We start from the raw sequence: 288,358 nt of genomic DNA, 5'->3' as shown, positions 1-288,358 counted from the left end.
TGCAAATAGAAGTAATATGTGCTTCCTAAAGAATTTAAAAATGCTATTTTGAAAATCCAATGCTCTGTCAAAAAAGACAAACTGAAAATATTTTTGTCCTCATCTGTGTGTCTCTATAAAATGACATTCTTTATGTAAATGTGTTGCCAACAACAGTCACAGACAGATATCTGAACAGTTAAAGCTGCACTCCACACCTCTGCAGAGTGAACATTAAGGCTAACAAGCCAGATGTTGAGTATTGAAAGGAAGGGTGTCAATGCAGAACATCCCATCCTGTGTTTAATATATTTCTAAAAGTAGATTCAATTCAGTTCAGTTTTATTTATATGGCTCCAAATCACAACAACAGTTGCCTCAAGGTGCTTTAAAGTTTAAGTCGTCAAGTTTGCTTGCTACCATTTTGCTAACATCCTGTATGATAGAGGCATGCAGTTTCCCTTCTGCCACATACACACCAGATGAGCCACTGCTTCTACAGCTAGTTTAACTTGATCGAACCCAGAGGATGAAAGTAACAGCCTGAGAGTTAGATACTTGATTATTTATTATTTTGGATGTATGGCTTTAATGCGTTCATTAGAAAAACATCTATAAAATCAAGTGTTTCATGTTTCTGTCGTTGACAGAAGAATGAGCTGCTACATGTGAACATGTCTGTCATTCCTAAACACGATGCGATACTTTGGTTAAGACCTTTGAATTATAGCTGAAAATCTATAACTTGACTGTTTGATTAAAATCCACTTGATTCACTGAAGTAAACAGAGGCAGCATTACAAAAACTCTTGTCTAATTCTGGGCCTACCTCTATGCAGAAATAGGATTATTAATAATATATAATAAACTGTGAAGCTTTCAGAATCTTAAGAAAAACTCAGCACAAATTTGGTCTTGCTGGCTTGCACTACTTGAGCCCAGAGGATGTAAACATGTTCCAGTAATACCGGCATCATTAACAGACTGGTTCTTATATAGTGCTTTTCCACTCGATTGGAGCACAACATGCCTCATTCACACCAGCTCTAAAATTCAGTTCAGTCATTTATTGGAGAACAAATTGGTTTTCAGTGTCATGTCTAAGCATACAGACTGAGATGGCCCGGGAACAAACCACCAACCTTCCAGTTGGTGCATGACCTGACCTGAGATACAGAGTCACACTTACACATGGGGGATCTATTTTACTGGGTTAAATCACTAGCATCTTAGTGCAAACTGATTAAGACCAGGTTATGTTCAGAGTTAGGGTTTAAAATCAGGAAAAGCATGCAGTTATTTTTAAATTTTGATTTAAGTGCTGTATAGATCGACTGCTGTAAGAATATATTTATATATGCAAACTGATAATCAGTACTCTCCTAATCCCGACTGAATGAATCCCAGATTTCCTGGCTTTACCCAAAATGAAAATGCAACCCATGAAATGAGGCGACACGTCCTGAAATAAAAGCTGAAACATGGTTTCTGCAACTGCTCAGTTATGTGGCCACTCACACATCAAATCAACAAATGCATACGCATGCTGGGGGCCGGTAGCATCAGTTATAGTTCTTTGTGAGCATGTGTAGTGTGAGTACAGATCCTGTCCTGATTTGATTCACTGTCTTGCCTCTGACGTTACCTCACAGAGACTGGATATACCCTTCATACCAGGTGGAAGCAGCAGTTTCCATCTAATTATTCTCTCTGAGACCAAATAGTCGTAGTATTTTCTCCTCATCTTCATTTGACTGCAAGTGTTTCACTTTCCTCCCACTGACATTACTTTGAAGATGTGGGATTGATGATCAGACTGAAGCACTGGTTTGAGGCTTTTCTTTGTTTGTTTTTCTTTCTTGTTTTGGTTTGTTTGTTTTTTACTGTTGTTGGAGAAAAATACTTCCTCAGCCAATAGTGAGTATTTGCTACTGAAGATGCACAACCTGTACATGTGAAAGAATAGGCAGAAGGCAGAGTCTATTTTTGCTTAAACGGCTCCTTATTTTCATACAGAAATGCAAAGGACGATTGTTTCACACGTGCATATGTGAAATCTGAGACATCTGCTGAATCCAAACTCCAGATATTTGTATCGAGCACTATATTTTGTAATCAGATGTATTTTGGTGACAGTGTACAGATATGTGCATGTATTTTATGCTCACTGTGTCCCACTTGTTTTACAGTTAGAGGCTACAGAACCATGTTTTAGTACAACAGTCTTTTACAGGAATTTTGCATTTACTGCAAAATATAAATTTGTAAATAAAGAATGTCGTTTTATAAAACTGCCAGCGTCTGTGCTTTTGTCTCTTAAACATTGACTGTTAAGTAATCTTGTCCTTTGTCTTTTTTTAAAGCAAGACAGTCCCTTTGATCCAACGACAAAGTACTGTATCCTACACAGCGGTCCCTCGTTTATCGCGGGAGTTTCGTTCTAAAAATAACATCCGATGGGTGAAATCCACGAAGTAGCCAACTTAATTCTTTACAACTATTATAGATGTTTTAAGGCTGTAAAACTTCTCACACTTTATAGACTTTTCTCATACAGGCACGAACATTTTCACACTTTTCTCTCTTGTTTAAACTCTCAAAGTTCAAACCTTCGTAGAAACATAAGTCCAGTATTATAGAATGAAACCAAAGATCAAACCCTGTTTTCAGGTCCACAAAATGGGAATAGAGAACTCAACATTAATGAATCAATGGTACGGAAGTAGAGGAAGTAAGAAGAATGAGTTTTGTTTCATTTAATGCGCCTTATAATCTGGAAAATACGGTAATTCTACCTTCCTTTAGCATGTCTAGAAATCCAACGACCTGCTCTACCTCCTGAGCTACTACAGCCACCCCGTCAAGGCAAAATCCGCTTCCTTGACGGGATATATTGAGATGTAGTGACAGCAGCAGCTGCTTCTATCCATGGTTTCATTTTTCCTGGTAGTACCCAAAGCTCATGATGAAGCTCAGGTAAGAAAATGGGTGCACAGTTGTGTCAGTGTCCAAATATATATGGACCTGACTTTTGTTTTTTTACTTGTTTACTGAGTCACATTCCAAGTAGAGTTATTTAAAGGACATGGACATAATGTGTCGAGCACAGATGCTTTAATTTGAGGGTATCCACATTCAAAGTGGATGAAGAGTTTAGGAGTTTCATCAATCTGTAGAACAGAATCAGTCTGGTCCTTTGAATATGTGTATTTAATTTCTTTACACTCCAATCTGTGAAATGAATCGTGTTATTGTTCTGTAGTATGTCAGGTTGTTCTGCACAGTGTACGTTTGCATGGGATTAATGAACACTGTCATTTTTAGAAACTTCCACCAGAAAATTAAAAATGTTATTGTTTGGCTTTTTCAGTGTTTTATTTGATCCTGAGGAAATCGGTTTGGCTGAGATTAAAGTTATAGTTTTCACACAGCTGAATAAACGTCACTCAGAAAACGGATTAAACAGAAGTGTGAGACGGTCGAGAGTTTACTCCAGTGTCCTGTTATATTTTAGATAGCAAGGAGCAGACGGCCGAGTTTATTAAACTCCACCGAGACAGCGGTGACGCAAATCAGAAGGTTAGACCGTCCCATTTCACAGCCTCGCGGCCTTATCGGTCTTTGAAGGACCCGGCCCACGAAGGCTGGGTCCTCCTTTATCCTTGGTTCTTTACTGGTTCTTTGTTTACTGTGCTTCACACAGCCTGATGAGGAGAAGTGGTACAGAGTGAAAATGATGAACTAACGGTGTAAGTTTTATTTCGGAGCTCCGCGTTTTCTGTGATTGAGAGTTAATTGAAGGAGGAACAAAAGGTGCTGATAGGCATCTGATAGTGTGGCGCTGCATATTCTTCCCTTAATGTCGCTGTTTTCAATCTGTTAAGGACTTTAAGTCCTTAAACATGAAGTAGACTGCATCTACAACAAGTCAATACAGCTGTAAATGTGGCAAATTATCCATCTATTACCAATCAATAACAAAATGATAGCTTTTATTTTATGCATGCTTTAGTCAACCACTTACCCAGAGCACCTTCAATCCCAGAAAATTCCTTCTCCTCATTTAAAAAAGTCTGTCATCCTTCCATGCCCTGGTAACTGGGCCATCCAGAGCTGTGTCATTTTGATCATATTTGGACCGGTCCTCTGCTCGCCTCGCCTCACGATCTCGCCACAGGCCAAATCGGCCTTCCTCAGCACACCAAAGATCCGGGTCACGCAGCACCAAAGTTCTGTCCCACTCTGGGCACTATGGTCAGTCTTTCCTCAAGTTTTCAACTGCAAACAAATTGTCAGACAGAGCGGGCTCATCAGGAGCTGGAGGCTGCTCTCCATTGTGCTGCATCCACCAACTCAGACCATCTGGAGTGAGCAGCTCCGCTGGATAGAGTGTACCCGCAACAGCCTCACCTCTTCAGCAACAGATCACCTCCCTTCGAGGCCTCCCTTAGTTTCCAGCCACTTCTGTTCCCTGCCAAAGAAGGTGAGCACATTGTACCATCTGTCCAGCACCATCTTTGCATGGTGCTGGACAGATGGTGATGCTGTTTCCCAGGGACAGCTCAGGGAGACCACGGCTTATCATTGAACAGAATCGATGGTGGTACCCTCTTCAAACCCAGCTTACAGGATCTGGTGTCTGCAGCTGATATAAAACCCGTAACTAGCCAGTTGCAGTCTTACACGACTCTCTGCTGCTTCTCTCCTCCTGTTATCCCCGAAGATCCCATCCCCTTTGCAGACTGTCTGCCCCTAAACAAGCAAAAACCAAACTAATGAGTTAAACATAAAATATCACAAAGAAAGAACAATCCAGTATCCACATCTGCGCCAAAGAGTCCTCTCAGGATGAGGTCCAAAGTCCTGATGGTTAGTCAGGACAAAATGTCCTGAAGCTGGCCCAGGCCCTGGTGGAAGTCAGGAGGCTTCAGGGGTTTGCTGATAAGAGGGTAAACAGACTCTTCACTCTCTGGCAACGCCGGCCAGAGAAAGACAAGCTGTGAGTGGTCTACCCTCCCAAACACTGGGAGAGGCAGGGGGGTTCATGCAGCGAAGGGAAAAAAATGCCCTTTCTTTTTTCAGTAGGTATCAGCTGAGTATTACAAACCCTCTTCTGTCTTCCAGCTTGGACTGAGGCGAGCTGAACCAGAGGACTTTGTTCAGTGGTCAGACCTGACGTGAAGCTATTTTACTGGATTGAAATCTGTGTTGTTGTTTATATTTGGATGCAGCAGTCTAAAACCAGACTTGGTTTGGGTTTCAGGTTCTGTTGACAGCAGAAAACCTGGAAGGGGGCTGGGGGCGGGACCTGGAATTGTAGCCCTTCCAGCTAATGCTGGACAGCCTCTCCAAGCAGCAAAAGGGCTGTCCTACCAGCAGGAGGGAAAGGACCGTTTTCTGTTGTGTTTCTTAAATTAAAGAACTGTGTGGCATCACGGACACAGTTATTTCCATAGCAACAACATCACATGGCAACGTGTTAAACAAACAGTACAAATGCACTTTAATTATAATTACAGCTGATTTCACAATAAAGCTCATTTTTGAAGCTTGTTTCAGCTCCTAAACAGTTATTTACAGATTTCATTTAAAAATAGGATCAGTTAGGGAACTCTTTACATTGCACCACACCTTTCAATTCTTTAGTCACATAACTCCAACTGACAAGTCAACCCTGAAAATCTTGTGTTGAAGCAGGAAGGAAAGATCCTGCAGAGTGAAGAAGCACCATTAGAGAAAGTTTCCTAGTGTGTGTAGACTAAAGTGCACAGCTAAAAACAGTCCTGTTAGTCCACATCTCTGTTGTCTTACTTGAACACATTTTGATACACTGAGAGCACTGGGCTCTAAGAATGCAGTGGTCCCTCGCTATAACACGGCTCACCTTTTACGGTTTTGCTGTTTCGCGAATGTTTTTGTGTAATTTGTGTAACAGCACATTGTGTTCTGCGTCCAGACCGCTGTCAATCAATCTTGTGCCGTGTCTCCTGTACAGTACAGACATTTACATAAATCTTCTATCCTAGCAGTGTGACTCTGAAGTGCTGTACTGTATGTTTGTATGTTTTCTCCCCAACTAACACAACGAAATGTTTTGCACCACAAAGGCACCTGCGGTAGCATCCAGGAGGCAGAGGAAGATGCTAACCATCGCACAAAAAGTTGGACTTCTGGACATGCTAAAGGAAGGTAGATTTACCATATTTTCCGGATTATAAGGCGCATTAAGTGAAACAAAGCAATCGGATAAGTCAAACTTATGGCAGTCTTCATGTAGGTAACTAGTTAATGCAGCAGGATGAAGCAAGCGCTGATGCAGGATACAGGTCAACCAGCTTGTTCTGTCGACAGTTCCTTCGTCTTTGCAGACTACTCTTTATGTTTTGGTTTTATTTATTTATTTTTATTATATTTTTTTCCATTCTTGTCCCGCAGTAGCACTGGAGTATTTATGCCAAATATCTTTAGATGAGATACGCAAGCTGATAGCTAAAAGATGTATTCTTTACTTGTAATTTACCCAAAATATATGTATATACCTTCTAATGGTAATACATAGTGATTTTTAATTATGGTCAATTGTTGATTAGTGGTTTTGGAGCTTGACTCACACAGTGGAGAAAAAGTTGTCTGTGTCTTGAGCACTAGGTCTCTGAATTTTGGATAATAAAACAGAACATAGATAGAAAACGTAACTTAGATCACATCACATCTGTTTACATTAAGTAAGCAGTTTCCAATATCCAAATGTATTATCTCCTTATTTGCTCTTTTGTGTAGTACAGAAAAAAAAGGTGCATTAATATTCCCTCCTCACATCTCTGTCTTTAGAAGTGCATCCAACACATTATAGACTCTGAAGCAGGCAACTTGATTTATGTCAGACTCTCAGGGCTCCAGTAGTGAACCCCCAGCCATTCTCTACTTCCTAACCCTCTCTCCCAGACACACACAACCAGAGCCTTCTCCATCTAAAAGGTCCTATTTAAAGCACTAGTCTCCATTTTACTGCCCTGGCATTATTAGCATGGAGGAGAGCGCTGTTGTTTTCATGTAGGTAAAGACAATTTGTGCTGAACTAAGTATCCTCTTTGTGTCCAAGGGTTGTGTGATGCATTGACAGACCTCTCTGCATTGAATCATATCTGTTATTAACCTCTGTCTCTCTTCCACATCATGTCTTTATCCTGTCCTCCTTCTCTCACCCCAACCAATCACAGCAGATGGCCCCGCCCCTCCCTGAGCCTGGTTCTGTCGGAGGTTTCTTCCTGTTAAAAGGGAGTTTTTCCTTCCCACTGTCGCCAAAGTGCTTGCTCATAGGGGGTCATGTGATTGTTGGGTTTTTCTCTCTATGTATTATTGTAGGATCTACCTTACAGTATAAAGCACCTTGAGGTGAATGTTGTTGTGTAAGTAAAACAGAATTGAGCTGCATGATGTCAGCATTGCCACATTATAATTAAGAATAAATAACAGAATTATTTAATTATCAACAAACTCACATGCACATTAAAATACATGAATAAACGCATGGAATTTGATTTCACAGGTTGGATTCACTCAGAGCCAGTTCACACAACAGGCATCTCAGCACATTTACATTGTAAAGTCAGGACCTCACAGCTCCATAGAATGAAAACGATTAACTTCTTATGAGCAAGCCCTCAGTAAAAGTAGGTAAAACGCTCTCTTTGCACAGAAGGAAAGTTTCAGAAGAACTGAAAAGGAAAGATAAGACAATCATAACCACTAAACATGTTGAAAGGCAAGAGACATAATGGAAGCCATGAGTGGCATACATGTTAATGTGTTATCATAATCATACTGAAAGGTTTCAGAAGGTGGAATATATAGAAGAGAAGACAGAATATGTTTGATGTTTTTCTAGAAAGAATATTTATTCAAACTATCATTTAATCTTCATTTGAGATAAGTGTCACGATTTTATCTCTGTATATGAACGAGTTTGGATGCATCAGCACATGCATATCTGTCTGCTTGTCCAAATGGCAGAGTACCAACTATGTCCACAGATGGAACTTATGAAAACCATATGACATACTCTGAAAAAGAAATCAGTTTGCTATTCCTCCCCCAACTCTGACATACACATTCACAGGGTTCCCTCTCACCCCTCCCCTTTCAATAACATATTAATCTCCCTTTAACTCCCTCCCTCTTTGCCCTTCTCCTCGTCCTGCTTGTTGCTATAACTCCCTCCTTCTTACTCCTATTTCCTCTTCTCTCCTCCCTCTCTGCTTCCTGAAGTCTTGAGCCTGCAAACACTCCAGTGCTGATCTGTTTCAGCAGTATAGAGTGAAGACCACAGAGGAAAAGAAGTTAAAATTCAGGGAGGACATTTCAGACCAAGACTAAAACATCACATTAAGAAAAATCTTTTAAAGGCAGATGATAAAAGTGTAAAGAAAATCAGGGTGAGAGGCAAGCAGAGAGAGGATCTATAAAGCCGGTTTAAAATAAAGAATGGGCTCCCTGGTGAGCAGTGCTTTCCTCTTAACCTCCCTGCTGGCTTTGCTTTTTGGATGTTCTTCAGTCTTGGCCCAGAACCTGAGACAAAGAGATGCACTCTGTAACACAGATGGCTGCTTTGTTGTCTATTTTCAATGCAAAACCTTTTTGGAATCATGGAGGGCCTGCAAAGAAAAAGGTGGCAACCTGGCCACCATCAAGCGGAAGGTGGACGCAACCGCTATTGCCACTCTCTTTTCCACTGTGGATCTGCGCCACTCACGCACTACTGTCCAAGTATGGATTGGCCTTCAGCGCCAGCCTCGCCAGTGCACTACCACGCGCCCACTGCGAGGTTTCTCTTGGACTACCGGTGACCAGGACACAGAGTACACCGACTGGCAGAACCCGGACTCCCCTGACTCGTGTTCAGTGCCTCGCTGTGTGTTTATGGGCTACAGCACTGAAGACCAGGATCATAATTTTAAATGGATAGACAGTGCTTGTGCAGTCTCTGCAGATGGGTATCTGTGCCATTATGCCTACGCAGGCATGTGCCCTCCCCTGTGGAGTGAGGGAGAAGGCAATGTTACCTACACCACACCGTTTAACCTTCTAAGCGCACTGCTGACTCATGTACCCGTTGGATCTGTTGCTACCGTACGCTGTCCTTCAGGCGCCAAAGAAGAAAAGACGGCTTCATGTATGACGAGGGAAGATGGCTCAGTGGGATGGACCAAAGAAACTCCTCTTTGTTCTCATTCCTCTATATCACACGACCTATGTGACCAGGATAATGGTGGATGTGGGCATTTCTGCATGGCAGCTGGTGGTCATGTCTACTGTGAATGTGCTGATGGATACACGCTTGCACCAGATGAACGCACTTGCCTCGATGTAGACGAGTGTCTCGGAGGTCCTTGCGAGCAGATCTGTGTGAACACCGTGGGGACATTTGAATGTCAGTGTCACGAGGGCTATGATATAAACGATGGGGGTGAGTGTGAGGATATTGACGAGTGTATAAATGACCCATGTGAACATGCTTGTGAGAACACCCCAGGCTCTCATATCTGCCACTGCCATCTGGGCTATTCCTTAGTGCCTGAGCATCCCAGGCAATGCCAGGATATCAATGAGTGCGAGATTCCTGGAACATGCGAGCAGATGTGTGTGAATTATGAAGGTGGTTTTGAGTGCTATTGCAGTGAAGGCTTTGAACTCATGTCTGATAACTATTCATGTGAGAAGAGAGAGGAAGCAGACGACCAATATGCTGTCACTCCTCCTTCTCTTTGGGTCACAGGCCAGGCTGGACCTCTGTGGGACTATGGCTGGAACCCAGAGCAGCGCCACACTGACTGGCCTACACAGGAGGAGGAGTCTCTGGACTGGCTGACAGAGTCCACCAGAGTTTTGAATTCTGATGTAATTTGGGCCACCAGTCCCCCACTGGTGCTGGACCCCCTGACACAGGGAACTGATAAAGATGAAGAAGAAGCTGTAGACAGAGCTGACTGGTCAAACGGTGATCAGAGATTTCAGACTGAGCTGAAGGTTTTGTCAGCAACTGCCTCCAATACTCCTCATGTCCTTAGCTCCAGCGCTACCCCAGACCCGTACAAGGAAGATGAGGGTGAAGCTACTACAGCTCTTCGCTTATACCCCACCTCAACAGTAGAAGGAGCTTGGAACTGGGGGGCGGATCTCGTTACTTCAAGCAAGATTCCACAGGGTTCTGTCACAGACATGCCTGAAGAGTCCAGTTACCACAAAGAGCCAGAAGGAGAAACACAGACGAATCTCCTCAGGGAAAACTTTCAGTTCACAGAGGCGGAGTTAAGCAAAGAGGAAATGACCTTTGTGGAATCTACCCCCAGTCAAAACCTGGCCTTTCCCACCAGGCTGGCTTCTTCCCAGCCGCCCCTAACAGAGGACGAGGAAGGTGACGACAGCTCGGATTCTGTCCAGACAAAGGGGAGCACTTGGCTCATGGTGGGACTCTTCATACCCATCTGCATCTTCATTGTCGTAATGGTGGCACTCGGTTTTGTCTACTGCAACCGCTATAGAGTTACGGCACACGATAAGAATGCCGCTGACTGCTACCACTGGATCTCGGGGTCTCATGAGAAACAGGGAGCTCCTGACCCCTCAGCAGGGGCGCAGAGCTGTGTTTAAAACTGTGAAGACGTTTACATAAACAAACCCTGTGTCAGAGGGAAAGAATGGTGACGAATGCATCTGGTCCCTCTGACTCTGGACTACGGGACAGCTAAATAACTCTTGAATCTAAACTCATAGTGACAGGAGGGAAAGTACAGAGAAAGTCTTTTTGTGAATATGTTTTCTATGTGGTACAGAATACACACACACACACACACACACACGCACACACACACACACACACACGCACACACACGCACACACACACGCACGCACACACACACCGTCCTGATTATTGACATGTTTATTCGTTTCAGCATGTCCCAGATGAAGTAATTCCTGCTTATAAAGGTAACAGAGGTCTTTGTTTTGTAATGGAATTTGACTCAGTTTCACATCTCTGCTCATAACTGTTACCTGTGTTTTATAAGTGTGGTTGCCTCAGTCAGCAATGAATGAAGGGAAACTACATAAATGTCCAGAAGGAGACACAATTTGCCCTCACAGAAAAATGCTGAACACAAGTTCGCTGTGTTGGAGCAGAATTGTGGAGCTGCGATTGAACAAAACCCTCTTTCATGTTTGTTTCTTGTTGCCATTTTAAAGGTATAATGCTTGTAATAGTTCATTGAAATAATGTCACACTCCATAAACCCTGTGACTGTTACACAGAGAGTGGCTGTAGCAGCTGTTTTGTGACACTGGCCTTGTTTGTGAAATGGCCATCAGTCACCCTTTGTACTGCTAATTCCTGAATGCACTAAAGAAATCATTTCTGGCCACCTTGGATGAAATCCAGCTGTGTACAGACTGCTTTCAGTGCAGCTGCCGATGGAGCTTCGATTTTTAAATTCCCAAATGACAATGAGATTTCAAGGGATTTGTATCCTGCGTTCAAAACTGACTACTAACACAGGAGGAAAGAAGATTGTATAGAGTACTAAAAATACTAATAAAGATAATAACAGTAATCGACTCAAACTAATGAAATGTGGTATGATTTTTATAGCTAAATCTGTTCATTCATTCGTTTTTATTTATAAACAGTGCTAAATCACAACAACAGTCACCTCGACATTATCTGATGTTCACTTGTCAGACTCAGAGAAAGTACGTGTACACATACAAGGAATTGGGCTCTTACCTACTATATACAGAAGGATTAACTATGAATGCATATACATGAGAGAAAGATGTACAACAGAATAAAAATAATATGTACAGTATGCTGTGATACAGCAGCAGGTGTGGTGTGTTTAAATACAGTGTTCATCAGCGTGACAGCCTGTGGAGAGAAACTGTAGATGGCTGCTTATGTTGGTGTACAGTGCTCTGTACCAGAAGGGAGGAGAACAGGTTGTGTTAAGAATTTGTAAGTTAAAGTGTTGAGTTTGAAAGTTTATTGGAAATAACAGTTCAGTTAGAGGAGAGCTTTCTTTGAGCAGTGGCAATCACGTCACCTGAGACAGGAAGTGGCATCTGTTAAATGCATTTGAACACTCAAAGCTGCTGAGCAGATTAAATATGCAGCAAGGGTTTCCATTTATTTCAGTCATTGCTGTGATATTCTTGTCATTTACTACTGTATTCAAAATCCTAGAAGTATTTGCTGTCATTAGCTCAGAAAAGGGGAAAAAGGATGCTGTGATTGGAAAAATAACTATTATCAGCAGAGTCCTTCCTTGGAATGTGTTTTTACAGGAAATACAGCAGGATGATTCAGGACCTCACATTGTGACTGTACTGACTAATAGAGTCTACAGATTAGAACCAGCTGATGTATTTGCTTGGCTCTCAGAGGGGGTCTCTTCTCTCACTGTCTGTCCAATTATCAAAATCACCGTCTTTTCTGCAGGTCTCAGTATACAGACACAATCTACTCACTTCTTACAACTCTGATGCATATGATAAATAAAAGCAGTCATAGTTTGTCCATTATTTAGCATGAATATAACTCGGTGTACACATTTGCTGCAAGGATCTGGGAACATGTTGCTGTCTCTACAAAGAAGCAGAGAGACAATCAGAGAGCTATGCAACCCTCAGGTTAGCTCCTTCCCTTCTGTAAACACAAAGCTGAGGGTTCCAGCTGTTATTCACATTGTAGTACTGGGAGGCCAAATGCTCTGCAGCTTAAGAAAACACCAGCAAATAGACAAATGCTGTACAAGCACACAAAACGCACAGAAAACAAATGCTCACCCTTAATAATCAGCTGTGTGGATAAGCCATGTATATGTAACACATAGGGACACTAAAGCAGTCGTGCCAGAATGTCCTGCTAAAGATTCTTTAAAATACAAGGGGAGCAAGCGAGTCAGACACCCAGGGCACAGAGAGGAAGCAGGTCTGATCAGACACAGTTTATTATGGCCTTGGAGCACAAATATAAAAACAAAAACCTCTTAAAATGTACGTAATAAAATGTTGTCAATCTACTAAAACTAAATAAAACAATTCTAAAACCCGTAAAACCACCATTTTCTGCATTCACTAAAAACCCCTGCTATAATTATGCCACATGTTCATTATGGGTCCATCAGCAGGCCAGGAATTCCAGCTTTAGAGCAGAGTCCACGCCAGCCTCGTCTTCGGCAGACAAGGAAGCGCCTCCCATCTTCTTGTCCTTCCACGGGCCCATCATATCCCAGCCCAGCTTGCGCTCTGCACCTGAATCCATCATGCGACCACCGCCACAGCTCCCCTTGCGTCGGTGTCCTGTAAAATAACAAATAGGGGCCAGAACAATGTTCCCAGAAACGGCCCTGGGTCATGGCCATGGCGACCCTCTCCCAATCCAGCTGCACCCAGTAAACAACAGTAGAGACCCTAAACCTCTGCCCTGCTGCCAATCACACGCGCTGTCTCCTACTGTTGCTGTTCCATGAGGTCAGGACTGGGTCGCTGTGTCACGCCGGCCATCTCGCATTCACCTTCCAGTCTGGGGCCTTTTTGTTTTCTTCAGTGCTCAGCTAGCCTGCTTTTAAAAGGTCTTTACACAGCTGATAGGCCACCTCTGGACACACCCCTGCCTCAGCAGGTGGTCCCTATCAGCTAATTTGTCCCATGTGCAGCCAGTCCACAGTGGATTAAAAACCATGCAATAGAAACAGAATAAAACCATGCAAATAAAACGACACTCATAAATAAACACTAAAAATCAGAATAAAAACAATATACAAGATAAATACAAATTTCCACTGTGTGACATATATACAAGCATTGGTATATTTTGAGAGGCCTGATTTGATTTTCATGATGATAATGAAATATTAGTATTTATTGATTTAATGCAGTAACATCCCTGTTTTACAGGCAGGGGATTCAAAGATCCCATGGGAATGCCGATTGATTCGGGTTTCTCCTTGATGACGCAGAGCCACCGGATCACCTCCTGACACAAAGGAGCAGCTCTGAGTTTCACTGTGGTGTACACCATCCACTGCTTCTTTCATTGCAGCCGAGTACACTTGTGTGGAGGCATGTGACCCAACACCTGGACAATTGCTTAGAATTCAGGAGCACTTTGGAGCTGAACCTGACTGGATACTAACTTATGTGACCAAAGCGAGCTAACGGGCTACAAAACAGTGGATGAAGTAAAGCAATTTCAAACATCCCATAGACATTTTCCTGCATTATCAGTTGTGTTTCTATGTTGTTGTTGTTAAAAACCCAGTGAAGTATTCACTAATGTTTTGTGATTATCTTATTTATATTTTTTTTAATGAAGAAACTTCAGTATATTTAAGTTGAGCTATCCTATGACTCCAACTGCTTTCTTTCTTGAACTAAGACGTTAGAGCCATGCTGGGGGTAGGATGGCCCATCCACAGACCCCAAAAGACCTGAAGCCCGACGCCTTAATGACAACTGTGGCCAAAGTCTCAGAGAACCAGAGGCAACGAGTAGCCGACCCAGTCAGAGCCAGAGGCTGAGAACAGGTCCACAGGGCACTAAGTAGGGTGTGGATACTGGCCAGTGCCCAGAGGGGCAACCCCCACCATCCATAACCATGTTCCAAAGGAGCCACGGTTCAGCCAGACCCAGGCCCAGCCACGCACACACCCAGACATCTGCACACACACCCAGGCTATTCACTAACTGCACAGGAGAATGTTTTTTGTTTCTTTTGTAAGTTGGTGTTGTTTCTACAAATTAGATTACAGTCGGTTGGACGCGTCAGGCATGTGAACTCTTATTAGTCCCTGTAGTGTTTACTTAATTAGCAATGCTCATTGTTTCTACCACAAAATCCGAGTCTGTCAAAGTTTTAAGTGTATTATAAGACTGTGACACAAACCATGTAGCAGTATGACTCAGACCAAGTAGTGCTGATATATATCAATTTTAATAGAAGACCTGAAAAAAACCCTCTAATAACACTTTGTTTTAAAGAATTAAATCATACAGTGCACTTTACTACGTGACAGTCGTTGTCCCTGTGTAGAACACTCCTGTGCTTTATTTAAAAGCAGGTCCTAATGACATCATGGCTTGGTTTTGAGTATTAACTAACAAAATGATCAAATTCTTTATTTTTTAACATTAACATAAACCACTTTTGCTAAGAAGTCAAATGACACATTAGGCATGAAGCATACTACAGTTTTAAGTGGAAGAAACACTTTTTATTACATTGATAAAATAGATTTTAAGTTATAATCAAATATGTTGTGGTCACCAGTAGCATGCATCCTCCACATTCCCAGTCCTAATGGGTCAAATCCATGATGTGCACTTCCTTTAATGGGTCTCATGAGCTCTGAGATTCTTAGTTAGTGTATAATTAGGTTTTTATTACGTGGATTCGCAGCATATATTTGTAATAGAGTCACGTTTAAATTGAATAGTCTTATGTTTATGTGCTGATCATCTTGCAGCTGTTGCTCTAGATTGCTTCCAAAAAAGCTTTCAACCAACAAACATGAGTTAATAATGGCTACCTGGGTGGTTCAAGCTAGGGCTGGGCGATATGACCCAAAATTCATATCTCGATATTTTTTAGCTGGATGGCGATATAAGATATATATCTCGATTTTTTTTTTTTAAGCCATAAGTTAAGAACAAAAAGAGAGTTCTTAGTCACACTGTGTCCCAGATGTCACACGGGCACTTTTATTTACATACAGCGTAGATATTACTCAAAAATAAATTATCAGCATATATTAAATAATCATGGTCCATAAATAAAAGAAAACAATGTTGTTTTTGTGCATAACAAAAAGCTCACAATTGTGCAGTCAAAATGTAAACTAATAGACGCTGAGCATAATAACAAAGAGACAGATTTCACAGCTGCACCACGTCTCTGAACAGGTGCCATTTGTGGTCCTTATACACACACAGTACGTATCACTCCGCGAGGCTCCTCCTCTGTAGCCGTAATTCTCCGACAATCCATCAAGCGGTGCAGCTCCGTAGCTTAGCAAAGTCATATTAAAACATTTTTTGACAGATTGCTGAGCGCTGTGTACCACATAAAATCGGTTCGCGGTCAGTAAGCACAACCAGAATTCATACATAAGGCGCACTGTCGATTTTTGAGAAAAGGAAAGGATTTTAGGCCGTGCAGCCCCTCTGGGCTGCATGTCGTTAGCGCGGTTAGCTCGCTAACACGTTGACGCCATCCAGCCCCACGCACGGTAACTCGCTAACGGAGATTTTCCGCTTTCATCTTATCATTGCCTGCAGGTGAAGCTATGGGGGAGTTGTGTTCAGTGCAGGAGAGGCGAGGCCGAGTAATGTTGCGTAGAGACAAAAGTGGACGAAAGAGAGGCAAACCTGCGGCTCCACAAGTATAATTATAACGTAACATAGACTATATCGATATAAACGATATTGTCACATCTTATATCTCGTATGAAAATATATCGATATTTTTTAAAAACTCGATATATCGCCCAGCCCTAGTTCAAGCCTCATTTCCTTGTTAGTGCGAAACATCAAAACAGTCAGCACATGTAGCTCGGAAAGAAAGAAATATAGTGGGAAAAATCTCCACATCTGGAAATGCTATCACTTGCTTTTGCATGGAGTCCTCTTCCATGAAGACTTGATGTTATCTGCAGGTCAGTGCACTCTGAACTGGTTACTGTTTGTATAAATCCTGCCATTAAGAATGTCTCTTTGCTCTGCAGAAAGCTTTGTTGGCAATGTAGTCAACATTTCAGAAACCAGAAGGTGTCTGAAAAAATGTGACATTGAAATACTTGAGCCAGATGATATAAATGATCACCATCCTCTAATATCTTCAGAAGTTGATTCTGTTCATCTGGACGTTTTCAGTGGGACAAACGTTTCGTCACTCATCCAGGTGACTTCTTCAGTCTCAGCTGACTGCAGGTTTCCCCAAAAACCCCAAAACACGCTGCGCCAAAAATGGGTCCGCCCCAAGGATCGGGTCCCCCGACACAACCAGAGTAACATAGTGTAGCTGCTAAGTGCAGGAGGATTGCCAGGATTTATATATCGGGGAAACCAAACAACCTCTGGCTACAACACAGAAGAGCCACCTCGTCAGGCCAGGACTCTGCAGTCTATTTACTCCTACAGGCCAGTGGACACTCTTTCAATGATGAGGATGTAACATCCTGGACAGGGAGGAATGCTGGTTTGAGCGCGGAGTCAAGGAGGCCATTTACGTGAAAAGGGAAAGACCATCTCTGAATCATGGAGGGGGCCTGAGGGCACATCTTTCACCATCTTACAATTCTGTGATTGCAGCCATTCCCCAACTCTCTGTGAATACTGTTTATAAGATTGAAACCTGCAGTCAGCTGAGACTGAAGAAGTCACCTGAATCAGTGACGAAACTTTTCTCCCACTGAAAACGTCCGGATGACTGAGCATGCATCAAGATATCCTCTAATATCTTCAGGCAAAAACAAACATATCATTGAAGAAGTTGCTTCTTCAAAAGATGGACAGAATACTTTGAGGTTCTTGAAATCTACTGAGAAATGTTAATTGACATATGAGGAAATTAGACTGCGCGACTTTAGTCAATTTGGTCCTCTGTGTTCACTCTGCTTTTACTATCAGCCAAGAATGAACCGAACACAGGCTAACAACCCCCATGAACAAGATGAAGACTAAATATGTTTGATAAAATAACATTAAGAGAACAGAATTTGTAATTAGTTTGGTGGTACTGAGTAGTATTACGTGTTTGCTAACAGGATTGCCCAAGCCTGGTCATCAGGAACAAATTCATTTGATTGATGCGTGCCGATGACAGAGTCTTGTTTAACTTCTTACAATTAAAAAATGCATCTCAAACATCTGTGCTGCTATATCTCTTGGCACAGATTGTGTATGCTGTTAACTTCCAGTAACTATTACAAGCCTCTGTGACTCACCATTGCTGTTTATTGGAGTCAGCGGAGATGATTCACCTCTGACCTACTGACTGGCTAATATGTACTGACCTACACACTGGAACACTTGGAAACAACAAGACAACGTTGATGAACAGATAGCGTATTTATGAGATAAATTTGGTTTAGCTAGGGTCTCAACTTTATTTAATCTAGGAAAGGGGGGTTTAGCTCATTTCTGGGGGTGCTGAAGCCCCCCTAAAATTGAATCAAAGCACCCCCAAAGATTTCTTACTTTTTTTGACAATATTGCTGTTTGTGTGACACACTAGTAAAAATATAAAAACTATACTTGGTACTTGTACTTGGTTCAGTCATAATAATGTGACTAGAATAGAGCATTTTCACAAGTCACTTCAGACCTTTCTGATTTCTCTCATTTTTTTTTAACATTTTGAAAAAGTATGTTTACTTTTCAGATGTACAAGCTAAGAGAAGAGAGAAAGAGTTCTTTATGGAGCTGATGAATGCTGAAAATAAGAGATGAGGGATGACAGATGGAGGATAGTAAATGAGAGAGTGGAGTGCATTACTAAAGAAGAAGTGAGAGCAGATATGAAGAGGATGAAGAGGATGAAGAATAGAAAAGACCAGATAACATACCTGTGGACAGACAGTGGACTTTTTGACTGGATTGTTTAACACAGTCTTGGAAAATGGAAGGATGTCTGAGGAATACTGAAGTGTGCTAGTGCCGAGCTATAGTAACTACACAGGCATAAAGCTGATGGACGTAGTTGAAGCGAGGGTGAGAAGAGAGGGAATCATGCTCAGAAGACAAAGATTGCTTTGGACTGTTGATAAATATAGAAAAGGCCAGAAACAGTTCCACTGTGTTGTGTCTTTGTCCTGGTCAGCTTGGATTGTGACAGGGAAACAAACCAAAGATACTTGGATAGTCTCTGCAACTGTTTCAGCTTTGTTTTGGGACTGTACTGCATTAGACTGACATAGCAAAATGCACCAAGCATTGTTTCTGACAGAACAACATGTTTTTGTGACCAAGCTGATAACCAAACATTACAGAGCAGAGATCGACCACTTCCAGCCACTAAGATAGCACAGCGCTGCTGTCACACTGACAGCCACTAGTCGAAACAGACTGTGGCACACCTCCAAACCAGTGTACTTTATGGGAGTTCTACAGGTTGTAAGGTGAGATAATATTTAGCCGAGGGTGGAAGAGACTTGTGGTGGGAGTTCTGGAGGTGCATCAGCCCAACTGTGGGAGAAATCCAGATGTTTGCCATGCAAAAACTCAGGCAGTCATTAATAACAAGTTTAAATTGGTCAGTCTAGGGCCTCCTTTGGAACCCCACCTCCTGTTCCCATAACTTCCTTTCACATTTTCTTTCTGGGAGGCAATGTTTAACCAAGCCATTCCCCAAGTCAAGAGTGCTACAACCCACTTAAAAACCACAGGCTCTCATGGGACTCACCCAAACTTAACTCTTCGCTCTAATCGTGATAAAAAGAAAGCATCCTAATACATACCAGCCCTCATGGCCTCACAAAAGGGCGAGGTTTGCCATCAGATCTTTTTTAAACTATGTGTTTGTTTGTTTTTAAATATTATTTTTATACCACTAGGTCAAGACAGCCATACCCCAAGGCATTCTCACGCTCCAACTCAACCTTCCAAAAATATAACAGGAAGTAGTGCGTTAGTCATGAAGACAGGGGTTAGTGAAAGGCAAGTAGAAGGTTGGTGAAACAGTGGGTCTAAAGGATTTTATTGCCATATTTGTCAGCATGTGTATCCCTCCATGCAGCATGCAGCAGTGCTTTCTCACCACTGCTGTACTTTTAGCAGTCTTCCAGATCCAGTTCCAGTTGTATAAATAACAGCAAAAGTAACTAGAAACCAGAATTGCACTGATGAATACCTGGTAGGCAAAACCTCCTTCTTGACCAATTGTTGCTTTGTATATTTCATGACCATGCACACCTCTGTACAAGGAGAATAAAAGTGTCTAAAGTTTTGTAGTAGTGTCTTAAGCCTTTTCCAGACCGCACAGCGATGTATGCCGACCTATATTCACTGTGTGTGTAGTGGTAATTCAATTCAATTCAAGTTTATTTATATAGCACCAAATCACAACAACAGTCGCCTCAAGGTGCTTTATATTGTACAGTAGATCGTACAATAATGGGGATAGGGTAGGTAGTAGTTTCTGTTACATAGGTAGTCCCTATGTTGCAGAAACATGTGTTTATTTATTGGAAAGAGGTCGTTTCTACATTGCTTAGCACTGTGTTTTACCTGTCTTTTAGCACTTACAGACAGGGGTTGTGTTGTGCTGATGGGCCAACATTACACCAAGAAAAAGGGTGAAATGTTTTTACACTGAAATGATGTAGCACCTCTGTTAAACCGTCATCTAACGTTGCTTTAAAAAGAAAACATTCCTACATTATCCTATAATAGATAATAGTGAAGAAAACAAATTAAGAAAAACATGGAAACACCGCTAAAATTCAATGTGTGGGCTAAAAATAATCCAGACAAATCTATAACCTATTTTAAAACCTTAAAACACTGAAGATGGTAGAACACCATAGACTTAATCAATGACAAGAATACTTTTGTATCTTGATATATTTTAAAACACATTCAATCACACATTCATGTTTCACAGCAGCTGTAGCTGAAGAAGACGCCCGTGCAGAATAATAAAAAGGAACGGGGCCAGCTGGACTGCAGAGGCTATTAATGTTTGCAGACAAGAGCAAAAGTGTGCCAAACTTTGAAATGTTAAATACAATAAATGTCTTGGCACAGTGGATGTGTTCTCTCGTCAGCGACGCTGGTCCACTATCTGACCGAGGTCTGAACATCTGTGCACATCTGTCTGTGGATGGAAGTCAGGGAAAAGAAGCTACTACATGAAATTATGATTTCAGTTGGGCTGACACAGAGCACAGCTAACTGCATGGATATCTTTCAGGCAGTTTTAATGGTGTATAAAATACTCTGTCTTAAAACACAAAATGCAGGAATAGAATCTGACATTGAGATCGTGAGGTGACTGGCACTGATGCCCTACAGCAAGAGGGCTTTGTGTTTAAACTAACTGGTTAGCTAGAGCATATTTGTGGAGTTTATAGGCTCTTCCACAGTCCAATGAGACACATGTTAAGTTGGAGCAGCTGTACCTCAGAAGGTAGAGCAGGTCTTTCTCTAATCAGACGGTTGGTGGTTTGATCCCTGCTGCTCCCAGTCAGAATGCCAAATATCCTAACTACTACTAACCCCAAGTTCCTTCCTGATATGTCCCATGCTCTGGGGGGCGGGGCTATGGCTTCCCACACCCTCTAGCACATAAGTGTCAAACTCATGTTTGACACTTATGTGCTTTTTTTTTTTCTTTCAGTGGCTAATGACTTTTCTGCAATTCACAATTTTGTATCATCAAACACACAAACTGTAGAATTAGGTTTTAAATATAAACACAAAGTAGCATCAGGACAGCAAACATATCACAAAAGCCAAGTTTTGTTGGTGTTACACAAACAGTCTACATGTGGGTGGTGCTGTCCAAAAGCTTCGTCAGGTCCGTCCATTTAGTTACACGTGTAAGAGGGATCCTGGAGATTCAGCGGGTTTGAGAACAAATCAGTTAATATGAACCTACGAGAGTCAAACTGTTACACTTTAGTTATCAAAGATTCATGATTTAAACATACTTCAACCATGTTGGTCAAATAAGAAATGCTTTGCCTTTCTGATTGAAATATCCCAGCATGTCATCAAGTTTCTGAATGCATAAAAAAAGACCAGTGTTTTACTGGCCTGGTAACAAAGATCATTTTATTACTTAAATAATATGAGGAGTAACATAGTGTATAATAGAGGAGCCAATACTTGTAGTTAGATTTATTTTTATTCATATTTTCAGGAGATAAAAAGTCTACACAATGCTGAGGAGGAAAGCCATTAACTCAGGGAAGCTGCCCATTAATCTGGGAAGGGTTAAAGGCCATTTCCAACAATTGCATCTCATTCTGCAGTGAGAACAATTATTCACAAGTGGATAATATTCAAAATCACTGAGCCAGGGTTTGATGTCACAGCAAATTCACATGAAGGAACTGTAAACAAACACAAAAAAACAAAACAAAAAATTATTTGGTCTGCTTGTTCTGTTTTGCAGCCACATAGTCATTGAAGCAGTCATGAGCTTTTCTAATACTGCAGCAGGACAATGACCACAAAACAGAAAATATCAAACAGAATGGTTAAAAAAACAGAAAAGAAAGTGTTGCAATGGCCCAGTCGAAGTCCAGACCATGTCGTGAAAGCTGTGGTGGGCCTTAGCAGACCTGTACATAAACACTGAACTGAACCAACGCTGTAAACAAGAGTAGGCCAAAGTCCCTCCACAACAATGTGATGAGGAGACTGATAAAGTCACACAGAAAACATCTTCTTCAAGTGGTTCTCCAAGTTACTGAGTTCATGGAGTGTACTTAGCTTTTCATACGCCATTACTCCAGTTTGGCATCGTTTTTGGTAAATTATTAAAATGCGTTGTTGTTTCAGGATCTTTTGAAATAAGTGCAGAAAGTTCAGTGTTCCAGAAACAAACACACACAGGCTTTTCTTTTTTTTTTGCCTTTGCTTGTTCAACAAACCTAAAACCCAAGTTGGGAATAACAGGTATCACAATAGTGATTAACAGCTGTCTCTGTTAAGCCGAGCTCTGTGTGCGCTCATATAAACATGGGACTTTTGCACGTCATATGACTCTTCCGCATAAAGTGATCTCTTGGGTTTTTCCCCAATCGAATCACAAATGTTACCAGATGATGATGATAAATATAAAGAATATACAAAATGTAAGTTAAATGCAACATTTTTATTGACATGATGAGAGAATAATGCTGCAGAAAGTTATTAATGTGGTGTTTTATTGCACAGAGTGCTTCAATTAATATTAATTCGAGTTAGTAACTTTAGCTCTAACTGCGCCCTTAGTGCTGCTTTTTATATTGACATTGACAGCTGCACATCGGAGCTCTGAAGATTTCATTTGGACATATTTAAATACTAACTATATTAACTATACGCTAATAAAAGATATGTGTAAATCGCCTTAATTTGTCAGCAGATCAAAATGAAATTATTTTAATGACTGAAGAGGTATTCTTGATGTGTGTACAATGTTCAATGAGCTGCAACTCCGGTAGAGTAGAATCACTTCTCAAATCTAAAATCAAACCCTCTGCAAAGGACCAGATGATTTCTTATGTCCTGATAAGCAAAACCTGTGAACCAGCAGCTACTCCAGAAAGAAATTATACTCTAGCTTTAATTCTCAATGTCAGGTGAACTTGTCGTTATGGCAAAAAATAAATAAATAAAAGAATTAGCCAAAGGCTTGCCTGATATGTGACCTTGTGGATGCAATACTAACAACAGACAAAATGAAACCCGGTTTAAAAATATAATATTTTGCCATAATTTAGAAATGTGGCTGTGAATATGATATTCTTATCATTAGAAAGGAAGAAATCTAGGACCTTACCTGTTACACATAGAAGCTGACAAGTTTCTGTGTCTGTTCAAGCAGTTTTAAATTTAAAAAATATGTTGTGCTTTACTTCAGGAAGTAGTTAAGTGACTTTAGAGACAGCAGGTTCTTGAGAATTTAGCTATGACACACCTGCCGTCATGTTTATAAGCACCATACTATACACTATACACCATAGGACTTCCAAGCTCAATGTATACACATTGAAAAAAACTTTACCAATCTCACTGCAGGACAGGTAACTTGTACCAGTGGTTTGCTTAATAATCATTTTGCCGGTGGTTTCCGATTATTCTCAGAGAATTTCAGACTTCATCTGGTGATGAAGGCGTTGCAATACTGTTGAAAGCTAAAGAACAATTCAATGTATTTGCCTTGAGGTCAGTTTATTCAAGACACTGAGGCTCATTAAGCACATCTCCATCATGAATATAACAGAACATGAACATTGGGGCATCATCTCATAAAACCGAGTCTTCACATGTCCAGCGTCCTCACGGTGTCATCAGAGAGCACTGAAATTACGACTTATGAGTCAAACTCTGGATCACAATCTATCTTTGATCTACATTTTAGACTTCATAGTATTAGGAGTGTGGAGAGCAGAAGCAGAGGCCGATTACTGTCCCGGGGTGCAGCGGTGACTCTTGTAGGTGCCCAGATGTCGGAAGCTGCGCCCACACTGCTGACAGCGGTAGGGTGTGGCCCCGCTGTGAATCCTCTGGTGGGTGTACAAGTTTCCCAGTTCTTTAAAGCGCCGTCCGCACTGAGGACATGCGTATGGACTCTCACCAGTGTGCACCCGTTGGTGTCTCTTGAGTCCTGACAGCACAGAGAAACCTTTCCCACACTGAGGGCAAGGAAACGGGCTCTGGGCACCGCTGTGAATTAGCCTGTGGCTTTTTAAGCGGGCTGCATGGCGAAATCTCTCCCCGCACTCTGGACACACAAAGGGTTTTTCTCCAGTATGGATGCGCTGGTGCTGCCGCAGGTTGCCGAGGTAGTTGAAGCGGCGGCCACAGTCCCCACATTCATACCCCCCCTCAATTTTTATCTCCTTTTTTATAGGACCCCCTCCTTGACTGATGCTTGCAACAGACCCAAATTGTGTGCTTCCCTCATTTTGGCTCCCACCAGCCCTCCTGGAATCACCACTGCTATCTCCCATGGAGGGTGTAGTGGAGGACGTGGACTGGAGTGCCTGGAGAGCCAGGGCTCCAGCAGAGTCTGAGTGTATTAGTTTTATGTGCTCCTCCAGAAAGAAAGAGTCAGGGCAGAAGGTTCCACACATTGAGCAGATGTAGGTGTGACTGGATAACTGCTGGTCTGAAACAAAGACAGTTAAATTTACAATGATGAATAACACAGCAGTAGGGAATAAATTGCATTACAGTCTGAAAGTGCTGTAACTAAGTTTACGGATATAATTCCTCCACTGTTATCGTCTTCGATGACATGTTCCAACATAGAGGAGAGCAGCTACCTGAGCTCCCCCAGATCTAGTTGTTAATAGTGTTGCATCCTCACTGGATATGACTTTGGATACCGTAACTACTCTAAGAAGAAAGTCTCAAATCAGAAGTGCTCTAATGGGGTGATATGGTCCTATAAGGTGGGTGGCTGCAGCTCAGGTGGTAGAGCGGGTCACCTACAAACCAGAAGGTTGTTGGTTCAATCCAGTCTGCATGCCAAATATCCTTGTGCAAGATACTAAGTAAGGGTGAACGTTAGACACAAACTATGCCGTTAAAAACAATATAGAAAAAGTGCTTGTGTGAATGAACCAGTCCACTGACTGATGAGATGTATGTGAGGAGCAGGGTTCTGGATTTAACAGGGAGCCAATGAAGGGAAGCCAATAAAGGAGAAATCTGCTCTCTTTCTAGTCCCTGTCAGTACTCTTGCTGCAGCATTTTGGATTAACTGAAGGCTTTTCAGGGAGTTTTAGGACATCCTGATAATAACGAATTACAGTCGTCCAGCCTAATAAATGCATGTCACTCTGAGACAGAATATTTCTAATTTTAGAGATTTTGCACAAATGGATGAAAGCAGTCCTACATATATGCACTGAAGGACATATCATAGTCAAAAATGACTCCAAGATTTCTAATGCCATGTGATGATCCTGAGCTCTGTCTATCCATGGAGCCAGATAACACACACCAGTTACTTAAACTGCAGGAAAGTCTTAAAAACAAAGACCTAGATGTCCTCTAACTTCCTGCTCCTAAATTCAGATAAACTGAGGTCATTGCACTAAAAATGTTAGAGATATGATATCTAACCAGATCTTTAACCTGGGTGCCATTGCTTTGGCCTGCATTAATAGTGTGAGGAATTTAGGAGTCATTTTTTTAACAGGATATTCTCAATGCACTACTGTAATGAATTATTATCACGTTCCCCCAAAAACTCCCTAAAAAGCCTTCAGTTGATCTAAAATACTGCAGTGACAGCACTGACAGGGACTAGAAAGAGAGAGCAGCTTTCTGCTATATTGGCTTCCCTTCATTGGCTCCCTGTTAAATCTAGAATTACATTGAAAATCCTGCTCCTTACAAACAAGGTTTATAATAATTTGCCCTATTCTATATTCTTCTTCTTCTCTTGGCTCTTGATGGAGGCGGTCACACTTTCTCCTTCTCCCTCTCCCTTGTCTTTCCTGCTTGGCTTCTCATGTCTATTGTATAGTCTCGCTTATTCTCTAACCCTAAGAGAGTCTCCCAGACTGGTTCTCTAAAAACCTAAAGAAGAATTATGGATTTGATCAACTGGTCCCTTAATGAAACTGACACCTTCCTGGGCTTGGGAGAGCCTGATTGTCCTGCGGCGACGTTTGCTGACGGCTACTCGATGGTAAGTTGCGTCGTGTGTCTGGCGACACTCTCGATGGAGGACAGTGAACGACATCTACCAATTCGGAACCACGATAACAGAGTTCTGGCTGATTGGACCTGGCTTACTGAAGAACAAGAAGCGGCTACAGCTGTTCAAAATCCCACAAGGCTGGCCGACATGATAGACGATGGACAGGGCTGTGAGTACTCAGACTGTGTTTTTGAATGCTATATGGATAAGATCTTGGAGAAGAACAACACGAATTGAGAGACCTGGTGACCAGTGACAGACATTAGACCAACTGTAAAATTGGAAGCAGTTTGTTCGCACTAACCAAAACAACTACCATCTTCATCTCATGGCGCCAGCTGGATGCTCAAGGCAAAAGCTGACGGGAATAACAATCCTCCTTTGGATAACAAGACTGTGTTGTGACTTTCTCCCTCCTCATTCAAGGCCACCCGCGTCGACCGAAGATTGTTGACTTTTGTCTAACTGGGTGAAGGGACACTTTCTCTCGGCTGAACACGGAACACACACACACTCATACGCACACATATGCATGTACACTGACACAGACCTACAATCACCCCCCTCCTCCAAATGCCTTCGAAGCTTATGTCTTCTATGTAGTGAGATGTGCTGATTCATGTGCTGAGGTGTTTTTTTCTGTTCTCAAACTGATCTCCCTGTTTGAGTTATTTTTTCTCCTCGTCTTTCCTCATGTTATGCATTTTCCATTGTTCTCCAAAAGTTGATTCTGTTCATCTGGACGTAGCATTTTCAGTCTCAGCTGACTGCAGCTTTCAATCTTATAAACAGTACATTTGCATGATGACTGAAACCAGCCCACTGAAGGAACAATGAGCTGGGAGGTCAGTTCCTTAATCTTAATTATGCAAATTTTCATGACCATTGATCAATGAACTGAACTTCAGGTAAGAAGTTATGACCTGCAGTCTATCTGGGTCAGATATAAACCAAGTTTAGGTCGAGTTTATTTTCCTTGTGCTGACTTTTTACTGTCAGTTACAATAACTCGTACTGCATACTAGCTAGCATGACGGAGTTTCTATACAGCTGGGTGGTGCTATGATGTTACTAATAGTGAACTTTATTTTATTCATAAGGTTAGTTAGTAGGGTTGCCAACCATGCCGTATAAAACGGAATCGTCACGTATTCAGAGAAAATATCGAGCGTTTCGTATTGAGCTGAAAAGGAACACAGTTTGTCCTGTACTTTAGCTAGAATGAAAAAAAGACACAAAGCTGGAGTCATTCTGAATCTTTACGCTGTCAGCTGCCTTTTCTTCTCTCATTCAATCATGAAACTGATCAATGATCAGCTGATCGGTATTTCTGATGCAAGTCCCGTCTCTCCTTTGTTTATCTCTGACTTTGCGCCAGAAAGAGGAAACCAGCGGATGTCGCGCTAAACAACAGCAGCACGTTTAAGCTTGATCAGCTGTTGTTAGAATTTATTTAATATTACTTTCTAGTATCAGCTGATGTTTGCTGGAGCCACAGCTGTAAAGCTGCTGGTCATGATATCGGTTTGGATATGTGGTGAGAGGGAAACATGAGGATGAAACCAGGAGATGTCCTTACTGAATCATCAGAGCTGAGCAGGTGATGGAGAAACAGGTTTACCTTTTAGGTGACATGAATGAGTTGAAGGGAAGTTATGAACTGTTTCTGAGAGACAAATAACACCAGGATCCTTTTTTAGGTAGCCGACAGCTGGTAACTGTGCAGGGGCGGGTCTAGGAAAGTTTTGCCAGGGGGCAGGTAGGACATTAACAGGGAGAGGGGGGCACAAAGACATACTTTCTTATTTTCATTTAAAATATCTAGCTTTTATTAAATAATTATCTGAAGCTTAAACCAAAGTTTTTATCTGATGTAAAATGTATAGAAATCATACATATACCAACAAGACTGTACATCACTGTCACCACAGCGTTTGTTTTCATGCAGTGAATTAAAAAATAAATGGCCGGGCCAGCGGTGCACATTGCAAATTAGCTCGCATAGACACATTAGTTGTACCGCTTCTTAATGACGGTATCTTAGCTAACAACCCCAACTACCAGATTCAACTTGTAATTGGCTAAAAATCACTTAGCCTACTGGTGAGAGGGACGTTGCTAGCTGTCAGTTTTTTCAAGCAATGTTGAAATTTCCACATTCTGACACTTCAAATGTTTCAGGAGCTGTCCGCTCAGCGCAGCAACTGTTAATATAGAGTGTTATTAAATTTATTGCTAATGCAATTATATGGCACATTGACTTCTGAGGAAATTTTAGATGGCACTCGTCATCAAAAAGGTTGCCTACCCCTGCTCTAGGACAACAGGACACACATGCTGTTTGGTTTCTGTGGCTTGATGGACCTCCAACCAAAGGCTGCAAAACTGAGTTGTGCATTATGTGAATGAGTGTTCAAAGGAGCTTACAAAGAAAAGCGGCTGGACTTCTTTAAGTTGCTTGAAGACGTTTCACCTCTCACCCGTCTTCAAGCAACTTAAAGAAGTCCAGACGCTTTTCTTTGCAAGCTCCTTTGACTACAATGACCTGGATGACTGAGAACCTTCACAGACATGTGAATGAGTGGTATTTGGTGTGTTAGCCGGCCTATTCCTGTTAGCTGCAACCATAAGAAAACATCTCAGGCAGTATGAAGCGTTTCCGTTGCAGTTCATGTAATGTGGTGGCTGTAGCTCTTGAGGTAGAGCAGGTCACCTACTGATTGGAAGGTTGGTGGTTAGATCCCTGGCTCCTCCAGTCTGCATGCCAAGTATCCTTGGGTAAGATACTCACCCCAAGTTGCTCTCCGATGCATCCATCGGAGTGTGAATGTAGTTAGAAAAGCACTCAGTTTAGAGTCAGTGCTTGTGAGAATGGGTGTGAGTGGGTGAATGTGACATGTTGTATAGAGTGCTTTGAGTACTCCGGGAGAGTAGAAAAGCGCTATATAAGAATCAGTCCATTTACCATTTGTGGAGAAGGCCTTTTTGGTTACCACAACAGCAAAGGAGATTCTGTCAAACGCAGCCATGAATCTGTGCAAATGGGACAAAATCACCAGATCTGAGAGTTATGTGGACAGACAGTGCACACAAATGAGGTGGTCGTGGAAATGTCAGAATCAGAATCAGTTTCATTGACCACGTATGTGCGCGCGTATACAAAGACAACAACAACACGTATGGTGCAGAGAGCAAAAATGTTGGAATGAAATTATGGGATAAATAAGGGATGGATAAGTAATTACATACAAAAGAACAAAACAGTGTATGCAGTACGCTTTGATTTCAGCAGGTATGGTCCTGTACTATGACTGGTACAGGACTATGTGAATGTAGTAAGTATTCATCAAAGTGATGGCCTATAGAAAGACGCTGTCTTCTTGTTTTGGCATACAGTGCTCTGTAGCGCCTACCAGCACCAATGACTTTTTCTGCAGACCTCATTGTCCGTTGTAGTCTGGTCTTGGCCTGTTTGGTGGCTGATCCAAGCCCTACAATAATGGATGAGCAGAGAACAGACTGGATTATAGACTGGATCAACAGTTCCTGAGGCGAGACTGTGGATCCCAGAAACCTGAAGGTTTCCACAGCAGACACAGTGCTTTTGAGTAAGGTGAGGGGGGATAATGGAGAGTCCACAACTAGGGCTGGGCCATATCATACCGTTCACGGTAATACCGGTATAATGTTGGGCAAAAATAAGAAAATGACGCATGTGCAGTGCATTTGTTTTCATACGCACATGGCGGAAAAAGCATGGCGGCGATGGAAAATGAGAAGGGCGAAAGCGGATCGTTGAATGAAACGGATGAACCAGAATTGGTTTGTAAAAATGCTGCAACTTCAGTGGTGTGGAACTGGTTAAGCTTTCATCCGTCAGATACACAACAAAGCACTATTTTGTCAAATGTTTTAGTACGACTTTGCTAAGCTACGAAGCCGCACTGCTTGATGGACTGTTGGAGCATTACGGCTATCGTAGGCGGAGCCTCGCGGAGTGATACGTACTGTGCTTCAACATAATGTTACCGTATTGTGTTTGCATAACCTCTTTTTAACTTTAGTGGATATTATACATGGTTATGCTGAGGATAAGTCGGCCAATTTCCACTGGAAATGCCTTTTGGTTAAACTGTCAAGAAGGAATTTGCATTTGCAATGTTAAATGTTTATATAACTTTAATGCACATAAAAAACAGCTGCTTGTTTAAGTGAAAATACACTGATGGTTTTTTTTTTGCACTAATAAAGTTGTGGAGTTGTAAAGTATTTTGTTTAGTGTCAATCATATCGTCAGTTATATCGTTATCGCAAATTTTCAAATGTATATGGTGATAAATATTTTTGGTCATAGTGCCCTGCTCTAGAACTGGGCGATATGACCCAAAATTCATATCTCGATATTTTAGTTTTAAAGCCATAAGGTAAGAACAAAAACAGAGTTCTTTTTGCTGTGTCCCAGATGTCACACAGGCACTTTTATTAACATAGAGCGTAGATGTACATGAAGAAATTACTCAAAAATAAATTATGAGCATTTATTAAATAATAATGTTCCATAAATAAAAGAAAACTGTTTTTGTGCATAACAAAAAGCTCACAATTGTGCAGTCAAAATGTAAACTGACAGACGCTGAGCATAATAACAGACAGATTTCACAGCTGCTCTGTTCCCAAGTTCTACTGCGTGACTGACAGCCTTGAGTTTGAAATCCGCTTCATAACCACGTCTCTGAACAGGTGCCATTTATGGTCCTTATACACAGTACGGTAATATCACGTTGAAGCACAGTACGTAACACTCCGCGAGGCTCCTCGGTAGCCGTAATGCTCCAACAATTCATCAAGCGGTGCAGCTCCGTAGCTTAGCAAAGTCGTACTGAAACATTTGACAGATTGCTGAGCGCTGTGTACCACATAAAATCGGTTTGCGGTCATCAAGCACTACCAGAATTCATACATAAGGCCCGCTGTCAATTTATGAGAAAATGAAAGGATTTTAGGCCATGCTAGGCCATGGTGTTAGGCGGTTAGCTCGCTAACATGTTGACGCTGTCCACCCCCACGCACGGGGTGATCCGCGGTAACTCGTTAACGGAGATTTGCCGTGTCCATCTTGTCATTGCCTGCAGGCGAAGCTATGGGGGAGGAGGGGGAGTTGTGTTCAGTGAAGGAGAGGCAAGGCCGAGTAACGTTGCGTAGAGACAAAAGTGGATGAAAGAGAGGCAAACTTGCGGCTCCACAAGAATAGTTATAACGTAACATACACTATATCCATATAAACGATATTGTCACATCTTATATGTCGTATGAAAATATATCAATATTTTTAAAAAACTCGATATATCGCCCAGTCCTACCCTGCTCTATCCACAGCCTCTCTAGTTTTGAGCGTATTCAGTTCTGTTACTCTGACTGCACCACAGGGCCAGGTGTTGAACCCCACATCTGGTAAATGGAGTGGTTATTATATAGCGCCATTCTACTCTGAGTGCTCAGAGTAGAAAAGCACTCAAAGCTCAAAGCGCTTTATACAACTAATTCTTTCACCCAATCAAACCCACATCCACACCACACAAGCACGTTTTCTAAGTCGTTAAGTGCTTACTATCTAACATTCATACACATTCATACACATTCATACTGTGATGAATGCATCGGAGAGCGTCCATTCTTGATGAGTCCTGAACTTTGAGGTGTTAACTACTTTACTTGAGGTAGAGGCCATGTTGAATTCACGACCTCTTTCTTATGTGTACAGTGATGCATCAGAGGTCCATTTGGGGGAGACTCACTTCTATTCTGCCAAAGACTACACTTTGCCCATCTCAGACGATCAACGTAAGCTGGGGGGGTCATTGGTCGAGGATGAGTATGGGTAGAGATTCTTAACCAGCTTATGGAGCCACTGGCAGTGACAACTTGACAGACGGCTCTGAAGTGAACTGCTCTGGATTTGCTCTGAAGTGTTGAAAGTGGGAGATGTTGTCTTGACTGGAGACAATAACTGACCCTCCCAAACCTGGAGGATCGGGAGAATAGCATTTTTTTCCAGGGAGCGATAAACGCATTTGTTCATGTAATGTTCGCACTTGTGAGGAAGTTTGCTGAAGAGACCTGTTCGGCTATCACATCCATTAGAGATGTAAGGTAGCTGGATACTGATGAACAACTGCTGATGGGGGGGTGGGGGGGGGGTGGGGGGGGGATGTTGTGAATTGAAATTAAATGACACTTTATGATATTGGGTTCAGCTGATTCAGCTTATCCTTCCTTGTCATTTATTACAGTGAATATATAAACTGCAGCTATGTTTAAACTGCTAGTGACAATCATTTTTGCTTTATTGTGAAAGGTATAGACAGGAAGTGTTTTTATTTTGAAATGCAGGGAATTATCCTAGTGCTGCTGCTAGCCTCTTGCTGATGTTATGAAGGTTATGTGCAGAATATGAAAGTTATGTATCCCTTGCTATTCGTCAACATCAGCATTTTCATCAAGTAAATATTTAGTTTGAAATTGTCGGTTTCAGTCATTATTTGAAACGTCCACCACACAACATGCCTTGAGTTGATTATTGTTGTGAACCACCACTTAAAGGTGGGTGATTTAGCCTTGAAATTAAATCACAGTGTTTCAAATAAATTCACGATAACATTTATGACATAAACACTAAACAAAATTTCATCGCCGAGCGCAGCAACCAGGCAGCTGCATTTATTAGTGTGCACAAAATGAAAGTTATTTTCTTATCAAAGTTTCTGTCACTGATGACAGACAACCTATCTATGTGTCACCACCAGTATTATAGTTCAGCTGTATACACTGACCTGGTATTGCAATATGCCACTTGTAATTGTATGCAATAAGTACGGGGTTTTAAAATAATTCGCTACATTCGCACCTGCCTCAGGCCTGTCTGTGCAGTCCTCCAAAGGATTCCCTTCCTCCCCTGGAGAGCTCTGAGGCTCCATAGAGAAGTCGCAAGGCTGGGCACGTGACAGCGGAGTCTGTGCTTGCTCAGGTATCGACCCCTCCCTCGTGGTCGAGTCATCTTCATTCCCATCATTCTCTGTCTCAGTGGTGCAGGCGTTCTCATGATCAGGCTCCTTTATAACTGTGGCACAATAGCAGAAAAATCAGGGTTAATATTAATGTTCTACAAGCCAGTGGTCACCATATAAATAGACTGATACAACAGATCAAATCAATATAAAGACTTATTACTTGCAAAACTGTCCAGATCTAAAATGTTGATATATTATTGGATATTTTTGAACAATTAAGTTTAAAATACAAAACTTGAATTTGCAGAAAAGTAAAAGTCAACAATGGAAATCAAATTTATCATGAAGTGTATGAATACATTATTGTATTACATTTTTATGCTGTTCATAAAAAGGTAATGATTGTGCTTGATGGTGATGTCCTGGAGTCAGGTGGTCTGCCAGCACCACTAACCTAACCCCATAGAGGCCTGTATAGGGTTAGGGTAAATAGTAGGGGTGCAACGATACACAAAATTCACGGTTCGGTTCGATACTTTGGTGTCACGGTTCGATATTTTTTCGATACAAAAAAAATGTTCATGCCTTTTTAATTTGTCATTTATTAAAATTATAAATATATATTTTAACTCAAAAGTACAGTTTTTAAATTTAACCCTAACCCTTGTGCGCGTTTTTTATTTTGACAGCGAATGCGCACCTGCGGACCACTTATGTGCAGCCCTGGTTATTTAGCTCGTCATATTGCAGCCACAGAAATTCTTTTGTCCATGAAACCATAAAGCTGCACTTTCTTTTTGCCTTATAGTCTGATTTGTCATAACTTCTCCGTTTTGTGGTAAGCTTTTCTTTGGCTGTCACTTCTTCACCCTGACCTGTCTTATTTGGCTCAGCAGAACTAAAATATATATGCTGCTGGTTTTACACACACACTCACATAAGCTCAGCGATTCTCTGCGCGATCAACCTCTCACATGTTTAAGCTTGCTGCGGGAGATTTCACTTGTCATGTTTGCATAGTAAGCTAACGATTAATAAGACGATGTCAGAGGAATTGGTGCACAAATTATCATCACTCACAGATCAGTGCTGTCGCTCTCTATACACAGTTACACGATTGCAAAGTGAAAGCAAAAAAACAAGCGCAAATTCAAACGCGATTTCAATATGTCACATATTGAGTGGCTCACTGATGCCAATGACATAATTACCCAGCTAAATTTCCGAAAGAATGCAAAAGCATTGACATATATTTTTCCTTCCTACAATAGCCCGACGGGCAGGGAAGAGATAGATTTTGGTAGCCCGACTGAAAAAATCGCTAGCTCCAGGACATCGGGCTAGCGATACTGCGAGCCCTGTATCTGATTGAGGAATCACTCATCTTTGGAAAAGAGAGTTTATTACAGAGAAATGGCTCTTTCCAAAATAAAAGCTATACTATCCGCTTCTTCTGGGCTATATTCTCAGCAGCATAAGGAGAATCACGTGCTAACAGCTGTCTAAATGACTCGGCTAAAGTTAGTAGCATGCTTGTTGTTTTTGTCTTTGCACTAGGATGATGTCGGTGTAAATGTGCAGTCATATTCGTTGTGTTCCCACTAGTGCTTTCAGGTTAATCTCGTTGAAATGACCTTAACGCCACAACATGGCAAATCTCCATTAACGAGCTACCGCCGATCGCCCTGTGCATGGGGCTAGACGGCCAACACGTTAACGAGCTAACTGCGCTAACACACTAGTTCCCACCCATGTAATTGAGCATTGCATGGCACATCCAACATACTGTTTTACTTTAGTCCATGACTCGCTTACCTTCAGGGTCATACGTCACATGAAAACCAAAATAATTCCAAACGCCAGATCTGAATGTTGCAAGGAGAGCTTAACTTCTGTCTTGCTAGCTTGCCCTGCGCTCTTCCTTCTGACTATGCTGTCTGTGTGGAGCGCTCAGTGGATCTGCGCTCGACAGTGCAGCCTAGGCGGAGTAGTCGAACGCAGATTCACTGAGCGCTCCACACAGACAGCATCGTCAGAAGGAAAGTTGATAAAATAAATTACAAATGTTGTATTGTTCGATACATACGCGTACCGAACCGAAAGCACTGTATCGAACGGTTCAATATCGATACGAATATCGTTGCACCCCTAGTAAGTAAGTGGCCCCCAAATCACATGACTGATTTAAAATGACACAACCTCGCAGTGTCTCGTTTCAACTTTTGTCCAAAGTGTGAACCAAAAAGTACCAGTTATTTTAATTTGCTGATAGGCAAAGCACAATAAGACTTATGATAAATGATTTACACGATGCTTTCCATGAATGCATCGTCACATTTAGTGCAATAAGAAAAGGTAAAAATGGGATTTTCTAAAGAAAGCCCTCACAAACAAAGTGCTTGTGAGAAAAACAAAGGAAAAACAAACATGTCACTCCCCATTTCTGTAGGAAAAATGCACCACACCAACCAGGGGAAGAGTGAGCGTGATGGTAAAAGTTTTGTAGTGTGTAGTTAGTGTGTAGTGTAGTCATTATTTTCTTTTGTGCATCCAAACAGTGAGCCAACTGTTGAATGTCACAGACGCTGGTAAAAAAATCTACCAAAGACAGTTTGCAATATAAACACTGTCCCCACGTGGACAACAGGAGGATGCACCCTGAACGTGCTGGGCTTGTGATGTCATTAGTTATTTTGTTTTAGCAGCAAACTGCAAAAACACATAATTTGTTCCCATTTTAACACTACAAAAAAAAGTGCCAAAAATGGTCACTATGTGCACAGAAGAGTTCATGAGAGGTTCGCGTGTGAAACGCATGCTCAGTCATGCTTTAGGACGCATTTGGAGTTGGAGAGCCTTGGATGCCCTTCAACAAGCCTGGAGAACTACTTCAAGCACTTATACGTTTCTATATTGTGGTAAACACGTACTTGGCTCTGTAGTCATATTAGTCATCAAGTTATAAGTAAATAAGCATTATTTATGACTACGTCTATGTGTGTTTACCTTTCAGGTCTGAAGTGTATTCCATTGGTGCCATCCATTCATATTCATACATTCGCTTGCTACCGGAAGGGAGCATGCTGAAGATGTCATCTGTGGTGGACTCGGAATCTACGTGCATAGACACGGTCCCGGCCATCCCGCTGTCCGACCACAAGTTAAGGGAATGCGGGTCTGGCCCTTGGCGCACCTCCCTGTCACCGGCCTGGTCGCTCTGGTCTCCGTCCATTTCAGCACATCCTCTCGAGTTCTTGTCTTTCATCAGATAGTGACAAATGGCGTCTATATTTTCCTTCTTCACACCAGACATGAGCGCTTTGGCTCTCCGTGGGTCGATATTGTTGTGCTTGGCTCCAGAGCTGAAGTCATGTTTCTTGAAGCCAGCCTCTGCAGGCGGCTCTACGCTCGCCACGCCAGGAAATGCGTCCCTACCATCCCGCTGAACTGTATCCAGTTGTGCTTTTAACATTTCGATTTCTTCGCTTTTCTCGCGAAGTTCCATTTTCAATACTCTTATCCGGATGCTGACCATTTTACGGATCTCGGACAACGCAGTCTCCAGCACTACGGTGATGTTTCTCCCGAGGTGCTCAGTGATGTCGCTAACCGAGCAGAGAAGCTCTTCGTCGGGTTCCAGCTCCACGAAATCACCGTCAGCTGCACTTACTGACCCGGGAGGCTCCATGAAGACGCCGTGGGCTTCAGGAGACAGGCTCGCTTCAGTGAAACTGTGGTTTCGTTTGCGACTCATAGATTATTTGGATGGAGCGCTCGGTTTTCTTCAGTTTGGGTAGCTGGAAGCTATTTAGCAAGCTAATGTTTGGATGGTGCTGAGAGACGGTCGGATTGTTAGGTTTGCCTCACTTAACGTGACTGTTACCGGAAATGTATTTTCAAAATAAAAGCATTTCGTGCCGAATAGCTGTCTGGATGTAGGCTCATTACCCATTTTGTTTCGAAATGAGTGAATGGAAGTATTGTTTTCGACACGTGGTACTTGACAGACACAGAACAGAGCTGCAGCAATATCAGAGTTTACATGAATTACTATAAGCCAAAAGCATGCACCAGAAAACGAATGCACTGCACTCAGTGAAAATAGGAATGGAACTGATCTTATATTTATTTCACACATAACTATACCATATAAAATCTATTTGAAAACAAAAGACATATCAGTGCATCTGTATATGCTGTCTCTATATAAACATCTGTATACTTATTTGTACATAATCTGTTCATAACTATTCCCACCTGTTATCCCCCCACTCTGTGTATAATCTGCTCCTGTTGCACTTACTGCTCTTGCACTTCTGATTAGATGCAAACTGTATTTTACTATCCCGTATTTATACATGTGTATTTATACAATACAGTTGAATCCTAATATCATTAGATACATTAAAAACAACGTCTTATAAAAACAAAACGCTAGTGACTCTATCAATGTTATTATTGATGGACTGAATTTACAAGTTTTGCTGTTTTCCTGTTGGATTATTATTGTTATCAGCATGAAAGACACATAAGTGCGTCGGTGGCCAAGGCGTGCCTGTTCTCTCCTCAGTCTCTCTCCTCTCAAAGATCAGAACAAAATCAGTGTTAGCTTAGAGTAGGTTAATTAGATAAGTATAATTCAAGTCATTTGATTATTATGTGATTATTATTATTACTTGGTTTGTTGTTTGCTTTGCTCCTGCTAAATTGCTTTACTAAAACAATCTTCAGAAAGTCTAAATTGTGGACATTCCCTTTTTAAAAATCTGAGTATTAGCCTTTGAATAAACAGTATCACCTTGGAGCTTAGTTTTCCAAGCCACTAAATTGAATCCACCAAGTCCACCTATGTAGAAGGGAGCTTCTGCAACAGTGTGGCTGGTGAAATACTGGGCCTGCAAAGCTATTCATGACCACTGGGTTTTTATCAGAGTAGGCAGGGTAGACATCTGGAGGATAGAGGCAGTTAGAACTGGGGGAGTCCCCTCACCCAGCAGCTCCATCTAACTTCTTCAAAGACTACTGGGTACCGGTAATACTCACAGGAGCAAACATTAGGATTTCTTAAACAAAGAGCCGATTCAGATTTCCAGTATTGGGGTGCTGGCTCTACAGATTAACAACGCTTTTCAAAGCTTTTAATCAGCTCAGAAACACAGGCCTACATCATAATTTTAAAAAGTAAATTTTACTTTAAAATAAAAGCACATCTGAAATTAAGGGAGCACTGTGTGACATGGTTCACTGTATATATCTACAGGATGATTAAAAATGAATTATGTATTAGCAAAAAAGCTGTTTACATGTTGTACATTTAGCCAACGATGTTTTTTCATTGATATGTTAATATTAAAGTATCTGTCTACCCTCTCTGTTTTAAAATGCAATAGATGCCCTTATCTGTTTAACGTGGAGAAGGGCATCTATACAAGTAGTTGTATGTTGAAATGCAGGGTTAAAGTGGACATGAAACTCCACATGTGTGAAGACTATTTGAAGCGTGGAGCCCTGCTCTCAAAAACTGGATTTAGGGAATAAGTGCTTAAAGTTAGAATTTTTAGAATATGTTTAGCACCATCTTGTGCCAGTACTAAGCATGACAATTACCCCAGCCTACGCAGCAGCAGAGCAGCCCACCAGACCCCCGACCGGGCCAGCCTGCAGCCCCAGAGAGGCGAAGGGGGGTGGGGGGCATGATGCCAATGACCGTTTGCCAGACAACAGCTGGTGTCAGCTCAACCCCTCCCAAGAACCCTCAATGTCTACGGAGTGCAGGAGTAGAGTGCAAATGGCCAGAAGCAGCAGGTAGTGGCTGAATCTGTGATGATGTCGTGAAGCAATACAGAGGGTATACTGGCGCCTACAGCGAGCAGGAGAGTGCGGTTCAACTGTGGTATAGGCACAAATAAGAAAAGCACAAACAATCAAACATATTTAAAAAAAACTGTGGTACAGGAAAGAGGAACTTCAAATAACACAGGAACATGATCAGAGAACACTGCATCACAAGTTGAGAAAAGAACATAAATGAAGATCAAGTGTGTCCGCCTTTATGTGTGGAATGAGACACAAGGTTAAAAGTGTCCGTGATGTTTACAAAGTCCTTTGCCACTGGCTCATTAATAGAACGTGAACATTAAAATCCCTAACAATGAGGACACCATCATATAAAGCATAATGTCAGTCAAGAAACCATAAAAGTCAGCCCATCCATCCATCCATCCATCCATCCATCCATCCATCCATCCATCCATCCATCCATCCATCCATCCATCCATCCATCCATCCATCCATCAATAAACACAGACAAACAGGCACACACAGACACAAACATGCATTGCCACCCTCATGCACACATATGCAAATACTCAGCACGCACCCAACATGGAGACAAACAGAAGTGAACACTATACACACACCAACATTCTCATACTCTATGTAAAGTCCCCCCTCCCTGGACCCAGCAACCCCGCCGACCCTGGTAGGCACTCCCGTTCCCTGGAATCCACCAAGGGCAACAGCCTGCCCTTGGACCAGGGGTACTGCCAAGCCCCACAGACGCTGGGGCCAAGTGCCACACACCAACCCGGACCCATGCCCCCAAGGCCCAGCCAGAGCCCCAGCCTGGAGGTGGAGCACACACAGAACCCCAAGCCTGCCCCAGACCCACCTAGGTGCAGCTAGACTACTAGCCTGGTACCTATGTCTGCCAGCACAGGCCAGCCTCCATCCTCCTGCACACAGCCAACAGAAAAACACCACCCAAGAGCACATAAACCACAATAATGAAGGCAGGACAAGACCACAACCACGCGTCGACCTTTGCCTTCGGTCGCACAGACTTCCCCGTACAGGCACCAACTCCACTGGGTAGTCGCCATTTCAGCCACCATTCGGGCCAGCTCCTCGCCTTGCCGGCCTGGTCGTGGGTCTGCCGTGCCCCCCATCCTGGGTTTCGACATCCCTTTAAACATGCACAAGGTGAGCCTCTCTAAATTAAATGAAATGGGCTTAGAAGAAAATCATCTATTTGATGGTAAGTCCCTCTCTCTAAAAAGGATTGATCCAATCCACTCCAAAGCCACAAAAATCCTTATTTTTGCACAGATTTGACCTTTTAAAGGCATGTGGTCTAAACTTTTGATCAGGACTGTACTGTAACACTGTTGCACAATTTTTGCACGCAGGAACATATTTTCAAGAGTCCCCCAATGATGTCTTGAATACTTTGTCATAAGTTGAAAAATGCAACAGCGCTGTTTTCACAAACGCAGTTCGACTTCTCAAACACTTTCTGACCAAGAGGCACTGAACAATGAGGGCCACATTTAAGGCTCTCAAGTAACACTAGTCTCAGTATCACTGCCTGTCAGCTCCACACTATGGCTGATGTCCTCAAACAACAAGCTCTCAGGAAGGAACAATGCAGCAAAGGTAGGGCTAAATCCGGCATCCTTTCCCTTTTACTTTGGCTGCTGTATATAAACTACGTAGAGCTGCATGGAGTGGCACTATGTCCAACTGTCACATCATACATGACAATTTTTCATTTTAACAGCTTCTTAGACACGCCTGATAGAATACCTGGATGCAGGTCTGCACATTTCACATTTCTGACTTTATATCATCTGTTATATTTTATCTGTATCATATTGAATATCTTTCTGTGTCAGAATGTGTAACTGTTATTCTGTTTTATAGAAAACTAACATAACAGAGCAACATCAGTGCAAATTACAAAATGTAAATTCTTGTCTGCATTTTTCTTCATGATCTGGCATCGTTAGGCAAGAAGCATTTCTTTACTTTCTACATTTTGTAGTTTTGTAAGTGCGATAGATGATCATTTTTACATTTAATCTCTGTCAAGTAACCATTTCTTATCTGCACTGGGGTGAAGCATTTACATATACACCTACTCAATGACAACATCAATTATGCATTTCTACTTTAGCTATCAGTTTCCACACTACTGTTTCTCTGTCTGCTATCGACTCACATTTCAAGTCTCGCTTTTCATGATACTGAATCAGTCATCCCCATTCCCTGTGCCCTATAAGTTGCTATTTGGTATGCAACAGCAGCTGTGACTTCAGTCTAGGTTCACGCGTACTACTCTTTATCGTGATTTGCATGCACCAAGAATCACCTAAACTGCCCTTCTGTCTCTCATCTCTGCTGTAACATCAACCCAACACATACGACTCATGTGCTTACCTTGTCAAATCTGAAAAAGAGACAAAATAAAATGTACCAAAATAAAGCGATCAGTTTGCTTTCATCTCAAACACAGCTGTCATAACCTCTGGTCTTTCACTGATGGGAGACCAGTGTACAAAGCAGGCTGCTGCCAGCTCTGCTTTGCGTGGTTGTTGAATCTGCATATAAGAACATCATATATCCGAGATGAGTAACTTAAATTTGTCATCTAAACATAATTTAGTCTTGTAATTGTCATATATATGCGTTTTCTCTGGAAGCTCCGCCCCCTGGACAGCAGCTCAGTCCACCATTGTTTGGAAACTTTATTGTGGTCTGGAGATCTACACTTTACAGGTAAATACAAATTTAAAGCTAAAATACCAATGAGAAAGAGCGTAGACCCTTTATATATAGGTAACATTTGGCGGTAACATTTTTTTTACTAGTATGTTGGCTGGTCAGGAGCAACGTAAGGCACCAGTTAGCTAATGTTAACCAATGTCAATTGGTGTGAGAATCAAATCAGAAATATTCAAATATAATGTGAGTTAAGATTATTTACATTTTTAAAGCTAAATTAACAGACCATTATAAACTTTTATCAGTGTCTGGTGTTACCAGCAACAATTACAAAATTATTATTATTAATGTAGCTGCTCCTTTGAAAGTGTGTCAGCAGTAACAATATCCACACACAGCCTTGGGCACGATAAACATGCAGAACTGCAGAAACTACAGGGTGGGCCACTTATATGGATACACCGTAATAACATGGGAATGGTTGGTGATATTAAAGTCCTGTTTGTGGCACATTAGTATATGTGAGGGGGCAAACTCCTCAAGATGGGCGGTGACCATGGTGGCCATTTAGAAGTCGGCCATCTTGGATGCAACTTTTGTTTCTTCAATAGGAAGAGGGCCATGTGACACATCAAACTTGTTGGTAATGTCACAAGAAAAACAATGGTGTGCTTGGTTTCAACGTAACTTTATTCTTTCATGAGTTATTTACAAGTTTCTGACCACTTATAAAATGTGTCCAATGTGCTGCCCATTGTGTTGGATTGTCAATGCAACCCTCTTCTCCCACTCTTCACACACTGATAGCAACACCGCAGGAGAAATGCCAGCACAGGCATCCAGTATCCGTAGCTCCAGGTGCTGCACATCTCGTATCTTCACACCGTAGACAATTGCCTTCAGATGACCCCAAAGATAAAAGTCTAAGGGGGTCAGATCGGGAGACCTTGGGGGCCATTCAACTGGCCCACGACGACCAATCCACTTTCCAGGAAACTATTCATCTAGGAATGCTCGGACCTGGCACCCATAATGTGGTGGTGCACCATCTTGCTGTAAAAACTCAGGGAACGTGCCAGCTTCAGTGCATAAAGAGGGAAACACATCATCATGTATGTCTGTGAAGGTTCTCAGTCATCCAGGTCATCGTAGTCAAAGGAGCTTGCAAAGCCATCATCATGTAGCAATTTCAAATATCCAGTGGCCTTGAGGTTTCCATTGATGAAGAATGGACCCACTATCGTTGTACCCCATATACCACACCAAACCATCACTTTTGTTGTTCCAACAGTCTTGGAGGGATCCATCCAATGTGGGAACTGAGGGTCCTGTTCCAATTTTTGTTTTGCCCATTCTGCAAATTCTGTGCGCCGATCTGGGTCATCCTCGTTGAGATGCTGCAGTAGCTGGAGTTTGTAAGGGTGCCATTTGTGAGTAGCTAATATCCGCCAAAGGGATGTTCGACTAATGCCACTCTCCAGTGACATGTGGCGAGTGCTACGCTGTGGGCTCTTGCTGAATGAAGCTAGGACAGCCACTGATGTTTCTTCATTAGTGACAGTTTTCTTGCGTCCACATTTTGGCAAATCCAACACTGAACCAGTTTCACGAAACTTAGCAAGCAGTTTGCTAACTGTAGCATGGGTGATGGGTGGTCTCGTAGGGTGTCTTGCATTGAAATCTGCTGCAATGACCCGGTTACTGTGTTCACCAGATATCAACACAATTTCGATCCGCTCCTCACTTGTTAACCTCTCCGACATGTCAATGGCTGTGAACAAAGAGAAACTTGTAAATAACTCATGAAAGAATAAAGTTACGTTGAAACCAAGCACACCATTGTTTTTCTTGTGACATTACCAATAAGTTTGATGTGTCACATGGCCCTCTTCCTATTGAAGAAACAAAAGTTGTATCCAAGATGGCCGACTTCTAAATGGCCACCATGGTCACCACCCATCTTGAGGAGTTTGCCCCCTCACATATATTAATGTGCCACAAACAGAACTTTAACATCACCAACCATTCCCATGTTATTACGGTGTATCCATATAAATGGCCCATCCTGTAGTTTCTGCGGTCAGGGGAATCTACACAGACCCCAGATCTAGTGTAACAGTTATCCAAATGTTGTGTATCCTGTTTGCAAGCACTGAAAATATACTAAATCAAATTAAATGAAAGCTTGCTCCATGCTAGCTGCATGTTCACCATAGACAAGACTGGGCATACTCCAGTTTGTGGGACAACCAACAGCACGCACAGCATTTAGAAAACTGCTCACTTCTTGCTGGACCTACATCTTCCACCGTTTATACACAATGACAGTGACTGACAATGACTGACTAGTTACAGTAAACTGTCAGTGCAATAGCTGCTGCTGTTATTTGGAGTATTGAACACTTACCTTGTAGCTCTGGATACTCTCCTGAGCTGAAGGTTACTTTTGAGGTACTATGGCAGCTTGGTCTTGGGCCGCGTCCCACTTTACTACTTTGCTATGAGACAATTTAGTAATTTTCCTGTTGTAGCTTTTCTTGCTCGAGAGCAGCAGGTTTTCTCAGTGCTGTGTTGTATTACAGTTCAAAAAAAGAGTGTCACATGCTTACAGTGTTAAGTGTAAGTCCAGTTTTGTAATTCTGCAATACTGAGAAAATACAGATAACTGGTTAAAGACACATGTTTTTGTTCATTGCCTTGCTGTTTTTAAAGTGTTTAGAATTAATATCTCAGAGATATTTATTTAAACCAAATGATGTACAAAATGTATTTATCATCTGCAGATGTGAGCCTGTAGACCAACTGATATTTATCTGTAATTTGAGATTAGCAAGACAAATACATATATATAATAATTATTAAAATTAAGTCATTATATTGGTTTAACATAAGATAACTAAATACACTGAACATAAAAAGGTTAAACATAAACAAACATTTTGTGTTATATTTACATGCAATAACTGTAAATGACTGAAAAACATAATAAATATCATATAAAAATCATGTTCATTTAGCATGTAAAAGAGTTGTGCAGCTATAAATCAGAACATTAATGTTGACTAACCAAAACTTATTGTGTGCAACTGATGTACATATTATTTTTTCTTGTTAATCCAACAGTTTACTTTTTGAAGCGTATAGCTTTCATTTTCTGAGTGAATCAAATATGTTCTAGTTGTTCATCGTTGTTATGTACATGCACACCAAAATATTATGGATACTTGTAGCTGATAACTAGGTGTGAATACTGTCTTTTTGTTTGATGTGACCTTAACTTCTGTGATGAATTTAGGCTACATTTTGTAGATGTTACAAGTTAGGTAAAGGCAGACTGACTTTGTACTCAGTGTTTAGCCATATAGTCATTGTTTGTGTGACTTTTCACTTGCAGTTGATCAGCTGTGTTACCTTCAGTATTGTTTTGCACTGAATAATTTGAATTGATTATTTTATACAATATTTTTATTTGCGATTATCTGTTACTAATTTTAAGTAATTAATACTGTCTAAGTCTAAATATTACTCTTATACAATATTATCGGTCACATGCTTCTGTGTTTTGTAGTTCTTTGTGTGCCTAATGTCCAGTGTAACACATGTTCATTGTAATTACAAAGTAGCTCTAACAATACAAATAGCTTTAATATATAAATATCCCAACAAAGGACACAAGGTGCCCCTCAAACAAACTATTTTCTCTTCTTAGAGGATGTGCAGATATTAATTTATTGAAAAGTTTCAAAAGAAGAGAAGCTGTGCTTTACAGGGATCTTTGGTGTATTATGGTAGCACACAGTGTTCACAAGCTACTGCTGTCTGAAAAAAGAAAAGTCAACACAGCCTAGGTTTTACCATGTGCGCTTCATACTAACGTAACTCCTCGACCATTTGGACTAGAGAGACACTTCAAACGGTTACTGAAAGACGAGAAGACAAGCTTTACGAAACTTTATGGTGCATCATTAGAAAGCGCATGCAATAACAGTGCAATCACAAGTAAGAATTGATGACGCACGGAGCAGAGAGGCGGGTGTGGAGAAGTGGCAACGCACCAAAAAACTGATTTATAAAACTGAGTAGGCTCAAAAACGTTTTTGTACATATTTAGTGTAGTTCACATTTAAAGTTGATGTTGTGTTGCATTTTGTTCCTGTTTCCACTTAACTATAAATCTGAAAAAACAGAGTCTGTTTGTTGTTGTTTTTCGAATTTAAACTGTGTTTCCATCATAACAATACAATAATATAAAATGAGGCCAGATATTGAAAGCTGAGTTTATTCTGAAAAAAGGGGACAAACGCATTCGTTTATAATATGATTTCTGGTCTTTTTCCAGCCAAAATTACCATATAAGTCCAGGTGGCTTAAATGATGCTTGGTCGATAAAGGATTGTACAACTATTGCAGTGTATACTTGTGCTTTTAGACAGATGTACAGAGAGATGTACAGGCATGAATGATTTCTTGTTTCATCTAGCCAGCATAAGTGGGAGGGCGAGCTGGAGTGGGACAAAAAATTGGCCCGGGCACTTTGACTCAAGACCAGCCCACCAGGTATTATCAGAAAAGCCATAAACCAACGCTGTTGCAACAGTGATGTACACTGCCTTGTTGGTATATAAGTATGATTTCTATACATTTTACATCAGATGACCACTTTGGTTGTAAGATTCAGATAATTATTTACCAAAAGCTAGAGATTTTAAACCACCAACTCTCTCCAGCCATGTTGATGAATTACCTTTATTGGGTGAAAATGTTCATTTCCAGTGAAATGACACAGTCAGACTATGCTTACAGGATGTGATGTTATAACACTAATGTGTAATTTATTTGTTCAAGACGTATTTCTTTGTTATGGTAAAGAACATTAAAATCATGATGAACAACAGGAGTGGCGATTTCTCTAAACTTGTGTATATAATTTGGCATTTCTTATTGTAGGTCAAAAATAAATACATAATATAATTCTATTTAGTTTAAAGGTTTATTTGCAAGACACAAAAACAGGCAAAATTAAAAGTTACAAATGTGCTGTGCATGAAACGAATTCAAACGTGGTGACAGAGCCAGGTGCAGATGTGTGTCACAAGTTAATCTGGCTGTAGGCTACTCAGCCACAGGTGGTGGTAATTGACTCGACTCCATTTGAGTGCACACAAAGTAAACTGCACACTTTAGCTGTGAAGTGAAAACACTGAAATCGCAGTAATAACACGTACGAGGGGAATAATAACGAAGACTAGATTCTCCTGATCGTTACTCTTGCTGTCCTGTGAACAGCATCGGCGTGGTGTTAATTGTTTGCTGTTCTCACAATCGCCTCCTGCCTGGGAATATCACCAGGTAAACCTCCGACATTTTTAAACATTTTGTTGTTCAACAGCAACAAGACTGTCGGACTGTGTTTGAGGAAACCTCACAAAAGTCACAGATGAAATATCTGTTTGCGTGTGCAGAGCGAGTTTAGATATTTGCATCTGTCATTCCTTTGAGCTACTCCTTTAACATTTTTTCTTTTGTTTTGTTTTTTTAATTATCATTTCTGTGTCAGATAATGGAGTCAAATCTGGCGCCTGTGTAGAGCACTCAAAACCCATGAAGGCTTCCAGGGCTCACGATGCACTCCACAAGGAACTGCTCCTGGCACATAAGAAGTAGGTACCATATGAAAACCAAATATTTTCTAACATTTGAATGAAGTCTAATGCGGTCTGTTCATCATTTTTTATCACACACAAATGTGACTTGTAGTCTAAATTACTGCGAGTGGTCAGTAAGACTAGAAAAGTGCTACACCACACTATAGGTGGGAGTACATTACATTGCAAGTCTTCACCTGTTCTTCAAGGGTCACCTGAGGGCGAGTCTGTTTTTACAGGCAACTTCTTTCAACATGTTGCACATATCTTTACAATCATCTGTTCGGGACATTTTTCCACTGATATCTACCATTACCCATGTGATAGTTCATGATTTCTTTGTTAAATAAACTAAATGAGCAAGCTAAGCTTTGTCTGTACAGTCTCTGTTCTTTGTTGTCAATTTTGAGCCAACTTTGTAACACATGTGGGCTCGTTCATAGCTTTGAATGCTTTTTGGAAGCACCAAGTAAAAGTAAATTCTCCAGAGAGAGGGGTTTTGTATGTTGTCAACACATGTAAGTTAGTTCTAGCTTTTTATTTTAGATTCTCGACTTAGTGAGTCCCACTATTGTTGATTTAAATGGGGGGACCGTTTTTCCAGCAGGTTTCAGAGATTGTGTTCTGGGTAACTGTACGTGTTTGTTGTCTTAGTTTGTCTTAGTGTTGTCTTAGTAAGGGTTTATTGCTGGTTAAAGGTGGTCACAAGAAAATGCCAGCTGTAGAACCCTGGTCTTCTGAGCAGGAAGCTAATGAAGTTCACATTTGCATTGATTTTTGTTAGCTTTTGTTATTTTTATCTGTTGTCACATAAACCCCAGTGATCCTGTTTTATTTGCAGCCATACAAGGTTATCTTGGTTTCGTCAAGCTAAAAAATGTTTTCCAGAACAGAGCAGGCTCTTTTAGATTGGTGTCCATAGATGGACAGTGATACATCTGTCTCAATAGTGTTCTTGACCTGGCAAGTTGTTGTGATGAAGTTTGTCTTAACCAAGAAAGAATTCATCCACCTTTTGTCTTGTGTAGTCTTTTGACAGTTTAAGGGGTTAGTAGGCCACTGCAATAATTCTAGTGTCAGATTTTTCATTTGAAAAATTTTCTGACACTCCGCGGGCACCTTCGTTCTATTTAGCGTCTTAGAGCACTGGATTTCGGTTGAAACCCACAGCGGGTAAGGAGCTTTCTTGTCTTGACCAAGGACCAAGATGGCGGCGCGTGAACACGAGGCTCAGTGTCTCTCCAGAATCTGCTATTTAGCGTTTTTTTAATCTACTTTTAACCGGATTATTCATCCAGAATTGCTGTGCGTTGCTGACCTACAGCAGACAAGAGCTTCTGGACATCTGGACTCATAACTCCAACAGTTTTATCGCCGATCTCCGACTCATCCCAGAGATCTCCAGAACACCAGAGGCTGCCCACTCTCCCCGGCCGGGCGGAAGTGCACGCAGACGGCGCCGAGAACGTAAACAAAGGCGAGGTAGGCGCGGAGGGCTATGGGCTAAGGGCTAAGCTAAAGCTAACAACAGTATTTTCCTCGCCAATGTCCGTTCTCTGGCAAACAAAATGGATGAGATATGGCTCTCCATCACTAACAACAGACGGATTATGGACTCAAATGTCATGTTTTTCACCGAAACATGGTTGAACAACAGCTGCCCGGACAATGCTATCGAGTTAGCAGGACGCCACACACACCGAGCCAACAGGCTAGCAGATGACTCCGGCAAGACCAGAGGTGGAGGTTTGTGCATTTATATTAACAATGCTTGGTGCATGAACTCCACTACTATTGAGAGTCACTGCTCACCTAATGCGGAGTCTCCTGCCACACCAGAGGAGACAAGACTTTAGACCGTGTTTATTCCAACCTGGCTGGAGCCTACAAAGCAACACCCCTCCCCCACATTGGACAATCGGACCATGTCTCCCTGTTCCTCACACCTCGGTATTCACCACTCATCTAACGTGTGAAACCTGCTGTGAGGACAATTAAAGTGTGGCCAGAGGGGACAGACGCAGTGTTCCAGGACAGATTTAAAAACACAGACTGGAATACGTTCACTCACACAGACCTGGACCAGTACGCCTCATCTGTACTGGAGTACATCTCCAAAACCACAGACAGTGTCACCACCCAGAAACGTATCACCATGTACCCCAACCAGAAGCCTTGGATGAACCGGGATGTTCGTCTCCTCCTGAAGGCCCGCAACACCGCCTTTAGGTCAGGAGATGCACACGCCTACAGTACAGCCAGGGCTAATCTAAAGAAGGGCATCAAAAAAGCCAAACACCATTACAAAAAGAAGGTAGAAGAACACTTCTCCAACTCCAACCCCCGACACATGTGGCAAGGACTCCAGACCATTACAGACTACAGGACCACCAAACCCTCCCCCGCATCCTCCGATGTCTCCTTCCTCAACAAGCTCAACAACTTTTATGCTCGTTTTGAGCGAGGGAACCCCACAACCACAACCAAAGCAGACGTGACGCCAGACCACCAACCTCTGACTCTCTCCCCCACCGATGTAGGAGCGGTGCTGAGCAGGATCAATGTCCAAAAGGCGGCAGGTCCTGATGGCATCCCCGGGTGTGTTCTCAGAGCGTGTTCTGGGGAGCTTGCAGGAGTGCTCACAGACATATTCAACCTGTCCTTGGCCCACGCTGTGGTACCGGCCTGCTTCAAATCCACCTCCATCGTCCCGATACCCAAAAACTCCAACCCATCTTGCCTCAATGATTACCGCCCAGTAGCACTCACCCCCATCATCACTAAGTGATGAAGCACACTTCAAATCCTGTCTCCCCCCCACCCTGAACCCCCACCAATTCGCATACCGCCAGAACAGGAGCACAGAGGATGCAGTCTCCATCGCACTGCACTCTGTCCTCTCACACCTGGACAACAACAACGCCTACGCCAGAATGCTGTTTATAGACTTCAGTTCAGCATTCAATACAATCCACCCCTCACAACTCATCAGGAAACTGACAGACCTGGGCATCAGTTCCCTCATCTGCAAATGGTCACTGGACTTCCTGACCAACCGCCCCCAACATGTCCGGCTGGATAACCACTGCTCATCTACAATCACAATGAACATCGGTGTACCACAAGGCTGTGTGATGAGCCCTTTCCTCTACTCCCTCTTCACCCATGACTGCAGGCCTGCCGATGGTTCCAACACCATCATTAAGTTTGCAGATGACACCACAGTGATTGGCCTCATCAGTGACAACGATGAGGCCGCCTACAGGGAGGAGGTGGATCGTCTGGCTGAGTGGTGCGACAGAAACAACCTGCTGCTTAACACCGAGAAGACCAAGGAGCTCATCGTGGACTACAGGAGGAATGCTGACCCACATCCACCCATCCACATTAAGGGGACGGCTGTGGAGCGTGTGAGCAGCTTCAAGTTCCTGGGAGTCCACATCTCCGAGGATCTCATCTGGACGACCAACTGCTCCAAGCTGGTCAAGAAGGCTCACCAGTGCCTCTTCTTCTTGAGGACTCTGAGGAAGAACCACCTGTCCTCAGACATCCTGGTGAACTTCTATCATTGCACCATCGAGAGCATCCTGACCAAATGTATAACAGTCTGGTACGGGAACTGCTCTGCCTCGGACCGGAAGGCGTTGCAGAGGGTCGTGAAAACTGCCCAGCGCATCGCCGGAGCACCACTTCCTGCCATAAAAGACATCTACAGGAAGCAGTGTCTGAAAAGGGCTGGGAAAATCATCAAAGACCCCAGTCACCCATCACATGGACTCTTCACCCTCCTGCCCTCTGGGAGGCGCCACAGGAGCCTCCGGACTAAGACCACCAGGTACCGGAACAGCTTCTTCCCCACAGCTGTCAGACTCCTGAACTCTGCCTCCTGACATCTGACCCACGTTAACACATGGACTGAACATACACACACCCACAATGGACAACTGTACCCTCAAACACACAATAATAACATGGACTGAACCACCATTCACAACCACTAGCACTTTATATAGCCTCTGTAGAAACTATCTACACCCTCACTTATCTTAACTGCACTACTGTATAGCTCTGTGTAAATAATCATTCTGTACATACGATAATTTTTAATCCTACAACTGTTTATAACCTGCATAGTTCCCATTTCTGTTTAGCTGTATATCTCAGATTTCTGTATATTTTTTTATTTCATATTCTGTATAGTTTTTCATAGTTATATCCTGTTCATAGCCTGTACAGCTTGTACTCACTACAGCCTGGACATACTGTACTTAAAGTTATAGCATATTCATAACATACCTTCATACTGTGTATTATAACATACCATAATAGACATATTTCTGTAATATACTTACATATCTACATTATTGCTAATATATATTATAATATATCTATATCATGGCTAAAGCACTTCTGGATGGATGCAAACTGCATTTCGTTGCCTTGTACCTGTGACATGTGCAATGACAATAGAGTTGAATTCTATTCTACTCTAATTCTATTGATGTCAGTGGCTTTTATTTCCTCCTTTCACCAGCTTATTGTCCTTATTGTCCTGTGTTGTGTTAAGATCCAAAAATTGAGGAAGGGTACAAGAGGTGATCGAAAAATAACCACACTGGTCCGGCCGGGTGAAGTCAAACGAAGATTTTAATTCACATGTGGGAAGATCAAAGGAAACAGCAATTGATCTTCAACTTACTCAAAGCATTAAACAGATATTTATACCGTCAGGGCTTAAATTTAATGACGCCCCTTCAACGTCACAGATACATTTTATACATAGATCAAATCAAAACCACAACGACTTTTGACACCGTTTAAAAGAACAATTGTCTCCTATCTTCACAACAGGTGCTTCCTGTCACTGCCGGATGCTCGCAGCAGTTCTGCGACAAACTGCTCTTGTTGCAACCCCAGCAAAACATGATTAAACTTTCACCTATAAATGATTCTCTAACTAAGTGTGTGTCTGTGTGCTAACCACAATTGCACCCTGTTTCACCTCGCGACTAGCTCCTGACCTCTAACCAGACAGAGAGACAGAAGCCACTCTGATATGCAACAACTGAAACTATGTATGTGTCCTCTACTAAATAAATGTTTTAATCACGAACCCCTACTTAAAGCTTAATACAAGAATATGAACATATAAAAGATATTAAAATGAACTGTTGTGTAAGCATGTACTGCAATTCCTTCTATGTTCTAGTTTTCCCTCAACATGGATCATCTAGACACTCTCACTCGATGAAGCTCACAACCATTAATGAACCTGAACATCAACTCAAATAAGCACAGATATGCAATATGTATAAAATGGTTATAACTGCACCTGAAATACAAAGTTAACATCATCATAAACATCTTAAGGCCATCTTAAAGCTATCTACTACATTGTTAAAGCAATGATCATACTGCAGATTATATTATGCTGGTAAAATACTTTTTGTTCATCCCCACAATTCCCCCTTACGACCTCTGGCACACCAGAGGTCGATACATAGGTTGTTGTTCACTCCTCAGTCCACTCGGCTACCTCCAGATCCATCATCGGCATCATGGACATAGGGGCCACCGCCCCAGGGTCCACTGCCTTTACAATCACTTTCTCTACCAACCTTCGGGCACAAGGAATGAGACAACAACCACAAGTCACCAAAATACCCACCAATACAGATAGAGACAACATAATTGACAGAACAAGCCCCTTCCACTTTCCGAACACTGAGGTCATCCAGCTCTCCAGCGGGTTGTCAATTCCCGAGTGGTCATGCATGGTCCTAGAGAGACTCTTTAGCCCCTCCAAGGCTCGCGTCACCGAGCCATCTGGAGCAGTGTTATTCGGGATAAAAGTACAACACTGATCACCGAACATCGCACAAACCCCCCCTTTTTCCGCCAATAACATATCAAGGGCCATTCTATTTTGGACTCCCATTAATGAGGTCGGACCCATTTGCTCCGCTAACCCTTCCATCCCGTCTCTGGTAAGGTTAGAGAGCCTCAGCAAATTATAGTGAACATAATTGATTCTGTCTACATTTTTGTTCGGGGTCACTGGAAAAAGAGCAGAAATTATTGGAAGATTCTCAAACCCCGCAGCTATTTGGTCTACGAGTTTATATTCATTCGGAACTCCTCTGGGGACCCCTATTGAGTCAATCCAGGTTGGCGAGTTCAGCCTAGGGTCATAAGCGTGTGTTCCCTCAATCCCGCTTTTGGACAAGATATGTCTCTTCCGCCTAGCTGCCAATGTGCGTGTGTTGTGCTGTGGAATGTTTTTTACCTGATTTCCAATTAGCATAAGAGGTGCTCCTAGCCTCACCATCGCGCACGTCCCCACACTTCCCAGAGGAACACGAGCCAAAAGAGTCTTGTGCCCACAATAATAATAAAGTCCACTTCTAGCCCAAGTCCCAATTAAAGTGTTGGGATCACTTACATTGTTTGTGGTTCTTCCCGTCTGGGTAACAGCGCACCAACTTGGGTCGATTTCTCCCACGTCATATATTACTTTATCTGTGGAGAACTTAAAGCACGTATAATTATCTTTTTTCGGCAAAAATGGTCCTGGCTTTGTCCGCTTATCAACTGGAGGAAACAAACTAGATAACACAGTACAGTCTCCAGTACTCACCGCTCCTCTAGTCATTCGCAACATGCAATCATAACCCCACTTGTCCTCCGGATGGAGTGGAGCGGGCTCTGTGAACAGCCGTGGTCTAGCAGAGGCACAAGCAACACAATTGGATACCTCTTGTTCCCTAGCATTTAGAGCCATCCAGTCCAGCCAGAGATTACTGTCACTGAACCCAGTGGCGCGCTCAATTAAATCCTGAGGCTTTAGTCTAGTGTAGTCCACTGCCAGGACTCGTCTATCCTTTAGTTCCTGTTCCTCTGGTACCACATATGACGGCCCATTTCCCCTTTTTCCTGTAGAATTTACAACAGCGTTTATTTGGTTGTTAATCATGTGTATTTCCTTTTCTTCTCTAACTGGCTCTACGGGATTTACGGGATTGGCCTTTTCAAAAAAGTTAATTTTAATTAACCCCTTCGGGTCAGTTCCCACAGTCTCCACACCCAAGACTAAATACAAAGAGTTTTTACGCCGCCAATTGCCCAGTGACATAGTCAAAGGATTCTTAGATGGACTATAATCTCTTTGGAGTTTTAACACGTTCTCTGACCCTTGTCCTGACGTTTCCCCTTTTTTCCCAGTGTAACCCTTTACCTGATTCCAGTTCCGACACCAGTTTGCAAAGGGCCTACTCCCTCTTTCACAATGTGTACTTACTGCATAATCCCAACAAACCCACACATTATATCCTCTCCAACTACTATCTGCTCCTTCACACTTTAAAACATCGCATAAGTCAAAGGTGAATGAAGTTGTGGACCCATTAACATAGTTCAACTCTAAACCACCATATGTACTCAGGCACTCATCCCTTTTTCCCGAAACCTCGCGTTTTGATCTCCTTTTTAGCCCTGTTTCAATAAACGGTTTCTCTTTTGGTGCTGGATTCAGCTGGCCCCAGTGTTCAGACAGTTCGCGGGGGCCTCCCTGCAAAATATAAACAAGCAAACATAGGGCCATTATCAATATCATCACAGTCATCAAACTAACAATCACAAGCAACATTTTAATCAGTCCTTTCTCCTCACGAATCTCCGCTTCGCGGGATGGCATTGTGTTGTATGTATGTTGTATGTATATTTGTACTTAGCATAAATTTTAAAACTTTGTTTCTGTTTTCCTCTTTCCCTTTTTACTCTTTTTATTTGAACCACCCCTTTTCAAACTCTCAATTTGTTACCACTCCTTTCTGTAGGCGCGGCGATCTCCTCCTAGGCTGCTCTTCTTTCTTCGGCCTTCCAGGTAGACTACTGGTCGGCCCGTTGCACAGGTGAAGAGGTTTATTCTGCCTCTGTTTCTTGACACCTGCGTTCTTTGAAGACGAATTTTCCTCCACCAAGCTCTCGTGTGCGGGTGCACACTGCGACCAGTGGTACCAGGTGTCGCCTTTCCCTTTCAGCTGGACTGCTGTAGCCGTCCGGGCGGTCACCTCATACGGACCAGTCCAGCGGGGCTCCTTCCACTTTCGCTTAATGACCTTCAGCCACACTGCCTTTGCGTCCGGGACCTCTCCGTTCCCCGTGGGTCTCTCACAAGTGACCTGTTTTGTAAAGCTGGACACAAGAGCCTTCAACTCATTAAAATATTCTGCATGAGACCTGTTGCTTGTCCTGGGCTGCTCCACCGGGACCACTGTCCAGGGTGCTGGAAACTGTCTCCCAGTCAGCAGCTCATAAGGGGTGAAACCTGTGGATTGGTTAACAGAACATCTTATGGTCATCAAAGCAATGGGCAGGGCTGCGACCCAATTTAGCCCTGTCTGCGCACAGATTTTAGCCAACTTGTTTTTCAAATTTAGGTTCATCCTCTCTACCTTTCCTTGGGATTGAGGATGATAGACCGTCCCGAACTTATGTTGCACTCCCAACATCCTCTCTACCTCTTGCAAATCTTTGTTCTTGAAGTGAGTACCATTGTCTGACCTAATTCTCTTGGGAAACCCATGCCTTGGGATGTAATGATTGATTAAGCACTTAATCACGCTTTTCGCGTCTTCACATTTGGTCGCCCATGCTTCGGGCCATCCAGTCAGAACATCCACACACACCAACAAATACCTCACCCCACCTGGGCCTGTATCAATCATGTCGGTATAATCAATCACGACCTCTTCTCCTGGCCTTTCTGGCATGAGAAACTTACCAGCTTCAGGTTTTACTGCTGGCTTTGGGTTGTGTGCCCCACAAATTAGGCACGTTCTGGCCTTTTCCAGTATCATCCTTCTCAAATCAGGATGCCACCATCGGCACAAATTTCTCTCCATCTGTTTCATTCCCACGTGACCAAGCCCGTGAGCCTCATTCACCTTCTGTTCCGCCATTTTGGCCGTTAAAGCGGGACGCCCATCTGGCCCCCTCCACAAACCGCCATCTTGCCAGGCTCCTTTGTTTTCCCACACCCCCTTTTCCTCTGGGGATGTCTCCTCCTGAGCCTGTCTAACTTCTTCCATGCTGTTAGTGCTAACCTCCTCTTCTGGGGTTACCTGCACCAGCTGTCTCTGTCCTTTGTAGCCCGCTGCTTCCTTTGCGGCTTCATCAGCTTTCTGATTTCCTCTTGCCACCATACTGTCTGCTTGTGAGTGGCCTTTGCATTTTATAATACTTACCTCGTCTGGGTCCTCCAGGGCCTTTTCCAGTTCCTCCATTTCCTTTTTGTGACAGATGGGTGCATTAGTGGCCGTTCTGAACCCGGCTCTCTTCCACTGAGCCAGTTCCACATGAGCTGCTCCAAACGCATATGCTGAGTCAGTGTAGATGTTCACTCTCATGTTTTTAGCCAACCTCAGGGCTCGAGTTAGGGCTATCACTTCAGCTCTCTGGGCCGACTGTTGTCCCTCAATTTTTCCTGCTTCTTTCACCTGAAACTCAGTTCCTACTCTACAGACTACTGCATAGCCCGCTTTCAATCCTTCTTCATCTCTGTGGCAGCATCCATCTGTGAACCAATCCTCAGCTCCATATATGGGCTCTGCCTTCAGGTCTTCCCTGATTTTTCCTTCAACTTGGGCTTTCTGATCTGTGTGCGACCACCCGGCCCAGGAATGTTACCTCTGGCCGGACCAACTGCAGTTTTTCTTTGCTCACTTTGAAGCCACAGTCCGCCAATCTGTTCAACACCACGAGCGATGCTGCCGTACAGGCCGCTGCTGACGGGGCTGCAATAAGAAGATCATCAACATACTGTATTAATGTACAGCCCTCTGGCAGTTGACATGGGGACAATGCCTCTTTCAACACCTGATTGAAAATTCCTGGTGAGAGTGCAAAGCCTTGTGGTAGGCGTGTGTACCTAAATTTCCGGCCTCTGTATGTGAATGAGAAAATGTCTCTGAGTGACTCGTGCAGTGGGAGACAAAAGAATGCATTCGCTAGGTCAATACATGTGAACCACTTTTGGTCCCCAGTAATTTCGGTCAGAGCCGTGTAGGGATTTGGTACAGGCACAGTGTCAGTCCTCAGGATGGCATTTATTGCTCTCAAATCATGTGCCATACGGTACTTCCCTGTCCCATGTTTTTCCACTGGCAAAATAGGTGTGTTCCAAAATGACCATGAGGGCTCAAGCACTCCTGCCTTCAACAGTCCTTCAATGGTTTCAGCTATACCTTCTTCTGCTTCAGTTTTGTGCTTATATTGTGGTCTGTTAATTGGTATGTCAGACTTCAGCTGGAACAGGACAGGCGAACAGTTAGCTAAACCTACATCTGTGGGCCCTGCGGACCACAAAGTATCAGGCAATTTTGAGAGCTCAGCTACTGCATCAGGATGATCCATTCTTTCCCTGCCATGTATTCTGGAGATTTCTTTATGTTCTAAGATCACTGCATCGTTGGACAAACAAGTTATGCGATATATTTTACATTTTGGTGCATACCAGACATTTGGAATTTGGGTGCTTTGCCAGCATGCGTTGTCCAGCGCCCGCTTGACCATCGGTCCCAGATCTCTTGGCCCATGACCCTCGTGGACCGCCAATGTAATGTGAGGGGCTGAATCCTCTCCCACATTGTACCAAGGCAGTTGTTCATCAGTAAATTTCACAGCCGCGGCCACACCTTCTGGTCCAACATAAATGTTATGTGTTTGCACATTCCACGTCTGTCCCTCAAGATCAGACTGGAATTGTTCCCGATAGATATCGTTATCTTCCCTATCATAAAAGAGTGTAACGTGGAAAGGATCTCGCGGAGGGGAATAGACGGCCAGGCTCATTATCCAGGGTTTCCATAGCTGATAATGTCTCAGAATGCCTTCTTCCACTAGCCTCCCCCAGTAGATTTCGGCAGTGGGTTGTTCAGAGTTCTGGACTAGATATTGAGTCTTTGAAGGTGATCCCAGACACGGGAATTCTTTTCCTCCAGGCAGAGTAACAATCAGTCCATCTGGTGAGCACATGATTGTAGCTCCCAGTTTCACAAGCAGGTCCCTGCCCATGAGATTTGCAGGCACCTGTGAGGACACCACATATTGGTGTTTCAAAGTCTGTTTTCCCAGCTTTGTCAATGCTGGATCCGTCAATGGCAGTGTCATTGGAATCCCGGAAAAGCCTACCACATTAACTGTGTGACAGGAGAGTGTTGCACTATCTGGTGTGTCTTTCAATGTTGAGTATGTTGCTCCAGTATCCACCAGGAAAGGCAATTCAGTGCCTTCCACGGTCATCGACAGCATGGGTTCTGCCATTCCCACGCTGTTCGGTTTCTCCGGGCTCCGTCAGTATTGCTCCCCCTCCCAGCCCCAGTCAGCTACCGGGTACTGGGCGGCTGGTGCTGCATTCGGGTTTGGAGCTTGATGTGCTCCCCTGTAAGCAGCTCTTTGTCTTGGGCCTCCTCGTGCCTGGGATTGATAGCCTCGCCTCTGATAATTTCGCTGCCATTCAGGGCATTCTCGGGACCAGTGTCCTTCTGCTCCACAGCTGTAACAGCCAGTCCAAGACACATTATTAGGATTCCCTGGATTCCGAGCCCTTTGTCCTCCCCTCACGGATCCACCACGCCCTCTCTGCGGTCCACCGGTCCCCCAATTCCCTACGGGTTGACGCTGCCTTGGTGCATTGCCGGGCCAACGGTCATCAGGGTAGAGACCCGGATCCTGATCTGGCCAGTCAGGCACAGGATCGGGCTGAGGCCTTGCCACCATTATTTTCCTTGCGCTCTCTTTATCCTCTTTCTTTCTGTCACCTGCCTTGTTTCTCGCCTCCGTCAGCTGTATCTTTACCAGCTGCGCCTGTGCCTCCTCCAACTCTTTCTTTTGTTTGTTTGCCAAATCCTGTTCCTGCTGAAGTCTGTGGGTCACATGTCTCTCCCACTGCACCGAGTCTGCAACGGCAAAATCTGGGTTCTTTTCCAAGTCAACTGCAACCTGGTTGGGCAGCCCTGCCAGCACTGCCGAACGAAACCACGCTCTACTTTCACCCTCCTTCCCCGGATGTATTCCTGTTTCTAACAACCATTGTTCCTTTGCTTTAGCTAAAAACTCTCTGGGTGTGTTTTTGGGATCCCAAATAATTTTTGGAATGGCTCCAGAGTTAGGAGTTGGGTACTTCTCCCGGACTGCATCTGCTAAGTCATTCTGCACCTCATGGTATTGTAGGTCATTTGCATATCTGGTTGTTTGAGCTATCTGCTCTACATCTGCTAACCCACCACCCAGCATACAACGTCCGGCCAAAGCGCGAAAATCGCCCAGCGCTAATTCTTCTCCTTCGGTCAACGCGCCCAGCCTTCTCAACCAACTAGCTCCTCCCTCAGTTATTGGTGGAAGTTGTTTAACCAATGCTTCCAAATCTCTCACCTTATAGGCGCGATAAACTGGTTCGTTCTTTGGACCTGCTATTAGAGGCAGATTTAAACCAGGGTCAGGAGCTCCTTGTTCAAAACTCACTTTTCTACTCTTCCTCGACTTTCCCTTTCCCTTTGAGCTCCTAAATATGGGCTGTCTCTGTGCTTGGTCTCTCTTCACACTTCTTTTCCTCAAAATTAGGCTTGTACTTGGTTCGGGCTCAGGTCCTCCATCTTTGTCCTCCTCCTCGTCCTCTTCTTCTGATGACGTCGCACGGTCTTCATTCTCCTCTTCTGGCCCTCCCTGCATTACTCTCTGCTTTATAACCTCCAATACCGTTAATGCCTCTATTAACGCACGTGGGGGCTCATGCATTTGTCCATACACTTCTCCTTCCCAATGTTCTCCCTTGGTTATCACTCCTTGTGGTATTTTGTCCTTCATTCTAGGGGTCCTTTTGGCCTCCCCGTCCTGCTTTGGCTGTTCCACTGTAGATACTTCGGCCCGTATGATGTTTCCACTATCCACCAAACTGGGAGGCGAGGTCGAGCCTTCATCTGCAGCTGAGGCTATCATTGTCCCTCCCACATTTTGGGACTGACATTCCACTGCCCTTATCCCTTCTTCGGGGATATTCAGGGGAGTAGTAGTATATTCAACATCTGCTATTCCGCCAAGGACAACTCCAGTCTGTCCATCAGGACCACGAACTTGTCCCCCTCCAAGGGTCATTACAGGCATGACATATGGTGGTGGTGGTGCACAACGTGCCAATTCAGCCCAAGGATATAGTTTCGGTGTGTAATTCCTGTTAGCCTCTTCTACCTTCGGAGTCAAGTCCTTCACTTGGGCCTCTAGCTTTTTATTTTCCTCCTTCAGATGTTTCAAAGACTCCATTATACTCACCATGTCTCCTGATTTTCCTGTGTCATCCTCCTCCTCAGTCATCCAAGAAGAGGCTGCCCTCCACAGGAGCAGCCACTTACAGCACCTGGCGTGAGTTTCTTTTAGATCCTTAATTTCTCCTCTGGCTTTCCTGTTTACTGAATGTCCCTTGGACTCTTCTTCAAATTGTTTCAATTTCTGTTCACATCTCTCTCCTTCAGTTTTTAACACCTGGCTCAGAGCTATTTTATCACCCAGCCCTTTCTGTTGGGATGTAATAAGTTTGCTTACCTCAACCTCCATCGCTTGGCACTCTTTCTCTGCTGCTTTTAAAGCTCCAGGGGAAGCCAAACGAATAGCTTTCTTAAGCTGTTCAAGCTGATCCTTCAGAGGTTTGCATCCCCTTTTCCCACTAGGTGTCGCACCCGAGCTGTCAGCCATTCTCTGAAACACAGACTTACCTCTTCCAATAGCGTTGGTCGACTCCACCTTCTTGGTCTAGGTCACCCAGACACGCTTAACTTTCGGTTTCAGTCTTCGTCTCGCTGTTCTCGCAACCACTGGCTCCTCTTCCCCTGCTCGGTGACACACAAAGTTTAACCCAGCACTTTAGACGCTGTCCTCGCGTTCTCAAGCGTTGACACTCAATCAAAATTATTCACCCTCAAAGTGTTAATATATGACACCAGCAACCCTTATGCGCAACGCGCTCACCTCCGTATACTTACCTCTCCAATAGTTCCTCGGATTAGTGTTTTTTCATTTATTTTAAACCCATTAACGGCGCTGCGCGTCCCTTATATACTTTACAGCAACACACCCTCAAGGGTCCCTCAACTTGTCCCGTACTAATAAATCTAAAACCAAGAAATCACCTTTATGTCATTATGTCAAAACTTTCTCCATTTTGCACAGCCTGCCACATGTTTAACAAAAAAATCGCTGCCCGAGAAGGCTCCCACATATCAAGGTGGTCGTTTTCACAAACTTCCAGCAGACCCTCAAATAAACAAAAACAACGACCCAGGCAGGCTTCCAGTTCAGCCTCCTCAATTTCTATGCACACTGAAAACTCATGGGGAGATTCTTCTGTCTCCCCGTGTCCTACACAATTCACCTCCAAATGATCCCCTACAATTGAAATTTCAGTGTGGAATGACGCAGAGATTAACATTTCCTTATTTATTCACTATATTTAACCTGAATTTTCTCTCTCTTATCAAATAACAAAGGTTATCTTTAAAATTTGTTATTGAACTACTAATTAAGTTGCTTTTTATGGTATCAGTGGTAAACTACCCCTAAAAAGTCCACTTTATTGCGTGTTCATTGAGTTACTCCTATCAAAGCTATTTAACAAGTTCAATTTACACATACTCATTAATCTGTCACGCTTATTAGTGGCTCATGGTTGCTTAAAGCCTATGTCTGACTTGACCACAGAGTTAGAGCATCATTCAATCCTCTCAGGATGACCACTCCACTTACTCTGCATCCAGTCAGCTCATAAATTAACAACACTTGCAGACTGTAACCCTTTTATTTTTTGTTTATGCCTTCAAATCCACCTTAAATCTTCTTACCTAAACGTTGGTTTTAAACACAAACAATTCTTATATTCTATTTTGAAACGCTGTCACCATTCATATATTTACAATGTTATTATTTACTAAGCCAGCATTTTAATTGCAGACATTTATCCACATTTGCAAACAATAGTTATAGAGCTGAATGACACACAAAACCGAAAGCATAGTCCTCTCATGCGCTCTGCATCAGCTGCCTCATTTGCATGCACACACACTCTTCATCTAAGAATAGCAGCAGGAAGTCAGTGCATTGCCGACTCAACCCACAGAGATCTTTTTTCATTACAGAGACGTCTTATATTTACAACTGCACAGATTTTAAACCTTTTAACACCTATCGAATTTCGACAAATTTAACATAACAGTGTAACCGATAAACTCCCTGAGTTTTTTGCGATCAATTAACCAGTATCAAGACTTTAACTGTTTCTGGCCTCATTTCTAAAATCCCTAACTCAATTTAAAAGTGTCCAACACCCAAGGTCCAACCTTTGCTGCCCAAAAAAGCGCAGATACCGTTCCAAACGGTAAGGAGATTCTAACTCCTAGCTTAATTCCGGGATGCCCTGTACCCCACAGCTAAACCACACTGAACTATCCCTCTTCGCCGAGAGGTCAATGTCGCGCGTCCACGACAAGGAGGGAGCGTAACCTCCGGGCTCTGCGCTTCCTAGCAGACTCGAACTGCCGTTCTAGAATAATTTATAATATTTTGAAACAACAATCAACACCCAAAACAAGTGTATAACTGAGGCAGATCGACCCTGATGGACAATGGGGACTCTAACCCACAAATTGACCCACAAAGGTCTGACCTAATGACCAACCGGGACTTTAACCCACAAAATGACCAAATACCCTACCAAACTACTTGAGACTCTAACTCAATTTCTTTGGGACTTCAACCCAGTATTTAAACCTTTCCTGGCAGACTCTAACTGCTTTAGCAGACTTTACTGCTTTCATTTCTTCATTCTTCTTAGCAGAACTCTAACTGCTTCAACTCATGAGATTTTTCATCAAAATCAAAACAGACATGCACCAGTAATTTCAGTGAGTAGACTTTTAATTTTCACAGCCCAATTTGACACACTTTGGAAATAATTCAACAGGTAGTGTCTTACCTTTTTAAATATGATGCGCCGGCGTGCGTCCACTCACTTTTGACCACTGGCCAAGTCTGCCCGTCTGACCACCTCGGACCACCGTTCACACCTCCACTTTTCTCCCTTACTCAACCACCGGACGAAGCCCCCAAATGTTAAGATCCAAAAATTGAGGAAGGGTACAAGAGGTGATCGAAAAATAACCACACTGGTCCGGCCGGGTGAAGTCAAACGAAGATTTTAATTCACATGTGGGAAGATCAAAGGAAACAGCAATTGATCTTCAACTTACTCAAAGCATTAAACAGATATTTATACCGTCAGGGCTTAAATTTAATGACGCCCCTTCAACGTCACAGATACATTTTATACATAGATCAAATCAAAACCACAACGACTTTTGACACCGTTTAAAAGAACAATTGTCTCCTATCTTCACAACAGGTGCTTCCTGTCACTGCCGGATGCTCGCAGCAGTTCTGCGACAAACTGCTCTTGTTGCAACCCCAGCAAAACATGATTAAACTTTCACCTATAAATGATTCTCTAACTAAGTGTGTGTCTGTGTGCTAACCACAATTGCACCCTGTTTCACCTCGCGACTAGCTCCTGACCTCTAACCAGACAGAGAGACAGAAGCCACTCTGATATGCAACAACTGAAACTATGTATGTGTCCTCTACTAAATAAATGTTTTAATCACGAACCCCTACTTAAAGCTTAATACAAGAATATGAACATATAAAAGATATTAAAATGAACTGTTGTGTAAGCATGTACTGCAATTCCTTCTATGTTCTAGTTTTCCCTCAACATGGATCATCTAGACACTCTCACTCGATGAAGCTCACAACCATTAATGAACCTGAACATCAACTCAAATAAGCACAGATATGCAATATGTATAAAATGGTTATAACTGCACCTGAAATACAAAGTTAACATCATCATAAACATCTTAAGGCCATCTTAAAGCTATCTACTACATTGTTAAAGCAATGATCATACTGCAGATTATATTATGCTGGTAAAATACTTTTTGTTCATCCCCACAGTTGACTGCTGGGATCTTGTTCCAGAGGTGTGGACTTGAGTCATATGACTGAAAAGAAAAAAGTCTTGTGACTTGTCTTGGACTTTTACACCGATGGCTTGCAACTTGAACTGAACTTGAAACTGTTTACTTGAAAAGCCTTTAGATTTGGAGTAAAATAAAGATAATAAAGTTTATGTCATGGTCTGCGACCCAGTGAGTTGAATTGTTTATTATTTACTTGCCACATTATTGCTGTCGGTGTTTTGGTTTTCTTCCCTTTGCCCCTCATGTTTCTCTGTGCTCCCTCTGTTCTGTGTCTTGCTATCCCTGCCTGTGTGTTCCCTTGTTTCCAGTGTAGTCAGGTCACTGTGTAAAGCCCGTCTCTCTGAGTCTGTGTCTTTGCATGTGTGTTGAGTTTCCTATTTTATCCTGTTGAAGATGGTGGACATCTTGTAACCTTTTGAAGAAACAACATATTTGACACAAGGTAAGAACAAAGTCGCAATTAGTGCTGTCCATCCATACTGTTCCTCAATCACCACCTTAAAAAACTTAAGCCTCAAGTCAATTTCCTGAATGGCCTGGTAAGGAGTTTCCAAGCATCTTTGAACAAAAGATTTCTTGGAATCATTATCAGTGTGCGAATGGCTAGAGCAGCCTCCTCAGATCCAGTGTACCTCAAAGCAGCTGCTTTGGATCCAAAACAATGACGTGGTCCCACCTCTGTCTTGTTCTTCCCACTCAGCTGACATCTCAGGATTTGCCTTACTGTCTGTAGATATTTTGTGGTTGCTGCTTTCCTAGTGGCAGCTTCACGGTTCCCATTTGGCTGTGGGGACACAGGTCTTAAGGAGACAGGACTCACCCCATCTGGTCCAGTAGACTTGCCTGAGTGGAGTCTTCTCATTTGTCTCTGAACCTGGTCTTGAGTGAAAAAGATAGGTGGGGTGATAGAGGGGCGTCAGGACTTTTACAGGAGGCAACGGTGCAATGTGGAGAGGGAGGGAGAGAGAGTGGTATGGCTGTGGATGTAGCTGACTACAGGTAAGGCTGTTGGGGGGTGAGCATTCACTGCAGTGTCGAATCTGTTGAAAAACACATTCAATTCATTAACTCTGTCCTGGATGACTCAGCCCCAGCCTCTGCTGCTGAATTGCTGCATCTGTTGTTTTCTTTAGCCAGTAGATGTGGATCATCGCAGGGGCTGATACTGTCAATCTCCCCCTGCTTGGGACACCTACTTGAATATCTGCCACTGCGATGGATACTCAATCCTGTTTATGGAGGTTACTGTAGTCTGCTTTTAGCTCCACTAGCCACTAAGCACTGGTGCAATATGTTGTGTCATTCTGCCATATGCTCTTCTGATATTGCTCGGTCTCAGTTGGGCTGTATACACTGATAGTATACCTTGGATGTCTCAGTGGAGAGTAGCTGGCAGCGCTTCAGGACTACTTCGTGCGCACAGACGGGAGCATGTTTAAAGAAGCAGCCACACGAAACGGCCTCCTGGACCTGGACAAGTTCACTGAATTTGTGACCTGCTACATCAGTAAGTGCACAGAGGATGTAATGGTCTCCAAAAACACACCACGAGAACCAACGAGAAGCCCTGGTTCACTGCAGCAGTACGTGCATGTCTGAGAGAGAGAGATGCTGCTTTCCGGTCTGGAGATAAACCGGCTCTCAGAACAGCCAGAGCCCACCTCTCTCGCGCCATCCGACATGCAAAGCGTGTGCATGCACAAAAGATCCAGAGCCACGTCCACAACACAAAAGACTCACGCAGTTTATGGCAGGGCATTCAGGCCATCACACAGTACAAGCCTGGACCAAGCAGCTGCATCAGTAAGGCCTCCTGGATTGTGCTTGACCCCTCACACTCCTCACATGGACTCTTTTCTCTCCTTCCATTTGGCAGACGCTACCGCAGCATCGGGGCCTGATCCTCCGGACTACGGAATAGCTTTTTCCCACAAGCCATCAGACTCCTGAACTCACTACCAGGCCCCCATCTCCCCCCACAACACACCCCCACACAAACTGTTAACAGACTCTTTTGCACTTTACACACCACTCCCTCTGTAAGATGGTAAATGGTAAATGGCCTGTATTTGTATAGCGCTTTTACTAGTCCCTAAGGACCCCAAAGCGCTTCACACTACATCCACCCATTCACACACTGGTGATGGCAGCTACATTGTAGCCACAGCCACCCTGGGGCGCACTGACAGAGGCGGAGCTGCCGGACACTGGCACCACCGCCACATGCTGCTTTATAGACAAATGTTTTACTCCAGGTTTACAAGCTGGTGACTTTAAACCACTCCAAACTCTAAATTGTAACTTCTCTTGATCCCCTAAGACTTAAGTGTATATTTGTTTTTCGTACTCCTTTTTATATCTATTTATTAGCCCTTTTCCACTGATGTAACCGGAGCCCTGTCGTCTTGCTTCTCTGTATGCTGCACTGGATATAGCAGAGATGACAGGATGAAGTTTACTCTGACTTTGACTTTCCTGAATTCTGTCTCCATTGTATACCTCTTCATGATCCTAGCCAGGGATATGAGTCTTTACTTGGCAGTGCTCTACAGCTCCAATAGCTAGCTTTGGAATTTCTCCCCATGTTGCCTTGATCTTGGCATCGCATATCCGTCTCCATGGAGGGTCCTCCTCATTGTGGGTCCTTGTAACCAAGCATTCCAGTGGTTTTAGATAAGTTATTTGGTTGCAGTGATGGTTGCAGTAGAGATTGTCTGTGCTGCATATACATCTGTAGTTGGTACTGATAGGTTTGTAACTTGAACCCATCCGCTGGAACGTTGAAGACAATATAATTACACAGCAAAGATAGACACAAGGCACCAAAGTTCTCTGGTTTACTCATGCATGAGGGAGACCTGCCTAGAGCCAAGTGTCGTTCCACCACTTGACCTCCGTCAGACTCTCAGCCAGGCTCCCCATAGCACTCCTTTTATTGTGGTTACATGAATATGCATAGGGTCATTAACATATAGCATCTTACATAGGTATACATGTGAACAAAGAATACTGTGTGTGTGTGTGTGTGTGTGTGTGTGTGTGTGTGTGTGTGTGTGTGTGTGTGTGTGTGTGTGTGTGTGTGTGTGTGTGTGTGTGTGGTACTGCTGATCAAAGGGTCATACATCCTTGGTCAGGAAGAGGGTAGCCTCCCCCTCACCCTAGATAACACGGTGAGGAAGTCCTGCAGCTCATCTAAACAAAAAGCACTTAGACTAGAACAGATGCAACTACATTAATCCTACCATAAAACAATAAGAGAAGGTACGACCTCTCTCGTGCTCCCAGGATGTGGGTGTGCATTCTAGTGTGGAATACACACCAAGCCTTTGCAGCCTGTTAAAGATCACAGTCCTATCACTACACAATTGATTATACACCTCTAAGCATATATGAGTAAATATTTCTAAGCATAAATGACAATCAACAATACAAAACCTAACATTCCCCCCTTTTTGACCTTTATGCTTGAAAAGTTCCCAGTTATGAATACCTCATGTCTGACAGTTTCAATGCAAACCTTTTTATACTCAGCATATGTCAAATCACCCTAAATTACTGTAAAAGTACAGTTTAACAAATGTATTAGCAGTTATCCCATTCATTGAGCTCATCTCATGGCAAACTGCATCTTACGAGCAACCAAAGAAATTGTTGATTTAATAGTGAAACTAAGAAAGTAACATTTTCAAAAACATCTCAGCTTGGTGATGCTTCCTCCAGGTGTGCACATCACATGTCTCTGCAGAGTGGTTTGAGTTCTGCAGGGCGTCATAATGTCTCTTCCAGTTGTTTCATTGTCCATAGGACCAGAGTCCAAATGTATGTAGAATAAACATTCAAACATACCAGTTAGTGTTGTTGTTTGTCAACATGGGTCTCAGCTATTTCCAAAGCTGCAGACCTCTCAGCACTCTAGTTTTATGGCCTCTACCAACCCCCATCACCTCATTCAAGCCTTCGTCCTGTGAGGGGGATATTTATGACTCCTTAATTGTCCACGCTCTGCAGAGAAACACCTCTGTGGAAAGGGTGCAGGGTTCAGTTGTCTTACTGCTGTTATGATCCCAGCAGCCTTCAGAGTGTCATCGTATGCACAGTATGGTGGCACAGCATTAGATGATGTTCATAGGAAACTGCTGTTATCACCACCATAGCTTCTGGTTCCTGTGCTTTCACAGAATCATGATGTCATCCTCGAACTCCTTCTGCGCTGTCGATGGAGCTTGGCACGCTCCCCTCATCCCTCGAGTTTTCATATCCCAACGCTGCTGAAGATTTAAGGCAGAGCACGTCGTACACCTTACTTGTCTTTCTCAGCGTCAATATTGAATCTTTCATTTTATTTAAAATCTTGCTGTGGGAAGTCTCCTCTTGATCTCCTCGAAGCTCAGTAGCACAGCTCTCTGTGTGATGTCTGCTGTGCTGAAGATGATCTCTGATCCTCCTCAAGCCTCTCTCCTGGCCTCAGCTCCCATCCTGTGGACGATCCTCTCAGGCACTCCTTCTCGTCATGCATAGTCCTGATTTTGGGCCTGCTGGATCTGTCTCTCTTAGGTGAGAGTTGTCATGTGTCCATCTCCTCTGCCTTCCTCCTGGTTCAGCTGTTTCCGGCACCAGCTGGGGTCCTATAAGGATGAGCGTCGTAGTCAAGGTAACCAAGAGGGTCCTGGTCGCACACAGGTCCGTCACGCCTCGCACTTGGTTGCCCTAGAGTTGATCAGAGGCTGGAGGTTGAAGTGCGAGCTTACCCTACGGGGGCTCAATCAGCACTCCCCCCTCACCACTGAAACAACCAAGTGTGAGATTTCTCTATTGTGCTGTCTTGAGGGTACCGGGGTTTCCTGGGACCTCGACCTCTTTGCAGTGGCTCTGATAAATCCAGGAGGGTCTCTCCGCTATTTTGCAGGCAGTTAAAATGGTCCTTGCTGTGGCTCCAAGGTCTGATCTCATGATGGGCCCCAACCAGCTTGACCTTTGACCTCAACCACTGCCTGGGCTCAGCTATGCCTGGAATGTTTCTCGCTTCTCACTGCTGCATCTGTATTTCAGAAAACTTCTATTTGGAGAGCATGTCAACAATCATCAAACCACATTCTTTAGTTCAGTGAACTTCACTTATAGGCCATCAAAGCCTCATCTGAACATGGGTGCACCACTTGCATAGGTTTAATACTTGTAAATAAACGGCTAATCACACAAATCACCACAGCACCACCCTGGACCTATAATCCTGCAAAATGTTAGTGTGTTTTGCATAACACCTGGCTCTGCCAGGAGCCTGCATACACACCATCATGGCCTGGAAAGCTAAATCTGGAAGTGAAATCAAACTTCACACCTATAAACAATTATATCATAAAAACAATAAGCATTCAACATCAGCAAGACAAGTGTCATGTGCAGGTTTTCTCAAATCAGGAAACTACAAGTATTTCCCTAATTTGCCTCAGACATGGATCATCCCATGTGCTCAATTAACATTAATGTAATCGGTGACTTCCCTTAAGCAAAGTCACTCCACTCATATATCACTATGGGCTCAAAAGTGGCCAGCAAATGAGCCCATATTAACTATTCCATAAACACTGCATCTCTTATATATTTTTGTCATGTCACTTGTCTGCTTCAGCCGAATCTTGTACATGCAGTCTCAGAAAAACAAACATTAGCAACACACATCGACTGTGGTCAGACGCAGGTCAGCAGGTTCCAGAGGTGCCATAAAAAGGCCATAAAGTCAACCATCCATAGCCGTGGAAAAAATGTTATTCATATCATCAAAGTAACCGTCACATTGTCCCAAAAACACAGTGTAACAGCATCACCACTCATAACCTGTAAACACAGTTTCCTCACACATAAACCCAGAAAACCTGTAGTAGGAAAAAACATCAACCAGTTATCCTGGTATAAGCCACATCATCAATTCACATGAAGAACTGGCATGCTGTAAGAAAAGAAAATGCCAATATCAGCGCTTGCGCAGGCGTATGCATACTTTGTCACAGTTGTGAGCAACACAAGCCTATGAATAACACACACATGGTAAATTCACAGACAGAGAATTTGAACTAAAAAGGTTAAATTTTCAAAGTTCACAAACATAAAAATGGCATTTAAAGGGTTAAATCGTCACGCAACCTCGGATGTTGCTGTCATCTTTCTGCTCCTGTAACAAAAAACACATAAATTCATCCACCCTTTTGTCCTGTCTAGGTGGAGGTTAACCTTGAGTCGTGGTCAAGTCCTGTCAGCTTTTACCAGTCAGTCAGTTTGTTTTTTTATTTCCATTCATTCATTCATTCATTCATTCTTTCTTTGCTGATAGTGGAATCGATTGTCGCATTTAGTTTCCACTCTCAGCAAAATGACGTCATCTCAAAAAGAAAAAGAACTTTAGATGGGATTACATCGCTGTATCCTTTTTAGGCCGGGACTTTTATTTAATATTGTCCCAATAAGTGGCCTTCTCCAGAACCCATTTTAATGTGGAGAACTCACTTGTAACGGTTTTCTCGACAGGTCGTATAGCACTTTTAATTTCTGACGTGCAGATCTGCTTAAAGAAAAAAATAAACAAACAAAATCAGTGCCTGTTCAAAAGATAAAAATAACAAATAACAAAGATTATCAAACCAAACTCTCAGTGCACTGTGAAAGTATCAAAATAAAAAGGCCTTGTTAAGTCATGACACAAACTCCTCATCAACTTCACAACAGGAGAAGAATCATCAGCTAGATTCACTCCAAACCAACCATCAACTGCACAACACACAACATAACCCTAATGTCTTATTAGCTATGAGTTTAATCACCAGGTCTGTGCTCTTCACTCATTTAGGCCACAGATCTATTTTATTCAATTTTCCTTTTTCCCTTCATCATAAAACATGTGACATGCTGTCATGCACTTCACAAAAGAAGTTTGTTCTGACGTATTCAGAGTTGTGTATCTAAATACAGGATTCACTCGCACATCAAAACAGGAAACTCAGTGTTTTAGAGTCTCCACTCAACACACAACAACTCCAACACATCCCATTCACTCGTGCTAGAATTCAGTCACCTTTCCTTAATCTAAGAACGATCAACTAATTTGCATATCAGCTATTAACCCACTAAGTTGACAGGACAACAGAAAAGCATGTTCAAAATGTTATCACTAAAAGAGAATTTCCCTCATACAGTAAATTACTTGCTGCATCAATCAAGCAGGAAGCTTCTCCCAATTTACTATATTAACAACTAAATTTATTGTCTGATCACTGGTTGGTCAAACCAGAATCTTTTTCCCCACAAAAGTTAAACTGTTGTCCTGCAACCTAGAGAGTCAATTTTTTGCATTGGATAAATTCAGCATTTGATAACAAGTGTCTGCTAAATTGACACTATTTTAACACTGATGAAAGATAACAAGCTAATTTTCATTGCATGTGTGTTTGTGTTATTAGGCAGGTTTAATGCATGTCTGTGGAGCTGCATATCCAGCAGAGCATGTTCTTAAAGCTGCCTTTCCTACACATTTCTCTGCTATTTGATCATTTCTTAACTACTGTGCTATGAGTCCACTGGTTTTTGCATCACACTAAGTGACTTGGACAAGATGATAAACAGACTCACATGCTGAAGATGTTGTCTAATCTTCATAAGCTCTCTTGTGTTTGGAATTGTTAGTAGGGTTAATGCATGTTCTGCTTGTTTGTGTGATTTTGTATATGTTTCTATTTTCGCAGTGTTTCAGACCCCTTCACAATTTTCCAACTTAAGCAGTCAGTTTTCTTTTCCCCAGGTTTGCTAACCCAAATTTTGATTTCCCACATTAAATAATTCCTATGTGTTCTCACCTAGTCTTCTCACTCTGTTGTCCTCTCACTCTTTTGTCCTCTCCCACTTCAACAGTCCAACAGCCGGCAGTTCTCCTTCAGCTTTGTCCTGTGTTCCACTGTCTCTTCTTGCCATTTTACTCCACAGGTGGCAAATGTCAAACTCCAACTGTTCAGTTCTCCTCAAACGTTTTCTTCACATGCACAGTGAAGTCACAGCCTGTTGTAAACACAGTGCCATCCATCCGATCAGTCAGGATGATGGGTTTGCTCTTCTTCTCTGATGCTGTTTGTCCACATTGCTGCTGCTTTGCTGGGACTCTTTGCTCAGGACTTGCTGCTGTCTCTTTATCATGTTATTGCTTTGGAGCTGCATTCCTTGTCTTCAGGGAGGGGTGAGAGCTTGCTTGCTTGTGAGGTTGAGAGACACATGGCGCTGTAAATAAGTTAGCCAGAAACTTGGCCTGCATGTTTCCAATGATGTTAAACTATAACTTTCTTTCGACCGCTGCATGTGGAAAATTGATTCAGGTCTGCTTTTCACCTGAAAGTGACAAACTAAAACATGTTCATTATTATCATCACTGCTTAATCAACACACATCTCTCTCTCTGTCTGTGTTTTTGTGAACAGTCTTTTCTTAAAAGCAGAAAATGAAATTGTAGTTGTTCTTGGCTGATCAACACAAAACCTTTTTCCTATAATTATTTTTCATCTACAATGTAAATTTTGTCTCTTTTTCACTCTTTTTTTTCTTTTTTTCGTTACAATATCTGGTGACCTGCAGAATCACCGCTCTCACACACAATCAAAGGCAATTACTTTTACACAGCGCACAAAAACACTGTGATGTCAGACACATTCACACTCACTTTGTCATCTGCATAAATAAATCACATGGCTGATGATATGTGCCATGGTGATCCGTAAATATGATCACCAGTTTATTTAACTATTTTTCAACCCAACAAACAAATAAACAAAAACATGATGCTGATGTTATGAACACTCTACACACGAGTCAAGATGCAGGAAAACTGCTCACGGAAACGCTGCACACTCTCTGTTTCCCCCTCTTCGAGTAGTTCCCAGACAGCTCTTGATCTGATAATGTGTAGCTTGCTCATCAGCTCAGAAAAAAACTGCAACGCAACATCACACAGTAGTTGCATGCTCTGCCCACAGCGGCAAAGTCTTACACTTTCATATTCAACACAGCTTCTCCATCATGTACTTTTAGATGTTTCATACAGGGTTCAGCATATTAGTTGTTTTCACAGGTGTGCTCCATATCTCAACAATGGCTCATAACAAGACGACAGTCTTTCACACAGGTCAAGTGCCTCTATGCACTTCATTAGTTTAAATATTTGCCTATATCACTTCACCTCATATGTCATTGTACTGAATTTGAGCAACCACAAGCTTAATGTAGATTACTTTTAACAACTATCCACCTCAATTACGTCTATGGTCTGGCACACAGGCTGTTGTTGATCAGGGCAAGCTAAAGAGTTAACATTTTGTGTCAGCAAGGGGGTGGGGGAAAGCCATTCACCAGAGCATATCTTAAGTGCTGCTGATGTGGCAGGCCTTCTCCACAGCTCTTCAAGGCTGGTGTGTTTTCTGAAAACTTCTAACATTTGAATCTCTTCCATTTATAAGCCTGCGATTAACCGCACGGTTCAGGTCCGCGTGAAACCCGCGCAGCTAAGGAGCCGTCGCTCTCTCTCTTTTTTACATAAATACTTTGTGCTGCCAGGAGCAAAGTCCAGCACAAACGTCTGTCTCCCTCCGACTCACTCTTGGTTGCTTAGAAACCTATGATAACAACAACAACAGTCGGTGTCACAGACCACATGTTCTACTCCGCACACACTCACACACAACAAGAACGACAACAATAATGACAACAACACAAAATAGGCCTACTGTCCAGCACAATCTGGACCCCGCGGAACTTCTCAACACCCCACTGAGCGGTGGAGAACTCACTACAGTACCCCACACAGCGGTCTGTATTTCGCCCCACTAAGACGGCGAACCAAAAAAAGTTCGAACTGCGGAACTCTGCGACTTAATGCTTCTGTACAAAAAACCCCACTGAGCGGCTTTGTACATCGCCCCACTTAGACGGCGAATTTTAGCCCCACTGAGCGGCCACGGACAACGCCCCACTGAGCGGCGAAGACGTACAGTTATAGAGTTGGACTCTAAACTTACTCGGTGTTGCTTAGCGTGTAATACCAGCCTCCCGCCAATCGCCATTCATCGAGGAGAAAAGACATACAGCGAATCCACAGGAACTTCCTGGCTGACGTCAGTCTTTCAGCGTGCCTCTCCTCCCCTCGGTGAATGCGATTCCAGGGATCCGGCTCGAAGGACCAATTAATGATAGGTTTGTAACTTGAACCCATCCGCTGGAACGTTGAAGACAATATAATTACACAGCAAAGCAAGACACAAGGCACCAAAGTTCTCTGGTTTACTCATGCATGAGGGAGACCTGCCTAGAGCCAAGTGTCGTTCCACCACTTGACCTCCGTCAGACTCTCAGCCAGGCTCCCCATAGCACTCCTTTTATTGTGGTTACATGAATATGCATAGGGTCATTAACATATAGCATCTTACATAGGTATACATGTGAACAAAGAATACTGTGTGTGTGTGTGTGTGTGTGTGTGTGTGTGTGTGTGTGTGTGTGTGTGTGTGTGTGGTACTGCTGATCAAAGGGTCATACATCCTTGGTCAGGAAGAGGGTAGCCTCCCCCTCACCCTAGATAACACGGTGAGGAAGTCCTGCAGCTCATCTAAACAAAAAGCACTTAGACTAGAACAGATGCAACTACATTAATCCTACCATAAAACAATAAGAGAAGGTACGACCTCTCTCGTGCTCCCAGGATGTGGGTGTGCATTCTAGTGTGGAATACACACCAAGCCTTTGCAGCCTGTTAAAGATCACAGTCCTATCACTACACAATTGATTATACACCTCTAAGCATATATGAGTAAATATTTCTAAGCATAAATGACAATCAACAATACAAAACCTAACAGGTACTTCACATAGTCTTGGTAAATCAGTCAGTAGGGTCTGATTTTACCAGTAGGCCTTTACCTGACATCATGGCTCCCCCTTGCTGTAGCTTTCGAGTTTTACCTCATCAATCTTCAGTTGTGATAACAGTTGCTTGCTGATGCTGGAACACTGAGCTACTAGTTGCTTCTTTGTTAGTCTAGATTTTAGGTGTTGAAGATTCCTTAGGTCCCACCTCCTCTTGATGTAACACCTTCCGCTGGTAGGTGTGGTAGCATTTCAACAGCCCCGTATTCTCATGTTAACTGCAGTTTTTCTCTGCTTCCTTTATGGATAAAGGGGTTTGGCTCTGAGCAGCAGATCAGAACTTCAGCAGGTGCTTGAGAGGAGGAAAAGGGAACAGAGTTACCAGGATGAGGAACAACATAGTAGGACTCCTCTGGAGAAAGTCCTACTCAGACGTCAGCAGAAACAGCATGAGGTAGTAAACTTAAAGTGTTGCACCAGCTTTAGCTACTTTTAGTAAGTTCCTTCATTTAATCGGATCATCCATTATAAACAGTGTCTAGTAGGGTTCAAGACCATTTCCTCCAAGACTACTGTAGGGTATTTATCTTACAATATAAACCACCCTGAGGTTACTGCTGTTGTGATTTGGTACTATATAAAACATAATTGTACTAAGGAAGGACTGTAGATAAAATGAGTGGATTTCAGATATCATGAAGAACATTATTAACACAGAACGCAAACGGACTGAACTCAGTTAAAGCACTTCTTACTCAATGCGTTTAATATTTGCATACATTCACGCAGAATGTATTTCATAAACAATAAACATATTATGTCATAAAAAGGACCTTTTTATGACATGAAAAAGTTACTTTTTCTCTGTCATTTATTTTCAATAATAAGTTCTATGTGCTTCTCTTTGTCTCTTAGAGAGAGAGAAAACAAGATGAGGAGGTACGAGAGGAATCCCAGCTGATGGAGTTTGTTCGAGTCCGACAGAACTTAAGAAAGATCCACACCGTGGTCCAGGAGAAGAATGCAAACTCTTGAACTGTTATTGAAAAATATGAAAAGATTTATTGTTTCATTTCACTTTATTCAATGTCTGATGTCCTTTACATGTAAAAACACTGGTTGTTGAAATACAGAAAGGAAAAAAAAATTAATACAAAATTGTTACACATTTTTGTTATACTTTACATGTGCTATATTATATACTTTTTAAAAAGAAGATATTCATAAATGTAAATAGGAACTGTTCTTTAACTTGTGCTGTTTAGTTATATTGAAGTCTTGTTATAAATTACTGCTACGTTTATGTTTTAATAATACCAGATGTTTTTGCAAACAGTTGCACATAAAATCCTGAACACTGCAGGACAATTAGCATGTTTTGTTGTGAAGTGGAAAAAAATACAAATCAAAATGTAAAATTCACAAAATTTGGCCAATAACTCTTGTTAGTGATGGAACGGACTGTGCTGAGGCTTCGGGGTATGTGTCAAGAAATCCAGTATTAGGAATAAAATGATTAAATAAAGCTGTTTTTATACACATTGCTATGTGCTCATTAAAGAGGGAATTGGATTATCGTGATTGTGCAGAGGGTTTTGCAACATGCTTACACATTATACCGTTTAAAAGTCAGGATGATATTTCTGGGCCAAGGGATCAGGGTTCAGAATATCCTGAACTTAGATAATAGATAGAATCAGTAGGATAATATTAATCAAGGTTAGGCAGGGAGGAGTTTTCTGTTATATTCCAGGAGAAGAGCAGATACGAGACAAGGCCAGATGTGAACAGAGAGAGAAGATTCGCAGGGAGACGGCAGGACCGCCACTTTGCTTCCCAGAAGAAGACAATCATAACAATACTTGTTTGTTCTTGTTTTATAAAACTGTACAGCCCGCTCTGATGGTCATCCTCTGTGTGAGACAGACGGCTGATTTCACTCTGAGGTCCAGCGCTGTAAACTTGTAATTTCAAGTGCTGAAGCAAATTAAATCTTTTAAACGACAGAAGTTCTCCTGTACTTCCTTAAGAAAAAACAAACATGTCACCAGAAAGTCTTTTATGAAGATTCTTCGTCATGAGGCTTGCTTCATTAGGGTGAGTGATGTCACCGATGACATCTGAAGCCTTGCTGGTTCAGAAAGTGGTTGGAGTGTTTGTGTAATTGATGATCATATATTAAGTAGATTGGATCCATGCAAAATTTTCATGTTAGTGTTCAAGCTTGTTTTCATGGAAAAAGAAGTGTCTCCCCCTATATGGCATCACTTTGTCCTGATTTCTCCTAATAAAATATTACACATAATGTGCAATGTGTTACTGCGACTACAATATTCACAAGTCGGATTTTTTTCATCATTCTAAGGTGAAGTATTTGTTGTGTGCCAAGCACCTGACCTATGGGTATCATCTAGAAAGAGGTGCATTAATCCAAGCTGGCTGTGGGATACTCGTCCACTCTGTGGGAGCCAGGGATTGAACCACCAACCTCCTGATCAGCAGCTGCCCTGCCCTACCTCCTGAGCTACAGCCACATCATTAAATATTTTTTTAAAGTGTCATTAATTAATAAAAATGTAAAATCATTCAAAGGCATTTAAAGAAATTTGAAGCATTTAATAAATAATAAACACTTTAATGGAATAGTAATGACTGATATAGTTAATTATTTCAATTTTAATTTGTAATTAATTAATTACACATTTAATTATGTATTTATTTGGGCATTTGTGGGCCTCAAAGCCCAAGCACAAAATATAGTTTCTTCCCTCTGCTGCTGAGGAGACATTCATCCGAGTCACCAGCCTCAGAAATCACAAGTTAACAGCAGCTCAGATCAGAGCCCAGATAGATGCCACACAGAGCTCCAGTAGCAGACACATCTCTACATGTTCAGAGGAGACTGTGTGAATCAGGCCTCTATGGTCAAACAGCTGCTGAGAAACACAAGGAGTGGACATTAGACCAGAGGACATCTGTGCTTTGGTCTGTCCACATTTGAGATCTTTGGTTCCACCTGCCGTTTCTTTGTGCGATGTAGAAATGAAGGCAAAAGGACCAACAAGTGCTCAGCATCTCTGGGAACTCCTTCAAGACTGTTGGAAACCGTTTCAGGAGACAACCTCATGAAGCTCATGGAGAGAACGCCAAGAGTGAGCAAAGCAGGACTCAAAGCAAAGGGCGGCTTTCATTACTACATAATTCCATATGTGTTCATTTATACTTTTGCAGTCTTGATTGCAGCAAGGAGGAATTATGGCAGGAGCCCTAGCTCCGCCTGGAAGAGAGAGCTGGGGATTCAGTAACAGCAGGTCCTCATCTTTGGCCTACACCTTTGCCATCATTATATCTGGCAAGGAGTAGGCTGGGGCGCCACACAGCTGGGCCTCCAACGCCAACTAAGACAAGCTTCTCTTAAACATAAAACAGAAATTTGGATGCCAGATGGATCAATATCTACCCACCCATCAGCCATAAATGAGTAGTTTGAGAAATTCTACCGCGACCTTTACATCACCTTTTTTTTTTTTAGGTATTTACAAGTCTGAAGCTTTACTAGTAAGCACTTCAGACTTTCACAACCACCAGATCATTCAGTTACTGATGACATACTTGATTTGGACCCTTGTGCAAAAGGCAATATTTGAATAAATTATTTCAAGATTCACCGAGCTGGGAAAAAACTAGATTAACATGAATAAAGGATCTCAAAATGGAAATTCCCAAAGAATTCTGGCAGCTCTGTCTAGAGCTTTCTGTATTAGACAATGTTTGATACAATTTAAGAGAGTACTTAGTTACAGACAAGCAAAAATGTATCCAACTGTGAGTGTAGCATGTGCAAGATGCCAATCAGGTTCCAACCACATTAGGGAATATGTTTTGGGGGTGCCCTCGGCTACACAAATTCACAAGAATGTGTAGGTCTTTCATACACATGCAACAGAACAATTTCACCATCGGCCCACATCTCCACCTTTAGGATTCCTGCCCAAGCTGTTATGGTTTCGTCACCACAGCTAAAAGCGATTGCTTTCGCCTCAGTCACGGCTCAAAGGTTTATTCTTCTCCACTGGAAATTAGACAAACCTCCTTCTTTTAACAACTTGGTAAAAGAAATGCTTTAAATGTTACAGCTGAAAAAACTGAGCTACAGCAATTCAGTTCAATTTTATTTATACAGCACCAAATCACAACAGCAGTCACCCGAAGGCGCTTTATATTCTAAGGTAGGCCCAACAATAATCCTTACAGAGGAAAAACTCAGATTCATGGATTTAAAATGGACTCGTAAAGTTTTGGCGAACTTAAAATAAAACAAAAAATAAAGCTCGCTAGCAAACATGAAATAACTTTGCCAGTGTTGGTCTATGGGATGCCAATAATAGTCCATTTGATTAATTTACCATGCTGAGCATTGTTACGTTAACTTGGTGATGACTTTGCTTACAGAACTGTTATATCGTGAGTGGTGCTTCATATGCCAATGTGGCCACATTGTACATCATAGTCATGCACTTTATTTTCATGTTTTACAGTAACAGACACGCGTTTTCAAGAACACAGGTTTATTGAACTTTTTTAACTAACATTTCTCAAACAATTGTGAGGACAGAATATCCATTGTATTAATTTCATTTTTTATATCATGGATTTTTTACATTTGTGACACTACCATTCAAACCCAGGTCTACTTAATAAAATTACATGTTTCCAACTTCCTGTACTTTTTTGCATTTATCAAAATATGCTGATATTTTATTTACAATGCTTTCTGTAGACAGTGCTGAACAGAACTGTTGGCAGGTCAATGAGCTGCATATCTATTGCTCTTCCTCCTCCAGGTCCCAGCAGCTGCTGAATAGGCAGGCATAATTCAGTCAGGTCCGCTGTTCTCCAATCCCCAAATCCAGACTCCTGTACCCAAACTGCCAGACGTAGAAGTGTGATTCATCACTCCAGAGAACACGTGTCCTCTGGAGTCCAGTGCTTTACACCACTGCATCCAAAACCTTTCATGTAAGGCTCGGATGCAGCTGATCAGCCACGGAAACCCGTTCAATGAAGCCGTCTAAGTGCTGCTCTCAAGCTCATTTGAAGGCTTTCATTCCCAGTGGTTTTCACTTTGTTATACTACTGGCAGACTGGAATATTCAGCATTGCACAGGCATCCTGTAACGGTACCACGCAGGAATGTATTGAGCTCATGACAGCGACCCATTCTTTCACAAACGTAGAACCAGTCTGCAGGCCTGGAGCTCGATTTTATACAGCTGTGTTCGTGGAAGTGATCGGAACACCTGAATTAAAGGGTTTGGGTAGGCGAGGGAATACTTAATATAGTTTTATTACATTCAGCCATTCTCATAGATGAAAGATCTGAAAGTGCTGTTTGGAAGTGTTGTTTAGTTATATTAAAAAGTCAAACAGTTATCTGCAGGAAACATTTCAATTAAAAAAAAAGAAGCTAAATGTCCCAAATGCATTTGTTTAACTGTACTAACATAATGAGCTGAAAGAACAGCTTTGCATGAATGATACAGCTCGAAAGTTTGAAATAAGAACCCACGTAATTCAAACAAATAAAGAAAATCAATTAGCAGGAGCTTTTGACACTTAACATACTGTGATGAGCTGAAAGCTCAGTAATGGGTTTAAAATCACTACAACAACAACGTCTAAATAATTATGGATTCCTGTCTACGCTTTAACAGTGTCAGCGGCACAATAAAAGGGTTAAGATGAGGGGGCGTCACATTTGAATAATCTAATTTGCTAGATGTGGTAGAGCTCTGTGTTGATTGGCTGTCGGCTTTGTGCATCAGTGACTTCTTTCCTTCACCGTCCGTGACATTAGTGCTGTCGGTAGTTCCTGTAGGAGTCTGATGGTCTTGAGGAACCAGTGCCTTTAACTGAGTAAAAAGTTCATCATCCAGTTCTTGAAACCTTCTTCTTGTCGTGTTAGAGTCAGCGGGGGCAGAGAGACACTGGTACATCTGAAACACAGAGGGTCTCATCAAAACACTGGAGCAAAAAGTTCCTATTTTTAGGTTCTGCCAGAAACATAAAAAGCCAGACGGCTGACAAAACCTAACCAGCACAGATCACCAACTGTCCTCGGCCTCCAGTGAAAGCCAAGAATGAAATTTATTTCAATCAAAGTAATTTTATCCTCAAAAGAAAAAACAATTTCAGGGCTTTCAAAGCCTGATCACATGAAGACGACGGCTGTGTGTAAGCAGCAGGTCTCACCTGGATCATATGTTTGTGCAGTTTGTTGCAATCTAGCAGGGGAAGCTCCTCTGGGAGAGACATTAAAAGGTCCAACACTATGGCACTCTCTGGATGACAAAATGTATTATTAGCAAATGTAAATTCACCAAGTGAAAGCTATAAACAGACTTTCAGGATCGATCCAATATTTTGAGTAACCAGAGGAACAAGAACACAATGCACGTTTCAGTTTTTCCTTTTTAGCGAAGCTTTGGTCAAAGACAGCACCAAGTCTGTTTCATAATAGTGTAAAAGGAGTTCACAGAGTAGGTGTACCCTGGTTTTATATGTTGTTTCTTCAATTTTTAATTAAAAAAAATATCTCTTTCAGTCTCTTTGTTGGTAACATCTCCATTTCAGCTTCACCGACAGGTGTTGCCGGCATAAAATGTAAAATAAGCTTCTATTTTTTTTAAAAATACAATAAAAAAAACTCTCAGTTTCAACATTTGAGAACTTGTTTTGTACTATTATGAACTGAATATATGCTTTAAAAGACCTGCATATCATTGTCTGCTTTTGTGTTTAGATTTTATGAAGTGTCCAAACAATTTGGGGTCAACTTGTGACGACCAAAATGGTTTCCCGGAGCTTGAGGGGTTTGCACATTCACAGGTTGCCTGATGGGAGGGGACGCTGCTGCAGACAGTTACAGTCAGACTGCAATCACTCCCAAAGACATTGATGAAGGTTGACAAATAATTGCTGTCGACTTATAGACAGATTGCCATCAGCTGGTTGTATCGTGCTTACTTTCTACAGAACAAGAAAGTTGCTGAGCGCAAATGAAGTCGTTAAATGTGAACTTCTATGTAGACAACAGACGTGAGTTTTTACTATTACAGTTAACTGCTGTATTATTTTACAGACTAATACCCGACTGTTAGCAAACTAAACTCTGTCTTATATTTAAGAAGCACATCTTGAGTACAGCTTTACCAACACGAATAACTTTTGATTTGTTTCTCGTGAAGACATCCTGTTGTTCTGAAGACAGAAACGAACCTTTTTTCATTAACCTCACATGAATATTACATAAAATACTGACGGCACCGGTGCAACCCCTCAGCCTCCTGGCAGACACACCTACATTTGAAAATCCTAGATGACTTCATACTTAAGTTTTCACATTCACAGGATATTTGTGGAAAGGTTTACGTGTGAAATTCAGCATGTTCAATGTGTTTGTTGCAAAAGGATTCTGCCATAATATTCAGCGATGCTTACCCATGGGAGTGAGTTGACAATCCTGATTCGGTTTTTGAACTGTACTTAAGAAGCCATAGATCCTCTCAAAGTCCACTACACACTTGACACCAAACATGTCTTTTGTGGCATATTTGCTGGTCCGACCAAACTTGGCATGAAATGCTGTGGCGGAGACGGACTGTGGGAGAGTAGTGGGTGTGGAGCAGCTGGAAATGGCTGAAGAGGCAGCAGTGGATAATACAGAACGGGGGACTGAAGTAAGGGTAGTGGCAGAGCAAGAGGCGGGCACATTAAGGCTGGAAGACAAAGACTGAGAGGTGGAGGTGATGGCAACGGTGGTGGGCTGTGACTCGGTGGGCTGCTGGGTGGTCTTGTTTATTGACCTGCTAAGACTTGGAGATGTCGAAGACCTAGAAGGGGGTTGAAGCGGTCCTTTCTCTGGCGTCGCTGTCAGAGATGCAGTCTGTAGATATACACATGGCTTGTCAGAAGTTTCAAATGTGGGCGCAGGCTGTTGCTGCGGTAGAGAGATTGTGCCGTTTGGCATGCTACATACTTGAGATGGTGCTGGCGGTGTTTTGGATGGCCTTGTGGTTGGTGCTGGAGTCTTGGGTGACTGGACTGCCTTTGTGTACCGATGCGCACCTAGAGAGGGACGTTTTACATTTTTAGTTGCAATATATTTTTTCACAATAATATGGCAGCAACTATCAACACATGTAATAAGGCGTTACCTTGGGGATCAGAAAGGACACACCTACAGTTTGGCTACTCTGGTCTGCATCTGTGGATGTGTTTGTAAACTTGCAGCTTTTTCCTGTGATTTGGTTTCTTTTAACACAGAAGAGTCAAACTGAACTCTGCAAACCTTAATTCATCCCTACAAACCATGTGAGACTGTTCACTCTGCTTACTGGTCAGCTGTGTCTGTGGCAGGAGTAACAGAAGTAAATACAGGGAGATGTTGCTGTGTGCCGGACTACTGGAGAACATGGACAGTTTACATAGAAATCACAGTTAGCTGCTAACCCATATATTGATGCCTATGATATATCTACCTGCACATTTTTAGTACCTTGATGGTGGAAATAACTCATTTTTGATGTAAACAGACTAAACACCACAGGTGTGAAAAGACCCAAAGACACAAAACAAACAGGCTGGTGACCACTTTCATAGTTGTGACAGAGTATCTGGTCTCACAATCAATATGCAAGTGGCACGACAGCTCTATGAGATTGTCTTAATATACAGTAAAAGCCATAGAAAGCAGGCAGGTGTTTGTTTGTTTAAAAAAAAAAACAAGAACATATTTTTCCCATTACCATGTTCAGGTGCCCAAAATATGGAGCAAAACGGATATTACATTTCACAATATGGGAAGCTGTTATTCCAGCTTTATTCTTAAATGGATTAAACTCATTTTCCAATACAACACTCCCTAATGACAAAGTTTGCTTGAGAATTTCAATACATTTGCTTTTATTCCAAATTTATTAGTTAAAAACCAAAAATACAACATGCACATAAGTATTCACAGCCTTTACCGTCACACTCGAAACTGACCTCAGGTGCGCTGCATTTCCTGTTCTTGTCTGCAACTTAATTAGAGTCAAGCCTTGGTAAATTTAATTGATTGGACAAGAAAGGCCAGCTCATAGTTTATGGTGCAGGAGCTGTCTGTAGACCTCCAAGACAAGACAAACACAAATCAAGGCTGCAGACAAACTTCATGAAGGCCCCAGTGAGCACAATGGCCTCCATCAAGTTTAGAAGCACCAGGACTCTTCCTGGAGCTGGTGCTGATCAAGGTGTGGGACCGGGTGGAAGGGCCTTAGTAAGGCAGGTGACCAAGAATCCAACAGACACTTGTGGGCGATCGTGGCTCAAGAGTTGGGAGTTCGCCTTGTAATCGGAAGGTTGCCGGTTTGAGCCCCGGCTTGGACAGTCTCGGTCGTTGTGTCCTTGGGCAAGACACTTCACCCATTGCCTACTGGTGATGGTCAGAGGGCCCGGTGGCGCTTTGTAAAGCGCTTTGGGGTCCTTAGGGACTAGTAAAGCGCTATATAAATACAGGAGTTTGTTACTAGCAGCTATATAAATACAGGCCATTTACCATTTACTCTGGTGACGTTCCAGTGCTGTTCCACAGAGGGAGGAGAACGTTCCACAACGACAACCACTTCTGCATTATTCGACCAATCAGACCTGTATGGTCGACTGGACAGATTAAAGTGAATCCTCAGTAAAAGCGATGATGCTTGCCTGGAATTTGCCAAAATAGATCTGAAAGGCTCTTATACAGTGGGGCAAAAAAGTATTTAGTCAGCCACCGATTGTGCAAGTTCTCCCACCTAAAATGATGATAGAGGTCAGTAATTTGCACCAGAGGTACACTTCAACTGTGAGAGACAGAATGTGAAAAAAAAATCCATGAATCCACATGGTAGGATTTGTAAAGAATTTATTGGTAAATCAGGGTGGAAAATAAGTATTTGGTCAATAACAAAAACACAACTCAATACTTTGTAACATAACCTTTGTTGGCAATAACAGAGGTCAAACGTTTACTATAGGTCTTTACCAGGTTTGCACACACAGTAGCTGGTATTTTGGCCCATTCCTCCATGCAGATCTTCTCGAGAGCAGTGATGTTTTGGGGCTGTCGCCGAGCAACACGGACTTTCAGCTCCCGCCACAGATTTTCTATGGGGTTGAGGTCTGGAGACTGGCTAGGCCACTCCAGGACTTTCAAATGCTTCTTACGGAGCCACTCCTTTGTTGCCCGGGCGGTGTGTTTTGGATCATTGTCATGTTGGAAGACCCAGCCTCGTTTCATCTTCAAAGTTCTCACTGATGGAAGGAGGTTTTGGCTCAAAATCTCACGATACATGGCCCCATTCATTCTGTCCTTAACACGGATCAGTCGTCCTGTCCCCTTGGCAGAAAAACAGCCCCATAGCATGATGTTTCCACCCCCATGCTTCACAGTAGGTATGGTGTTCTTGGGATGCAACTCAGTATTCTTCTTCCTCCAAACACGACGAGTTGAGTTTATACCAAAAAGTTCTACTTTGGTTTCATCTGACCACATGACATTCTCCCAATCCTCTGCTGTATCATCCATGTGCTCTCTGGCAAACTTCAGACGGGCCTGGACATGCACTGGCTTCAGCAGCGGAACACGTCTGGCACTGCGGGATTTGATTCCCTGCCGTTGTAGTGTGTTACTGATGGTGACCTTTGTTACTTTGGTCCCAGCTCTCTGCAGGTCATTCACCAGGTCCCCCCGTGTGGTTCTGGGATCTTTGCTCACCGTTCTCATGATCATTTTGACCCCACGGGATGAGATCTTGCGTGGAGCCCCAGATCGAGGGAGATTATCAGTGGTCTTGTATGTCTTCCATTTTCTGATGATTGCTCCCACAGTTGATTTTTTCACACCAAGCTGCTTGCCTATTGTAGATTCACTCTTCCCAGTCTGGTGCAGGTCTACAATACTTTTCCTGGTGTCCTTTGAAAGCTCTTTGGTCTTGGCCATGGCGGAGTTTGGAGTCTGACTGTTTGAGGCTGTGGACAGGTGTCTTTTATACAGATGATGAGTTCAAACAGGTGCCATTCATACAGGTAACGAGTGGGGGACAGAAAAGCTTCTTACAGAAGACGTTACAGGTCTGTGAGAGCCAGAGATTTTCCATGTTTGAGGTGACCAAATACTTATTATCCACCCTGATTTACGAATAAATTCTTTACAAATCCTACCATGTGAATTCATGGATTTTTTTTTCACATTTTGTCTCTCACAGTTGAAGTGTACCTCTGGTGCAAATTACTGACCTCTGTCATCATTTTAAGTGGGGGAACTTGCACAATCGGTGGCTGACTAAATACTTTTTTGCCCCACTGTACCATTCTTGCCTGATGAAACAAAGACTGAACCCTTTGGCCTCGTCTGGCTCTCTTCCACAGCATCTTGTGTCATGCCTAACACCCCTCATCCCCAACTAGTTGCAGCAGATGGCAGCCTGAGCCCTGCTTTGCTGCGGCTTTCTTCCTGTTAAAAAGTAGTGGCTCCCCATCCAACCTGATGGAGCTCGAGAAGTTCTGTAAGTAGAATGGGAGAAACTGCCAAAAATAGGTGTGCAAAGCTTATGGTAACTTATCATTTTGTCATTATGGGGTGTTAGGTGTAGAATTTCTGCTATGATAAATGAATTTAGTCCATTTTGGTCTTGACATTGTAACATGACAAATTGTGGTCCAAGTGAATACTTTACGGATGCACTGTGAACCTTCAGGGGGAATGTTTTTGTTGTTTGTCAATCATTTCACACTGACCTATGAAACACATAAAAATATAGAAATAAATCAGTGTAGCGTCAATACTGGCAGGGCCCAGTCAGACCCTTCAGCCTCCTTGCAGATGCACCTATGGTATAAATCTCTGACTCTCTTCCACAGCATGTCTTTATCTTGTCTTCCATCTCTCCCCCCAACCGATCGCAGCAGATGGCCCCTCCCTCCCTGAGCCTGGTTCTGCTGGAGATTTCTTCCTGTTAAAAGGGAGTTTTTCCTTCCCACTGTCGCCAAATTGCTTGCTCATAGGGGGTCATATGATTGTTGGGGTTCTTTCTGTATGTATTATTGTAGAATCTACTGTACAATATAAAGCACCTTGAGGTGACTGTTGTTGTGATTTGGTGCTGTGTAAATAAAACTGAGTTAAATTCAATTCCAAAATCCAAAATGCCTCATTCTCAACTTATTGCGTTTAAAAGATTTCCAGAAAACCTTACGGTCAAGTTCACTGGCATTCAAAGTTTTTTGAAATTTTTTAGCAGATACATCTAGATTATCATTTTCAAAATCCTAGGTGACTTCCTTCTCCAGTTACTACATCACTTCGTTCTCGAGTTACGGCATACACAAACTTGATTGTTGGCATTGCCCACCCTCATTCCATCCAGTGTGATAAAAATACAAGACCAGCCTTTTATGGCTGATTTACCATGAAACCATGAAAAAAATTCAAATTATAGGCGCTTTGTTACTAGCAGCCTGTTACTTAAAAAATGGTAACTGAGAAACTGAGAAAGATAACACAATTTGACAGTACAAAAAAATATATATTTTTGCACCAACAATGCGATTCAGAAAGAGCCATTAAGCAAAAACCTGGCGTACATCAGCATACTGTGCAGTGTGCGCTTAGAAAACACTCTACCGCTTACCAAACGTTTATCAGAAATGGTCTCAATACAAGGGTGGCTACCATTAAAAATAAAAAGGAGCAGGCTCTCGTTTCTGGCAGCTGAATACATGATGCTGAGAGGTGGTTGGAGGAGCTACAGGTTTGTACCTTGCACTGGCACCGGTATTGGCCTCAAAGGGATGGTACGACCATCTGTGGGTGGTCTGTGCACCTGGGGAGGGTCACCATTTCTCAAAGTGCAAGGCTCTGTAGAAGACACGATCAGCATCTGAAAACACAGAGAGAAGCAGAATGTGGGAGAACAACATTGATTCAACTGTGTTTTTAACTACACAAATGTAACTATCAGCAGGAATTTTAAAAGCAAAGAACAGAAAACTTTAGTTTAATTTACATGCAGCAAGAATTATTCCTTGCAAATTAAGATGAGCTGTTGCACATTATTGATTTGTCTTTTTTGAAAAAGCTATATTCATTTTGATATCAGCCAAGCTCATGAAGGTGGTACTTTAATGCCATATATTTTCTGAGGTGGTACTCATCATAAAAGGTTTGAGAACCGCTGCTCTAGCTGATCTCGATGAACACCAAGGTGTTCCCAGACTAGCTGAGATGTACAGTCTCTCCAGCATGTCCTGGCTCTGCCCTGGAGCCTCCTTCTGGTGGGACATACCTGTTACGCCTCACCCAGGAGGCGCCCAGGAAGATGTTAGATGCCCGTACCACCTTTACTGGCTTCTTTCCATGTGGAGGAGTAGCATCTCTACTCTGAGCCCTCCTGGGATGGCCAGAACACTCAGCTCTCTTTTCACCACAATTTTAGGTGCAGCATCTGCATCACTGCAGCCGCAGCATCGATCTGTCTGTGGATTTCCTGCACCCCCTCTCTCATCACTCAACAAGACTCCGATATACTTAAACACCCGCACTTGGGACAGTAACTCGTCGTTGACTCCACCCTTTTTCTGGCTAAGAACCATGGCCTCAGACTCAGAGGTGCTGCTTCACACTCGGCTGTGAACCGCTGCAGTGCGAGCTGGAGGCCACCACCTGATGAAGCCAACAGAACCACATCATCTGCAAAGAGCCGAGACGAAATTCTGAGACCACCCAATTTAAATTCTGTCCATAAAAATTCGATAATTCCAAAAGCACCTCTCACAGAATACTCCAAGGGACACGGTCGGATTCCTTCTGCAAGTTCACAAAAGACATGCAGACTGGTTGGGCACTGGCACCCACCCCGTGCAACCTCAAATAAGATTCGGAAAGTACTGGGAAAAATTCTCTGATACAAATATGTGAAACGATAGACTTTGAAAAACTTTGTTTTGCCTGTTTGTCTATGAGTCTTCTTTTTTTGTCAGTGGGTCTTTGGGTATAAAGAACAGGCTCCACCACTTTCCCCCCTCTTTGTTGGAGACAGCACAAAGCAAAGATGACAATCAGCACAAGGAGAGTTTTACCGATTACCACAGCAATTCAACTTGAGAAACATGAACAGGTAGGAAAGAAGGCTGCAGCTTGACTTGTTAGCTGCTGAAGTTCAGTTCTGGCTGCTGGGCTGGGGTCTGAGTAACTTAGCCATAGCATCCTGTCTGTACAGGTGTTTGCAGAGAGCTGAGGTTCTGTTAGCAGTATAATAAGAGATTTGTTTTTCTGTCCTGGATGTAGTTTGCACTTTATCATCATGCTCTTGTCCTTTTCTTCAATAAAAATAAGAGTTCGGTCCATATCCACGCTGTAGACTGCGCCACTATTTTTCTCCACAGGCACACAAATTGAAATCAGCTGACTGTACACAAGTGCAAGGAGAACCAATAAGTGGAACCAATAGGCAAGCAGAATAACAATCCCAATGAATTAAAATACTGGGTCTCGTTTCTCCCTACTGATAACAGATCTATCCTGAAGTATGACTGTTGTGTGAAGGATTTGTTGTTTACTTAAATTATCACAAAAATAAAGTTAAACTAAATTTAAAAATGCCTACCTGAGAGAAAGCAGTGGAAATAGTTTCCTCAAGGGTTCCCACTAAAGAAGAGGCCATGTATGTCCACTCCTCAATGGGTTTTCTAACGTTCCTCTCCTCCCTCCTTTGCCTTTTCAGCTTCAACCTGGCATTTAAGAGCACTTTGTTCTTCAGAAGTTCAACCACAGACTGGATCTGAAGGAGGGAAAGGACAGTGCGTGTCTTTATGCACAGTCAGCACACAGTATAAACAAAAATTAATAAACTCAGTTCAAAAAGTAAGGAATCTTGTGTTAGATTATTTTTTGTAACAATATTTGGCAATAAACCTCATGCTCTTTAGTCCCCTAAAACGCTGTCACGTTTCTAAGGAAAATGCACTTGCAGCGGTTACAACGATGGAAAACTTGCCAAATCTTCTCTATCAATGACAAACAACTTATTCTGACAAGATGCTGACAGTCAGGTCCCTGTGAGCATGGTCAAAGTATGCCACGCTGACTGACCCACACCATAGGGCAACGTTAAGCTGGTGTTGTTGGTCCTAAATCTCCAAATTGAAGACCAAGTTCGAAATAATGGGAGATGTCAGCACTCAGGAACCATAGGCGGTCTTCTACAGATTTGCAGGATTACATGGCACTCCAGACAATCTAGCATAGACGGCACACGGCCAGTCTCTGGCCTCATAGGGCTGCCATGACTGCCCTTTACTGTTTGCACTGGTATTGACAACATGTGCACTGGAACCTGAAGATGTGGAGGAATATCATCTTTGGTGATGATGAGTCCAGATTCTGTCTATGACACGGAGGACGCTACGCTGCTTGCTGCACCAATAAGGTGACAGCTTTCAGCTTTTGGTGAAGGAAGTGTGCGATGGTGTGGGATGTCATCGTTCTCACTGGAAATCTAAAGTTTGTCATTACTGGGGACTCATATTTCCAGTTTCTTCAGACTTTAATCATCCGATCCAATAAATGACACTAAATTTGAGCTGTTTGGCAGTGACAACGATCTGAAGGCACAAATACACGTTCCTTACGATTTAAGGGGAAATATACAGATTCAAGACGTATTAAAAATTAGGACTGTTAAAACAAACAAATAACCACTCAAACACATACTTCCTTACTTTCTGTTTATATAAATTAAAAAGGATATTTACGAAAGACTTGTTTTGACTTAAGTACCAACGAAAAGCGTCGTTTCTGTATGAGGGCCGTACCTCTGAAAGGGACCGAGTAGGCAGGTGTTTTCTCAGGAAGGCACAGTCGATGTCTGTTTTTCCTGCGGCGGTCCTGCTACTCAGTCCTTTAAGGGCAACAAGAAGTTTCTTCTTCTCGTCTCGATGCCAGCTGCATTTACCGGAACGTTCCGGCTCAGCGCCCAGTCTGTCAGCCCACTTTGTCCGAGTAACGCGAGGATGCGGCTTCATGTTCGCCTGAGATTCAACACAGGTTCCTGCTACTCAAAGCAGGAAAACCCAGTGCGCATGCCCTTTGCTCCAAAACTTCCGATAATACATTTTCAGAATAAAAGTTGAATATTTCTATTTGCTACAAATAATTTGTTGTTCAGTGTGCATTGAACTGAAATTACATTTATTTGGTGATACAATTAAAGAAAAAGCGTTTCTAATGGCCCAGGCTTATGATTTTTTTTATTAGATGTGATAATAAAAAATAAAACAAACAAACTGTCTGTCACATCAATATTATACATTTAAAAAACAAAACTTTTTGCGCTCCACAGGTTTGGAATGTGAAATCAAAGCATTTAGATCCCTTGCTCTCTCTCTCTCTCTCTCTCTCACACACACACACACACACACACACACACACACACACACACACACACACACACACACACACACACACACACACACACACACACTTTTAAAAAAACTTGTTTTTAGCGTATATTGTGGATGAGTAGGTTTCCATTTTATTTTGAAGGTCGTACTGTTTCCGGGTAACTTCAGCGCTGACCTCCAAGGTAACGCAGCATAAAAATATGGACAGAGCTTCGTGAAATTCTGATCGCCTGGCAAAAAGTTTAAAAAAAAAATCATTGCGGGAATTTAAGCTGTTATACGTCACCTGTTGACCTACATCTGTCAAAAATAAGCCAATCATATCTGTCACAAACAATTTCAAGTATTTAAAGGCCAAAACGAGCATTCCTGTCACTAAGTAGCTCCTGCAGTCAGTGTTTGGTAAAATATATATATCCTTTGTTTATCTGGGTAAAAAGTGTAATGTTTTTCAAAAAAGATCTTTCCCAAGAGGGAAGCAGAAATTGTGACAAATATAACGTCACAGTTTTATAAACTTATTTGAAACTTATTTGAAATGACCAGAAAGCACTGGATTGATGACAAAATGGGTACAAATATGCAGTCATAAAGATACTTCAGAAACAGGTCATTAATGTATTTGATATATAACCTCTTCATAAATCCTGTCACTACAGTCTGTTTACAGAATTAAAAATTAGATGTATAAAAAAAAACAACCATAAAAACGGAAATCAAATTTTGTCACAACACCTGAATTGAAGATCTTGAAGATGTTGTTCTGTGAAACAATGATTAATGTCTAACAAAGCTCCTTATTATACCAGACTGCCAGTTTTTATGAACAAGAGAAATACTCGCACAAACAAAGAAAGAAAAGTTAAAGACACTGTTAAAGACAGCAGGCTGTGACTCTAATAATGTGCTTCAGCAAAATTCTCCATTTGTTAACATTTGTGTTGCTCACAATAAATCAATCATGCGCTGTGGGTCAGCACGTCACCTGGGCCTGCCACGGCCGCCCCGCGGTTCAGCATGCCGCCCAGACCTGCTCTCCCCTTGCCGGGGTCAGCAGCGCGCCTGAGAGACATGCTCTGAACGAACTGGAGGTCAGCACTTTGCCTGGACCTGCCTAATGATTTTTCATGCATTGGAGCCAGCCAACACTGCCTACGGCTGCCATGCCACCATCGGCTCAATTGCCTGCGGCTCCAACGTCACCACCAGCTCTACCATCAGTAGCTTCTATCTCACTGTCAGGTCCAGCCAAGTCTCTGCCTGAGCCGGAGGTCAGCAAGTCCCCTGGACCTGCCATAGAGTGCCCACTCCGGGTCAGGGATGAGTTCCTACCCCAAGTGGTGGAGTCTAAGTACAGTGGGGCAAAAAAGTATTTAGTCAGCCACCGATTGTGCAAGTTCCCCCACTTAAAATGATGACAGAGGACAGTAATTTGCACCAGAGGTACACTTCAACTGTGAGAGACAGAATGTGAAAAAAAATCCATGAATTCACATGGTAGGATTTGTAAAGAATTTATTCGTAAATCAGGGTGGAAAATAAGTATTTGGTCACCTCAAACATGGAAAATCTCTGGCTCTCACAGACCTGTAACGTCTTCTGTAAGAAGCTTTTCTGTCCCCCACTCGTTACCTGTATGAATGGCACCTGTTTGAACTCATCATCTGTATAAAAGACACCTGTCCACAGCTTCAAACAGTCAGACTCCAAACTCCGCCATGGCCAAGACCAAAGAGCTTTCGAAGGACACCAGGAAAAGTATTGTAGACCTGCACCAGACTGGGAAGAGTGAATCTACAATAGGCAAGCAGCTTGGTGTGAAAAAATCAACTGTGGGAGCAATCATCAGAAAATGGAAGACATACAAGACCACTGATAATCTCCCTCGATCTGGGGCTCCACGCAAGATCTCATCCCGTGGGGTCAAAATGATCATGAGAACGGTGAGCAAAGATCCCAGAACCACACGGGGGGACCTGGTGAATGACCTGCAGAGAGCTGGGACCAAAGTAACAAAGGTCACCATCAGTAACACACTACAACGGCAGGGAATCAAATCCCGCAGTGCCAGACGTGTTCCGCTGCTGAAGCCAGTGCATGTCCAGGCCCGTCTGAAGTTTGCCAGAGAGCACATGGATGATACAGCAGAGGATTGGGAGAATGTCATGTGGTCAGATGAAACCAAAGTAGAACTTTTTGGTATAAACTCAACTCGTCGTGTTTGGAGGACGAAGAATACTGAGTTGCATCTCAAGAACACCATACCTACTGTGAAGCATGGGGGTGGAAACATCATGCTATGGGGCTGTTTTTCTGCCAAGGGGACAGGACGACTGATCCGTGTTAAGGACAGAATGAATGGGGCCATGTATCGTGAGATTTTGAGCCAAAACCTCCTTCCATCAGTGAGAACTTTGAAGATGAAACGAGGCTGGGTCTTCCAACATGACAATGATCCAAAACACACTGCCCGGGCAACAAAGGAGTGGCTCCGTAAGAAGCATTTGAAAGTCCTGGAGTGGCCTAGCCAGTCTCCAGACCTCAACCCCATAGAAAATCTGTGGCGGGAGTTGAAAGTCCGTGTTGCTCGGCGACAGCCCCAAAACATCACTGCTCTCGAGAAGATCTGCATGGAGGAATGGGCCAAAATACCAGCTACTGTGTGTGCAAACCTGGTAAAGACCTATAGTAAACGTTTGACCTCTGTTATTGCCAACAAAGGTTATGTTACAAAGTATTGAGTTGTATTTTTGTTATTGACCAAATACTTATTTTCCACCCTGATTTACGAATAAATTCTTTACAAATCCTACCATGTGAATTCATGGATTTTTTTTTTCACATTCTGTCTCTCACAGTTGAAGTGTACCTCTGGTGCAAATTACTGACCTCTGTCATCATTTTAGGTGGGGGAACTTGCACAATCGGTGGCTGACTAAATACTTTTTTGCCCCACTGTATCTCTGGGTCTCGTTCACAAGTGACAGGAGAAGAGAGCAGGAGATTGACACGTGATCGGCAGTGATGCGGCCGCTTTACCGGTCTGTTGTGGTGAAGAGAGAGCTGAGTGTAAAAGTGAAGCTTCCAATTTACCTGTCGATCTACGTCCCTACCTTCAACTATCGTCACGAGCTGTGGGTAGTGACCAAAAGAGCGAGATCGTGGATGCAGCGGAAGAAATGGGATTTCTTTGAAGGGTGGCTGGTCTCTCCCTTAGAGATAGGGTGAGAAGTTCAGCCACCCGGGAGGGGCTCAGAGTAGAGTTGCTGCTCCTCCACATCGAAAGGAACCAGTTGAGGTGGCTCGGGCATTGACAACGATACCTCCTGGACGCCGCCTGGGTGAGGTGTGCCAGGCATGTCCCACCAGGAGAAGGTCCCAGGGCAGACCCAGGACACGCTGGAGAGATTATATCTCTCGGCTGGCCTGGAAACGCCTTGGTGTTCCCCCAAGCTGGAGGAGGTGGCTGGGGAGAGGGAGGTCTGGGCTTCTCTGCTTGGCCTGCTGCCCCCGCGACCCGGCCGCAGATAAGAAGAAGATGTACGGATGGATTGAAATTAATGTTAAAGTCATAGTGTTTAACTGTTATAAACATCATGGGGGGAAAAACCAAAGAAAACAATACAAGAGTGCTTTACTTTATTTTTTCCAGAGAAAAAAAGTACAAATAAGTTTTCACTGAATAACATATTTAAACCAACTTCACATCAAATCATCAGTTTTAAACGTTTTACAGTTTTACTGTTTATCACTGTTAAATATTCAAATATCGTTCATAGTCTAGATTACAACAGTTCAGCAGTACCAGATACCTGAATTATTATATTATGGATGTATCACTCAGACTTTACACTTCACCTGGGTCTTGCTCTGCATTGTGCAAATTCACATAGCATTGTGGACCCCCTAACACAAATCCTTTGATGTGCCTTGCTTTTGCCTCTCTTCACCCTAATTTCTTTTGTAAGATCTCCCAGAAAGAGTTCTAATGAAGGAACCTACACACCTGGTCAAGGCGAATATAACAGAGTCAGTTCAGGAGTAGGTTGTAAGAACCTCTGACTGCTTTGTTCACACATATCTTAGCAGGGTGGAATCGCATTCCCTCTTTCTCATAATACTCATCAGTGTACTTTTGCAAAGGTTTTCTGGGTCACCCGACGCCTCTCGCTTGCATTTCAAAAACATTTTGACGTCAACCCTCTGGATTCTGATTACTTTTGATTTTATCCTTATATTTCACCTTTTCAAATTGTTCACCATGTCATGTTTGGTATCATTCTTTTCAGCACAACCTCACACGTCTGAATTTAAAGATATTGTTTTTATTCTCACATACTGTATTAACACAACTGACCTAAAATCGGACCAAAGACATAAAAATCAAGTATGAAAAAGTTTGATGTTTTTGCTGTGAAAAACACAAACAAGTTTAACGAATAATTTTCATGACTTGAAAAGAACATATGCTCAAATTTTGTGAAATATAGGTAAATATAATTATTTACCTAAAATGCTGCCAATGCCTGAGGAGTTTTTCTGCAGCCACTAAAACTCTCTCTCTCTCTCTCGCTCTCTCTCGCTCTCTCTCTCTCTCGCTCTCTCTCTCTCGCTCTCTCTCGCTGCTGTCACTCACAAAGCTTCGCCATCTCCCGAAGCAACCAAATGCCACATTGCTGTAAAAATTTTTTTGATTGGGGCATTTGTTCAGCAATAGGAAAAGCACTCACCCTATTGGTTCTGCTCCTCAGCACAGGTACTACAGCGAGGAAACATCAGTTATCTGTAGGGAAGGCCTGGATGAAACAACCCACCAGGTGGCAGCACAGTGCATTTGACAAAAAACGTGTAAAGCATCTGAACTTGAACGTTTTCTTTAATTCAATCTTGTGGTATAATTTCATTGCATCTGCCGAAGAAAGCATTACTGGGGCCGAGATGCTGTGGCTTTCTGTCTGGATGAAGGCCATGACTGTGAAATGAGTCAACTTTAATGACACCCAAAACATATTCTCACATGACCATAACATCAACACAGTGATGCAATCTCAATGCATGTACCTGTTCATAAAACACACAAAGCTCAGCGCAGGACCCCTAACTGACCGGAATAATCTTATAATCAGGATGACATGACAGACAGCAGCTGGAAAATTCAGAAGTGGCATTGATGGAAGCGTCGAAACCATCCACAAAATATAGACCCACTCGCCTGTGAGAGCATGTTTCACTACAATGTTGTCTCTGTGGGCTAAAACTGAAGCCGTTCAATAGAGACATTAGTAAAAATCTTATTCTAATTAATATATGCTCCTTCATATGTGAGAGCTTGTATGTCTTGGGAGAGAAACAATGTTTTATACATGCACATACATGATGATGTTAAAGTAGTGAACAATGCACTTGGTCTACAGTTTATGAATGAATGTATGGCAATAGACACATCTTTAGCACAATAACGGTGCATTTCCAACTGAAAATCAAAGATTTTTCTGGAAGACAGTTTGGTATCAAGCCATAAATTTGGTTCACACACTTTCACACGTTGTGTCGTAGCCATCGAATGACAGATCAGGATATGATCCCACATTCATTGGCTGTATTACATTTGTGTGGAAAGTGACCCTTGTCCAGGTCTTTTCTTATATGTTGTATCACACATTTCACAATACCTGAAATTGTCACAAGGAATCAGACCATGTCTCTGCTCTGGGGTTATTTGCAGATACGATTACAATCTGCATTTTTCACCATGTGCGTTGCTGAATTTGGAACTGTGGTGTAGGTGAGTCTCATGGCCGTAGCAGTGGTTACAGACATAGGATGCACTGAAAGAACCTGTGGAAACCTGTGAGTCATGTGGTGATGTTCATTGTGTAATTACAGCAAGATTGTGGATGTGGATTACTGTGTGTAAAAACACACCAGCAACATGATGGAAGATTACAATCTTGACATTTAAGTATTTTCAAATTTGGTGACATCAGTGTGGGATACCTGCTGATTATCATCTATGGTAAATGGTAAATGGCCTGTATTTATATAGCGCTTTACTAGTCCCTAAGGACCCCAAAGCGCTTTACACATCCAGTCATCCACCCATTCACACACACATTCACACACTGGTGATGGCAGCTACATTGTAGCCACAGCCACCCTGGGGCGCACTGACAGAGGCGAGGCTGCCGGACACTGGCGCCACCGGGCCCTCTGACCATCACCAGTAGGCAATGGGTAAAGTGTCTTGCCCAAGGACACAACGACCGAGACTGTCCAAGCCGGGGCTTGAACCGGCAACCTTCTAGTCCTACTGCACTCTATAGCTTTCTTTCTCAGACATGGCAGCACTGGCTGAGTGTGCAAGACATAAACAGAAGTTAAACTTGTTTTCAATATTGTTTGAATTAGACAGTTACTTCCTTTTTTTGACAATATATATATATATATATAAGGTACTCACTCCAGCCTTAAACATTACCCACCTCCATTAACTCTAGTTCTTTGGCTAATAGAATCATTATTACTCTGCATATCTGCTTCATCAAGAAATAAATCCAGGTTATAAATGTTATCTGCATTTAAAACAGCCTGAACATTGCTGGCTACTGAAGGTCCTCTAAAAACAGCATTTATCACACCACCAGGCTGGGAGCCGTCCACTGCTCTATCAGGGACATTAGCCAGACTCTCTTACTCTGATGGGCACCTGTTCTGGGTTATCAGCACCAATATCTCTACATACTACTCAGGCATTGAAAGTGGATGTGCCTAATCGTTGCTGACCTGTCGTCACCACTACTGCGCCATAGTCACAGCGTCGTTCACATTGTCAACACCAGAGGGAGCAAGAGAAACACGACTCCTGTCATCAGGAGACAGCAGTAGAAAAGCATCACCAGAATTAATATAACAATATAATATAACCACCATTGTTCACATTATCAACAGCAGTAGGTGGCATATAAACACTAGTGTTATAAACACAGCCAGAGAAACACTAACATTATCATAGTGAGAGCCAGAGAAGCAGCACAAGAACTGTTAAAAGCACCAGGAGGCACAGAAGCCACAGCAGCTGCAGGATTAACAAACACGTGGAGTAGTGAAACCAGATGGTTCACACACATGTAAGTGGGTGAAGAGCTTGTGCCAACCATCGCATCTCTATCATATGTCTATTATTATTACCATTAGCATTTGCAAATATACTAATTAGACATGGGTTTGTGAAACGGGGGGCGGGGGCTGCATGACATCTTGTGACAAAGACACACACACAACAATAAGATTGTTGATTTGTGTATCTGTGCATTCTCACAGTTTGGTGTTCCAGGTGCTGTATGTTGTTTGTTTCTAATTCCCTGTGTTTGCGATACATCATGTTGTTCTATTTGTGCTCTTATTATGTTTCCTTCTATTTTCTCCTACTGATGGTCCTGCTACACATATAATGCATTAACTGACATCGCACTAATAGAAATCAATAAATAAGCAGATAAAAGAAACACATGAACAAGAGAAGCTTATACTGACGTTGTAGAGCTCATCGTGGAAAAGCAAAGTGTGTTTGGCACAGAGAGCATTCAGATCATAAACCTGTTTGCAAAAGCTGCCTGACAGGAGGTCAACACACACACACACACACACACACACACACACACACACACACACACACACACACACATGTGTCTCATCCACCAACACCATCATGCAGCCGCTGCTGCTGCATGATGGTGTTGGTGGATGAGTCATCCACTCCTCAGCACATGACATCATGAATCACTTAACCCCTCTGTAGGCAGGAGAGCTGCAGCCATTATGCTTTTCTCTCTCCTAGTAACAAGGCTAGGCACCTGACAGATTCGCTTTTTTGTATTCTTCTGTTTTTCTTTGTCATCCTATTTATTTCATGAGCTGAAATTCATTCTTTTTCAGGGTAGCCTACATTTTCACCCTTATACTTCAACCTTATATCCCTCCCATCTGTCTGTTTCAGTTACTGGTTCATCCATGCATCACATGGAGCAAACATGAATCAGTTTGTCACACACACGTGTCAGAAAAGGCATCCAGTGTGAAGTCTTTGCTAAATCAAACATGTGGATTCAAAACAGAGTCGTCTATACCAGATCAGTCAGGGTCCAGGTTAACAGTGATGGTCTCCAATGCCATTGCCCAACAGGTTGCTGGTGAAAAGTGCTGCTGTTGGCTGAATACAATATTGACATAGGAAAGGGATGAGGTGTGATAGGAGGCAGTGAGAAAAAAAGAAAAGGCAGGAGTGTGTAGGTGAGAACAGAGACTAAATGACTAGTAGAGGGGGAGTGCAGACTGATGTGATGGAGATGATGGCAAACAAACGATAAGTCAGGCTTCCAGCATTGTAGCCTCCATTTCTACACAACGTTTCTACAGTAGAATAACTGTGGTGATCGCTTTAATGTGTCTTTGGGCTGGTTTTCAACTTTGTTTGTGTTGAATGAATATGGTTCAGAGATGGTGACACTTACCAAAAAACAGAAGGTGGAGAAGGAGGTGAAAGAGCACAACATGTAATTATTTTTATTGGAAAAATTGAATAATGAGGATGGGCAAGATTAAAAATGAGTATATCAGAAGGACATCTCAGGTTGGGACAAGACAAGAGAGGTTTACATTGTTCAACACGTGCAGAGGAGAGACAAATCATGCTAAATCAGAATCAGAAAACGTTATTGTTCGTTGCAAAGTAATGGAAATTTGTTTTAAACTTGGTTTTCACTGTATAGAAAATAATACAACAACAAAAAACACAATATAAACACAGCATACTGAGATTAATACATAAAAATTATCTCTTTTTTTAAAAACAATATTTTTAGTGCTTTTGCAACCACATACAAAGATTTGCTTTCACAGTAATATGCCGCAGTAGTAAGAACACCCCCCCCCCCCACACACACACACACACCCTCACCTCCCATCCCTGCTCTCACCCAAGCATACATCAAATAAAAACACATGAAATGTGCACACATTAGTATATTATGTGGCATTTATACATATTGAAGGAAACAAAAAGAAGGGAAAAAAACCAAAAACAAAATAGAAATAGCCCAAATGTACCCAATGCCCAAACCTGGAACCCTGCGTCCACATTTCCTGGTACAAATAAAGCATTTTTCCAAATAGGACTAAACCGAGAGAGATTATTCTTAATATTCCTCATTTCTTTTACTGTAAACCAAACTTCAATCATGTTTCAGACTATAGGATTATTTGTTTCTTTCTTTAATTGTTTTGGCTGTGCAGAGTATAAGTACAAGTTTAATGGCATTTTAAGAGAATTTGTTTCCATCCCCACCCAAGAAGGGATATTTTGGGATGAAAAATAAAACATTATTGTCCTTAGTTGAATAGCCAGATAATGCCAGTAAAAGTTGGGGGCATTTCAACCCCCCTGTGTCGAAGGGAAGATGCAACAAAGACAAGCAAATGCGGGGACGCTTCTTGTTCTAAATAAACTCTCTGATTACAGTTTTTTTCTGAATGCTTAAACCCTAACTGTGATTCCTGTAGCACAATCTCTAAAACTATTCAGACTTATAGCAAAACCACTCACTGAGTTTGCAAAACTAAAAGCACAAAAACTGCTTTGCACTCAGTTTGCAATTTTGTAACACACACTTTGCAAAACTGTAGGCACAATTCACTGCACAACACTCAATTACCAAATTTCCAACACACTCCTAGCAAAAGTATACACATGTATGGCTATCATTAACACTAATTTGCCAACTGTCTGGCACACTTTCACATGTGAAAACTTTTTTAGATAATCAGTTCACTTTGCAATCAGCCTAAGCACTATAATACAGGTAAGCTGTGTGTGCGGAGTACAATGGAGGGAGCAGAAAGAGTGAGAAGTAGAGGAGGCCGAGGAAGAGGACGTGGAGGTGAAGAAGTAGGATGAAGAGGACGACAAGGACAAGGAGGAGCAAGAGGAAGACGAGAAGGGGGGAGAGGAAGGGTAGGAAGAGTAAGAAATAGAATTGCTGATGACATCAGAGCTACAATAGTGGACCATGTAATCAACCGTGGAATGACCCTGAGGGTAGCTGGCCAACGGGTCCAGCCTAACTCGAGCCGCTACACTGTAGCAAGTACCATAAGGACATCTTGAAATGAGAATCGGTTAGTACAGTCACTTCGCACAAAGATTTGTAGCACTGCCATATGCCAATGAGAAACACACCAATACCATTGATGTAAAAATACTGAAATTGTTACTTTACAGAGTTGCTAGATGACCAGATGCTGGGGCAGAGGAAGCATGTTCACTGCAGACCAAGTAACCCATATAGTCATTATGGCGATTGCAAATAATCCTATACTTGGAAATAAACACTTGTGTTTGTTTTGATGTGTTTGAATAAACACCAGTACTTGAAGTTTGGATCCCTCTATGCTTATGGATCTATGACAGAAGTATGAGCTCAAACTGACATAGCCTACCTTGTGCACAGAGAAAGCAAAAGCCAGATGTGTTTTGTATTCATACCATCAGTGTGCAGTTGGCGCATTGTGTGCTTAGTAGATGATGGCTTGTGTGTACTGTTTGATACGGAAACACCATTTTTACGAAGGTGTGAAGAGTTAATCTAGCTGTGTTTGCTTTTGCAAGAGAACTACAATGTTTTGATTATTGGGTGACAGGTTTTCTTATTTGTGTGAAGAGTTTTGCAAAATTAGCCAATAGTTACAAAAAATGTGCTTAAGCAATCAGAAAAAACTGTAATAGACCTCTCTGCATTGAATCATGTCTGTTATTAACCTCTGTCTCTCTTCCACAGCATGTCTTTATCCTGTCTTCCTTCTCTCACCCCAACCGGTCACAGCAGATGGCCCCGCCCCTCCCTGAGCCTGGTTCTGCCGGAGGTTTCTTCCTGTTAAAAGGGAGTTTTTCCTTCCCACTGTCGCCAAAGTGCTTGCTCATAGGGGGTCATATGATTGTTGAGGCGACCGTTGCTGTGATTTGACGCTATATAAATAAAATTGAATTGAATCAAAATGGATTTGTTAAATATAGGCAGGGTTTTCATAATGTAAGACGAGTCCTCAACGTTCTTCATAATCAAAGTGAACAGGAAGATACAGCCATTCCCTCGCTTGACATGGAGAAAGATTTTGATAGAATCAAATGGCCATATCTCTTTGATGTCATTGTTAGATTTGGGTTTGGTAAATCATTTTTGCATTGGATCAAGCTGTCATTCTGTTGCTCAGGTTCTAACTAATGAGATAATTTCTGAACCATTTGACATTAAAAGAGGGTGTCTGCAGGGTTCTCCACCTTTATTCCTTTTAGCTATTGAACCTTTGGCAATAGGTGTTAGCACCAGTGGACAAATACAAGGTGTTAAGATTGGTAGACAGGACCATAGAATTGCTTTATTTGCTGATGATGTCATTTTAATTTTAAAAATCTTTATTTGTAAAGCTAAAAACTTCTGCGTCTGCAGTAAAAGGATTTAATAGACCAGTTTGGGCCTTCTCAGGGTATAAAGTAAATGTAACAAAACCATCATTAATGTTACTTAAACAAGGGTATAGTCAAAACGTAAGTCAGAATATATCTGGGTTTACTGTTAATTCTGAATTCACTATTGGCATTAAAATAGTTCCTTCACTAAAAGATGTGGTGCTTCTTAACTATAATACAATTCTACAGAAAATTTCTAAAGATCTGGAGCGTTGTATAAGTTTATAATAACATCTGTTATTGGAAGGATAAGTGGTCTTAAAATAAATGAATGTTTCAGAATGTCCCACTGGCTCCTCCTACTGGATTGTTTACCAATCTAGCATCATTACAGTTTTTTCTGATTGCTTAAGCACATTTTTTGTAACTATTGGCTAATTTTGCAAAACTCTTCACACAAATAAGAAAACCTGTCACCCAATCATCAAAACATTGTAGTTCTCTTGCAAAAGCAAACACAGCTAGATTAACTCTTCACACCTTCATAAAAATGGTGTTTCCGTATCAAACAGTACACACAAGCCATCATCTACTAAGCACACAATGCGCCAACTGCACACTGATGGTATGAATACAAAACACATCTGGCTTTTGCTTTCTCTGTGCACAAGGTAGGCTATGTCAGTTTGAGCTCATACTTCTGTCATAGATCCATAAGCATAGAGGGATCCAAACTTCAAGTACTGGTGTTTATTCAAACACATCAAAACAAACACAAGTGGTTATTTCCAAGTATAGGATTATTTGCAATCGCCATAATGACTGTATGGGTTACTTGGTCTGCAGTGAACATGCTTCCTCTGCCCCAGCATCTGGTCATCTAGCAACTCTGTAAAGTAACAATTTCAGTATTTTTACATCAATGGTATTGGTGTGTTTCTCATTGGCATATGGCAGTGCTACAAATCTTTGTGCGAAGTGACTGTACTAACCGATTCTCATTTCAAGATGTCCTTATGGTACTTGCTACAGTGTAGCGGCTCGAGTTAGGCTGGACCCGTTGGCCAGCTACCCTCAGGGTCATTCCACGGTTGATTACATGGTCCACTATTGTAGCTCTGATGTCATCAGCAATTCTATTTCTTACTCTTCCTACCCTTCCTCTCCCCCCTCCTCATCTTCCTCTCCCCCCTCCTCGTCTTCCTCTTGCTCCTCCTTGTCCTTGTCGTCCTCTTCATCCTACTTCTTCACCTCCACGTCCTCTTCCTCGGCCTCCTCTACTTCTCACTCTTTCTGCTCCCTCCATTGTACTCCGCACACACAGCTTACCTGTATTATAGTGCTTAGGCTGATTGCAAAGTGAACTAATTATCTAAAAAAGTTTTCACATGTGAAAGTGTGCCAGACAGTTGGCAAATTAGTGTTAATGATAGCCATACATGTGTATACTTTTGCTAGGAGTGTGTTGGAAATTTGGTAATTGAGTGTTGTGCAGTGAATTGTGCCTACAGTTTTGCAAAGTGTGTGTTACAAAATTGCAAACTGAGTGCAAAGCAGTTTTTGTGCTTTTAGTTTTGCAAACTCAGTGAGTGGTTTTGCTATAAGTCTGAATAGTTTTAGAGATTGTGCTACAGGAATCACAGTTAGGGTTTAAGCAATCAGAAAAAACTGTAACACATAGTGAGTGAGAAAGGTGACTGGAAAGGAAAAACTCAATGCATCATGGGAATCCCCCGGCAGCCTACATTTATTGCAGCATAACTAAGGGAGGATTCAGGGTCACCTGGTCCAGCCCTAACTATATGCTTTAGCAAAAAGGAAAGTTTGAAGCCTAATCTTAAAAGTAGAGATAGTGTCTGTCTCCTGAATCCAAACTGGAAGCTGGTTCCACAGAAGAGGGGCCTGAAAACTGAAGGCTCTGCCTCCCATTCTACTTTTAAATACTCTAGGAACAACAAGTAGGCCTGCAGAGCGAGAGCGAAGCGCTCTAATAGGGTGATATGGTACTACAAGGTCATTAAGATAAGATGGGGCCTGATTATTTAAGACCTTGTATGTGCGGAGCAGGATTTTGAATTCTGGATTCAACAGGAAGCCAATGAAGCGAAGCCAAAACAGGAGAAATCTGCTCTCTCTTTCTAGTCCCTGTCAGGACTCTTGCTGCAGCATTTTGGATTAGCTGAAGGCTTTTCAGCGAGTTTTTTGGACATCCTGATAATAATGAATTACAGTAGTCCAGCCTGGAAGTAATAAATGCATGAACTAGTTTTTCAGCGTCACTCTGAGACAGGATATTTCTAACTTTAGAGATGTTGCACAAATGGAAGAAAGCAGTCTTACATATTTGTTTAATATGTGCATTGAAGGACATGTCCTGGTCAAAAATGACTCCAAGGTTCCTCACAGCGTTACTGGAGGCCAAGGTAATGCCATCCAGAGTAAGAATCTGGTTAGATACCATATTTCTAAGATTTTCAGGGCCGAGTACAATAACCTCAGTTTGATCTGAATTAAGAAGCAGAAAGTTAGCGGCCGTCCAGGTCTTTATGTCTTTAAGACATTCCTGCAGTTTAACTCATTGGTGTGTGTTATCTGGCTTCATGGACAGATAGAGCTGGGTGTCATCAGCATAGCAGTGAAAATGTATGCTATGTCTTCTAATGATGCTGCCTAAGGGAAGCATGTATAATGTAAACAGAATGTATGGTCGACAGTAACGAACGCTGCACTGAGGTCTAGCAGGACAAGCACAGAGACGAGTCCACTGTTAGAGGCGCTGATCGTTTGGAGAAAGTAATTATTGAAGTGAGCTAAGAAAGATCAGTTGGAGAATCTAATTGGAGAGTCTAAATAAATATCAGCAGCCCTGAAATGAGTCACTTTTTTCGCTAATGGTTAACATTTTATTTGTGACAAAATTCATGAAGTTATTGCTGGTTAAGGTTAAAGGAATGTTTGGCTCAACGGAGCTCTGACTTTTTGTCAGCCTGGTTATCGTGCTGGAAAAAAAACTATACTGGATTAGTTAGTTTTACTTTTACTCCCTACATTTTTAACCAAACATCTGTACTTTCTACTCCTTATATTTTCAATGCTCCTAACTTTTTGTTTGAAGCATTTCAGTTGTTATTTCATGTCACATTGGTCCTTCATCAACATCAAACCAATCTGAACCTGTAACTCATGAAAAGCAATCCTTTTTGTGTATTAATGACCAGCAGATGTGGCATAAAAAGAGGTAAAAAACAAAATAAACAAACAGGCAAAACTATCAGGGGTTAAAGTGGATGATTTTTTGGTTTGTTTGTTTGTTTGTTAGCTCTCAGTAGAAATAATCGTGACGTGATTAATTTCCTCATGATGAATTTTTAAAAACAGATGTTCCTTCCTTTTCTTTGTTCTACTTAGTTGACTCAAGCCGAGTGCATTTACTAGAATTAAAATTTAGACTAAATTAAATTTTGTATTCCCATCTACAAATTTTATTATTACACAAGGTTCACTTTGCACAGCTGGTAGAGATATCCTCAAAAGAGCTACATTTTCACTTTTACTTGAGTAAAGAAGTTGAATCAGTACTTCAACTTTTACTAGAGTATTTGTCAACAGTAGTATGTGTAGTTCTATTTAAGTCTGTACTTTTGCTACCTCTGCTGAGGATCCACAGTATCCACACTCATACGCAGTGAAGATGTAAAACCATTAACAAGATAATGATATACACAAGATGATGCATGCAATTGAAGAAAAGAAAAGTGGAGGAATTAAAAGTAAGCACTTTCTGAAAGGTGTCTACCGTAATGAAATGAATTCCTCACTGCTGTATAATCCATAATTGTAAATGTGAATGGTATTAGGAAATGACCGGGCAAAAGAGGATCTTTGGAGAATATTGTTAGATGTTCAGGTTTTATGCCATTTGTCAGAATAGGTCTAGAGTGTGAATAACGTGGTGGATGGTTTCTTTTACACATTTAAAAAATTCAGTTGAGTCTAATATTGGAAATAGATATAAAATGTATTTAATCCCACACTGAGGGAAATTAGATAAAAAGTCAGAGAAATCAGAGTAAGGTCCAGGTGGATGATAGATAACAGCAGCAAAAGAACTGGCTTTTGAGTTTTCAGGTTTGGTTGAAAAATGCATCAGGCTTTCAAAACTCTGTCTGGTCTTTAGTGTGGAAGATTGCTGCCACACCCCCTCCTCGGCCTGTGCTTCGAGGATTCAGACAGTTAGTGTTTATTCATTATCACTTATGTTAGAGTTTGTATTGTTGATTGTCATTTATGCTTAGAAATATTTAACCATATATGCTTAGAGGTGTATAATCACTTGTGTAGTGATAGGATGTGTGATCTTTAGCAGGCCGCAAAGGCTTGGTGTGCATTCCAGGAATGCACACCTACATCCTGGGAGCATGGGAGAGGTCGTACCTTGTTTAATTGTGTTATGGTAGGATTAACGTAGCTACGTCTGTTCTAGTCTAAGTGCTTTTTGTGTATAAATGAACTGCTGGACTTCCTTACTGTGTTATCTAGGATGAGGGGGGGTCTACCCTCTTCCTGACCAAGGATGTTTGCTTGTGTGCTTTTATGACCCTTTGATCAGCAGTACCTCACACACACACACACACACACACACACACACACACACACACACACACACACACACACACACACGGGCAAGGTACTCTTTGTGTGTATGTAGACGTCATATGTTAATGAACCTATGCATATTCATGTAACCTAAGGACAGGACAGTGGTACGGGAGAACGGAGGAGAGCAACTGGGGCCAAGCGAAGGAACGGCGTTTGTCCGGTTCTCTCCCGTGCACGAGTAACATGAAGAAGCTTGCCTATCCATCTCCATAAAACCTCTCTTGACATGTCTAGATGACATTAAAGCTTGGTTGGCTCGAAACTTTTTAAATTTTAATAAAAAGAAAACAGAAGTGTTGGTGTTTGGACCCAGTGGTCCCTGTGAGTCCTCCTCTGTTGTTTTAGGATCCCTGGAAGTCTATTTTAAATCTGTTGTTACTGACCTTGGTTTTAAGTTGGACAGTGATTTTAAATTGGACAACCAAATCAGAGCAGTGGTGAAGTCCAGTTTTTATCATTTAAGGCGACTGGCAAGACTAAAATCTTTTCTTTCGAGGCAGCACCTTGAAACAGTGATCCATGCTTTTATTTCTTCTCGCCTGGACTACTGTAACTCACTTTATGTGGGGGTCAGTCAGTCATTGCTCTCACGTCTGCAGCTGGTTCAAAATGCGGCTGCACGACTCCTAACAGGAACTCGAAAAAGAGAGCATATAACCCCCGTGCTGACCTCTCTGCACTGGCTGCCTGTGTCTTTTAGAGTTAATTTTAAAATTCTTATGTTTGTTTTTAAATGTCTACACAGTCTTGCCCCGCCTTACCTCTCTGAGCTTCTTCATCCCCACATACCCTGTCGGTCTCTCAGGTCAGCTGACCAGCTGCTCCTGGAGGTACCGAGATCCAGGAGGAAGCTCAGAGGGGACAGGGCCTTCTCTATTGTGGCTCCAAAATTATGGAATAATTTGCCCATGCATGTTAGAGAGGCCCCTTCACTGTCCACTTTTAAATCACGTCTTAAAACCCACTTTTATTCCTTGGCTTTTAACCTCAGTGAGACTTAGTTTCTTTTTTAATGCAGTAGTTATTTAATGAATGATTTCACTCTTCTTTTATTTGTTTTTTATTTATATCTCATGTAATTTTATTTTACAGTTCCAATGTACAGCACTTTGTGTCAGCTGTGGTTGTTTTAAAGTGCTTTATAAATAAAGTTGATGATGATGATGATGATGATTTGTGTCTTGCTTTGCGGTGTAATCATATTGCCTTCAACGTTCCAGCGAATAGGTTTATGCTACAAACCTATCAACTTACATAATCATCCTGATGTAAACAGGTTTCTGTAAGGTAGAATAATCAGCATGTTGATCAATTATTAATTCATGTACTAACAGGGACTTAGAAGACAGAGAGACTTGCACTGTTTTACTCGTTAGTGCAGTATGTTGTTATATTGTTTTTCCTTTCATTTTCTGTGGATTTTTGTTTTTTGGTGGTCGGGGACCAGACACAGTCTCTAAGGGGATGGGGATTTGGGGGACAACAGGAGGAGAGAAACTGCAAAGAAATTTGTAAGACTGCAACCCTGCTTCCTGCTCCAGAAGGTTACAGAAATAAGAGCTGCTCCATCCAAAGTGGATGGATGCCATCTCTCCTAACAAGACCAGGTGCTCCCCTGAAAATTTCCATAGCAGGCGATAGCTTCAGTGTTGCCTGCTCTGGCCCATGCAAGACAATTCACTACGGTTGCTGGTGTCTCTGTCTTCACGTCTCAAAACAGAATTGGTAATATCCAGTTTTTTCCAGAGCAGAGTAGCTGGTGTGGAGTGGTTGGTCGTGCACTCACAGAAGATTGTCGTGGGGGCTCTTGTCAGGCCTGCATCGGCTAATCCACAGTGTTACTTGTGTGGGTTTTTTCACATAGTTGGGCCCCAATGAGACCCTGGACAAGCACATTCTCTTGGGGCTACATAGGATAAGTGTAGGTTTTCCCAGCCTCAAAGTCCATCCATATATGCATACTGCTGGCCCGCACAGACATGTATGTTGGGAAGTAAGACTGCAGTTCTCTATTGAGCTGCTCATGATTATGATCATACTTCAACCAAATTGGACTGGCACAAATATGGTCCAAGCGAGCACAGTACATCATGCATTCTGGTAGCAGCCCGAGAATGATCTTTACCGTCCTGGTTGAGCAGTTTATTGAATCTAGCACTCTTTTCAAGACTGAGAACACTGATGAATACACAAAGGCAGTCAGTCAGGCACTCAGCAAACAGACAGTAGGGAAAAGCCTATACTGATAATCACTGTCGTGATGTGACAACTGCAAGCTCACCATCAGAAGTGTTCAGCTTTACTTTGGTCACCAAAGTCACACATGTTGCCGACCAAAGTGTCCAGGTTCGATGAGATGACGACTTTGCTGTTGCTGTCTCTCTCTCACAGTCTCTTTGTGTCCAAAATGAAACATTTTTTTAATAAAAATATTTTTCTTTATTTCTTTATGTGTAGTAAAATAGTAATTGACATGGACATTTACATCCAGCAAACACATATTTATTACAGCGGTTACAATGAGTTACATCTAGAAAGAGCGTTGGTAACACTCATTGCATACATGACGCAAACAGTTAGTAGTAGGTACACTGACGTTTTTGTTTCATTCATCTTTAAGATTTTTTTATACTTTTTTCATTGATGCATAAATGTCTTTAAAAAAAGTTGTTTTTCAGATGCAAGTATACATAAACGTGCAGACATTGTACCCTCTACTGTGTCTCAGCCCCTTTCTTTATTAATAAGCCAAAAAGAAAAGCATAAAAAAAGCAACAAATCATTAAAAATGACAAAAGTTCAGTTCATTCTTTTTGTTACTCGTAGCTCATGGTTACTTTTTTCTATGACACTTTCAATGCCAAGATGCTGTGCTGATACCTTGATGATGACAAAGATGAACACCAACAAGCCAAAGTGGAAAACCTCTTTTCAATTGGAAAAATAGAAAAAGTAGCAAAAGAAAGTTTTTATTGATGAATTATTATTAGTATCCATGTGAAAACGAAAATCAGGCTGTACAAAGTTTCTTTTTGTGTCATTGTCATTGAAAAATGTTTGGAAATGTGGAGCAAACATAAACATGAGCAAACTGTTAAGATGGTGAGAACATTTGCATTATGCACTTTAGTCTGACTGACCACACAAAGTGCTTCACACCAAACCTTACCATTTTACTCTGTTCTTGCATTGCTTTATTCCCTACACTTACACATTTGATCTGCATTTGACCTGCCTTGCATTCGTACTTTGGCAAATTTAGAACCAGTACATGTATCATGTATGTTTTTCATTGTGGGATTCTCACTAATTAGGAGATTTGAAACTAGAGCCTTCTTGATATGAGGTGAAGGGATGTTACTAAACACTGAACCACCATTACAGGAGAGTTTTCCTATAATCAACATTTGGATAATGGGAAAAATGGGAAAAATAAGCCAAATTAAAACTGAATTTAAAAATGACAAATTAAAAAAAGAACGAATAAAATAAAAGTTTAAAAAAAATGTGTGAAACTGGGATTTCAGAGCACTTAGTGCCAACAACACTTCTTGTAAAATAGAAACTTGTAACATTTACTAAAAAACTACAAAGGCCATCTTGCTTAGAAAAGTAATGTATTAAATGCAAACTGCTGCTTCTAAGGAATCTGTTGAGAGTGACTGAAAATGTAGAATTATTCTTTTGCTTTTAAATATCTCCATGAAAAGATCAGTATGGCTCCACCATTACATCCTCCTCCAATAGCAGGACATGTAAAACACTGGACTGTTTTCTAGCCAGGGTTTGGCTGAATTTGTTATCACCGTAGCAACAAGGTTGTTGAAGTTATGCAAAAGAATGAGTCATCCAAGCTATTATATTGGTGGTAGTCTGGCTTTTTGATGCATTATGTTTTATTATAAAGAGCTTTGGTGGATATGTGTGAGTATACATTCACAGAAACGTGCTTTCCATTAAAAATTTATCCTTTTATATGAACAATAAAAAACTGATACATTTACATAAACATGTGGTCATTTAAAAGATAATTATAGGGAGTGGCTTTTGATTTCTAAGAGGTGATAGTGAAAGAATGTATGGACACCCTGCCTTTGGGGGCTATTTCCTTCCACTGAGGGGGGACTTTTGGTATCTTTTGGCCAGGCATAATTTTGAGGAAACTATTTTAATTTGATAATTTTCAAATTTTAATGCCAAAACTATCATTCCTGACAGTAGAGCCAACATGGGAATAAATGTTTTCAAATTCATCTGACTGATTCTGAAAAAGGCCTTCGGTACAGGTAACAGCATATTTAAACATCCTCCTTTGTTGGCATTTTAAAATGTCCATATAGAGAATGTTGTCAAGAAAAGTTAAAGGATAGCAAAGGAAATGAGTGCAGTTGTATATCTTTCATCCGTTTTATCCAGACCACCTCTGGGGAAAAGTCTTCTGTGGTGTCCTTGTCTCAATCATAACCAATCAAAATGATTACAGGAAACTTATTACATATGAAAAACCACCTAAATACTTTAACATAAATAAATACACTCTTTTCTGCTTGTGGCTCTTCTTCTTCTCGTCCTTCTTCTCATGTCTGTACTCAGTCCATCATGTATGGCTTCTTCATGGATATCTGCTGTATGTATTTCTCCAGATCATCATAGTTACTGTCTGGCTGCTTTCCAGCCACATAATAATCTGCAGGCGCTGGGGCTGAGTAATACAGCTGCTTCTGCTGAGAATGGATTCTGGGAAGTGGATGTAGTTTGGGGTTGGACGCTGGCTGAAATGTCCAAGGGTACAAAGAGAGAGGGTATCTGGTGTAGTAAGACTTCTGCTGTTGGCCTGTAGGGGGTTTTCTCAGCTTAGGTTGGACCCAGCTGTTGTATCGCCTTTTGGGAGAAAAAGCATAAACATCATCCACTGAATGAGTGAGGAAGTTGTTGAGAGTGAGAGCGGGCTTAAGGATCAAGTAATAGGGTTTAAGTCTGGGTGCAGGAGGAACATAGATGGGGTAGCCTTTGTAGGGCTTCTTCTGGTAGTAGGAAGGATAAGTGTGGGGGAAAAGGGGATAGTGAGGATATCTAGTCCAAGCAGCTTTAGGTGACGTGAGCCAGAGGTCCTGTTTGATCGGCACAGGAGGCTGGGCCCAGATATTTTGATTGCCAAGCTGAGGTTTTGCAGGTTTGTTCCAGAGATCCTCTGATCTTGTTGGATTTTTCTTCTGCAACCAAGTTTTGAGGAAATGAGCTGCTGGAAATGGTTGGTTAGAGGCGGGAATGTCATTTTGATTGCTTGAAATCTGTGATTCCGATGAAAATGGTGAAGATATGGGGGATAAAGGTCGTCGCCAACCTGATATCACGTCAGGCGACAAGTCTTTCTTCTTCTTCTTCTCCACGTCACTGATGATGTCCACCACATCATCAGCAGGGAGGTGGAGCTTGCTGGAGATCTCTATAAGCTTGTCAATGGTCTGAGGATCAATATCGTCTTCCTCTGTGACTTCCTGTTCTTCGTCAGACCTTTTATCCTCTGCAGCGCTGGAGAGAGAAGAGCTGTACTGCTTGTTCCCGTTATTCTGTTTGACCATGTACCGCAGCAGCATGTCTGAGGCAATATCAGCTAGCATCTCCTCCTCCATCTTGGCTCTTTGTGCCTCAGCTGCCTGTCTCCTCATCTCCTCCTGCTCACCTTTGGCCTGAGCCTCCTCTTCCTCTGGACTCAACACCTCCTCATCTTCTTCCTCCTCCTCGTCTGGATCATCATCTTCCATCGTCTGTTCTCTTGGAGCCTGGAGGTCTGCTGAGTTATGATTACTGTCATCAAATTCATCCATAAAATTATCTCCTCTGAACTTTGGGAAGCTGAGAGCTTTCTGCGTCTCTTCTTGCCATTTAAGCTTTTTCTTAGTGATAGCAAGGTCACTGCCTTTATTTATGGGCATGATGTCGTTGTAGCTGTAGTCTCTGCTTTCTCTGTGACTTTGCTCAGAGTCTCCTTCCCTCTTAATGGGCACATTCAAAGCAGGGAATTCCTTCATCATCATCTCAAGACTTTTTAGCTCCTCAGGGCTGAGCTGTTCCTCCTCCTCACTACTGGCTTGATCAGGGCTGGTTGATCCCTGCTGGGAACCAGTACTCTGTCCATTATCGCCTCTTCCATCTGAGCCAGTGGGAGGCTTCTCTCTTGCTATTTCGACTGTGTGGCTTGTAGTACGACTGGTCACCCTCTCGGTCAGCTCCTCTTCTTTTTGTGCTTTCTTCCTCTCTTCCTCTTCCCCCGTTTCCTGCTCCTTCCCCTGTGTCGCCATTAGCAGCTCTAACTCTTGTCGTCCGTCTCTGTCTCGGTCTGCTCCCTCAATCGTTCTCAATTTTCTGTACGAATCTTTGTTTTTATATTCCTCTTTCTCTGCCGTCATCTCTTCTTCCATTCCATCACGCCCCTCTCCTTCGCTCATTTGCTCTGCTTTTGAATTATTCAGTGCCTCTAGTAAAACTGCTGCTAGTTTTTTGGGATCAACATTTTTAAAAAGCTCTTCTTCATGCTCTGCTTCCTCTTGTCTCTGCATTGGCTGGCTTTCTTCACCACCTATATTCCTATATCCAGACACAGTCAGCCCTGACATATGTTGGTATGGCTTGTCAAGGGTGCTGAGAGGATTGGAGGTGGACAGATGGAGAAAGGATGCTGCTGTCAGAAGAAGCAGCCGTATTAAAGCACTTGAGGGATTATGGTATCTAGTCATGGCTAGCCAGAACAGGACTTTCTGTGAGCGGTGAAGGAGATCAGAAATCCCTGGAAAAGAGAAGAAACAGAATCAAATCTTCACTGAGAATGCAAGGATGTATATGTGGGTTTGATGAGTGAATGAGTGAGTACCACATATGACGGCTAAAGCTTGTTTTCTATCTGCAGTTAATCACAACTTTTAGTGTAACCATGACCGTTTCTTCTCCTGGTGCTTGACTAGCCATTCCACTCCTATCACACATATTGCTCCCATGAAAAGATATTCTAAAAAATGCATACTGTGTTTACACTTTAGTAAACCTTTTGTCCCGTTTCATTTTATGAATTTGAAATTAATCTCATTAAATCTGTTACTTTTATTAGATGTCACCAAAAGTTTTGGGAGCTGACACGTAGGGATGGAAACTGATGAGAGCTGAGTGATGCAGATTCCATTGTCAATATCACTTATCAATTATCGATTCTTGTTGGAGCTATTTATTCTTTTTTTATTACTTTGAAGTTTGCTAGGGGTTGTTGTTGATTTACATATATTTTTGGGTTATTCACAAGTTTTATTTGTAGGTTTATACTTCTTTTATTGTTTTGTTTTGTTGTTTGTTTTGTTAAGTCAGCCAGGAGGAACTGTAGGGCCATTTCCTTTAAATGAAGGCACTGGTAAGTGCACGTGGAACTGATAGGTGAGCAAATTTGACGAATCCAAGGAACTGAACATCTCGAGTCCCATCCCTACTCCTAGAGTTGTTCACAAAAAAGAGTTGTAACATAAGTTATAACACACAGGGACCTGAAGTGAACCTGAGAGTTAAAACAATGAAAGTGTCCATTGTCTGCACTTTTCATGATTTACATTTTGCTCTTTGAAGTTTTTTTAAATTCTCCTGTTCTGGTGAACTCTGATATTGTTCCCTGCTCTCTTCTGGCCCACTTGCTAACAATCAACCTTCTTCAGAAGTCCAGCTCCAGTGACAAGCAGTAAGGATCTTGGAGGACTGCACATCTCCTGAAGGTAAAAACCTTTCTCCATCCGCATCCAACCGAATTGTAGAGTTGGGCGGATTGATCCAAATATCGATAGCATCGATACCAGATCGATACTAGCACGATTGGATCAATACTTTGCTTTTATCCTTCAAGTTCAGTATGTGGCCCGCTGAACTGTGTTAATCACTTCTTTGGAAAAACTAAACCTCAAACACGCACTCTGAAAAACGTGCAAACTTTCTGTGCTTTAGATTCAGAATTTTTTTAATTCTAAGTCTCCAAAAACCAAGTTTGAAAACATGAAAAGCTGAAAGGTGTGTTTTGTTGTGTCAGCTAATTATTGTGGAAAGTAACAATCACAGTGGTGATTAAAATGTGTTCAGAATTTGCAAATTGAGAAATCATCTCATAAGTCATGGCAAACTATTCTCCCCCAATTAGCTGCTGAGTAACTTCAGCAATACTGGCCCTGTATTTGCTTTGTATTGGATCGATACCAAAATTTGTAGTGTGGCACAGAAATTCTGTGAATGAGGGAAAGTGTGAACGTGAAATTATATCTGAAATACAATAACACATGAATAACACAAATCCTGCGTGAAGCAGCCCAGACGAGGTCCTGACAGACATTGACTGATGCGCGCGCGCACACGCACACGCGCGCGCGCGCGCACACACACACACACACACACACACACAGGGAAATAGGAAAGTGGAGACAGAACACAAAACAAACAGAAAACAGAAGCTCGCGCAGTGAGGACTGAGGGACGTGACGCTGTGCTCTAGCACTAGAGCAATGTTTCCGTGCAACACTAAGAGCACAGCTGGTTTTCACTTTCTGCGTTTTCGCGCGCGCGCATGCGTGTGTACCTGAATCTAGTGTAGGAGTAACTAACCAAGGTAGTTATAGTTAACTAAACCGGGCAGAGGAGGCGTGGGTTTTCACGCACGCAAGACGCGCTACCTGCAGTCCTCGAAGATCCTAACTGCGCGTCGCTGGAAGCGGATGATATGTGACTGCTGAATGTTGATTGGTTGACAAGTGGGCCGGAATAGAGCAGCGAGCGATAGCAGAAGCAGAAAAATAGTGAAAAAACGTAAAACATGATCAAATAAATCATCTCTCAATGTCGCTGCTGCTGACGCGCTGCTCTGCTTGGTGCTGCAATGTTGAACCCAGAGTGCAACAAGTGAAATATCTTGAAATCCGCAACAACCAAACCGGTGCGCATTCACTGCCATGCCGTCTTTGGAACGGGTAAGACGTTTATCACACCGAGTCGTTTACACCATCAGAAAAAGCTGCTCTTGTTTTCAGAAGCCACCGCCTGCCTGCATCGCCATGTGCCACATGCAGCAGTTAAACACTGTAAAAATGCGCAGGAACAGCAAACTCAAATGTATTTTCTAAGAATACCTAAACAACCAGTTGTACGGTGAGATTTTTTTATCCCTATTAAAGCAAAACAATTCAAGTTTAATGTCATTTCGTTCTCAGCTAATTACCACAAACCTTTTTGTTTGTTAAATCACCCAACAGTTCTATCAGTATATTAGTAAATAGTTGCTAAAATCCTTTTGTTTTTAGTTGCAGTAAACACACTTCGGAGATACAGGAACAGCATATCCTGCGGTGGAGGCTGGGCTGTGCCAAAAAAGGGATTTCACATGTTCTCGTGTGTTGTTGTTGTTGTTTAATGTCTAATACATGTACTTATATTCGTGAGTAGACTGTACTGAGCAGGATTTATGAAGAGGCTTTTGAAGTGTCTTCATCACTCTGTGTAATTGTACCCATTTTGTCATCAAGCCCTTCCTTTTTGGTTACTTCAAGTAATTTTATCGAACGGTGATGTTGAGAAATGATTGGCCTATTTTTGATAGGTTTCAGGTCAACAAGTTATTTTTAACCGTTTAAATGTAATCATTGTTTGGCACAACGAGATGACTCTGTTGTTTGCACTGTTGCAGCAGGTCACAGTTCCCAGAAAAGCAAATAAACATGAGCATACAGCCACCTCAGACTCTGTTCGACAGTAACCTCCCCGCAACTCGCACTTCACATGTAAACAACATTATCTCAGACTAACATGGACGTCAGTATTATGCAGAGACAAAAGGTTGCCGTTGTCTCTGTGGTTTTTAATGCGAATGTCCCCGCGGTTACAGCTTCAGTCTACTTATTTTACAGTGCAGTTGTTTCAGTCTAGGATATGATTGCTGGAAATGACGATGATTGAGATGATGTGGCTGAAGATGAGAAGTAGGAGGGGTTGTAGGAGCAGACACGGTTGATTATAAACAATGAATTTTGACCACATCAAATAACAATACTTTAAGCTGCCATCAGTGCACAAATCCACTTCAACGTGACGCTTGACTTACGAACCGCCTGCGTGTCCGCAAAATATTGACTGGGGCCTAATTGATTTTTATTCAATAAAATCAATTAAATGTGCCACAGTTTGGGACGAACATAAATACTTCCGATTCATCTACTAAACCTCCTCCAACCCATCACACAGCAGGCATTACCACCTTTTTCTGCATTTTCTATATATTTTGCACATTTCCTGCGCCTCGCTGACATCATAATTTTGTTGCAATATTTCAAACATTTATGAGTATTTCTAAGAACGGTTATATTAACGAGCAACAGTACTTCTTTCGGAGAGCACAAGGTTAAATGCTTTAATGCAAAATAAGTTGCCGCTTACTTGCAGTTCAGTGTGTGCGGCGGGGGAATTCCTGCTTTCCCTCCTCGTCACGTCACACAGCTGCTGAAGTCCTGCAGTCATCCACTCCGTGCTCGTCGTGACGCGTGCCGTGTTGTAACGTGCTGTTAATCCTTGTTACTGTTATTGTTGTATGTCGCAGGGTTTCGGACTCTTCGTGTGCTCCTATCACAGGAGTCAGAACCTAATTCGTGTATTTTCAGGACTACGGACAGAGGCTGCGGCTGTCTTCTACCCCCTCCTTCCGCACACACGTGATCCTTGCGTCAAGGTCCCCATTGACGTCAATAGACTGGATTTCATTCATAAGATTTTTCTGCACCCCACCGACCTTATCTTATCCCTCCTCCCCTATTTTATCAGACCAATTAGCTGCAGTGCTGCTGTTGAATAAACAGAATATTCGTAATTCATGGTGCAACCTCAGAGAGCTGGTCCAAGCTTTCACGGGCAAACCTGAGTGCAAGAGGGAACATTTGGGGTTTTCTTTAGACATAGACACGCTTATTTCTGCGGCTGTCTCACGTTTGTGTGCCATCAGAGCTTAAGGATGCTGTGCACTGGTGTGTGACAATGGAGGCAAAAATAGCTCTCCTAATAAGCTGTGAAAGGGCTCAGTTTTAGTAAATAAATACATTTATTTTTCATGGATCATCATCTCCATCCTTCTGTTCACTGGTGCAATTCTGCATTCATCAGCGTCTCCAGTTTTGTGTTAAAATGTCTGGTTAAAAGTCCACTGCCCTCTCTTAGATATTTCTGCACTGCTACAGCTGCATCATCTGAACCTTTCATTCAGTGGTGCTGGTTTCAGTTATTGTGCAAACGTACAGTTTTTAAGTTTGGGGAAACCTGCAGTCAGCTGAGACATCATCTGTTCCTCCCACTGAAAACATCCAGATGAACAGAATCAACTTTTGGGGAACTTTTCTACTCTTCATTATTTTCATAGTTGCCTCAACTCCCTCTTAATAGTGTATGAATGTGTGTGTGAATGGGTGGATGACTGGATATGTAAAGCGCTTTGGGGTCCTTAGGGACTAGTAAAGCGCTATATAAATACAGGCCATTTACCATTTAATTAATCTTCTGCACTTCCTGTTTCCAAGCGTACGCTCTCTGTCTAGCCAATTCATAGAAGTCCAATTCTCCTTCCATACTGTCCAATCTCACGTGCAACACACTTTTTCTTTTCCACCTTTCTTTTTGCAATGCACGTGCCCTACCAGTGTTCCTGGCTACTTCTCCTTCATCTCATAGACTGTCCAACTTTTTTATTACCACTTATTCTTCACTGACATATTTTCCTGTAGTTCCTAATTCTGCCATCAAGTCTCTTTGTCTTCTTTTCTTTATTCTCAGTTTTCTTCACCACTTCAGCTGTCCTTTCCAAGTCTTCACTACCACCCAGAGCCTTTAATGTTTGTCTTAAACCACCATGTCAGTTAAAATGCAAAAAAGAAACCGTAATGCAACTCTACGAATATGATGCTGTGACAAAGAAATGGTAAATCTGTTAAAAATGTTAATTGACCCACAGGGGTCATCTTCATCTGCGTATGTCTCTGGATACAGTGGCTCATCTAAAAAAGAAATCAGAAGTACTTTGCTCACTGGTACAACTCTCAAACATTTACCTTAAAGCAGTAATTCTGGTATAGCTGAAATTACATCTACCTAATTTATAAAAGCTTCATTTAGCCTGGAAAAATAGTTTGCTGCTCTATAAGAAAAAGCCCTCTGAAAAACCAGAGCATTTTACTGTTCATCACTGATATACGTTTCTCTGTAGCTAGGCTGACACAAAGTCAGAGCTCCGTTGTGCCAACCATTCCTTTAACCTCACGAATTTCTCAATTTTAACCATTAGAAAAAAAATTATTCATTACTGTCTCACAAGGGTAACTTTATTAAATTCAATTTTATTTGCATAACGCCAAGTCACAACCGTTGCCTCACGGTGTCGTTATGTACATTTACTTTTAATACCATTGATATTTGGACTGCTTTTCTCCATCATCTGCCTCCCTTGGTCACATTGCAATAAGCTGTTGATGGCTTCTCATGATGCATCATCATGGATTCATAATCTTCATTTAAATGCTTGCTCACAAGGGGTCACATGATTACTGGAGTTTTCTCTGTTTTCTTTATACTCTATGTATAGTTTCTTCACCTTCTAATATAAAGTATTTGCTCAAAGAGGCTCGTCTCGTTTTCTCTGTATTATTGTAAAGTTTTTTGCTTACAATATAAAGAGTATAAATCAGCTTGAAATATAAATGTCAAAGAATAAAACTGATGATGTGCCAACTAAAAAATATCCAATCCAATGTTTGTTCAAAACGTATCATCACTCAGTGATCACTACAACTACATTTTCTCTAAATAATACAAGATAAAATTCATCAGTTCTCAAAGTTTAGCTCTGTCAGTTAACCTTTATTAACACCAGGTGAAGAGTTCCTGTTATGAATCTGGATGACAAGCATAGTTTTTGAAAGTGCGTAGACTAGTCTTCTAGTTTTTTGTTAGCAGTTTAATCTCACTGTGGTTGGGCATGCTAGTCTTTACAGGTATCTCTGCAATATATCAATGCAGGAAAGCCGCAGTCAGCTGAGACTGAAGATGTCACTTGGATGAAGGACGAAACATTTCTCCATCTGAAAACGCTACGTCCAGATGAACAGAATCAACTTTTAGTGTATTCGCACCAACAATCACACCCAAGGCCAATTTGGAATCACCAATTAACCCAGTGGTTCTCCATCTGTGGGGTGTATAGCTACTGGACGTGCACAACTAGTGAAATGTGAAAATAAGAATGTTTTTTAGGTAAACAACAGTTGTCATTGTTCTGAACTTTACTAAACTTGAAACCTTTTCTTTTACTTGCCAGTCAGGGTAATTATTATAATTCTTAACTATTGGGATTCTTATCTAAGTTAAACTGCGCCATTAAAGTTTTAAGTTGCATCTCTATATATTTCATATAGCTCCACTTGCCACACAGATGCATCTGTATGTGCAAGGGTGTGGATTTCTGTGCCACTTTGAAACTGGTGTGTGGAGTGACTACGCTGACCTGTCGTCAAATGACAGAAGACTACAGGATATTTCTGACTGCTGGACCATTCAACCTAGAGCTTAATATAACTGTACATTTGGAGAGACATGAAAAACATTTCCCCCTTACCCCCACCAACCCACCCACTGAGTGCTTTTGACTTTTACACAGGAAAGAAGAAAAAACAAAAACTGGACCATATAGTAGAACTACAGATCTATGGTAAATAAATAAAGAGCAAGTTCCATCACTTATTCTTTTACAAAAAAGGTAAATAAACTCCTAATGTGGGCCTTTTGGGTTTTTTTTCTTTATATATTTTGGCCACACATTGTGGAATATAGAGGATTTTGCCCAATTTTACACTGGACTGAATCAAAAATACACACATTTCATGCTGTGTGTTAACAGTGCTAACTGAATCACACTTGTTGTGATTTACCTCTTCAATATAAATACCTTTCAACAGAATTATGAAGGAAGATGGATTGAGTATATTGTATAAAATACTTTAAATGCAGAATGTTTGTCCAACTCTTAGACACCCCTTTTCAGAAATGTTTATTAATCCCACCAACTCAGACTAATTTGTGTGATTACAAGCAGATGCATTCAAATTCAAAGGGAAAAGTAAACAAAGTTAGAAACATTGTTCCAGCTCATAAAATATTCCTGCTGAGACAGTATAACGAGCTAAGATTTATTTTAAACAAGCAAACAAACCAGAGAATCTTAAGCCCGACCATTTTAACATAATTTCCCTGGAAAATAAATCCAAGGTGATGAGGTGATGATACACGTCCTAATAATCCCGTAAAAAAACATAGACACTGCAGCACCTTAGGGGGGCGTGCTCCATTTTGACCCCGAGACTTCCAGGCCATACTCAGCACAGATGTTTCTGTATCCTATGCCAGCCACTTGGTTATGGCGTTCCATGTATGTCCTGTTTGCTAGCATCTAGCACCCTGTTGTTATATGTGCTCAGGGGCATCTTTGCACAGCCCGCCCTTGGGGTCTTGCCTTGTGTGATAGACCGTAAAGTCTAGTGCTCAGAGTGTGTTCCTGCACTGCCATGATTAGTGCCTTTCTCTCAGTTCACCTTTGTCCAGCCACTGGTAGGATTTCTGGACATCAGCCACTTCTTCTGCCGGCCGTATATACCATGCAGGGTCCTGTAGATCCATGATGCTCCTCTTCTCAAATTTCTGCTGCCTGAGATATTAACTAACCACACTCTCAGTTGTGGCCATCTTCCTGAAGTACTTGTGGATGTTCATTGTCTCATCCTGGGTAGCAGTTCTGACACTCACTAGCCTTGGCCACCTTCCTCCTTCTTAGTGTACAGTCTTAGGGTGCTGCATGCATGTCAGTGGCTTCTATCTCCTCTTTTGGCCAGCTTATTTCATGGTTCGTTCCTATTTGTCTATGGGACTACCCCCTCCCCCTTTTCTTTTAACGATCCAACTACACTTCTCAAGTCCAAATGGGCTGGAAGTAGCCTGCATATGATTATATCCGGCCCTAGATAATTTCACGTCAGTTATTGATGGTCCTCAGTAGAAACAGAATCTTCGGCCCTGCGGAGAAGCCATGCAGGCAGGGATGGGACTTTATTCCGATGGGCACACCATGCAGGCAATCTGGGATCATATCATTATGTTAAAATAGGAAGGGGGCAGACGTTACAAAGACAACAAGTGTAGTGGTACAGGCTTAGTACACAGAGACAAGGGTGCCGGATTTAAACGCTAAGGTGTTGGGAAAAATGAGTGAAAAAAGTAAACTAAGCAGCACTTGGCTGCATTTTAAATAATACTGAAGACTGCTGAGTGCAGAATCTATCAAACTAGGAGCTGGCTAAAGTGACACCAGATTTTATTTTCAGCCATTTGCCATTATGGAGGACAAAAGGTTTCAAACTTGTCCAGGCCTTAAAGCTGATGTGTGCTCTCCCATATAGTAATAAATGCATAAAAAATAAGGCTTTTCTGAAAACAATGAATAGAAAAGTCTCACAGGCCAGAATACATGCTTCAAGCCATTTATAATTCTTACCCTGTTTGATCTGTTGCTCACCACAAACAAGCACAAGAAAAATTTGTTACCCTAAACTTTAGTTGCATAAGTTTTACAGCTTTCCCCACTGATAAAAACGCTTCATACTACACAAAATAATTAAGCAAAAACAACTGAATGAAAAAACAACTAAACGTATATCAAAAAAATGGAGTCTGAGCAATGAGCTACCAGAACTTTACACATTTATTTCTTACACTGAAAACCAAAGAGTCATGCTGACAGATTTGTCACAGCAGCTTTTTCTTTACCATCTAGAAACAGTTCAGAATCAGAATCAGCATACTTTATTAATCCCTAAGGAAATTATGTAAATATGTAACTTCTTTACAGTGACGTTGAGTTTCACTAGTCCAGCCCCTTAAGATCAACATTTGCTGTAGATCCTGGTGGTGTGGATCAGTGAACCAGTGTCTCCTTCACTCCTGGCATACAGCTTGATATCATCCGTGTAGAGGAGGTGGCTAATAATTGCTTAAGTCCTTGGCCAGCCTGTTTGATGATCTGGCTGACGGGGGTTCAGGCCTATGCAGAACAGTAGTGTGGGGCAGAACATCTCCTTGGTAAATCCTGCACTTGAAGCTGACCTCTAGTGTTCGCCAAATCCCCATCAAATTCCTTATGGTCCTGTCTTGTACAGTCAGAGGAATCCCAGGATCCATGAGTGAGGCACTGAGTCATAGGCTTTCTTATGGTCAATCAAGGGAGTGCACAGGTTGGTCAGTCTTGTCTTACAGTCTCTGGTAACTGCTCAACCAGTAGCAGGTTTTCACCACTCTCACCACCCCAACATAGCACACTGGAACCTTCAACAGTTTTAGTAAATCCTTTTGTAACCAATGCCATCAGTATATTTTGTAACAAGCTTGCGAAGCTCTTGACAGAGCACACTGGTTTTACACAACATGAGATGTTCCTTGTGTGACACCTTTTTATAGGCCATCAGTTGGGACTTGAGAATTAGCTGATATTAATCTGCACCTGGCGGCAGGAATGCTTTCTAATTACAGAGGGAGTCTGACAAGAGCCAAATTGTGATAGCTAGACCACTGGATCAGCACATTTCCAAAACTGCAGCTCTTATGGAGTGTTCTCAGTCTGCAGTAGTCAAAAGTGGTTGAAAAGGACTAGCGATGAACCAGTGACAGGGTCATGAGCGGCCAAGGCTCACCAGTTCATCTGAGGAGCAATGGCTGGCCCGTGTGGCTGGTCCAACAGACAAGGTACTGTAGGCTTAAACTGCCCCCAAAATATTGGTTCTGAAAGGTTACTGAAAAACAGTGCATTGCATTTTGTTGGGTATGGAACTACATAACAGCAGAACAATATGGGTGCTCATGACCCATCCATCACCAAAAACACCAACAATGGGCACTTGAGCATCAGAACTTAAATGCCTTAATGCAACTGCTGTTGTGATTTGGTGCCATTTAATTGAAATGAAACTGAATTGACCGTGGTGCCATGGAAGAAGGTAGCCTGGTCTGGGAATCATGCTTTCTGGGAATGGCCAGGTTCTGCTGGGGAACCTTGAGTCCTGTCATTCATGTGGATGTTACTTTGACATGTACAGCCAACCAAAGCCTTGTTGTAGACCATGTACATCCTTTCACTGAAATTGTAATCCCTGATGGCTGTGGCCTATTTGAGCAGGATAACCCTCGCTGCCACAAAGCAAAAATGTTTCAAGAATGGTGTGAGGAGCTATCTGTTTCTAACGCCTTGGTGCAAGGTGTGTGTGTGTGTGTGTGTGTGTGTGTGTGTGTGTGTGTGTGTGTGTGTGTGTGTGTGTAAACTGTAATCGTTTTAGCAGTTTATCTATTAAGAAGTAGGGATGGGTATCGTTTAGGTTTTATCTGATACAAGTACCAAACCGGTACTTTTGAAACGGTGCCGGTGCTTAAACGGTGCTCAAACCGGTGCTTAAAGAATGGAGAACACAAAATTGGTCCAAAAACCTCTCATGTTTAGCTGTTTTCCACTTTTTCTTTGGTCATTTTAGCCTTTTTGGCCAGGGTGAAGGGAGTACCTGTCATCAAACAAGAAGACAGCTGCATGTAACTACGACGGTGTTTGCTAGTTCACCTTACATGCATTAATGTAATAACGTGGTTAGCCTACTCAACGTAAATTACACACGAACAACATTAAGCTACTCACGCAGAGAAGAGGAACGGCAGAGATGTGCACGGTGTGAGGTCTCGCAGCAAGCTATCAAATACGGCGCTTTTCTCGGCTTTTAAAAAAACGCTATGCGTCGCCAGGTGTTTCATCAGATTCGAGGTGTTACCTCCTTTGCACAGTATCAGCTTAAAGCACTTGTTGCAGGCTGCTGAGTTTTAATCTTTTGCTGTGAAGTACAGCCAGACTTTTGACCGCTTCGCCTTGGGCATTTTTAATCTGTAGCTCTGCTCTAAAAGAATGTACGTACCTGGGCCCGCCTACTACGCTCGCAAAGGTAAAATGATTGGCTGGAATCCAAAGTGCATGACATCTCAGGAAAAAAAAAAAAAAAAAGCACCGAAATAAAGCACCGAAATGTGCGCTGCTTTTCGGTCTGGTTACTACCATTTATGTCAGAACCGATACCGGTACCCATCCCTATTAAGAAGTCTATTATCCTGGAATTTTGTCAGGGGTATCAGCCTGGAAATTTTTCAACTTGTTCAACTGATTTTGAATGACCCGTTCCATTACTGCCCACTGCTCATTCAGCAAAAGTCTGTTTTTCACACAGATGTCACACTGAAAACAAAACTTTGTAAAACATTTACAGAACAATAAAATATAGTTAAGCTAGATAATTCTATCTGCCTTGTAATTTCACCCCAGCCCAAACAAGTAACCACTGCACACAGCATGTCCCTCCTATAACTTTCAACTCTGACCTTTACCTGTGTTCCTTCTCATTCTAAGTTGCACTTTTCTTAAACTGCATATGACATTTCCACCTCATCAGGATACAGTACATATTAATGGTTCAAATGTAAATAAGATCCTTTTTTTTTAGTTCTGATGCCATTCTAAAATGTCTTTGGTTTATTCTTCACTATCAGTTTATCAAAGTTGTGCAATGAAAGATGGGCCAATAACAAGGAATATTCATACAATCTAAAAATATTAAACACCTGAAATAAACGTGATATATTCACACACCAATTGATTACCTAGTACAAGAACAATTTGAGTGGAGCCAGAAAATTAAAATGTCTAATTCTTGTAATTGTTTTGTTTTTAATTTCTTCACTGTTTTATGTAGCGCCTGCATTTCTTAACATGGTGTAAATATACTGTACAAGGCAGGAACACAAGCCATCATACGAGCGAATGGATTATCTAAATAACAGAATGACATTAAATGTTGTTAAATGTATGTATAAATTAAGTGTTTTTTCCCCAACTTACCATCGTCAATGCTTTAAAATTCACTAGTAGCACTCGTAGTGACATTAAATATTTATTACAGTCTTACTACTCAAGTGAGCCCATAGTCAGTACCTGACAAAGCTTCATGACATAATGTGCCTGCTCAACCAGTTTTTGTATCATAGCCCAGTCACACTGCAAAATCACAATACTGTGATAAACATTCAGCAAAATGTTACTTTGCTGAAGTGTATATAACCCACAGTGGTAAACACTGTGGGTTATTTTCTTAGCTGGACTCTGCCTTACTCCTTAAAAAGAATATAAACACACAACTCTGGCAGCCACATAGAAGTGACCTCCCCACCCACACACACGCACACTATCACCCACCCACCCAGAGCTAAAGGGCCTGGCACTGCAAGGTTCTTCCACTAACTGAGTCTCTCCCCCAGTTAAACAGTGTATATCAGTCCCCATTCACATATACATAGTACCAGTACTGTCAAGTTGATGCATGTTCTACCCTACACTGACCCACCCCCTGCCTTCTATATTCTCCCATAACGCTGCTGTGGGCTATGCCAAGCCCATCTCCTCCAGTACACTTCTCGGTGATTCGTCCTCCTGAAAAGATAAACAAATGGAAGACGCAACTTAAATTACAGACAACAAATTGTTCCATTCACATTGCATGGAGCTGTCACCTCTCACAGGCATACGTAGAAAGATGACCGTATGCCATTTATATTAGTATTACTGTATTATATGCAAAAAAGAATGCAACAGTTAGGGCTAGCTGACTCAGAGTGCAGGCAGAGAGGAAACTTACACAAAACTGTTTTTTCACCGACCAGGGAGGAACAAAAACGACACAAATTTACATATGCAGAGTGTACAAACTGCACAACTCCAAACTGAAGTTAGTCTGGTGATCATTAACACAACAAAATGTGTCCCACAGTCAGTCCATGACTTGTGACTGACTTTTCAGTGATAACTCACAGGTCACTAACTTTAACGCATCGTCTTCTTGAGTCATGTCAACTCTGAAGCCCAGCTTACCTCCTGCAGTAGGTCAGCTTGTTCAATGGCTTTGAGGACACTCTTTTTAGATGTGTCCTGAATCTCTCCTCCCATCAGGAACTCGTCTAAAATGAAGTAGGCCTTCTCAAAATTAAAGATGATGTCCAGCTCACATACCTACACATACACAAAACGCCACTCTTTACCATGCCAGGGAAAGTCTCAGAATGGTCTTTCAACTTTTCCCTTTTGAGAATTCAAACAAAATTATGTTTGAATTCATTGTGAGTACATTTTAACAAGTAGACATTTATCTTTCTGACAATAATAATTTTAGAAAACGTATACAAAATGATTCAAAGAGTGACTGCATGTATTATAGGAGTACATTTTTACTTAAACCAACTAAGGATAAGTTGCTGTACTAAGAATTATTGTTACCCCTGGACAAAATGTCAAACGAAATGTCAAACGATCACTGCGGCATCAATGAGTTAAACTGTCTAAATGCTTTCATCTTTAATAAAATGATCAGTGTTGCAACTTTACCAGGTGTAACAATTAAGTTTAACATCCAAGCATCCATGAAAACAGCATTTATTAAATTCAGCAGTTAGAAGTTAGCAGGAAGTTAGCTTGCTAGTTTCCATGTAAATATACCATGCTCTGAGAGATTTCAGAAAGAAAAAAATCAAACTTACAGCACTGCTGTCACTTAAATGAGGACAGAAAAACTAAACCGCACTGACCTTTGTAGGGTTACTGAAGTTGGGCTAGCTGGAATATAATGGTTTGCTACATGCTGGCTAGCTACAGAGCTATAGTTAGCATGATATAAAAACATTAGCACAGTGAAGCTGGAGGATGAAATATAAGTTTTTCCTGTTCCTGTTTCCATGTTAAGTTCCTGATCTTCAGCTTCATGTTCCCATTCCAATCTTTATTTGCCTCAGAGTGATTCTTTTCTGACTCATTCAAATTTTTGGTGTCTGAGCAGCTGGGTTGTAGTTACATGGTAAGGTTTTAAAACTGAGCTTTAAAAAGTGTTGCAGATGAATAGTAGTAATGAAAACCCAGACAGGTCGACAGTGATCATGGACTATTTTTAGGGGCTTGTTCTGATTAAACAGAACAAGATGCAAAGCATTAAAACATGCCAAAAACACAACAGCCTTAATAAACGCAGAGTAGTTTGGACCCGGAAGCAGGATTCATATGCCGTCAACTAGTCTCTTCCTTCAAAGTAATTCACATGCAAATCAGAAAAATCACATTAAGATGCACATGTGACTTACACTGCCAAAATATTTATCCAGCAACTCTACGAAACGGTGTATAACTTCGAGTGTGATCAGCTCATTGTCTTGCTCTTCAATGGCACAACAGAAATAAAGGCTGGCATACCTGCAAGACAATATACACAAAAGTAGAAACAATTTTAAAATCCTACATTGCCTTGTTCTCAAGTTATCGCATTCACTAGATTTGCAGAAAACGTAACCTCTGACCTTTATGTTAAGGCCACTGAGATTGAAACTCAAACATATTAAGTAGATTCACCTATGGTATCAATTTGAAAACCCAATGTCGCCTCGTTCTCAAGTTAACAAAAACCACCAAGGCCGCAGACTGCCTGCTGTGAGATCCAGTTAAGACTTTCTGCCTCAAAATTCATCACAGATTTTAAAAAAGAAAGAAAGACGAAGAACAACAACAACAACAACAACAACAACAGAAATGTACATACAGTCGAAGTATGACAGTTTACCATACCTGTGTAGGGCTGCCAGACAGAGCAAGCGTGCAGAGTTCTTTCAGTCCAATAACCTGTGTTTGGGTGCTGACCTATGAAGTAGCATCTGTGTTTTAATCAGTCACTTATCCCCCTGATCTTGTTGACTTGCCTGATTTTGTAATTTGTCCAAGGTAAGTGGGCTAAATGATTAAATCCTTAATTCTGCTTTCTGTTTTAAATGCATTGTTTGCCTAGTTGTGTTGTAACCTCCAAGTTGTGCTTGCGTTTTGGTTATTAACACATCAATATCTCATTATTATATCAATATCCCAAAGGTGTTCTATTGAATTAATATCTGGTGACAGTGGGGGCGATGTGAGTATAGTGAACTCATTGTCATGTTCAACAAACCAGGTGACTGGGGGAAGCTGTCGTCACAGGATGGGCACAATGTGAGCATAAGGGTTGGACGGGTCAGGAAAAATACTCAGGTAATGATCCCATTTAACACCTGCCTGAACATTTCATACAGTGTAGGATAGCCCCATGCTTGCATACTATTTATGTCGAACTCTGACCCTCTCATCCAAACGTCGGATAAGAAACTGAAGCTCAACAGACCACACAATTGTCTTCCAATATTCTATTTCCCTATTTTGGTGAGCACATACAAAGGAATGGCACCCAGTGTGGTCTGCTGCTGCCATCTTGTCTTTTGCATACTTTGGCTGTAATGCAGGGTTATGTTGGTACTATGGTAAATGGACTGGTTCTTATATAGCTCTTTTCTACTCCACCTGAGCATTCAAAGTGTTTTATACAACTTGTCTTGTTCACCCATTTACACAAGCTCTTATTTTTCTCTGTACATGCTTTCTACCACATTCACACACATTCAAACTCAGATGGATGCATTGAAGAGCAACTTGGGGTTAGTATCTTTCCCAGGGATATTTGGCACATATGTATTTGGAACAGCCATGGATTGAACCACCAACCTTCTGATTAGCGCACAATGTGCTATACCTGCTGAGCTACAACAACCCTTATCAGATAGAAGAAGTCTTCTTCTCTGAAATGAACAAGTTATTTTTGCCCAAAGACCCACTGCTCCCTGCATATTTTCTCCTTTTCAGAACTTTCCCTTTAATTTCTAAAGAGGGTTGTTAGAAAATAGATCACCAATTTGTGAAACACTCAGAATAGCGTGCGTCAGAGCAACATCCATGCCACATTCAGTCACCTGAATTACATTTCTTCCCCATTCTGAGGTGCTGACCATGTCTACATAAATGCATGGACTGGGTTGCTGCAATGTCAGTGGCTGATTAGACATTCAACAAGTAGTTAAAAAGTTGTACCTAACAAAGGTATACCTAACCTATCTATAGACTTGGAGTACTGTGTTAAGCCACCCATCCTTTCTTTATATTTTGCTTCCACTGAGCCAGACTCTTAATTTTTTGTAATTTTTATTCAAAACTTTTACCTGGACATTGTTAGGGCTGTTTTTGTTTTTGTTGTGCATCTGCACCTTATTGTTGTCAATGCCTACGCATGGGACAGTGTGAAACGTAATTTCAATTCCTTTGTATGGCAAGTACATTTGAAGAAATTGACAAATAAAAGTATTCTATTCTATTCTATTCTAATTGTAGTTCACTGCCCAGACTGTCCTGTATTTACGAATCACTTTTGTTTTTTTGATTGATGAAATCTCCATAGTAGATAGTGAAAAACAGGAACTTTCCTGTCAATTAAATGTTTATGCTGGTGTAGCATGAATGGCTGTAGATGAAGTCTTTATCAACAGAAAAGATTGTTAGAAATTATTATTAAAAAAAAATAAAAATACAGTTAAAAGTCCAAAAATGTATGCCCTCCATCACATGTTCCAAAGACTCCAGTGGGCTGAATTGGTGTCTTTGCTGGATTGATTCTGCTCCCCTGGTCTTATGTTTAGCACCACTGATTTAGTCCAGTGTTAGACTATACTTGTAGAGGGGATGCGTTCTTTAGTGATGGTCAAGGGTGGTTCTGTGCCACATAAGATGGTTGTTGTTTTATGCAACAAAGTCTCAGGGACAATGCTTCTTTGGTCTAATTTCCTTCCCTTCGCCTCAGCTGAACTTGTCCGGTCTGTAAAATCTCAAGTATGCCTTCCAAAGCTCTGATGCAGAAAAGCAAATGTTCTAAGGCTTGTTGTGTCAACATTGGACTCAGCCATTAACTCTGCTAGGTGTGGCAAAGCCAGCTGATGTGGCTGGCCATAGTGGGAAGTAGGAGAGGCCACTGTGTCACTATATTAGTTACTATAGTGTGAAATGTGTAGGCTTCTTCAAATTTCAAATGACTCATAAAAATCTAATAATGTAACATTCAACAGAAAGACCTGATGCATCTTCTAAACCAAGTTGTTTTCCTTGGGTACAGCTGGTTTAAGTCCTTAAGATGTGTTTCTCTGACCAGGGAAGTCAAGGGAAGCAGGCCAGTAGTAACTTGACCTGATGCTAAGAGCTCCTGGCAGTTAAGGCAATGCAAATCCAGCCCATGGCCCTGGTGATCAGGGCCACCCATATTCCTCCACTGATCACCGGATGTATGAGGCCATGGTTAGGTTCTCTGTAGTTAGAGCTCAAAGGCAGTAGTTCACCTAATTTGCCAAAGCAGACTTATAGTTCATCTACGTGTTCCACCAGTGGGGGCTGGGCTGGCAGTGAAAGACCATGTACCACTGTGGTGGACGTGGGCCTATCGTCCCCATCTATATGAAAGCAGCTTCTCTTTCCAACAGACATTAATTTTAATGAAATACTCAAATACAGACAAATATGTAGTTTTCCTTCCTGCTGTTTCTTTCTTGGAGACGAAGCACTGCCACATCTCATCCTTTTTACATGTTTAATACTGTGTTACTAACATTTCTTTTAAAAATTTCTAAACAATAAAGGCTACTGCCTAAATGTATAAAAGCACTAGTGCATTTCTTTAGTTTCTTGATAATTAGTGATAAATCAACAGCAGTTCATAGCACGAGTTAGCTACAAAAGAAAATGAAACTGTAAATATCTACTCTAGAAACAACTGTCAGTAACGTTAAAATGAGAAAAGATGAAAATAGTGTAAAGAAAGCACCACAAGAAGCACGTGATGATGTGATGAGTACAAAATGCAGGACTGCCCATGGCACTTTTACCTTTTATAGACAATCTTGAGGTCGCGCCATTCTAGAAAACTGCACATCTTTGGTTTGCGAGCCAACACTATCTGCATCAGCTCCCTGACCATCTTCTTCTTGTCACGCTCAGCTGTGGCTGTGTACCACTTCTGCAGTCGCAGCTTGCCCTGCCGGCTGAACAGCAGCATGAAGCGCATCTACATGCAAAAACAGAACAGCCCCCAAAAAGACAGTACAGCATATATGAGAACATGTATTCAATGTATAGGTACATGTCAATACATAAATGTAAATTTGAATTACTGGCCCAGTAAAGGAACCTTTCCTGTTAACTGCATTCTTGTGCCCAATTATGAGTCACTTCATCACAGTTTTTTATCATTTGCTCTTTTTGTAAACATTATTATCAAGTCTGACATCATTAACAATTTCTGTGTTCAAATGCTCTTTCAACTCCCAAAAGCAAAGAAATACAGGGACGTCATTAAGAGTTAAATATGGTCAAAACTATTTCAGCTCCAATAAAATAATCAGTGCGGCTGCTCAAGTGTTGCACCATTATGATAAAGAGGATAAATAGGAGGGCCCCATATTAATAGAGGCAGATGGCATCATATGGTAGGAATCAATGGTATGGTATCAACGTTTTGCAATGTGGTCTGGATTACTTGCTTAGAAAAGGTTCAGGTTCAAAGTTTAATATACAGTGAAATCTGAAGTCAGCCCAAGAGAATCACATCCTTGGTGACAAATAAACCTCAGTGTGCACTGTGAGTCTTTAGAAATTAAACCATGTCAACAGTGCACATCTTTTAGAGCACGCGGCGGCTCCTGTCTGCTCAAATAACAAAGAACTGCACCATGTTTGAAATCCAGCAGAATAGATGCTTGGGCTGAGATGTGCTGCACTCAAAAATCAACTCTGACATTTTGTGAGACTTTAACTTGTGGTAAACATTTCAGTAGACATATACTGCAAAAAAAGAGAATAGCATGCCAAATTGTTTTCTCAAATCACAATTTAAAAAAAAAGGTCTAATCTCCACTTGGTGTCTATATTAGATCATCATCCCATATCTACTTGGTCCAAGGGAGTGTCACAATGAAACACATAGGGAGTTAAGCCAGCATTATAAAATAGCCATTTTAAAATGATTTTATGTTACAGTGATCCAGTCAAACCTACCAAAAAAACATAAATAAAACAACCTCATGGCTTTCTGTAATAGGTTATTTAAATTCCAGTCTACTTATCCCACGCCCTCCAAATCCCTCAGTTGTTAATGCAATATCTCTCTGATACGTCCCAAGTACACTACTGAAAACTGGCAGTTCAAAAGTAGAAGGTGAACAAAGTGGAGCATTTAGCAGTTGAAGAGTCAGTTACCTTTTTCAGGTGCTGGAAGACCAAATTAGGACTAAAACCAAAATTAATAATGGATTTGGTCACTAAAGACTTGCACTAGGATGACAATCTTTAAATATTCTTTGTGAAGTCAGCTGGGATAGGCTTCAGCACCCCCCGCGACCCTGAAAAGGATAAGCAGAAGCAAATGGATGGATGGATGGAATGGATATGAAAGTCTATAATAACATAATGGCCATGACAAATTTACATTGCGATTGTATGTGGCGAGTGTTTCATCATCCTATGCTGTTTCCCCACTGGTAAAGGAAAGGGAGGAACTGACATCAAATGTCTAATATTTTGGTTTGATATTACCTACACACATAGACGTCTTATACTGCATTTAAAGCAAACCCATATACATAACACTTCAATCACATAATGAAACCACTGGTATAAACTTAAGCTGTAATGTGTATTACAGCTATTTTAAAACTTTGCAGATTTGGCAATACTAATCCCCCGTATCACTTACTAATTATGTTTACTTACATGTGCCTGTTACCAGTCTACAGTCTATTTGGCAGGGACGAGTGTGGGAGCTATGGCAGGTAATATTAACATCACCAGTGTCAGTCACATCATTCGGCCACGCAGAGTTTCAAAAACAACTGCGCTGAGGTTAAGCAGAAAGTTAGCCACATAATGAAACCTATTTCATTACTTTATGTTGTAACCCTAGGCTGGCAGAAAGTAGGAAGCACGGCATCACCTCCGTTGCTGACGATAACTAAAACCTACAGATAAACTAATTACCTGCAACAAGGGCAGGCACACTAGTTTGTCCCGTATCTGTCATGCTAAAGTCTGACTAACATCACACAGATCACAAGCTGCACGAAAGCTATATACAGCGTAAGAAGCATGAAGCATGTTTCTTATGCTGGCCTGTTAGCTTGCAAGGCTATGCTGACAGAAGCCAGGTGTAGTTACCGCAGGTGGTGACTTCCTGGAGTCATACACCTTGATAGCATTAGCGTAGCATACCCTCCACGTACACTTTTCCAGGCAGGTGAGACGTAATAACTTACCATTCTGTGGGGTTTTTAACGTTTGTGTCACGTTACAAACGGACTGTACTCCCTCGTTGCCCACTCAGACGTACACCCGAACTAATGCCGAAAGTTCATTCCCGTGTGAGGTGCTCAACTACTGCGCTTGTAATAAGCGCAAACCCTTCCCCGACCGTTGCTTCTGCCAAAGCACTTCCACATCCGAGGAGCATGCGCACTCCGGCACGTCTAACGTGACGTTTATGATTTCGTCTCACTTCCGGAGGGTTCGAATGATCTTAAAGTGTATGAAGTGTAGTGTTACATCCTCACCGTGTGTAACTGCGGACACTGAGTCCCTGGTAAAGAAAAAAAGAGAGAATCTCCGTAGCGGTAGGATTTTCCATCATCATCATTCATTAAACACCGAAAAACCAGGTTTCTCTTCAGCATTGAAGCCACGCTCACAAAAAGTCAGAGCTCTGCTGAGTCAAGCATTCCTTTAACTTCATTGATTAAAAAATAAATAAATGAAATTTTATCTATTGAAGAACAAATACTCAAAGCCATAGACACATCATTATTTTAAGCTACTTTAAATGTCATTTATATTTATTTAGACTCTTTCACTTCAGCTAATCTAAATCTGAAATAACTTTAGTAATCGCTTCCTCCAGGTCATCAACGTGTCCATTAGACCTCATTACCCATTCTTACCAACTGCTCAAACTATTACAATTAGTAAATGCTTTAATCTTAAATATGATCATCTATCTCTATTAATAGGCTATGTGCAATTAAGGTGGCAATCATTAAACTATTACTTAAAAAGCAGTAACCTGACCCAGCTGTCTTATGTAATTATTGACCACTCTCCAGCATTCCTTTTATCTCAAAAATTCTTGAAAGAGTTAAACAGCTAACCGATCATCTGCAGAGGAATGGTCTATTAAAAGAGTTTCAGTCAGGTTTCAGAGTTCATCACAGCACAGAAACAGCTTTAGTGAAGGTTACAGATCCTTTCCTATATGGCCTCTGACAGTGGACTCTTACACACTAAGTTTAATTATCCAGTCTTTAAGTGATGACGGGATGAACCCTGCTTCTGGGTCAAAACTACTCTGTGTTTAATAAGGCTGTTGTGTTTTTAAAATGTTAAAATCTTTTTCTATTTATTCTGAACTTCAGCACCCCTAAAAAGCGGGGTGGCTTTTTAGGGACTTGTGCTCAGTTGGTAGAGCAGGTCAGATACTAACCGGAAGGTTGGTGGTTCGAGCCCAGGCTCCTCCTCTCAGTGATGCCGCAGTTTTCGTTTGAGTTTGGGACCTGAAGCGGAGTTTGGACCCCAAAACAGCTAATGATGTCAGACTTAAAGACCGGATTGAGTTCCACATGGTTCTGTGCTAGGACCAATTCTGTTTACATTATACAAGCTTTCAGTAGTATCATTTGAAGTCACAGTATAGATTTTCCTCGCTAGCAGATGACACAACATGGTGTCTAACCAGATACTTAGTATCTAAATATGATGGGACGCAGAGTCTTCCGCTTTTAGGCCTTCTTTTCTAAAGTATATAGTCAGTGCTCGATCTGGTAACTCTAAATCCTTCCTTATTTGGACCTAGACTGCTGCAGGCTTCCTGTGATGCACGGACTGTTTCTTCGTCTTCACTTACCTTTTTCACATGTGTAACTTGCTAACTTAGCCCTGTAGAGTCAGTGTTAAACACCTGGAATGCACAGAGTTGATTGGTTAAGTGGTATCATGTGGTATGGCTTAGCTTCCATCCAATTGGTCTGCGCATTTCTGCAGCCACTGAACCACTATCAAAGACCAGAATAGCTGAACCAGTTAAAAATAGAAGTGCCCTCCCTGGTGTTAAATCATAAACTTCTGTTTTGGCTGTAGGTCTTGGTCCATATGGGACAGCCTGTGGGTCGGTGTCAGTGTCGGGACTCTACCCCACCCTATATCTTTCTTTCAGATACTGTTCATCTACTGTAGATAGATACAGATTTTTTTTAGACATGCTTTTGTCTTCCACTTGTCTAGTTTCCTCAGTCACTGCACACCATGCTGTTCAGGTTTTCAGCTAATACCTATTTTGCAGCTTAATAGGACAAAAATGCTGTTTTGTGCAAAGCTTATCTCTGGCAGATTCAACTAAAGAAATGGGAACTAATATTTCTGTTATGTGTAGAAACTATATTGATTTGTTAGGTGCCTTTTGATGCTTGACTCAGGGGGAGAACAGAAAAAGTCAATGTTAACCTTTCAAAGAACTCCTCAAAGACTGCAACAATGTAAAAAATATAGTAGTTTAATAAATACAAGCATAGTGACAGAAATAAAAATGTAAGAACAAAACAAACAAAAAATATGAAATATATTTTTTAACAGTAATAATATCAAAATATAACTATTTATAAATACTAATTCATTCAGCGTCCCTCCCTTACAATTAAATCAATATCTTTTGTATCAGAAACAGGTGAAATACCTCATATGTTCACTTTCCTTTATATCACAATATGTTTTATCACTCAGAAACATTCAGAGAAATAAATAATCTATAAAGATATATATATATATATGTGTGTGTGTGTGTGTGTGTGTGTGTGTGTGTGTGTGTGTGTATATATATATATATATATTTAGCAAAATCTTTTTCAATAATGTTGTAAATAAACCTTCCAGTGATAAAGTTTACAGTTTCAAATATGTCATCTGATGTAAGTAGTATATGTCAGATATGTCATCCATTGGATGGTCATGTGGAATTTTAGTAGCCTCACGCAGGGGAATGAAAGGTTTTCAGAGCGGGTTACTGCTGAGGCTGGTTGAACTGACCCATGAAAAGAACAGCACCTAAACATAAAAGGGAGAACATTAGGGAGCCACTCTACCAATTAGCAGTCTGGTATTGTAAAATTTTATTCTAGTGAAAGGTTACCTGTGAGTTTGTGCTGGATAAGGAAAAGGAACGGTCGGTCTAGAATGATCTCCTCTACGGCCATACGAGAAAACAAGACAGCAGCTAACAGAATAATGAAAAAGAAAGGGGGGTCAGTGTTGGGTTTATGTGGGGACCTCATTTGGACCCCTCACATTATCTTCAAATAGTTCTCCTGATACATTTTTTGTTGAAAAGTATTTGTTACAATATGATTAATCACAAAAAATGATTAAAATATTTTCTCTGTCTATAAATCAATATCTATAAACATTAAGAACTCTGCTTCTTTTGCCTATTTTCAACATCCCCTTTTAGCTTACATCATATTATGTTCCATACTACCATAAAAAATCAATTATATCACCTGTGCCACAAATAAAAATATATAGACTTGAGAAATGAGGGTACCTGTTGATGCTGCTCCTTTGGTTCCCTCTTCATTCACCTCAATTTTCAGTTTTTGCAGGACCTTCGACACACACAGCCTTTGATCCACTAGAGGGAAAAACACAAAAAAAAAACAAAAACAAATGAGTAAATAAAGAAAAAAACAATTACATAAAATATGTTTGTTTTTTTCATTATGTAGTTTTTTTTAAACCTTAAATTTTTTTATCTGCTTATTTATAATCTATCATTAAGGCTTAAAATGCTTCAATTTTAAATATGGACAGTCTTGACACACAGGCTTTTAAGGTGGTTGTAATGAATAGATAGATAGATAGATAGATAGATAGATAGATAGATAGATAGATAGATAGATAGATAGATAGATAGATAGATAGATAGATAGATAGATAGATAGATAGATAGATAGATAGATAGATAGATAGATAGATAGATAGATAGATAGATAGATAGATAGATAGATAGATAGATAGATAGATAGATAGATAGATATAAAAAAAAAACTGAGTGATCATCTCTGAAAGACTGGTTTATTTCAAAAGCTCCAGTCAGGATTAAGAGTGTATCATAGTGCAGAAACAGCTTTAGTGATGGTCATGAACTATCTTCTGGACTCATCTCTTTGTTTGTCCTGCTGGACCTCATTAAAACACCGTTCGTGTTAAACAGTTCAGTTGTTTGAATTCTATCTGTAACACACTCCGATTTGTTCATATAACAACACAATACACTCATGACTCCAAGTTTGTAAGGAATCTTGGAGACATTCCTGACTCCAAGATGATAGCACTGATAGCACTGTTCTATCTACCCGAACACTCACAGTGCTTTATACAACTTATCTCATTTATACCATTCATATGCTTAAGTGCTTTCTATCTAACATTCACACTTAATTATACTCCAGTGGATGCATCGGAGAGCAGCTTGGGGTTAGTATCTTGCCTGAGGATATTTGGCATACAGACTGGGGTAGCTAGGGATCAAACCTCCAACTTTCTGATTGGTAGATGACCTGCTGCACCTCGGGAACTACAGTTACCCCCGAGAGGTGAACATTTAACAAAAAGGTTGACTTACAGGTGATGCGTGTGAAGTCTGCAGTAGCTGGGTTGAAGATGTCTCCTAGTCCCATGTTAACTAGCGCAGTCTTCAGATTCACCTCGGAGTCCAGAGTAAACCTTCAAAACACCAGTCTTTCAGTTTCTTGTGTTTTGTTTAGGCTGACAGCCTTGTGATAATCAATATGAATCAATATAATTTATTGTTAGCTCCAAAGATACACTCTGACCACTCTTACCTAGGCAAGGCCAGCTGCCTCCTGACATTCCTGAGCTCTGTCCTCCACTGTCGGATCTTCTGGCTGCTCAGATCTGCACTGAGCGTGCTCAGAGGAACTTCAGGCTCAAAGGGAGACACCAAGAGCATGCTCAGTAAGTCGCCCTCATATGGGACCTCAATCACATCGTAATCCACTCCATCAGCGGTTACAAACTCTCCTGTTAATTGAGGGGAAAAGAAAGGCCTTAATGAGTAAATACAGATAGAGACCTTAGTCATCTGTGGAACCGTTTGATAAACAAGTGCAACAACGTGGCCCACCGTAGTTGAAGCGGTTGGTGATTCTCATCATGTGGACTGGCACAGTGCTGCCATTAGCACAGTGGAACATCCTCTCCTGTGTCAGTTTTGGGTCAAAGGGAATTTTCCAGAGCCCCTGGAAGTGGAGCGCATTAAGGAGGATGAGGCGTGTCTGATCAGTCAGAGATCCAGACTGCAAGAATTCAGGGATAAGACCTGCAGAAGAGATGACCAAACGATTTCAAAGATGGACACAAAGATAGACATCAGCAGAAATCAAAGCTGATGGAGGTTTCAGACGGGTTTGAGTCTGCTATATGAATATACCTGCAGTGTGATCTGAGACCCATGCATTGATAACGCTGATGGCTTGGTCTGGCTTCGTGAAGTCCACCTGGTGAGGGTTGGTCTTGAAGGCCTTGGCCAAGGTCCGGTGATATCTCTTCTCCAGATTCATCTTCCTCTCCACCATCACCCCGTTGGCTATTTCTACCCCTTCCTCAGTGGACAGGCCCCGCTGCAGAAGCCACTGCTGCCGAAGCATCCCCCGCTCTGCGGGACGAGTTTTGTTTTTTCATGGTTATGGTCTTGACATGCTCTAGTCTACCAAAGTCACAAAACTACCTTTTTTTAATCTTTCTTTAACTTAGTTACAAACTTTCTTTTGCAAACGCTACAGTATGTGTAAAAACAGTAAATAGTGCCATATTGTTGTCCTGATGCTAAAAACTTTATGGATATATTCTCATTATTTCCTGTAACCTGTTCCTGTTGCCGCAGTCCCACTTTGTTGTCTGGATCTAGATGTCACTCACCTTGCAGAGAAAAACCCATAGCTGTAGTTAAGGCCTTGCTGGTGTTTCCATTTGCACCAAGCTGAGCCATGGCCAGAACAGAGGCCACGCCATATGGGGACAAGACCACATTCTTGTCTGTTGACTCCTGGGCCAACTGGTAGAAGACCTTCAGCCCAAAATCAGTCTGCTTATCCTGCAGAGAACTCAGTCCCACTCTGCTCAGAGCCAGCACCAGGAAAATATATACACAAAGCATTCTGGAAAAGAAAAATGAGAATTTCATCAAATATGAATAGTGGTGATTCAGTATGCAGCAGACACTCTGTATCTGACACCTGCAAGTATAACCTTTCTTCTCAAACAGCTTTTCTCGCAGTGATTGTACACTACATCACTAAAACTGATGCATTCTTTAGAAATAGGTATTGTATCCATTTAAAGAGGAGTGGATTTTTGTTTAACCTTGTGTCTGTAGATCCTTTCTGATTCTTAGTAAGAAACTGCACTGGATTACACAGTGGTACAGAGAAAGGTTAGAGACCTGTCAAAAGTTGGCCATAAAATGATGTCTTAAAATTATGACTGTAAAAACTTGCATACAGAAAGGTTCCAGCAAAGAGTATGAAAATAAATAAAGACAGAAAGAAAACGTGTCAAACTAGCCACAACTGGTAGATGTAAAAAAAAAAGAAAGAAAAGAAGAAGAATATATTAGTCCACTTCTAACTGTGCTTCAGTCAAACACTGACTCAGGATAATGAGATTTAATAATAATAAACTTAATAATAATAATTCAGGATAGGATTTATAACAGATTCAGTTTGTTCTTAGGAACTGAATGCAAGTCAACATTATAGACATCTGTATTAAAAAAAGCTGTGCACATGTGATTGATGGTGTAATTTATGGATGTGGACAAGATCAACTGAAAACTATTCAAGAGGCTAAATTACACTTTATTGTATTAAATAACAATTTCCCTTCTAATTCCTTGTAATGCTGTGTGTGCCTGTATGTATAAGCTAGTCTGAACTGTCAGGTTCAGGTCCTTACCTTGTAGTTGGCGTGTGTCCAGTGTAGTATTTCAAATCCCTGTTTGTTCAGGTTTGTTCTCTGCTGGTCCCTGAGTTTGAAATACTGACAGCGGTTTGCCTATTTATACTAAAAGACTGCCTCCCTCCTACGCACACACATAAACACACAAAGCGTTGGAGACGATGATGTCATCTGACACTGTCTGGACAGACTTCCTTTTCATGAACACACATGTCCACTCACCCTCCCTCTCACTTTTTTCCTTGTCTCTTTTTCCAAGTTATCATTGAGGATATGGAAAGTCACTTAACTCTTTCCCCACACGGACACACACACATTAGTCTGTTCTTCCTGCTCATGCTGGAACAGTTAGTCAGAGGTGAATGCACAGTAATGTTTCGTAATCACTGATTTTTTAAAATGTCTGGATATAATAAATATTGCTGGCTGACAGGCAAGTGCTGCACTCTCGAATGCTCTGCATTTTTCTACAGGAAATATGGTGTGGAAGTAAATGTGCTATCTGTTATTTGTTTTTCTTTGGAAGGCTATTTTTGACTTCTTTTAGCGTGTCACAGGTTAAAAACATATATAATCCAGTGCTGCAGTGAGTGGTATACATGCTCATGTGCTTTCACTTTGGGTGGGGATGCATCAGAATTCCAAATTTAGTCACAACTTTTAACATTCCTTATCCCACTACTCACCAAGCATCTGGTAGACAGGACAGAGAGTTGCATTTTACACACTTTTTCCAAGTCTATCTACGGAAGCTTGTGGCAGCCTAACAAAATTGTAATTGAAGCCATTTGTTATATAGAAGAAAGCAAAATCAAAGAGCTTCCTGGACCTGATTTTGTTATGGAGTGTTTCAATTTCCATTACTAAGAAACAAAGAAACAAAAAGGACAAGAAGATGTTAAAACACTGCAGATACCCAGGAGACACAGAAATTACCAAACTGCATCCCTTAATCATCAGAATACAGTGTCAACAATTTTTCCTAAGAAGTAGGACCAAAACCATCTGTGGATTATCCAGAGTAACAGAAACATAAGAATCACCAAAAACACAAACTAAGTATAAAATACATAAATAAAAAAGGTGAACAGATGTTGTGCTGCTGGAACATCGTTTCTGTGAGGGGACCTTATATAACAAGCTGCATTCACACAAGCTGTTTCATCCTTGAGAGCTTTTCTAACATTCACTCACATTCTGATGGATGCACTGGGAGAACTCGGGATTAGGATCTTGTCGAAGTATAGTTGACATGCAAACTGAAGCATCCAGGGATCAAACCACCAACCTACTGATAAGTAGATGATGTACCTCTTGAGTTATACTCAGACTGAAAAGATGTGCAAATGTAATTTCATGAATACCTTATTAACAGAGAAAATCACTTTAAACTAGTTCACCTTGTGTAAAACATTCAAAATAATTCCAAAGAAAAACACAAACCTAGGCTACAAATTTTAATGACAAGGTTTGGGAACCAGATCTTTCTTTATTCTAAGATAACTGAGTCTTTGACAAATGTTTATGGCCATTGACAGTGTCTGGCATTTTTTGCCCTGGCTTTTAAATAGATGTAGTTTTCTGTCTTCAAAATACTCAAAATTTGTTTATTAAGCCTGAGAAGCTCCCACTACTAATACCCTGGGAATGTGACACAGCCACAACAGTGAGAGAATAACAACAGTGAACAATGGGATGACAAGTCCGTTATCAAGCCTTTAGGATCACCACTGTTATTTTTACACATTATGCTGTTTTTGCTTTAGACAATGTTTCCTAAAATATAAAGATGCATCAGCACATCTGGTTACTGTAACTTGGCCCCACAACCCCTGAGGATTCAGTACATTCCATGTAAGGCTGTGACTGGAAATTTGGTTTGTACACCCACTCAGTTCTCTGTGAGAGAAAACAGGAATGAACTGTTGCCAAGGCAGCAAATAACACCACACACTGACTCTTAGTTTTGTTATTGCTTAGCTATTGATTTGTATTTATTCCCAGGTATTTTTGTCCTAGTTATTGGGTTTATTTGTTCCCTCTGTGGGGCTCGTCCCTCTGTATCACTTTTCTCTGGTTAATTTATTTATACATCCATGTTTCTCTATTTAGTTATAAGTCTTATTTCCTGTTTTATATCACCTTCTCATATTGGTAAATGGACTGGTTCTAATCGATCTGAGCGCTCGAAGCAATTTACACAACTCCACACAGTCTGGCTACACTGTCACTAATAACTCTGCGTGCTCTTTGGTTAGAATCCAGGTGACTTGAATAAACCTCATGGGTTTGAAAATAGAGTTAAAATTAAGAGGATAAACAGAAATTTCAGTTCAGTTGTATTTATATTGTGCTAGTTCACAACATTATTACTTTATATATAATTATAAATTTCAACAAAACCTAAAGGCTTAAAATTAACATTTGCACCAATTTTCAGCAATAATATGGTATATTACAGCTGATATATTGTTATAGTATAGCCTAAAAAAAGTGTGGTGACTGCTGCCTTTTGAGTAATACGGTGAGGGATGATCATGTTATGACTGATGTGTCAGAGTGTGGTTGTTCCTCTGTATCAGCCCATCACAGCTGCAGGGACATGTACAATAAGTCCTGAGTGTAACATTTCTGTAGAGACCTATCTCCACACATCAAAGCTGATGTGGTCCTTGTGTTGACTCATCCACTTTCTGTCTGTCTTGCTACATCATGCTCTCTTCTCTCCTGTTTTATGTTCATTAACTGCACCTTCTGTTTCAGGGTCTTCCTCTGTGTGCCACCTTTGCATCCAGCACACCTATATTTCTTCTCTGTGCAGGTACCTGGTTGTGTCTGAGGGACTTGCCAAGAGCGAGTTTTTCCTTGAGAAACAGTTTATCTGTGAATCTGTAGTGGAGACCAGGACATTCCAGCTATCATTCCTTATGCTGTCTGTTGTTTTTACCTTCACTGTAAATAAACACACTGTTAGTGAACCTACTGAGTCCAGTCTTCTCTAGTGTTCGTGATGAAAGCATTTTGGCAGCTACCAAAATGCATCCTGATTTTTCTTAAAAACAAGAAATAATGGACTGTAATTATTCTGCTGATCAGTTCTAATAGTTTGTGGTTTAAAAGTAATTAACAGGGTTCATAACAGTTTGGCCAATCTCAGATGAAAATAATTTGTCAAAACAATTCATCCATGTGTTTTATCTTAATTACTCCCCTTTTTATCCATTTCTTTCAGAAAACTATCAAAAAATGTCAAAACTTTGAAGCGCTCCATATTAACAGCAGGTACTTTTGTTGACTTGGAGGCCCCATTATTTCAGAAGTTTTGGTTAAAACTTAAAGTACATAAATATCTCTGAAGACAAAAGTCATTGATGAAGATACACTGTCTTACTTTCAAACTAGCCTCTCCTTTTCTAAATGTATTCTCTATGAAATAAGCAGAGAGGGGGCCAATCACATTTATACTGAAATTTACTAACATGGTTATCATACAAAACACTAGAGTAATGTGACAGTTACTTTTAGTGTATTGACTATCATGTTGAGCTGTATACGACACGGCTCTCAGCCATCCTACCAAAATGAGATAAAACTGAGGCACAGTTATCATATTCATATCCAGCAGTATTCCTCAATTATTTTAACATTTTACTGATATACAGGGACCAAGCCTACAAAAACAACAGAAAGTAATTTTGTTACATAAGTTCCTGCTGTATGTATGATGAAACAGTTTTATATAATCCCTGAAAGTGCAAAGCAGTCAATGAGAGACAGAAGAAATGGAAAACTCAAGTGTTTGTGGTTAGGTGAGTAAATGGGTGTGATTGTGGTGAACAGATAGAAGATCGCTTATGTTCAGAAAACGGGAATTTCCATCCATGAAATGTATTCGCTACTTCATATTCCACAATCAACTGTTTATTATATTCTAACAAAGTTGATGCGATTTGGATTGAAAGCAACTCCACGTAAAATCACAATGGGATCAGTGGATAGTGAAGCGCGTGGTGTACAGTCGTCCCAACTCTCTGCAGAATCAAACGACAGTTAGTCTGCTGTCTGCGGCAGGGGAGCAAACTTCCGGCGGCATGCGAGAATGTGTGACTTATTAGTGACCCGTCAGTAAGTGCGAGCTTCACCGGCCTGCTGACAAACCCTGCAGGCAGGGGCGGGGCTTTGTGTTTATGGACACCAATCACACGCAAAGACAGACTAGGATCATACCATTACGTGAAACAAGGAAGGGGGAGGGGGCAGACATTCCAAAGACACCAAGTTAGTGGTACAGGCCGGGTACACAGAGGAGATGAGCATCTGGCTGCATTTCAGTGCGATTGGAGACCGCAAAGCAGAATGCAGAATTTATAAACTTAGGAGCTGGATAAAGTTTTGGAGGATGAAAGGTTTCACATTTCTCCTTAAACCTCATGCTCTTCTCCATAGCAGTAGTAAATGAATTAAAAAAAAATGATGTAGCACTTATCTATCTATACTATTAGGCGAGTTATGTAAACTGCTTTGAGTGCTCAGATAGATATAAGAAGGTGAAGGAAAACTAAGCACGAGAAACAAATAACTGTCAAAGCAGGCAACTTCTAAATATCTCGTGTTGCCACATGTATTTCCACGTGTGGGACTAATAAAGGTTATCTTATCTTATCTTATCTTATCTTATCTTATCTTATCTTATTGCCTTCCAGTAAGTTTTAATAACCCGACAGTCCCAGAAAATATAATAGTCTGCATTTGTGTTTCCACATCACAGTCATAGTGAGATTTTTGGTATGTTGTAATAAAGTAACTTATCAGGCTTTTCCAACCAAACTCCCTCCAGCTCACACAGCGTCTTTGAATGGCAGAGATGTAGAAATGTGTGCATGTAGCACAGAGTCATGGTTCACTGAGTCTCAATGAGTCTCACAGGCCGGAATGTGCTTGAAGACTTTTACAATTCTTAACTTGTTTGATCAGCTGCTCACCACAAACGAGCACACATTTGACTTTTAACAGTTTATCCCACATTCATACTACGTGAAGTCATCAAGCAATAAACAGGAAATGACAAGAGTTTGTTTTTACTTTCTAATGTCCAAGTTTGTTTTGTTTTCCAACTACAGGTTAAAAAACAAAAAAAAAACTGGAGAGTCGGGGCAATGAGCAGGACAATACAGGACTGTTAATTAAGACACTTTATTAACAAACATTAGCTTACAAGGCTCGCTGTCACGATGCTGTCCTAGTTAAAGAGCAGCTCAGTAAAATATTTAAACAACCATTTTGACCAGCCACTTGGGGAGGGAACCTACACGGGGGAGTGCCCAAGGGTGCCACCAATTACTCACCCGTGCAGTCTCTCTGCAACTTAAACTCCTATTAAAAGCATGATTAAAGTACAACAGTTAACACTAAAACACCATAAAACACAAAGAACCAGTCTATGCCAGTCAACACAACCACAACAAAGCAACAACAAGGCTACAACAAGACAGCAGCAGTGCGTAGGCCTGTAACAAGAGAAAGAAAGCAGTGATCCAGGGCCCACCCTGCTATAAGCCAAATTCCAGACAATCTATAACAGTGGTCCCCAACCCCCCAGGCATCGGACCGGTACCGGTCCGTGAGTCGTTTGGTACCGGGCCGCGAGAGTTGAGGCTCAGGTGTGAAATGTATAGTTTTCAGGGTTTTTATCGGTTTTCAGCATTATTTTGTTATCTTTTTATCGTTTACTCGGTTTTCCTGGGTCTTTTCACTGTGTTATGAATAAATTTTCTGTTTTTCGGTACCGGTACTAGTTTTATTTTGTTGTATTTATCCGCGACACCTTAAAGGCCGGTCCGTGCAAACCAGCTTCTGGTTAACAGCTAAGGGAAGGGTGAATGCTCATGCTGCAATCAGACACCATGCGTGAACCTAACACCTCCTATCAAGTCTAACCCACTCATACCTGTTATTAACCTCTGTCTCTCTTCCACAGCATGTCTTTGTCCTGTCTTCCTTCTCTCACCCCAACCGGTGGCAGCAGATGGCCCGCCCCTCCCTGAGCCTGGTTCTGTTGGAGGTTTCTTCCTGTTAAAAGGGAGTTTTTCCTTCCCACTGTCACCAGTGTGCTTGCTCATAGGGGGTCATATGATTGTTGGGTTTTTCTCTGTATGTATTATTGTAGGGTCTACCAAATTGCCTTGAGGTGACTGTTGTTGGGATTTGGTGCTGTATAAATAAAACTGAATTGAAAAAATGACTTCTCGTAGCCTCTTATAGTGTGAGATGCTTAGGTCAAAGATATATCCAAACAGAGATATAGCCTGACTGCTCTTGAGTACTGGAATATTGTGGAGTACTGTACATGTGTACCAGCAGATAAAAAGTTTCCTCTACCTGTAGTGACTAAATCCATTATTTTGACACTGTGGTTTCTAATTGTTTGGTAGTAGTTTTAACGTTCACTCAATCAAAGTTCACCATGCCGATCTTTGTTTCCATTCATATTCATGAGTCATTTATTTCATTTGCATTGTCTGGTTTTCTTGCCATTTCCATTTATAAAACGCAACAGGTAACTTGATTAAGCACAGGAGAAAACCATTTCTCATCAGCAACACCTGAACAGAATTACCCATGACCTTAAATAACCCTGTACCCGCTTCTGCCATAACCAGTACATAAAATGAAAAACAACCCTCTAGTGGTGATAAAGATAGGGAAACACTACCTCTGTGTGAACCTCTTTGCTCCACTGTTTGACAGTCAAAAGAGGCACGATCCCAAAGGTGTCAGACTGCTTACCCATAAAATGTTTTAGAGTCCATCACTCATGGGTTAAACAGAAAGAAAAACCTAAAAATGGCTAACCATGCACTGTTACAAAGGTTGTTATATGTCAGTATAATCATAAAAAGCAGTTTGTAGAATTACCCATAATGGTAATATATGTCCATATTTTTTTCTAGACATTTACCGTATTTTGTTCCTCAGGAGCCCTGGAAGCTGAAGGCTCTGCCTTCCATTCAACTTTTCCAACTTTGTTTTATTGATTTCAACCATGACATACAAAGTCAGCAACAGCAAAGTCGATTTTGATTTCAGAACAATTGTATGTCCATTACACCCTCCCAAATTCTCCCCCTTCCAGGTCCACCCTAGACAAGACACCGCAGAGATCCAGTCTCTGCACATAAAAAATACCTCAAGACCCATACACATAACAAGCATAACAAAAAAAGAAAAAACCCACCAACAACAAAACGAAAGGAAAAAACCCCCAAAAGAGAACAAAACAAAAGCTTTATAACGTAGCCTCACTCAGTTCACTTCAGTCTCAGGAAGTACAGTAATGGTGACAACCAGTAAAAGAAATGATTTCCAGGTTTTGTTAAATTTCCTAATAGAACTTCCATTCAACTTTTAAATACCCTTTGAGCCACAAGTAAACCAGCAGTCTTTGTCAAAGGGTGTGACACTGGCGACATGTTTTACCATCAAGCACAAAATTGCTGTACTCAAAGAGACCTTGTCTAATCTTGTCCTTGTCTAATCAACGCGATAACACTGATATGGCCGTTGTTAGCAAAAGTTAAAGTGCCACCTAGTGGCAACTGGAAATGTCACGTTTGAATTTTTAATGCACTGCTCCTCACATGTTGATCCCATCCACCTGAAATCTAGTGTGGGTACATATCAGACGCTTCATTGTGAAAATTGTGAGATTTCACTGAAAGGCATGCCGAGTTACCAGGGAGCAGGAAGTAGCTTTAGAGGGGCTTGGAAAGCTCAAAAACTCATGAATCTTAGCATACTCCTCTAATGTGCAGCTTTCCACTTCTGTAGCTGTTATGCACGAATCTTAACAGTGATTTTTGCACATCAGGTCATCTTGCATATTAAGCTCATGGCTCCTTTGCATTTTGTTTTCTTTCTGTCAACCCTTAACCTATCCGGCATTTGTGTGTGGCAGCAAAGAGAAATGCTTTTTCTTCTTGTACATATGAGAATAAACGCTTTGAATATTGAATCTAAAGACCTTGATTATGCTAAACTGAGAAGCTTTTGGGGTTTCGTGAAACGGCGTGGTCATGACAGCATGCCGAGTTTCGATCATTCACCATGAAGCATGAAATGCTGTAGCTCATTGACTAGCCTCTATCAAGCTTGACAGGCATGGTGACAGTCCCACCCCGAACAGATTGATATGCTATTTGTCAGCAGTAGTTAGAGTGCCACCTAGTGGGAAAAGAAAATATGCAAATAGGTATAATTATCAATCTTACAGTTTTTTCTGAATGCTTAAACCCTAACTGTGATTCCTGTAGCACAATCTCTAAAACTATTCAGACTTATAGCAAAACCACTCACTGAGTTTGCAAAACTAAAAGCACAAAAACTGCTTTGCACTCAGTTTGCAATTTTGTAACACACACTTTGCACAACTGTAGGCACAATTCACTGCACAACACTCAATTACCAAATTTCCAACACACTCCTAGCAAAAGTATACACATGTATGGCTATCATTAACACTAATTTGCCAACTGTCTGGCACACTTTCACATGTGAAAACTTTTTTAGATAATCAGTTCACTTTGCAATCAGCCTAAGCACTATAATACAGGTAAGCTGTGTGTGCGGAGTACAATGGAGGGAGCAGAAAGAGTGAGAAGTAGAGGAGGCCGATGAAGAGGACGTGGAGGTGAAGAAGTAGGATGAAGAGGACGACAAGGACAAGGAGGAGCAAGAGGAAGACGAGGAGGGGGGAGAGGAAGATGAGGAGGGGGGAGAGGAAGGGTAGGAAGAGTAAGAAATAGAATTGCTGATGACATCAGAGCTACAATAGTGGACCATGTAATCAACCGTGGAATGACCCTGAGGGTAGCTGGCCAACGGGTCCAGCCTAACTCGAGCCGCTACACTGTAGCAAGTACCATAAGGACATCTTGAAAAGAGAATCGGTTAGTACAGTCACTTTGCACAAAGATTTGTAGCACTGCCATATGCCAATGAGAAACACACCAATACCATTGATGTAAAAATACTGAAATTGTTACTTTACAGAATTGCTAGATGACCAGATGCTGGGGGCAGAGGAAGCATGTTCACTGCAGACCAAGTAACCCATATAGTCATTATGGCGATTGCAAATAATCCTATACTTGGAAATAAACACTTGTGTTTGTTTTGATGTGTTTGAATAAACACCAGTACTTGAAGTCTGGATCCCTCTATGCTTATGGATCTATGACAGAAGTATGAGCTCAAACTGACATAGCCTACCTTGTGCACAGAGAAAGCAAAGGCCAGATGTGTTTTATATTCATACCATCAGTGTGCAGTTGGCGCATTGTGTGCTTAGTAGATGATGGCTTGTGTGTACTGTTTGATACGGAAACACCATTTTTACGAAGGTGTGAAGAGTTAATCTAGCTGTGTTTGCTTTTGCAAGAGAACTACAATGTTTTGATTATTGGGTGACAGGTTTTCTTATTTGTGTGTAGAGTTTTGCAAAATTAGCCAATAGTTACAAAAAAATGTGCTTAAGCAATCAGAAAAAACTGTAATGAAAATTTACTTTGCAGTTCCACACACGATATGCATCAGTGTGACATTTTGGTCAATTGTTATCCTCCATTGCCACCTAGTGGGCTTAGAAGGTGCTCAGCAGGGCTCGACCGCATCGGGGTGCAGCTCTCGCATGGCTGCCTGCAGTGCCCCACTTGATTACTTGCTGTTTCTCCCCGATGCTACTAAATAACAATATATTAAGTTTATATTAACTTGTAATACATTTCATTATGATATTGTGACTAATATAGACAACTTTTAAATAAATATTTTCTTTTCATATCAGGCGTGTATAGCCCTTCCATCCATTTTCTTCCATGTATCCTAACTAATGGTTGAAAACTCATTTAAAGCCGATCTTCAGCGAATTCAAGTTCTAGTTAGCTCTCTCCAGAAGTCGGTGACCAGGTTAGCGCCCCATCTCCGTACATCCCTGGCTCAGTTTGAATACGTCTTTATCATAAGTCCTCCTCATGTTTACTAGAGTTCGTCTTGACTCAGCGCTATGTTAAGGATTGACACATGTTTGGGTCCGGCCGGTCTTCACAAAGTTTCGTTTTAAAATTTTCCGGGTAAGTCTACATCTTTAACGCAAAAATAGCACGGCTGCGGAGTAGGTGGCGCCGTGGCTTAGTTGGTTAAAGCGCCTGTCTAGTAAACAGGAGATCCTGGGTTCGAATCCCAGCGGTGCCTTTTTATGGAAACACATAATTTACTGCCAATTGTTGGAATAATTGTGAAGTACTTTTAATATCCGTATAACATAGACTATCGGACTGACATTTAATCAATGACTCAAATGGGCTCATAGTCTTTTTTCGTTTTAGATAGCGTAATATTTTTATTTCATAGATAACCATCTTTAGATTCCAAGAATAGAGTCAGTAAATTTACATTTTTCTATGAATAAAAGTAGTGAAAGGAAAGCACACGCTGCGAGCAGGGTTCGAACCTGCGCGGGAAGATCCCATTGGATTTCAAGTCCAACGCCTTAACCACTCGGCCATCGCAGCTAAGCCACTACATGGTGGGTATTGTTTTGATAAGTGAGTAAGTCGAATAAGTGGGAAAAAAGTGGGCATGTGTTTTGTTTTTCCTTTTCCAGAATTCTGAGAAAAATGTCAGAAGACTTTAGTATCACACATTAATCTCAGAATTCTGACTTTAATCTCAGAATTCTGGAAAAGAAAAAAAAAAGATGTGCCCACCCTCACTAGTTATGTTTCTGATTGAGGCAGTATCACTTATAATGGAGATGTCAGGAATAGACACGGTTGTGGCACTGATTCACTCTTTAGCACTATGGTCACCCCGGTGTGTTGGCCAGAACACCACTTAAGGCCAAGTTGTCCCAGAGTATAGAAGAAGGAGCTTGAGGTTTGGTTTGAGGCACTTTATTCTCAAAGCTCAGTTCCTGTGGCTGTAATCACACGGGTGTGTGTGTGATTTTTTATCATTCACGCACACATCACATCCCACAGGAATCAGTGCATCCCCACCGGACTAACACCGCTTGTCCGACACTAAAACTGCCCACCTTACTAACTGGATGATGTCACCAGACGGTGGGCTGGCTCAAACTGACAGAAGAAGAAGGATTTTCTCCTTCCAAATTGAGTTAAAACTGAGGTTATTGTACTCTGCCGTAGATGTGCCTTAAAAATGTGAAAGCTTAACTTTATCTTATCTTATATCTCAGAAATGTGGTATGAAACCAGATACTTGTCTTCCAGTAACATTGAGAGGAATCGAGGAGTTGTTATTGACTAGAATATGTCCTTCAAACCACAGATTAAAAAAAATTCTGTGTAGTGTTTTGAAAAAAGTTTTTTAAAACTGCAATTTGAGTGTAAAGCAGGACTTGTGCTTGTAGTTTAGCAGGATTGGTTCTGGGGGTTGGTGGATCAGTTACATGTTGTAGTCATTGTGTCTGAAGTACAAGTAATTGTGTGTAAACAATTGGGGGAAACTGTAACAGGCTGTACTAAAAACTCCCTGAAAAGCCTTCAGTTAATCCAAAATGCTGCAGCAAGAGTCCTGACAGGGACTAGAAAGAGAGCAGATTTCTCCTGTATTGGCTTCCCTTTGTTGGCTTCCTGTTAAATACAGAACCAAATTTAAAATCGTTCTTCTCACACACAAGGTCTTGAATAGCCCCATCTTATCTTAAAGGCCTCATATAGAGCACTTTGTACTCCATCCACATGTCAAAGGAAAAGTGTTTCGTTGTTGCTACCCTACTGTATGTGTTGTTAATTTCATTTACACATAAGCAGCTGAAACTGATTAACAACCCTGTCTGCTACTTCACTGACCAGACCAAGAACCCAGAACTTGAACTGACTTGATGCCATACTGTCATTACAAAGTGTTGCTTTAATCTTTTGAGCAGTATAGTATCTAAAACTTGTCACTTGTTTAAGACCGACAGGCAATTATTCATCGTCACATCTACACTTACAGCTTATTTAGAATAACCACCTAACCAAAGAAGCATATAGATCACGCTCCACAGAAAGGGCACAGCTACTTTAGAACAGAATATTTCTGCATTCAGGCGACTCACTACCACAGCACCCAGAGCTCATGTGAAACACTTGGTTCTTACTTGGTGTAAAAAAAACTTAACTCCAGGTTGCAGTGTGTGATTTTAAACCACACCCCTGAGAAACACACTGTGGTCACAATGGCAACCAACACAAAGGTCCTTACTTTGAAGGACTTCACTCACGTCTCAGTATCTTTATTGGACTAGAACTTTCATGCACACCCATAGCTGATTCATGTTGATGATTTTATATTTTAATGATTCAAGCTAAGCCACCATCCACAGATCATCTGTGTTTAAAGGTTATTTTTCTATATGATGCGTTCACAAGTAAACATAGAAGCTTGTCCGTTGATTTTAAAAAGATCTCATTTGAAAACGACGTACAGAGCTATTATTAAATTAGGTTTATATGCTGTCCAGTACAATGGATGCAATGCTTTACTTGTAAGATTCACTGCAAGGTAGAAAACTTATGTAACACTTTTTAGGGCATAGTGTGATAGCTCTGCATTCATCAAACCAGCAGGAAACTCAAGTCAGAGCTGAATCAGTTTAAAACAAGGATGTTACCTCAATTTTAACATTTTATACCTAATTCGGAATTATTATTATAATGTTGCTGCTGAGCATGTTTGCTATTTGCCTCATTTAATTTATCTTATTTCATAATTTATTCAAGAAATATCAGGAAAATGTTTTGTCTATGTGGGTCATAAAAGCCCAAACCCATTTTCACTGTCAGGAAAACGATGGGAGAGTCCCTGTTGAAACTTTAACAGGAACTTTCTTCCGTGTGTAAAAGGACAGTGACACCTGTATCACCTTGGGTTCTTATGGGTTTAGAACTAAGGAAACAAGGAAGTAGTCCGGGGACCAAGATATAAGAAAAGATAAAGATAATGTTCTGGACATTAACATAGTGCAGTAATATGAGAGAGAATCAGCTGCATCTACGATGACATTCAAGCTCCTGTATCATTTTGTGCATCGTCCTGTATCTTTATTGTTTAATCTCTTCTGTCCAATTCTTGTCATTGACATGAAATATGAGAGCTAGTATTCTGAATTGTTGAGATAAAGTCATTGCTAAGTTGATTGTTTCTGGGTGTGGCCATCATATTTTATTTTATACGTGTTTTATTACAAATTTCTCTTTGGTTTTTCCCTACTCTCAGATCTCTGATATGATACCACACAAATTCTCAAAAAAGATGATTAGATGATTCTTCATATCAGAAATGTCATTTAGGTTGTCATCTAATGTTGTGTCCACTCTTAATAATTTTAAGTGGAGCATGGGATTCAATTTTCCATAACTAAAACCAGCAGAACTTCGAGACTTATTTATGCAATCGTGCCAAAGGACTGTTTTTCTAGAGCTTTTAAAGTGAAGGGCCACCACCGCTACCTAAAAACCTTTGCAAAAACTTAATGAGCTTAATTGTGAAAGCAGAAAGAGTGTCTGTCTTCAAATCTGAACTGAGATGAGATGATGATGAGATGAGAGCCTTTATTTGTCAGTTGCAGGTCTTTTACCCACAACCGAGATGACAGACCATACATACAATACACAAACATCACATTGGGGAGACGGGTCAGGCTAGGTAGCGAGGAAAAAAACATTGAAATGTGTAACACTGAAGGATAATAGAGGAATGCACAGGTATCAACACACCATAGCACAATAAACACAGACAGCAACATGGGAAAGAGTTCCAGTGTGTACATCTGATCTGGGGCCGCTGCAATCTTCGACTGCGCCTCCAACTGACCCGATGTCCACATCAGAGGGGAGGTAAGCGTTGGAGGTGGCATTGGATCCGGGGTAGGGAGGGTGATGCGTCAGTGAGGGCTTATCAGTATCAGTATATCTATGTGTGTGCGTGTCCATAGTTCAGCTGAGACAGTGTCCTTCGCCCTGCCAGGCTAAGTAAACAGTCTTCCAGCCAACCCAGGTGGCCTTGCATGGAATGGGAAGGAACAGACTCAACACAGTCGTTATCAGGGTGTTGATGTTCAGCTCCGGTCTTGCAGCTGGCGCCGAGAGGGGATCCGCATAAGTGATGGTATTTTTTACTTTAGTGCGAACAGCTCATATGAATTTCAAAGCAGTTCTACAGTCCAACACTGGTCTCTCAATCTCCCGTTGGAGAGCCGCGAGCTTCGCCATACTTGCGTTCTGTGATGTTGTCATTTCTTGTGTTCAAGGAGCCGATTTCTGAGAACTCACGGCAGTGTGCCTCCCCGAGATGTCATCCAATTTTGCGCCCAGAGATGTTATTCCGAGCGAGCCCTTCCGAGATGTATCCAGTCTGCAGTCAGAGGTCTTATTCTGAGTATTCACAGCAGCCGTAGCCTCTCCAAGATCTTATCCGTGCTGCGCTCAATGAGCCCATTTTGAGAAACTCACGCCTCTCCCATCGTTTCAATCCCAGCGGGCAGCCTTGTGGGGGGTTGAACAGCCGGTTCCGCTTCCTTAATTCTTCGATAAGTCAGGGCCAAGCCAGCTCCGATCAGCCAGAACCCTGTTACCATGGTTCCGAATAGGTAGCACTCAGGCTCACCCCAGCCCAAACTTCTCGTTGAGAAAGGGGTGTCAATTGCAATCCATAATTCCTCTTTTAGGTTTTAGAGAACAGACTGTGAGAGAATGTAAGCAGGGAAGATAAGGGAGAGGAGAAAAAGTGTGTCCGCCAAAGAAGAAAAGCTGGGAGCTTGTTTCACAGAAGGCGTCTGAAAACTGAAGGTTTTGCTTCCTTATCTACTTTTAAATACCTGAGGAGCAACAAGTAATTCTGAAATCTGAGAGAGAAGTGCTCTTTTGGTTCTTTAAGAGTTCTTTAAGATATGATGATAATACATGCATGAACTAGTTTTTCAGTGTCACTCTGAGACAGGGTCGTTCTAGTTTTTCTGGTGTGAAACATTTCTAAGATACCTGAATGTAGAAGTAGTGTGTACTGTTCATGCTGATGCACAGATATAAAATGTAGGTATATCAGATAAAGAAAAGGAATAGGAAATGCTGATGTGAGGTTTCGTATTTGCTGCAGTATGGGCTGTCCTCACAACATGATTCCTTGAAGCTTACTGGTTGAGAGTCCATGCAGTAGTCGGTCCACATCGTGTTAACGGTCCATCCGTAAGTTGGTGGTAAAGAAGAACAAATATGTGAACGCAAGTGGCCTTCCTAGAATCACTGTCAATATACATTACAAGCTAAAAAGGTGTGTCCCTCTGATCAAAGTTTCATGTTTATTACACAATAAGCTTGATAATTTCTTAAGTTCTTTTTTATAATATGATGTTTGAGGAACATCCCCACCCTGCTCGTGAACTCCTGAGGTCAAAAGGCACACATGCACACACGTATCCAGTCACGCCTAACGGGACCACACCCTCTCCCTATCATTCACAGTTACTCATTTACTCATTTTGATACACAATATACAGCAGTTCAGCATCCACACCACCTACTCAATTTATCCATCCTGGTTTCCACCCAGCATGCCCCTGACTCATCCCCAGCCTATAAAAAGTCCTGTACTCTGTGTCTCTGTCTTCTTGCACTGGTATCTCAAAGTTAGCCATGGAAATATTAAAGTTTTTAATTTTCTTATTGTGGATGTGTGATTCCAGAGCAGGACAGTTACAGTACAGGTGAGTTCTTAATGCATAACAACTATATAATCAGTTAAGTTGCTAATTATTCATATAGCTGGATCCTTCTAATAAGTTATGACTTTATCGAGCAGGAACGCGTCGTTTCTTTTCTGGTTGTTCTCAATAGCTGCCTTCTTTAATAATTGCTTTAAGTGATCAGTAAGCCTAGAAAAGCACTATGCCACTATGACTCTTATGTATAAAAATGTAAGGCTTAAATCACAAATATATGTCATTATTAGACCTTTTTTTTTGTTAAGAATTGGGAATTTATTTAGTTATTTATTTCTACCTTTAACTTGACTTTCAGTTTCTTTGGATAACTAGGCCTTCTTTGGAATATGGAATGAGTAAAGTGCTTCTTAAATGGACAAAACGACGAGTTTCCTACTTCACAAATGACTGTCACGGCCCATCCATGTTCATGTGCTCATGTGTTTTTTGTAATTTGGCGAATTGTATCGCAGTAGTTGCACTTAATTAATTAACTCTAATGATGTAAGCCACCACATGAATAACAGAGACACAGAGAATTCTGTTTGAAGCACATTTACTTTATGCACTTTGGCCTGTCTTCCACCATCAATGTGTTCCTTGGAGAGTCTTTTTTCTTCTTTTCAATGTCCTGCGCAGTTTTAACCAGACTCTAACCTGCATCTTTCTCTTGTTTGCAGTGCGCAGAATGAGCAGACAGAAGATGGTATGTTGGTTTTTTTTATCATCTACGACATGTTCAAGACATATAAAGTGCACTTATGGGTAACATACTATCACAGAGATGTGACATTACTGCAACACTGTATCCAACACAGTCCCTGTGTTGGATTTGAACCTTAACTCTTTACAGCTCCTTATCTTAAGTAATGATAATAATGTCCGGCCTAAACGTACAGAAAAATAAACAGTTGTCTCTCATTGTCGAATCAGTTTAATGTCTGTTACTGGGATGTTAACTGTCAGTAACGATTAGGCATAGCTTGAAACCTGACACTAATAAACAGATGCTTGTTTGCATTTAAACACTTGAACTACTCTATCATAGAGAATTCTTCATGAACATGTTTGGCCTTGTGTTCCGTCTGTAATGTGTTTCTACAGCCGTAGTGGTGACTTCATGCGACTTTAACCAAGACAGTGGCCCATTCTGCGATTTCATCCAGGATAGCACAGACAGCAGTGACTGGACCCGGCACAGAGGTCCAACTCCCACAACTGGCACTGGTCCCAGTGGAGACTACCCTGATGGAGGTTTGCATGCTTTATTAAAAACACGTTTATTCCGTACTATTGTCGTGATTGTACTGAATGGGATTAATTAAGAGTTCGAGGGTGTAAACAAATAAACATGTTTCGTCTGTGTCCTTCTTTCTGCAGAGGGATACTACATCTATCACGAGGGGGACAATGTGTCTAATGGACAGAAAGCTCGCTTGCTGAGCCCCCCCATCACCTCATCAGCCTCTGAGATCTGTGTTCAGTTCAACTACTACATGTACGGGATTGACAATACCAATAATTTGAGAATTCTGGCAAAATTACCCAGTAGTGAGGCAGAGGTGTGGAAGAGGACTGGAATCCAGAGTCCAAACTGGTTGAACGGCTCTGTTACCGTATCGAAAGCGAGCAGCCAGAGCATTACCGTGAGTGTTACCAGATCACTTTAACAACTTTAAACAGCATCAACAGTAGCAACAGGAGCTTGGGACTTTAGCTATGAAGTGAAGTCATTCAGACACTAAACTCTCATCAGACATTAGTAAGTGACATTAATAAGGTGAAGGAAGCTGCTTTAAACAGCTTTGCAAATATAGAAATCCTTCTGTATTATTATCCTCTAATTTTATTAAGGAACTAATTTAAAGTTTCATTTTGTCGCTGATAATTGAGAACAATTTTTCTACATGCCAAATGAATACACGCAATAAGCAATATTTAGCATTACAAAACAGATAGTCAAAGGTAATAATAGTCAACACACGTAAAGATTATTTTACAGCTGCTTTTATGTCTTTGTAATTGCAACAACAGCTGTAAAACAACCATTCAAAATGCTGAACGAGACAAGAACAGACAGATATGTGCTGAGGCCCATGATAACGCTCTGCTCTTTAAAACATGTTCATAAAGTTTCGGACTGTCACACCCTCAACAGTATTCTGAAGGAGTTGCTTAACGTCTAGTGTATCATATTTGATACATACAGTTTTTGGCACTTCCACATCATCAGTGTGAATTTTCCCCCTGAAAAACCTAAATAAATTGCACAATACCTTTTTTAGCAATTAAAAAAAACAGATAAGCAAATACAAATTAAATGTCATATACAGAAATTGAAATGTGATTTATTTTTTAAAAACTTAAACAAAAGGAGGTTAAATAAACACTATTTTCAAAGAATTACAATTTTCTGGCAATGATTTCATGATTCAGGCTTTAAAGGGTTAAAGTAACAGCTGTGCTGTTTCTTACATTTTTTGCACAGTGCTTATCATGTAACAGCTTACCCAGTGCTGTTCAGAACCACACTGTCTGTTATACGCTTCACTTTTGGTGAAGTGAAAGCTCAGGAGGAGGAATTTGAAACGAGTCAGGAAACTCAATAATTAAAGATTGTTTGCAGGTTATTATGTAAAATCAATATATAACACACACAGTGTGTTCTAGCAGACACTTCTGGTCATGTATGTGTGTCGGTTACATCGCAGTATTTAACAACATGAAATCAAAGTACTTACATGCAGGACTAAGGTCGTAGCTTTATGGTCTGAACTATGATACCTTTGTGTCTCATTAGTCTGATACTTCTTCACCTTTTCTAAGAATCCTTTGGTGCCTCTTCTGTCTGTCACACTTCTCATCTCTCACCTCTTTCTTCTCTTGTTCATAAGAGGCCAAATCCTTAAAAACGTTTTGTTTTCATGACTAAATGAAAAAGCTTCAAATATTTAAGAGTCCAGCCACTACCACATGTCAAAGACATGTCCTGTAACCAGTTTTTACTGTCTCAGTTTCTTTATTTTTGAAACACATCCTTATGAGTACATTAAAGTGTAACGGCAGAATGCTGCTGGAATGACACACAGCGGCGGCTTCCTCTGTGTGTCTATTTCTGGAGGAGTGGAATGATTCTTATCATCTTTCACATTTTATTGTTTGGCCAACTCGTCCACTTTGTCACGTGTAGACATGATTTTCTGCTTCCTAAAAGTTAGCTGTAAAAATATTTTCAGGGCCCAAACATCAATGTGCTGAAAAACTGATGAAGCACACAAAGTTATTCATCACTGACACTTGTACTGTTTATGTTGAGGTTGAGCTGACATGAAAACTTTTTGTTCACTTGCCCGCCAGACTTTTATTGGGCAACTAATCTCACTTGCAAATGTTTCCTTCCATCTGTAAAAGCATCAGAGCAATTGTCATTTTGATCAGAAAATGATGTTTAGATAAACTGACTATAGCTTTAAAAATTACTGTTAAAATATGATTGTTATTTATTATAAATTAATTAAAATTACTAGCAAATGGTGCAGATGGCCCCGCCCCTCCCTGAGCCTGGTTCTGCCGGAGGTTAAAAGGGAGTTTTTCCTTCCCACTGTCACCAAAAGTGCTTGCTCATAGGGGTCATATGATTGTTGGGTTTTTCTCTGAATGTATTATTGTAGCCTTACAATATAAAAGCGCCTTGAGGCGACTGTTGTTGTGATTTGGCGCTGTATAAATAAACTGAATTGAATTGAATTGGATTACTTGGGTATCTGGAATAAAAGAAAATAAACCCTTAAGTCTTTAACACCCCCCCAGTTTGTTTCTGCTCCTACCGCTTAGATGGAAATCAAGGCTTTATTGAAGAAAAACTCTTTCTTTAAGTTACTGTGTATATTATGTATATAAATCTCTAGCTTTTTTTGTGTAGGGTGATATTTTCTTTGCATGTCTACAGATCGTCTTTGAGGCTCAGAGAGGCTTATCTTCTTCTTGTGATTCAGCTTTGGACAACATCGTCATCACTGAAGGAGCATGTCCCTGTGAGTTCACACACATGCACATAAAGACACAGACACACACACACACACACACACACACACACACACACACACACACACAATCACATTTTGAGCTGATATATAAATGTTTTGTTCACAGCTTGTATTTTTGGCTGTGATTTTGACACTTCCGATGACCTCTGTGGATGGACAACTCAAACTGAGGATCCCAATATGTTTGGCTTCAGTCAGTGGACAGGAGGAACTGAAACTGAAGGCACTGGACCTGATGGTGACTTTTCAAAACCTGGTTGTAAGTGATTTTTCTTTGTGAGGTCTAAATGGAAGTGAATGTTTTACCAAGACTGGCTCTATTTTCCTCTTGCAATATTTGCAAAACATAGAACGCTGCTTTCTGGCCTGATTAAGCACTAACTGACACTATTGTGGTACTGACAATAAATCAGAAATATAATAACAATTCTACTAATAATTTACAATTATTACTACTAGTAGTAGTAATATTATTTGCATTGTTATTATTATGCTTTTAACCCTTACACATGTAGTTGGATCCTATCTGTTGTTGGATTCCTTCGAGGCTATACCTGGAGTCAGTGCTCAGATCACAAGTCCTTTAACAACTCCCTCCTCCTCTGCATGTCTCGAGCTTACCTTCCATTACTACCTGTATGGCACTAGTACTACTATGCAGATCAGTGTCCACACGATCACCACAGGTAAAAGAAAAAAAGGGTGCACTATCATAATAGAAGAATGTTTGACCAAAAGCTAGAAAAGAGGAAAATCATTTTTTGAATTGTTTTTCTCTTTACCAGATGAAACCCTCGGACCTGCTCTCTTCACTGTAACGGGGAACCAGGGACAAGGCTGGAAGCCGGCAAACGTCCGCTTTCTGGGAAATAATGCTATTAAGGTAAATAGTAGAACACCACAAGTCTCTTTATGTGTGTATTCCTGTGTGTGCACAGGCTTCACATCATATGCACATTTATATGCATTTCAGTTTGCAATTGTGGGTACCTATGGAGAAACGCCTCAGACAGATATTGCTATCGATGCTGTTTGTATCATGACCTGCACAGGTGAGAGATCAACCCAAGACGTTTAATTTGCCTTCTTGCACATTCAGAACCTTCAGAAATATGGATCAGTTGTGTCGGTGTTTACATGAGAAACTATATCTGTTTCATTTATAGGTCAGCCTGTTACACCCAAACCACCAACTGCTGCTCCAACTACACCTAAAACAACAACACCCAAACCACCAACTGCTGCTCCAACTACACCTAAAACAACAACACCCAAACCACCAACTGCTGCTCCAACTACACCTAAAACAACAACACCCAAACCACCAACTGCTGCTCCAACTACACCTAAAACAACAACACCCAAACCACCAACTCCTGAACAAACTACACCTAAAACAACAACACCCAAACCACCAACTCCTGAACAAACTACACCTAAAACAACAACACCCAAACCACCAACTCCTGAACAAACTACACCTAAAACAACAACACCCAAACCACCAACTCCTGAACAAACTACACCTAAAACAACAACACCCAAACCACCAACTCCTGAACAAACTACATCTAAACCACCAAGTAAGACTTGTTTTATCAGATATTTCCATTAATACTTCATTCCAGAAGTCCAGAAGTTCTTTCATTCATGCTCCTTTTTATTTTCCATCTTATTCTTTCTATCCAGACCCCTGTCCTCCTAACGCAGAGTATATAGAGTGCGGTCCAGCTTGTATACCCACCTGTATGGAACCCTCCACCAATTGCTCCGGCTCCTGTATCAGTGGCTGCTTCTGCAAACCAGGCTTTGTTTTTAAGGGACGGCGTTGCATACCACTGGAGAGTTGTGGCTGTTTAGACGATGAGAATAACTATTATGAGGTCAGATGTCCTATTTACATATACTACATAAATTCCCGGTCAGTAAACACAGATATACAGTCAACCTCTGCCTATTCAGTATTTGTTGATTTTTCTGTGGAATGTAACTCTAAATTATTGGCAGAAAATTTGCCTATTTGTGGATTTTTTGATAAAGCATATCTAAAATATTCATTAGTTATTTTCATCAGGGTGATTTCATGTTTGAACTATTAAAACAGGCAGTTATAAGCGTTTTTAGAGGGCGTTCTTAAGTATTCCCAGAGTGATTGTGGTCCCTAACCACAATCGGGGGTCGACTGTAGTAACAAAATAGCAAGCATAAGTTGTATTTCAGGTCCCTCTTCTGTGAAACCAGCCCTCAGTTTAGATTTGCAAAACAGACGCCCTCTCTGCTTTTAGGATTATGCTTACAATTTTTTGATAAAGCTCATACTTAGGGTAGAAGCAGGTGACCCTAAAATAGTTAGTTATACTGCAATAGGTCAAGGCTACTAAGGCGTTCGTATGATAGACTGAATGTCTCTTCTTTCCTTAACTCTTTTCACTTTTTGTGTTTATTTATAAAACACTTTTCATCTCATCATTACTTATCTGGCTGTGTTCCATAGTGTGTCTTTTTTCTTATTTGCCTTTATTTCTCTTTTTCTCAACTCCAACCAGTCACAGCGGATGGCTACTCCTCACTGTGCCTGGTTTGGCAGGGATTTCTTCCTGTCAAAAGGGAGTTTTTCCTTCTGACTGTTGTGAGAAATAAAATAAATCTAGAGGCGACTACTGTTGTTAAATAACTAAAAATGGAATGAATTGAATAATATGTAATTATACACCACGCTTTCTTAGTTTTGATTGTGTTAATTCTTTTCAGCCTGGTGAGATCGTATTTGGAGATGGCTGCGCAAAGCTGTGTCGCTGTGCAGGGAACTACACTTTGGAATGTGTTGATAACTCCTGTGACCCCACTGAAGAGTGTCGGGAAGTTAATGGTGTAGCAGGCTGTTATCCTAAAGGTAATAATGTTTGGCAACAAAAAATTTGTCTTGAAACTACAACATGCATCTTAAAATGTGTAATTTTAATAGATGAATATGCAATGGATGGTCTAGTCACATCTAAAGAGAAAAATATTTTAAAGTAGTCACGTCCACAACTACCACTCCACTGTTCAAAGATTGTTGATATAATACTCCAGAGGTTGATTCTGTTCATCTGGACGTAGCGTTTTTGTGGGAGAAATGTTTTGTCACTCATCCAAGTGACTTCTTCAGTCTCAGCTGACTGCAGGTTTCTCCAATCTCATAAACAGTACATTTGCATAATGACTGAAACCAGCCCGCAGAAGGAACAATGGGCTGGGAGGTCAGTTCCTTAATCTAAGGAGCCTGGAAAGAAAAAGCATCTGGACTTCTTTAAGTTGCTTGAAGACATTTCACCTCTCATCTGAGAAGCTTCTTCAGTTATAGCGTCAAATGGTGGAGAGTCCCAGATTTAAACCCTGTGGGAGTAACCCCACTGAGAGGGCCAAAGGACCCCTAATGATCCTCTAAATAATCGCATGTCAGATGGCCCAGGATGTGAGTGGGCGTTGAGGCGTCTGGGAAGGAAAAACAAAACTGGATTATAGATGGCAGACAGTTGGTGTCGTAAACCACCGCTTCTGTTCAAAGATGGTCGCTCACAGTGGACAAATGGCTTATTTTATTCCTCTTTCAAACCATCTGTCTTCTCTGTCCAAAATGTGAACATTGGCATCCTCGAAAGAGTGACCTTTGTCCTTTAGACGCAGTTGGACAGCCGAGTCTTGTCCTGTGGAGGTGGCTTTTCTATGTTGTGCCATACGTTTGTGAAGTGGCTGTTTGGTCTCTCCAATGTAGAGGTCTGGGCATTCCTCGCTACACTGTACAGCATACACCACATTGTTAAGTTTGTGTTTAGGAGTTTTGTCTTTAGGATGAACCAGTTTTGGTCTGAGTGTGTTGCTGGGTCTGAAAGAAGCTTCTCAGATGAGAGGTGAAATGTCTGTAAGCAACTTAAAGAAGTCCAGACGCTTTTCTTTCCAAGCTCCTTAGACTACGATGACCTGGATGACTGAGAACCTTCACAGTTAGTTCCTTGATCTTAATTATGCAAATTCTCATGACCATTGATCAACAACCACTGATCAATAACCATGAGTCCCATTCACAGAGAGTTGGGGAATGGCTGCAATCACAGCATTGTAAGATGGTGACAGATGTACCCTTAGGCCCCCTCCTCGATTCAGAGATGGTCTTTCCCTTTTCACGTAAATTTTCACGTTCCTCCCTGTCCAGGATGTTACATCCTCATCATTGAAAGAGTGTCACTGGCCTGTAGGTGTAAATAGACTGCAGAGTCCTGGCCTGACGAGGTGGCTCTTCTGTGTTGTAGCCAGAGGTTGTTTGGTTTCCCTGATGTATAAATCCTGACAATCCTACTGGCACTTAACAGCGTACACTATGTTACTCTATTTGTGTCGGGGGACCCGATCCTTGGGGTGGACCCATTTTTGGCGCAGCGTGTTTTGGGGTTTAAAAGCCACAGAGACCCGGTGTTTAGAAAAAATGCATCTAGACTGCTTCGATACTCCTGACATACTCCTGACATGTACGGGATAGCTATAGGTCACTATATAGTCAGCGGTTGTCCTTCTCTCCTGGAGCTTTCTTTAGGTGGCTTTTCTTTAGGTGGTAGTAGGAGGACGCAATGTGCAGACACTCAGAGGCGGAACGTAAACTGAAAAGGGTAACAAAACTAGGAATACAAAATACACTTACACAGATAGAAAACGCAGCTAGATAAGGGTAGATCGCAACGCGGACACAGAGAAACACAGGGCTTAAATACACGGAGGGAGGAATCAGGGAATGGGTAATAGGAGGGAAACACAGCTGAGGAAAACCAGGCCTAACGAGACAAAGGAAGCACAACCAGATGCATTTACATGGACTTTCAAAGTAACACAGGAAACATAACACAGACTGAACTTACAGACACAGACTCATAGGCAAGCACTACAGAGGGAACAGAGACGTGGAACCAGGGCAGACACAGACACTGACTGGACACGGGGATATAGCAGGCAGGGGAGACAGCAACTAAGGTTTACACAGAGACATAAACCATAAGACAGAACTCTAACAAAGAAAACAAAGACTAGAAATGATAAATAATATAATAAACTCAAAACCTTGGGTCAACGACCCAGGCATCCTAACATAGGCAGCCGTTGTCCTTCTCTCCTGGATCGGCTGGAGCTTTCTTTTGGCGCCTTACCAGCTTTGACAAAAGTCCAGCTGGGATAATCACATTTACTCAGGGCCTTCTTGATGTGATGTTCTTCTGCCTCCCTGGCCGCTGTGTCTGTGGGGATGGTGTTCGCTCTGTGTTGTAGCGTCCTGATTAGGGATGGGTATCATTTAGGTTTTATCTGATACCGGTGCCAAACCAGTACTTCTGAAACGGTGCCGGTGCTTAAACGGTGCTCGAACCAGTGCTTAAAGAATGGAGAACAAAATCTTTGTCCAAAAACCTCTCATGTTTTTATTTTTTGCAGTCTCTTTTTTTCTGCAAAATGATAACCAAGTTAGCCTTTTCTGTTGATACAACATGAAGGGAGTATCTGCCATCAAACAAGAAGACGGCCGCATGTAACACCGACAGTGTTTGCTAGTTCACCTTATGTGCATTAATTTAATAATGTGGTTAGCCTACTCAACGTGAATTACATACGAACAACAGTAAGCTACTCACCCAGAGAAGAATGGCTGCTGCCGCCACCATCATCATTTTTGCTACACTGGCAGGGCTAGGGCCAGGACTCTCCTCTTCGGGGATGTTGCTAACTCCGGGTCAATAACAGGCACCACATCCGCAGTAAATGTGCTTGGTGCGAGGTCTTGCAGCAAGCTATCAAATACAGTGCATTTCTCAGCTTTTAAAAAAACGCTATGCATCGCCAAGTGTTTCATCAGATTCAAGGTGTTACCTCCTTTGCACAGTATCACCTCAAAGCACTTGTTGCAGGCTGCTGAGTTTGCATCTTTTGCTGTGAAGTACAGCCAGACTTTTGACCGCTTCGCCTTGGGCATCCTCGGAAACGTAAAATGATTGGCTAGAATCTAAAGTGTATCACAGCTCAGGAAAAAAAAGCACCGAAATAAAGCACCGAAATGTGCGCTGCTTTTCGGTCTGGTTATCAGAATCAGAATCAGAATCAGAATACTTTATTGATCCCTGGGGGAAATTATTTTTTGTTACAGTGCTCCATTTTAAACCAACATTAAGACAAGACAGACAATACACTAACTAAGAATAGTACAATATATACATATATATACATACATACATACATAAGTCACTCATAAATAAATAGTTGGAAAAGAAACATGTGTAGTTGTAGCAGCAAACAGTGTGTTAAGTGGATGCGTTGTACAGGGAGATGGCCACAGGTAGGAATGATTTCCTGTGTCGTTCAGTGGTGCTTTTTGGTAATCTCAGTCTCTCACTGAACGTGCTCCTGTGACTGACCAGCATGTCATGGAGTGGGTGGGAGGTGTTATCCAACATTGTCTTTATCTTGGACAGCATCCGCCTCTCCGACACCACCTTGAGGGAGTCCAGCTCCATCCCCACAACATTGCTGGCCTTACGGATTAGTTTATTAAGTCTGTTGGCATCTGCGACCCTCAGCCTGCTCCCCCAGCATGCAACAGCATAGAGGATCGCACTGGCCACAACAGACTCATAGAAAATCCTGAGCATTTTCTGGCAGATGTTGAAGGACCTCAGTCGCCTCAAAAAATAGAGACGACTCTGGCCCTTCCTGTAAAGTGCTGTGGTGTTTGCAGCCCAGTCCAGTTTATTGTCAATGTGTACTCCAAGGTATTTATAGTCCTCCACAATGTCAACACTGACCCCCTGAATTGAAACAGGGGTCAAGTGTTTATGTCATACCGTTTATGTCAGAACCCATCCCTAATTGGGAGTGGACTTAAGGGGGCCATGGACCCCCTAATGTTCCTCTCCATTATCACATGAGCCACGGTTAGAAAACAGGTGTGGGTCACAATCAGCACAGGTTTCGGGTGAATCCATTGTGAGACCTAGCCTCAACCTATCATGTGACTTACTGAGGTGAAATGACCCAGTATGTGAATGGGTGTTAAGGCGTCTGGGAAGGATCTCAAAACTGCATTATAGATGGCAGACAGTCGGTGTCGTAAACCTGTCCCTCTGTTGAAAGATGGTCATTCACAGTGGACAAATGGCTTATTTTATTCCTCTTTCAAACCATCTGTCTTCTCTGTCCAAAATGTGGACATTGGCATCCTCTTAGGGACACTCCCAATAGGGCTTAAAAGTCTGTGACTGTCCACCAGTTGCTCTTAGAACTGAAGAAGCTGAAGAGGTGAAATGTCTTAAAGAAAAGTCCAGACACTTTTCTCTCCAAGGTTCTTAGACTACGATGACCTGGATGGCTGAGAACCTTCACGGAAAAATCTGCCTTAAATTCTTGATTACATCAATACATTACATTCGTATCAAAATGCCAATATACCATTTATCTCTTGTTATTTTCTTTAGGTACATCCACGTGCGTTGCATCTGGCGATCCACACTACACCAGCTTTGACAAACGCAAATATGACTTCATGGGCAACTGCAGCTATCTGATGTCTAGTCCATGCAATGACACAACTGTGCCCTACTTTGAGGTCCATACTGACAATGAAAACCGGTATAACAGGCCGACCATCTCCTATGTGAATGCCGTACATGTATACGCACAGATGATAAAGATCTCCATTCTCAAAGGTGGCACTGTGCAGGTAAGAAATAAGAGAAGGAAGGAAAACAAATCACGCTATCACGTTATCAGGCACTACTGCATTACAAACAAACATCATTCTGTGGTACAAATCACTGCACATGCTCAGGAACACTTCTGAAAACCACTGCAATTGACCATGGAAAGAAACTTGCACTTACACTTACCACTTTGCACATGTTCAGGAGTTGAGTGATCACATTTGTTGATCACTCAACTGGCACTGGTTTCGCTAGCTACCAGTGCTAGCTAGTGAAACCTGGCTAGCACTGGTAGCTAGCCAGGTTTCGCTAGCTACCTGGTTTCGCTAGCCAGGTTTCGCTAGCTACCAGTGCCATCGGAATGACAATAGTTCAATAGTCTGATCTTGATCCTAACATTCAGGGACGTCGAGTTCCAAATAGGTTAGAGATAGGTCCTTCTCTCACCCCAACTAGTCGCAGCAGATGGCCGCCCCTCCCTGAGCCTGGTTCTGCCGCAGGTTTCTTCCTGTTAAAAGTCGCCTTTGTCGCCAAAGTGCTTGCTCATAGGGGGGTCATATGATTGTTGGGTTTGTTCTCTGTATGCATTATTATAGGGTCTACCTTCAAATATAAAGCACCTTGAGGTTACTGTTGTTGTGATTTGGCACTATATAAATAAAATTGAATTAAATTGAGTAGAACTGGAAACATCGGAAGACTTCGGCCGCCTTCCCTACTCTGAAGTCGCATCCTTGTCTGATGCCAGTATTAATCTTGAAGAAATCCATTGAGAAATCGTCTCTCCGGACGCAGCAGCAGGAGTTGGAGTAGAGACCACAAAAGGCATCTACAAACTTGCTGGGGGACTTCATATTGAAGTTAGATAGCCCTTAGAGTCAGCCGGTGGACGCTGTCAAAAGCCGTCTCAAAGTCGATGAAATTAATAGAAATCTTCTTTTGGTATTACGATGTTTGTTCAATGATCATGCGGAGGGTGAATATTTGGTTGACTCAGGACTGGCCACTCCGAAAGCCAGTCTGCTCTTCTCCCAGTCGTTCGCCCACTGCACATCGTAGCAAACTCAAAAGAATGAGGAAAAACACTTTCCCGGGTACCAACAGCAATGTGATGCCCTGCCAGTTGTTACAGTCGCCCAAATCACCTTCCTTCCGAAGTTTGATGATGATGACTGTAATTGAGCATTTCAGGGAGGATCTCGTCCAGGCCAGCAGCCTTTCCACTCTTGAGGAATCGGATCGCTTTCTTGACTTCGGCGTGTGTTTGACTCAACGTTGGTCTTGCTCAGCTAGGGTGAGCGGGACTCGTCCATTTTTCTCTTGGATTTGGACGCAGCAGCCACCGCGAGCCCCAGTTAGATCTCGTACAATGCGACATAAGGTTCAGGTATCGTTCGGCTGCTTCTTGGGCTTCCATGCCTTTGGTTTCGATCCACTCTCACTTGTCACACCGGCAGCTGCATTTGACCTGTCCGACAAGGTCTTAGTATGCGGCCGTGGCCCTCTTATGCTGCTCTGCAGGAGCATGCGGGTCAAAGGCCAGCTGGTCCTGAACCAACTTCACCAAACAACTTTGAACTAGAAGGCTTTTGACAGCGTCCACCGGTTGGGGACTGGCAACGGTGGAGTTGATGTAAAGAAAACAAACATATAATAAGATCCAGAAAGGCTTCCATACCACATCACCAAAAACAACTACACCCAAACCAAGAACTCCTGGGCCAACTACACCCAGACCCAAACAAACAATTCAAGGACCGGTTGTGATTTTGTTGCGTTAATGTAACACAGCTATAAATGTGCCCATGTGCCAATTGTTATTGAAATGGGTTAGAGTGGAATCAAGTTGAAAATAATCAATTATTATGTTGTTCTTCTTTTTTTTTTATGTCATAATCTGTTGCTCAGCCATCATTGGCATGATGAGGGAACGTTTCTTTTTAGTTACGGTTAGTAATGTTGTGACATGGGTAATTCGAAAATGAAAATGTTGGCTAATAATTGACCAGATTTGATGTACTGCGCCTATTTCCCCATACAGGTTAATGGGACCAATGTCAATCTGCCACTGTCCCCGGCCCCTGGTATTTCTGTGTTCAAGTCAGGAAAACACTACACTGTCTCCATGAACTTTGGTGTGACGGTTCGCTATGATGGAAACTCCTTCATGGACATTAAAGTAATCGAAGAGTGAGTGAAGACCAAATTCATGGTTTCCTTATAAAGTGGTGTTTTAATCACAAGTTCACCAGTCCAGAAATCTACATCCATACTGATACAACTAAAACTATAACACATATTCATATACTGAACATGAATCCTTTATCTGTAAGGAGTAGTAAGGTGATGAAGGCAGAGATTAATGACACAGCTAGGATATTTTATTTAAACAATTTAGCAGGGGCAACACAAACAGCTCCCTCAAAATTTCAAGATAAAATCACACAAAACTTCTAATTTCCTGACTAGTTAATTCTATGCTGATGCTATCAAACACATCAAATGTACATGTCTGATCTTTTAGTCTTACTAATGTGTGGGGTTTAGTCTACTGCTGAAAAGAAACTTGGCTGGAATTAAAACACGTTGTAGTTCTGGCTGACTTGTTAGTCTTTCTTGCATAAGACTCTAACACAATCATTTTCTGCAACCTGCAGCTATCATAACAAGCTGTGTGGCCTGTGTGGCAACTATGATGGAGATACCAAAGATGACTTCCGCAAACCAGATGGAAGCTTAGCTGAAAATGCCAATGACTTTGGACACAGTTGGAACATGAATCCAGAGTGAGTATTGCAGAGATGCAAGTGTAAAGAAACATTTACCATTGACAAAAGACAAATGTTCTTAAGATGATGGTCTGTCTTGACAGATGTAATGAGAAACCCAACACTACCATCCCTGGGTGCAATGAAGAAGAACAGGAACTGTATGAAAGCTCTGGATATTGTGGCATTCTGCTGGACAAAAATGGACCTTTTGCTGTGTGCCATCCCAAAGTCAACCCCAATGTATGTTCATGTAGAGGATAGTGCACATATAATGAACAAATGTGGAACCAGTCCTTATTCTGAGCTTGTTGTATTTGTGTATGTGTGTGTGCATTCAGGGTGAAAATGTGATATTCGTAATAGTGGAATAATTTGAATATGTGGTTTTAGATGGTCACACAATATAAAGCATTGTAACAAAGTGATTGTTTGTTCTCAGAATTACTTCAGGGACTGTGTCTTTGACTTGTGTGAGCTGGATGGTGCCAAGCCCATTTTGTGTGAAGCCATTGAAGCCTATGTCAATGAATGCCAAGATCGTGGGGTCAACCTTGGACCATGGAGGAATGAAACCTTCTGCCGTGAGTATTGGAAGGACAAATGATTTAATTTAGTAGTAAAATATCTTTAGGTATATCATTAGGTAAAAATCAGCTTGGCTGAGTAGTTGGGAGAAAATAACACAAAGAAGTTTATGTCAGTTTTGACTTGTGGAAGAGTACTTCATACGGGCTTCCTACTCACTAAAGTTAACCGAGGGAGTGCTGCTTTAGCATACCTAGTTGGGCAGACAACATATGCCAAGAGGCTGCAGGAGACTGGGTTACCACCAAACTCAAACAATCTAGTTACACGGAAGACAACACAGCTGGAAGTGCCAAAGACGTATCTCTTTTCTTGTGAAAAGCTGTCATTTTATATTTTAACCAGCACATACTTTTGTTTCCTATCACTAACTTCAACCTCTTGTGGTCTGCTTAGCACTGAGCTGTCCCCCAAACAGCCACTACGAACCTTGTGCAGATCCTTGTCAGGAAACATGCTTTGGAAAACCCCCCTCCTGCTCTGGTCCCTGCTCTGAGTCCTGTGTGTGTGATCCCAGCTATGTCCTGAGTGCTGGCAAGTGCGTTAAGGAGAACATGTGTGGCTGCAACCACACGAACGGCCAGTATTATGAGGTATGGTGAAGTGGGTCTGATAGGCCGGCAGTGAATCATTTGGTCCTTTGTATTTCAAGTCAGGTCACTTGCAGTCTCTTTATGTCCTCTCTAAAACAACATTTTCATACATACATGCATAAAATGATCTACAAAGAATCATCTGTGCCTGCTATGCTTAATTGTCAATTTTGTTGTCTGTTTGTCAGCCTGGAGAGGAGTTTTTTGAGGAAGACTGCAAACGAAAATGTTGGTGTGGTGCAGCTGGAATTACCTGTGAAGCCTCTGAATGCCCCCCAATGCATGAATGTAAACTTCAGGATGGAGAGCTGGGCTGCTATCCTACGAGTATGTTTGTAATGTTCACACCTAAAAAAACACAGCAAAGCTGTAGCCATTATATTCTAAGTAGGTTTCCAGATCTCATGGGTTGGACTGCCAACCTGAAAAGTTTTGCAACTGTGTTTGACGTGATGCTGTAGACTTTGTCAAAGTTCTCAAACTAGCATTTTCTATCCCTGCTCTAATATACATAATTAGATTGAGTAATGGAAGATAGAGAAGCACAAACCACAGGTGTCTTTTACTTTCAATAACAGTGAAATATTTATGTGTGTGTTGCTGTTATGTTTCTTTTGCTCTCTTCTGTACAGTTTGTCTATAACAACACGTGTTACATGCATTTCTTTATAATACAAAATCACAGAGTTGCAGAAAATTTTTGTCTAGTCAGGAAAGGATATATTCCTTGCATCTATTTTAATGCCAGTACAAGTCCAAAGCAGCAGTGAACTGCACTGTTATTAGGTAATTGTTCTACAGTGGCTTCATCTGTGTTTCAGTCTGATGTTCCTGATGTTTTTCCCTCTCTCAGGTTTTCAGGATTGTGTAGTTTCTGGGGATCCACACTACAACACCTTTGACAAGAAGTACTACAGCTTCATGGGAACCTGTACTTACACACTGGCCAGAAGCTGTAGGAACAGCACAGGTACACACTATTTTGAGACATTTATTCATTAAGATGTTTGGGTTTCATTGCACCTGTTCTAGTCTTGCCACACCACACGCACAAATGAAAGTTTAAATTAGCTAAATTTACTCATTTATTATTTTCATCGCAAAGCATGACATATATTGTTTTCATTCACGTTTGCTGCAAAGAGAAGACACTGAATGTCAGTGGTGGTTTGTATGTTAATGCCAATGTTCACCTTTAATATAAACACACAATATTCCTGATTGTCGTGGTCTTCCCTGTGCAGGCCCTTGGTTCTCTGTGGAGGCAAAGAATGAAGAGAGAGGAGTTGCAGGAGTGTCATACCTGAGGAAGCTATATGTGACAGTGGATGGAATTACTGTGACCCTGATGAAGAGCAGTAGAACACTGGTCAGTATGTGAATGAATTACTATCTCTTATATTTCCCATCTTTAAGTAAAATGTGTGCCAGCAGACATCCCACACAGTAGTTGTATCATCACCATGTATGTCTTATGTCTACACATAACTGACATTTTAGCAAAGAACTCAAATTATATCTTTAGTTACTTTGTTGTTAACAACATGTAAAAAAAACAAAACAGATTTTTCCCATTTTGTCAGTTGAATCTATGCCAAAGATAACACAGTGTGATAGGCATAAAGCAATGTCTTTCTTGCTTGTTAAAACTATACAAAGTCTGTTTTTGCCTGATATACTGCACATTGCACACTCTTTGTACTTTTATACTCCCTGACCTGTCCACCAATTAGACGTTTACACAGTCTGTTTAACATCTTTATATTCTTATGTTCTTAACATCTTTTTCTTCATCACTGAATCAGGTGAACGGAGTACGGGTGGCTCTGCCCCACTCCCCCTCTCCTCTCATGTCTATTAGTCTTGCTGGTCAGTTCATCACGCTTCAAACATCCTTTGGCTTGAGGGTGCGTTGGGATGGAAACCATTATGCCCAGATCTCAGTTCCCAGGTTAGTATAAATATTGGTTTGAACTATTTTGATATTGTAGAACTTCTTTTTATTTGCTTCACACATTCATACAATACACCTGACCACTGTCTCCATTGCTCCATCATTCTTTTTTTGATGACCACTTTCCTCTGATGCAACCATAACCTAATGATCTGAAGAAACTCTGATAGATAACGATCTAAACTGCTGAACATCACCAGTTGTTTTATGTATGTTGTGAAAACAAAGCAGTCCATTTGTGTGCATATTGTGGACTTATGCAACTTTTAATATATACTAACGATGCCCTGGTTTATTGTATCAGGGATCTTTGCATTCTCTTCATTTGTTTCTAGAATTACAATAAAAGGCCAAGCAACACCTTATTAAACATTGCAAATATTCTTAAGCTTGTCTTATTTTAATCCTACATATCCTACCTTGACTTTGTTCTACCAGCTCCTACTATGACCAAATGTGTGGCCTTTGTGGTGACTATGATGGGAACCCAGACAATGACTTCACTAAACCAGATGGCACTGTGGCAGGAAATAGTAATGACTTTGGGAACAGCTGGCAGACCAAAGACGATGAAGATGACTCGTGAGTTCCAACATATCTATCTTTCTGTCTTTTGGATTTCTTCTGGTTATGTCTTTCGTTACCTTGCTGTCGGACTCTTTCTGACAAACTGAAGAGGATGTAACTGTGTTTTGTATTTGTGTTGACCAGATGTACCCCAGGAACAAAGCCTGATCCAGACTGTGACCCCAATTTGGAAGCTGAAGTTGTAAAACCAGAGAAATGTGGTAAAATTACAGACCCTACTGGACCCTTCCGGTAAGAATTCACAACCCCTCCACTTTTGGTTATCGACTTGGTTAAACTGATGGGATTCCTGGGTTTTTACAACGTTTTTTTCCTGACCTTATAAAATCATGAAATAGATGGCAGCATGCCTGGTAATCACCCAACTGACCTGTAAAATATGAATAAATATTTTCAATACTATTACTGTAATGCTGTAATGAACCCTTCTGGCACTGGGATGCCAGTTTCGTTCTTTGTCCCTCATTCTCAAACGCAGCAGCAAGTTTTTACCAATGACTTGCCAGTTTATCTCTATCTATCGTTGCAAAAAACCTGGGATACCAGGTTCTTTCTATAACCCTCCTTTGCAAATACAACAGTGAGCTTTTGGCACCAGGATGCCAAGTTATTATTCCTCATTTGCAAATGCATCAACAAGGTTTTCTACCCAGGAGATTCCAGTTTCCCTTCCCCTCTATCCCTCCCTCGCACAATGCAGCAGCATGCTTCTTGGCACTAGGATGTCAGGCTTTCTTTCTCTATCCCTCCTTCACAAATGCAGGAGCAAGCTTTTAGCACCGGGTTGCCAGTTCCTCTTCTGTCCCTCCCTTTTTCACAAAAATGCAGCAGCATGTTTTTTGGCACAGGAATGCCAGGTTCTCTTTCTCTGTCCCTCCTTTGCAAATGCACCAGCAAGCCTTTGGGCCTGGGATTCTGGGTTACTTTCTCTGTTCCTCCTGTACAAATACAGCAGCAGGCTTTTAGCACTGGGATGCCATGTTTTCTTTCTCTTTTCCTCCTTTACAAATCCAGCAGAATTCCCTCCCTTTTTCACAAAATGCAGCAGCGTGCTTTTTGGAACCTGGAAGCCACTTTCTCTTCCCTCTTTCCCCAATAACTTGGATGCCAGGGTCCATGCATCTATCTATCTTTCCCAAAACATAACAATGCACATTCCTGACACCGTATTGCCAGTCTTTGTCTCCATATCGATCATTTTCAAACACAGCAGTAAAAGCTTTTACGAGCCGTCAAGCCATTGCCTGATGTCTTAAAATACAGACATGCATCCATCCAGCCTCCACACCAGTCGAGCCACATTGCCACTCGATCAGGGGTTCTCCTCATTCATCTATTAAGGTCTTTCGTTGTCTGAAATCTGCTTTGTGGTCTTCTCCCACCATTCCTTCGTAATTTTCCAAGCTCAACCACTCTACTCTCTGGAATCCTTGACCACCTTCTCTCTGCGCTTCTCTTTTGTCCTGCTTTCCTTCTTCCACCTCAGCCGGTAGCGGCAGATGGCTGTCCTTCCATGGGAATGGTTTTGCCAGAAGTTTCTTCCCGTTAAAAGGAGTTGTTCCTTCCCACTGTCGCCAAAGTGCTTGCTCATAGGGAGTCATATGATTGTTGGGTTGTTTCTGTAGGTATTATTGCAGGGTCTACCTTACATATAAAGCACCTTGAGGCGATTGTTGTTGTGATTTGGGGCTGTATAAATAAATTGAATTGAAAAATTGAATTATTCCTGCAGAGGTCTTTCACCTTCACAATGCACAGTTATTGCTGCTTCTAGGGGATGTCTTCTTTGGGGATCTGCCAGCCCAGGAGCCGCCGCCAGTCCACAGCGAGACCTTCCCCAAACCGCAGTTCAATTCATGTTTAAGCCATTCACCTTTATTCAATGGCCCCATCTAGTGAATTGTTGCTAAACTTATGCAACAGTTGTTGACTGTTTCACCACCAAATGTAGCTTTTTTGTTTGTTCGAACTCAGATTTTCAGTATATATGAGCCTCTGCCTTTTCCTACCTAAGCTAAGTGAGTGCTTTTCTCTGTTACAGGGAGTGCATCAGTGTAGTTAATCCCACTCCATTCTTCCAAAGCTGTGTGTATGACATGTGTCAGTTCAACGGCCAGCAGCACGTGCTGTGTGACCAGCTCCAGGCCTACACTGACGCATGTCATAGTGCTGGAGCCAAAGTCTACCAATGGAGAACTCCAGACTTCTGCCGTAAGTTTGAATCTGAGATATACCAAATATATCTAAAAGATATATGATATATAAAACATAGTCACAGTGACATCACCCATTGGCTTGATAAGCCCCATTCTGAAGCATAAATGAATAAAGACTTGAATAATACCTTTTCATTTTGGAAAAATGAGCCTTCAGCATTTTCCCTTTTAAATGGGGTGCATGCCATAGCTTCTCCATTTGGAAGTTGTCTCCACCTGTAAATATAACCACGATATATTACATCCTGCTCACCAACATTATAATTGAACTTATAATCATATTTATAATTGTATAGGGAGGAGAGTTTAAGATACAGTGCACAATGCTGAAACCAATGTAAAATATTCAATGCAGTTAATATTATCCTTGCTTTCATTTATGACACTGAGTTAAATCAATATGAGATACGTAGGTGCCCTGTCTTTGAATCATCGTACTACCCACTCCCTTCTCTGTTGCTATTTGTCCACCATTGTTCCCTCTCATTATTGTTCATCCCTGTGTTTGTCCACACAGCTCTGACCTGTCCTCCCAATAGCTCCTACTCCCTTTGTGTGAGTTCATGTCCTGAGACATGTCTTGGTGTGGTGGGACCACCTGGCTGTGAGGAAGTGTGTGTGGAGGGTTGTGAGTGTAACCCTGGCTTCATTCTCAGTGATGACAAATGTGTGGAACTGAGAGACTGTGGTTGTGTGGACCCCAGTGGAACCTATCACCCTGTAAGTGGAAACAGCCTCCAAACAATTAAAACCATATTCCATTTACCTTTAAAATGTGCTAAGCTCATGCTAACATCATTTTCAGTTCTCTTTATAACTTCAACAGGAGAGACGCCAAGAGACACAAAGACCCTACAGTACAAAAGAAATTAAAACTCAACTAAATTAAGGGTGCATAGACTGCAGAGAACTGTTGGCACATAAATATTGGTTTTACAACACAGATTTTTACTTTCAACTTATCAAGCACAGATTATATTTATTATACTGTATTATACCTGAATTTAAAAGACACTGGTGTTATAGAATTTGTATTTATGTCATAGCATTTACATACTGGTGCCACCACAATTAGCAAGCCCAAAATCAATAAATAAATGAGTAAAGGTTGGCCTAATTAGTTAGTGGCATACAGAATCCCTGGTTTGCATCCAAATGTATATTTATCATTTTGATCTTTATATTCGTGTGATGTATAAGAGAGAATGTAAAAGGAGTCTGCAAAGAAAGGCGTCTGGACTTCTTTAAGTTGCTTGAAGACTTAAAGACTTAAAGAAGTCCAGACGCTTTTCTTTGCAAGCTCCTTTGACTACGATGACCTGGATGACTGAGAACCTTCACAGACATATAAGAGAGAATTACATGACAAAATTTTGATTGTTTTTTGCATTCTGTGTACATTTGTCAGGTGGGCGATGACTGGTACTTGGAGGGTTGTGAACAAAAGTGTATGTGTCACAGTGGAGGTCTGCTACAGTGTCATAACACCAGCTGTAACCCAACTACTGAGAGCTGCCAACTACAAGATGGAGAATATGAATGCCACCCTCTGGGTATGTTAATCACACAGCTTCACATAGAAATAGCTGCATGAATGCATGGATGTGGATTACAGTGTCAAGTGCTTTATCCGACTGGCCCTAGAAATGCAGTAAATAAATGCAGTCATTTTAGCAACAGGCGCTCCAAACCTCCACTGTCTCAACTGATGTTGTTAGTTTGGACTGAGTTTGTTAACACTGCATAATAACTTCCTACCTTTTTAGTTCCTGAAAGAGTATCTGCTCATTTTCCAGTAATCCTTTTTCTTTCTACCCAGACCTGTGTCCTCCTAACGCAGAGTATATAGAGTGTGGTCCAGCTTGCATTCCTACATGTATGGAACCCTCTACCAACTGTTCTGGCTCCTGCATCACTGGGTGTTTCTGCAAACCAGGCTTTGTCTTCAAAGGACGGCACTGCGTGCCACTGGACAAGTGTGGTTGTTTAGATGACAACAATAACTATTATGAGGTCAGATGTCCTAGTTAGTACTGTGTACAGTGTACATTTAAAGACATACAGTATACTTTCTCAGTACTGATTGTTTTCATTTTATCCAGCCTGGTGAGATAGTATTTGGAGATGGCTGCACAAAGCTGTGTCGCTGTGTAGGGAACTACACTTTGGAATGTGTTGATAACTCCTGTGACCCCACTGAAGAGTGTCGAGAGGTTAATGGTGTTGCAGGCTGTTATCCTAAAGGTAATAATGTTTGTTGACTTTATTGTTGTTGACTTGATTTAATGCAGTGTAATAAATTACATCTGCACAAAGAGCACCTTGTGTTGTGCTTTACAGTCAGTCGGTATAACTTGATAGTTGACAGTGTGGAAATTACAATTTTCTCATATATTATTCCTTTAGGTACATCCACATGCATAGCATCTGGCGATCCACACTACACCAGCTTTGACAAACGCAAATATGACTTCATGGGCAACTGCAGCTATCTGATGTCTAGTCCATGCAATAACACAACTGTGCCCTACTTTGAGGTCCATACTGACAATGAAAACCGGTATAACAGGCCGACCATCTCCTATGTGAATGCCGTACATGTATACGCACAGATGATAAAGATCTCCATTCTCAAAGGTGGCACTGTGCAGGTAAGACATGAGAGGAAGAAACAGGATGTTTTGCATGTGAAAACCAATCACGCTTTCACGTTATCAGGCACTACTGCATTACAAACAAACATCATTCTGTGGTACAAATCACTGCACATGCTCAGGAACACTTCTGAAAACCACTGCAATTGACCATGGAAAGAAACTTGCACTTACACTTAACACTTAGTTCCTCCTACGCCGAGCGACGCATCGGGCAGCTAACAATCTCCATCGATGTCGGTCAGGGGCGAATGTTTCAGCTTCGTCCCAGGCGATGTCGACTGTTTTCAGATCATCCATAAACATTCGACGCCATGTGATATTTGGTCGGCCTTGCTTTCGCTGGTTCTGCCAAAGGCTTCTTCCTGTTAAAAGACGCCTCTGTGACCAAAGTGCTTGGTCAATGGGGCATATGATTGTTGTTTTTTTTTCTCTGTATGTATTATTGTAGGGTCTATCTTAAAATATAAAGCACCTTGAGGTGACTGTTTTTGTGATTTGGGACTATATAAAAAACATTGAATTTAAATGAATTGAATTGGAGACGTCGGAGGACACCGGCAGCCTTCCCTACTTTGGAGTTTACATCTTGATCAGAGATCCCATAATTCGAGATGATGCTGCCCAGATATGTGAAATTTTCCAACTTATCAGCACGTTATTGGTTGATTATGACGGGAACATGGGCAGTTGTGTAGCCAACTCCGAGTACCTTGGTTTTCTTGGCGCTTATTCGTAATCCGACTTCCTCACCTCCCTCTGCAAAGCTGCAGTCCATTCTTGGAGGTCTTCCGTAGTCGAGCCCAGTAGGGGCCCAGTAGCCAATTCAAAGGAATAAGGCAAAGCACTTTCCCGGGTACCGACAGGAGCGTGATGCCCCGGCAGTTGTTACAGTCACCCAAATCGCCTTTCGGGAAGTTTGGTGATAACACCTTTTGCCCATTCATAGGGTACACGCGATGTTGTCCAGCAGGCGTTAAGGGGTCTTCTAAGGGCGCCATCCAATCATCTGTCTGGACGCAGAACCGGGAGTTGGAGCAGAGACCACAAAAGGCGTATACAAACTGCTGGGGGACTCCATATTGACGTGGGATAGCCCATAGAGTCGGCCGGTGGACGTTGTCAAAAGCTTTCTTGAAGTCGTTGAAATTACCCATTCATAGGGTACATGCGATGTTGACCAGCAGGCATTTAGGGGACTTCTAAGGGCGGCATCCAACTGGGCTTTGTCGTCCTTCAGCATTGTGGGGAGGAACTCGTCCAGGCCAACATCGCTGTCTTGACTTCGGCGTTGCTAATTTTTCCGATATCGAAAGGAAGAAGATCCATGGAGGGTGCAAGTTCTTCGGCCTCGAACAAGTGGAGTGGCTCGGGCTGGTTTAAAGTATCGCAGAACTGTTTGGCTCAACGTTGGTCTTGCTCAGCGTCAGTGAGGAGGACTCGTCCATTTTGTCTCGGATTGGGACAGAGCGGCCACTGCGAGCCCCTGTTAGATCGTACAATGCGATTTAATATTCGGGTATCGTTCTGGTCGACTGTTTTCTTGTGCATTCATGCCTTTGGCTTCGATCCACTTTCGCTTGCCATGCCAGCAGCTGCGTTTAACATGTCGGGCATGACATTTACAGACATCATTGGCATGAGAAATGGTAAATGGCCTGTATTTATATAGCGCTTTACTAGTCCCTAAGGACCCCAAAGTGCTTTACATATCCAGTCATCCACCCATTCACACACACATTCACACACTGGTGATGGCAAGCTACATTGTAGCCACAGCCACCCTGGGGCGCACTGACAGAGGCGAGGCTGCCAGACACTGGCGCCACCGGGCCCTCTGACCACCACCAGTAGGCAACGGGTGAAGTGTCTTGCCCAAGGACACAACGACCGAGACTGTCCAAGCCGGGGCTCGAACCGGCAACCTTCCGATTACAAGGCGAACTCCCAACTCTTGAGCCATGATCGCCCACTAAAGGAACGTTTCTTTTCAGTTACAGATAGTAATGTTGTGACATGGGTAATTAAAAAATGAAAATGTTGGCCAGATTTGATGTACTCTGCCTATTTTCCCATACAGGTTAATGGGACCAATGTCAATCTGCCACTGTCTCCGTCCCCTGGTATTTCTGTGTTCAAGTCAGGAAAACACTACACTGTCTCCATGAACTTTGGTGTGACGGTTCGCTATGATGGAAACGCCTTCATGGACATCAAAGTAATCGAAGAGTGAGTGAAGACCAAATTCATGGTTTCCTTATAAAGTGGTGTTTTAATCACAAGTTCACCAGTCCAGAAATCTACATCCATACTGATACAACTAAAACTATATGTTATGCGCCACGGCGCGCGTGCACAAAAGGATCCAGATGCAGACTCCGCGCTAACAGAAAAGACACTTTATTGAAATAACGAAAGGCGACCCGGGAAAACTAGAGAGCAAAACAAGAAACTAAAAACCCGGGGAATAATGACACGAGGAAGCCAGGATCGGGACCATGGGAGGCTGCAATAGAAAGGGGAGATGATTACTAGGGAGCCGGAAAGTAGGGAAAACACATCAGGACTTAGTTAGAGTAGGGGGCTTACGATGGAACGGGACTGTGGGAGCTCGGGAGGGAAGTGTGGCAGTCCGTGAGCAGAAAGTCCGTGGAAATAGCGAATGGGCCAGATGATGCACCGAGTGATCCAGTTGAGCCGGAGGACAGGCAGGTGGCAGACGCCGAGTCGAAACCTGGACACAAGTAGGCAGATTAAACACAGTTCCAACCAGAAGGGAATGCACGCTTTCGTGGAAGTCTAGTTACCACTGTGGGGGGACTAACGGACTGGCGTGGAGCCTTCCATCAGTGCCGGGTTCAGTAGATCTCCGTGTAGTCACCGTGATGGAGAACAGATGTGCCGGTGATAGCCCGGGGGTGTGGCTACCCGAGCGTCACGCATTCCTCAGACACAGGACCACGGACCATGACACTATAACACATTTTCATATACTGAACATGACTCCTTTATCTGTAAGGAGTAGTAAGGTGATAAAGGCAGAGATTAATGACACAGCTAGGATATTTTATTTAAACAATTTAGCAGGGGCAACACAAACAGCTCCCTCAAAATTTCAAGATAAAATCACACAAAACTTCTAATTTCCTGACTAGTTAATTCTATGCTGATGCTATCAAACACATCAAATGTACATGTCTGATCTTTTAGTCTTACTAATGTGTGGGGTTTAGTCTACTGCTGAAAAGAAACTTGGCTGCAATTAAAACACGTTGTAGTTCTGGCTTACTTGTTAGTCTTTCTTGCATAAGACTCTAACACAATCATTTTCTGCAATCTGCAGCTATCAGAACAAGCTGTGTGGCCTGTGTGGCAACTATGATGGAGATACTAAAGATGACTTCCGCAAACCAGATGGAAGCTTAGCTGAAAATGCCAATGACTTTGGACACAGTTGGAACATGAATCCAGAGTGAGTATTGCAGAGATGCAAGTGTAAAGAAACATTTACCATTGACAAAAGACAAATGTTCTTAAGATGATGGTCTGTCTTGACAGATGTAATGAGAAACCCAACACTACGATCCCTGAGTGCAATGAAGAAGAACAGGAACTGTATGAAAGCTCTGGATATTGTGGCATTCTGCTGGACAAAAATGGACCTTTTGCTGTGTGCCATCCCAAAGTCAACCCCAATGTATGTTCATGTAGAGGATAGTGCACATATAATAAACAAATGTGGAACCAGTCCTTATTCTGAGCTTGTTGTATTTGTCTATGTGTGTGTGCATTCAGGGTGAAAATGTGATATTCGTAATAGTGGAATAATTTGAATATGTGGTTTTAGATGGTCACACAATATAAAGCATTGTAACAAAGTGATTGTTTGTTCTCAGAATTACTTCAGGGACTGTGTCTTTGACTTGTGTGAGCTGGATGGTGCCAAGCCCATTTTGTGTGAAGCCATTGAAGCCTATGTCAATGAATGCCAAGATCGTGGGGTCAACCTTGGACCATGGAGGAATGAAACCTTCTGCCGTGAGTATTGGAAGGACAAATGATTTAATTTAGTAGTAAAATATCTTTAGGTATATCATTAGGTAAAAATCAGCTTGGCTGAGTAGTTGGGAGATAATAACACAAGAGAGTTTTTGGTCAGTTTTGACTTGTGGAAGAGTACTTCATACGGGCTTCCTACTCACTAAAGTTAACTGAGGGAGTGCTGCTTTAGCATACCTAGTTGGGCAGACAACATATGCCAAGAGGCTGCAGGAGACTGGGTTACCACCAAACTCAAACAATCTAGTTACACGGAAGACAACACAGCTGGAAATGCCAAAGACGTATCTCTTTTCTTGTGAAAAGCTGTCATTTTATATTTTAACCAGCACATACTTTTGTTTCCTATCACTAACTTCAACCTCTTGTGGTCTGCTTAGCACTGAGCTGTCCCCCAAACAGCCACTACGAACCTTGTGCAGATCCTTGTCAGGAAACATGCTTTGGAAAACCCCCCTCCTGCTCTGGTCCCTGCTCTGAGTCCTGTGTGTGTGATCCCAGCTATGTCCTGAGTGCTGGCAAGTGCGTTAAGGAGAACATGTGTGGCTGCAACCACACGAACGGCCAGTATTATGAGGTATGGTGAAGTGGGTCTGATAGGCCGGCAGTGAATCATTTGGTCCTTTGTATTTCAAGTCAGGTCACTTGCAGTCTCTTTATGTCCTCTCTAAAACAACATTTTCATACATACATGCATAAAAGGATCTACAAAGAATCATCTGTGCCTGCTATGCTTAATTGTCAATTTTGTTGTCTGTTTGTCAGCCTGGAGAGGAGTTTTTTGAGGAAGACTGCAAGCGAAAATGTTGGTGTGGTGCAGCTGGAATTACCTGTGAAGCCTCTGAATGCCCCCCAATGCATGAATGTAAACTTCAGGATGGAGAGCTGGGCTGCTATCCTACGAGTATGTTTGTAATGTTCACGCCTAAAAAAAACACAGCAAAGCTGTAGCCATTATATTCTAAGTAGGTTTCCAGATCTCATGGGTTGGACTGCCAACCTGAAAAGTTTTGCAACTGTGTTTGATGTGATGCTGTAGACTTTGTCAAAGTTCTCAAACGAGCATTTTCTATCCCTGCTCTAATATACATAATTAGACTGAGTAATGGAAGATAGAGAAGCACAACCCACAGGCGTCTTTTACTTTCAATAACAGTGAAATATTTATGTGTGTGTTGCTGTTATGTTTCTTTTGCTCTCTTCTGTACAGTTTGTCTATAACAACACTTGTTACATGCATTTCTTTATAATGCAAAATCACAGAGTTGCAGAAAAGAAATTGAAATAATACAAATTTTTGTCTAGTCAGGAAATGATATATTCCTTGCATCTATTTTAATGCCAGTATAAGTCCAAAGCAGCAGTGAACTGCACTGTTATTAGGTAATTGTTCTACAGTGGCTTCATCTGTGTTTCAGTCTGATGTTCCTGATGTTTTTCCCCTCTCTCAGGCTTTCAGGATTGTGTAGTTTCTGGGGATCCACACTACAACACCTTTGACAAGAAGTACTACAGCTTCATGGGAACCTGTACTTACACACTGGCCAGAAGCTGTAGGAACAGCACAGGTACACACTATTTTGAGACATTTATTCATTAAGATGTTTGGGTTTCATTGCACCTGTTCTAGTCTTGCCACACCACACGCACAAATGAAAGTTTAAATGAGCTAAATTTACTCATTTATTATTTTCATCGCAAAGCATGACATATATTGTTTTCATTCACGTTTGCTGCAAAGAGAAGACACTGAATGTCAGTGGTGGTTTGTATGTTAATGCCAATGTTCACCTTTAATATAAACACACAATATTCCTGATTGTCGTGGTCTTCCCTGTGCAGGCCCTTGGTTCTCTGTGGAGGCAAAGAATGAAGAGAGAGGAGTTGCAGGAGTGTCATACCTGAGGAAGCTATATGTGACAGTGGATGGAATTACTGTGACCCTGATGAAGAGCAGTAGAACACTGGTCAGTATATGAATGAATTACTATCTCTTATATTTCCCATCTTTAAGTAAAATGTGTGCCAGCAGACATCCCACACAGTAGTTGTATCATCACCATGTATGTCTTATGTCTACACATAACTGACATTTTAGCAAAGAACTCAAATTATATCTTTAGTTACTTTGTTGCTAACAGCATGTAAAAAAACAAAACAGATTTTTCCCATTTTGTCAGTTGAATCTATGCCAAAGATAACACAGTGTGATAGGCATAAAGCAATGTCTTTCTTGCTTGTTAAAACTATACAAAGTCTGTTTTTGCCTGATATACTGCACATTGCACACTCTTTGTACTTTTATACTCCCTGACCTGTCCACCAATTAGACGTTTACACAGTCTGTTTAACATCTTTATATTCTTATATTCTTAACATCTTTTTCTTCATCACTGAATCAGGTGAACGGAGTACGGGTGGCTCTGCCCCACTCCCCCTCTCCTCTCATGTCTATTAGTCTTGCTGGTCAGTTCATCACGCTTCAAACATCCTTTGGCCTGAGGGTGCGTTGGGATGGAAACCATTATGCCCAGATCTCAGTTCCCAGGTTAGTATAAATATTGGTTTGAACTATTTTGATATTGTAGAACTTCTTTTTATTTGCTTCACACATTCATACAATACACCTGACCACTGTCTCCATTGCTCTATCATTCTTTTTTTGATGACCACTTTCCTCTGATGCAACCATAACCTAACGATCTGAAGAAACTCTGATAGATAACGATCTAAACTGCTGAACATCACCAGTTGTTTTATGTATGTTGTGAAAACAAAGCAGTCCATTTGTGTGCATATTGTGGACTTATGCAACTTTTAATATATACTAACGATGCCCTGGTTTATTGTATCAGGGATCTTTGCATTCTCTTCATTTGTTTCTAGAATTACAATAAAAGGCCAAGCAACACCTTATGAAACATTGCAAATATTCTTAAGCTTGTCTTATTTTAATCCTACATATCCTGCCTTGACTTTGTCCTACCAGCTCCTACTATGACCAAATGTGTGGCCTTTGTGGTGACTATGATGGGAACCCAGACAATGACTTCACTAAACCAGATGGCACTGTGGCAGGAAATAGTAATGACTTTGGGAACAGCTGGCAGACCAAAGACGATGAAGATGACTCGTGAGTTCCAACATATCTATCTTTCTGTCTTTTGGATTTCTTCTGGTTATGTCTTTTGTTACCTTACTGTTGGACTCTTTCTGACAAACTGAAGAGGATGTAACTGTGTTTTGTATTTGTGTTGACCAGATGTACCCCAGGAACAAAGCCTGATCCAGACTGTGACCCCAACTTGGAAGCTGAAGTTGTAAAACCAGAGAAATGTGGTAAAATTACAGACCCTACTGGACCCTTCCGGTAAGAATTCACAACCCCTCCACTTTTGGTTATCGACTTGGTTAAACTGATGGGATTCCTGGGTTTTTACAACGTTTTTTTCCTGACCTTATAAAATCATGAAATAGATGGCAGCATGCCTGGTAATCACCCAACTGACCTGTAAAATATGAATAAATATTTTCAATACTATTACTGTAATGCTGTAATGAACCCTTCTGGCACTGGGATGCCAGTTTTGTTCTTTGTCCCTCATTCTCAAACGCAGCAGCAAGTTTTTACCAATGACTTGCCAGTTTATCTCTATCTATCGTTGCAAAAAACCTGGGATACCAGGTTCTTTCTATAACCCTCCTTTGCAAATACAACAGTGAGCTTTTGGCACCAGGATGCCAAGTTATTATTCCTCATTTGCAAATGCATCAACAAGGTTTTCTACCCAGGAGATTCCAGTTTCCCTTCCCCTCTATCCCTCCCTCGCACAATGCAGCAGCATGCTTCTTGGCACTAGGATGTCAGGCTTTCTTTCTCTATCCCTCGTTCACAAATGCAGTAGCAAGCTTTTAGCACCGGGTTGCCAGTTCCTCTTCTGTCCCTCCCTTTTTCACAAAAATGCAGCAGCATGTTTTTTGGCACAGGAATGCCAGGTTCTCTTTCTCTTTTCCTCCTTTACAAATCCAGCAGAATGCTTTTTGCAATGGTACTCCAGGTTCTATTTCTCTGTCTTTTTCAAATTTGCCAGCATACATCTGGCACCGGGATGCCAGTTCTTTTCCTTCATTTGCAGTAGCAAGCTTTTCTTCCCTCTATCTCTCCTGAGCAAAATGCAGCAGCGTGCTTTTTGGCACCTGGAAGCCAGTATCTCTTCCCACTTTCCCCAATAACTTGGATCCCAGGGTCCATGCATTTATCTATCTTTCACAAAATGTAACAGTGCACATTCCTGACACCGTATTGCCAGTCTTTGTCTCCATATCGATCATTTTCAAACACACCAGAATAGCTTTTACGAGCCGTCAAGCCATTGCCTCATGTCTTAAAATACAGACATGCATCCATCCAGCCTCCACACCAGTCGAGCCACGTTGCCACTCGATCAGGGGTTCTCCTCATTAAGCTATTAAGGTCTTTCGTTTTCTGAAATTTGCTTTGTGGTCTTCTCCCACCATTCCTTCGTAATTTTCCGAACTCAACCACTCCACTCTCTGGAATCCTTGACCATCTTCTCTCTGCGCTTCTCTTTTGTCCTGCTTTCCTTCTTCCACTTCAGCTGGTAGCGGCAGATGGCTGTCCTTCCATGGGAATGGTTTTGCCAGAAGTTTCTTCCCGTTAAAAGGAGTTGTTCCTTCCCAATTCCCAAAGTGCTTGCTCATAGGGAGTCATATGATTGTTGGGTTTTCTCTGTAGGTATTATTGCAGGGTCTACCTTACATATAAAACACCTTGAGGCGATTGTTGTTGTGATTTGGGGCTGTATAAATAAATTGAATTGAAAAATTGAATTATTCCTGCAGAGGTCTTTCACCTTCACAATGCACAGTTATTGCTGCTTCTAGGGGATGTCTTCTTTGGGGATCTGCCAGCCCAGGAGCCGCTGCCAGTCCACAGCGAGACCTTCCCCAAACCGCAGTTCAATTCATGTTTAAGCCATTCACCTTTATTCAATGGCCCCATCTAGTGAATTGTTGCTAAACTTATGCAACAATTGTTGACTGTTTCACCACCAATTGTAGCTTGTTTGTTTGTTCGAACTCAGATTTTCAGTATATATGAGCCTCTGCCTTTTCCTACCTAAGCTAAGTGAGTGCTTTTCTCTGTTACAGGGAGTGCATCAGTGTAGTTAATCCCACTCCATTCTTCCAAAGCTGTGTGTATGACATGTGTCAGTTCAATGGCCAGCAGCACGTGCTGTGTGACCAGCTCCAGGCCTACACTGACGCATGTCATAGTGCTGGAGCCAAAGTCTACCAATGGAGAACTCCAGACTTCTGCCGTAAGTTTGAATCTGAGATATACCAAATATATCTAAAAGATATATGATATATAAAACATAGTCACAGTGACATCACCCATTGGCTTGATAAGCCCCATTCTGAAGCATAAATGAATAAAGACTTGAATAATACCTTTTCATTTTGGAAAAATGAGCCTTCAGCATTTTCCCTTTTAAATGGGGTGCATGCCATAGCTTCTCCATTTGGAAGTTGTCTCCACCTGTAAATATAACCACGATATATTACATCCTGCTCACCAACATTATAATTGAACTTATAATCATATTTATAATTGTATAGGGAGGAGAGTTTAAGATACAGTGCACAATGCTGAAACCAATGTAAAATATTCAATGCAGTTAATATTATCCTTGCTTTCATTTATGACACTGAGTTAAATCAATATGAGATACGTAGGTGCCCTGTCTTTGAATCATCGTACTACCCACTCCCTTCTCTGTTGCTATTTGTCCACCATTGTTCCCTCTCATTATTGTTCATCCCTGTGTTTGTCCACACAGCTCTGACCTGTCCTCCCAATAGCTCCTACTCCCTTTGTGTGAGTTCATGTCCTGAGACATGTCTTGGTGTGGTGGGACCACCTGGCTGTGAGGAAGTGTGTGTGGAGGGTTGTGAGTGTAACCCTGGCTTCATTCTCAGTGATGACAAATGTGTGGAACTGAGAGACTGTGGTTGTGTGGACCCCAGTGGAACCTATCACCCTGTAAGTGGAAACAGCCTCCAAACAATTAAAACCATATTCCATTTACCTTTAAAATGTGCTAAGCTCATGCTAACATCATTTTCAGTTCTCTTTATAACTTCAACAGGAGAGACGCCAAGAGACACAAAGACCCTACAGTACAAAAGAAATTAAAACTCAACTAAATTAAGGGTGCATAGACTGCAGAGAACTGTTGGCACATAAATATTGGTTTTACAACAAAGATTTTTACTTTCAACTTATCAAGCACAGATTATATTTATTATACTGTATTATACCTGAATTTAAAAGACACTGGTGTTATAGAATTTGTATTTATGTCATAGCATTTACATACTGGTGCCACCACAATTAGCAAGCCCAAAATCAATAAATAAATGAGTAAAGGTTGGCCTAATTAGTTAGTGGCATACAGAATCCCTGGTTTGCATCCAAATGTATATTTATCATTTTGATCTTTATATTCGTGTGATGTATAAGAGAGAATGTAAAAGGAGTCTGCAAAGAAAGGCGTCTGGACTTCTTTAAGTTGCTTGAAGACTTAAAGACTTAAAGAAGTCCAGACGCTTTTCTTTGCAAGCTCCTTTGACTACGATGACCTGGATGACTGAGAACCTTCACAGACATCCATCCATCCATCCATCCATCTTCATCCGCTTTGTCCGGGGCCGGGTCGCGGGGGCAGCAGCCTAAGCAAAGAGGCCCAGACCTCCCTCTCCCCAGCCACCTCCTCCAGCTTATCCGGGGGAATACCAAGGCGTTCCCAGGCCAGCCGAGAGATATAATCTCTCCAGCGTGTCCTGGGTCTGCCCCGGGGCCTCCTCCCGGTGGGACATGCCTGGAACACCTCACCCAGGAGGCGCCCAGGGGGCATCCTTGTCAGATGCCCGAACCACCTCAGCTGGCTCCTTTCGATGTGGAGCAGCAGCTGCTCTACTCTGAGCCCCTCCTGGATGGCCGAACTTCTCACCCTATCTCTAAGGGAGAGGCCAGCCACCCTTCGGAGGAAGCTCATTTCTGCCGCTTGTATCCGCGATCTCGTTCTTTCGGTCACTACCCACAGCTCGTGGCCATAGGTGAGGGTAGGGACGTAGATCGACCGGTAAATTGAGAGCTTCGCTTTTACACTCAGCTCCCTCTTCACCACGACGGACCGGTGCAGCGTCCGCATTACTGCAGCTGCAGCCCCAATCCGTCTGTCGATCTCCGGCTCCCTTCTCCCATCACTCGCGAACAAGACCCCGAGATACTTGAACTCCTCCACTTGTGGCAGGAACTCATCCCCGACCCGGAGTGGGCACTCCACCCTTTTCCGGCTGAGAACCATGGCCTCAGATTTGGAGGTGCTGATCCTCATTCCCGCTGCTTCACACTCGGCTGCGAACCGTTCCAGTGCGAGCTGGAGGCCTTCACCCGATGAAGCCAACAGAACCACATCATCTGCAAAAATCAGAGATGAGATTCTGAGGCCACCAAAGCGAAAGCCCTCCGCCACTTGGCTGCGCCTAGAAATCCTGTCCATAAAAATTATGAACAGAACCGGAGACAAAGGGCAGCCCTGGCGAAGCCCATCACCCACCGGGAACGAGTCCGACTTATTGCCGGCAATGCGAACCAAGCTCTTGCAACGGTTGTATAGGGACCTTCACAGACATATAAGAGAGAATTACATGACAAAATTTTGATTGTTTTTTGCATTCTGTGTACATTTGTCAGGTGGGCGATGACTGGTACTTGGAGGGTTGTGAACAAAAGTGTATGTGTCACAGTGGAGGTCTGCTACAGTGTCATAACACCAGCTGTAACCCAACTACTGAGAGCTGCCAACTACAAGATGGAGAATATGAATGCCACCCTCTGGGTATGTTAATCACACAGCTTCACATAGAAATAGCTGCATGAATGCATGGATGTGGATTACAGTGTCAAGTGCTTTATCCGACTGGCCCTAGAAATGCAGTAAATAAATGCAGTCATTTTAGCAACAGGCGCTCCAAACCTCCACTGTCTCAACTGATGTTGTTAGTTTGGACTGAGTTTGTTAACACTGCATAATAACTTCCTACCTTTTTAGTTCCTGAAAGAGTATCTGCTCATTTTCCAGTAATCCTTTTTCTTTCTACCCAGACCTGTGTCCTCCTAACGCAGAGTATATAGAGTGCGGTCCAGCTTGCATTCCTACATGTATGGAACCCTCTACCAACTGTTCTGGCTCCTGCATCACTGGGTGTTTCTGCAAACCAGGCTTTGTCTTCAAAGGACGGCACTGCGTGCCACTGGACAAGTGTGGTTGTTTAGATGACAACAATAACTATTATGAGGTCAGATGTCCTAGTTAGTACTGTGTACAGTGTACATTTAAAGACATACAGTATACTTTCTCAGTACTGATTGTTTTCATTTTATCCAGCCTGGTGAGATAGTATTTGGAGATGGCTGCACAAAGCTGTGTCGCTGTGTAGGGAACTACACTTTGGAATGTGTTGATAACTCCTGTGACCCCACTGAAGAGTGTCGAGAGGTTAATGGTGTTGCAGGCTGTTATCCTAAAGGTAATAATGTTTGTTGACTTTATTGTTGTTGACTTGATTTAATGCAGTGTAATAAATTACATCTGCACAAAGAGCACCTTGTGTTGTGCTTTACAGTCAGTCGGTATAACTTGATAGTTGACAGTGTGGAAATTACAATTTTCTCATATATTATTCCTTTAGGTACATCCACATGCATTGCATCTGGCGATCCACACTACACCAGCTTTGACAAACGCAAATATGACTTCATGGGCAACTGCAGCTATCTGATGTCTAGTCCATGCAATGACACAACTGTGCCCTACTTTGAGGTCCATACTGACAATGAAAACCGGTATAACAGGCCGACCATCTCCTATGTGAATGCCGTACATGTATACGCACAGATGATAAAGATCTCCATTCTCAAAGGTGGCACTGTGCAGGTAAGACATGAGAGGAAGAAACAGGATGTTTTGCATGTGAAAACCAATCACGCTTTCACGTTATCAGGCACTACTGCATTACAAACAAACATCATTCTGTGGTACAAATCACTGCACATGCTCAGGAACACTTCTGAAAACCACTGCAATTGACCATGGAAAGAAACTTGCACTTACACTTAACACTTAGTTCCTCCTACGCCGAGCGACGCATCGGGCAGCTAACAATCTCCATCGATGTCGGTCAGGGGCGAATGTTTCAGCTTCGTCCCAGGCGATGTCGACTGTTTTCAGATCATCCATAAACATTCGACGCCATGTGATATTTGGTCGGCCTTGCTTTCGCTGGTTCTGCCAAAGGCTTCTTCCTGTTAAAAGACGCCTCTGTGACCAAAGTGCTTGGTCAATGGGGCATATGATTGTTGTTTTTTTTTCTCTGTATGTATTATTGTAGGGTCTATCTTAAAATATAAAGCACCTTGAGGTGACTGTTTTTGTGATTTGGGACTATATAAAAAACATTGAATTTAAATGAATTGAATTGGAGACGTCGGAGGACACCGGCAGCCTTCCCTACTTTGGAGTTTACATCTTGATCAGAGATCCCATAATTCGAGATGATGCTGCCCAGATATGTGAAATTTTCCAACTTATCAGCACGTTATTGGTTGATTATGACGGGAACATGGGCAGTTGTGTAGCCAACTCCGAGTACCTTGGTTTTCTTGGCGCTTATTCGTAATCCGACTTCCTCACCTCCCTCTGCAAAGCTGCAGTCCATTCTTGGAGGTCTTCCGTAGTCGAGCCCAGTAGGGGCCCAGTAGCCAATTCAAAGGAATAAGGCAAAGCACTTTCCCGGGTACCGACAGGAGCGTGATGCCCCGGCAGTTGTTACAGTCACCCAAATCGCCTTTCGGGAAGTTTGGTGATAACACCTTTTGCCCATTCATAGGGTACACGCGATGTTGTCCAGCAGGCGTTTAGGGGTCTTCTAAGGGCGCCATCCAATCATCTGTCTGGACGCAGAACCGGGAGTTGGAGCAGAGACCACAAAAGGCATATACAAACTGCTGGGGGACTCCATATTGACGTGGGATAGCCCATAGAGTCAGCCGGTGGACGTTGTCAAAAGCTTTCTTGAAGTCGTTGAAATTACCCATTCATAGGGTACATGCGATGTTGACCAGCAGGCATTTAGGGGACTTCTAAGGGCGGCATCCAACTGGGCTTCGTCGTCCTTCAGCATTGTGGGGAGGAACTCGTCCAGGCCAACATCGCTGTCTTGACTTCGGCGTTGCTAATTTTTCCGATATCGAAAGGAAGAAGATCCATGGAGGGTGCAAGTTCTTCGGCCTCGAACAAGTGGAGTGGCTCGGGCTGGTTTAAAGTATCACAGAACTGTTTGGCTCAACGTTGGTCTTGCTCAGCGTCAGTGAGGAGGACTCGTCCATTTTGTCTCGGATTGGGACAGAGCGGCCACTGCGAGCCCCTGTTAGATCGTACAATGCGATTTAATATTCGGGTATCGTTCTGGTCGACTGTTTTCTTGTGCATTCATGCCTTTGGCTTCGATCCACTTTCGCTTGCCATGCCGGCAGCTGCGTTTAACATGTCGGGCATGACATTTACAGACATCATTGGCATGAGAAATGGTAAATGGCCTGTATTTATATAGCGCTTTACTAGTCCCTAAGGACCCCAAAGTGCTTTACATATCCAGTCATCCACCCATTCACACACACATTCACACACTGGTGATGGCAAGCTACATTGTAGCCACAGCCACCCTGGGGCGCACTGACAGAGGCGAGGCTGCCAGACACTGGCGCCACCGGGCCCTCTGACCACCACCAGTAGGCAACGGGTGAAGTGTCTTGCCCAAGGACACAACGACCGACACTGTCCAAGCCGGGGCTCGAACCGGCAACCTTCCGATTACAAGGCGAACTCCCAACTCTTGAGCCACGATCGCCCACTAAAGGAACGTTTCTTTTCAGTTACAGATAGTAATGTTGTGACATGGGTAATTAAAAAATGAAAATGTTGGCCAGATTTGATGTACTCTGCCTATTTTCCCATACAGGTTAATGGGACCAATGTCAATCTTCCACTGTCTCCGTCCCCTGGTATTTCTGTGTTCAAGTCAGGAAAACACTACACTGTCTCCATGAACTTTGGTGTGACGGTTCGCTATGATGGAAACGCCTTCATGGACATCAAAGTAATCGAAGAGTGAGTGAAGACCAAATTCATGGTTTCCTTATAAAGTGGTGTTTTAATCACAAGTTCACCAGTCCAGAAATCTACATCCATACTGATACAACTAAAACTATATGTCATGCGCCACGGCGCGCGTGCACAAAAGGATCCAGATGCAGACTCCGCGCTAACAGAAAAGACACTTTATTGAAATAACGAAAGGCGACCCGGGAAAACTAGAGAGCAAAACAAGAAACTAAAAACCCGGGGAATAATGACACGAGGAAGCCAGGATCGGGACCATGGGAGGCTGCAATAGAAAGGGGAGATGATTACTAGGGAGCCGGAAAGTAGGGAAAACACATCAGGACTGAGTTAGAGTAGGGGGCTTACGATGGAACGGGACTGTGGGAGCTCGGGAGGGAAGTGTGGCAGTCCGTGAGCAGAAAGTCCGTGGAAATAGCGAATGGGCCAGATGATGCACCGAGTGATCCAGTTGAGCCGGAGGACAGGCAGGTGGCAGACGCCGAGTCGAAACCTGGACACAAGTAGGCAGATTAAACACAGTTCCAACCAGAAGGGAATGCACGCTTTCGTGGAAGTCTAGTTACCACTGTGGGGGGACTAACGGACTGGCGTGGAGCCTTCCATCAGTGCCGGGTTCAGTAGATCTCCGTGTAGTCACCGTGATGGAGAACAGATGTGCCGGTGATAGCCCGGGGGTGTGGCTACCCGAGCGTCACGCATTCCTCAGACACAGGACCACGGACCATGACACTATAACACATTTTCATATACTGAACATGACTCCTTTATCTGTAAGGAGTAGTAAGGTGATAAAGGCAGAGATTAATGACACAGCTAGGATATTTTATTTAAACAATTTAGCAGGGGCAACACAAACAGCTCCCTCAAAATTTCAAGATAAAATCACACAAAACTTCTAATTTCCTGACTAGTTAATTCTATGCTGATGCTATCAAACACATCAAATGTACATGTCTGATCTTTTAGTCTTACTAATGTGTGGGGTTTAGTCTACTGCTGAAAAGAAACTTGGCTGCAATTAAAACACGTTGTAGTTCTGGCTGACTTGTTAGTCTTTCTTGCATAAGACTCTAACACAATCATTTTCTGCAATCTGCAGCTATCAGAACAAGCTGTGTGGCCTGTGTGGCAACTATGATGGAGATACTAAAGATGACTTCCGCAAACCAGATGGAAGCTTAGCTGAAAATGCCAATGACTTTGGACACAGTTGGAACATGAATCCAGAGTGAGTATTGCAGAGATGCAAGTGTAAAGAAACATTTACCATTGACAAAAGACAAATGTTCTTAAGATGATGGTCTGTCTTGACAGATGTAATGAGAAACCCAACACTACCATCCCTGGGTGCAATGAAGAAGAACAGGAACTGTATGAAAGCTCTGGATATTGTGGCATTCTGCTGGACAAAAATGGACCTTTTGCTGTGTGCCATCCCAAAGTCAACCCCAATGTATGTTCATGTAGAGGATAGTGCACATATAATAAACAAATGTGGAACCAGTCCTTATTCTGAGCTTGTTGTATTTGTGTATGTGTGTGTGCATTCAGGGTGAAAATGTGATATTAGTAATAGTGGAATAATTTGAATATATGGTTTTAGATGGTCACACAATATAAAGCATTGTAACAAAGTGATTGTTTGTTCTCAGAATTACTTCAGGGACTGTGTCTTTGACTTGTGTGAGCTGGATGGTGCCAAGCCCATTTTGTGTGAAGCCATTGAAGCCTATGTCAATGAATGCCAAGATCGTGGGGTCAACCTTGGACCATGGAGGAATGAAACCTTCTGCCGTGAGTATTGGAAGGACAAATGATTTAATTTAGTAGTAAAATATCTTTAGGTATATCATTAGGTAAAAATCAGCTTGGCTGAGTAGTTGGGAGAAAATAACACAAAGAAGTTTATGTCAGTTTTGACTTGTGGAAGAGTACTTCATACGGGCTTCCTACTCACTAAAGTTAACTGAGGGAGTGCTGCTTTAGCATACCTAGTTGGGCAGACAACATATGCCAAGAGGCTGCAGGAGACTGGGTTACCACCAAACTCAAACAATCTAGTTCCACGGAAGACAACACAGCTGGAAGTGCCAAAGACGTATCTCTTTTCTTGTGAAAAGCTGTCATTTTATATTTTAACCAGCACATACTTTTGTTTCCTATCACTAACTTCAACCTCTTGTGGTCTGCTTAGCACTGAGCTGTCCCCCAAACAGCCACTACGAACCTTGTGCAGATCCTTGTCAGGAAACATGCTTTGGAAAACCCCCCTCCTGCTCTGGTCCCTGCTCTGAGTCCTGTGTGTGTGATCCCAGCTATGTCCTGAGTGCTGGCAAGTGCGTTAAGGAGAACATGTGTGGCTGCAACCACACGAACGGCCAGTATTATGAGGTATGGTGAAGTGGGTCTGATAGGCCGGCAGTGAATCATTTGGTCCTTTGTATTTCAAGTCAGGTCACTTGCAGTCTCTTTATGTCCTCTCTAAAACAACATTTTCATACATACATGCATAAAAGGATCTACAAAGAATCATCTGTGCCTGCTATGCTTAATTGTCAATTTTGTTGTCTGTTTGTCAGCCTGGAGAGGAGTTTTTTGAGGAAGACTGCAAGCGAAAATGTTGGTGTGGTGCAGCTGGAATTACCTGTGAAGCCTCTGAATGCCCCCCAATGCATGAATGTAAACTTCAGGATGGAGAGCTGGGCTGCTATCCTACGAGTATGTTTGTAATGTTCACACCTAAAAAAACACAGCAAAGCTGTAGCCATTATATTCTAAGTAGGTTTCCAGATCTCATGGGTTGGACTGCCAACCTGAAAAGTTTTGCAACTGTGTTTGATGTGATGCTGTAGACTTTGTCAAAGTTCTCAAACGAGCATTTTCTATCCCTGCTCTAATATACATAATTAGACTGAGTAATGGAAGATAGAGAAGCACAACCCACAGGCGTCTTTTACTTTCAATAACAGTGAAATATTTATGTGTGTGTTGCTGTTATGTTTCTTTTGCTCTCTTCTGTACAGTTTGTCTATAACAACACTTGTTACATGCATTTCTTTATAATGCAAAATCACAGAGTTGCAGAAAAGAAATTGAAATAATACAAATTTTTGTCTAGTCAGGAAATGATATATTCCTTGCATCTATTTTAATGCCAGTATAAGTCCAAAGCAGCAGTGAACTGCACTGTTATTAGGTAATTGTTCTACAGTGGCTTCATCTGTGTTTCAGTCTGATGTTCCTGATGTTTTTCCCTCTCTCAGGCTTTCAGGATTGTGTAGTTTCTGGGGATCCACACTACAACACCTTTGACAAGAAGTACTACAGCTTCATGGGAACCTGTACTTACACACTGGCCAGAAGCTGTAGGAACAGCACAGGTACACACTATTTTGAGACATTTATTCATTAAGATGTTTGGGTTTCATTGCACCTGTTCTAGTCTTGCCACACCACACGCACAAATGAAAGTTTAAATGAGCTAAATTTACTCATTTATTATTTTCATCGCAAAGCATGACATATATTGTTTTCATTCACGTTTGCTGCAAAGAGAAGACACTGAATGTCAGTGGTGGTTTGTATGTTAATGCCAATGTTCACCTTTAATATAAACACACAATATTCCTGATTGTCGTGGTCTTCCCTGTGCAGGCCCTTGGTTCTCTGTGGAGGCAAAGAATGAAGAGAGAGGAGTTGCAGGAGTGTCATACCTGAGGAAGCTATATGTGACAGTGGATGGAATTACTGTGACCCTGATGAAGAGCAGTAGAACACTGGTCAGTATGTGAATGAATTACTATCTCTTATATTTCCCATCTTTAAGTAAAATGTGTGCCAGCAGACATCCCACACAGTAGTTGTATCATCACCATGGATGTCTTATGTCTACACATAACTGACATTTTAGCAAAGAACTCAAATTATATCTTTAGTTACTTTGTTGCTAACAGCATGTAAAAAAATAAAAAAGATTTTTCCCATTTTGTCAGTTGAATCTATGCCAAAGATAACACAGTGTGATAGGCATAAAGCAATGTCTTTCTTGCTTGTTAAAACTATACAAAGTCTGTTTTTACCTGATATACTGCACATTGCACACTCTTTGTACTTTTATACTCCCTGACCTGTCCACCAATTAGACGTTTACACAGTCTGTTTAACATCTTTATATTCTTATATTCTTAACATCTTTTTCTTCATCACTGAATCAGGTGAACGGAGTACGGGTGGCTCTGCCCCACTCCCCCTCTCCTCTCATGTCTATTAGTCTTGCTGGTCAGTTCATCACGCTTCAAACATCCTTTGGCCTGAGGGTGCGTTGGGATGGAAACCATTATGCCCAGATCTCAGTTCCCAGGTTAGTATAAATATTGGTTTGAACTATTTTGATATTGTAGAACTTCTTTTTATTTGCTTCACACATTCATACAATACACCTGACCACTGTCTCCATTGCTCTATCATTCTTTTTTTGATGACCACTTTCCTCTGATGCAACCATAACCTAATGATCTGAAGAAACTCTGATAGATAACGATCTAAACTGCTGAACATCACCAGTTGTTTTATGTATGTTGTGAAAACAAAGCAGTCCATTTGTGTACATATTGTGGACTTATGCAACTTTTAATATATACTAACGATGCCCTGGTTTATTGTATCAGGGATCTTTGCATTCTCTTCATTTGTTTCTAGAATTACAATAAAAGGCCAAGCAACACCTTATGAAACATTGCAAATATTCTTAAGCTTGTCTTATTTTAATCCTACATATCCTGCCTTGACTTTGTCCTACCAGCTCCTACTATGACCAAATGTGTGGCCTTTGTGGTGACTATGATGGGAACCCAGACAATGACTTCACTAAACCAGATGGCACTGTGGCAGGAAATAGTAATGACTTTGGGAACAGCTGGCAGACCAAAGACGATGAAGATGACTCGTGAGTTCCAACATATCTATCTTTCTGTCTTTTGGATTTCTTCTGGTTATGTCTTTTGTTACCTTACTGTTGGACTCTTTCTGACAAACTGAAGAGGATGTAACTGTGTTTTGTATTTGTGTTGACCAGATGTACCCCAGGAACAAAGCCTGATCCAGACTGTGACCCCAACTTGGAAGCTGAAGTTGTAAAACCAGAGAAATGTGGTAAAATTACAGACCCTACTGGACCCTTCCGGTAAGAATTCACAACCCCTCCACTTTTGGTTATCGACTTGGTTAAACTGATGGGATTCCTGGGTTTTTACAACGTTTTTTTCCTGACCTTATAAAATCATGAAATAGATGGCAGCATGCCTGGTAATCACCCAACTGACCTGTAAAATATGAATAAATATTTTCAATACTATTACTGTAATGCTGTAATGAACCCTTCTGGCACTGGGATGCCAGTTTTGTTCTTTGTCCCTCATTCTCAAACGCAGCAGCAAGTTTTTACCAATGACTTGCCAGTTTATCTCTATCTATCGTTGCAAAAAACCTGGGATACCAGGTTCTTTCTATAACCCTCCTTTGCAAATACAACAGTGAGCTTTTGGCACCAGGATGCCAAGTTATTATTCCTCATTTGCAAATGCATCAACAAGGTTTTCTACCCAGGAGATTCCAGTTTCCCTTCCCCTCTATCCCTCCCTCGCACAATGCAGCAGTATGCTTCTTGGCACTAGGATGTCAGGCTTTCTTTCTCTATCCCTCCTTCACAAATGCAGGAGCAAGCTTTTAGCACCGGGTTGCCAGTTCCTCTTCTGTCCCTCCCTTTTTCACAAAAATGCAGCAGCATGTTTTTTGGCACAGGAATGCCAGGTTCTCTTTCTCTTTTCCTCCTTTACAAATCCAGCAGAATGCTTTTTGCAATGGTATTCCAGGTTCTATTTCTCTGTCTTTTTCAAATTTGCCAGCATACATCTGGCACCGGGATGCCAGTTCTTTTCCTTCATTTGCAGTAGCAAGCTTTTCTTCCCTCTATCTCTCCTGAGCAAAATGCAGCAGCGTGCTTTTTGGCACCTGGAAGCCAGTATCTCTTCCCACTTTCCCCAATAACTTGGATGCCAGGGTCCATGCATTTATCTATCTTTCACAAAATGTAACAGTGCACATTCCTGACACCGTATTGCCAGTCTTTGTCTCCATATCGATCATTTTCAAACACACCAGAATAGCTTTTACGAGCCGTCAAGCCATTGCCTCATGTCTTAAAATACAGACATGCATCCATCCAGCCTCCACACCAGTCGAGCCACGTTGCCACTCGATCAGGGGTTCTCCTCATTAAGCTATTAAGGTCTTTCGTTTTCTGAAATTTGCTTTGTGGTCTTCTCCCACCATTCCTTCGTAATTTTCCGAACTCAACCACTCCACTCTCTGGAATCCTTGACCATCTTCTCTCTGCGCTTCTCTTTTGTCCTGCTTTCCTTCTTCCACTGCAGCCGGTAGCGGCAGATGGCTGTCCTTCCATGGGAATGGTTTTGCCAGAAGTTTCTTCCCGTTAAAAGGAGTTGTTCCTTCCCAATTCCCAAAGTGCTTGCTCATAGGGAGTCATATGATTGTTGGGTTTTCTCTGTAGGTATTATTGCAGGGTCTACCTTACATATAAAGCACCTTGAGGCGATTGTTGTTGTGATTTGGGGCTGTATAAATAAATTGAATTGAAAAATTGAATTATTCCTGCAGAGGTCTTTCACCTTCACAATGCACAGTTATTGCTGCTTCTAGGGGATGTCTTCTTTGGGGATCTGCCAGCCCAGGAGCCGCTGCCAGTCCACAGCGAGACCTTCCCCAAACCGCAGTTCAATTCATGTTTAAGCCATTCACCTTTATTCAATGGCCCCATCTAGTGAATTGTTGCTAAACTTATGCAACAATTGTTGACTGTTTCACCACCAATTGTAGCTTGTTTGTTTGTTCGAACTCAGATTTTCAGTATATATGAGCCTCTGCCTTTTCCTACCTAAGCTAAGTGAGTGCTTTTCTCTGTTACAGGGAGTGCATCAGTGTAGTTAATCCCACTCCATTCTTCCAAAGCTGTGTGTATGACATGTGTCAGTTCAACGGCCAGCAGCATGTGCTGTGTGACCAGCTCCAGGCCTACACTGACGCATGTCATAGTGCTGGAGCCAAAGTCTACCAATGGAGAACTCCAGACTTCTGCCGTAAGTTTGAATCTGAGATATACCAAATATATCTAAAAGATATATGATATATAAAACATAGTCACAGTGACATCACCCATTGGCTTGATAAGCCCCATTCTGAAGCATAAATGAATAAAGACTTGAATAATACCTTTTCATTTTGGAAAAATGAGCCTTCAGCATTTTCCCTTTTAAATGGGGTGCATGCCATAGCTTCTCCATTTGGAAGTTGTCTCCACCTGTAAATATAACCACGATATATTACATCCTGCTCACCAACATTATAATTGAACTTATAATCATATTTATAATTGTATAGGGAGGAGAGTTTAAGATACAGTGCACAATGCTGAAACCAATGTAAAATATTCAATGCAGTTAATATTATCCTTGCTTTCATTTATGACACTGAGTTAAATCAATATGAGATACGTAGGTGCCCTGTCTTTGAATCATCGTACTACCCACTCCCTTCTCTGTTGCTATTTGTCCACCATTGTTCCCTCTCATTATTGTTCATCCCTGTGTTTGTCCACACAGCTCTGACCTGTCCTCCCAATAGCTCCTACTCCCTTTGTGTGAGTTCATGTCCTGAGACATGTCTTGGTGTGGTGGGACCACCTGGCTGTGAGGAAGTGTGTGTGGAGGGTTGTGAGTGTAACCCTGGCTTCATTCTCAGTGATGACAAATGTGTGGAACTGAGAGACTGTGGTTGTGTGGACCCCAGTGGAACCTATCACCCTGTAAGTGGAAACAGCCTCCAAACAATTAAAACCATATTCCATTTACCTTTAAAATGTGCTAAGCTCATGCTAACATCATTTTCAGTTCTCTTTATAACTTCAACAGGAGAGACGCCAAGAGACACAAAGACCCTACAGTACAAAAGAAATTAAAACTCAACTAAATTAAGGGTGCATAGACTGCAGAGAACTGTTGGCACATAAATATTGGTTTTACAACACAGATTTTTACTTTCAACTTATCAAGCACAGATTATATTTATTATACTGTATTATACCTGAATTTAAAAGACACTGGTGTTATAGAATTTGTATTTATGTCATAGCATTTACATACTGGTGCCACCACAATTAGCAAGCCCAAAATCAATAAATAAATGAGTAAAGGTTGGCCTAATTAGTTAGTGGCATACAGAATCCCTGGTTTGCATCCAAATGTATATTTATCATTTTGATCTTTATATTCGTGTGATGTATAAGAGAGAATGTAAAAGGAGTCTGCAAAGAAAGGCGTCTGGACTTCTTTAAGTTGCTTGAAGACTTAAAGACTTAAAGAAGTCCAGACGCTTTTCTTTGCAAGCTCCTTTGACTACGATGACCTGGATGACTGAGAACCTTCACAGATATATAAGAGAGAATTACATGACAAAATTTTGATTGTTTTTTGCATTCTGTGTACATTTGTCAGGTGGGCGATGACTGGTACTTGGAGGGTTGTGAACAAAAGTGTATGTGTCACAGTGGAGGTCTGCTACAGTGTCATAACACCAGCTGTAACCCAACTACTGAGAGCTGCCAACTACAAGATGGAGAATATGAATGCCACCCTCTGGGTATATTAATCACACCGCTTCACATAGAAATAGCTGCATGAATGCATGGATGTGGATTACAGTGTCAAGTGCTTTATCCGACTGGCCCTAGAAATGCAGTAAATAAATGCAGTCATTTTAGCAACAGGCGCTCCAAACCTCCACTGTCTCAACTGATGTTGTTAGTTTGGACTGAGTTTGTTAACACTGCATAATAACTTCCTACCTTTTTAGTTCCTGAAAGAGTATCTGCTCATTTTCCAGTAATCCTTTTTCTTTCTACCCAGACCTGTGTCCTCCTAACGCAGAGTATATAGAGTGCGGTCCAGCTTGCATTCCTACATGTATGGAACCCTCTACCAACTGTTCTGGCTCCTGCATCACTGGGTGTTTCTGCAAACCAGGCTTTGTCTTCAAAGGACGGCACTGCGTGCCACTGGACAAGTGTGGTTGTTTAGATGACAACAATAACTATTATGAGGTCAGATGTCCTAGTTAGTACTGTGTACAGTGTACATTTAAAGACATACAGTATACTTTCTCAGTACTGATTGTTTTCATTTTATCCAGCCTGGTGAGATAGTATTTGGAGATGGCTGCACAAAGCTGTGTCGCTGTGTAGGGAACTACACTTTGGAATGTGTTGATAACTCCTGTGACCCCACTGAAGAGTGTCGAGAGGTTAATGGTGTTGCAGGCTGTTATCCTAAAGGTAATAATGTTTGTTGACTTTATTGTTGTTGACTTGATTTAATGCAGTGTAATAAATTACATCTGCACAAAGAGCACCTTGTGTTGTGCTTTACAGTCAGTCGGTATAACTTGATAGTTGACAGTGTGGAAATTACAATTTTCTCATATATTATTCCTTTAGGTACATCCACATGCATTGCATCTGGCGATCCACACTACACCAGCTTTGACAAACGCAAATATGACTTCATGGGCAACTGCAGCTATCTGATGTCTAGTCCATGCAATGACACAACTGTGCCCTACTTTGAGGTCCATACTGACAATGAAAACCGGTATAACAGGCCGACCATCTCCTATGTGAATGCCGTACATGTATACGCACAGATGATAAAGATCTCCATTCTCAAAGGTGGCACTGTGCAGGTAAGACATGAGAGGAAGAAACAGGATGTTTTGCATGTGAAAACCAATCACGCTTTCACGTTATCAGGCACTACTGCATTACAAACAAACATCATTCTGTGGTACAAACCACTGCACATGCTCAGGAACACTTCTGAAAACCACTGCAATTGACCATGGAAAGAAACTTGCACTTACACTTAACACTTAGTTCCTCCTACGCCGAGCGACGCATCGGGCAGCTAACAATCTCCATCGATGACGGTCAGGGGCGAATGTTTCAGCTTCGTCCCAGGCGATGTAGACTGTTTTCAGATCATCCATAAACATTCGACGCCATGTGATATTTGGTCGGCCTTGCTTTCGCTGGTTCTGCCAAAGGCTTCTTCCTGTTAAAAGACGCCTCTGTCACCAAAGTGCTTGGTCAATGGGGTCATATGATTGTTGTTTTTTTTCTCTGTATGTATTATTGTAAGGTCTATCTTACAATATAAAGCACCTTGAGGTGACTGTTTTTGTGATTTGGGACTATATAAAAAACATTGAATTTAAATGAATTGAATTGGAGACGTCGGAGGACACCGGCAGCCTTCCCTACTTTGGAGTTTACATCTTGATCAGAGATCCCATAATTCGAGATGATGCTGCCCAGATATGTGAAATTTTCCAACTTATCAGCACGTTATTGGTTGATTATGACGGGAACATGGGCAGTTGTGTAGCCAACTCCGAGTACCTTGGTTTTCTTGGCGCTTATTCATAATCCGACTTCCTCACCTCCCTCTGCAAAGCTGCAGTCCATTCTTGGAGGTCTTCCGTAGTCGAGCCCAGTAGGGGCCCAGTAGCCAATTCAAAGGAATAAGGCAAAGCACTTTCCCGGGTACCGACAGGAGCGTGATGCCCCGGCAGTTGTTACAGTCACCCAAATCGCCTTTCGGGAAGTTTGGTGATAACACCTTTTGCCCATTCATAGGGTACACGCGATGTTGTCCAGCAGGCGTTTAGGGGTCTTCTAAGGGCACCATCCAATCATCTGTCTGGACGCAGAACCGGGAGTTGGAGCAGAGACCACAAAAGGCGTATACAAACTGCTGGGGGACTCCATATTGGCGTGGGATAGCCCATAGAGTCGGCCGGTGGACGTTGTCAAAAGCTTTCTTGAAGTCGTTGAAATTACCCATTCATAGGGTACATGCGATGTTGACCAGCAGGCATTTAGGGGACTTCTAAGGGCGGCATCCAACTGGGCTTTGTCGTCCTTCAGCATTGTGGGGAGGAACTCGTCCAGGCCAACATCGCTGTCTTGACTTCGGCGTTGCTAATTTTTCCGATATCGAAAGGAAGAAGATCCATGGAGGGTGCAAGTTCTTCGGCCTCGAACAAGTGGAGTGGCTCGGGCTGGTTTAAAGTATCGCAGAACTGTTTGGCTCAACGTTGGTCTTGCTCAGCGTCAGTGAGGAGGACTCGTCCATTTTGTCTCGGATTGGGACAGAGCGGCCACTGCGAGCCCCTGTTAGATCGTACAATGCGATTTAATATTCGGGTATCGTTCTGGTCGACTGTTTTCTTGTGCATTCATGCCTTTGGCTTCGATCCACTTTCGCTTGCCATGCCGGCAGCTGCGTTTAACATGTCGGGCATGACATTTACAGACATCATTGGCATGAGAAATGGTAAATGGCCTGTATTTATATAGCGCTTTACTAGTCCCTAAGGACCCCAAAGTGCTTTACATATCCAGTCATCCACCCATTCACACACACATTCACACACTGGTGATGGCAAGCTACATTGTAGCCACAGCCACCCTGGGGCGCACTGACAGAGGCGAGGCTGCCAGACACTGGCGCCACCGGGCCCTCTGACCACCACCAGTAGGCAACGGGTGAAGTGTCTTGCCCAAGGACACAACGACCGAGACTGTCCAAGCCGGGGCTCGAACCGGCAACCTTCCAATTACAAGGCGAACTCCCAACTCTTGAGCCACGATCGCCCACTAAAGGAACGTTTCTTTTCAGTTACAGATAGTAATGTTGTGACATGGGTAATTAAAAAATGAAAATGTTGGCCAGATTTGATGTACTCTGCCTATTTTCCCATACAGGTTAATGGGACCAATGTCAATCTTCCACTGTCTCCGTCCCCTGGTATTTCTGTGTTCAAGTCAGGAAAACACTACACTGTCTCCATGAACTTTGGTGTGACGGTTCGCTATGATGGAAACGCCTTCATGGACATCAAAGTAATCGAAGAGTGAGTGAAGACCAAATTCATGGTTTCCTTATAAAGTGGTGTTTTAATCACAAGTTCACCAGTCCAGAAATCTACATCCATACTGATACAACTAAAACTATATGTCATGCGCCACGGCGCGCGTGCACAAAAGGATCCAGATGCAGACTCCGCGCTAACAGAAAAGACACTTTATTGAAATAACGAAAGGCGACCCGGGAAAACTAGAGAGCAAAACAAGAAACTAAAAACCCGGGGAATAATGACACGAGGAAGCCAGGATCGGGACCATGGGAGGCTGCAATAGAAAGGGGAGATGATTACTAGGGAGCCGGAAAGTAGGGAAAACACATCAGGACTGAGTTAGAGTAGGGGGCTTACGATGGAACGGGACTGTGGGAGCTCGGGAGGGAAGTGTGGCAGTCCGTGAGCAGAAAGTCCGTGGAAATAGCGAATGGGCCAGATGATGCACCGAGTGATCCAGTTGAGCCGGAGGACAGGCAGGTGGCAGACGCCGAGTCGAAACCTGGACACAAGTAGGCAGATTAAACACAGTTCCAACCAGAAGGGAATGCACGCTTTCGTGGAAGTCTAGTTACCACTGTGGGGGGACTAACGGACTGGCGTGGAGCCTTCCATCAGTGCCGGGTTCAGTAGATCTCCGTGTAGTCACCGTGATGGAGAACAGATGTGCCGGTGATAGCCCGGGGGTGTGGCTACCCGAGCGTCACGCATTCCTCAGACACAGGACCACGGACCATGACACTATAACACATTTTCATATACTGAACATGACTCCTTTATCTGTAAGGAGTAGTAAGGTGATAAAGGCAGAGATTAATGACACAGCTAGGATATTTTATTTAAACAATTTAGCAGGGGCAACACAAACAGCTCCCTCAAAATTTCAAGATAAAATCACACAAAACTTCTAATTTCCTGACTAGTTAATTCTATGCTGATGCTATCAAACACATCAAATGTACATGTCTGATCTTTTAGTCTTACTAATGTGTGGGGTTTAGTCTACTGCTGAAAAGAAACTTGGCTGCAATTAAAACACGTTGTAGTTCTGGCTGACTTGTTAGTCTTTCTTGCATAAGACTCTAACACAATCATTTTCTGCAATCTGCAGCTATCAGAACAAGCTGTGTGGCCTGTGTGGCAACTATGATGGAGATACCAAAGATGACTTCCGCAAACCGGATGGAAGCTTAGCTGAAAATGCCAATGACTTTGGACACAGTTGGAACATGAATCCAGAGTGAGTATTGCAGAGATGCAAGTGTAAAGAAACATTTACCATTGACAAAAGACAAATGTTCTTAAGATGATGGTCTGTCTTGACAGATGTAATGAGAAACCCAACACTACCATCCCTGGGTGCAATGAAGAAGAACAGGAACTGTATGAAAGCTCTGGATATTGTGGCATTCTGCTGGACAAAAATGGACCTTTTGCTGTGTGCCATCCCAAAGTCAACCCCAATGTATGTTCATGTAGAGGATAGTGCACATATAATAAACAAATGTGGAACCAGTCCTTATTCTGAGCTTGTTGTATTTGTGTATGTGTGTGTGCATTCAGGGTGAAAATGTGATATTAGTAATAGTGGAATAATTTGAATATATGGTTTTAGATGGTCACACAATATAAAGCATTGTAACAAAGTGATTGTTTGTTCTCAGAATTACTTCAGGGACTGTGTCTTTGACTTGTGTGAGCTGGATGGTGCCAAGCCCATTTTGTGTGAAGCCATTGAAGCCTATGTCAATGAATGCCAAGATCGTGGGGTCAACCTTGGACCATGGAGGAATGAAACCTTCTGCCGTGAGTATTGGAAGGACAAATGATTTAATTTAGTAGTAAAATATCTTTAGGTATATCATTAGGTAAAAATCAGCTTGGCTGAGTAGTTGGGAGAAAATAACACAAAGAAGTTTATGTCAGTTTTGACTTGTGGAAGAGTACTTCATACGGGCTTCCTACTCACTAAAGTTAACTGAGGGAGTGCTGCTTTAGCATACCTAGTTGGGCAGACAACATATGCCAAGAGGCTGCAGGAGACTGGGTTACCACCAAACTCAAACAATCTAGTTACACGGAAGACAACACAGCTGGAAGTGCCAAAGACGTATCTCTTTTCTTGTGAAAAGCTGTCATTTTATATTTTAACCAGCACATACTTTTGTTTCCTATCACTAACTTCAACCTCTTGTGGTCTGCTTAGCACTGAGCTGTCCCCCAAACAGCCACTACGAACCTTGTGCAGATCCTTGTCAGGAAACATGCTTTGGAAAACCCCCCTCCTGCTCTGGTCCCTGCTCTGAGTCCTGTGTGTGTGATCCCAGCTATGTCCTGAGTGCTGGCAAGTGCGTTAAGGAGAACATGTGTGGCTGCAACCACACGAACGGCCAGTATTATGAGGTATGGTGAAGTGGGTCTGATAGGCCGGCAGTGAATCATTTGGTCCTTTGTATTTCAAGTCAGGTCACTTGCAGTCTCTTTATGTCCTCTCTAAAACAACATTTTCATACATACATGCATAAAAGGATCTACAAAGAATCATCTGTGCCTGCTATGCTTAATTGTCAATTTTGTTGTCTGTTTGTCAGCCTGGAGAGGAGTTTTTTGAGGAAGACTGCAAGCGAAAATGTTGGTGTGGTGCAGCTGGAATTACCTGTGAAGCCTCTGAATGCCCCCCAATGCATGAATGTAAACTTCAGGATGGAGAGCTGGGCTGCTATCCTACGAGTATGTTTGTAATGTTCACACCTAAAAAAACACAGCAAAGCTGTAGCCATTATATTCTAAGTAGGTTTCCAGATCTCATGGGTTGGACTGCCAACCTGAAAAGTTTTGCAACTGTGTTTGATGTGATGCTGTAGACTTTGTCAAAGTTCTCAAACGAGCATTTTCTATCCCTGCTCTAATATACATAATTAGATTGAGTAATGGAAGATAGAGAAGCACAACCCACAGGCGTCTTTTACTTTCAATAACAGTGAAATATTTATATGTGTGCTGCTGTTATGTTTCTTTTGCTCTCTTCTGTACAGTTTGTCTATAACAACACTTGTTACATGCATTTCTTTATAATGCAAAATCACAGAGTTGCAGAAAATTTTTGTCTAGTCAGGAAATGATATATTCCTTGCATCTATTTTAATGCCAGTATAAGTCCAAAGCAGCAGTGAACTGCACTGTTATTAGGTAATTGTTCTACAGTGGCTTCATCTGTGTTTCAGTCTGATGTTCCTGATGTTTTTCCCTCTCTCAGGCTTTCAGGATTGTGTAGTTTCTGGGGATCCACACTACAACACCTTTGACAAGAAGTACTACAGCTTCATGGGAACCTGTACTTACACACTGGCCAGAAGCTGTAGGAACAGCACAGGTACACACTATTTTGAGACATTTATTCATTAAGATGTTTGGGTTTCATTGCACCTGTTCTAGTCTTGCCACACCACACGCACAAATGAAAGTTTAAATGAGCTAAATTTACTCATTTATTATTTTCATCGCAAAGCATGACATATATTGTTTTCATTCACGTTTGCTGCAAAGAGAAGACACTGAATGTCAGTGGTGGTTTGTATGTTAATGCCAATGTTCACCTTTAATATAAACACACAATATTCCTGATTGTCGTGGTCTTCCCTGTGCAGGCCCTTGGTTCTCTGTGGAGGCAAAGAATGAAGAGAGAGGAGTTGCAGGAGTGTCATACCTGAGGAAGCTATATGTGACAGTGGATGGAATTACTGTGACCCTGATGAAGAGCAGTAGAACACTGGTCAGTATGTGAATGAATTACTATCTCTTATATTTCCCATCTTTAAGTAAAATGTGTGCCAGCAGACATCCCACACAGTATTTGTATCATCACCATGTATGTCTTATGTCTACACATAACTGACATTTTAGCAAAGAACTCAAATTATATCTTTAGTTACTTTGTTGCTAACAGCATGTAAAAAAAAACAAACAGATTTTTCCCATTTTGTCAGTTGAATCTATGCCAAAGATAACACAGTGTGATAGGCATAAAGCAATGTCTTTCTTGCTTGTTAAAACTATACAAAGTCTGTTTTTGCCTGATATACTGCACATTGCACACTCTTTGTACTTTTATACTCCCTGACCTGTCCACCAATTAGACGTTTACACAGTCTGTTTAACATCTTTATATTCTTATATTCTTAACATCTTTTTCTTCATCACTGAATCAGGTGAACGGAGTACGGGTGGCTCTGCCCCACTCCCCCTCTCCTCTCATGTCTATTAGTCTTGCTGGTCAGTTCATCACGCTTCAAACATCCTTTGGCCTGAGAGTGCGTTGGGATGGAAACCATTATGCCCAGATCTCAGTTCCCAGGTTAGTATAAATATTGGTTTGAACTATTTTGATATTGTAGAACTTCTTTTTATTTGCTTCACACATTCATACAATACACCTGACCACTGTCTCCATTGCTCTATCATTATTGTTTTGATGACCACTTTCCTCTGATGCAACCATAACCTAACGATCTGAAGAAATTTTGATAGATAACGATCTAAACTGCTGAACGTCACCAGTTGTTTTATGTATGTTGTGAGAACTTTTAAAAAAGCATAGCAGTCCATTTGTGTGCATATTGTGGACTTATGCAACTTTTAATATATACTAACGATGCCCTGGTTTATTGTATCAGGGATTTTTGCATTCTCTTCATTTGTTTCTAGAATTACAATAAAAGGCCAAGCAACACCTTATTAAACATTGCAAATATTCTTAAGCTTGTCTTATTTTAATCCTACATATCCTGCCTTGACTTTGTTCTACCAGCTCCTACTATGACCAAATGTGTGGCCTTTGTGGTGACTATGATGGGAACCCAGACAATGACTTCACTAAACCAGATGGCACTGTGGCAGGAAATAGTAATGACTTTGGGAACAGCTGGCAGACCAAAGACGATGAAGATGACTCGTGAGTTCCAACATATCTATCTTTCTGTCTTTTGGATTTCTTCTGGTTATGTCTTTTGTTACCTTACTGTTGGACTCTTTCTGACAAACTGAAGAGGATGTAACTGTGTTTTGTATTTGTGTTGACCAGATGTACCCCAGGAACAAAGCCTGATCCAGACTGTGACCCCAACTTGGAAGCTGAAGTTGTAAAACCAGAGAAATGTGGTAAAATTACAGACCCTACTGGACCCTTCCGGTAAGAATTCACAACCCCTCCACTTTTGGTTATCGACTTGGTTAAACTGATGGGATTCCTGGGATTTTACAACGTTTTTTTCCTGACCTTATAAAATCATGAAATAGATGGCAGCATGCCTGGTAATCACCCAACTGACCTGTAAAATATGAATAAATATTTTCAATACTATTACTGTAATGCTGTAATGAACCCTTCTGGCACTGGGATGCCAGTTTTGTTCTTTGTCCCTCATTCTCAAACGCAGCAGCAAGTTTTTACCAATGACTTGCCAGTTTATCTCTATCTATCGTTGCAAAAAACCTGGGATACCAGGTTCTTTCTATAACCCTCCTTTGCAAATACAACAGTGAGCTTTTGGCACCAGGATGCCAAGTTATTATTCCTCATTTGCAAATGCATCAACAAGGTTTTCTACCCAGGAGATTCCAGTTTCCCTTCCCCTCTGTCCCTCCCTCGCACAATGCAGCAGCATGCTTCTTGGCACTAGGATGTCAGGCTTTCTTTATCTATCCCTCGTTCACAAATGCAGTAGCACGCTTTTAGCACCGGGTTGCCAGTTCCTCTTCCGTCCCTCCCCTTTTCACAAAAATACAGCAGCATGTTTTTTGGCACTGGAATGCCAGGTTCTCTTTCTCTGTCCCTCCTTTGCAAATATACCAGCAAGCTTTTGGGCCCGGGATTCCTGGTTCCTTTCTCTGTTCCTCCTTTACAAATGCAGCAGCAGGCTTTTAGCGCTGGGATGCCATGTTTTCTTTCTCTTTTCCTCCTTTACAAATCCAGCAACATGCTTTTAGCACTGGGATGCCATGTTTTCTTTCTCTTTTCCTCCTTTACAAAACCATGGAATACCATTGCAAAAAGTGAATACTTTTTGCAATGGTATTCCAGGTTCTATTTCTCTGTCCTTCTTTTTCAAATTCGGCTGCATACATCAGGTACCGGGATGCCAGTTCTTTTCCTTCATTTGCAGTAGCAAGCTTTTCTTCCCTCTATCTCTCCTGAGCAAAATGCAGCAGCGTGCTTTTTGGCACCTCGAAGCCAGTTTCTCTTCCCTCTTTCCCCAATAACTTGGATGCCAGGGTCCATGCATTTATCTATCTTTCACAAAATGTAACAAAGCACATTCCTGACACCGTATTGCCAGTCTCTGTCTCCATATCGATCATTTTCAAACACAGCAGTAAAAGCTTTTACGAGCCGTCAAGCCATTGCCTGATGTCTTAAAATACAGACATGCATCCATCCAGCCTCCACACCAGTCGAGCCACGTTGCCACTCTCCTCATTCAGCTATTAAGGTCTTTCGTTTTCTGAAATCTGCTTTGTGGTCTTCTCCCACCATTCCTTCATAATTTTCCGAACTCAACCACTCCACTCTCTGGAATCCTTGACCACCTTCTCTCTGCGCTTCTCTTTTGTCCTGCTTTCCTTCTTCCACCTCAACCTGTAGCGGCAGATGGCTGTCCTTCCATGGGAATGGTTTTGCCAGAGGTTTCTTCCTGTTAAAAGGAGTTGTTCCTTCCCACTGTCGCCAAAGTGCTTGCTCATAGGGAGTCATATGATTGTTGGGTTGTTTCTGTAGGTATTACTGCAGGGTCTACCTTACATATAAAGCGCCTTGAGGCGATTGTTGTTGTGATTTGGGGCTGTATAAATAAATTGAATTGAAAAATTGAATTATTACTGCAGAGGTCTTTCACCTTCACAATGCACAATTATTGCTGCTTCTAGGGGATGTCTTCTTTGGGGATCTGCCAGCCCGGGAGGCACCAGTCCCCTTTGCGCCCTTCCCTAAAGCTCAGTTCAACTCATGTTTAAGCCATTCACCTTTTTCTAATAGGAACACTGTAAAATGTAAAATGACAATGTGGACTCAGTTAGTGAGTTAGAGATAAAGTATCCAAACACTTCCCTTCCTGTTCTTATCTATATATAATCCCCCAGTTCTACTAGCTGTTTGTTCTTCCATTTATTCCCAACCCTCCCTCCCCTTTTTCAATTTCAATTCTTTCACTGTTTCACTTCTCATTAGTACATGGGGATCTGCCAGCCCAGGAGCCACCGCCAGTCCCCAGCGAGACCTTCCCCAAACCGCAGTTCAATTCATGTTTAAGCCATTCACCTTTATTCAATGGCCCCAGCTAGTGAATTGTTGCTAAACTTATGCAACAATTGTTGACTGTTTCACCACCAAATGTAGCTTGTTTGTTTGTTTGAACTCAGATTTTCAGTATATATGAGCCTCTGCCTTTTCCTACCTAAGCTAAGTGAGTGCTTTTCTCTGTTACAGGGAGTGCATCAGTGTAGTTAATCCCACTCCATTCTTCCAAAGCTGTGTGTATGACATGTGTCAGTTCAACGGCCAGCAGCATGTGCTGTGTGATCAGCTCCAGGCCTACACTGACGCATGTCATAGTGCTGGAGCCAAAGTCTACCAATGGAGAACTCCAGACTTCTGCCGTAAGTTTGAATCTGAGATATACCAAATATATCTAAAAGATATATGATATATAAAACATAGTCACAGTGACATCACCCATTGGCTTGATAATCCCCATTCTGAAGCATAAATGAATAAAGACTTGAATAATACCTTTTCATTTTGGAAAAATGAGCCTTCAGCATTTTCCCTTTTAAATGGGGTGCATGCCATAGCTTCTCCATTTGGAAGTTGTCTCCACCTGTAAATATAACCACGATATATTACATCCTGCTCACCAACATTATAATTGAACTTATAATCATATTTATAATTGTATAGGGAGGAGAGTTTAAGATACAGTGCACAATGCTGAAACCAATGTAAAATATTCAATGCAGTTAATATTATCCTTGCTTTCATTTATGACACTGAGTTAAATCAATATGAGATACGTAGGTGCCCTGTCTTTGAATCATCGTACTACCCACTCCCTTCTCTGTTGCTATTTGTCCACCATTGTTCCCTCTCATTATTGTTCATCCCTGTGTTTGTCCACACAGCTCTGACCTGTCCTCCCAATAGCTCCTACTCCCTTTGTGTGAATTCATGTCCTGAGACATGTCTTGGTGTGGTGGGACCACCTGGCTGTGAGGAAGTGTGTGTGGAGGGTTGTGAGTGTAACCCTGGCTTCATTCTCAGTGATGACAAATGTGTGGAACTGAGAGACTGTGGTTGTGTGGACCCCAGTGGAACCTATCACCCTGTAAGTGGAAACAGCCTCCAAACAATTAAAACCATATTCCATTTACCTTTAAAATGTGCTAAGCTCATGCTAACATCATTTTCAGTTCTCTTTATAACTTCAACAGGAGAGACGCCAAGAGACACAAAGACCCTACAGTACAAAAGAAATTAAAACTCAACTAAATTAAGGGTGCATAGACTGCAGAGAACTGTTGGCACATAAATATTGGTTTTACAACAAAGATTTTTACTTTCAACTTATCAAGCACAGATTATATTTATTATACTGTATTTTACCTGAATTTAAAAGACACTGGTGTTATAGAATTTGTATTTATGTCATAGCATTTACATACTGGTGCCACCACAATTAGCAAGCCCAAAATCAATAAATAAATGAGTGTAGGTTGGCCTAATTAGTTAGTGGCATACAGAATCCCTGGTTTGCATCCAAATGTATATTTATATACATTTTGATACATTTATATTTATATATTTATTTATCATTTTTGATCTTTCCCACAAATTTCCCACGTGTGGGACTAATAAAGGTTATCTTATCTTATCTTATCTTTATATTCGTGTGATGTATAAGAGAGAATTACATGACAAAATTTTGATTGTTTTTTGTATTCTGTGTACATTTTTCAGGTGGGCGATGACTGGTACTTGGAGGGTTGTGAACAAAAGTGTATGTGTCACAGTGGAGGTCTGCTACAGTGTCATAACACCAGCTGTAACCCAACTACTGAGAGCTGCCAACTACAAGATGGAGAATATGAATGCCACCCTCTGGGTATATTAATCACACCGCTTCACATACATCTAAAGATTATTATTTCATTTAACACATCTGACATCTCAGTGCATTATCCATTTTATATAGTTCCACTGAAATCTGCATTTGTTTTGCTCATCATGGTAAATGATAAAGTAACTCCCTGCCTTCTTTGTTCAGGAAATGGTATCTGCTCAGTTTCTGGTGATCCTCACTACATAACCTTTGATAAACGTACTCACCATTACATGGGTTCATGCTCCTACACCTTGACCAAACCCTGCAATGTCTCCTCTGGCTTGCCACATTTCACGGTCCATACCCAGAATGAGCACAGAGGAAGTAATAAGAAGGTTTCCTATGTGAGGGCTGTGGTGATCAATGTGAATGGTATCACTGTCATCCTTGGCAAGGGACACACGGTCCAGGTAGGCAGAGGGTTCTTCCAGTCACTCATACAATAAACAGTATCTCTGTTTGCTATCTTAGTGCTTTTACCCATTTTATTTACTACCAACTGAATAATTTTAAGGCCAATATGTACAGCCTAGGCCTATTGGAACAAGAACCACTTGTAAGATTTTCTTTAAATCTCTTCATAATCAGATTTAAGATTTTTATAATCTGCAGCAGTCAAAATAAAACACAATTTTTAAAAAATTAAACTAGTTCTCCACCAAATTTAAATCAACAGAATGCAAGTATAACAAAGCTATATTTATAGCAGCCTCTTTACTGAATGTGTTTTCCTAACATGTGTTTTAATAACAGATTCAGCCTCTTCTCAGTAGAAGGTGGAAACTGTCCCCTGCTGCATTTGTATATAAAGATGGTTGATTTAAAGGAAAAGTCTACTGTAGAGGAACAAAGAACAAGTACACATAATAAGCTGTGTTTTTCTGGCAATAATATTGTGATCTCTGGCTGTTGTCAGGTCAATGGCACTGCGGTTGTTCCACCTGTTACCTCCATCAGGGGAGTTAAGATCTACTTGAGTGGAAAGTTTGTTGTCTTAGAAACATCTTTTAATCTGAGGGTGCGTTTTGATGGAAACCATCATGCTGATGTCACTTTGCCAACTTCCTACAATGGCCTACTCTGTGGGATGTGTGGTAAGAGCCAGTGCAATTATTTGCTGTTGTTCCTTACTAAGTGAATAAAACACAGGATTTGACTAATTAAAATAGAGTGATTTTGAATATCTGTTGTCTCCACAGGAAATTTCAATGGGAACCCTAACGATGACAACTTGAAACCAGATAACACACCAGCTGCTAACACCAATGAGCTAGGAGACAGCTGGCAGGTTGCTGACTCAGACCCCGAGTGAGTCACATTACAGAAAACAGAATATAAGACCTTTAATTTTATCTATTTGTAGATTTTCATTTCTTCATCATTATGTCAATACAAAAATTGTTGATCCTACTTTATTCCTAAGTTCCTTTTATTTCATTGTCATTCGGCTTTGACTGCTACGTCTGCATTAAATATCGCTATTAAACTTTTCAAGTTCTTCCCAGAAATTGTCCTGTACATGTCACCAGTCTCCTGCTAATCTTAGCCTTAGAATTACCAAACACAAACATGTTGACTCCATTGCAATGAATTCTCCCATTTCCTCTCAGCTGTACTGATGGTACAGAAGAAGAAGATTGTGATGTAAAGGTGGAGGAAGAGGCCACGAAGCCTACCAGCTGTGGCATGATCACTGATCCCAACGGTATGAAAAACACATATGTGTGTGCACGCGCTCTCTCTCTCTCTCACTAAGATACACACACACACGCACACATAAAAGAATGTTATCATTACAACTAATAGTCTAATATCATCTACCCATCCATCCATCCATCCATCCATCCATCCATCCATCCATCTATGGTCCTGGGGGCAGTAGTTTAAGGAGACAAGCCCAGACTTTCCTCATCCTAGTCAGCTCTTCTGACATTAATAAGTTATATTTCCAGCGATCTCTCACTCCAACAAGTCCTGGAACTGACCCGCCTCCTTCAATCACAGAATACCTTAACTCAAATGTGTCCAGGTGGCATCCTAGTCAATGCCCGAACCACCTAATTGGCTCCTTTGAATGTGGAGGAGCTGCCACTCTACTCCAAGCTCTTCACCCTATCTTGGAGCCCAGCCACCCTTCGAAGGAAGCTCATTTCCGCCGCTTATGTACATAACCTCATTTTTTTCGGTCGCTACCCAGAGCTCTGAACCGTAGGTCAGGGAAGGATCATAGATTACCCAGATGCTATCCCAATCCGTCTGTCAAATCAATTAAATTTTATTTGTACAGCCACAAATCACAATAACAGTTGCCTCAAGGCACTTTATATTGAAAGGTAGACCCTACAATAATACATATGCACAAGATCCCAAGACCCCTGAACTCATCCCTGACCTGGAGTGAGTGCTCCACCTTTTTCTGGCTGAGAACCGTGGTCTTGGACTTGGAGGTTCTCGCTTTACACTCAGCTGCGAAACGTTCCAGTGAAAGCTGGAGCTCACCATGTGATGAACAACAAAATCTGCAAAAGGCAAAGATGGAATCCTGATGCCACCAAATGGACAGCCTTCATTACTTGGCTGTGCCGAGATATTCTTACATAAAAACTATGAACAGAATCAGTGAGAAAGGCCGCCCCTGGCAGCCTACCACTGATTTTCCCAGGGAGGGTGAGAAATGTGATCCCTTATAGTTGGTGCACAGACTCTGCTTCCATTACAGAAGACCTGACTGTAGGATTGAGGATTGTTTGCCATTTTAATGGACTCACCAAACTCCTCCTTTTTCATCTACTGCCTTTCACTCCATTTGGCCCGCAGGTACCTGTTGGATGCCTGTAAATACTAAATAGACTGATTCTTATATGATGCTTTGTATTGTCACAAGCACGTGACTAGAACACACAAACTCCTCCACTGAAACAATATGCTGGTTTACAGTGTGTACTTAATCTTATTAAGCACTGACATTTGATGACTTCAGCACCCTTGTAGACAAAACATGGCTCTCAGCACAAGCCAGGAACTGTGGAAGCGATGCTTGGGAAATGATATGATGTATACATGCAGTAAAACAACCAATTGGTTTGGTGATGTGAAATATAGATATGTGCTGTTAGCTGAAGTAAGCCCTTCATGCCTTTTTCCCACTTTGTATATGTCTCACATATATTAAACAATCTTTACATTTACCTTAAAACTTTTGGGCTGGCCTCTCTGATATATATCACTGTTAGGCTAGACAATGTGGTGAAAATCATCCCCAAGCAGTCGCTTCAACTACACTTTGTTCTATCTTTGATCTTAACCTCAGGAATCTTTAAGCCCTGCCACGCTGTTGTATCCCCTGAGCCATACTTTGAGAGTTGTGTATTCGACATGTGTGCCACTGGAGGTGAGACCGTGGCTCTGTGCCAGGCCATAGAGACCTACGCCGACATGTGTGCTGCTGCAGGAGTCCCCATCGAATGGAGGACGAACACCTTCTGTCGTGAGTCCTGTTTTTCTTTGTGTGTGTATAGAGAAAAAATAGGATCTTAAGTAATACTTTTTCCATTGCTACCAAACGTATTACTAAAGTAATAATAACAATATTAGATGTTTCCCTGAGAAATCAGTGCCTTCATTTTGAGCGTGACAAAATGATCAGTTTAAATATAAAAAGTTGAGTATAAAGTAAGAAAATCCCCATGATTTGTCCAATACACCCAGGTCATCTTCCACTTTCTTTACTACTAGTTACATTATAGTACGTAGTTTATATTTCCATTTAAAACTGCAGTGTCTGCTGTCTAACAGAGGTTACATACGCTTGATTTTTAGGTGCTAAGGAATAATGCTTATATGCTGCTTTATGGGAAACACAAAGGTTTATTGGTCCACAGAAACATATAGTGGACATTCCAGACCCTCCCAGATTTCAAGAAAATTTACCAATATTTGTTTGTTTTTTCAGAAAAATATCCCGGTGAAAATAGTGCAGTTTAAACTATATACTCTCATTTGTTTCACTTTCACTAGGTTACATCTCTCACAACGTTTAGATAATTCCACTGCGAGCACCAAAACTGTCCCTCTTCTGAGTTAGGGGCCAACAATGGTTCAAAAAGAAATGATGTACACAAACTTTATGAGTTTTGCTGTAACATGTTTCCTGTAGACAAATACAACCTTCTTTTTGTTTATAGATATGTAACAACTGTTGTGCATTTTTACAAACAACCCTAAAAATTGCTTGACTCCCTCCAGCTCTGAAGTGCCCCCCAGGCAGTCATTACACCTCATGCGGCCCTGCATGTCCTCAGCCGAGCTGTCAGAACCCTGCAGGACACGGCGGCTCTTGCGATCTTCCCTGTGTGGAGGGCTGCATCTGTGACACTGGCCTCATCCTCAGCGGAGACAAATGTGTCCCAATCAGCCAGTGTGGATGCACTGATGGTGATGGGAAATACAGGCCGGTGGGTGTGCAGTGGGAGATTTTCCTTTTTGCAAGAAAATGTGTTTTATGTAAGGGTGCATTAAACTTTTTTGGTATATGTTTAGGTTGGAGACACTTGGTTCACAAAGGCTGACTGCTCAGAGCAATGCAAGTGTGCTGGAAACAACAACATCAGCTGTGAGTCTTGGCAGTGCAGCCCTGCACAGGAGTGCAAAGTGGTGGAAGGAGTACTAGGCTGTCATTCTACAGGTAAACTGAACGAAGGGCTGGATAATTACATGTTCACGTCACCTAAAGCTGTGTCAGTGTATGTTTTTGCCCTTTTACCGAGTCTCATATCCGACCTCAGGTAAAGGAGTGTGTCATGTAGCTGGAGATCCGCACTACTACACTTTTGATGGTGTGATGCATACGTTCATGGGAACTTGCACATATACTCTGGTGGAGGTATGGGAGGAGTTTAACTTACTTTGTACACAACAGATATTCCTGTGGTGCTGTTTTGTCTTTGAAAACAAAATATACACTATTTTAAAGGTGTGCAACGCCACCCAAGTCACTCCTTTCAACATAGTGGCTAAGAATGAGGAACGTGGTCAACCAGAGGCATCATATGTTCGCTCTGTGAAAGTCACCCTGTACCCTGGCACTGTTATTGAACTGCAAAAGGGCCGCAGAGTTCTGGTATGTGACATAGTTTATGATTTTACAGACATTCAAATATAGAGGAACTACGCCATACTGAAACAATCAGCAGCTGACATGATTTCACTTTTCTGTGCTCAGGTGAACGGACAGCGGGTGAAAACCCCAGTTTCCGTTGACTTGGCTGGAGCTAAAGTGATAACCAGTGGAGCCTATAGTCTGCTGGACACAAACTTTGGTCTACAGGTGAAATTTGACGGAGTCCATCACGTTGAGATCACTGTTCCAGGAGAATATTTTGATAAGGTATCAGAAATTAAGACCATGTTTTCTAGTGTCTGCATCACAACTCTTTCAATGTCAAGTCACATGAGGAAATTAAAAATTACAAATTGTGTATGCTAGTCATGGCTGCTTGTAGTAGCTGCTCTGCTGTATATTACAGAAACATTGCAATAACCTTGTTCCACTGGCCTCTTCTCCAGGTGTGTGGCATGTGTGGAAACTACAACCAGAACCCCTCTGATGACAACCTAATGCCCAACAAGAAACCAGCCAAGGATGACATTGAACTGGGAAACAGCTGGAAATCAAATGGAGACAGTGATCCTGGGTCAGTGGGTAACAACCAGTGAACAACTTTTAGTGTTGTTATGCGGATATTAGTTGTAACTCTATCCGGTCTTTAAGTGATGACATGTTGAATCCTGCTTCCAGGTCCAAACTACTCTGCGTTTAATAAGGCTGTTGTGTTTTTAACATGTTTTAATGCTTTGTATCTTGTTCTATTTAATCTGAACAAGCCCCTAAAAACAGTCGGCTTCTCTTGTTTTTCTTTTCTGTTTTTTTACCACTGTTCATTTTAAAGCTCAGTTTTTAAAACCTTACATGTAACTACAGCCCAGCCCATGCAGCAGTACATTAATGACTAACCTCGTATTGTGGATGGATTATCTCAGTTGTTCTCCTGACTGAAGTTTGGTCCGTTTACAGCATCCTGCCATGCGATTGCATTTTTCCCTAACCATCTGGAACCCTCATGTTAACTTTTATCGAGTGGAAAAAGCGATATATAAACATGTAGCACATGATTATATACCAGCTAGCCTACAAACGCCACTGCTGTTTAGTTTTCTGTCTTCATTTATGCTGGAAATGATAGCAGAGCTGTACATTTTGGAAATCCCTCATTCAAACATGCTATATTACATATAGATGGAAACTAGCGAGCTAACTGCTTGCTAACTTCTAACTCCATTACATTTCATAAATTCGGTTTCCATGGATTCCTGGACATTAAACTTAATTGTTCCACCTGGTAAAGCAGCAACGCTGATCATTTTATTAAAGATGAAAGAATTTAGACAGTTTTTAACTCTCAGTGATGCTGCAGTGATCGTTTGACTTTGGGACCTGCAGCGGAGTTTGGACGTCAGACTTAAAGATAGTAGTGGTCTCCAGATTCACCAAACACGCAAAACACCCCTGGTTCCAGATAGTGGTTACTCTAATGAATCAAATGTATGCTGTCCATGTTGGCGAAATTACACCCTGATCCAAATGTTCTTCTGTTCAGTTGTCAGCCAGACACCCGTCCAGACATCCACCCAAAGTGTAGCAAAGAAGAAGAGATGCTGTATGAGGCTCAGTGTGGTGGGGTCATTCTCTCCAATAACTTCAAGCCGTGCCACGCTCTAGTGCCCCCTGAGGCTTTCCTGGCTAACTGCGTCTATGACATGTGCGAGTATGACGGCATGCAGACTACGCTCTGTGACAACGTGGAGGCATATGCTCAGGCCTGTCAGAGTGCCGGTGTCACCATCAGCTGGAGAAACAGCAGCTTTTGCCGTGAGTTACAGTAACAAAGATTCACATAAAGATTTGAATTTATTGTTTGTCTTACCTCATTCTCGTCCCTCTCTGCAGCCCTGCCCTGTCTTCCTAACAGCCACTACTCAGACTGCACAGCCCCCTGCCCTCCCACGTGCTCTGACCTCTTCCCTGTCTTCTGCCATCTGCCTCCAACTACTTGTCTCGAGGGCTGCCAGTGCAATGCTGGTTACGTCCTCAGTGACGGCAAGTGTGTTACTCTGGACCAGTGTGGCTGTCTGGACTCAAACAGGGAGTACCATGATGTGAGTACAGTACTGCCCGTACTGTTGCTAGATGATGGACTCAGTGGGATGTTCCATAATAGAAAATCCTGAGCTCAAAAGTACACAGAGGCTATGAGGATTTAATATTAGCATATTGAAAACCCTTTATTCTAAGTCCAGGTATAACCAGTCCCATGCATGTCTGTGTGTGCGCCCACAGGTAGGAGATTTGTGGCTAACAGATAAATGCACTGAGTCGTGTACCTGTAACCCTGGTGGTGAAGTCAGATGTGAGGACCACAGCTGTAATTCGAATTCACTGTGTGACCTGGACAAGAATGGAAACCGCTACTGCAGACCCACCGGTGAGTTTGAGAGACTTCAAACCTTAATAAACAAGCAAAGTAACAAAAATGACTGTGGTTTTTGACCATGAATCCTCCCATTTCCCACCATCGTTAGAGTTCAATCAGTGCAGCATCTGTGGGGATCCTCACTACCTAACATTCGATGGCTTCAAGCATCACTTCCAAGGTGTCGACACCTATGAACTTGCTCTGGGTCACAACCTGTCGAGCTCCCTGACGCCCCTGGTGGTGAGAGGAAAGAACGTTAGACGTGGAATGAACAAGAGGGTGTCGTTCCTGGAGGAGATGGACATCAATGTTTACGGTGTCAATGTTAAATTCCTGCAGAAGAAGACTGTCCTGGTCAGCTGACACTTTGTTAAAAAAGAGCAGGTTTTCATGCATTTCTAATGGTAAAAATGATGTAACGCAATCCTACCTGATCTCCTGTAGGTCAACGGGGAGTATGTAACACCTCCTCTCACACCAGTTGATGGTTTGACCATCACAAGGAACTCCAGGCAGATCCAGCTCACCACTGACTTTGGACTCACTGTACGCTTTGATGGCAACAGTCGAGGAGGTAAAAGAAGAAGACAGTTCTGTCTGAGAACGTCTTAGGCTTTTGTACAAATCTGTTCACGTTCCTCTTATGTCTCTCTGTTTGTGTATCAGAAATCATACTTCCTGGTACCTATAAGAATTCTGTTAGAGGACTGTGTGGGAACTATGATGGCATCACCAGAAATGAATACATGAAGCCAGATGGGACATTAGTCAGGGATCTTAAAGAATTTGGAGATAGTTGGAAGGTCAATGATCGACCTGCCAACAGACTTAGGATCTTGGACCGTCCTATCCGTGCACTGAGGTACGATTACAACCAGGCTCACTGCTTCTACAGATTTCTGTCACTATTTAACAGAGAATATTGTTGTTAAAGAAAACTGCCTTATGTTATAAAATAAAGATAATTATTGCTGCCCGACAATAATTAGCAGAGCTTGGCCCAAGTCTGTCTGCCTGTTAAGTGCTTGATAAAAGAAAATCTTCAAACGGAATAGGCTCGTTTCATGTTACAGTTTTTGTGGAAACTAAACTTCATGTTACACACGGCTGTTACACAACAGTTTCTCTGTCTCCAGACAAGAAGCAGAGACTGATCCAGACTCAGGGTTCGAGGTGTCAGACTGCTCTCAGTCACAGCTCAGCGACTACAACAGCCCGACGAAGTGTGGGGCGCTGTCTGATTCCAGTGGGCCATTTGCTGCCTGCCACGCCACCGTGTCACCCCAAATCTACCAGGAGTAAGTAGTCTGCACTTAAGTGGGGATATGTATGAAGCTGTCTTCTGGACACATTTCAGTACAATGTTAACTTGAGCATAATCGATATAATTCATCTGAAAAACGCAACGTCTAGATGAACAGAATCAGCCTTTTGGGATTTACGTACCTGGATGATTGAGCGTGCATCAAGACATATTCAATATAACACATGACAGCAGCTGTATGAACCAACGTGCATGTGTGAGCTTTTTGCTTGTGCTCATGTTTGTCCTTTCAGTGACTGTCTGTTTGACCTGTGTGCTGAGGGAGGCAGTGAAGCTATGCGCTGTGCCAGTTATGAAGCATATGCAGCAGCTTGTCAACAGGCTGGAGTTACATTAGGATTGTGGAGGCAGCAGCTGGACTGCGGTAAGAAATGCTGCCCTTCATTCACATCATGTGGGAAGACAAACAGTTCAGAGTCCATCTCCTCACTCCACCTGTTGTGTGTTTTTGTTTGTATTCATAATTTGAAGTAAAAAACAAACAAACTGCATTCCAAAACTGTCAGAAAACGCAGATTGTAATGTGCTGTCCTCACTGAGACAGATATGTGGTAATGCAGTTTGTATTCATCTTATATAGTTTACAGTTTCTTATTTCTTCTTTATAGTTTCTTATATAGATACTCTTGCACATTATCAAATCTCCTGTAAACGTGAGGCATTGAACTAAGACACATTTGCAAAACAAAGAATTACATTCTGTCGAACGGTTTGCTGTAAATAACATCACATTTCTCTTTCCCAGTCCTCTCTTGCACCGCCAACAGCACTTACTCCCCCTGCATGTCATCTTGCCCCGCCTCCTGCGCCAACCTGGCAGCACCCTCGGAGTGTGAAGTCACTTCGTGTGTCGAAGGCTGCCAGTGTGCCGCCGGCTTTGTTATGAGTGAGGGGACTTGTGTGCCATATGCACAGTGTGGCTGCACCTTCCTAAACAGATACTACCCTGTAAGTGGCCTTCAGTTACACGAGTGACTGTGTATCTATGTGACCACGTGACGATGTGCGCTCATATCTCTCCATCCTGCAGCTCAAAGAGAAGTTTGTGACCGAGGACTGCTCTCAGTCTTGTGAGTGTAGCAGTACCGGTGCTGTGTGTGAGCCGAAGACCTGCCAGGACGCTTACGTGTGCACCATCTACAACTTCAAACGTGACTGCTACAAAGGTACGTGTTCATGCAAGTGTTTGAGCACTGTGTATTTTGAATCATACAATCATACAGCAGGGCTGTGTGGGAGAGTCTGGGTGCTGAACTGGTCTGTGTGCAGTCCAGGCTGATAACATAAAAGCAAAAATACAACAAAGAAAATCCAGGACCATGGAGCATCTCTAATCCCACAGTAAACAGGAATGGGACAACATTCACTCCACTAACTGGTCCCAGTTCACAGCTGTTTATGGACAGCTGTTAAAAAACTGATGTTTTTTCACAATTACCTCGTTTTTTCCTAAAACTTTATAGATTCTCAGTTTAATTCCGTGATTATGTGTTTCCTGTTGTGAATAAAATATCTTACAAATTAACTGAGAAATGAACTAAATTAAACTGTCAACAACAACACCTATTTTTGTCTTCTTGCAGCAAGTCCCTGCCTCAATTACCCCTGTTTGAACGAAGGCACATGTCAGGACTCAGGCAACAACACGTACACCTGTCTGTGTGCAGAAGGCTTTGAAGGCACAAACTGTGAGATGGAAGTGATGCCACCCACCGGTGGAGGACTTGGTACGACTGAAACATGACTTCATTCTTTAAAGCTGTCACATTTCCTCGTGAACTTTCCTGTTTCTATACTACTCTTTGTGTCTGCGATGTCTTTGTGTGTCTTTGTGGATGCAAGACTAAACACAGAAACATTTTAGTATCTAACACTGAAAAACTAACATTCAGCTAGATGTCTCATACTTCACTGTTTATCATCATAAGATCTGTTTGCACTAGGATCAGCTGATATCAGAGGTATTAGCCAACACGGCGTTCTGGACTAAAGTAGAATTATAATGTCCGTGGTTGATATAACCCAGAAAAGTGACAATATAATGTCGAGATAAGAGGTATCATATAAAATATTGACTTAATATCTCCTCCAAGCTCAGTTTCAAATTCATGTAAGGACCCTGCACTCACTGTGATTGGTCAAATGAATTATTTCACTGAGAGTGGAGGACATGTGGTTAACGGTTAAAGACTTTGTTTCTCATTTTTGTGTGTTTCAGAAACTAAGTGGATTATCCTGATTGCGGTTCTGGTCCCAGTTGCTGTCATTATCATCACCGTGACTACCATTGTTCTTGTTTGCAAAAAGAAAACCATGTGAGTGTTAACAGATCATCTTAACAAAAATATGCGCTTGAATAAGTATGTCTGTGTCCACTGTATGAACACAAATACATGTCTTAAAAATATATCTGGGCCAATATTTTTTGTTTTTTCCAAATACCGTTATAAAACTTCAAATAAATAAATAACTATGCATGCACACATTAAAGTCTCTAACCTCCGTTTTTCTCTTTTCAGGAAAAAGAAGAAGAAGGAGACAAATATCAGCATGGAATCAACAAGTAAGGATCAGGAAAAAGATTAAATGAGCTTTAAAAAAAATCCCCAAAACGCAATAAAGCTGCTCTACCACAATAAACATCTAGTTAGTGTAACACTTACTACTGTTAGTAGTTGTTGTTGTTGTTGTTTCCATAATGTCACTATAAGCATCAAATTGAAAGGGTGTGTAGCAGTCAAGCTCCTGCTCATCAAATCCACATGACCATCAGAGTGACCAGTTTGCTGGGCTGGAACATTCAGGTGTATATTAACACTACACCACCAGGCGAGGATGTGCCAGCAAATCCACTCAAAGGTCTGACAGTAAAAAGCACAACGAAAGAGCAAAATATAAAAATCTCAGACTCTGTGTGCCTCGCTCAGCATGTTATGGGTAAAAATCCACGACAGCGTCCTTCGAATAAGAATAAGTGTCGCTTGTTCGGAAGCTTTTTCTCTCTTAAAAAAAGGAGCATGGCAGCCCACCTTAGGTCTGCAAAGACTTCTCTTCCTGTCAAACTGTCAACAATAGTAGAGGAGGGATGTGCTGGTCGCAAGTGTGAGTAATTCCACAGATTAGAAGTAGGTGGGTTTCTGCTTCTCGAGTCCAATTAAAGTCAAAAACACAAAAATCACAGGAGAGGAGCAAAGGTCTACGCCAGCTGTTTTATTAAACAGAGAAGCTCAGCAAAACAGAAGGAAAGGCAAAGCTCCCCTAGGGTGTTCGCTGTTAGCGCATGCAGGTTGGGACCAACCCCAACGGACAGACAGCAGGAAAAAGCCCAGAGGACTTTCCCAGATCCCCTTCTACAGGAACCCACCTCCCTGCTGTGGAGTAACTTTCCCACGCGCCCAAAAACAGCAGGTGCAGGGTCAAGTACGGGCCAGGACTCTGGCTGAGGGCCCAGCACAAAGGGGCACCCTTAAATTAACCCTTTGCTTTGCCTTCTGACAATAGGTCACAACATGGTCAAAGGTCACACATTACTACAGCAAACAGCGTACTTTTTGTGATAATCTTATGATGTACATGTGAATAATACTTGGCCTAACTACATCAAATATATGGGTTAAATACTTTACATAATAATAAACACTCCATCGTAGGTTAATAGTGTGTTTCAGTATCTCTGTTACCATGTTACTATTTTCTAAGAGCTGCATGAAAAATGTTTATTGTGTGTGTGTGTGTGTGTGTGTGTGTGTGTGTGTGTGTGTGTGTGTGTGTGTGTGTGTGTGTGTGTGTGTGTGTGCATAAGGGCAAAATACCTCGTGCCTAATATTCTACGTGAAAGCTATCTAGTACAGATAGATATACAGTGTATAGAGTTATATAGGTATACATGTCATACAAAAATCCACCACAGGGGGTGATGAAGGGGCAACATGAACTCTGTATACCAGAGTCAAATGTGATGTCATCTCTCTGACAACTAAAGCTTTGTGTATAAATACTCGTATGTATATAATGTGTGTGTATTTTACTTATTTTTCAGCTCTAATATGTCTCCCATGTCTTCTGTTTTAGGTGTTTCATACACAAACATTGATAACCAGAAAAAGGAGAAAGTCACTGCTTTTTGATGACAAACTTCAATGAAACTATTTTTTCTCTATGTAACCACTTGTCATGTCAAAGAAGAGTAAAAATGAAGATAAGACTTGCTTATTTGTTTATTTGTTGCTTTTTTAAGTTATGCTTGAACATGTCATTTGAAGTGAATGTTTAAATAAATAAATAGTTATATGTGTATGTGCTTCTTGTAGTGTCTGCCCACAGTTTTTCAGAGTAATAAGTTCCACCCTGTCTTTACTTCAGAGTGTGCCCATTACTAACCTGCTGTCTAATAACCAGCCAGTAGATGTAGAGAGAGACAGCAAAGCGAAACACCACTGTCCCCTCTGCACCAAAGCTCATGGAAAAAACGACTGAAAGTAGAAAACCATTCTGTATTCAGGCAAATCAAACATTTTTCATTCTTTTGGGAAAACATGAACTCCAGACAATCTGATGGAGTCACTAAAATCATATATTAAAACAAGAATAGGACAACATTCCTCTCAAAGAAACCTCAGTTCTGAAATATTTGCAGACTGTTGAACGAATAGGAAACGCTGCACATTAGTACGCACTGCCATATCTCCTCTTTTTTGATAAATGTTGCTGTTATCAAATTTCAAATTATTTTTCCCAAAAAATCCATTTTAAATACTGGAAGTTCTGTTGTGAATAATAAATGTTTTTACAAAACTGGCCCGCTCTGTTTGTATTTACCTTTTACATGGAGTCCAAACGTTTTCAGAGCATTTGTAAGAGAGGTGGCACATTTCTGGAAAAAGTCTTTGGACAGATACAATCAAGTTTAACTTGTATCCAAATGATGGGAAGATAAAAATATAGAGAAGGAAAGGAACACCGCATGATCCAAAGCACATCATCATCTGTGAAACACCGTGGAACGTGAAGTGTGCCGGGCTACAATCACTGTGGAGAGTCAGCAAAGTGCTATAACACACTGCAAATGGGGGAAAAATGGATACTATTACCGCGCAAGCAGTAGCTGGTAGTCGGGCCACATGCGTGTCCTTGTGCAGTTGAACATAATCAACAAAGTCCGCTTGTAGTTGAAAACAAACAGGCAAACATTTATTTCCAGTCTTGAAATACAGTGATCCGTTTGAATGTTCCTGTACACGGTAAGAAAACTGTTTGACTCCACAGCTAGTTAAAGCCCCGTTACTCCACACTCGTGCACGGTTACCATGTATTAAAGGAACAGTACGTCAAAATTAAATAAGGAAAGAAAATACAATTTAATTGTAAATATTACGCTAAACAAAATTATATAGTAAAAACTGAAATTCCCTATTATCTTACACTTATCCAAACTAATTCAAATTATTAACAAATATACATTCTGTGCAATCTGAGTAAACTAAGAGATGATTAGACCTTTATCTTACACAGTATACTGTAAATGCAAGCTACATGTTTTTAAAGGCAAAACACAGGAAATTGTTCACGAGCCCAGCGAGTCAACTGTCCTCTACTCAACAGAGTTATCAAAGAACAATGCAGAAAACCCAGGAACTGAAGGCAGGGCAATAAAAGCCTGCCAGAGCATGTCACGGGCATCTGATGATGTAAATGAGCTCTAGATTTTAGGGTCACTGACTGCAAAGGATTTTATTCATATATTTAAAAAACAAACTCCTATATTTACAAGTTTAGCCTCTAAAACGTGGGAGAACATCTAACTAATGACCAGCTGGTCAACTCTACTAAAAATACACGTCTGAAAGTATGAATAGAGAATATTTTGCAGAGGTTTTATACATATTTTTATTCACAGCTTTATACAGTGTAGAACAACTGATGACACTATGAAATCCCAAATTTATTAAGAAAGTGAGCTCAAACTTACAGTCAGTCATAAAAAAGAAGAATCTAGATCGATCTATGCACGCACGCACAAACGCACAGACTTCATAGTTTCTCACACGGTACAAAATACTAAATAATCAGGAAGTTGTCACGGTCCGCTGTGACGGACCGAGTGGAGAATGCGTGTAATGGACCCAGGTGCGTACACAAGTGAACAGACGGGAGTGAGCTTTAACAGAAGGCGAGCCTTTATTATGGCTGAAAACAAGGTGTGCAAATACAGCAGGGATGGCGTGGCTAAACAAAAACCTAAACTGGGAACAAACTATGGTGAGGCTATGGCTTGGAAGACAACAGACCAGCCATGGAAACACGGAGGGTGGGAACACAGACGACGCGACACAGACTGTAAGAAACACAGAGACTAAATACACATGAGGGATGATCAGGGGAAGTGGCCACACATTGGAACGCAGCTGACACACATGAACTTAACGACAGGACAGGAGGAGTGAGCTGAATACACAGACAGTGAATGCAGGCCTTCAAAGTAAAACAGGAAACATGAGACATGAACCGGGGAGACGTAGTACAGGGGGAGGTGACATAACTGACAGCATGAACTTGACAGTACAAGACACACAGACATAAACACACGAAGGGCAAGGGAGACGTAATGCAAGGGTGACATAATTACAAAAAGGACTGGACTACCTTAAAGAACCTAAGCAAACAATAAACATCAAAATAGGTTAAGCATAACACACTGGGTCACACGACCCAGGACCATGACAGAAGTACTGTGTAGCACCCACAGTGTGGTTGATGCCACTTGCTGCACTAGAGAACCAGGAACGTATATTTCCAAACTGGGTTACGTTGTTAGAAAGGTCGCTCAATACTTTTAACAAAAGCAAAAACCCAGCAGCTGTGCACAGACTCACTAAGATTACAGTCTCAGCTGCACATATTCAGGATGTTGTGTCCTATGTACACTGTGCTGAACACAACTGTTCTAATGAGAATGAGAACTTTGATGGCCCATGATGCCCTAACCCTAATACATTCACAAAGTATTACATCATCTGACCCTGACAGTCACTGCACATACCTGTAACTGTTACGTCCGTTTTTTAATTGTAAGCCTATTTTTGCATTTAACTCTACTAAACTGTGCACAATGTTTAGGCAGATGCTCAGATTCTAAGACATTGGTACCACCAGTGCAATGACTCCAAACATGCACTCGCACATGCAATCATCTTCAGTCTCAATAAAAACGAGTTACAGTGGGATGCAAACGTTTGGCAGCCTTGTTAATAGTCCTTATTTTCCTGTATAAATCGTTGTTTAATAAAAAATGTCAGTTAAATATATCATACACACACACAGTGATATTTGAGAAGTGAAATGAAGTTTATTGGATTTACAGAAAGTGTGCAATAATTATTGTAACAACCAACGATTTATACAGGAAAATAATGACTATTAACAAGGTTGCACAAACGTTTGCATCCCACTGTACGTCCTCTTTAAACTGTCAGCCTCCTACAGTATCGCTCGTTTTCTACTGCACAGAAAAAGCAGTTTTAATAAAATCAGTGTTAGCAAAAATTATATTCACAACTAAAGTGCAGATTTTATAATTGTTAATGTTTTTTATGTAAAAAAAAATCAAGCAGCTGTTTCTAAGCCGCATCGGGCCCATTTTTGGTCCACGTTCACAAAGTTGAGTGCGCTGCCCGCCAGCTCAGCTGCTGGGATATTTACTCTGGTTATCCTCGTCTTTTTATGATCTGGAACATGCAAGTCTAATAAATCAAAAACAAGAAGGAGATGAAGGAGGGGGCAAATATCACAGCAGGAAGGTCTGAAATATTAGACAGTGCTGCTAGAAGTTAAATCAAAAGATAAACTGAAAGTAAGTAAGTAACTACTGCAAGGGCTCGACACACTCTGACTGGATCCTACTATAAAACAAAACTTTTAGCCCATCAGTCTCTGTGCAAACCATAGAGGCTGACATAAGAATAGTTTAAGACATAAATCCTTTAAGTTTGAGGCAAGAAGCCAAGAACCAGCTGTAAACCTTTGACATGTTAAATAGAATGAGTAATTACATTTTTATTGTTACATATAAAGGCCACATGGCACAGTATGCAAAACAAAACAAAAAACATTTCTTTACAAAAACGTAAAAAGTATAAAGTTTTGTTATCACGTCCACATTTTGAGACATGAACATACTGGAGCTTACTTTGTGCTATTGAGCCTGACTCAATGATGCTAAAAGGAAACTCGAGCGAAACCAACAGATTCAAGCATAAACAGAGACGTGTATGAACAGTTATACACAGTTAAACAGGTTTAGCAAAAACAAACATTTTTAAAAGGTCTTTAAAGGAAATAAAAATGTTGATGTGATGGAGGGAATTTGTCATCAGGCGTAACAAACTCCACTGACCTGAGCTCACATCAGAATCTCATCAGCACCAGTCCTCTGACTCATCTTTCATTCCTCATTCACTGACTCCATCTTTACCATTTATTATAGTAGGACTGCTGCTTCTTCTTCATGAAGACAAAGATCTGACGGCTGCTCTGTGTTGAAGCACAGCCACAGAACAGTGATGCTTTTGTCATAAGCTCCCACAGTCCAGATCACCTGAACGGAGAAACAGAGTGAGAAGAAGTTTAAAATGCTCCTAGGAAATGTACCAACATTAGACCAGTTTGCAGTAGATTTACATTTGTGTACATTTTGATAGATGGACATTTTTCACCACTATCCATTTGATGGCAAATAATCGAAATACAAATTTCATTCCAATTAATTTTAGGGGGTCTAAAGTTACTTAGAATCAAACCGCTCCTTCCAGTCAGCTTGGACAAAGGTTACTAACACTTTCGGCTGTCGTGTTGCTTTAGTCCCATGATAGCTTGTTGTATTGTTTTTCTACAGCCAGAAGCTGAATGTTAACCATGAACATTAAGTAACATGAAACGTATTTCACTCCAGCTTCCTAAGTTTTGTCTTATTTTTACAACATTAAGAGCCAGTCCATTTTGATTGTGCAACTACAGAAGGCGGTTAATGTTTCACCTCAATAAAACAGGTAATGTTGAACAGTACATGCACCAAAGTTTCCTACCTTTTGTGTACATCTTTGATTCATTCCAGCACTAGCACCTTACACTCTCTCTTGGCTATTTTTACCAGTGAAACAAAGCTGGGGTCGGGGGGCAGGTGAGGGGCTCGATTAACAGTTCCTGCAGGAGAGGTTGTTGTCTGGAGCTCTGCCATAGCGCCTGACCTGGACCCAGAACAAAGATATCACAGACATCATTGTGGACTGCAATATGAAAGATTGTCTTAAATGCGTCTCCAATCTTGCATAACTACTACAATGTCTCTAAAAAGTGTATCGTCTATTATGTGAATCTTTTATACAAACATATTTGGCTTAAATCTGACATAGCTCAAAGGAATTTCCATCCATCTTCTTCTTCTGGAAACAACCTAAGCAGAGAAGTCTCCAGCCACCTCCCACAGCTTATTCAGGGGGACGCCAAGTCGTTTCCATGGCAGCAGAGAGATATAGTCTTACCAGTTTGTCTTGGGTCAGCTACAGGGTTTCCTCCAGGTGGGACACCTTGGAACACCTGACCTGAGAGGAGCCAATGAGGCAACCTATAGATGCCCAAAACAATGACCCGGCTCATTTCCAGAAGCAATAGCTCGACTCTGAGCACTTCTTGAATGACTGAACTTCTCACCATCTCTAAGGGAAAGGGCAGCCACCCTCTGGAGAAAGCTCGTTTCTGTTGCTTGTATCTTTGATCTTGGTCACAACCCTCGCCCACCCAAGTTGATAAAAGGTCATTTCTTCCCTTTTTACAGTTTTCAATTAATTCAACTTAACTTTACTCATTTAATAAAAACTTTTTTTCCCAGTCGCCCACACCCCAGTGGAAGTATCTCAGTGCCCCACAGTTTGAGAAGCAGTCTTGTACAATGACCCTCCATACCTGAGATTTACTGACCAAAATGGCTGGTGGTGGGGGAAGCTCTTTAACCGGCTCAGGCTTCGTCCTTCGAAGGTGTTTTTCAAAGGTGACTGAGGCTCCGTGGGCGGTGCGGGCACAGAAGCTGTAAACTTCATATGCTGGCTCAGCTACCGCGTTATCATAGACATGTGGAAGATGGAAAGCCATTACTTACATTTTTTGTCAAGCAAAACTGTGCCAAATAAAAACAATACAGCAGTATGAGCGGTGTAGTAATTCCTGGTTTAAAGTTCTTCAAGGATCAAACATTAAACGGAGCATAAACAGGATTTACTGGGCTGGGTTTGTGCACTGTTAATATTAAGACAATGTCAATACATTTAACAACTTATTTCCTTTGGTACCTCAAAAATCCCAGTTTTGAGAATCTGGAAGGCCACAGTGAAGGACAGCATGGAACCTTTCTTACACTGGCCCAGGTTGTTGAGTGGAGACTGGCACACAACCGCTCCCACACTGGGATCCTGCTCACTTCCTCCTAGATGGATGCATGGACAGTGAGGAGCAGGTAACAAACATAAGCAGGGGGAAGAATGAGAATTTAGACTGGATTAGGTATCCGATAGAGGATTGGAGCAGAGAATATTTATCCAATGCAAGAATCTAAGGCTACGTTCACACTGCAGGTCTTAATGCTCAAATCTGATTTTTTTTTATCAAATCCAATTGTTTTGGCTGCTTGTTCACAATACAAATAAAATGTGACAGCAAACGCGCTCTAGGGTGAACCCTCAAAGCGGCCCGCATGTGCAAAAGCAGACGTCACACACAACGCGCTCTGAAGTAAAAATGGTGGCTACGGATCTAGTAGGTGTTGTTGCAGCAGTCTATCAATTTCTCTCCATGCTAATCAAGTCCAAAACCTCAGTTTCTGTCCATTGACTCGCTGCAGATTCAGGAGAGGGAGCAAATAATTATTTCCCACACACTAGGAACTGTCTGTAGGATTTGATACTCACCCTCTGAATTCCAGATCAGACGAACAGCAAGGAAATCTTGCAAATTGTTGAGCAGCGTATATTTCACCCAGAAGTGTTGTTGAGGCCTGACGGTCCTTGGGCAGGACGCCATCATCACCAACTCCGGACGATTTAAGTGAACACTGGGTATCGAGTAACAAGTAGAGATGCATCTGGAGAGAGCATGATAAGTATTATATTTCTATTATTAGAACATATAGCAGGAATTCTTCTTATAAGAGAAAACAAATAGCACAACAAGACTACAATTTCAATTCTATACAATTATAAACAGAAAAAAGTCATTTAATGTTCTTATATGGAGAGTGTTTTGGTTTCTTCTTTAATACATTTTGTATTTCACACATAAAGGCATACAAAATGACACAATGTGCTTATCCCTGTCAGGGTCACGGGGGGCAGGAGCCTAGCTCGGCTACCACAGGGCGAGAGACAGGGTACACCCCGGACAGGTCGACCAGTCTATTGCAAGACTGATACATAGAGACAGACAACCATTCCCACTCACAGTCGTACTTATGGGCAATTTAGAATTATAAGTTAACTTAATCCCACTAAACTTTGGTCTTTGGACTGTGGGAGGAAGAGAACCCACGCAAACTCCACACAGAAAGGCCCCAGGCGCTGGAACTGTGTTACTCCTGCTTGCGTTTGTTGAGCAATTGCTGTCCTTCTACAGCAATGCATAGTGGTCAAAGGTCTAATGTAGTGCAGCCACATACATGATCCATAGTTGCTACAGTCTGCGCTAAGGGTGCAAACACGCACTCAGTTGTTATTTAAAATAGATGTTAAACTACAAATTCTGGAAGTCATATAAATATCATCTCTTAAATTGTTTAAAAAATTTTTTTATTTTGCCACAGTTGGTGAAATTAATCAATTTATTTTTATACTAATTTTCTCTAAATCCTGTTATATGTTTGTGTTCAGTCAAATAACATAATAGTGCTGTAGATCCAAAAATATAGGATTATAGATCTCTCTCTCTCTCTCTCTCTCTCTCTCTCTCTCTCTCCATATACATATACATATATATATATATATGTATATTAAAGGTTATTTGTATTTAGCAGCCTGCAGCCTTTTGATGATCCTTTGGTGCCCTCTAGTGACTCATGTGAAATAGTGATCAACTGGGAAATTAATGTTATTTCTGTTAAATAAACTTGTACGATCTTTATTTGTAGACCACACTAAGCAAAAGATAAATAAAAACTCAAAGGGAACTTTAAGTCTGTTTGCCATCCTTTACTGGATGCAAGCAGCAGCTGTAATTACTTTAAAATACACAGCAGTCGTTTCATATACACAGTACATGCAGACTCCAGGATTGTTATGTACTGCTACTGCTACAGAAATACCTCAACAAGAAGACAAATAGTTACCTCATGGCAGGATGTACTGGACTGTGCCACTGTAGGACAGCCAACAATGGGACTTCCAAACCCTATGAAAAGACAACAACATTATTTAATAATTAAAACCTCCTCTTCGACCCCTCTACCTCTCACATTGGACTCTCCGGGAGGCTTCAGACTGAAAGCCCCATAGAGGGCAGAGAAGTGACAAGGTGATGAGAGGCATTATGAGGTATGGTCTTTCCATGTGATTTCCATGCATCCTCATTAAATTTTCAGTTTTTACAGGTGGGATAAGGTCCCTAGGCTAGATGCCCCATGCTAACCAAGCCTACCTCGGATATGGGCAAGAGAAAAGGGAAACCATACCATCGCCAGGATTAACAAGGTCCCTGTCAGGTGTTGAGGAGCCAGGATACTGATGAAAAGTGTACTGAAACAAGAAGGCTCAAGTCGGCAAGAGATGAGAACAGGGCACTGTTGGAGTACTAATATGCAAGTAACCCCAGGAGAAGAGGTTACATGAGCGGGATGTGGGACCTCTGGTATCTCCAGCATCCAGATTGTCAGCAAAACAACTACTAACTCAGTGTTCCAACATTTGGAGGAAGGAACTGCTGTCACAGCTAGAGACTGACGAGGTACAACACACAAGCTACGGCAAGGGGGAGCCAGGAAGACAAGTTGGGGGGAGATATCATCATCACCCCCACCCGAGCTTGGGTACCAAGCCCAGGTACGATGGAAGAAGGAGCGCTGAGTGTGAGAGAAACTGACCTGAAAGGTAGGATCATGGTGAAGCTTTAAATTTGGACCCTCCGTATTCGGTTACCAAGATTACGTGAAGCACTCTCTGAAGGTCTACTAGATGATGTGAATGCAGCACTACGGACAGTTCCTACTGTAACCATCACTGAGACTAATCAATACCCTTCAGTACCCTGGAGAAGGAGACTGGAGGTCAAGATCAAGGTAGCGTGGAGGGAAGTTATCGGTATTGAAGTAGAAAGAAATACAGCAAGCATGATAACCTGCCTCAGTACCACATGGAAGCTCCTGTCAGGCATCATATCGGAGGCTGAACAGGCAAATGGTTCAATACATGAGCGGCGCACAGAAAGGAATCAGCAGGAATACTAGAGGAGTGAATCCCCAGCTACTGGTAGACAGAGCAGGCGCCTGAGACTGCAAGAGTTTGAATAATACAGGCTAAGGGAAGCATGTATAAAGTAAACAGAAAAGGCAGAGTGCCTTTAATTCCTATGGCATGTTCTAACCTCTGTAATACAAACGGTGGTGACCAGTAATGAAAGCAGCACTGTGATGTGGCAGATTTCTTTTCTGATGTATTAATCATACATTTTTATCGTGTCACATTAGTAATAGTAATAGCAAGAGCACTCCTGTCACTTAGTTGTATGCATGTGCACTACAAATGGGCCTTATGCTCTACACACACACACTTGACGCAGTGAGGCCAGTGTTAGTTCATGGGAGAGGTTAAACAGATAGTGAGCCTCCTGTTTATCAGGGACGTAAATCCTTGGGTGACGGCCAAGCAGAAAACAAAGTCATAATTCTGTCTGTGAGGGAGAATTATGACTCTGCGGTCCTACCTACCTATGTCATGTTTGGTGACAGGGTGTGTACCACACTCAACATGGACCAGAGGAAGCAAAGGAAAGAGTTGTCTCAGGAGATTAGAAAGAAAATCATAGACAAGCATGTTAAAGGTAAAGGCTATAAGACCATCTCCAAGCAGCTAGATGTTCCTGTGACTACAGCTGCACATATTATTCAGAAATTTAAGATCCATGGGACTGTAGCCAACCTCCCTGGACGTGGCCGTAGGAGGAAAATTGATGACAGATCAAAGAGACGGATAATCCGAATGGTAACAAAAGAGCCCAGAAAGACTTCTAAAGAGATCCAAGGTGAACTTCATGCTCAGTGAACATCAGTGTCAGATCGCACCATCCGTCGCTGTTTGAACCAAAGTGGGCTACATGGGAGACAACCAAGGAGGACACCATTGTTGAAAACAAATCATCAAAAAGCCGGACTGGAATTTTCCAAACTACATGTTGACAAGCCACAAAGCTTCTGGGAAGATGTCCTGTGGACAGATGAGACCAAAATTTTACTTTTTGCCAAGACACATCAGCTCTATGTTCACTGACAGAAAAATGAAGGAGGAGGAGGCTCGGTTATGTTCTGGGGCGTCCTCTGGGGTTGAATCTGTGCAGGGTACATTGAAATCTGAAGATTGTCAAGGTATCCTAGAGAGAAATGTGCTGGCCAGTGTCAGACAGCTTGGTCTCAGTCGCAGGTCATGGGTCTTGCAACAGGACAATGACCCAAAAACACACAGAAACACCCAAGAATGGCTGAGAGGAAAACACTGGACTATTCTAAAGTGGCCTTCTATGAGCCCTGACCTCAATCCTGTTGAGCATCTTTGGATGAAACATGCCGTGTGGAAAAGGCGCCCTTCAAACTGGAAACAACTGGAGCAGTTTGATCAGGAGAAGTGGGCCAAAATACCTACTGAGAGGTGCAGAAGTCTCATTGACAGTTACAGGAATCGCTTGACTGCAGTGTTTGCCTCAAAAGGTTGTGCAACAAAATATTAAGTTGTGGGCACCATCGTTTTTGTCCAGGTCTGTTTCATGCATTTAGTTTTTTTTAAATAATTCTGTTCAAGCATGGTTAAAAAGCAATGTGTGACTTTCAATGGTTAACATTCATAGAATTTGTATTTACTTATACTTTTGTTTTACAGTTATTTCTGTGACCATTGTGAGTTTTTCGCTCATTGACTGAAGGGTACCAAGAATTTTGTCCACGTCTGTAAATCATATATAAATCACGGTTTATGCAAGCAAATTGTTAGTACAATCACTTGCTTTATTTCTACCGTGTGTGGACTCAGTGGAGACCTTCAAAAAGCAGCTAAAGACGTGTTTATTTCAAAAAGCTTTTAATTGGAACAGGGTTTTATGATATATGTGTTTTTACCTTGTAAAGCACTTTGTGACACGTGTCTGTGAAAGGTAATATATAAATAAACTTTACTTCCTTACTATTTATTGTAATCATTTGGCAGCTTTAACTTTGCACTAAAACTTGTTTTCACAAAATCGCACTGGTTTTAAAAAAGTAACGACACACTCTCCAGTGTGCCTTCTCACCTTGCTGGATTGCTGTTCTTCTTTCTCTTGTAGCTGCAGCTGAAAAATGAAGGTCTGCTCCTCCAGGGCACTAAGCATACAAGGTAAATGTGATGATTTGTTGTCTATCCGACAGAATGAAGCCATGCTGATCTCTGCTGACTGGTGGCTTTAATAGAAAGTATAAAGCGTTATGCTCATTAGGAGGCTAAAGAACACAGAAAACAACTTGCCAATTACTTCCCTGCTTACAAAGCATTTGCACACCGAGTGCATATGTACTTACCAGACATTGTCGACTACGAGCACTGAGCCATCAGGCATCATGGGAAGGTAAGACGAGTTATAGTTTGGAAGAATCTTGACATCTTTGACACACATTCTGTCCTGTGAGCTGCAGTTCATCACTGAGGAAAAAGTAACCCACTAATCATTAGCTGTTTATGAGCTTATTGTACTTCTAGGTACAATTGCATCATTTTGGTGTTTTGCTAACTTGACGCAGTTTTCTGGACCATTCAAATTCCCAATTTTTGCTAAATTTAACAGAATAGTATTGTATATTGTGTATATTCATTTTGTTTGAAGTTTAAAATGCAGTAAAAATCAGATGAAGGTAGCGTGACAGACGTTTACTTTGATTACACAAAAATGAGGCAGGACTACGTGATGGATAATTCTAAGGAGCTCGGAAAGCAACCAGCTGGGCTTCTTTAAGTTTCTTGAAGACGTTTCACCTCATACTTAAGCTCTAAAATCAAATAGTGGCGAGTCACAAGTAATTACACCCTATTTAAACCCCAGTGGGCTGCCCCCTACTGTTGCATTTAAACCGTATTTAAACGTGTTTGGGTTTATGTTAGGACTACTCCTGGCAACGAATTTCTTACTTGACTAACTATGTGGGGGGGAAATGAGACACTTGCTTAAAACTAAGAAACACTCAAATATTCATTTGAGAACTGTATGATGAAAAAATGTCAATTCCATAATAACAAAAGGGATTTGAAACCACGTATCACACTGTTTAGTAATGAATCATGGCGCTTAACTGTGTGGCGTCTGACATGGTTAATGATCAACATTAAACATTACACGTAGCTGCTTTAGTTTAAGGGTCGTGATATAGCGGCTGCTGTTTCACTTAATACTGAGACAGGTAGCTGTCGTTTAGGAGAGATCCAGATTTGGGAAAATACAATTAAAAAAATAATAAAAGTCCACGTTTTGTGTCTGTGTGTGCATGAGCTGCTGTTCTACCCTTGAGGACGGTCAGATGTTTTCCAGAAACAGTCATATGTCGACACTGGACACTGGGAGGTGGAAGAACATCCAGGGTAGTGCTGACTAGGAAAGAGGAAACCATGGTGTTTGTTTACTATCAGACTGGACAATGGAATTATAATTTATATGTAATCCAATGGGACAGATACTGGTTTCCTAGTCTTATGACCTCATTAGTTGTAGGTTTTAGACTACAATCCTTTTTAACTCTTGTGACACACAGAGCTCATTCAGTATGTTGAGATGGCGTGTTTACCTTGTGCCTTGAAGGTGCTAAGATCTTGTCTGAAGGTGCATGTTGGACTCCTAAACTGCAGCAGAGTCAGGTAGCCAAGCTCCCTTAATTCTGCATTTTCCTCCATCTGCTTCCACACAGTGACTACAATCTGTCATCACAGAGAGGCATTCAACTACAGGTTCCACCTCTAGAGTTCATCATACAGGGTACTATGCAAAAGTCTTAAGCCACCTTTAATTTCTTACACTTTGTTAGGAAAACTGGAAATAATAATAATGGATTGCATTTATACAGCGCTTTTCGGGGCCCCAAAGCGCTTTACAATGCCACTATTCATTCACTCTCACATTCACACACTGGTGGAGGCAGCTACGGTTGTAGCCACAGCTGCCCTGGGGCAGACTGACAGAAGCGAGGCTGCCATATCGCGCCATCGGCCCCTCTGGCCAACACCAGTAGGCGGTGGGTGAAGTGTCTTGCCCAAGGACACAACGACCGAGACTGTCCGAGCCGGGGCTCGGCAACATTCCGGTTACAAGACGAACTGCCAACTCTTTGAGCCACGATCGCCCTTATACATAAATACATAAAGTTTTACTGAAACTCAAGTTGTCTGCAGTGTTTCCTGACTGCCAGTGCCAGCCTTGTCCCTGAGACGCTGCGAAGGGCGAACTGAACCTCCAGCCTCCCGGGGATCCGGCAGCTTATGCGCCACAGCAGACGCAGCTGCAGCAGGAGGCAGAGGGCCAGCAGCTGCTGGAGCGTCGTCATCCTCGGCTCCTAACGTGTTCGAGTCAGGGGTCACCAGTGTGGAGGTAAACACAGACGAGACGAGAGCTCTCACACGCCAACGTTTCGCACTCTAACGTTATTCTTGAACAAACAACAACTGCAAACATCGTACCACAAAACTCAGCAACACACTTCCTGCGTGTGAGTGGAGTCCACCACAGTGGAAATAAGGCAAAAACAAGAGTTTGTAGATAAGATAAGCTTTCTTGTCATTTCTGTCTTCACAAAGATTTTTCCGGGCTTCTTGAAGGGCTTTCCAGAGGTCTAATAGGGTTGTTGGCTGCTGCTGTTCTCTGTAAAGATGATGCGGGCTCCGAGGAGGCCGATCCATGATGTACTCCATTGTGTGTTTTTCTCTTCAGGTACGCTTTTACTCCTCTTTTTTACTTTAGTTTGGTTTTAAAAATTTTGTCATCTAGTTTTTGTTTTTAGTTTAGTTTTGGTTGATTGTAATAACATTTCTACTCAGTAGTGTGCAAGCCTGACAATATCAGGCAGAACTGATCCAGGGTATCACTGAGCTGGATCGTCTCAGGTGCATAGTCTCAGATTGACCGAAACAATGTCTAGATTGAGGTCAGGCATGTGTGGGGGCTGGTCAATAGTATCAGTTCCTTCATCATACTCTTGTCACATGAGACCATGTGACCATTCTGGTGCAACACAAGAAACCCAGGACCTGCTACACCAGCGTATCATCTGACAGTGGCTCCAAAGATTTCACTCTGACACCTAACGGCCATCAAGCTGCCGTTGCCTAGCTTGCAGAGGGATGTGCATCCCTCCGTGGATGAGGTTGCCCATTCCCTAACCTACAAACAAACCAGTCATGCTGAGCATTATTACAGGCAGCATAACATCCCCCATGACTTCTCCATTACTTTCACATTTGCCACATCCACTCAGGGTGAACCTGTTAAGAGGTAAATGAATTGGTTTTTATCAGCACCTCCAAGTCTGAGGCCATGTACCTCAGCTGGCAAAGGGCGGAGAGCCCACGCCGGGTCAGCGACAAGTTCCTGGTTGAGGTTGTTCAGGAGTTGGGTGCCTCCTGGGTGAGGTGTTCCAGGCATGTCCTACCAGGTGGAGGCCTCGGGGCAGACACAGGACATGTTGGAGAGATTATATGTCTCTACAGGCCTGCGAACGCTTTAGTGTTCCACGGGATAGGCTAGAGGAGGAGGCAGGAGGTCTGGGCGTCTCTGCTTAGGCTGTTGCCCCCGTGACCCGGTCGCAGATTTGTGGAAGAAAATGAAAGGATAGATGGAGTGGTCTTGTTATTGGCCCTCTAGTAAGCCTGTAGTTAATGTAATTAACACCAAAGCAACTGAAACCGATTAAAAATCCCCTCTGCAACTTAACTGACCAGATTAATATACCAAGGGTTGAATTTATTTAATGCTTTACTTTGATTAAAAAGTGTTCCTGTAATTAGTTTGAGTGTATAAAGAAATCAGGGATGAGTCAAGACTTTTGAACAGTTTTGTACCATTTAGGAATAATAAGCACAGTACAAACAAACACTAACAAATATAAACACTAGAACCTATACAATACATGTTTACGTTTTTTTACACCATTTAAATTCCTTTTACTGAAGGCATCAGAACTATGAATGAACACATGTGGAATTCTGTAATAACAAAAAAGTGTGAAATAACTCAGGACATGTTTGATATTTCAGGTTCTTCCAAACAGCCTTTGCTTTGAGTCCTGCTTTGCTCCCTCTTGGCGTTCTCTCCATGAGCTTCATGAGGTCGTCTCCTGAAACGGTTTCCAACAGTCTTGAAGGAGTTCCCAGAGATGCTGAGCACTTGTTGGTCCTTTGCCTTCACTCTGAGCTCCATCTCATCCCAAACCATCCACACTGGGTTTAGGTCAGGTGACTGTGGAGGCCAGGACCCATCAGACCAAAGCACAGATGTCCTCTGGTCTAATGTCCACTCCTTGTGTTTCTCAGCAGCTGTTTGACCATAAAGGCCTGATTCACACAGTCTCCTCTGAACATGTAGAGATGTGTCTGCTACTGGAGCTCTGTGTGCATCTATCTGGGCTCTGATCTGAGCTGCTGTTAACTTGTGATTTCTGAGGCTGGTGACTCGGATGAATGTATCCTCAGCAGCAGAGGGGACTCCTGCTCTTCCTTTCCTGGGGCGTCCTCATGTGAGACAGTCTCATCGTGGTCTTGATGGTTTTTGTGACAGCACTTGGGGACAAATTCAAAGTTTTAGCAGTTTTACAGCCTGACTGACCTTCAGTTCTGAAAGTAATGATGGGCTGTTGTTTCTCTCAGCTGATTGGTTCTTGCCATAATATGAATTCTGACAGTTGTCAAATATGGCTGCCAGCTGTGCACCAACCTGACTGCTGCACAACACACCTGATGGTCCCAACCTCATTAAGAAGGCAAGAAATTCAGCAAATGAGCCCTGACAGGCTCACCTGTGAGGGGAAACACGTCAGGTGACCCCATCATGAAGCTCACTGAGAGAAGGCCGAGGGTTTGCAGCGCTGTCAATCTATCTACATCTATACACACACACACACACACACACTACGTGTACATGCATACAGGTGTGTCCAACCTTGGCTTTACGTGTACTGACTGGCAGCTTGTCCAAAGAGACAGTGAGACAGAAGATAAGCTGGTCTTCCAACACCCAAGCAGACTGCAGGAGATCAACATAAGACAATTTTTGTTTAAATAAATAAAATAATATGGACTGAGTTAAACAATCAGTCACAACAGTACGATATCTAACAGCTGCCATCACAGGTAAAACTCTTAAAACAAACACTTTGGTAAATAAAAAATGAAACCTGTGCTCGCTTAATGCTAGTTTAGCTTTAATTGTGGTGGAAAATAATGTATGCGTTTCAGTTTTCTGTTTGCAGATATTTATGTATAGACATTTACAACAGCTGATAAATTAAAATTTAAAGAATAGTTTTACAATCATTTGTTGTATGTGTTTGTTTTTTCCTGAACAGTTTGTTGTAGCAACTCTTTTAACTCTGCATGTTATGGTAATTCAACTGTGCAGGTGCCCTGCTGCCACTGGTGCATGGATGTACGGCTCCTGAATGACTGGCTGCAGCCTTATATATAAAGCCTGGAGCGCTTCACACGCTTCTCCTAACAGCTGAGGAAGTGGAGTGGGTGAGCTGCCGTTACTTTGAACACATCGTTTTCTCCTGTTTTTGGACAGGAGGTCAGACTCTGTCTTTATTTTGGTTCCTTTCCTCTGTGAGGTCGTGTATGTTGGCATCCATCAGACCTTAGCTTTGTTTTATTTACTATTTTGGCCTCAGGTCACCCTGAAGTGTTGACACTCCTGTTCTGTTGTTTTTGCCTCATTACTTTGTAAATAAATGCCATGTAATGACCAGTGATTGTTTCCTGTGGCTGCGTGGGTGTTGGTGGGGAGCAAGTGCCTCATCCATGCCATCTCCTGGCCCGCAGACGGGTTGTAACAACAGGGACTAGACAGGAGAGTGCTGAGAGTGTTTTTGTACTTACGTAGTTTGTTTTTCTAAAAGTAACCTTTTACTTTCACTCCTCACATTTTCAAAAACAGACTCATTACTTTGCATTCAAGAGGAGTTATTATTTGTTACTGCGAGCCTCCAAACATCAAACTGATTTATGTGTAAACAGTAACACATCCATGGCAGTCCTGTTGTGTAATCGTCAGCAGAGGATGATGCATAAAAGAGCTGAAGTGTGTCAAAGTCAGGGGTTAAAACTGGGCTTCATGAGCTGCAGGGCTTCAGCATCTAGTCAGCCCCACAGAAGGTGAGTGAACATAAAGGGAGTAATGTGTTACTGAAGGTCATTTCAAATGCAGCATTTCTGCAAACACACAAATTGTTTTTGCGCAGTTTGTGTAACAATGTGTTGACAGGGAGAGAAAAGAAAGAGCTAACTTCACTCAGACAGACAGGACGTGGCAGGAAGAAGAGAGCTTACATTTAAAGGTAAGGATGCTCGTGGGATTTTTTAAAACGAGATACTTTGTTTGTATATGTGACTTTTTTTAAATTTTGAAACATGCTGCAAATCAAACTAAGGCATGAAAACCCTCTGCAGGTTAGTTTTCTGCACTGGGACGACTTAAAGTAAAGCACAGTGGCTGTGGGTTCATGGCCACAGTTAGCTTAAATCACATGTAGCAGAGAGTCACATGAATTTGATGAGCTTAGATCCACTGATGAACTCCACCTTGATACTGGTTTTATAGCATCTAGTATAAAGACAGTATAAATTGTGGAGGATGAAACATCTGCTCACATCTGGTTGAATCCAGGTGTGTCCATCCACAGAGAGCAGCAGGTCAGCTGATCACAGCCTGCACAGTAAGAACACCTAGTGGAGCTCTCAGGAGAAATGAGTGTGAGTTTGATTCAGTTCCCCACACTGAGCCGTGACAACCAGTTTTAGGTTCCCCACCTGCTGAACCCACTTTAACCTCTGACTGTGCACACTTCCTGTTTACAGGCAAAGTCCCCTCCACAATGGAGGCAACAGCAAATAGATTTGATTTTCCTTTTTCTTCAGACTCTAGCTGAGTATAATTAGAATCAAAAATAGACTAAAGTTTGTGTTCCCCTCTGTTATTCTATCATTGTGTTCACATAGCACAGGGTTCAGCGTCCTCCTTTACTTCGAGCACATTTAGAGCCTTTACTTTTTTTTATTCAAGTAAATAAGTAGAATCAGTACTGTAACTTTTACTGGAGTATTTTTACTAGTAGTATCTGCACTTCTACTCGAGTACAGACAATCTAAACCACCCTCTGTTTTTTGTTTTGTTTTTTATCTAATTAGGACATATGTGTAGGTTACTTAAAAACCAATTTTTTTCCTGTCTCGTTGTAGGTAACATGCGACAATGAGTGATGACAGTTCTGCAGAAACATTAGATGTGTGTAAATCTATGGACTTCCTCTTCTTCAGTACTGGCTTATTTTACCTTGGCTTGTTCTGTCTCGCTGTGCATCGCTGCACTACTGGGTGAGCACTTATGACTGAGGAGTTGGTGACACTGTGTGAAGGTCTGCTTGTCCCCCCGTCTTCTTCCGCTCTGTTCTGCGGTCCTACACTCTACATCCTCGCTGTCTTCACTGCAGCTGCTCATGCGGTCACACTGCTCAGCCGGTGTCTGCCTCCAGCTCTCCGCGGCGCACACGCTCGCCAGAGCGCACAAAGAACCCCCCAGGTCCTTCCGAGACAGAGCACCATCGTCCCTGTCCGTTAAGCCCCGAAACCGCAACACCAGCAGAAACTGGAGAGTCTCCCCGAGGTAGACGTTCTTTCGCTGAGGAAGCGTTGTGTAGTTTGCTGCGTCTGATAAACTCGATATTTGGGCGACAGGAAAATACAAACAAAACTTGTATTGCGACTCCATCGTGGCGGTGGCTAACTCTGCCTCTGCATTTCACCGCGCCTGAACAGGAGCTTACTGAAAGCGCCCACCAATGTGTGCATCCTGCTTCCTTTCACTAATAGCGACAAAACAACAGGACGATTAATCGATGTAGAGAAGACGAATCAGACCAATGCAATCAAAAGTCAGTGACGAAAACCAGAAAAACGAAGGCATGCTGTACCAGGATGCAGTTTACATAAATAACATTTATAATAAGATCATTTTACGTCACCTTGCAGTGACTTCCTACTAAAGCTTAACTCTAAGCCCATGCAGCCCTAACTGACAGCTGCCACACGATATTGCCAACAATATTTGCTCATCTGCAAACACACATGAACCTGAGTGAGATCCCATTCTTAATCAGCTCACCTGGGAACCTTGCTTTCCACAAGGTGCAGGTCTGTGTTTATGGGAAATCTGACCAGTCTGACCATTTGTGAGGTCAGACACTGATGTTGAACCAGACGCCCGAATCACAATCTCTGCTCTAGTTAATTCCTCAGGTGTTCTGTCAGGTGTTCATTCACACCAAACTGTCTGATCCATGAACAGGGAGGGGTCGTACCCATCACTGGGAGCATGAAGCTGAAATCCATGAAGCTCTCTGCACACTGTTCTTAAGGTAATATTACAGCCACAGTCTTGGAGGTTTGCTGGCAGCCTCTTTCATTCCCAATCACGTCCACTTCATTATAACTGTGTCAGTTGGCGATATCCTCCTAAGACCCAGCAATTAACTTTTGTCCTCCTTTGGGGACACGAGTCTGATACTTCTACATCATGCACCATATATGACTCCTGCTGTACTGTCAGGGGGCATCCTGGCTTTTGTGTGGGCTGGGCAAACAGAACACATCAGCTTCCATATTTTATGGCCATGAGAGATTAAGTGATACTTCTGTTTTTTGTAGATTCTATTGCTTAAACTCAAATTGTTCCTTCTTTAATTTGAGCATCTTAACTTAGATCTAGATTTCTCAAATGCGTAGTAATTACAGGCTTTCCAAAACAAAACTTTTATTCTGTGTTCTTTTAAGTCGGCAGAACTTACTACCTCATAACCGATTGGAACAGTGTCTATACTTCAGGAAGTAGAGGGCAGAATGAGGCAGAAAGGATTTTACTCAGAGCTGTCGAAAAGGAATCAGTCAAAGGATGAAGTGGAGGAAGGCCAGACATCAGAGAGGGAAGGTGAAAGCTAAAAGGAGGTGATGCACCTCATCCAAAATAAGAACTGTTAAATGTAGGGCTGTGAAGTTTTTAGGCACAACAGTATCAAACAACGTGGCCCACAACCACGTGATTCTCTGACTACATCAAACAGAAAATAGGCAACACTTTGAAATAAATATTAGTAAGTCCATTAAGGCAACAAATGAGAACAAATGTCCTCAACAAGGCTGCCAAGGAAAGATGTTTCCCTTCACAGGCGATCTCCTGTCTGAGAAACCAAACCTCATAACTTCAGAGCTTATACATCTTGTCCAGAATAGACTGTGGGTGTCATCATTTTGCCCGTTCTCAGGCTCCTCAAACGCTGGCACGTCCTTTAATCTTTTTGTTTGCCCTGTCTGTCCTGCATCTCTGACAACTTCCACAGTTCTGAATAAAATATTTTTCAGCTTCACTCAGCTTCATATTCTGTGATCAAACAAGCTGATGTCCACGTCAAGGAACAGAATATTACAAAAAAAAATGTTTCTGTGAAATTAAATTAAATTATCTAAAAAAATCTAAATATCAAAACATGTCTCGGGAGGAGTGTTATGAACTCCTTGGCCTGCTGTATGATCTGATTCGAGACAGTTTATACCTCAGTATATTTCTGAGTGCTAACTATAATGTACAAAGCAGCCTGCTAACTAAACTCACTAGCTTTAGCTGATAACTGAGCAGTCCAACCTGTCGATCAAATATGGTTGTTTCACAGAATAGTTATAAAATGGACATGGTTTCACGTATCTACTAATTCTACGTCATTTAAACCTGCAGTGTTTCTAATGCTGGCAGGGCATCCTCGGGTTGCATGAACACTGCATAGAAGTCTACGGGAAATGATTGTGTAGGTCTGTGAGCTCAGTAGAAAGATTTTTAAAGACATTTTTCATTGAATAAAATGTGGAGTCTATGAAGATGTTCAATATGTTCAACTTGAATATGATCTAACGATGTACACAAGCTTGAATAACAAGTTTTAATTCTTAAATTTAAAGATGAAACAATTGTGAAAATAGTCACAAATATGGAGGCTGATATTTGCACAGATGCAACGGCAGCTGTAAACTTACAGTTTGCTTTGCACTCACTGCATTTTCTGTTTCATGATTATAAATGTAACAATTTACACATAAAGTTCTTTGATCTTTTTACTCAGGACATTTTAATGCAGCACAGAACAACCACCGTATCACACAGCTGCTGTCAAATGTTACAAACAAGGAGGCAAAAAGACGTAGGAGAGTTAAAGATTTTTTTAATTATTTAGTACAAGAAAACAAACACAACAGATGCACACAAAGAGCGTGATCTACTACAAATTTCCGACAGAATACAGTTTCAAGTAAGATCATAGCCACATATACTGCAGCTGCTCGGCCTGCTCAGTAACATCTGGAGCAACATGAGGAGTTCTCTGTGAAATGTCCTGTCAGGGCTGTGGGAGTGGCTGAATAGAGATCGTTGGCGAAGTGGGCATGACAGAAGGTAAATCACACCACCTACCACTGCTTCTTACTCTGACCTGTACCGCTCTTGTCCACTATGTACAACATGGAACTTTAATACTGAAAACGAGCTACAAAATGAGTCACATTACAGTATTTGCGAAAATTCAAATAAAGCTTTATCCTAGATCGGGAAGCAAAGTTTGACTTTCTGGTACCTTCTAGTACCAGAAGCTGTTTTTAATGGAGTGCAATTAAAAGGAAGAAAACACACACACACGTGTTTAAACACCAATAAAAAGTATGAGCAGACAGAGGTGACAACACAGTTACTGTCCTGAATTTAAGAAACAGGTTTAACTTTGTTATTTATTTATGTGAAAATGTTTCACCTCATTTTATTTTTACTTGTTTACATTTTTCAACTTGTTTGCCATCTTCCATATTTATATTGGAATTAAGTGTGTAATAAAGAAATTTCCTCAGCATTAATAAAGTCTTTTTATTTCTTTATTACACTGTGCTGATTACATGACACGACTGTGGTATCCTATAGAAGGGTGCTCGAAAAGCACAAAAACATTATGATGGAGTTTTCAGTGTATTAACTGTTTGTCGTCCATGTTGGCAAGAATTGATTGGCATTCGTCAGCGATTGAGTACCGACATGTATGCTGTGTGTAAATATGACTTATCACCACTAACCTTCAGAGAGTGACAAAATGTACCTGGATATAATAGTCACAGTTATCTAATAACCAAAATATAAGGGACACTTATGTTACAGCATGTAGTAGCACTCTATGATAAAAAAAATCCATATTGTGTAATTTTTTGAATGTTCAGCTGTTACTGGTGTAAAACACGAACAAGCAGAATAGGAAGCGATATTCTTCGAAATCTAAACGAAAGCTGGCAGGTGCAAAAGACAGAAAGGTCTCTTTCAGTGAAGTCAACACGACGTGACTTGGAAACCAGGAAAACCACGGGAAAGGAAACCATTTACTTCAGTTACGCTGCTGTGACATAGAAGCAGCTTCTGTCATTCCAAACGTCTGCGTAGGCTTGACCTCCAGAGACCTTTCTGGATGTGACATCGAGCACATTTTAATTAGCGCGACTGAAACAATGTTGTTGAGACCCCAGACAGGACTATGACACTCCTGAAGCAAGAGTTTCACTGTTAATGATGGCTTATTTATGAATGAAGAGAAAGTCAGAGTTTTAGAGTAAACTAAAATAAATCACTGGTTTCCTGAGTGAAGGGAAATAAACACCTTATGTCCCTTTGATTTTAAGACGTTGTTCAGTATTGACTCTCTTTAAACACACTGACTGTAAGAGATGAATAATATCCTTTCATCAGAGGAGGTAGCCACTCAAACACAGTATGCCTGAATCTCCCTTACGGGCCACTGCTGAGGTGACCAGATGTGCGCTGTGTAGGGTGGCCGACTCTGGACGGAGAACAAGACGATCGAATGTTTGACACTGGGCAATAAATTCAATACTTTCAACAATGAACGAACATGTACGATCTAGGAAACAACCTGTTGTAAGGAGGTTCATTTAAAAACAAAGTGGCGCATGCATATTTCCTGTATATGCATGCAGTCACGTCTGACGCTGTCTGTCACCTGTGCTACCTCGCATGCAGGGATGACCCTCACTAAGGCAGGGCCAACACTGTCAGTGAACCCACTCTGTGACACTTCTTATGCAATCAAAGAAACGTTGTTTTCAGCCTGTGTTAGATTGTACGGACAGCAGTTGGTGAAGAACACAACTGAAACAGTCGTCTAGCTTTAGCACTTTACCTGCTAAAACTCCTAATATGGTCTGTGACTCTACTTTCCTTCCACAGGCACGTCCTCAGAAAGGAGGGAAAGGTAAGCATGCTGGCCCTGCACTTGCCCAATGTAGCTTTGGACCTCAGTATGGAAGAGCAGGTCAATGACAAAATGAAACTGGGACTGCTGTGAGTCACTGGAAACAACAGCGAGCCATAAGCTTTCTGCCCGACAGGTGCAGACGTGGTTAATGTTGCTGAAAGTGTGGATCTGAAACAATATAGCAATCTTAGTCTAAAGCTAAAAGATGTATTTTCCTAAATGTAAACAAACTGTGGCAGAAAACTGAAACTCATAATCCAGAAATAGCTTTTAGAGTCCAGACTCACCACTCGACAGCACAAACAAGCCTGTGGTGTTTCAGGAGACACGCCCACAGGCACTTATTTTGAAGCACTACCTTAATTTCACTGGGAAAAAAATCATTACACAAACCTGATGTAAATCAAAACATTTAAAATCCTGCCTAAAAGTGAATTTTTAAAAATTCATCTGGAAGATGTACCTGCACCACCACAGCTGCTATCTGCGGACTTCTCCTATAGATGAGATTTGCTGTCTCTGAGCCGCGTTTAAAGGCAAGCTTATGTAAAAAACAGTCTGTATGTTAAAATACAAAAAAAGATTTGAGCAAGGAAGCGATCATTTGTCTGATGAAATCAATAACAGCTGTTAATGCAACAACAAACCTAAAATGTCTTGGTTTTCTGCAGTGCTCTGTCCAGCGAGACTGTCTTCATGTTTTTATTTTCACAAACTCCCGCCTGTGTCGGATCAGCCACAAGACCCGAGCGGTGTACCCCTCCTCTGTAACCTTGGGACAGCTTGTAACTTTCATTTAATTTAAGCATCAACACAATAAGAAAATGCAGTTCCAATGATAAAATAGACTGTCACTGGGAGTAATTGCCAAAGATGAAAACATACCAAACCAGAGAGTGTGTTCAGGAAAAGAAAGAAAACTGGAAGTGCTGCAGAGAAGCTTGTTTCTTTCTCACATGTAAACTAAATTTGGCTCAGGCGTCTCTGGTCCGTTTCCCCTCACAAATCAAAGGTAACATGTAACTCACCTTAAACTATCTCAATCTTTCTTTTTCTCGCACTCCTTTTAAAGTCTGGTTACTCTTCATTATACGGCTTCCATCCCAGTCTCTTTCTCTTTCCATCTCAGCTTCTCCCATCATCATTTTCTCTCCTGTCCTAGATGAATCATGTCTTACAAAAGCACCACCAGCTGCTAGCAGTCCCTGTCCCTGCTGTCCCAGCTGGGGTTGGACAGCCCGTGGGAACTGTTTACTATCCAGCAAATCTTTGTATTGGATCTCGGGCCTAATCATCCTCAGACAGGCCGTCCTGGTAGCATTGTCGAGACCCGGCTGGAGCTCGTATCCAAGAATCTTTACTACTCCGCTCTGAAAGGGTCGGATATTTTTGTCTCGTATCCGGTACGCTTCTACGGGCTTTCCACCATCCTTCAGACAAACCCGGCCCAGGATTTCCCGCCGCATCCTGAGAAGAGCTACTTCTTGCTCCATCTGGGCACGACCAAACTTGTCGATATCCTCCCAGAACGTGCGGTTGAAGGCTTTGTATAGGTACCAATCTAAGGCGTTCCACTGGCGTAGCTTCTCCCGCTGATGATCCGTTAGCGACAGATTGGGCAACATCTTGCCTTGTGAGCGTCCAGCTCTAGCACCGACGCCAGCCGCTACGGCAGCTTTGCCGACCCAGCTTCCGCTCATTACGCTGTTGCTGCTGGGCTTTTGCTGCCGAGCGTTAAGGCTAAATGAGACTACAGCATCCAGTGGCCAGCAGAGGGCATGTCTCAGCAGGATCATAGACTGGTCAAAGTACTCGGACACAAGAATCAGTCTGAATGTCTGGCGGATCATGGCCTCACCATGCTGAGCTAATTCCACTGAGAAATTAGCATTATTGTCCATGCCAAAATCAAACCACAGCAGGTTGCGGGCATAGTGGTTGTTGCGAAGACGAGGGTCATAGTATTTATTTGGGTCGTCGACAAAGTCGCCCAGCCCTTTTGCCTTCCGAAAGGCAGGAGCTACTTCTTTGTAATAAGCAAAAGAGGACTCCGCCAGCGCGACAGGATCCCTGATGATAGAAAAGTAGAATGTGTCTGCAGGCATCACTTTCTCCACCTGGAAGACAAAAATTGAAACAGTTACAAATAACGATACTACTGCAGTAGCATCACGTATTGTCTCTGACATCAGCAACGGTTCAACTATCCATTGTTTTAATTATGAAACCAACAGAAGCTCCTCTGATGTCATTCTACCGCTGAGCATGCTCAATCTGGACAGAGGGTTTGGCTTGCTGACACGGGTATTTACAGGTATTTACACTAGCAGTCTGGTGATTAGCCAGAATGACAAATAGTGCTAATGCACAGCCCGGCAGAGTTAGGCTAACCAATCCCACTGGGACCTTCTAGTGCTGGTTGAAGGGTTCAGTTTCCTAAGAGTCTGAAGGTTTGGATGGGCTGGCAGTCCTCCTACAGTCATACAGGCGGTTAGGTTAAGTCAGACTAAGCATGGAGTTTAGTGTCTGTAGTGTTTTTAGTCCAATTTGAGCAAATTTCTAAATGAACATCACTTTAGCCCACAAAACGACCTTTGTGTATTATTTTTGTGTATTTTGTTCATTAGTTGTTGTTGATTATCTTCTGCCAATTTTTATTATATGGCTGAGGCTACTGATGTCACATCTGTATATGAGTTTGTACACTTTCATTTTCTATATATAAACTATAAAATGAGTCTCTTTAAGATGTCCAGCCATGTTGGAAATTTGAACAGTGGAGGATTATACAGATGGCTGTATGATTATCAAATCATTTTCAGTCATTACTGTCAGCCTTCTATTTTACCCACCATTCTCTTCGTGTGAACGACTTACCTCTGGCTTATTAAACCTCATGTGATTGCCCATGATGTGAAACTCCGTGGCTCGGGGACCTCGATAACCTTTGACTCTGTGAGCATTGAAGGGTAGTGGGTACCCCAGCTGGTAGCCCAGTGGAAGGGCAAAGCGAAGGTTGCGTTCCTCTCCAAAGCGGTACAGCATGTTGAGCACTGTGCTGCTTGCTGTCTTGTGTGTCTTGAGGAACATGATGTGAGTGTGGGGCTGACAGGAGCCCAGAGACGGCCCCTGGGCATCAGGGGATGAAAAGATGGAGTGAGCAGCTGGTTGGGCACTGCTGTTGGACGAGTGGGAAGAGAGGAGCAAACTGTAAATAATTATTGTTCAGAACATCTCTGGGATTTTACCACAACTCAAATCTACTCACCATATGATAGTATTGACATTTCTACAATCAATGCAAATCAATTCTTGGTCTTACTTGTACTACAAAATCAGTAGGTTTTCACCCCACATCAGAAATCATGTTTAAACCAAACAGCTTAGCAGCATCACACTGTCTCAACCGATAGAACTGATGTGGCTGTTCACAGGAAATGTAAAAGAAAGGCAAGGCAAGTTTATTTGTATAGCACAATTCAACAACAAGGTGATTCAAGAAAGGACAACAAACAGAAACAGTTCAGTTGCTGAGTACACTTTGAACCTAACTCCTTACTTCATGCAAAGATAAAATGTCTTAAAGAAGTATAAACGTATGAGCTTTGAATTTATTAGTTGCTGTGAACTGATTTTATAACTGAGTTTTATTCCTGTCTGGATGGTTTCCTTCTAAGCAGATGTTACATAAACACAGACACATCACAGCCAAAATGTTCAAAGCTATACTGTGGTAGCACGGGGATTTCATTTCACACAGGCACAAATACTCCAAGAAAGCAGCAGCAATCATTTCTTCATCATTAATAGCAAACTGAATGAGAAGCATGTGATTGGGTAGCATTTGTCCTGCAGCTGTGGCTTAATGGTTGGGTAATAGTGGGACAGCAAGGACAACAGTATTTCACAACATTCAGGGCCCTGTTCTGTGGAACCAGGGTTCAGGAGACAGACAGTATCTCTACTTTGAAGACTAGGCTTACAGATACAGCCACTTTAAAAACGGCTGTCTCATCCCTGACAGGACCGTGGGTGGGCGCGTGACGGATTTCTGACCAATTGCCAGCTGATGGGTGGCTGTAATGATACCCTCACCTGGACGATGCAACCATGGGTGGTAACGTCCCAAAAGCAGCATTTAGGAAAACCGGTGGTAATATCTTGTGTATCCACCAGGGGGCGCAGTGTGGAGGCTTGTTATCCTCCTGAGACCCAGTAATTCATTTTTGTGCACTGTAGTACACATTTAGTTTTTGCTTGTAGCTCTCATAGTCTACTTGCCACTCTTCTAAGTCCTGATGTTTCTTAGAGAGGACAACAGTACCTTTAAAATGATATCACATGTGTGGGGGTGTGGCCTTGCCAATTGTCTTTTACCCACCTTTTCAAAATGGTTGGCATGCCTACCAGCATATTTTATGGAAGAAAGAAAGGTAAACTTGATATTTACATTTAAAATGTTTTTTAATTTTCAAAAATAAACATCTAGTAAATAATTTGAGGGGTCTTTAAGAATTAGGCTTATTGAGTTTCACAGAGAACATGACTAATTTATTAATGTGTACTCTAGTGCACGTCGGGACTTTGTACTTATATTTATTTCACTTTTTCCTAGTAGACAACTCTTTAACAAAGGCAGAGAGAATTCTTAACAGAATAATTGAGCGAGATTCAAACATAGATTCTTCAGAAGATGAGAGTCATGTGAGCCAGATAGGAGAGGGTGAGAACCCAGGAGGAGCCACACAAAGATTATCGAGATGCAGTGGCAGATGTGATAGAGAAAAACACAGGGCCACCTGAAATCTGTCGTCCTATCTGGTCCAAAACCAACATGTAGGAGAATCTGGAATTTTTGCTTTGAGTTAAAAATAAAATATGGGTAAAATGCAGGAATGATTTCCAGTATAGTAAAAAATAAGAGTCGCATTTATAGCTGAATCCATGACACCTGATTGTTTCTACACGATCACGTCTTTGCTGAAAGTTATCAATGATCTCAATGTGCAAAAAGAACTCCCAGTATCTGGAGTTCAAGCTCCTCTTGGCCGAGAAACGTGGGACAAACATGTGAACAAGACCTGAATAATACCAGTAATGAAGAGTTCTCTCCAAAAATCAAGAAAAGGAGGCCCCAATCAGATGAGAGTGTAGCAAAATATGGTTCCCTCCACTTGCCTGAGATGGTTAACAGTCCAAGGCATTTCAGTTGTAGAATGGTTGGGTGCAACAGTAAAACATATGTGAGATGTGGGAAGTGCCAAACGTTCCTTTGTGTCTCCAAATAAAAAAATCACAGTACTTCCTCAGATATCATAAATGAATTGATTTTTGTAAAATAGAAAGCCCAGTGCAATCACTTGTTCCTGAACCAATGGCTTACAGCTAGTGAAGTGTCAGTGACTTCTAAGTTGGTCCCTGATCTACATTTTTATTATTATATTGTTATATAAATAAGTTTTAATATCCTGCTTACAACAAATTCAGTGGAGCTTTTAATTTTCTTAAATAGCTCTTGAATTTTGTTAGTTTCACATTCGTGATCAATGAACTCCCCTTGTGCACTGTAGTGCACATGTTGTAAAATTTAAATAAAATTAGTTAAAAACAATTTTGTTTTTGTAATGTATTTTTTTTACCGTCCCAACACTTGATTTATCTGAAAAAAATCAAAATCAAAATATTTTTTTCCCCTGGGTCTCACCATGTACATGTGAAACTCGAAATATTAGAATATAGTGCAAAAAGATTTTCAGTAATTCTACTTAAAAGGTGAAACTAATGTAGACTTATTACATGCAGAGCGAGATATTTCAAGACTTTACTTGTTATAATTATGATGATCATGGCTTACACTTATGAAAACCCTGGATAGTATAACCATACATATGTACTCAGTACTTGTCTCGGGCCCCTTTTGCATGAATTACTGCCTCAGTGCGGCGTGGCACGTCAGCAGTGACGTGTTATAGAAGACCAGGATGCTTCAATAGCAGCCTTCGGCTCTTCTGCATTGTTTGGTCTCATGTGTCTCATCTTTCTCTTGGCAAAGCCCGTTCAGGTCACGTGAGTTTGCTGGCCAATCAAGCACAATTATCCCATGGTCATTGAACAAGGTTTTACTAAACCGTCATGACTTTGTTTCTGAGAGTGTCTCATGACAATGACGTAAGCCCGTGCGACGTCCGTGGCAGCAACAGATGTTTGCAGATCAATAATGGACGACCATGCAGCGTTTAAAGCGTGAAAGTAATCACATTACTTTGAGTTTGATTCTGTAAAAAGTGACAAAAACATCAGCGTTTGCTGCACACTCTGCGCGGAAAGAAAACTTCTTTCTACACCGAAACATTAAACTTCAACTCTGAGCGAGCAGCGAGCACGCTGCCACGGGAATGTGACGTTCACAGAGAAACCCCCGGATCCTCCCACTGACAGGACCACTGTGGGCAAACCTCCACCCGCCCCACTCCTGCTAAACAGGTGACAATAGATTTAAGAGCTGCTGAGTCTTTGATTTTATTTATTTTCTGCTGTGTTTTACTCGCATCTATTTGAAAGAGTGAAAACACAAAACATTATTTTATTTTATGTGCTGGAATATGCAGAAAATAGATTTAAATGTTAAACATTCTTCCAGTCAGAGAATGTCGCATATTATTTAATTTTTGCTTCATGCATGAAGTTAAAAGATTAAAACTAACAAAACAAGTTTTTCATTTGATTACATTTTATATGATGGATTATGCAGAAAAAGTAGAACTGGGCTGAAAGTTCTGTTGCTCTATTACATATTCAGGTTGTTTATCATGGTTTTAAAATGTAACTAAGTAACTAATTACTTTTGAAAATAAGTAATCAGTAAAGTAACAGGATTGCTTTCTTGGAAAAGTAATCAGTAATTAGTAACTAATTACTTTTTCAAATAACTTGACCGACACTGCTCGCCATTCTTCCTCCAGACTCTAGGACCTTGGTTTCCAAATGAGATGCAAAATTTGCTCCCACCAGAAACTGGACTTTGTGCCACAGATTAACAGAGCAGTTCTTTTATTCTTTAGCCAGGTGATTCTGTTTGTTGTTCAGGATCAGCTTGACATGAGGAATAGAGCATTTGAAGCTCAACTCCAGGATCCGTCTGTGTGTTGCACTAACTCCAGCCTCAGTCACTCCTTGTGAAGGTCTCTCACACTGTTGAACGGCCTTTTCCTAACAATCCTGTCCAGGCTGAGGTCATCCCTGCTGCTTGTGCACCGTTTTCTTCCACAGAACTTTCTATTAATGTGCTTTGATGCAGCACTTTGAGAACATCCAACCTCTTTTGCAATTACCTTTTGAGGTGTTCCCTCTTTATGGAGGCTGTAGTGATGGTTTTCTGCACAACTGTCAGGTCAGTAGTCTTCCCCATGAACCAGACTGAGAGACCATTTAAAGGCTCTTTGCAGGTGTTTTGGATTAATTAGCTGATGAGAGCGTGACACTTTGAACCTACGATATTGAACTTTTTCAAAATATTCAAATTTGCTGAGCTTTTGAATTTGAAGTTTTCATAAGCTGTAAGCCATAATCATCAAAATTATAACAAATAAAGGCTTGAAATATCTCGCTTTGCATGTAATGAACCCAGAGCAGCATCTAGCGGTGTGGCTGTTATTTTACTATTACTGTATTATAGTATATATATTGCTATATGCAATACTGTTGAGCATAAATTTGCCTATGTAGAGCTTACAGCGAGGGGGTTTTCAACCACTGCAAACGTACTCCCATGCTGTAGTCCTCCACAATACCAACTGCATGTTGCTCGACATGGATGATGCTGTATGTTAGTTAATGCCAACTGCTTGACAAGTCAACAGGTACTAGCGCGATAATAGTTGACCAGGAATGAGACAAGTACAAAGACATTACACACTCGTTTATGCTGAGTTAGTATGAAACGTAGAGAGAGCTGTTTATGACCACAAACCAGTGATCTCTGTTTCACTTTCGGTCTGTACAACTTCACTTTTCTTCACAGATGGACGAAAAAAGGACATCCAATGGTTGTACCAGCTCTACCACATATTTGTGACACTGTTACCATGTGACAAAAACCCACTCTATAGGAACACGGGCAGCCCACAGTTGTCCATGAACTGCCAACATAATTTCCTCATAATAGAGAGAAAGAAAACTAAATCTGATGCAAAAATGTAAAAATCCAATGCAGTTCAAATTGAAAAAGCAAAACCATACCTCTTGTTGAAGATGATTCCTAGCAGCTGGGTGGCAAAAGCAATGGCCACAAAGAATAGCAGCGCTTTCCACATCCAAACTGGACCCAGCCGACCACAAACCAGCGATCGCAACATCCTGTGAGGAGGAGAGAAGGATGGATGAATGGAATGATGCACATAGTTGTGAGCCCAAAGCAGTCAGTGGAAGAGGAAGATACAGAAAAAGAAGGGGAAAAGTGTGTGGAAAGAGAGTAATACGGATGGATGGATGGATGGATGGATGGATGGATGGATGGATGGATGGATGGATGGATGGATGGATGGATGGATGGATGGATGGTAGTCGGACGATTGGATGGATGGATGGATGGATGGATGGATGGATGGATGGATGGTAGTTGGACGATTGGATAGATGGATAGATGGATGGATGGATGGATGGATGGTAGTCGGACGATTGGATGGATGGATGGATGGATGGATGGATGGATGGATGGATGGATGGATGGATGGTAGTCGGACGATTGGATGGATGGATGGATGGATGGATGGATGGATGGATGGATGGATGGATGGATGGATGGATGGTAGTCGGACGATTGGATGGATGGATGGATGGATGGATGGATGGATGGATGGATGGATGGATGGATGGATGGTAGTTGGACGATTGGATGGATGGATGGATGGATGGATGGTAGTCGGACAATTGGATGGATGGATGGATGGATGGATGGATGGATGGATGGATGGATGGATGGATGGATGGATGGATGGATGGATGGATGGATGGAAGAATCAAACACAGTAAGATAATGTCATTAAAGTGACAGGATAGGGTTTGAAGAGGAGAAAAGGCATGAAGAGACGGGGACAGCTGGATGAGTCATAAAACAAAAACGACTGAAGTATCTTCGGGAAGGAAACCAGTCTGAAAATAGATCTTGTATTCCTTAGATTCCTTAGATACTGATGTCCGGTTCATTCTTATAACAGAAGATGAATAAACTCAAAGCATACTTTTAACCAAAATTTAAATACTAATCAGTTAAAGGTTCAAGTTAATTTTACATAGCACCATGGACTTTTCCTTGGCTAGGAAAGGCTACCACTCGCCATTGAACAGAGTTTTTTATAATGTGGCACAAACAAGGCATGAATGTGATTGGTTTGAAAAAGTTGGGGAGGGGTCACAGTTTAAACCTGGCTTCCCTACTGGTCTTTGTTCTGGTGTCTGGCTCATGTTTCCCCTTACACTTTGTGCAGGGGGCTTGTCTCTGTAATGAGAAGAAAGACGACTCCTCTCTACTTTACCATGGCAACCGCCTCTCTTCTCGAGTCAGTCCACTGGAGAGTGAAACTCTTGACACCTTGAAATTTTTGTACCGTGCTGCACCATCTCCAATGAATTCATTCCCCAAAAATTCCTAAGGGGGGACGGGGGGGTCCTCCCTGTTTATGCTGTGTTTTAGTCAGTATCCGTGTACCAGTCTGCCTCTGATACCAGTGTCTTGATTTTTCCTGTGGGTTTATATGTATGGGTGTGGCATTTTCTTACAACACTCTATTCTATGATACATATTTGTGTAGTAATGTTAGAACAAATTATGAGGTAATTGTGAAACCTAAAATAATGGGGTGTATATGTAATAAAGATTTTTAAAAATGTGTTCAAATGTGTATCTGTTCATTGTAAACATGTATGTATTAATGTCTGTAACTGTAACTTTAACCTCAGCCAAACGTCTCCGAAAACGTCGGAGCGCTTTTGCAAATATGTGGTGTCTTGATAAACCGAGCAGATATTTGAAGTTTACACAGCTACAGTATTGCCTGAAAATGTGTTAAAGGTTTATTTTGTGACCCAGAAATAATAAGAGTAATATTAAAACTAAGTAGCTGCTGCCATTGTTGGAAACTGGAATTGGCTGAGTTGTGCTATGAATTCTGGGAAAGGTTGGTCCACGAAGGATACACCCATCCTTCAAATCTGGGGAGAAGGAGGACACATTTTTCTGAGTCTTCGAATTTAGACATTTGTCACGTCACTGTAACGTAATCGGCCAACAAATGTGGCCTGCGAAGGATGCAGCCCCTGAATTTGTACACAGCTACGATACTGGACACAGCTTCTTCTTCTTCTTCGGGGTTTAACGGCAGCTGGCATCCTTGAACATGCAGTGCTGCCATCTTCTGTTTCAGTCCGTTATTACACTCTTAAATCCTGCTACTTATTCCTGCGTCTTTTGGGATCTTACAAAGCTTCAAATGACGCGTCGAATATTAAATCAGTCGTCGACGATTTTGATAGTCGACGTAATCGTGACTGGTCGACTAATCGTGGCAGCCCTAATGTCTATTGATGTCTATGGTGTTTCCATAGTTGGCACTACTAATTATTAAAAGGGTTTGCCCATCTTAAACAGTAAGTGTGACAATACTTTCCATTATCAAGCATTTAAATAAAAACCCAACACCACTAGAAAAGGGATAAAAATATACATCAATAAAAGTCTTTTTTTTAACATATTCATGCATATGTAACAAGTTCTATGTAAAAGAGCCTGTAGTGAGCTGTCAAATGAAATAGTACTTTCAGACAGTCTGTTTTTCAGTGACATTGATTGCTGTCACACAATCACACTGGAACAGATCAATGTAACAGGATTTGTGATAGATGTGTGTTCATTGGTTTGGAATCACACACAGGTGTCATCAGAGCGTGAACACAACTGGCATGGTCTTTTTGTGTTTGATAACAAAGGAACACTCACAGGAAGTGGCTGTTATGTCATACAATTGCACGTATATTAAACCTAATTTAACCTAATGCATTTTAGTAAAATGCTTATTGGTAATAAGCTGCTACATATTGCCAAAACAACCTTGCAACTCTGTTGAAAGGAAGCGTATTTCCTCACTTTTGGTTTTTATCATACTGATAAAGAGCTGATACACTTATCAAAGCCTCCCACGGGTCTTTAAAGCTGAGAGGGGCTCAGTGTAAAGACCATAACATATGATTCACATCAATTCAATTTTATTTTTATAGCACCAAATCACAACAACGGTCCCCTCAAGGCGCTTTATATTGTAAGGTAGACACTACTAAAACAATCATATGATACCTATGAGCAAGCACTGTGCTGGCGACAGTGGGAAGGAAAAACTCCCTTTAACAGGAAGAAACCTCCGGCAGAACCAGGCTCATATTCATATCTATCCAACTTAACAGTGATGCCTCGTTCCATCCAGCTGGGCGAACAGAAAAAGAAAGACCATTCGCACTATTACAGCAATATTGTTTTCAGAGGATAAAGGCAACTTTGTCGACTTTGCCACATTAGCTTTGTACTGTTAATACGTGCATAGAATTTATGCTTCTATTACAATTTTGTAAAAACATCTTTATTAACTTTATTTTTTTTATTTAACCCTAAAAAATTAATTTAAAAAAACCTCTACAGTTAAAAATGTCTTATACTGATGTATATTACTATTTCAATCGACCCAGTTACGTTACTGGCTAATGGGACACTGGAAAAGTTTGGGGAAAAACTTCTTCAGTGGACTTGGAGACGTTGATGACTAGAATAATCTTCTGACACTCTCCTAATATGTGATGGACTAGTTCTCTATGATTATTTGACATTTAAACCCAGACGGATTCATAACATTGCAGTCAGGCACGTTACAGTGTGGTATGTCATATGACAGCTGAAATCACACTTCCTCTAAATAGATTTGTGCATTTCACTGTTCACTTTGATCAGATCTGATCACACTGCCTCTCCGTCTGATTGTCACTTCTGCAGACCAATGTGAGATTAATATTAGGGCAGCAGCCACCACCCTGTTCACCACATATTACAAGTCTGAAATGCCCAAGCGGAGTTGGAGGGAGAGGCTGTATATATGTATATGGTTCCCGAACTTGTGACCATGTTAAGACTTGGCGTGTGAAGAATCCCTACACCCACACCTTCGCCCATGTCTGCAAAATCGCAGCCTAGCGCCGCCCATTGTACACCACAGTCTCTCCATCCTAATAACCCCGTTATGGTTTTGCTATCAGCATCTTGTTCTGTGCCCACTTGTTCCATTCTCACATCTATTGCTAGCTATTTCAAGTTACCTGGCTCTCCGTCTGAAAATCATAGCTGTGTCCCCAGGCCGGTATCGGTGACGCTGTTATTGTGCAGCTGCAGAGAGCTCGGAGCATCTCGGAGGCTTCAGCTGCGGCAGATCCACTGCTCGGGCCGTGGACCCGGATCAGCCCCGCGGAGGGACACGGGCCGGAATACGTCCCTGTTGGGCTGAAAGCCCGTCTAGTTCCGAGGACGTAAAACGAAATTTTCTTTCTTCCAGCTGTAAACCTTCCTGCCTATTGTGCTGATAATGAGAATACAGTAGAGTCAAGAAAAGAACAGAGGATGTGGCGTACTTCCGGGAAACATCAAAATAAAAGCATTCATGTGTCTGGACCGTGAACAAGCCGTGAAGGGTATTAGCGTTAGTCGACGTGGGTGCCGAGCAGTGGGTCGGGGGGTCTGGGTCCGTTCATAAAACTCACTGTACCCCGTCCGATGAACTATACACATACTCAGTCTACAGGTTTGAATTTGACATGTCGCCTGTAAAAGTGGCTCCGCGTTGTATCCGGCTGCTCTTGCTGTCGCACACCGTGCTTTTATTAAGTGCGTTATTCCGCTTCGGTTTAATTTATTGACGTCAGCTTGGCGAAGGGGGTTCGCCATATGTGACGTCACACGGTGTGACGCTGTTAGAAAGGCATCCGCAGAAAAAGAAAGATTCGTTCCCATCGCTTTTCCTTGACCTCCAGGGAAACAAATCCAAGTCCAGGAAAGGTGGTAAGAGAACTGATAAGGAGTTAGGAAAATGCTCTGAAAATCCGAAAGACCCTGCGCTTGTCTCATTATCAGTGTGATGCCGGATATCCGCCATATTTAAACTACTACGTTCTACTCCTTTAATCGAATCTCGGCAGTATTTGGACCTTTATTACAAAGGTTGGAAATTTGACGAAAACGGAAAAATTAGGCCAGATTTACTAACGCAAGGGGGAGTAAAAATACATGGCCTTGTGACATGTATTTGTAAAGAGGAGAATATTTAAATGAGTCACTACAAAATCTGTGCCACACAGTTTATTGCAAATTGCATAATATCTAAAGCCCCAAAAATCATGTCTTATGCCTGCTGCTGTTGTGATAGCTACATCTTTTTGTTTGTTTGTTGCTTAAAGACAGGAGATAGATGGTGATGTGGATGTTGCAAAGCTGTGCCAAAACCGTGTCTCAGTAAAACTTTGCACTCAAGCTTATAGGCGAGCCCCGCGTATTGCTCTTCAATAATTCTGGGATTTTCATGTAAAACTACAAAAACAACCACAACTCCGATTCTCTTTCTCAGCAGTGTGCACACAATACATCTTATTTTCTCGTATTAACCTGCTGTGATCTAGTGGAACTCCGTTCCTCCACGGTTAGGATTTGTGTGACTGCAGTAAATTCCATCCATCAAAAGTTTATCAAAAGAAGTAAAAGTTTATGATGTCCCTAAAAGGACCCATCTCATCTTCAAGAACTCATTGTACTGTATCTCCTCTTTAGAGTACTTTGCTCTAAGACTGCTGGCTTACTTGTGGTTCCCAGGTAGACGTAGTAATGGGAGGCAGAGCCTGCTCTTCTGTAGAAGCCTGTTTCTGCTGGCACTTAACTGTACAATCGAATGTGCCTTAAAGCAACTGTTTATGTGGTTTGGTGATTGAATTGAATAAAGTCTGCAATGTGACAAAGAGCATTACCAATAATGCAAACTAACTGTACAGAACCTCAGACAGACTGTTATCAGTAAATATATATCAGAATTTTTATCTTCTAAATCTGCCTTCTTAATAGGAGACCGCGACTCAACTAAAAGTTGTTTTTATTCCTGTTGTGTAATGTTCAGAGTGCAGCTGTGCATTTAACAGGCTGTTGCTAAAACTAAAAATATAGGGTTGAAGAAACATTGGGACGAATGTGTAAAATGTATCATCCTGATCCATGCTCTGGTAAGAAAATCCCAGAAAGTTGATTCAGTGTTTTCAGAAACGTTTCATCACAACAGTCCTCAAATGTCTGGGATATACCTCATCATAACTTCTTGGAGGTTTCCCTGAGAGAATAAGCAATCTTATAGCTGGTGGCTGCCCACTACACCTAATCTTAAGGTCAGCATAAAGTTATTTTCCCTGTAGGAATCAGTAAAAGCTACCTTAGTCTACAATTTGGGGCTTAATGTTGAAAAAGATCTAATACCTTTTGACACAAAATTCCACTAATCACTGTCACACTTTCCTGATTTGGTCTCACTGCCATTACTGAATATTAAAAGTAATAAATGACAGGTTTGGTGATATTTTCATAAACTATTCATTTACCACATCAATAAACACCATGACGGCGCAAAATGTTTTTTCTAACATGGCAACCTTTAAAAAGTGAAAGGAGACAGAAAGACAGGTGGGAAAGAATAAAACTTAATGAACTTTTTGATGCCATTTTACACACAGTACTGGTGCAGAATCTAGAAAATGTGGGGAAATACTGGCATCATATACAGTACTTACTTCTGAAGAAATTATGATGGGACCCTGAAATCAGTGGCGTGTCTAGAAAATTTTTGTTGGGGGGGCCAGGTAGGGGCACAGATTTGGAGAAGGGTGGCAGATGTAATTGGCAGATAATGTTAAAAACAATTCCACCAACCCTTAACCATAATTCAATAACCCTGTAAACCTAATAACCGAATGCGCTTTTAACTCTTATTAGAATGAGATTTTAACCACTACGGTGCAAAGTTTTTAGATACTGCGTTGATAAAGTACAAGAGATACAATCAGTCAGTGTTTATTCAGCATTCAAGGACATCAATAGTTGCATAGCATTTTTACTGACATGTAGTGCACATATGTTTTGGGCAAAAACATTTTTGAATATTAAAATACGAACATTTGTAACAAACAATTGACAAATTAGCCAGTTCCAATGTAAAACTTTCTCTGCCTGTTAAAAAAAGAAGATAATCTTCTCACAAACTGGTGATTTATTTTGAAACAGGAAAAAAGTGGAGAAACAACTGAAAAGACTAACATTTGAATAAAACCTGAAAGCAAGTAAATACTTTCTATGCTGCCTTATGGTAAACTTTGGTAATATTGATAAAGAACAACACTGGCTGATGATGAAATACAGTCAGCTGGCATGGTGACACTGCCAGTATTAACCTGCAGGGCTGGACTGGGACAGAAAATCGGGCATTTTGACTACAGACCGGCCCACCAGGTATTAAAGCCATAAAGCCTTTGAATGAAAACAAACCCTGTTGTGACAGTGATGTACAGTCTTGTTGGTATATGTATGATTTCTATACATTTTACGTCAGATAAAAACGTTGGTTGTAAGATTTAGATAATTAATTAATAAAAACTAGGTATTTTAAATGAGAATAAGAAAGAAAAGTATTTCTTTGTGCCCCCCTCTCCCTGTTAATGTCCTACCTGCCCCCTGGCAACACTTTGCTAGACCCGCCCCTGCACAGTTACCAGCTGTCAGCTACATAAAAAAGGATGCTGGTGTTATTTGTCTCTCAGAAACAGTTCATAACTTCCCTTCAACTCATTCATGTCACCTAAAAGGTAAACCTGTTTCTCCATCACCTGTTCAGCTCTGATGGTTCAGTAAGGACATCTCCTGGTTTCATCCTCATGTTTCCCTCTCACCACATATCCAAACCATATCATGACCAGCAGCTTTACAGCTGTGGCTCCAGCAAACATCAGCTGATACTAGAAAGTAATATTAAATAAATTCTAACAACAGCTGATCAAGCTTAAACGTGCTGCTGTTGTTTAGCGCGACATCCGCTGGTTTCCTCTTTCTGGCGCAAAGTGGATGATAAACAAACAAGAGAGAAAAGCCGATCAGCTGATCATTGATCAGTTTCATGATTGAAGTAGAAACGGGAGAGGGAGGGTGAGAGAATGAGAGAAGAAGAAACAGCTGTGCAGCGTAACGACAGAATGACTCCAGCTTTGTGTGTTTTTTTTTTTCATTGTAGCTAAAGTACAGGACAAACTGTGTTCCTTTTCAGCTCAACACAAAACGCTTAATATTTTCTCTGAATACGAGACGATTCCGTTTTTTACAGGACGGTTGGCAACTCTACTAACTAACCTTGTGAATAAAGTTCACTATCAGTAACATCATAGCACCACCCAGCTGTATAAACTCCGTCATGCTAGCTAGTACGCAGTACGAGTTATTGTAACTGACTGTAAAAAGTCAGCATAATGAAAATAAACTCCACCTAAACTTGGTTTATATCTGACCCAGATAGACTGCAGGTCATAACTTCTTACCTGAAGTTCAGTTCACCTGACACTCCGGCCGCTGCTACCTCGGGTCTCTGCTCCTCCTGCCTCCCCTTTCCCTCATCCACCTGTTGCCTCTGTGGAAGCTCCGCCATAGCCACCACCAAACAACTGACTTATTTTTACACATCTGCCAGCATCTGGCCAATCCACCACCGTTCATTGTTTGTACCGTTAAGGGAAGAAAGACAACAAAAAAGCATTGACACCAGGCGGTGGGCCGATGGCCAGTCCAGCTATGGAGAGTTATCAACCTCTGTCTCTCTTCCACAGCATGTCTTTATCCTGTCTTCCTTCTCTCACCCCAACCAATCACAGCAGATGGCCCCGCCCCTCCCTGAGCCTGGTTCTGCTGGAGGTTTCTTCCTGTTAAAAGGGAGTTTTTCCTTCCCACTGTCGCCAAAGTGCTGCTCATAGGGGGTCATATGATTGTTGGGGTTTTCTCTGTATCTATTATTATAGGGTATACTGTACAATATAAAGCACCTTGAGGTGACTGTTGTTGTAAATTTGGCATTGTATGAATAAAGTTGAATTGAATTAATCTGTAGTGGAATACATTTAAAAACATCCAACATAAAGACAGGGGCTGTCATTGTCCCTGAATCTTCTCATGCTTTCCTGCCTGTTATCTCTCTCTGTCTCTCTGTCACAAAGGTAGTGGTTGCCCCATGATCGGAAGGTCAGGGGTTTCAATCCACTGAACGGCTACCCTGAGGTACCCCTGAGCCAGGTACCGTCCCTACACACTGCTGCCTGGGTGCTGCACTGGTGGCTGCCCACTGCTTCACTGGGTGAATGGGTTAAATGCAGAGGAGTAATTTCCCTACAGGGACTAACACATACACATTAGGTATATCACATTAGCCACCTGAAAGCATGAAGAAGGCTAAAACTGCTTGGTTAAGGGAAGAGATGCGAAAGATGGGTCTATATGGTTCTCTGTGGATTATTTGATGCTTATTCACTGCCCTGGGTCGACAAACTCCTGGTTGGATTAAGTACTGCTCGTCTTTATACAACACACCAAGGACTACTTGTAGATTGCCTTGTCTCCAGAATCCACACAGATATATATTTTGGAATATCACGTTTAATGGGAGCAACTTTTCTAATGTGCACCTCGAAAAATTACACAGTGTAGTAACCAAACGTGATATTCAAAAAGATATATCTGGACAATGATTTTGTTTTTTGTTCAACTAAACCAGGGGTCGGCAACCTGCGGCTCCGGAGCCACATGCGGCTCTTTAGTCTTTATACTGCGGCTCCGTGGTTTGGGGAAATAAATTGTAAAAGTATTTAGCTGAAGTGTATTTTATTTATGTTAGTTTTTTTTTTAACTTGTAGTTCTAAATTGGAAGATTATCGTGATCTTGAAATATCTTGAAAAAAATAAAATCCCCACATCCCCACGGCTTGCCCTGGCAAACCGTGACAATGCCTAATTTGTGGATTGTTGATCTTCAGATCCTCATACGTATTTGAGCAGCTTTTCTCCACCATGAACTATGTTAAAAACAAAAACCGCTCACGCCTCACAGACAACAGCTTACAGTCCTGCGTAAAGATGAAAGTGACTTCGTACAGCCCCGGTCTCCAGACGCTGTGCGCAGAGGTTCAGGAGCAAAAGTCCCATGTCAAACATATCACGGCAGACCCAACGATGTTTGCATGAACAGAATGGCTGTCGCCATCCTCCATCTTTAAAATGTATTACCCTTCCAGGACCTGAAGTTAAGTAAAGCGCCAGGGTTCTTATCAGTGTTTTCCGTATTGGACCTTATCACTGTTTAGTTTTCACATTTCCTGTTTTATTGTGTTAGCCTCGGACTGTGTGTATGTTCCACTTCCTGTGTCATTAGTTAGATTTAGTCCAGCTGTGTGTACTCACCTGTTTCTTGCCATCATGAGCCGGTGTATTTAAACCCTCAGTTTCTCTCAGTTCCTCGTCTTATCATCGTCTAATCCACAGGTGTGTTTCCAGGTCTACTTCAGTCAGCCAGTCTTTCAGTTTCAGATAGCTTCTGTCCGTCCAGCCTCACTAATAAATACCATCCACACCTTCAATCTGCCTGCGAGTCCTGCATTTGGGTCCACTCGCCCTCTCTCTACAGTGTGACGCCTGACAACTTGACATCGACCAATCAGCTGAAAGGAAGAAAAATCTTGTCAAAATTTGTATGTGCAAGTTGAAACTCACACGCATGCGAGGGAACTTGAACAGGAAGCTTCACACATATTTTTTTGCCTTCTATCCGTAAACAGACATTAACCAAACAACTTGTAACTTGTTTAATTATCTTTTACAAATACAAATCTTTTTTAGGCACACATTTTAGATATTTTGATTTACAAGGTTACAAAACTCACTTCACAACTAGACAGTCTGATTTACAAGTACAAAATATTTATGACCATAATTTGAGCCTCTGAATCAATCTGCAGTCCTAATCCCGAGACCCCTTTGCACAGTGTTCAGAAGAGTTGTTCCTTATATTTCTTAAAATGTTTCTTAAAGGCACATTTATATTCCTTCAGCCTCCTCTCATTTTGCATATAAAATAAAATACATCTAATTTTCTTTGATGTACTTGCTGTGTAACTCTTGTCCTCCATACATCACAGACCGCTAATCACACTTTTATCAGTTAATATCTAATATAGCGTTCCATGTTCTTCCTCCTGCAGCAACTGTGTTATAAACAATGAAACGCAAAATGCAGTTACAACGAAGATTCACACAATCTGCTCAACTGTGTTTATGCTGCTCTCTATAAAACAGGAAGTGATGTGTGACCTAATACAACAGACTTCACACAAGAGGGAGAAACGCTGAGGGAAGAATTTGGAACAAATAACTGGATTAAGTTCACAAAGAGAACCAATACAGGAAATAACCTAAACATTATAAAAAACCATCCCTTGATAAATAACCAAAACAGTCCAAAACACTGAAAACAACTGACCGAGGACCATGACAGTGTGTATTTGGGGATTTGTTTGCATTCATTTACACACACTCCATTTTCCCAAGACTTCAGGATGGACACATAGTTGAAAAACTAGATGAAGTTCCCATCGATCCAACCATTCTCTTCCGCTTATCCTTTTTCAGGGTCATGGGTGCTGGAGCCTATCCCAGCTGTCTTAGGGTGAGAGGCAGGGTACACCCTGGACAGGTCGCCAGTCTGTCGCAGGGCAATGAAATTCCCCAAATCCGAAAAGCAAATCCAGAATCTAAAAGTGTGTATTTATTTAGGAGTTTAAATGTAATTAATTCCCAATTAAAAAACAAGTTAACTTTGCAGAAACTCACCACTGCTCACACTGTGGGGACAGGAAGCCGTCCTGGTTCTAAATTTAGAAGCAAAGCCTCTTATCAGTTCACTGGTGCCTTTGTTAAGGAGCACAACACCTGCTGCTCCTGACCAGAGTCTACTCCACTTTAATCTACATGGCCCAGTTCAGAGAGTCGTAACAAAAACGAGCACAAGAAAACATGCACTGCGATATCTGCTTTTGTTCTATTAAACACAAAAACAGCTGCAAAGAGGAACTGATGAAGTCACTGTGTTTAGAATAAGTAACAGTGTGCTTAGTGGTTGCGTTAATGTTTTGTCCCAGCATGGTTTTCTAATAATGACGACAAGTACAGTAATACTCATCATTACATTATCAGAAAAAAGAGAAAACAAACTGTGTCAGTTTATTTTTATAAAGCTTTTATAAGTTTTATAAAGCCTTATGAAGGGAATCGTTTTACAACATCAGTGTTACATCCCTGAATCAATGTGACATCATGTGCACCAAACTGCACCGTTTATGCTTTTGTAAAATGACTTTTCCTGTGAAAAACTAAGAATGCTCCATGATTCAGTGCCACCTTTTACACCTTTAGTAAGAAGGTACAGGCGTGAGGCAGGTTAATGCTTCACTGCTGTGAAGCTGTAATAAACCTGTCACAAATCTTTCTCTCCAATAATTTTGTCTTAACTTCAGATTCAAGTTTTATGTTTCATTAAAGGGAAATCAGACTGCCTCGTTTTATTGCCACCTCCAGGTTAACACCCTGATGTTGCGCAGTTTACAACGTCGCTGTTTGGATGTTTTAAAAGCAAAATACACTCACGGTGCGGTTCAGCAGGTCTTCCTCGTATAGCGGTGTCCGGTTAGTGAAGAAAACAAAGGGCGTCCTTGTTGCACTGCTCCTGTTGGCTCAGCAGACGGCTGAGAAAGACCTCTGAAGTTACCGTGTCATGTGGTTCCTCTGCGCCACACAAACACCATCACGGACACGTCACTTACCCACTTTCCCGTTTTTAACTTTAGCTCCTGAATAAAAAAGTTTTAAATTCGGTATTGGGGGAAACAGTAATGAATACATGTGAGCTGGAAAATGTCTCAACACGTTTATTATAATATACAACCCTGAATTATACTGATTCAATTCAAGTTTATTTTATTTATATAGCGCCAAATCACAACCACAGTCGCCTGAAGGCGCTTTATTACTGATGACCCAAAGACAATTCAGTCCACTGATGAGCAGAATGCGCATCAGGCAGCTACGTGAAGTTCACCACAATTAAAAAATGAAGCTTGGAGAAAAAATAGATCCCGGGGTCAAATACGTGATGAAACAGGCTTTTGTGTAGCTACCATTCACTGCGCGTTGTTAGTTAGTTTATGTCACACTGGTTACAAACTATACTGCAGCTAAAGTATGTTGATAGTCATGTTTCACCTTTAACAACAGCATCTCTGTTCTCGCACTTTCATTCCAGACGCATTTGTCTGTCCTGCTTTGTGTTTCTTTGCTTTTTGCGCTGTCCACGGCACGTGCTGCAGAGACATCTTGTGGTCATCTTGTGAACGTTTAATGGGTTGTGATTGTTATTTTAGAAATTCAGAGCTTTGAATTCGTTTTAGAATAGTAACATCACAAGTTTAAGTTAGATAAAAGACTCTTGACAGCTTACAGGAAACAGAATCTGCATATACTGCACTATTTCAAATTGCTGACTGAATCCTCCACATTGCTGCTGTCTTTCCAATTTGAATAAAGCATTTGTTTTTCGTACATGGCTTAATTTTTAGCTAGATCAAATCGTTGACTATTTCAGAATCAGAATCAATGAAACGTACAACAGACACCAAGCAATCATATAAAGTGTAGAAATAGAGATATAAACATAAATATTAAAGTATTAACACTAATGTTTCTGGGATATTACAGGTGTGAGTGCACAGGTGCACAAATATACTTTGTGGCGTACAAAAAGTGACAGAGTGTCTGGTTCAGTGTGTGGGTCTGACCCAAGTAGATGCATTAGTTTGATAGAGGGAGGTAGGAACAACCTCCTGTGTCATTCCCTCAGACTGCAAGGTTGAAGAAATCGCTCTTCAGTGTGTTACGGAGAGGGTGGGAGTCATTGTCCGTGACCGGCAGCTGTCATGAAACGGCCCAAATGCAGGCTCGTAGGTGGGGGGAGCCTGCATCTGTGAGACAGACACGCAAAATTAAAAAGGAAACCATGAGAGCAGACATGAAAACTTGACTAGACGTGACACATGGAGCACAAAGGAGGCACAATAACAAAACCCAAGATCTAAAACTCATTAAAGAAAACCAGAAACTAAATTCAAGATCCAAAATTATTTATTTGTCACATGCATCGTTATACGAGTACAACATGGGCTCCGTAGGCTGCAGCGCCCCTGAGAAGGACAAATGGATGGATGGGTTTTTAAATAAATCTAACACCAGATGTTTGTTCTGACTGATAGATCCACCGCCCATTTCCCAATAGGAAGGGATCTAAGCAGCTTCTAAAGAAAAATGTGTGGACTTCTTGAAGTTTTTCAAGAAACTTTTCTTTCCAGGCTCTTTAGACTTCGATGACCTGGATGACTGAGAACCTTCACAGACATAATATGAAGGGATATTGATTCATCTATTTTGGGGAGCTGTTACGGTTCAGCGTGGGGGACTCAAGCGCAGGAAGCCAGAATCAGCTGTACACAAGAATTTATTTACAGAATCCACCAGGTGTATAAACAGGAAGTGCAGGGCAGTGCTATATACAACAAGGTGAGGGACGGCGCTCCAGGGAAATCCAAAGGGGTAGTCACTCGTTCTCCAATTCTCCACACACACACATGACCACAGGTCCACTCTCCACACACTGATTCACACGGGAAGGTATCCAGGAGTCCTGTAGACGAGGAAACGAGAATTAATTACAACGTTCACAATGTTAACTGAGCTGTAACTTTGACTCTCACTGACGGGTGGCAGACAACGATCCAGCGAAGACCAGCAGACTCCTTCTGGCTTAAATGCCGATCGCCTTGATGGGCATCAGGTGTGTTCCCCTTCCGTGGGCGTGAACCCACAGTGAGTTCTTCCCCGGCGACAGAGAGGAGGAGAGAGAGAAAGGTAGAAATGGCCGATCAACGTCCTGCTGACCCCCCAGGCCGTGACAGGAGCGTCCTATATATAACTTGGGAGTTCTGAGAAACTGTGCACACTTGATGGTGTTTTTCATTTAGACTTGATTAGGTTTAAATTTCTTTTTTATTATAAATTTCATTTGTTGATATTCTAAAAATCTTTTCTTGTTGAACCCGTACTGTAGAACTAATCTGTCGAACAGAATAAAGTCTGTTCCTTCTAAAATATGTTCCAAGTATTTGATTCCTTTACGACTTCAATCTGTGAAGTTTATCATATTATTGTTTTGTAATATGTCCGGATTGTTCCAGATAGGTGTACGTTTGCATGGGATTCATGAAGACTGTTATTTTTAGAAACTCCCACCATGCTGTCAGAGAGGAGCTGATGTTGATGCTTTTAAAGCATTCATGTCGTTTGATGTTTGAGCTGATAAATGGTCAGAAATCTCCAGATTATTGCACAGTGCCTGTTCTACAAGGCTCATCTTAGTGGGCGTGTTTTAACCATCCGGAGATGAACTGAAGCCTGTTGGTTAAAAAGTAGTGTTGAAAGTTAGGCGGCTCTAGTCCTCCTTTATCCTTGGCCCTTTGTAGCATTTTTCAGCTGATACGTGCAGGTTTATATTTCCAAAGGAATTTAGAAATGTACGAATCCAGAGATCTGAACCAGGCAGCTGATGGTTCACTCGGGATCACATAAAATAATCAAACCACCATTTTTCTTGAAGCAATCCTTCCCATGAGTGATAGGGACAGAGACTTCCCTCGAGTCAGATTGTCTTCTACTTTCATTAAAAGTGGCATGTTGGTTAATTCAGTTAAATCTGCAAGCCTAGGAGAGTTAGCTCTTCTGTGTTGTGCCACTGGCTCAGCAAGAGGTTGTTTAGTTTCCCTGGAGTGTAAATCTTTGCAATCTTCCTGGCACTTCACAACAGTCCTGGTGATATGTTAAATAAGGAATTGTTGTGGAATTTGGTGATATAAATTAGACTTGTTTTGCGGTAAATCTTTTAGAACCTACCATCATATTAAACACTACAGCCAAAGAAACAAAAAAGTGCTCACAGATTATCCTAACAAAGGAAAATTAACTCAAAAAAGCCTTTTAAACAATCTTGTGTTTTTGGATTACAAATGAATTAATTTACGAGATGCACTGTAGGTACTGTGCATTGCCCAAGAATGTAAGTGTGCACATTGTTTTCATGATCAATAATATAAATTATTGATCATTTTGAAGTAGATGTTCTTGCTGATGTTCAATTTTAGATGAATGTCTGCAAGAACTTTTCCCATCCTTTTGTTCAACCACTTGGAGTCACCAAAAGCTTATATTTTACACTGCATGATTTACACTGAGATGTACGCTTCATTGCCCAAGTGTACAAATAACTAACTAATATGTAAACCGTTTCACCATAACGTAGGAATGCTACTGTGTTTAGTAACGACTGTGTCGTCCATGTGGCCTCGGTCTCCACATCAACCAATTATTCTGATGGATTGACTGAGTATTTGCAGATATGTCCTTACAGCCTTTATTATAAAGAAGATGTGATTGTGAGCTTCTGATAAAGCTTCAAAGCCAGAAAGTATAATCCTAGAAAAAGTGAAAAAATGCTGTTCTTCTTTTTATTTTTAATGCATTTTGTTATTAATAGTTGTCCTACATTGTCACTGTAATACATCGAAATGACAAACACATCTGTACCATAGCTACAAAAATAAAAGCACTTATTGGTCAGGAATCGTCGCGTATCCACCACTAACTAAAGTAGTGATTTAGCAAACGCCTCCTTGCCTGAGACCCTCTGAGTATTTATACTTTTTCATTTGAAGGCTTGTGAAGTACTCTGCTCTCTGCTCTACTGATGTGTTATTATAGGGCTGATCCACCTCTGTGTGTCTTTAAATATTACATTATTATACTACTTTAAAACATAAGGGAAATGATCTGATGCCAATGTAAAACTGTACAGTTGTATGATGAAGAATAAAATGTGTAGCCTTCCAATAAAGACATGGTTGATATTCCAGGTCCTAATGCTGGATGAAGTGTTCAGATTTTTAAAGTAGCATTCTCAGCTGAACCTTCCGATTGCTTTGATTCTAAATGTTGATTTTAAACTTAATTTGGTCCTCGCAAAGAAACAGCCACAGCGGCATGCTTTTCACAAGTAAAAATACAGTTTCTTTACACATTCAAGCATTTCAGTTTGAACAAGAGGAAGTTACAGCAAAACTAGAGCCTTTGTGTCTAAGGTCTGTTGTTTTTAGAGATCACACACATAGACAACCACACCACAGGAAGCCACAGACATGAACACAATTTCAACTTCTCATAAAGATCTGTCTGTTAAAGTTGTGCAGTCAAAGCAAAAGCAGACGGTTCAAGGTTCTTTACTTGTCACATGCATAGTTATACAAGTATAACACACAGTGAAATGTAGCCTGACACGCTCCTCGACATGTGCAAAAAAATGGGGGGGGGGGGGGATGTAGAGGAAGAACATTATATATATAGTATATACACTGGGTGAATGTGCAGTAGTAGCAGCAAGCAGGTGAATTCTGTACATTAATATGAATAGACATCTGACTATTTTACAGGATAGACAATATAAACATATTTAAAATTAAAGGAATTGAAATGTACATTGTTCCTTGGTTTAGTGTCTGGAAGAGAGTCCTGTCTCAGTCAATTATAGATGATGTGAGAGGGCGGGTGTGTGTGTTTAGGGCACGGATGGCTTGGGGATAGAAGCTCCTCTTGAGTCTCTCTGTCCTTGCCCGGATGATGCGGAACCTTCTACCAGATTGCAGAAGTTGGAACAGTTTGTTGCCAGGATGGGACGGGTCCTTCAGTATCTGCGCTGCTCTAGTCCGGCATCTCCTGGTGTAGGTGTCCTGAAGCGGGGGGAGAGCAATCCTGCAGCAGCGTTCTGCTGTACGGATCACTCTCTGGAGAGCTTTTTGGTCCTTCACACAGCTGTTCCCAAACCACGATGTCATGTTCTGTGTGAGGATGCTCTCCACAGCGCCTGTATAGAAAATCCTGAGGATCTTTGGAGAGACCCTGAACTTCCTCAGTTGTCGTAGGTGATACAGGCGCTGCCTAGCCTTTTTGGTCTGGACCTGAATGTGGGCAGCCCATGTCAGGTCTGAGGAGATGTGGACACCAAGATACTTGAAGGACTGCACCCTCTCCACTGGAGCTCCATTGATGATAATGGGCTTGTAGTCTCTGTGCTGACCCCTTCTGAAGTCCACCACCAGCTCCTTGGTCTTGCAGACGTTCAGCTGGAGGTGGTTGTCCTGGCACCACGATGCCAGATTCTTCACTTCATCCATGTAGGCCGCCTCATCGTTGTTGGAGATGGCACCCAACACCACTGTGTCATCAGCAAACTTCACAATGGTGTTGGAGCCATGGGTGGCCACACAGTCAGAAACACCAAAGCTGTTCCTGCCCTTCAATTACAGAGCACACTGTTTTATTCACTTCAGCAAACAATTGTAATTACAAGAAAAACGCTGTGTAAATTCTTAAGTTGAATACTTTGTATGATGCTGAGGTATAATGACCTTTGAAGACACCGTCTGTATGAAGAAACATGCTGCAGGCACTGCTCAGGTGTGGCTTTGGCCCATTCTCCCACACATTCAAATCCTGAAGGTCCCGTGGCCCGTGCTATAACTCCCCATAGATTTGGATTCAGGGCAGCTGATTGGCTGGTACCAGTTTAGAGTTTCCTTGGCCGTGTGTTTGGCATCATTGTCTTGCTGAAACATGCACTCTTTGTTCATCCTCCTGGTAGATTTTTGTCAGGAATGTCTCAGTACATTATTCCATTCATGCAAATTCAGCTCCCAGAGTCCTCAGTGGAAGCTTCGGTAGTTTAGACATTCTTCTGTAACCAATGTCATCGTTATGTTTCGCAGCAATACGATTGCAACAGTCCTTAGACGCTCACTGGTTTTATATATCATGAAATGTCCATTGTGTGGCACATTGGTAATGACACAACGTTTTATTGGCCATCAATTAGGCCTGAACCAGCTGATAATAATCAGTACTAAGTGACAGGATTGCTTTCTAATTACTGACAGATTTCAGCTGATGTCATGACTTTCCATGTGATTTCCCTTTCTTCATGTGTTCGGTACTTTTTCCCCGCATCTTTTCTTATTGTTATACATCGATGGTTTGATTTCTTTAGATTTATCGCATAACTGCTGCATCTATTTCATGCATCATGCATTCATACATTTAGTCCAAAATGTGTTTATAGAAAGATTATTTGACTTTAAATTCACTTTATCACAATTCCAAGGCTGCTCAGCACCTAAGAAGCCACTGCTTTACAATGAAAAGCCAGGATAAAGTTTCCAACTTCCCAACAATCTTACTTTAGTGAGAACTCCCCAGTAAACTGATGGAACAAAATGTTTGGCCATAAAGGCTGAAATAAGCAAACTTGAAGCCTAAGAGGTCCAATTTTGATATTCCTTTGAAACTCCCACGATGAGGAACCTAATGAGGAGGATGATTGAAGGTTGTTATCATCATGTCCTCATCCAATCAGAATGCAAAATAAAACAGCCACCAGGTTGTTGTTTGTTTGTTTTTTTTAGTTTTGTGACCTTTTCAAAGTGGACAGACAACAATAAAGAGACAGGAGATAACAGCAGGGGACTTTTCATTTAGCGACTTGACACAGAGAATACAAGAATATCATTTCATTTATTCATTATACATGTTTTGGAGCTGCAATATGCTGGTGTACAGACAAGCTCTGTTTCAGAGATGGGCTTTTAACCAGACGCATTATCTACAGTTTCCAACAGCATTGCTTTCTGGTAAAAGAGTCCAGGTGCTGAACTTGCAAGATAAAGTTACAACATTCGATTTGTTGTGTCCAGTGTCCTGACTTTTTTGGAAACAGGTTTAGAAATGATGAAAGAATACAATCAAGTCTTGGCCCCTGTGCTATCCAACATAACAGAACATAGTAATAAATAATATGGTCTTCAGATGATGCACATACAATTTCAGGTGAACAACAAAATCAGACATCTTACATCGTATAATTATTTATTTAACAAAACGAAGCCAACACACAGAAGCAGTGTGTGAAAAATTAAATACAATATTACTGCTTCAGTGGGAGTCACGTAGCCGCTAGCTGCTAATAATCAGATAATCTGTTTATGTGCTTCTTATATAAATTTTTTAGTGCTGTCAGTGTTAATCTCTTTAAAATGATGTTAACGCCATGACCGCATTAATGCGGCAAATCTCAGTTAGCGAGTTAAGGTGGATCTCCCCGTGCGTGGGGCTGCACGGCATCAACGTGTTGACGAGCTAACCACGCTAACGCATTGATGCCATGCAGCTCTATGCACGGGGCGATCCACTTTAACTCGCTGAGATTTGCCGCATTAATGCGGACAGCACTAAAAAAATTTGGAACAGAATAAATGGACCCTTGCAGAGCAATAGCAATTCATGTTTACGTAGTTCAAACGTGTATAATAAAAGATATTATCTTCTACTTTTTTATAATAGAATATTATTTTATTGCATCTCCATGAGCTTTGTGCATTACATTGTTTGTTTTTAGAATCTGTTATTGCATGGTAAAAAAAACCAAAAAAAAAACCTTTATGACCATTGTGAAGACATAGTATATACAAGATTATGCAAGATGTGTTGTTGTGGAGAAACCACCGTACACTTCCCTGTGATGGCTTAGTATTGTGCAAGCATAATACGTGCCTTGGTGGTTGATGAAACAGTGTCTCTGGCTGCACTGTGCTGTGCTGCAGGTTTGATATTAAAACTAAAATTAATGCCAGTGAGTTAAGAACCTTTTGGAAGGACCCTCATTTAAAGAACACCTCATAAATAAGACGTTAAAGGTTGAGTAGCAATATAGAGAAAAGCAAAAGTCATTTCACAGTCTGCTTGTATTTCATCAAATGTGATGGAAAGAGCACAAAGGAGAAAAACAGAACTCGTGCTGGTGATGATGTTGGTGAGAACATAAACCAAAGACAGACAGATACAGACAACTGAGGAAAACATGCCCAGAATGCACCTTTCAGGATAACAGTGACCCATGGAGCTAAGTGGGACTAAGAGATCCTCCAACATCTTTCAGCTATTGTGAGCACTCAGCTATCTCTGCCCTGAACTCAGATTGTACAGGGGGAACATCTTTTGAACAGTGCCTATCACCATGTTCTTCCTGAAGGTATCTGTGGTGAAATAATACGCAATGGGGTTAAGCACTGTGTTTAGACAAGCCACCGCCAGGCTGTAGCGGTATGCAGCCAACATGGGGTGCATACCGCTACAAGTTCTAGAGGTTATAGGCTCTCTGTGCAGGGAGAGGATAACTAGGGTAGCATGGTATGGAGAGAAACTGAATAGGAAAATAAGCAGACTTGTAGCAATCATCCTCCGGATCTTTCTGCTGTTCAGCAGATTTGTCTGAGCCACAGTGCTTTTTTGAACAGTATGAACCAATATCCAGGAGCATACTAGCATAATTGCTAAAGGGAGCCCAAACCCCAGAAATAAAGTGGAAAAAACTACTGCTGGTTGTGTGGCATAAACCGGTGGGTTATCAAAGCAATGTTTAGTAACATTTAAAGAAACATTTTCACGCTTGAGGATGTAGATTGGCACACTTGGACCAAAGGACAGTATCCACACTCCAAGACAAATCAACCATGACTTCTGTCTTGCTCTCTGAATTCTTGTAGACATAGGAAAGCTGACAGCGACACAGCGGTCAAAGCAAATACAAGCGAGGAATAAGATGCTCCCATACATGTTGGCCTTCAGGATCAAGCCAAGGCAATCACACAACACCAGAGGAATGCCTTCTAATCCAAGGTGGTAGTAGATTCTCACTGGCAATGTGAGGATGAGTAAAAAGTCCGCCACGGTCAGGTTGGTCATGTAGACAACTGTTGGGGATCTGGATTTGATTTGACAAAAAAAAAATACCAGAGCTATAACATTCAAAGTAAGACCCACGATGAAGATGAAGGAGTACAAGCACACGTGGATGATGTCGAAGTGGTTCGTACTGTCATTGGTGCAGGTAGTGGTGTTGCTGATGGACATCGTGACCTGTGAGAAAGCAGAAAAAATAATGCATGAAAAAAACAGGTTTGTTGCAGGTTTAAGTATCAAAGAACAATTCATGTTCAGCTCAGATGTCGTCAATCAAATAACTGTAACTTATGTCATGTCAACATAAAGCTTCTTTGATTACTACGGCAGCAATGTTACAAACTACTATCTCAGCTGGGAAACAGTCAAAGAAGCACACGCTGATCAGAACCATAAGTGAAGCAGCTCACTGAAGTGACTACACACAGTCACACACAGTTCTGAATTGGTGTAAGAAAGACAAACTGTCAGACTCCAACCTGATTCACCAAATCGAAACTGGACTTCAAACGAATCACAGTGAAGCTGGAATTACTGAAGCCGTCGTCAGGCCTAAGTCTTTGCAATATGTTAGTGATTAAAACAGACCTCGTCCTCGCACAGCTTCATACCACTGAAGGGACACTACAAGGATGATTGAGCTCTATCATTGGCTATTTGCTGGGTGGGCTGAAATCACATTCAGGTTACCCACAGAAGAGGCTCCGCAGTCAAAGCTTCTAGTACCAGTATTAGTAGCTCAGGAAGATAGGGTGGCAGAGGAGCCAATCACTGGCTTCAATGTGATTGAACACATGTTAGAGAGGGGAATAGAGCCGCCTCGTGCTGTGAAGGAGGATGTTAGCACAGTATTCTCCACTGACTGTAAGAAAGCGGAAGTCTTTTTAAAGGTGAGTTTGTTAGGAGCAACTCAGGCGGACCCCAGCAGCAGATCACAGTACGCATTTAGCTAGAGTGTAAATGACTTATCTACAGTGACAGAGTAACAATAACAGTTCTGGGATTGCAGGGATAACTGGCGGAGGACTTGAACGGTCTATGGGAAGAAAAGGGAGCAGAGATTACTGAGTGGACACTAGACTTGTAGTCAAGACCGCCTAAACCAAGACAATACCAAGACCACAAGGTATCGAGACCAAAACCAAGACCAAGACAAAGTCGAGACAAGACCAAGGCCACGTAAAAGTGGTCTCGAGACTGGTATCGAGACCAAGACAGGTCTTAAGACATCCAACTCTAGTGGACACAGAGAGAGGAAGACGAGGGTTGTGTGAGGTAATAGAGTTGGAGAGCTTATTTGTCACGAGTTTGGTAGAAGGCTCGGGCAGTGGTAGTGAGGAGCTGGGGGCTGAGGCGAGAAGAGTGCATGCTGGTGGCACAGGCAGATGGGCGTGGCCAGTTCCCCTTCTCCAGCACAGCAGCAGAAGGTAAGACAGCTATTGAGGGAGGAGATTGACATGTTTGCACCCAATGGTTTTTCTTACAGCACCTCCTTCTCAAAACTCCACCTCTCCTCTCCTGCCTGCTCACCCTCTCAGCCTCTCTGCATGACTCCGAGGAATTTGGACTCAGTGTATCCCTCTCATTTGAGTAAATTATGGTTGTGGAGAGATTACTCGAAAATGATGCATGGACTAATTCTCCTGTCTTCCTTCCCCCAGACCATATCTGTTCCTCGAGTCACAGTCCACTGGCTTCACTTAAACCCTCACCACCATATGGCCCAAGTGTGTGCATGTGTTTAACTGAGAACATGCAACTCAGTCCTGCTCTCTTGCCTGTTCTCGTCTAGGCCTTGCACTTGCACTTAGTCTGCATGCCTCCAGTTTAACCTTTCATAACAGAACAGCACATCATGCTGCGTGTACGCACAGGAAATAAAAATCTGGAGTCTGGCAAAGCTGTTTCCACAGGGTGCAATCGTGGAAAAATAATCCCCCTCTGTGGAGTTTTTGCTACATAATCTGTAAAAGCTGTACTCAAAAGGCATTGTAGCTCCAACAGTACATACACAGTATAAACTTATTGCTTCACTAACACGTTATCAGGAAAGATAGCACTTTAAATGGCATATGTCCTTAAGTAGTTTGGGAGGACGAATGTAAAACAGTCTATCACATATGTTGCCATGCATATCCCCCAACCTACTCAAATATGTATGTGAGAAAAGAAATGAATGGACATGATGAAAAATTAGTCGTCCTATGTATTCTTTTGTTACAAGATCCCAAATCCACCATAAGAGCCTATTGCAGAGTACTTAAAAGTACTTCTAATGTTACCTTTCATAATTACACATCATACAAGTGCTCTGGGTTTACAGCTCATTCACTGTAACATTTCCATTTGGTTATAACAAATAGCTGAAAAGTCATTGGCTACCTGGAAGATTTTAGCTGAGAGCTTGTAAATGAAAATCCACGTTTGGCCAAATGTTGCGCTTTACTTTAGTTTACTGGGTTTTTGTTTTTTTTGACAATTTGTAAAACATTTCACACCATGAAGACATGCAAAGGTACAACAGTATCTCTGTTTCTAAACATTATTTGTGTATGTTTGAAATAACATGAAATAGTCAGTGCATTTTCAAACCACTACATTTCTTTCAGTTTCATGTCGTTCACACAGACTAAGGTAAGGACAGGAAGATACACAAATAACATTCCCCACAATTTTCTGGTTTGGTTTTACCCTCTGTAGAGCTGAGTGACAAGTACTAAAATAGTGTTAAATAGTATAAAATAGTGTTTAAAGGTAATTTGTAAATGCGCTGATAGTGTGAGTTTTACCTGTTTGATGATTAAATTTATAAAGATCCAGTGGAAGCAGAAGAAGAGCACTTCTGTGGTGAGCTGATATCTTTGCCACAAGGCAGCTTCCTGTGCTGACATCGGTCAGCTTCTCTCTGCTCAGTTTTCACACGTGTGTGTGGTACGAATACTTTCTTTACATTTTCTGTACGTGTTATGGAAATGTATCCACACACAGTCTGTAGTTTGCTCTCATATCGTTATTGTTTGTGTAAACATAAACAAAATTAATTATGTTACAAATGTTATTGGGTCATCTCCAAGCAGATCTAAAAATCTTTGTATTAAAATAAAAATGACTATTTTCTAAATTCAAAGTCATGTGACAAAACAGACGAGGCTCGTTGTCTTTTTTAAGTTTTAGTTATTATTGACTGGCTTACATGAATAATGCTGAGCTTGATTTACTTCTAGCTTGATGTTAAATTTACATCATATTTATATCTTAGAAGAGAGATCCTTCTAGAGGCGAGCAAATCACCCGGGTTCTGTTCATCTGGATGTTGGAGGAAACATCAGTGGAACAAACCTTTCTTCAGTCACAGCTGACAGGATGTTACCCCAACCTTCCCCAAACCCCAACTAACAGTGACCCTGAGAGGTCAAGTGGACTGCAACTTAAGAAAACAACAGCAAATAGAAAAAAGCTGCAAAATAACACAAAACACAACGGAAATAGGAAAAAACACAAAACAAGCCCCAAAACTGGCATCGTTTTGGGGCTACATAGTTCGACAGTGGCAGAACTATGTAGATGTAAATGTGACTGAAGGAGCAGAACAAGTGTCAGGCTTAAAGAGTGTTTCAGTATTAGACATGCTGTGGCATATTAACATATTAATCTGTAGAGTTTAATTCGGCTCTCTCGTGTTTGTCAAATATTTTCACTATGTAAAAAGAAATTTTTTAATTCAAGTTTCTTTTGTTTTTTCTCTTTTTCTGCTGTTTTTTTAAAATCGTCAAACACGTGACCTTTCATCAGAGTCGGATATCAACCACACACAAAACTGCATGTCAGGATCCAGACTGGCTGGTCCTCCTCCTCCTATCAACCCTCCCACATATCTGACTTCCTGAGTGGGCCGTAGTTCTTCCCACAGTTCTTCAAATCAGTGAGGAAGAGCGCGACGGTGCGAACGACTGAGTCTGCAG

The 288,358-nt window shown here is 41.8% G+C and overlaps 10 protein-coding genes and 2 non-coding genes across 16 annotated transcripts; 3 read left to right on the top strand and 9 right to left on the bottom strand.

Moving 5' to 3' along the window:
* Positions 1–8,104: 8,104 nt before the first annotated feature.
* LOC143416611 (uncharacterized) lies at positions 8,105–11,848 on the top strand. The gene has a single exon (XM_076882033.1). It carries the CDS (start codon positions 8,464–8,466, stop codon positions 10,627–10,629), a length of 2,166 nt encoding a protein of 721 aa, XP_076738148.1. The 5' UTR covers positions 8,105–8,463; the 3' UTR covers positions 10,630–11,848.
* A 12,048-nt stretch (positions 11,849–23,896) lies between these two features.
* Positions 23,897–37,286, bottom strand: znf16l (zinc finger protein 16 like). Its single transcript, XM_014411800.3, has 3 exons — positions 36,412–37,286; positions 33,303–33,515; positions 23,897–24,853 (listed from the first exon to the last, which is right to left on the bottom strand). Exons 1-3 carry the CDS (start codon positions 37,157–37,159, stop codon positions 24,147–24,149), a joined length of 1,668 nt encoding a protein of 555 aa, XP_014267286.2. The 5' UTR covers positions 37,160–37,286; the 3' UTR covers positions 23,897–24,146.
* Positions 37,287–80,065: 42,779 nt separating this feature from the next.
* On the bottom strand, positions 80,066–91,664 carry LOC101480001 (small nuclear RNA activating complex, polypeptide 2). The gene is made up of 7 exons (XM_004574809.6): positions 91,418–91,664; positions 90,211–90,384; positions 88,365–88,485; positions 83,562–83,650; positions 83,024–83,468; positions 81,776–81,864; positions 80,066–81,519 (listed from the first exon to the last, which is right to left on the bottom strand). The coding sequence occupies exons 1-7, from the start codon at positions 91,625–91,627 to the stop codon at positions 81,202–81,204; spliced, it is 1,446 nt and encodes a 481-aa protein (XP_004574866.2). The 5' UTR covers positions 91,628–91,664; the 3' UTR covers positions 80,066–81,201.
* An 18,947-nt stretch (positions 91,665–110,611) lies between these two features.
* vgf (VGF nerve growth factor inducible) lies at positions 110,612–118,818 on the bottom strand. Its single transcript, XM_004574810.5, has 2 exons — positions 118,572–118,818; positions 110,612–114,912 (listed from the first exon to the last, which is right to left on the bottom strand). Exon 2 carries the CDS (start codon positions 114,860–114,862, stop codon positions 112,715–112,717), a length of 2,148 nt encoding a protein of 715 aa, XP_004574867.3. The 5' UTR covers positions 114,863–114,912; positions 118,572–118,818; the 3' UTR covers positions 110,612–112,714.
* A 5,085-nt stretch (positions 118,819–123,903) lies between these two features.
* On the bottom strand, positions 123,904–135,668 carry LOC101480772 (adaptor related protein complex 1 subunit sigma 1). Of its 2 annotated transcripts, XM_014411806.4 has the most exons (6): positions 135,480–135,667; positions 134,428–134,570; positions 133,059–133,237; positions 129,423–129,531; positions 128,167–128,304; positions 123,904–127,728 (listed from the first exon to the last, which is right to left on the bottom strand). In XM_014411806.4, the coding sequence occupies exons 3-6, from the start codon at positions 133,235–133,237 to the stop codon at positions 127,681–127,683; spliced, it is 474 nt and encodes a 157-aa protein (XP_014267292.1). In that variant the 5' UTR covers positions 134,428–134,570; positions 135,480–135,667; the 3' UTR covers positions 123,904–127,680. The 2 variants fall into 2 exon arrangements, with proteins under 2 accessions (XP_014267292.1, XP_014267291.1); XM_014411805.4 differs by lacking the exon at positions 134,428–134,570 and having other exon boundaries at positions 135,480–135,668.
* A 2,077-nt stretch (positions 135,669–137,745) lies between these two features.
* On the bottom strand, positions 137,746–142,311 carry LOC143416610 (plasminogen activator inhibitor 1-like). The gene is made up of 9 exons (XM_076882032.1): positions 142,237–142,311; positions 141,202–141,440; positions 140,714–140,938; positions 140,408–140,602; positions 140,106–140,304; positions 139,886–139,986; positions 138,806–138,892; positions 138,395–138,478; positions 137,746–138,309 (listed from the first exon to the last, which is right to left on the bottom strand). Exons 2-9 carry the CDS (start codon positions 141,437–141,439, stop codon positions 138,266–138,268), a joined length of 1,173 nt encoding a protein of 390 aa, XP_076738147.1. The 5' UTR covers position 141,440; positions 142,237–142,311; the 3' UTR covers positions 137,746–138,265.
* Positions 142,312–152,413: 10,102 nt separating this feature from the next.
* On the top strand, positions 152,414–152,487 carry trnat-agu (transfer RNA threonine (anticodon AGU)). Its single transcript has one exon. It is a non-coding gene; the product is annotated as a tRNA-Thr (tRNA).
* A 238-nt stretch (positions 152,488–152,725) lies between these two features.
* trnas-uga (transfer RNA serine (anticodon UGA)) lies at positions 152,726–152,807 on the bottom strand. Its single transcript has one exon. It is a non-coding gene; the product is annotated as a tRNA-Ser (tRNA).
* A 5,956-nt stretch (positions 152,808–158,763) lies between these two features.
* On the top strand, positions 158,764–231,245 carry LOC112433318 (IgGFc-binding protein-like). Its single transcript, XM_076882276.1, has 101 exons — positions 158,764–158,767; positions 159,107–159,256; positions 159,383–159,648; positions 161,952–162,036; positions 162,564–162,734; positions 162,834–162,931; positions 163,022–163,100; positions 163,215–163,631; positions 163,738–163,931; positions 164,800–164,941; positions 169,536–169,780; positions 171,802–171,950; positions 172,418–172,546; positions 172,633–172,771; positions 172,971–173,112; positions 173,513–173,709; positions 173,898–174,036; positions 174,563–174,679; positions 174,954–175,078; positions 175,515–175,660; positions 176,102–176,245; positions 176,375–176,482; positions 178,293–178,462; positions 178,985–179,187; positions 179,876–180,020; positions 180,287–180,480; positions 180,570–180,711; positions 180,874–181,118; positions 183,202–183,350; positions 184,465–184,593; positions 184,680–184,818; positions 185,018–185,159; positions 185,561–185,757; positions 185,946–186,084; positions 186,632–186,748; positions 187,023–187,147; positions 187,583–187,728; positions 188,170–188,313; positions 188,443–188,550; positions 190,353–190,522; positions 191,045–191,247; positions 192,964–193,108; positions 193,375–193,568; positions 193,658–193,799; positions 193,962–194,206; positions 196,290–196,438; positions 197,553–197,681; positions 197,768–197,906; positions 198,106–198,247; positions 198,648–198,844; positions 199,033–199,171; positions 199,717–199,833; positions 200,108–200,232; positions 200,668–200,813; positions 201,255–201,398; positions 201,528–201,635; positions 203,438–203,607; positions 204,130–204,332; positions 205,021–205,165; positions 205,432–205,625; positions 205,715–205,856; positions 206,019–206,263; positions 208,347–208,495; positions 209,610–209,738; positions 209,825–209,963; positions 210,163–210,304; positions 210,705–210,901; positions 211,090–211,228; positions 211,755–211,871; positions 212,146–212,270; positions 212,707–212,852; positions 213,306–213,449; positions 213,579–213,686; positions 215,979–216,148; positions 216,671–216,873; positions 217,506–217,650; positions 217,813–218,060; positions 218,567–218,744; positions 218,850–218,958; positions 219,261–219,355; positions 220,961–221,137; positions 221,896–222,104; positions 222,190–222,334; positions 222,435–222,532; positions 222,623–222,769; positions 222,872–223,036; positions 223,216–223,343; positions 224,307–224,578; positions 224,657–224,865; positions 225,047–225,191; positions 225,289–225,536; positions 225,627–225,756; positions 225,849–226,044; positions 226,319–226,480; positions 226,740–226,870; positions 227,252–227,454; positions 227,537–227,672; positions 228,090–228,233; positions 228,725–228,821; positions 229,026–229,069; positions 230,578–231,245. Exons 1-101 carry the CDS (start codon positions 158,764–158,766, stop codon positions 230,631–230,633), a joined length of 15,678 nt encoding a protein of 5,225 aa, XP_076738391.1. The 3' UTR covers positions 230,634–231,245.
* Positions 231,246–233,751: 2,506 nt separating this feature from the next.
* On the bottom strand, positions 233,752–249,791 carry LOC143416609 (trafficking protein particle complex subunit 14-like). 3 transcript variants are annotated; one of them, XM_076882029.1, is made up of 12 exons: positions 249,301–249,791; positions 246,913–246,996; positions 243,554–243,683; positions 243,274–243,360; positions 242,300–242,420; positions 242,035–242,182; positions 238,871–238,932; positions 237,462–237,634; positions 236,847–236,980; positions 236,464–236,609; positions 235,587–235,748; positions 233,752–235,099 (listed from the first exon to the last, which is right to left on the bottom strand). In XM_076882029.1, exons 1-11 carry the CDS (start codon positions 249,733–249,735, stop codon positions 235,607–235,609), a joined length of 1,662 nt encoding a protein of 553 aa, XP_076738144.1. In that variant the 5' UTR covers positions 249,736–249,791; the 3' UTR covers positions 233,752–235,099; positions 235,587–235,606. The 3 variants fall into 3 exon arrangements, with proteins under 3 accessions (XP_076738144.1, XP_076738145.1, XP_076738146.1); XM_076882030.1 differs by having other exon boundaries at positions 236,479–236,609; XM_076882031.1 differs by having other exon boundaries at positions 242,035–242,104.
* A 2,424-nt stretch (positions 249,792–252,215) lies between these two features.
* On the bottom strand, positions 252,216–275,203 carry gal3st4 (galactose-3-O-sulfotransferase 4). Of its 2 annotated transcripts, XM_024798695.2 has the most exons (5): positions 275,103–275,203; positions 272,865–273,121; positions 262,553–262,669; positions 257,192–257,492; positions 252,216–256,431 (listed from the first exon to the last, which is right to left on the bottom strand). In XM_024798695.2, exons 2-5 carry the CDS (start codon positions 272,879–272,881, stop codon positions 255,349–255,351), a joined length of 1,518 nt encoding a protein of 505 aa, XP_024654463.2. In that variant the 5' UTR covers positions 272,882–273,121; positions 275,103–275,203; the 3' UTR covers positions 252,216–255,348. The 2 variants fall into 2 exon arrangements, with proteins under 2 accessions (XP_024654463.2, XP_004576028.3); XM_004575971.5 differs by lacking the exons at positions 272,865–273,121; positions 275,103–275,203 and adding an exon at positions 266,669–267,198.
* A 7,911-nt stretch (positions 275,204–283,114) lies between these two features.
* LOC143417138 (lysophosphatidic acid receptor 6-like) lies at positions 283,115–284,567 on the bottom strand. Its single transcript, XM_076882751.1, has one exon. The coding sequence runs from the start codon at positions 284,565–284,567 to the stop codon at positions 283,611–283,613; it is 957 nt and encodes a 318-aa protein (XP_076738866.1). The 3' UTR covers positions 283,115–283,610.
* Positions 284,568–288,358: the final 3,791 nt, after the last annotated feature.

Source organism: Maylandia zebra, linkage group LG3 (genome assembly GCF_041146795.1).
Source record: "Maylandia zebra isolate NMK-2024a linkage group LG3, Mzebra_GT3a, whole genome shotgun sequence".
Classification (NCBI taxonomy): domain Eukaryota; kingdom Metazoa; phylum Chordata; class Actinopteri; order Cichliformes; family Cichlidae; genus Maylandia; species Maylandia zebra.
The sequence above is the reverse complement of the archived record's forward strand: the minus strand, read 5'-3'. Positions and strand labels throughout refer to the sequence as shown.

Bases quoted from the DNA above. Each gene is read 5' to 3' on its own strand.
- LOC143416611 (XM_076882033.1), top strand. From the start codon at position 8,464: ATGGGCTCCCTGGTGAGCAGTGCTTTCCTCTTAACCTCCCTGCTGGCT.
- znf16l (XM_014411800.3), bottom strand. From the start codon at position 37,159: ATGAGTCGCAAACGAAACCACAGTTTCACTGAAGCGAGCCTGTCTCCT. The intron at 33,516-36,411 runs GTAAACACACAT...ATTGTGCCACAG, and splicing joins ATACACTTCAGACCTGAAAG to TTATAAAGGAGCCTGATCAT. The intron at 24,854-33,302 runs GTGCGAATGTAG...TCTTTGTTTCAG, and splicing joins CACAGACAGGCCTGAGGCAG to ACCAGCAGTTATCCAGTCAC.
- LOC101480001 (XM_004574809.6), bottom strand. From the start codon at position 91,627: ATGAAGCCGCATCCTCGCGTTACTCGGACAAAGTGGGCTGACAGACTG. The intron at 88,486-90,210 runs GTAGGCATTTTT...CTGTGTTTTCAG, and splicing joins TTTCCACTGCTTTCTCTCAG to ATGCTGATCGTGTCTTCTAC. The intron at 81,865-83,023 runs GTAAGCATCGCT...TTTGTCATCCAG, and splicing joins TTGTCAACTCACTCCCATGG to AGAGTGCCATAGTGTTGGAC.
- vgf (XM_004574810.5), bottom strand. From the start codon at position 114,862: ATGACTAGATACCATAATCCCTCAAGTGCTTTAATACGGCTGCTTCTT.
- LOC101480772 (XM_014411805.4), bottom strand. The intron at 129,532-133,058 runs GTAAAAGTGCCA...ATTGTCTTGCAG, and splicing joins CTCAAGATTGTCTATAAAAG to GTATGCCAGCCTTTATTTCT. The intron at 127,729-128,166 runs GTAAGCTGGGCT...TTATCTTTTCAG, and splicing joins AAGCTGACCTACTGCAGGAG to GAGGACGAATCACCGAGAAG.
- LOC143416610 (XM_076882032.1), bottom strand. From the start codon at position 141,439: ATGCTTTGTGTATATATTTTCCTGGTGCTGGCTCTGAGCAGAGTGGGA. The intron at 140,305-140,407 runs GTGGGCCACGTT...CTCAATTAACAG, and splicing joins CACCAACCGCTTCAACTACG to GAGAGTTTGTAACCGCTGAT. The intron at 138,479-138,805 runs GTACCCTCATTT...TTATTCTGTTAG, and splicing joins CAAAGGAGCAGCATCAACAG to CTGCTGTCTTGTTTTCTCGT.
- LOC112433318 (XM_076882276.1), top strand. The intron at 162,037-162,563 runs GTGAGTTCACAC...TTACACATGTAG, and splicing joins CACTGAAGGAGCATGTCCCT to TTGGATCCTATCTGTTGTTG. The intron at 197,682-197,767 runs GTGAGTATTGCA...CTGTCTTGACAG, and splicing joins AGTTGGAACATGAATCCAGA to ATGTAATGAGAAACCCAACA.
- LOC143416609 (XM_076882029.1), bottom strand. From the start codon at position 249,735: ATGGAGTCGCAATACAAGTTTTGTTTGTATTTTCCTGTCGCCCAAATA. The intron at 243,361-243,553 runs GTAAACACGCCA...CCTCTTTCCTAG, and splicing joins TAGCACCTTCAAGGCACAAG to TCAGCACTACCCTGGATGTT. The intron at 236,610-236,846 runs GTACCAAAGGAA...ATAACGCGGTAG, and splicing joins TCAAAACTGGGATTTTTGAG to CTGAGCCAGCATATGAAGTT.
- gal3st4 (XM_004575971.5), bottom strand. From the start codon at position 266,691: ATGATTTTCAGACGGAGAGCCAG. The intron at 262,670-266,668 runs GTAACTTGAAAT...TCCTCCTCACAG, and splicing joins ATTTTCAGACGGAGAGCCAG to GATGTTGCGATCGCTGGTTT. The intron at 256,432-257,191 runs GTAAGTCGTTCA...TTTGTCTTCCAG, and splicing joins TGAGGTTTAATAAGCCAGAG to GTGGAGAAAGTGATGCCTGC.
- LOC143417138 (XM_076882751.1), bottom strand. From the start codon at position 284,567: ATGTCCATCAGCAACACCACTACCTGCACCAATGACAGTACGAACCAC.